Raw genomic sequence first — 243793 nt, forward strand, 5'->3', positions numbered from 1 at the left:
ATATTATCACATAATTAGACATGAGCCAATCTGTAAGTGAGTGAGTTTGGTTTTATAGTATTCCAGTTATGTCAAGACGTGTCAGCCTAATGTGGGAGTAAATCCCGAAGCAATGCAGATCTCACACTTTACCACTTTCATGAAACTCACGAGCACGGGTATGATGCTGATTAACCTGAAATAATAATCGGGGCGAACCTGGATTCGAACCCACAATCACAGGTTTCTGGCGTACAGCGAATTGCACTCTGTAAGAGCTATGGTAGACGTGCGTATATATGTTAAAGGGTATATACACCACCTAAAAAACAAGGGTATAGTACATGTACGTGAAAAATAAGTAAATACATATTACCTACATTGATGATACCTGCGTCTTTTGAAAGCAAAATTCAATTCTTTATTTCTGCACTTGAGGCCAGTGGCCCATTTGTAAGAATAAAATAATATGACAGCAAATAAAGATCACAGTGATCAGGTTGCTACATGTATAGGGTATTAATAATCCTCATGTACTGATTCCACCGAGGAAAGCACATTATTTACTCATATATCCTGCTCAGACATAACAAATAAAACTTATCTCACAATCAATATAAATCGCATTGGACACATAATTACTTTTAATTACGCCGGCATATCGTCCTTGTTCCACAGCTAACGTGGACATACCTGTTCAGAATTTTGTCAATTCGCAATGATATATTTGTTTGTATATACAACTTAAATTCGACCTTAAACTTAAATGCTGAGAATATATCATGCAGTGTGAGTACGGCTTGTTACATTTTTAGACTATTAATAATCCTTGCATATACTGATTGCTTTCACAGAGGAAAGCATGTTGTATTTATGATATATTTAGACAGGTGTTGTTGCCTCACATTTAGGTCTTTATGGACAAATAATTGGAACTTTTCAATAATTGACTTCTTTTGTGAAGGGATAAGGCAGAAAGAAACATTGTTCAATAAAGTTTAGAGGGAGATACTTTTCTCTAAGACTGTCATAAATTGGACAAATCATAACAAAATGAAACTCATCCTCTAGTAAAAGTAAATCACATAGGACACATAGTCGCTGACTTTTAATAACACCAGCATATCGTCCTTGTTCCACTGCTAACTTCGACGTACCTGGAATTTTGTCAATTGCCACGATATAAAGCAAATGAAGAATCTATATTATCATCCAAAACTGGCTCCCACAGGAGATATCGCTTGGATGAGATCAAGCGACATCTACACTGTAGATATCGCTGCAATGAAATTACATCACAATGCTTTGCAGACCATTGTGACGTCAATGGTTACCATGATGTCACAATCAAATGACATCACTAATGGCTCTGCTACTGAAGCTGTTAGGAGTACTTTTTACACTGAAGACACTGCTAATTACTGTCTACAAATTGAAAAAGTTGGAAGAATGATGTTGGATGATAAATAAAATCTCACCCTCGTGTCTTTTGATATCAAATATATCAACACTCGTTGATAAAAGTCGCAAAAATCCTCGACAAGCCTCGGAATTTTTCCACTTTTATCAACTCGTGTTGATATATTTGATATCAAAAGACACTTGGGTGAGATTCTCTATGTATACAACTCAGGTTCAAACTTAAATTTAAATGCCGAGTATAATCCTATCTACTACGAGATTATAGACTACTTAACCTCTTTTGAGTAACAGATCTCTAACTCTTTGTTTATAAACCCATCAGAAATATTTCAAAACTGCTCAATTCCTTGAAGATCTAAGCAAAACCAAAACCGAAACTAAACAGCACATTTTTGATAGATTTTGCCTATGTAGGACGATTAGCACAATCCAAGACTTATAAACCTCCGCTGACGTCATCCTATTGTTCTCGGGTTAAATCTCATAAACAGGGACGTTGTAATATCACTGGGATTTTATAGGATATTCAAGTCATATTTGCTACATAATGTGTTATAATATCCCAGGGATTTTATATAATGTCCTGGGTATTTTATTTATACAACTTCCGTTCAGATTGTAACATGTAATGTAAAATCAAATGACAAATGTTTTCTTTATATTCCCGAGGATTGAACTCGCAACCTTCACATCTGTAGCCCAGTGAGTGTACCACAAGACTACAGAACTGTTGTTAAGCCGCACTACTTTTTAGAATGTCCTTTTCAAGATCCGTACGCCAGCAACAGATATTTTACGCCCGTTTCCTAAGGTTCATGGAAAGTATCTTCGAAACATAAAAATGTTGATAAATGTTGTTTTAAGTTTCTTTTCTCGGTTTATAAGTGAGATAAAACACTTCCCCTCGGGTTGTTATGATATTTAAAACCCTTTCCCTCGGAAAATCCCTCGGGATGCGGGTTTCAAATATCATAACAACCCTCGGACGTGTTTTATCCTATACATGAAGCATTTCATGTGCCTCACGAGTATATCTATATTTATGGACATATGTATAATCCTAATCCAAAACTTAATGCACCTAAGTAAGAAATTGTAATATATAGAGTATTTTCCACAACAGTATCTTCCTTATGTTTAGAAAACATATATACGTATACAAGAAATATAATGTACCTTCTCTATGCACCCCTGCCTTTTGCAGCCCCATATGTATGAACTGCAGAGTAAAACTGGCATTAGTTCAGAATAAGTATCTTGAAAACATTGTATGGGAACTGGTCATAACAATATATTGTCCTTATCACTTCAAATAATCCTTCCTTGGCCTATATTACAACGTATCTACAACTTTGAGAAAGAAGATTTAACTGACTTGTGAGTACGATACCAAGATAGTTATATTGGTTAACAAGTTCTTAATTACAGTTAACATATGTCCACTTGTCTTAAAACAAAGCCTGAAACTCTGAATACATACTCTTACTACTCTTTCCAAATATTCCAACATTTTTAAGAAGATATAAAAGTTTGTTCCTGTCCAACATCAACAACATTACCATACAATTTACCCATTTTCTTGGATAATATTTTTGAATAGCTGCGTACAGTGTGAATAAATTATCAGTTGTTGCATACCCAGCCCTAAACCCGCCTAGGCTTCAGTGATCATCTTATTAACTTCGTGGTTCTCTTGGGTGGGTGTGTGTGTGTGTGTTGGTAAGCAATTTTAAACAATTGGAATCTGTACAGATTTCATTTTTCTTTACTTAGGAGCAAAATGTCTTCAAATGTACACAGCAGACGTAATTCCAAAATGGCATATCGCAAAGAAATGTATGGCCGAAGCATTAAAACTGTGTTATTTCTTAAATGTTTTTCTTCATTTATAAGCGACAGGGTCTCTGCACGCTTCAGTGTCTCAGTTTTTAAAAACCCTGTAAAATTGCAGTAAATCAGAAGTGCCTGACATATTTAAAAATATTGGTTCACGCAAAAATCAGATAATCCACTGCAAGTTAAGACTAAGATACAGTGATCTGAACGGTCACAAATTTGAAAACCAAAACCGAAACTAAACAACACATTTATGACAGATTTTGCCCATGTAGGACGATTAGCACAATCCAAGACTTATAAAAGATTTGTTAGCGATAATGCTGAATGTTCATGTGATTTTTTTATTATGATATTAGATCTGAAGCTATTATTATGTAAATGGATATGACCTTCGAGCCGTCCTGTTTGGTAACGTCAGCCTAGTCATATGTCTTTCAGTTTGTATTTCAATATAAAAACATTAAACCACTGCTCATGCCGAACACGTGGTTTACTAATAACAACAAAGAGATTATCATTTACACTTATAAGAGTGAGTGAATAGGGCTTTACGCCGCTTTTAGCAACATTCCAGCAATATCACGGCGGGGGCCTCCAGAAATGGGTACACTTATAAGAGTTCACAGACAAGGATTAATATGCTTTCCTTTGAGTGAACAGATTTCTGAAAAAAACACTGCTGCTCTCATGGTTGCTCAGTAGGTAGTCTACCAAGGACGGATATCCCAGGTCAAAAGAGTCTTCAAAGGAAAGGCAACTCTCAGTGAATGAGTAGTCAACCAGTGACTTGTTAAGGGGTTTGCACGAACGGGAACACATGGTATTTTTGATAGTATCTTTAGAACTAATCCTGAGGTAAACAGATAATGGAACTCGCAGATGGTTTGTGTTCAGAACAGAGCAGAACAGAACAGAACTTTATTACGCTCAGGCCGAGATCCTCGGCATATGAGGTACAAAATGACAGCAAAATACACATTATAATAGCGGATATGTGGTTAGCCGGAAGATTTTACATTTTGCATTACATATTTACAGAATTTACTAAGGTTTTTTAATACAGATATCTCTTAACAAGTGAAAAGTCTTTGAAAAATTTAATCACATTAGGTCTTTTAGAATATGTAGGTGGGATATACAAAATTCTTTCTTTAGTAAAATATGGACATTTAAAAATATAGTGAAATTCATCTCCAATATCATCAATAAAACACAGTTTACATTTTCTTTCACAAATAGGTATCCCATTCCATCTTCCTTTTTCAATTGGTAAGTGGTGGCATGAAGTACGAAATAAAAGTAGAGGGATAGCTTTATTTAGGGGTAGGGACGTCAGATAATTTTCTAATTCAAATTGTGGTTTCAAGAGAGAATAGACTACACCTTTTTTTTAATTTTCCACCTCAGAGCTCCAGGTTTGTTTAGCATGATCAGTTAAAATAGAGTGAGCTGTTGTTTCGAGCCAAGAAGATGAAACAGGAGACTGAGACAACCATACATAACTTAAACCAATATTGTTTAGAACATTTTGAATACATGAAATCCAGTCATAGTTGTAAACACCTGTATTATGGATGTTATATACAATGGACTAAATGATTGAAGATATTTTGCTGGATTTATCTGTAAGTAATTTCGACCAAAAGGTTAACATACGGGTTTTAACATCAACAGATAACGGAACTCTACCTAGCTCACCGTAAAGCATGCACAAAGGGGTACTCTTTTTAACAGGTAATAATTTTCTCATGAAACAAATATGTACATTTTCAATTTGTTTTAGATTAACAAAACCCCATAATTCACAACCATATAATAAGATTGGTTTTACCATTGTGTCAAAAAGATATAATTGGCATTGAATTGATAAATTAAGGTTTCGGCTTTTACGTAGTACGAAATACATGGATTTTGTAGCCTGTTGACAGATTAGCAATGGATGCTTTAAAAGAACACTTTTTATCAAATATAACACCAAGATATTTGTATTCAGTGACATATTCTAAAGGAACATTACCACCAAATATTAGAATTTTAGTTTTATCAATATTGATAGTTAATTTCCAAACTTTGCAATATGATTCAAAATGCTTGATAGCTTTTTGGAGATTCGTTTTTGAGGAAGCGAGAAGGACAGTGTCATCGTCATATAAAAGAGCAAACAATTTAATAGATAAATCTAGCATGGAATGTGTTATTTCTGAGTTAATTAATAGACCTGGACAGTCTTTGGACATTAAAAATGTTTCTAAGTCATTTAGAAACAAAGAAAATAGAACAGGTGATACGTTTTCTCCTTGTCTAACTCCTACAAGGTAGGATATACAGATGACACTGACCATGTCTGACACTGAGACAAGACAAGATTGGTGCCAGTCACGGAAAGCTCACCACCATGTTGTTACAGACAGTTCCGACACAATGGGGGATGATACAGTCTATCATTTATAATCGTACTGTAACTACCTGTCTTCAGACGATTATATGTAAATATTTAGTGGCATTACAAAAAGAAGTCACCGAGTCAACTGAAGTGTGTAGACATCGACAACGATGAAACGACGATAGGCAAGATAGCGGTTTTGAATAGACTAACAAGGCATAAATGGTGTCAGGATCAGTTTACTATAGAAGTTATGGAAATAATATCTAGAAACAAAACGTCCAAATGTCAACATGCACTTAAATCCATGCCATGCATTGTTTTACTGTAAAGAAAGAATGCTTCAATATATAGATCAGTATTCTGTTTCAGCGCCAAATTAATAACAATATACTTGTACATGTATAGGATTTATCTGTTTCATGACACGGGTACTTCTAATTTCTAAGAACTTGAACTTAATTATGCCATAAAGATATTTGTCATCGTTATAGGCACATACATACCTTGTTTATCTGATTAAAGTATTTTCTTTCTTACATATGATCAAGTTATATTTTTAATCTAACATTCGAATTGAAAGAGAAATACACATATATCTTGCAATACACGAATTTCTGTCCTTCGCCAGTTGTTTTGAAATGAAAATGCTCTTGGTTGATTTTACTTGTGCGTTCTACTGTAACAACATGGCTGGCTGGAAGAATAAACAAGACTTTAGTTTAAGGTTGTTTGTGTAAACAAAGGACTCAATGGGATCATATCAGAAACCTACTTATGTTTTGTGTTTTAGACACTTCAGTGATCTTGACTGATTGGATTTGTCTGATGATAATCGGGATTATTTGACAGATGGGTCTCTGTGTCTGACGATGTAACCCTTCCCTCCGTATTTAATCGGCCTCCCTCTGTATTTCGTTAGTTTACCTCAGGCTTTCAAATCGTCTACTATTACCAGAAAAGTATGGATTCCTCTGCTCTGAATGTCAGAAACAAACAGTTGGTGGATTACTCATTTACCGAGAGTTGTCTTTCCCTTGATGTTTCCTTCAATCAGAGCTATCTGCCTCTACTGGATTGTTCTAGAAGGGAGAAGGAAGAAACAGATTGTGTGGATTCTACATCAGTTCTACACAATCTACAGTCATATCTAACAGCAATGATGATGGAAACCCCCAGCATAGTAGATTGCAGTCCCATACGAAAAGACCAAATCAAGACAAGACTGATGCAGACACTTGAGTCGGAGAAGACGGAAGAGGAGAAACGGAAGGCCAGGACTATCATGTCCGTTCTCAAGAGAGGCAAAATGAACAGATCAGTTTTCAGACGATTTAGCCCTCGGCGAGTCACCCTCAAACGTGGAGCAACATTCCATCCTCTCAAACGCCAAGATGGAACACTCAAATGGATCAGACCTGCACACACAAGACATAATGCCACGTTAATGAGTGATTTGATGTGCTTCAAGCCCGTGTAGTAATCGCAGATAATTTATTTGCTGTGCTTCAAGCCCGTGGAGTAATCGCAGATAATTTCGAATGGTTGTGAAACATTGATTTCTTTGTTAGATGTTATGTTGAAAGTGCTACATTTACATGTTATTGTTGCCTGTATCAATAAATCGATAAAAAGAATGATATATGCATGATGAGTTTTTCTTCATGAAATATATACCATGTGACACAATCTATATGTCACATTTGACATTCACACCTTCACATCCAATGAGCTACAAAGCTAGTCCAGTTCTTTTCTTGTGATAATGTCCTATTTAGATCAGTATTGGAAGTGATTGCACTGAGCAATTAATATTGTAGTTAATATTGACAGTTTGACATAGACAAGTAGCAGTGTCCAAGCTTATGGAAAATCACCAAAATACACAAACACACACACACACAAGACGAAACGTTAGCCAGCACAATATTGTAGCAAGATGGTAAATGTAACCACAATGTGGTCTGTATACATGCATAACAACGTTGCATTTACACACTTTGACAAACAAAGCCCAATAGTATGTAATTTATTCGCCGTACACGTTTTTTTATAAACAGAATAACCCACAAGGCCCATGGATCCAATCCATTTTGTGTTTCTGACTGTGTGACGGTTTATGCATACACATCGTAGCAGAGTAAAGAACATTTACTATACATTCGAGGAACTGATACGCAATCAACCACAGCCATACTGTGTCTGTTCAAAACAAGAACTTTTCTGTCCAATTTACTATGTATATTATATCATCACTTTACTGGATGTGTACCAAATATACTGAACAACTGTGGTGTAACGTACATTTTCATAAAACAAAATACTACAAAACAATATGGCTTACAAATTAAAGAGACCGTTAAGCATACAGTCAAGCTCACTTCAAAAAGGAATTTAGTATGGCATTTTTAATATATTGTCAGGTTCTTATGGACAAAACCTAAACGATAGTAGTCTATCTTGAACATAGTTCAGAGGGAATAAGGCCATAAAGAGACTTTGATTCTTTTCTCACCCATTTCAGTATTTTCGATCTGTACATCTAACATTTATTCATTGTTCTTTCCTTCTCACATGTGAAAAATGCATCCATCAGAACTAACACGACTCGTAATGGCAAGGAGGTTTATTCAATAACAAATGGCATAGCACTCAGGAAAATGACATAACAATGGTGTGTTACAACTGACATTGACACCACAGGCAATCCCAACAAAATATATCATAACATCATGTCGAAAGACAGTTTTTGAGTGAGACAGCTTTGGAAAAAAGTACTGTGTTGTTCTTTGGCACACTGTTTAGGCTTTCTCGGCACTGAACAAGTGCGGGATCGGGATGTGCTCACACTCTTGATGGTTAGTCGACGTGGACTAAAACGCCTAAATATTTCTGTATCCATGTCCACTTTTCGTAACGACCTCCTGCATAACTGGACGCTTTTTCTCAGAAGGTTTGAAATATCTTTGTCATCCATTGTTCTTCTTTTGACTTTATGCATCTGGGGTATCTGTCTTCTCTTCGCTCCTTCAGGAATATCTATCATGCTGCTGTCATGGTCGCTCAGTGGGTAGTCTACCAAGGGCGGATATCCCAGGTCAAAAGAGTCTTCAAAGGAAAGGCAACTCTCAGTGAATGAGTAGTCAACCAGCGACTTGTTAAGGGGTTTGCAGGAAGGGGAAGTCATAGTATTTTTGATAGTATCTTTAGAACTAATCCTGAGGTAAACAGATAATGGAACACTGAGGAATATCCACTCGCAGATGGTTTATATTCAGATATACAGATGACACTGACCATGTCTGACACTGAGACAAGACAAGATTGGTGCCAATCACGGAAAGCTCACCACCATGTTGTTACAGACAGTTCCGACACAATGGGCGATGATACAGTCTATCATTTATAATCGTACTGTAACTACCTGTCTTCAGACGATTATATGTAAATATTTAGTGGCATAAAAAAAGAAGTCACCGAGTCAACTGAAGTGTGTAGACATCGACAACGATGAAACGACGATAGGCAAGATAGCGGTTTTGAATAGACTAACAAGGCATAAATGGTGTCAGGATCAGTTTACTATAGAAGTTATGGAAATAATATCTAGAAACAAAACGTCCAAATGTCAACATGCACTTAAATCCATGCCATGCATTGTTTTACTGTAAAGAAAGAATGCTTCAATATATAGATCAGTATTCTGTTTCAGCGCCAAATTAATAACAATATACTTGTACATGTATAGGATTTATCTGTTTAATGACACGGGTACTTCTAATTTCTAAGAACTTGAACTTAATTATGCCATAAAGATATTTGTCATCGTTATAGGCACATACATACCTTGTTTATCTGATTAAAGTATTTTCTTTCTTACATATGATCAAGTTATATTTTTAATCTAACATTCGAATTGAAAGAGAAATACACATATTTCTTGCAATACACGAATTTCTGTCCTTCGCCAGTTGTTTTGAAATGAAAATGCTCTTGATTGATTGTACTAGTGCGTCCTACTGTAACAACATGGCTGGCTGGAAGAGTAAACAAGACTTTAGTTTCAGGTTGTTTGTGTAAACAAAGGACTCAATGAGATCATATCAGAAACCTACTTATGTTTTGTGTTTTAGACACTTCAGTGATCTTGACTGATTGGATTTGTCTGATGATAATCGGGATTATTTGACAGATGGGTCTCTGTGTCTGACGATGTAACCCTTCCCTCCGTATTTAATCGGCCTCCCTCTGTATTTCGTTAGTTTACCTCAGGCTTTCAAATCGTCTACTATTACCAGAAAAGTATGGATTCCTCTGCTCTGAATGTCAGAAACAAACAGTTGGTGGATTACTCATTTACTGAGAGTTGTCTTTCCCTTGATGTTTCCTTCAATCAGAGCTATCTGCCTCTACTGGATTGTTCTAGAAGGGAGAAGGAAGAAACAGATTGTGTGGATTCTACATCAGTTCTACACAATCTACAGTCATATCTAACAGCAATGATGATGGAAACCCCCAGCATAGTAGATTGCAGTCCCATACGAAAAGACCAAATCAAGACAAGACTGATGCAGACACTTGAGTCGGAGAAGACGGAAGAGGAGAAACGGAAGGCCAGGACTATCATGTCCGTTCTCAAGAGAGGCAAAATGAACAGATCAGTTTTCAGACGATTTAGCCCTCGGCGAGTCACCCTCAAACGTGGAGCAACATTCCATCCTCTCAAACGCCAAGATGGAACACTCAAATGGATCAGACCTGCACACACAAGACATAATGCCACGTTAATGAGTGATTTGATGTGCTTCAAGCCCGTGTAGTAATCGCAGATAATTTATTTGCTGTGCTTCAAGCCCGTGGAGTAATCGCAGATAATTTCGAATGGTTGTGAAACATTGATTTCTTTGTTAGATGTTATGTTGAAAGTGCTACATTTACATGTTATTGTTGCCTGTATCAATAAATCGATAAAAAGAATGATATATGCATGATGAGTTTTTCTTCATGAAATATATACCATGTGACACAATCTATATGTCACATTTGACATTCACACCTTCACATCCAATGAGCTACAAAGCTAGTCCAGTTCTTTTCTTGTGATAATGTCCTATTTAGATCAGTATTGGAAGTGATTGCACTGAGCAATTAATATTGTAGTTAATATTGACAGTTTGACATAGACAAGTAGCAGTGTCCAAGCTTATGGAAAATCACCAAAATACACAAACACACACACACACAAGACGAAACGTTAGCCAGCACAATATTGTAGCAAGATGGTAAATGTAACCACAATGTGGTCTGTATACATGCATAACAACGTTGCATTTACACACTTTGACAAACAAAGCCCAATAGTATGTAATTTATTCGCCGTACACGTTTTTTTATAAACAGAATAACCCACAAGGCCCATGGATCCAATCCATTTTGTGTTTCTGACTGTGTGACGGTTTATGCATACACATCGTAGCAGAGTAAAGAACATTTACTATACATTCGAGGAACTGATACGCAATCAACCACAGCCATACTGTGTCTGTTCAAAACAAGAACTTTTCTGTCCAATTTACTATGTATATTATATCATCACTTTACTGGATGTGTACCAAATATACTGAACAACTGTGGTGTAACGTACATTTTCATAAAACAAAATACTACAAAACAATATGGCTTACAAATTAAAGAGACCGTTAAGCATACAGTCAAGCTCACTTCAAAAAGGAATTTAGTATGGCATTTTTAATATATTGTCAGGTTCTTATGGACAAAACCTAAACGATAGTAGTCTATCTTGAACATAGTTCAGAGGGAATAAGGCCATAAAGAGACTTTGATTCTTTTCTCACTCATTTCAGTATTTTCGATCTGTACATCTTCTAACATTTATTCATTGTTCTTTCCTTCTCACATGTGAAAAATGCATCCATCAGAACTAACACGACTCGTAATGGCAAGGAGGTTTATTCAATAACAAATGGCATAGCACTCAGGAAAATGACATAACAATGGTGTGTTACAACTGACATTGACACCACAGGCAATCCCAACAAAATATATCATAACATCATGTCGAAAGACAGTTTTCGAGTGAGACAGCTTTGGAAAAAAGTACTGTGTTGTTCTTTGGCACACTGTTTAGGCTTTCTCGGCACTGAACAAGTGCGGGATCGGGATGTGCTCACACTCTTGATGGTTAGTCGACGTGGACTAAAACGCCTAAATATTTCTGTATCCATGTCCACTTTTCGTAACGACCTCCTGCATAACTGGACGCTTTTTCTCAGAAGGTTTGAAATATCTTTGTCATCCATTGTTCTTCTTTTGACTTTATGCATCTGGGGTATCTGTCTTCTCTTCGCTCCTTCAGGAATATCTATCATGCTGCTGTCATGGTCGCTCAGTGGGTAGTCTACCAAGGGCGGATATCCCAGGTCAAAAGAGTCTTCAAAGGAAAGGCAACTCTCAGTGAATGAGTAGTCAACCAGCGACTTGTTAAGGGGTTTGCAGGAAGGGGAAGTCATAGTATTTTTGATAGTATCTTTAGAACTAATCCTGAGGTAAACAGATAATGGAACACTGAGGAATATCCACTCGCAGATGGTTTATATTCAGATATACAGATGACACTGACCATGTCTGACACTGAGACAAGACAAGATTGGTGCCAATCACGGAAAGCTCACCACCATGTTGTTACAGACAGTTCCGACACAATGGGCGATGATACAGTCTATCATTTATAATCGTACTGTAACTACCTGTCTTCAGACGATTATATGTAAATATTTAGTGGCATAAAAAAAGAAGTCACCGAGTCAACTGAAGTGTGTAGACATCGACAACGATGAAACGACGATAGGCAAGATAGCGGTTTTGAATAGACTAACAAGGCATAAATGGTGTCAGGATCAGTTTACTATAGAAGTTATGGAAATAATATCTAGAAACAAAACGTCCAAATGTCAACATGCACTTAAATCCATGCCATGCATTGTTTTACTGTAAAGAAAGAATGCTTCAATATATAGATCAGTATTCTGTTTCAGCGCCAAATTAATAACAATATACTTGTACATGTATAGGATTTATCTGTTTAATGACACGGGTACTTCTAATTTCTAAGAACTTGAACTTAATTATGCCATAAAGATATTTGTCATCGTTATAGGCACATACATACCTTGTTTATCTGATTAAAGTATTTTCTTTCTTACATATGATCAAGTTATATTTTTAATCTAACATTCGAATTGAAAGAGAAATACACATATTTCTTGCAATACACGAATTTCTGTCCTTCGCCAGTTGTTTTGAAATGAAAATGCTCTTGATTGATTGTACTAGTGCGTCCTACTGTAACAACATGGCTGGCTGGAAGAGTAAACAAGACTTTAGTTTCAGGTTGTTTGTGTAAACAAAGGACTCAATGAGATCATATCAGAAACCTACTTATGTTTTGTGTTTTAGACACTTCAGTGATCTTGACTGATTGGATTTGTCTGATGATAATCGGGATTATTTGACAGATGGGTCTCTGTGTCTGACGATGTAACCCTTCCCTCCGTATTTAATCGGCCTCCCTCTGTATTTCGTTAGTTTACCTCAGGCTTTCAAATCGTCTACTATTACCAGAAAAGTATGGATTCCTCTGCTCTGAATGTCAGAAACAAACAGTTGGTGGATTACTCATTTACTGAGAGTTGTCTTTCCCTTGATGTTTCCTTCAATCAGAGCTATCTGCCTCTACTGGATTGTTCTAGAAGGGAGAAGGAAGAAACAGATTGTGTGGATTCTACATCAGTTCTACACAATCTACAGTCATATCTAACAGCAATGATGATGGAAACCCCCAGCATAGTAGATTGCAGTCCCATACGAAAAGACCAAATCAAGACAAGACTGATGCAGACACTTGAGTCGGAGAAGACGGAAGAGGAGAAACGGAAGGCCAGGACTATCATGTCCGTTCTCAAGAGAGGCAAAATGAACACATCAGTTTTCAGACGATTTAGCCCTCGGCGAGTCACCCTCAAACGTGGAGCAACATTCCATCCTCTCAAACGCCAAGATGGAACACTCAAATGGATCAGACCTGCACACACAAGACATAATGCCACGTTAATGAGTGATTTGATGTGCTTCAAGCCCGTGTAGTAATCGCAGATAATTTATTTGCTGTGCTTCAAGCCCGTGGAGTAATCGCAGATAATTTCGAATGGTTGTGAAACATTGATTTCTTTGTTAGATGTTATGTTGAAAGTGCTACATTTACATGTTATTGTTGCCTGTATCAATAAATCGATAAAAAGAATGATATATGCATGATGAGTTTTTCTTCATGAAATATATACCATGTGACACAATCTATATGTCACATTTGACATTCACACCTTCACATCCAATGAGCTACAAAGCTAGTCCAGTTCTTTTCTTGTGATAATGTCCTATTTAGATCAGTATTGGAAGTGATTGCACTGAGCAATTAATATTGTAGTTAATATTGACAGTTTGACATAGACAAGTAGCAGTGTCCAAGCTTATGGAAAATCACCAAAATACACAAACACACACACACACAAGACGAAACGTTAGCCAGCACAATATTGTAGCAAGATGGTAAATGTAACCACAATGTGGTCTGTATACATGCATAACAACGTTGCATTTACACACTTTGACAAACAAAGCCCAATAGTATGTAATTTATTCGCCGTACACGTTTTTTTATAAACAGAATAACCCACAAGGCCCATGGATCCAATCCATTTTGTGTTTCTGACTGTGTGACGGTTTATGCATACACATCGTAGCAGAGTAAAGAACATTTACTATACATTCGAGGAACTGATACGCAATCAACCACAGCCATACTGTGTCTGTTCAAAACAAGAACTTTTCTGTCCAATTTACTATGTATATTATATCATCACTTTACTGGATGTGTACCAAATATACTGAACAACTGTGGTGTAACGTACATTTTCATAAAACAAAATACTACAAAACAATATGGCTTACAAATTAAAGAGACCGTTAAGCATACAGTCAAGCTCACTTCAAAAAGGAATTTAGTATGGCATTTTTAATATATTGTCAGGTTCTTATGGACAAAACCTAAACGATAGTAGTCTATCTTGAACATAGTTCAGAGGGAATAAGGCCATAAAGAGACTTTGATTCTTTTCTCACTCATTTCAGTATTTTCGATCTGTACATCTTCTAACATTTATTCATTGTTCTTTCCTTCTCACATGTGAAAAATGCATCCATCAGAACTAACACGACTCGTAATGGCAAGGAGGTTCATTCAATAACAAATGGCATAGCACTCAGGAAAATGACATAACAATGGTGTGTTACAACTGACATTGACACCACAGGCAATCCCAACAAAATATATCATAACATCATGTCGAAAGACAGTTTTTGAGTGAGACAGCTTTGGAAAAAAGTACTGTGTTGTTCTTTGGCACACTGTTTAGGCTTTCTCGGCACTGAACAAGTGCGGGATCGGGATGTGCTCACACTCTTGATGGTTAGTCGACGTGGACTAAAACGCCTAAATATTTCTGTATCCATGTCCACTTTTCGTAACGACCTCCTGCATAACTGGACGCTTTTTCTCAGAAGGTTTGAAATATCTTTGTCATCCATTGTTCTTCTTTTGACTTTATGCATCTGGGGTATCTGTCTTCTCTTCGCTCCTTCAGGAATATCTATCATGCTGCTGTCATGGTCGCTCAGTGGGTAGTCTACCAAAGGCGGATATCCCAGGTCAAAAGAGTCTTCAAAGGAAAGGCAACTCTCAGTGAATGAGTAGTCAACCAGCGACTTGTTAAGGGGTTTGCAGGAAGGGGAAGTCATAGTATTTTTGATAGTATCTTTAGAACTAATCCTGAGGTAAACAGATAATGGAACACTGAGGAATATCCACTCGCAGATGGTTTATATTCAGATATACAGATGACACTGACCATGTCTGACACTGAGACAAGACAAGATTGGTGCCAATCACGGAAAGCTCACCACCATGTTGTTACAGACAGTTCCGACACAATGGGCGATGATACAGTCTATCATTTATAATCGTACTGTAACTACCTGTCTTCAGACGATTATATGTAAATATTTAGTGGCATAAAAAAAGAAGTCACCGAGTCAACTGAAGTGTGTAGACATCGACAACGATGAAACGACGATAGGCAAGATAGCGGTTTTGAATAGACTAACAAGGCATAAATGGTGTCAGGATCAGTTTACTATAGAAGTTATGGAAATAATATCTAGAAACAAAACGTCCAAATGTCAACATGCACTTAAATCCATGCCATGCATTGTTTTACTGTAAAGAAAGAATGCTTCAATATATAGATCAGTATTCTGTTTCAGCGCCAAATTAATAACAATATACTTGTACATGTATAGGATTTATCTGTTTAATGACACGGGTACTTCTAATTTCTAAGAACTTGAACTTAATTATGCCATAAAGATATTTGTCATCGTTATAGGCACATACATACCTTGTTTATCTGATTAAAGTATTTTCTTTCTTACATATGATCAAGTTATATTTTTAATCTAACATTCGAATTGAAAGAGAAATACACATATTTCTTGCAATACACGAATTTCTGTCCTTCGCCAGTTGTTTTGAAATGAAAATGCTCTTGATTGATTGTACTAGTGCGTCCTACTGTAACAACATGGCTGGCTGGAAGAGTAAACAAGACTTTAGTTTCAGGTTGTTTGTGTAAACAAAGGACTCAATGAGATCATATCAGAAACCTACTTATGTTTTGTGTTTTAGACACTTCAGTGATCTTGACTGATTGGATTTGTCTGATGATAATCGGGATTATTTGACAGATGGGTCTCTGTGTCTGACGATGTAACCCTTCCCTCCGTATTTAATCGGCCTCCCTCTGTATTTCGTTAGTTTACCTCAGGCTTTCAAATCGTCTACTATTACCAGAGAAGTATGGATTCCTCTGCTCTGAATGTCAGAAACAAACAGTTGGTGGATTACTCATTTACTGAGAGTTGTCTTTCCCTTGATGTTTCCTTCAATCAGAGCTATCTGCCTCTACTGGATTGTTCTAGAAGGGAGAAGGAAGAAACAGATTGTGTGGATTCTACATCAGTTCTACACAATCTACAGTCATATCTAACAGCAATGATGATGGAAACCCCCAGCATAGTAGATTGCAGTCCCATACGAAAAGACCAAATCAAGACAAGACTGATGCAGACACTTGAGTCGGAGAAGACGGAAGAGGAGAAACGGAAGGCCAGGACTATCATGTCCGTTCTCAAGAGAGGCAAAATGAACAGATCAGTTTTCAGACGATTTAGCCCTCGGCGAGTCACCCTCAAACGTGGAGCAACATTCCATCCTCTCAAACGCCAAGATGGAACACTCAAATGGATCAGACCTGCACACACAAGACATAATGCCACGTTAATGAGTGATTTGATGTGCTTCAAGCCCGTGTAGTAATCGCAGATAATTTATTTGCTGTGCTTCAAGCCCGTGGAGTAATCGCAGATAATTTCGAATGGTTGTGAAACATTGATTTCTTTGTTAGATGTTATGTTGAAAGTGCTACATTTACATGTTATTGTTGCCTGTATCAATAAATCGATAAAAAGAATGATATATGCATGATGAGTTTTTCTTCATGAAATATATACCATGTGACACAATCTATATGTCACATTTGACATTCACACCTTCACATCCAATGAGCTACAAAGCTAGTCCAGTTCTTTTCTTGTGATAATGTCCTATTTAGATCAGTATTGGAAGTGATTGCACTGAGCAATTAATATTGTAGTTAATATTGACAGTTTGACATAGACAAGTAGCAGTGTCCAAGCTTATGGAAAATCACCAAAATACACAAACACACACACACACAAGACGAAACGTTAGCCAGCACAATATTGTAGCAAGATGGTAAATGTAACCACAATGTGGTCTGTATACATGCATAACAACGTTGCATTTACACACTTTGACAAACAAAGCCCAATAGTATGTAATTTATTCGCCGTACACGTTTTTTTATAAACAGAATAACCCACAAGGCCCATGGATCCAATCCATTTTGTGTTTCTGACTGTGTGACGGTTTATGCATACACATCGTAGCAGAGTAAAGAACATTTACTATACATTCGAGGAACTGATACGCAATCAACCACAGCCATACTGTGTCTGTTCAAAACAAGAACTTTTCTGTCCAATTTACTATGTATATTATATCATCACTTTACTGGATGTGTACCAAATATACTGAACAACTGTGGTGTAACGTACATTTTCATAAAACAAAATACTACAAAACAATATGGCTTACAAATTAAAGAGACCGTTAAGCATACAGTCAAGCTCACTTCAAAAAGGAATTTAGTATGGCATTTTTAATATATTGTCAGGTTCTTATGGACAAAACCTAAACGATAGTAGTCTATCTTGAACATAGTTCAGAGGGAATAAGGCCATAAAGAGACTTTGATTCTTTTCTCACTCATTTCAGTATTTTCGATCTGTACATCTTCTAACATTTATTCATTGTTCTTTCCTTCTCACATGTGAAAAATGCATCCATCAGAACTAACACGACTCGTAATGGCAAGGAGGTTTATTCAATAACAAATGGCATAGCACTCAGGAAAATGACATAACAATGGTGTGTTACAACTGACATTGACACCACAGGCAATCCCAACAAAATATATCATAACATCATGTCGAAAGACAGTTTTTGAGTGAGACAGCTTTGGAAAAAAGTACTGTGTTGTTCTTTGGCACACTGTTTAGGCTTTCTCGGCACTGAACAAGTGCGGGATCGGGATGTGCTCACACTCTTGATGGTTAGTCGACGTGGACTAAAACGCCTAAATATTTCTGTATCCATGTCCACTTTTCGTAACGACCTCCTGCATAACTGGACGCTTTTTCTCAGAAGGTTTGAAATATCTTTGTCATCCATTGTTCTTCTTTTGACTTTATGCATCTGGGGTATCTGTCTTCTCTTCGCTCCTTCAGGAATATCTATCATGCTGCTGTCATGGTCGCTCAGTGGGTAGTCTACCAAAGGCGGATATCCCAGGTCAAAAGAGTCTTCAAAGGAAAGGCAACTCTCAGTGAATGAGTAGTCAACCAGCGACTTGTTAAGGGGTTTGCAGGAAGGGGAAGTCATAGTATTTTTGATAGTATCTTTAGAACTAATCCTGAGGTAAACAGATAATGGAACACTGAGGAATATCCACTCGCAGATGGTTTATATTCAGATATACAGATGACACTGACCATGTCTGACACTGAGACAAGACAAGATTGGTGCCAATCACGGAAAGCTCACCACCATGTTGTTACAGACAGTTCCGACACAATGGGCGATGATACAGTCTATCATTTATAATCGTACTGTAACTACCTGTCTTCAGACGATTATATGTAAATATTTAGTGGCATAAAAAAAGAAGTCACCGAGTCAACTGAAGTGTGTAGACATCGACAACGATGAAACGACGATAGGCAAGATAGCGGTTTTGAATAGACTAACAAGGCATAAATGGTGTCAGGATCAGTTTACTATAGAAGTTATGGAAATAATATCTAGAAACAAAACGTCCAAATGTCAACATGCACTTAAATCCATGCCATGCATTGTTTTACTGTAAAGAAAGAATGCTTCAATATATAGATCAGTATTCTGTTTCAGCGCCAAATTAATAACAATATACTTGTACATGTATAGGATTTATCTGTTTAATGACACGGGTACTTCTAATTTCTAAGAACTTGAACTTAATTATGCCATAAAGATATTTGTCATCGTTATAGGCACATACATACCTTGTTTATCTGATTAAAGTATTTTCTTTCTTACATATGATCAAGTTATATTTTTAATCTAACATTCGAATTGAAAGAGAAATACACATATTTCTTGCAATACACGAATTTCTGTCCTTCGCCAGTTGTTTTGAAATGAAAATGCTCTTGATTGATTGTACTAGTGCGTCCTACTGTAACAACATGGCTGGCTGGAAGAGTAAACAAGACTTTAGTTTCAGGTTGTTTGTGTAAACAAAGGACTCAATGAGATCATATCAGAAACCTACTTATGTTTTGTGTTTTAGACACTTCAGTGATCTTGACTGATTGGATTTGTCTGATGATAATCGGGATTATTTGACAGATGGGTCTCTGTGTCTGACGATGTAACCCTTCCCTCCGTATTTAATCGGCCTCCCTCTGTATTTCGTTAGTTTACCTCAGGCTTTCAAATCGTCTACTATTACCAGAAAAGTATGGATTCCTCTGCTCTGAATGTCAGAAACAAACAGTTGGTGGATTACTCATTTACCGAGAGTTGTCTTTCCCTTGATGTTTCCTTCAATCAGAGCTATCTGCCTCTACTGGATTGTTCTAGAAGGGAGAAGGAAGAAACAGATTGTGTGGATTCTACATCAGTTCTACACAATCTACAGTCATATCTAACAGCAATGATGATGGAAACCCCCAGCATAGTAGATTGCAGTCCCATACGAAAAGACCAAATCAAGACAAGACTGATGCAGACACTTGAGTCGGAGAAGACGGAAGAGGAGAAACGGAAGGCCAGGACTATCATGTCCGTTCTCAAGAGAGGCAAAATGAACAGATCAGTTTTCAGACGATTTAGCCCTCGGCGAGTCACCCTCAAACGTGGAGCAACATTCCATCCTCTCAAACGCCAAGATGGAACACTCAAATGGATCAGACCTGCACACACAAGACATAATGCCACGTTAATGAGTGATTTGATGTGCTTCAAGCCCGTGTAGTAATCGCAGATAATTTATTTGCTGTGCTTCAAGCCCGTGGAGTAATCGCAGATAATTTCGAATGGTTGTGAAACATTGATTTCTTTGTTAGATGTTATGTTGAAAGTGCTACATTTACATGTTATTGTTGCCTGTATCAATAAATCGATAAAAAGAATGATATATGCATGATGAGTTTTTCTTCATGAAATATATACCATGTGACACAATCTATATGTCACATTTGACATTCACACCTTCACATCCAATGAGCTACAAAGCTAGTCCAGTTCTTTTCTTGTGATAATGTCCTATTTAGATCAGTATTGGAAGTGATTGCACTGAGCAATTACTATTGTAGTTAATATTGACAGTTTGACATAGACAAGTAGCAGTGTCCAAGCTTATGGAAAATCACCAAAATACACAAACACACACACACACAAGACGAAACGTTAGCCAGCACAATATTGTAGCAAGATGGTAAATGTAACCACAATGTGGTCTGTATACATGCATAACAACGTTGCATTTACACACTTTGACAAACAAAGCCCAATAGTATGTAATTTATTCGCCGTACACGTTTTTTTATAAACAGAATAACCCACAAGGCCCATGGATCCAATCCATTTTGTGTTTCTGACTGTGTGACGGTTTATGCATACACATCGTAGCAGAGTAAAGAACATTTACTATACATTCGAGGAACTGATACGCAATCAACCACAGCCATACTGTGTCTGTTCAAAACAAGAACTTTTCTGTCCAATTTACTATGTATATTATATCATCACTTTACTGGATGTGTACCAAATATACTGAACAACTGTGGTGTAACGTACATTTTCATAAAACAAAATACTACAAAACAATATGGCTTACAAATTAAAGAGACCGTTAAGCATACAGTCAAGCTCACTTCAAAAAGGAATTTAGTATGGCATTTTTAATATATTGTCAGGTTCTTATGGACAAAACCTAAACGATAGTAGTCTATCTTGAACATAGTTCAGAGGGAATAAGGCCATAAAGAGACTTTGATTCTTTTCTCACTCATTTCAGTATTTTCGATCTGTACATCTAACATTTATTCATTGTTCTTTCCTTCTCACATGTGAAAAATGCATCCATCAGAACTAACACGACTCGTAATGGCAAGGAGGTTTATTCAATAACAAATGGCATAGCACTCAGGAAAATGACATAACAATGGTGTGTTACAACTGACATTGACACCACAGGCAATCCCAACAAAATATATCATAACATCATGTCGAAAGACAGTTTTTGAGTGAGACAGCTTTGGAAAAAAGTACTGTGTTGTTCTTTGGCACACTGTTTAGGCTTTCTCGGCACTGAACAAGTGCGGGATCGGGATGTGCTCACACTCTTGATGGTTAGTCGACGTGGACTAAAACGCCTAAATATTTCTGTATCCATGTCCACTTTTCGTAACGACCTCCTGCATAACTGGACGCTTTTTCTCAGAAGGTTTGAAATATCTTTGTCATCCATTGTTCTTCTTTTGACTTTATGCATCTGGGGTATCTGTCTTCTCTTCGCTCCTTCAGGAATATCTATCATGCTGCTGTCATGGTCGCTCAGTGGGTAGTCTACCAAGGGCGGATATCCCAGGTCAAAAGAGTCTTCAAAGGAAAGGCAACTCTCAGTGAATGAGTAGTCAACCAGCGACTTGTTAAGGGGTTTGCAGGAAGGGGAAGTCATAGTATTTTTGATAGTATCTTTAGAACTAATCCTGAGGTAAACAGATAATGGAACACTGAGGAATATCCACTCGCAGATGGTTTATATTCAGATATACAGATGACACTGACCATGTCTGACACTGAGACAAGACAAGATTGGTGCCAATCACGGAAAGCTCACCACCATGTTGTTACAGACAGTTCCGACACAATGGGCGATGATACAGTCTATCATTTATAATCGTACTGTAACTACCTGTCTTCAGACGATTATATGTAAATATTTAGTGGCATAAAAAAAGAAGTCACCGAGTCAACTGAAGTGTGTAGACATCGACAACGATGAAACGACGATAGGCAAGATAGCGGTTTTGAATAGACTAACAAGGCATAAATGGTGTCAGGATCAGTTTACTATAGAAGTTATGGAAATAATATCTAGAAACAAAACGTCCAAATGTCAACATGCACTTAAATCCATGCCATGCATTGTTTTACTGTAAAGAAAGAATGCTTCAATATATAGATCAGTATTCTGTTTCAGCGCCAAATTAATAACAATATACTTGTACATGTATAGGATTTATCTGTTTAATGACACGGGTACTTCTAATTTCTAAGAACTTGAACTTAATTATGCCATAAAGATATTTGTCATCGTTATAGGCACATACATACCTTGTTTATCTGATTAAAGTATTTTCTTTCTTACATATGATCAAGTTATATTTTTAATCTAACATTCGAATTGAAAGAGAAATACACATATTTCTTGCAATACACGAATTTCTGTCCTTCGCCAGTTGTTTTGAAATGAAAATGCTCTTGATTGATTGTACTAGTGCGTCCTACTGTAACAACATGGCTGGCTGGAAGAGTAAACAAGACTTTAGTTTCAGGTTGTTTGTGTAAACAAAGGACTCAATGAGATCATATCAGAAACCTACTTATGTTTTGTGTTTTAGACACTTCAGTGATCTTGACTGATTGGATTTGTCTGATGATAATCGGGATTATTTGACAGATGGGTCTCTGTGTCTGACGATGTAACCCTTCCCTCCGTATTTAATCGGCCTCCCTCTGTATTTCGTTAGTTTACCTCAGGCTTTCAAATCGTCTACTATTACCAGAAAAGTATGGATTCCTCTGCTCTGAATGTCAGAAACAAACAGTTGGTGGATTACTCATTTACTGAGAGTTGTCTTTCCCTTGATGTTTCCTTCAATCAGAGCTATCTGCCTCTACTGGATTGTTCTAGAAGGGAGAAGGAAGAAACAGATTGTGTGGATTCTACATCAGTTCTACACAATCTACAGTCATATCTAACAGCAATGATGATGGAAACCCCCAGCATAGTAGATTGCAGTCCCATACGAAAAGACCAAATCAAGACAAGACTGATGCAGACACTTGAGTCGGAGAAGACGGAAGAGGAGAAACGGAAGGCCAGGACTATCATGTCCGTTCTCAAGAGAGGCAAAATGAACAGATCAGTTTTCAGACGATTTAGCCCTCGGCGAGTCACCCTCAAACGTGGAGCAACATTCCATCCTCTCAAACGCCAAGATGGAACACTCAAATGGATCAGACCTGCACACACAAGACATAATGCCACGTTAATGAGTGATTTGATGTGCTTCAAGCCCGTGTAGTAATCGCAGATAATTTATTTGCTGTGCTTCAAGCCCGTGGAGTAATCGCAGATAATTTCGAATGGTTGTGAAACATTGATTTCTTTGTTAGATGTTATGTTGAAAGTGCTACATTTACATGTTATTGTTGCCTGTATCAATAAATCGATAAAAAGAATGATATATGCATGATGAGTTTTTCTTCATGAAATATATACCATGTGACACAATCTATATGTCACATTTGACATTCACACCTTCACATCCAATGAGCTACAAAGCTAGTCCAGTTCTTTTCTTGTGATAATGTCCTATTTAGATCAGTATTGGAAGTGATTGCACTGAGCAATTAATATTGTAGTTAATATTGACAGTTTGACATAGACAAGTAGCAGTGTCCAAGCTTATGGAAAATCACCAAAATACACAAACACACACACACACAAGACGAAACGTTAGCCAGCACAATATTGTAGCAAGATGGTAAATGTAACCACAATGTGGTCTGTATACATGCATAACAACGTTGCATTTACACACTTTGACAAACAAAGCCCAATAGTATGTAATTTATTCGCCGTACACGTTTTTTTATAAACAGAATAACCCACAAGGCCCATGGATCCAATCCATTTTGTGTTTCTGACTGTGTGACGGTTTATGCATACACATCGTAGCAGAGTAAAGAACATTTACTATACATTCGAGGAACTGATACGCAATCAACCACAGCCATACTGTGTCTGTTCAAAACAAGAACTTTTCTGTCCAATTTACTATGTATATTATATCATCACTTTACTGGATGTGTACCAAATATACTGAACAACTGTGGTGTAACGTACATTTTCATAAAACAAAATACTACAAAACAATATGGCTTACAAATTAAAGAGACCGTTAAGCATACAGTCAAGCTCACTTCAAAAAGGAATTTAGTATGGCATTTTTAATATATTGTCAGGTTCTTATGGACAAAACCTAAACGATAGTAGTCTATCTTGAACATAGTTCAGAGGGAATAAGGCCATAAAGAGACTTTGATTCTTTTCTCACTCATTTCAGTATTTTCGATCTGTACATCTTCTAACATTTATTCATTGTTCTTTCCTTCTCACATGTGAAAAATGCATCCATCAGAACTAACACGACTCGTAATGGCAAGGAGGTTTATTCAATAACAAATGGCATAGCACTCAGGAAAATGACATAACAATGGTGTGTTACAACTGACATTGACACCACAGGCAATCCCAACAAAATATATCATAACATCATGTCGAAAGACAGTTTTCGAGTGAGACAGCTTTGGAAAAAAGTACTGTGTTGTTCTTTGGCACACTGTTTAGGCTTTCTCGGCACTGAACAAGTGCGGGATCGGGATGTGCTCACACTCTTGATGGTTAGTCGACGTGGACTAAAACGCCTAAATATTTCTGTATCCATGTCCACTTTTCGTAACGACCTCCTGCATAACTGGACGCTTTTTCTCAGAAGGTTTGAAATATCTTTGTCATCCATTGTTCTTCTTTTGACTTTATGCATCTGGGGTATCTGTCTTCTCTTCGCTCCTTCAGGAATATCTATCATGCTGCTGTCATGGTCGCTCAGTGGGTAGTCTACCAAAGGCGGATATCCCAGGTCAAAAGAGTCTTCAAAGGAAAGGCAACTCTCAGTGAATGAGTAGTCAACCAGCGACTTGTTAAGGGGTTTGCAGGAAGGGGAAGTCATAGTATTTTTGATAGTATCTTTAGAACTAATCCTGAGGTAAACAGATAATGGAACACTGAGGAATATCCACTCGCAGATGGTTTATATTCAGATATACAGATGACACTGACCATGTCTGACACTGAGACAAGACAAGATTGGTGCCAATCACGGAAAGCTCACCACCATGTTGTTACAGACAGTTCCGACACAATGGGCGATGATACAGTCTATCATTTATAATCGTACTGTAACTACCTGTCTTCAGACGATTATATGTAAATATTTAGTGGCATAAAAAAAGAAGTCACCGAGTCAACTGAAGTGTGTAGACATCGACAACGATGAAACGACGATAGGCAAGATAGCGGTTTTGAATAGACTAACAAGGCATAAATGGTGTCAGGATCAGTTTACTATAGAAGTTATGGAAATAATATCTAGAAACAAAACGTCCAAATGTCAACATGCACTTAAATCCATGCCATGCATTGTTTTACTGTAAAGAAAGAATGCTTCAATATATAGATCAGTATTCTGTTTCAGCGCCAAATTAATAACAATATACTTGTACATGTATAGGATTTATCTGTTTAATGACACGGGTACTTCTAATTTCTAAGAACTTGAACTTAATTATGCCATAAAGATATTTGTCATCGTTATAGGCACATACATACCTTGTTTATCTGATTAAAGTATTTTCTTTCTTACATATGATCAAGTTATATTTTTAATCTAACATTCGAATTGAAAGAGAAATACACATATTTCTTGCAATACACGAATTTCTGTCCTTCGCCAGTTGTTTTGAAATGAAAATGCTCTTGATTGATTGTACTAGTGCGTCCTACTGTAACAACATGGCTGGCTGGAAGAGTAAACAAGACTTTAGTTTCAGGTTGTTTGTGTAAACAAAGGACTCAATGAGATCATATCAGAAACCTACTTATGTTTTGTGTTTTAGACACTTCAGTGATCTTGACTGATTGGATTTGTCTGATGATAATCGGGATTATTTGACAGATGGGTCTCTGTGTCTGACGATGTAACCCTTCCCTCCGTATTTAATCGGCCTCCCTCTGTATTTCGTTAGTTTACCTCAGGCTTTCAAATCGTCTACTATTACCAGAGAAGTATGGATTCCTCTGCTCTGAATGTCAGAAACAAACAGTTGGTGGATTACTCATTTACTGAGAGTTGTCTTTCCCTTGATGTTTCCTTCAATCAGAGCTATCTGCCTCTACTGGATTGTTCTAGAAGGGAGAAGGAAGAAACAGATTGTGTGGATTCTACATCAGTTCTACACAATCTACAGTCATATCTAACAGCAATGATGATGGAAACCCCCAGCATAGTAGATTGCAGTCCCATACGAAAAGACCAAATCAAGACAAGACTGATGCAGACACTTGAGTCGGAGAAGACGGAAGAGGAGAAACGGAAGGCCAGGACTATCATGTCCGTTCTCAAGAGAGGCAAAATGAACAGATCAGTTTTCAGACGATTTAGCCCTCGGCGAGTCACCCTCAAACGTGGAGCAACATTCCATCCTCTCAAACGCCAAGATGGAACACTCAAATGGATCAGACCTGCACACACAAGACATAATGCCACGTTAATGAGTGATTTGATGTGCTTCAAGCCCGTGTAGTAATCGCAGATAATTTATTTGCTGTGCTTCAAGCCCGTGGAGTAATCGCAGATAATTTCGAATGGTTGTGAAACATTGATTTCTTTGTTAGATGTTATGTTGAAAGTGCTACATTTACATGTTATTGTTGCCTGTATCAATAAATCGATAAAAAGAATGATATATGCATGATGAGTTTTTCTTCATGAAATATATACCATGTGACACAATCTATATGTCACATTTGACATTCACACCTTCACATCCAATGAGCTACAAAGCTAGTCCAGTTCTTTTCTTGTGATAATGTCCTATTTAGATCAGTATTGGAAGTGATTGCACTGAGCAATTAATATTGTAGTTAATATTGACAGTTTGACATAGACAAGTAGCAGTGTCCAAGCTTATGGAAAATCACCAAAATACACAAACACACACACACACAAGACGAAACGTTAGCCAGCACAATATTGTAGCAAGATGGTAAATGTAACCACAATGTGGTCTGTATACATGCATAACAACGTTGCATTTACACACTTTGACAAACAAAGCCCAATAGTATGTAATTTATTCGCCGTACACGTTTTTTTATAAACAGAATAACCCACAAGGCCCATGGATCCAATCCATTTTGTGTTTCTGACTGTGTGACGGTTTATGCATACACATCGTAGCAGAGTAAAGAACATTTACTATACATTCGAGGAACTGATACGCAATCAACCACAGCCATACTGTGTCTGTTCAAAACAAGAACTTTTCTGTCCAATTTACTATGTATATTATATCATCACTTTACTGGATGTGTACCAAATATACTGAACAACTGTGGTGTAACGTACATTTTCATAAAACAAAATACTACAAAACAATATGGCTTACAAATTAAAGAGACCGTTAAGCATACAGTCAAGCTCACTTCAAAAAGGAATTTAGTATGGCATTTTTAATATATTGTCAGGTTCTTATGGACAAAACCTAAACGATAGTAGTCTATCTTGAACATAGTTCAGAGGGAATAAGGCCATAAAGAGACTTTGATTCTTTTCTCACTCATTTCAGTATTTTCGATCTGTACATCTTCTAACATTTATTCATTGTTCTTTCCTTCTCACATGTGAAAAATGCATCCATCAGAACTAACACGACTCGTAATGGCAAGGAGGTTTATTCAATAACAAATGGCATAGCACTCAGGAAAATGACATAACAATGGTGTGTTACAACTGACATTGACACCACAGGCAATCCCAACAAAATATATCATAACATCATGTCGAAAGACAGTTTTTGAGTGAGACAGCTTTGGAAAAAAGTACTGTGTTGTTCTTTGGCACACTGTTTAGGCGTTCTCGGCACTGAACAAGTGCGGGATCGGGATGTGCTCACACTCTTGATGGTTAGTCGACGTGGACTAAAACGCCTAAATATTTCTGTATCCATGTCCACTTTTCGTAACGACCTCCTGCATAACTGGACGCTTTTTCTCAGAAGGTTTGAAATATCTTTGTCATCCATTGTTCTTCTTTTGACTTTATGCATCTGGGGTATCTGTCTTCTCTTCGCTCCTTCAGGAATATCTATCATGCTGCTGTCATGGTCGCTCAGTGGGTAGTCTACCAAAGGCGGATATCCCAGGTCAAAAGAGTCTTCAAAGGAAAGGCAACTCTCAGTGAATGAGTAGTCAACCAGCGACTTGTTAAGGGGTTTGCAGGAAGGGGAAGTCATAGTATTTTTGATAGTATCTTTAGAACTAATCCTGAGGTAAACAGATAATGGAACACTGAGGAATATCCACTCGCAGATGGTTTATATTCAGATATACAGATGACACTGACCATGTCTGACACTGAGATAAGACAAGATTGGTGCCAATCACGGAAAGCTCACCACCATGTTGTTACAGACAGTTCCGACACAATGGGCGATGATACAGTCTATCATTTATAATCGTACTGTAACTACCTGTCTTCAGACGATTATATGTAAATATTTAGTGGCATAAAAAAAGAAGTCACCGAGTCAACTGAAGTGTGTAGACATCGACAACGATGAAACGACGATAGGCAAGATAGCGGTTTTGAATAGACTAACAAGGCATAAATGGTGTCAGGATCAGTTTACTATAGAAGTTATGGAAATAATATCTAGAAACAAAACGTCCAAATGTCAACATGCACTTAAATCCATGCCATGCATTGTTTTACTGTAAAGAAAGAATGCTTCAATATATAGATCAGTATTCTGTTTCAGCGCCAAATTAATAACAATATACTTGTACATGTATAGGATTTATCTGTTTAATGACACGGGTACTTCTAATTTCTAAGAACTTGAACTTAATTATGCCATAAAGATATTTGTCATCGTTATAGGCACATACATACCTTGTTTATCTGATTAAAGTATTTTCTTTCTTACATATGATCAAGTTATATTTTTAATCTAACATTCGAATTGAAAGAGAAATACACATATTTCTTGCAATACACGAATTTCTGTCCTTCGCCAGTTGTTTTGAAATGAAAATGCTCTTGATTGATTGTACTAGTGCGTCCTACTGTAACAACATGGCTGGCTGGAAGAGTAAACAAGACTTTAGTTTCAGGTTGTTTGTGTAAACAAAGGACTCAATGAGATCATATCAGAAACCTACTTATGTTTTGTGTTTTAGACACTTCAGTGATCTTGACTGATTGGATTTGTCTGATGATAATCGGGATTATTTGACAGATGGGTCTCTGTGTCTGACGATGTAACCCTTCCCTCCGTATTTAATCGGCCTCCCTCTGTATTTCGTTAGTTTACCTCAGGCTTTCAAATCGTCTACTATTACCAGAGAAGTATGGATTCCTCTGCTCTGAATGTCAGAAACAAACAGTTGGTGGATTACTCATTTACTGAGAGTTGTCTTTCCCTTGATGTTTCCTTCAATCAGAGCTATCTGCCTCTACTGGATTGTTCTAGAAGGGAGAAGGAAGAAACAGATTGTGTGGATTCTACATCAGTTCTACACAATCTACAGTCATATCTAACAGCAATGATGATGGAAACCCCCAGCATAGTAGATTGCAGTCCCATACGAAAAGACCAAATCAAGACAAGACTGATGCAGACACTTGAGTCGGAGAAGACGGAAGAGGAGAAACGGAAGGCCAGGACTATCATGTCCGTTCTCAAGAGAGGCAAAATGAACAGATCAGTTTTCAGACGATTTAGCCCTCGGCGAGTCACCCTCAAACGTGGAGCAACATTCCATCCTCTCAAACGCCAAGATGGAACACTCAAATGGATCAGACCTGCACACACAAGACATAATGCCACGTTAATGAGTGATTTGATGTGCTTCAAGCCCGTGTAGTAATCGCAGATAATTTATTTGCTGTGCTTCAAGCCCGTGGAGTAATCGCAGATAATTTCGAATGGTTGTGAAACATTGATTTCTTTGTTAGATGTTATGTTGAAAGTGCTACATTTACATGTTATTGTTGCCTGTATCAATAAATCGATAAAAAGAATGATATATGCATGATGAGTTTTTCTTCATGAAATATATACCATGTGACACAATCTATATGTCACATTTGACATTCACACCTTCACATCCAATGAGCTACAAAGCTAGTCCAGTTCTTTTCTTGTGATAATGTCCTATTTAGATCAGTATTGGAAGTGATTGCACTGAGCAATTAATATTGTAGTTAATATTGACAGTTTGACATAGACAAGTAGCAGTGTCCAAGCTTATGGAAAATCACCAAAATACACAAACACACACACACACAAGACGAAACGTTAGCCAGCACAATATTGTAGCAAGATGGTAAATGTAACCACAATGTGGTCTGTATACATGCATAACAACGTTGCATTTACACACTTTGACAAACAAAGCCCAATAGTATGTAATTTATTCGCCGTACACGTTTTTTTATAAACAGAATAACCCACAAGGCCCATGGATCCAATCCATTTTGTGTTTCTGACTGTGTGACGGTTTATGCATACACATCGTAGCAGAGTAAAGAACATTTACTATACATTCGAGGAACTGATACGCAATCAACCACAGCCATACTGTGTCTGTTCAAAACAAGAACTTTTCTGTCCAATTTACTATGTATATTATATCATCACTTTACTGGATGTGTACCAAATATACTGAACAACTGTGGTGTAACGTACATTTTCATAAAACAAAATACTACAAAACAATATGGCTTACAAATTAAAGAGACCGTTAAGCATACAGTCAAGCTCACTTCAAAAAGGAATTTAGTATGGCATTTTTAATATATTGTCAGGTTCTTATGGACAAAACCTAAACGATAGTAGTCTATCTTGAACATAGTTCAGAGGGAATAAGGCCATAAAGAGACTTTGATTCTTTTCTCACTCATTTCAGTATTTTCGATCTGTACATCTTCTAACATTTATTCATTGTTCTTTCCTTCTCACATGTGAAAAATGCATCCATCAGAACTAACACGACTCGTAATGGCAAGGAGGTTTATTCAATAACAAATGGCATAGCACTCAGGAAAATGACATAACAATGGTGTGTTACAACTGACATTGACACCACAGGCAATCCCAACAAAATATATCATAACATCATGTCGAAAGACAGTTTTTGAGTGAGACAGCTTTGGAAAAAAGTACTGTGTTGTTCTTTGGCACACTGTTTAGGCTTTCTCGGCACTGAACAAGTGCGGGATCGGGATGTGCTCACACTCTTGATGGTTAGTCGACGTGGACTAAAACGCCTAAATATTTCTGTATCCATGTCCACTTTTCGTAACGACCTCCTGCATAACTGGACGCTTTTTCTCAGAAGGTTTGAAATATCTTTGTCATCCATTGTTCTTCTTTTGACTTTATGCATCTGGGGTATCTGTCTTCTCTTCGCTCCTTCAGGAATATCTATCATGCTGCTGTCATGGTCGCTCAGTGGGTAGTCTACCAAAGGCGGATATCCCAGGTCAAAAGAGTCTTCAAAGGAAAGGCAAATCTCAGTGAATGAGTAGTCAACCAGCGACTTGTTAAGGGGTTTGCAGGAAGGGGAAGTCATAGTATTTTTGATAGTATCTTTAGAACTAATCCTGAGGTAAACAGATAATGGAACACTGAGGAATATCCACTCGCAGATGGTTTATATTCAGATATACAGATGACACTGACCATGTCTGACACTGAGACAAGACAAGATTGGTGCCAATCACGGAAAGCTCACCACCATGTTGTTACAGACAGTTCCGACACAATGGGCGATGATACAGTCTATCATTTATAATCGTACTGTAACTACCTGTCTTCAGACGATTATATGTAAATATTTAGTGGCATAAAAAAAGAAGTCACCGAGTCAACTGAAGTGTGTAGACATCGACAACGATGAAACGACGATAGGCAAGATAGCGGTTTTGAATAGACTAACAAGGCATAAATGGTGTCAGGATCAGTTTACTATAGAAGTTATGGAAATAATATCTAGAAACAAAACGTCCAAATGTCAACATGCACTTAAATCCATGCCATGCATTGTTTTACTGTAAAGAAAGAATGCTTCAATATATAGATCAGTATTCTGTTTCAGCGCCAAATTAATAACAATATACTTGTACATGTATAGGATTTATCTGTTTAATGACACGGGTACTTCTAATTTCTAAGAACTTGAACTTAATTATGCCATAAAGATATTTGTCATCGTTATAGGCACATACATACCTTGTTTATCTGATTAAAGTATTTTCTTTCTTACATATGATCAAGTTATATTTTTAATCTAACATTCGAATTGAAAGAGAAATACACATATTTCTTGCAATACACGAATTTCTGTCCTTCGCCAGTTGTTTTGAAATGAAAATGCTCTTGATTGATTGTACTAGTGCGTCCTACTGTAACAACATGGCTGGCTGGAAGAGTAAACAAGACTTTAGTTTCAGGTTGTTTGTGTAAACAAAGGACTCAATGAGATCATATCAGAAACCTACTTATGTTTTGTGTTTTAGACACTTCAGTGATCTTGACTGATTGGATTTGTCTGATGATAATCGGGATTATTTGACAGATGGGTCTCTGTGTCTGACGATGTAACCCTTCCCTCCGTATTTAATCGGCCTCCCTCTGTATTTCGTTAGTTTACCTCAGGCTTTCAAATCGTCTACTATTACCAGAAAAGTATGGATTCCTCTGCTCTGAATGTCAGAAACAAACAGTTGGTGGATTACTCATTTACTGAGAGTTGTCTTTCCCTTAATGTTTCCTTCAATCAGAGCTATCTGCCTCTACTGGATTGTTCTAGAAGGGAGAAGGAAGAAACAGATTGTGTGGATTCTACATCAGTTCTACACAATCTACAGTCATATCTAACAGCAATGATGATGGAAACCCCCAGCATAGTAGATTGCAGTCCCATACGAAAAGACCAAATCAAGACAAGACTGATGCAGACACTTGAGTCGGAGAAGACGGAAGAGGAGAAACGGAAGGCCAGGACTATCATGTCCGTTCTCAAGAGAGGCAAAATGAACAGATCAGTTTTCAGACGATTTAGCCCTCGGCGAGTCACCCTCAAACGTGGAGCAACATTCCATCCTCTCAAACGCCAAGATGGAACACTCAAATGGATCAGACCTGCACACACAAGACATAATGCCACGTTAATGAGTGATTTGATGTGCTTCAAGCCCGTGTAGTAATCGCAGATAATTTATTTGCTGTGCTTCAAGCCCGTGGAGTAATCGCAGATAATTTCGAATGGTTGTGAAACATTGATTTCTTTGTTAGATGTTATGTTGAAAGTGCTACATTTACATGTTATTGTTGCCTGTATCAATAAATCGATAAAAAGAATGATATATGCATGATGAGTTTTTCTTCATGAAATATATACCATGTGACACAATCTATATGTCACATTTGACATTCACACCTTCACATCCAATGAGCTACAAAGCTAGTCCAGTTCTTTTCTTGTGATAATGTCCTATTTAGATCAGTATTGGAAGTGATTGCACTGAGCAATTAATATTGTAGTTAATATTGACAGTTTGACATAGACAAGTAGCAGTGTCCAAGCTTATGGAAAATCACCAAAATACACAAACACACACACACACAAGACGAAACGTTAGCCAGCACAATATTGTAGCAAGATGGTAAATGTAACCACAATGTGGTCTGTATACATGCATAACAACGTTGCATTTACACACTTTGACAAACAAAGCCCAATAGTATGTAATTTATTCGCCGTACACGTTTTTTTATAAACAGAATAACCCACAAGGCCCATGGATCCAATCCATTTTGTGTTTCTGACTGTGTGACGGTTTATGCATACACATCGAAGCAGAGTAAAGAACATTTACTATACGTTCGAGGAACTGATACGCAATCAACCACAGCCATACTGTGTCTGTTCAAAACAAGAACTTTTCTGTCCAATTTACTATATATATTATATCATCACTTTACTGGATGTGTACCAAATATACTGAACAACTGTGGTGTAACGTACATTTTCATAAAACAAAATACTACAAAACAATATGGCTCACAAACTAAAGAGATCGTTAAGCATACAGTCAAGCTCACTTCAAAAGGGAATTTAGTATGGCATTTTTAATATATTGTCAGGTTCTTATGGACAAAACCTAAACGATAGTAGTCTATCTTGAACATAGTTCAGAGGGAATAAGGCCATAAAGAGACTTTGATTCTTTTCTCTCTCATTTCAGTATTTTCGATCTGTACATCTTCTAACATTTATTCATTGTTCTTTCCTTCTCACATGTGAAAAATGCATCCATCAGAACTAACACGACTCGTAATGGCAAGGAGGTTTATTCAATAACAAATGGCATAGCACTCAGGAAAATGACATAACAATGGTGTGTTACAACTGACATTGACACCACAGGCAATCCCAACAAAATATATCATAACATCATGTCGAAAGACAGTTTTTGAGTGAGACAGCTTTGGAAAAAAGTACTGTGTTGTTCTTTGGCACACTGTTTAGGCTTTCTCGGCACTGAACAAGTGCGGGATCGGGATGTGCTCACACTCTTGATGGTTAGTCGACGTGGACTAAAACGCCTAAATATTTCTGTATCCATGTCCACTTTTCGTAACGACCTCCTGCATAACTGGACGCTTTTTCTCAGAAGGTTTGAAATATCATCCATTGTTCTTCTTTTGACTTTATGCATCTGGGGTATCTGTCTTCTCTTCGCTCCTTCAGGAATATCTATCATGCTGCTGTCATGGTCGCTCAGTGGGTAGTCTACCAAAGGCGGATATCCCAGGTCAAAAGAGTCTTCAAAGGAAAGGCAACTCTCAGTGAATGAGTAGTCAACCAGCGACTTGTTAAGGGGTTTGCAGGAAGGGGAAGTCATAGTATTTTTGATAGTATCTTTAGAACTAATCCTGAGGTAAACAGATAATGGAACACTGAGGAATATCCACTCGCAGATGGTTTATATTCAGATATACAGATGACACTGACCATGTCTGACACTGAGACAAGACAAGATTGGTGCCAATCACGGAAAGCTCACCACCATGTTGTTACAGACAGTTCCGACACAATGGGCGATGATACAGTCTATCATTTATAATCGTACTGTAACTACCTGTCTTCAGACGATTATATGTAAATATTTAGTGGCATAAAAAAAGAAGTCACCGAGTCAACTGAAGTGTGTAGACATCGACAACGATGAAACGACGATAGGCAAGATAGCGGTTTTGAATAGACTAACAAGGCATAAATGGTGTCAGGATCAGTTTACTATAGAAGTTATGGAAATAATATCTAGAAACAAAACGTCCAAATGTCAACATGCACTTAAATCCATGCCATGCATTGTTTTACTGTAAAGAAAGAATGCTTCAATATATAGATCAGTATTCTGTTTCAGCGCCAAATTAATAACAATATACTTGTACATGTATAGGATTTATCTGTTTAATGACACGGGTACTTCTAATTTCTAAGAACTTGAACTTAATTATGCCATAAAGATATTTGTCATCGTTATAGGCACATACATACCTTGTTTATCTGATTAAAGTATTTTCTTTCTTACATATGATCAAGTTATATTTTTAATCTAACATTCGAATTGAAAGAGAAATACACATATTTCTTGCAATACACGAATTTCTGTCCTTCGCCAGTTGTTTTGAAATGAAAATGCTCTTGATTGATTGTACTAGTGCGTCCTACTGTAACAACATGGCTGGCTGGAAGAGTAAACAAGACTTTAGTTTCAGGTTGTTTGTGTAAACAAAGGACTCAATGAGATCATATCAGAAACCTACTTATGTTTTGTGTTTTAGACACTTCAGTGATCTTGACTGATTGGATTTGTCTGATGATAATCGGGATTATTTGACAGATGGGTCTCTGTGTCTGACGATGTAACCCTTCCCTCCGTATTTAATCGGCCTCCCTCTGTATTTCGTTAGTTTACCTCAGGCTTTCAAATCGTCTACTATTACCAGAAAAGTATGGATTCCTCTGCTCTGAATGTCAGAAACAAACAGTTGGTGGATTACTCATTTACTGAGAGTTGTCTTTCCCTTGATGTTTCCTTCAATCAGAGCTATCTGCCTCTACTGGATTGTTCTAGAAGGGAGAAGGAAGAAACAGATTGTGTGGATTCTACATCAGTTCTACACAATCTACAGTCATATCTAACAGCAATGATGATGGAAACCCCCAGCATAGTAGATTGCAGTCCCATACGAAAAGACCAAATCAAGACAAGACTGATGCAGACACTTGAGTCGGAGAAGACGGAAGAGGAGAAACGGAAGGCCAGGACTATCATGTCCGTTCTCAAGAGAGGCAAAATGAACAGATCAGTTTTCAGACGATTTAGCCCTCGGCGAGTCACCCTCAAACGTGGAGCAACATTCCATCCTCTCAAACGCCAAGATGGAACACTCAAATGGATCAGACCTGCACACACAAGACATAATGCCACGTTAATGAGTGATTTGATGTGCTTCAAGCCCGTGTAGTAATCGCAGATAATTTATTTGCTGTGCTTCAAGCCCGTGGAGTAATCGCAGATAATTTCGAATGGTTGTGAAACATTGATTTCTTTGTTAGATGTTATGTTGAAAGTGCTACATTTACATGTTATTGTTGCCTGTATCAATAAATCGATAAAAAGAATGATATATGCATGATGAGTTTTTCTTCATGAAATATATACCATGTGACACAATCTATATGTCACATTTGACATTCACACCTTCACATCCAATGAGCTACAAAGCTAGTCCAGTTCTTTTCTTGTGATAATGTCCTATTTAGATCAGTATTGGAAGTGATTGCACTGAGCAATTAATATTGTAGTTAATATTGACAGTTTGACATAGACAAGTAGCAGTGTCCAAGCTTATGGAAAATCACCAAAATACACAAACACACACACACACAAGACGAAACGTTAGCCAGCACAATATTGTAGCAAGATGGTAAATGTAACCACAATGTGGTCTGTATACATGCATAACAACGTTGCATTTACACACTTTGACAAACAAAGCCCAATAGTATGTAATTTATTCGCCGTACACGTTTTTTTATAAACAGAATAACCCACAAGGCCCATGGATCCAATCCATTTTGTGTTTCTGACTGTGTGACGGTTTATGCATACACATCGTAGCAGAGTAAAGAACATTTACTATACATTCGAGGAACTGATACGCAATCAACCACAGCCATACTGTGTCTGTTCAAAACAAGAACTTTTCTGTCCAATTTACTATGTATATTATATCATCACTTTACTGGATGTGTACCAAATATACTGAACAACTGTGGTGTAACGTACATTTTCATAAAACAAAATACTACAAAACAATATGGCTCACAAACTAAAGAGATCGTTAAGCATACAGTCAAGCTCACTTCAAAAGGGAATTTAGTATGGCATTTTTAATATATTGTCAGGTTCTTATGGACAAAACCTAAACGATAGTAGTCTATCTTGAACATAGTTCAGAGGGAATAAGGCCATAAAGAGACTTTGATTCTTTTCTCTCTCATTTCAGTATTTTCGATCTGTACATCTTCTAACTTTTATTCATTGTTCTTTCCTTCTCACATGTGAAAAATGCATCCATCAGAACTAACACGACTCGTAATGGCAAGGAGGTTTATTCAATAACAAATGGCATAGCACTCAGGAAAATGACATAACAATGGTGTGTTACAACTGACATTGACACCACAGGCAATCCCAACAAAATATATCATAACATCATGTCGAAAGACAGTTTTTGAGTGAGACAGCTTTGGAAAAAAGTACTGTGTTGTTCTTTGGCACACTGTTTAGGCTTTCTCGGCACTGAACAAGTGCGGGATCGGGATGTGCTCACACTCTTGATGGTTAGTCGACGTGGACTAAAACGCCTAAATATTTCTGTATCCATGTCCACTTTTCGTAACGACCTCCTGCATAACTGGACGCTTTTTCTCAGAAGGTTTGAAATATCTTTGTCATCCATTGTTCTTCTTTTGACTTTATGCATCTGGGGTATCTGTCTTCTCTTCGCTCCTTCAGGAATATCTATCATGCTGCTGTCATGGTCGCTCAGTGGGTAGTCTACCAAAGGCGGATATCCCAGGTCAAAAGAGTCTTCAAAGGAAAGGCAACTCTCAGTGAATGAGTAGTCAACCAGCGACTTGTTAAGGGGTTTGCAGGAAGGGGAAGTCATAGTATTTTTGATAGTATCTTTAGAACTAATCCTGAGGTAAACAGATAATGGAACACTGAGGAATATCCACTCGCAGATGGTTTATATTCAGATATACAGATGACACTGACCATGTCTGACACTGAGACAAGACAAGATTGGTGCCAATCACGGAAAGCTCACCACCATGTTGTTACAGACAGTTCCGACACAATGGGCGATGATACAGTCTATCATTTATAATCGTACTGTAACTACCTGTCTTCAGACGATTATATGTAAATATTTAGTGGCATAAAAAAAGAAGTCACCGAGTCAACTGAAGTGTGTAGACATCGACAACGATGAAACGACGATAGGCAAGATAGCGGTTTTGAATAGACTAACAAGGCATAAATGGTGTCAGGATCAGTTTACTATAGAAGTTATGGAAATAATATCTAGAAACAAAACGTCCAAATGTCAACATGCACTTAAATCCATGCCATGCATTGTTTTACTGTAAAGAAAGAATGCTTCAATATATAGATCAGTATTCTGTTTCAGCGCCAAATTAATAACAATATACTTGTACATGTATAGGATTTATCTGTTTAATGACACGGGTACTTCTAATTTCTAAGAACTTGAACTTAATTATGCCATAAAGATATTTGTCATCGTTATAGGCACATACATACCTTGTTTATCTGATTAAAGTATTTTCTTTCTTACATATGATCAAGTTATATTTTTAATCTAACATTCGAATTGAAAGAGAAATACACATATTTCTTGCAATACACGAATTTCTGTCCTTCGCCAGTTGTTTTGAAATGAAAATGCTCTTGATTGATTGTACTAGTGCGTCCTACTGTAACAACATGGCTGGCTGGAAGAGTAAACAAGACTTTAGTTTCAGGTTGTTTGTGTAAACAAAGGACTCAATGAGATCATATCAGAAACCTACTTATGTTTTGTGTTTTAGACACTTCAGTGATCTTGACTGATTGGATTTGTCTGATGATAATCGGGATTATTTGACAGATGGGTCTCTGTGTCTGACGATGTAACCCTTCCCTCCGTATTTAATCGGCCTCCCTCTGTATTTCGTTAGTTTACCTCAGGCTTTCAAATCGTCTACTATTACCAGAAAAGTATGGATTCCTCTGCTCTGAATGTCAGAAACAAACAGTTGGTGGATTACTCATTTACTGAGAGTTGTCTTTCCCTTGATGTTTCCTTCAATCAGAGCTATCTGCCTCTACTGGATTGTTCTAGAAGGGAGAAGGAAGAAACAGATTGTGTGGATTCTACATCAGTTCTACACAATCTACAGTCATATCTAACAGCAATGATGATGGAAACCCCCAGCATAGTAGATTGCAGTCCCATACGAAAAGACCAAATCAAGACAAGACTGATGCAGACACTTGAGTCGGAGAAGACGGAAGAGGAGAAACGGAAGGCCAGGACTATCATGTCCGTTCTCAAGAGAGGCAAAATGAACAGATCAGTTTTCAGACGATTTAGCCCTCGGCGAGTCACCCTCAAACGTGGAGCAACATTCCATCCTCTCAAACGCCAAGATGGAACACTCAAATGGATCAGACCTGCACACACAAGACATAATGCCACGTTAATGAGTGATTTGATGTGCTTCAAGCCCGTGTAGTAATCGCAGATAATTTATTTGCTGTGCTTCAAGCCCGTGGAGTAATCGCAGATAATTTCGAATGGTTGTGAAACATTGATTTCTTTGTTAGATGTTATGTTGAAAGTGCTACATTTACATGTTATTGTTGCCTGTATCAATAAATCGATAAAAAGAATGATATATGCATGATGAGTTTTTCTTCATGAAATATATACCATGTGACACAATCTATATGTCACATTTGACATTCACACCTTCACATCCAATGAGCTACAAAGCTAGTCCAGTTCTTTTCTTGTGATAATGTCCTATTTAGATCAGTATTGGAAGTGATTGCACTGAGCAATTAATATTGTAGTTAATATTGACAGTTTGACATAGACAAGTAGCAGTGTCCAAGCTTATGGAAAATCACCAAAATACACAAACACACACACACACAAGACGAAACGTTAGCCAGCACAATATTGTAGCAAGATGGTAAATGTAACCACAATGTGGTCTGTATACATGCATAACAACGTTGCATTTACACACTTTGACAAACAAAGCCCAATAGTATGTAATTTATTCGCCGTACACGTTTTTTTTATAAACAGAATAACCCACAAGGCCCATGGATCCAATCCATTTTGTGTTTCTGACTGTGTGACGGTTTATGCATACACATCGAAGCAGAGAAAAGAACATTTACTATACGTTCGAGGAACTGATACGCAATCAACCACAGCCATACTGTGTCTGTTCAAAACAAGAACTTTTCTGTCCAATTTACTATGTATATTATATCATCACTTTACTGGATGTGTACCAAATATACTGAACAACTGTGGTGTAACGTACATTTTCATAAAACAAAATACTACAAAACAATATGGCTCACAAACTAAAGAGATCGTTAAGCATACAGTCAAGCTCACTTCAAAAGGGAATTTAGTATGGCATTTTTAATATATTGTCAGGTTCTTATGGACAAAACCTAAACGATAGTAGTCTATCTTGAACATAGTTCAGAGGGAATAAGGCCATAAAGAGACTTTGATTCTTTTCTCTCTCATTTCAGTATTTTCGATCTGTACATCTTCTAACATTTATTCATTGTTCTTTCCTTCTCACATGTGAAAAATGCATCCATCAGAACTAACACGACTCGTAATGGCAAGGAGGTTTATTCAATAACAAATGGCATAGCACTCAGGAAAATGACATAACAATGGTGTGTTACAACTGACATTGACACCACAGGCAATCCCAACAAAATATATCATAACATCATGTCGAAAGACAGTTTTTGAGTGAGACAGCTTTGGAAAAAAGTACTGTGTTGTTCTTTGGCACACTGTTTAGGCTTTCTCGGCACTGAACAAGTGCGGGATCGGGATGTGCTCACACTCTTGATGGTTAGTCGACGTGGACTAAAACGCCTAAATATTTCTGTATCCATGTCCACTTTTCGTAACGACCTCCTGCATAACTGGACGCTTTTTCTCAGAAGGTTTGAAATATCTTTGTCATCCATTGTTCTTCTTTTGACTTTATGCATCTGGGGTATCTGTCTTCTCTTCGCTCCTTCAGGAATATCTATCATGCTGCTGTCATGGTCGCTCAGTGGGTAGTCTACCAAAGGCGGATATCCCAGGTCAAAAGAGTCTTCAAAGGAAAGGCAACTCTCAGTGAATGAGTAGTCAACCAGCGACTTGTTAAGGGGTTTGCAGGAAGGGGAAGTCATAGTATTTTTGATAGTATCTTTAGAACTAATCCTGAGGTAAACAGATAATGGAACACTGAGGAATATCCACTCGCAGATGGTTTATATTCAGATATACAGATGACACTGACCATGTCTGACACTGAGACAAGACAAGATTGGTGCCAATCACGGAAAGCTCACCACCATGTTGTTACAGACAGTTCCGACACAATGGGCGATGATACAGTCTATCATTTATAATCGTACTGTAACTACCTGTCTTCAGACGATTATATGTAAATATTTAGTGGCATAAAAAAAGAAGTCACCGAGTCAACTGAAGTGTGTAGACATCGACAACGATGAAACGACGATAGGCAAGATAGCGGTTTTGAATAGACTAACAAGGCATAAATGGTGTCAGGATCAGTTTACTATAGAAGTTATGGAAATAATATCTAGAAACAAAACGTCCAAATGTCAACATGCACTTAAATCCATGCCATGCATTGTTTTACTGTAAAGAAAGAATGCTTCAATATATAGATCAGTATTCTGTTTCAGCGCCAAATTAATAACAATATACTTGTACATGTATAGGATTTATCTGTTTAATGACACGGGTACTTCTAATTTCTAAGAACTTGAACTTAATTATGCCATAAAGATATTTGTCATCGTTATAGGCACATACATACCTTGTTTATCTGATTAAAGTATTTTCTTTCTTACATATGATCAAGTTATATTTTTAATCTAACATTCGAATTGAAAGAGAAATACACATATTTCTTGCAATACACGAATTTCTGTCCTTCGCCAGTTGTTTTGAAATGAAAATGCTCTTGATTGATTGTACTAGTGCGTCCTACTGTAACAACATGGCTGGCTGGAAGAGTAAACAAGACTTTAGTTTCAGGTTGTTTGTGTAAACAAAGGACTCAATGAGATCATATCAGAAACCTACTTATGTTTTGTGTTTTAGACACTTCAGTGATCTTGACTGATTGGATTTGTCTGATGATAATCGGGATTATTTGACAGATGGGTCTCTGTGTCTGACGATGTAACCCTTCCCTCCGTATTTAATCGGCCTCCCTCTGTATTTCGTTAGTTTACCTCAGGCTTTCAAATCGTCTACTATTACCAGAAAAGTATGGATTCCTCTGCTCTGAATGTCAGAAACAAACAGTTGGTGGATTACTCATTTACTGAGAGTTGTCTTTCCCGTGATGTTTCCTTCAATCAGAGCTATCTGCCTCTACTGGATTGTTCTAGAAGGGAGAAGGAAGAAACAGATTGTGTGGATTCTACATCAGTTCTACACAATCTACAGTCATATCTAACAGCAATGATGATGGAAACCCCCAGCATAGTAGATTGCAGTCCCATACGAAAAGACCAAATCAAGACAAGACTGATGCAGACACTTGAGTCGGAGAAGACGGAAGAGGAGAAACGGAAGGCCAGGACTATCATGTCCGTTCTCAAGAGAGGCAAAATGAACAGATCAGTTTTCAGACGATTTAGCCCTCGGCGAGTCACCCTCAAACGTGGAGCAACATTCCATCCTCTCAAACGCCAAGATGGAACACTCAAATGGATCAGACCTGCACACACAAGACATAATGCCACGTTAATGAGTGATTTGATGTGCTTCAAGCCCGTGTAGTAATCGCAGATAATTTATTTGCTGTGCTTCAAGCCCGTGGAGTAATCGCAGATAATTTCGAATGGTTGTGAAACATTGATTTCTTTGTTAGATGTTATGTTGAAAGTGCTACATTTACATGTTATTGTTGCCTGTATCAATAAATCGATAAAAAGAATGATATATGCATGATGAGTTTTTCTTCATGAAATATATACCATGTGACACAATCTATATGTCACATTTGACATTCACACCTTCACATCCAATGAGCTACAAAGCTAGTCCAGTTCTTTTCTTGTGATAATGTCCTATTTAGATCAGTATTGGAAGTGATTGCACTGAGCAATTAATATTGTAGTTAATATTGACAGTTTGACATAGACAAGTAGCAGTGTCCAAGCTTATGGAAAATCACCAAAATACACAAACACACACACACACAAGACGAAACGTTAGCCAGCACAATATTGTAGCAAGATGGTAAATGTAACCACAATGTGGTCTGTATACATGCATAACAACGTTGCATTTACACACTTTGACAAACAAAGCCCAATAGTATGTAATTTATTCGCCGTACACGTTTTTTTTATAAACAGAATAACCCACAAGGCCCATGGATCCAATCCATTTTGTGTTTCTGACTGTGTGACGGTTTATGCATACACATCGAAGCAGAGTAAAGAACATTTACTATACGTTCGAGGAACTGATACGCAATCAACCACAGCCATACTGTGTCTGTTCAAAACAAGAACTTTTCTGTCCAATTTACTATGTATATTATATCATCACTTTACTGGATGTGTACCAAATATACTGAACAACTGTGGTGTAACGTACATTTTCATAAAACAAAATACTACAAAACAATATGGCTCACAAACTAAAGAGATCGTTAAGCATACAGTCAAGCTCACTTCAAAAGGGAATTTAGTATGGCATTTTTAATATATTGTCAGGTTCTTATGGACAAAACCTAAACGATAGTAGTCTATCTTGAACATAGTTCAGAGGGAATAAGGCCATAAAGAGACTTTGATTCTTTTCTCTCTCATTTCAGTATTTTCGATCTGTACATCTTCTAACTTTTATTCATTGTTCTTTCCTTCTCACATGTGAAAAATGCATCCATCAGAACTAACACGACTCGTAATGGCAAGGAGGTTTATTCAATAACAAATGGCATAGCACTCAGGAAAATGACATAACAATGGTGTGTTACAACTGACATTGACACCACAGGCAATCCCAACAAAATATATCATAACATCATGTCGAAAGACAGTTTTTGAGTGAGACAGCTTTGGAAAAAAGTACTGTGTTGTTCTTTGGCACACTGTTTAGGCTTTCTCGGCACTGAACAAGTGCGGGATCGGGATGTGCTCACACTCTTGATGGTTAGTCGACGTGGACTAAAACGCCTAAATATTTCTGTATCCATGTCCACTTTTCGTAACGACCTCCTGCATAACTGGACGCTTTTTCTCAGAAGGTTTGAAATATCTTTGTCATCCATTGTTCTTCTTTTGACTTTATGCATCTGGGGTATCTGTCTTCTCTTCGCTCCTTCAGGAATATCTATCATGCTGCTGTCATGGTCGCTCAGTGGGTAGTCTACCAAGGGCGGATATCCCAGGTCAAAAGAGTCTTCAAAGGAAAGGCAACTCTCAGTGAATGAGTAGTCAACCAGCGACTTGTTAAGGGGTTTGCAGGAAGGGGAAGTCATAGTATTTTTGATAGTATCTTTAGAACTAATCCTGAGGTAAACAGATAATGGAACACTGAGGAATATCCACTCGCAGATGGTTTATATTCAGATATACAGATGACACTGACCATGTCTGACACTGAGACAAGACAAGATTGGTGCCAATCACGGAAAGCTCACCACCATGTTGTTACAGACAGTTCCGACACAATGGGCGATGATACAGTCTATCATTTATAATCGTACTGTAACTACCTGTCTTCAGACGATTATATGTAAATATTTAGTGGCATAAAAAAAGAAGTCACCGAGTCAACTGAAGTGTGTAGACATCGACAACGATGAAACGACGATAGGCAAGATAGCGGTTTTGAATAGACTAACAAGGCATAAATGGTGTCAGGATCAGTTTACTATAGAAGTTATGGAAATAATATCTAGAAACAAAACGTCCAAATGTCAACATGCACTTAAATCCATGCCATGCATTGTTTTACTGTAAAGAAAGAATGCTTCAATATATAGATCAGTATTCTGTTTCAGCGCCAAATTAATAACAATATACTTGTACATGTATAGGATTTATCTGTTTAATGACACGGGTACTTCTAATTTCTAAGAACTTGAACTTAATTATGCCATAAAGATATTTGTCATCGTTATAGGCACATACATACCTTGTTTATCTGATTAAAGTATTTTCTTTCTTACATATGATCAAGTTATATTTTTAATCTAACATTCGAATTGAAAGAGAAATACACATATTTCTTGCAATACACGAATTTCTGTCCTTCGCCAGTTGTTTTGAAATGAAAATGCTCTTGATTGATTGTACTAGTGCGTCCTACTGTAACAACATGGCTGGCTGGAAGAGTAAACAAGACTTTAGTTTCAGGTTGTTTGTGTAAACAAAGGACTCAATGAGATCATATCAGAAACCTACTTATGTTTTGTGTTTTAGACACTTCAGTGATCTTGACTGATTGGATTTGTCTGATGATAATCGGGATTATTTGACAGATGGGTCTCTGTGTCTGACGATGTAACCCTTCCCTCCGTATTTAATCGGCCTCCCTCTGTATTTCGTTAGTTTACCTCAGGCTTTCAAATCGTCTACTATTACCAGAAAAGTATGGATTCCTCTGCTCTGAATGTCAGAAACAAACAGTTGGTGGATTACTCATTTACTGAGAGTTGTCTTTCCCTTGATGTTTCCTTCAATCAGAGCTATCTGCCTCTACTGGATTGTTCTAGAAGGGAGAAGGAAGAAACAGATTGTGTGGATTCTACATCAGTTCTACACAATCTACAGTCATATCTAACAGCAATGATGATGGAAACCCCCAGCATAGTAGATTGCAGTCCCATACGAAAAGACCAAATCAAGACAAGACTGATGCAGACACTTGAGTCGGAGAAGACGGAAGAGGAGAAACGGAAGGCCAGGACTATCATGTCCGTTCTCAAGAGAGGCAAAATGAACAGATCAGTTTTCAGACGATTTAGCCCTCGGCGAGTCACCCTCAAACGTGGAGCAACATTCCATCCTCTCAAACGCCAAGATGGAACACTCAAATGGATCAGACCTGCACACACAAGACTTAGCCACGTTAATGAGTGATTTGATGTGCTTCAAGCCCGTGTAGTAATCGCAGATAATTTATTTGCTGTGCTTCAAGCCCGTGGAGTAATCGCAGATAATTTCGAATGGTTGTGAAACATTGATTTCTTTGTTAGATGTTATGTTGAAAGTGCTACATTTACATGTTATTGTTGCCTGTATCAATAAATCGATAAAAAGAATGATATATGCATGATGAGTTTTTCTTCATGAAATATATACCATGTGACACAATCTATATGTCACATTTGACATTCACACCTTCACATCCAATGAGCTACAAAGCTAGTCCAGTTCTTTTCTTGTGATAATGTCCTATTTAGATCAGTATTGGAAGTGATTGCACTGAGCAATTAATATTGTAGTTAATATTGACAGTTTGACATAGACAAGTAGCAGTGTCCAAGCTTATGGAAAATCACCAAAATACACAAACACACACACACACAAGACGAAACGTTGGCCAGCACAATATTGCAGCAAGATGGTAAATGTAACCACAATGTGGTCTGTATACATGCATAACAATGTTGCATTTACACACTTTGACAAACAAAGCCCAATAGTATGTAATTTATTCGCCGTACACGTTTTTTTATAAACAGAATAACCCACAAGGCCCATGGATCCAATCCATTTTGTGTTTCTGACTGTGTGACGGTTTATGCATACACATCGAAGCAGAGTAAAGAACATTTACTATACGTTCGAGGAACTGATACGCAATCAACCACAGCCATACTGTGTCTGTTCAAAACAAGAACTTTTCTGTCCAATTTACTATGTATATTATATCATCACTTTACTGGATGTGTACCAAATATACTGAACAACTGTGGTGTAACGTACATTTTCATAAAACAAAATACTACAAAACAATATGGCTCACAAATTAAAGAGACCGTTAAGCATACAGTCAAGCTCACTTCAAAAAGGAATTTAGTATGGCATTTTTAATATATTGTCAGGTTCTTATGGACAAAACCTAAACGATAGTAGTCTATCTTGAACATAGTTCAGAGGGAATAAGGCCATAAAGAGACTTTGATTCTTTTCTCAATCATTTCAGTATTTTCGATCTGTACATCTTCTAACATTTATTCATTGTTCTTTCCTTCTCACATGTGAAAAATGCATCCATCAGAACTAACACGACTCGTAATGGCAAGGAGGTTTATTCAATAACAAATGGCATAGCACTCAGGAAAATGACATAACAATGGTGTGTTACAACTGACATTGACACCACAGGCAATCCCAACAAAATATATCATAACATCATGTCGAAAGACAGTTTTTGAGTGAGACAGCTTTGGAAAAAAGTACTGTGTTGTTCTTTGGCACACTGTTTAGGCTTTCTCGGCACTGAACAAGTGCGGGATCGGGATGTGCTCACACTCTTGATGGTTAGTCGACGTGGACTAAAACGCCTAAATATTTCTGTATCCATGTCCACTTTTCGTAACGACCTCCTGCATAACTGGACGCTTTTTCTCAGAAGGTTTGAAATATCTTTGTCATCCATTGTTCTTCTTTTGACTTTATGCATCTGGGGTATCTGTCTTCTCTTCGCTCCTTCAGGAATATCTATCATGCTGCTGTCATGGTCGCTCAGTGGGTAGTCTACCAAGGGCGGATATCCCAGGTCAAAAGAGTCTTCAAAGGAAAGGCAACTCTCAGTGAATGAGTAGTCAACCAGCGACTTGTTAAGGGGTTTGCAGGAAGGGGAAGTCATAGTATTTTTGATAGTATCTTTAGAACTAATCCTGAGGTAAACAGATAATGGAACACTGAGGAATATCCACTCGCAGATGGTTTATATTCAGATATACAGATGACACTGACCATGTCTGACACTGAGACAAGACAAGATTGGTGCCAATCACGGAAAGCTCACCACCATGTTGTTACAGACAGTTCCGACACAATGGGCGATGATACAGTCTATCATTTATAATCGTACTGTAACTACCTGTCTTCAGACGATTATATGTAAATATTTAGTGGCATAAAAAAAGAAGTCACCGAGTCAACTGAAGTGTGTAGACATCGACAACGATGAAACGACGATAGGCAAGATAGCGGTTTTGAATAGACTAACAAGGCATAAATGGTGTCAGGATCAGTTTACTATAGAAGTTATGGAAATAATATCTAGAAACAAAACGTCCAAATGTCAACATGCACTTAAATCCATGCCATGCATTGTTTTACTGTAAAGAAAGAATGCTTCAATATATAGATCAGTATTCTGTTTCAGCGCTAAATTAATAACAATATACTTGTACATGTATAGGATTTATCTGTTTAATGACACGGGTACTTCTAATTTCTAAGAACTTGAACTTAATTATGCCATAAAGATATTTGTCATCGTTATAGGCACATACATACCTTGTTTATCTGATTAAAGTATTTTCTTTCTTACATATGATCAAGTTATATTTTTAATCTAACATTCGAATTGAAAGAGAAATACACATATTTCTTGCAATACACGAATTTCTGTCCTTCGCCAGTTGTTTTGAAATGAAAATGCTCTTGATTGATTGTACTAGTGCGTCCTACTGTAACAACATGGCTGGCTGGAAGAGTAAACAAGACTTTAGTTTCAGGTTGTTTGTGTAAACAAAGGACTCAATGAGATCATATCAGAAACCTACTTATGTTTTGTGTTTTAGACACTTCAGTGATCTTGACTGATTGGATTTGTCTGATGATAATCGGGATTATTTGACAGATGGGTCTCTGTGTCTGACGATGTAACCCTTCCCTCCGTATTTAATCGGCCTCCCTCTGTATTTCGTTAGTTTACCTCAGGCTTTCAAATCGTCTACTATTACCAGAAAAGTATGGATTCCTCTGCTCTGAATGTCAGAAACAAACAGTTGGTGGATTACTCATTTACTGAGAGTTGTCTTTCCCTTGATGTTTCCTTCAATCAGAGCTATCTGCCTCTACTGGATTGTTCTAGAAGGGAGAAGGAAGAAACAGATTGTGTGGATTCTACATCAGTTCTACACAATCTACAGTCATATCTAACAGCAATGATGATGGAAACCCCCAGCATAGTAGATTGCAGTCCCATACGAAAAGACCAAATCAAGACAAGACTGATGCAGACACTTGAGTCGGAGAAGACGGAAGAGGAGAAACGGAAGGCCAGGACTATCATGTCCGTTCTCAAGAGAGGCAAAATGAACAGATCAGTTTTCAGACGATTTAGCCCTCGGCGAGTCACCCTCAAACGTGGAGCAACATTCCATCCTCTCAAACGCCAAGATGGAACACTCAAATGGATCAGACCTGCACACACAAGACATAATGCCACGTTAATGAGTGATTTGATGTGCTTCAAGCCCGTGTAGTAATCGCAGATAATTTATTTGCTGTGCTTCAAGCCCGTGTAGTAATCGCAGATAATTTCGAATGGTTGTGAAACATTGATTTCTTTGTTAGATGTTATGTTGAAAGTGCTACATTTACATGTTATTGTTGCCTGTATCAATAAATCGATAAAAAGAATGATATATGCATGATGAGTTTTTCTTCATGAAATATATACCATGTGACACAATCTATATGTCACATTTGACATTCACACCTTCACATCCAATGAGCTACAAAGCTAGTCCAGTTCTTTTCTTGTGATAATGTCCTATTTAGATCAGTATTGGAAGTGATTGCACTGAGCAATTAATATTGTAGTTAATATTGACAGTTTGACATAGACAAGTAGCAGTGTCCAAGCTTATGGAAAATCACCAAAATACACAAACACACACACACACAAGACGAAACGTTAGCCAGCACAATATTGTAGCAAGATGGTAAATGTAACCACAATGTGGTCTGTATACATGCATAACAACGTTGCATTTACACACTTTGATAAACAAAGCCCAATAGTATGTAATTTATTCGCCGTACACGTTTTTTTATAAACAGAATAACCCACAAGGCCCATGGATCCAATCCATTTTGTGTTTCTGACTGTGTGACGGTTTATGCATACACATCGAAGCAGAGTAAAGAACATTTGCTATACGTTCGAGGAACTGATACGCAATCAACCACAGCCATACTGTGTCTGTTCAAAACAAGAACTTTCTGTCCAATTTACTATGTATATTATATTATCACTTTACTGGATGTGTACCAAATATACTGAACAACTGTAGTGTAACGTACATTTTCATAAAACAAAATACTACAAAACAATATGGCTCACAAATTAAAGAGACCGTTAAGCATACAGTCAAGCTCACTTCAAAAGGGAATTTAGTATGGCATTTTTAATATATTGTCAGGTTCTTATGGACAAAACCTAAACGATAGTAGTCTATCTTGAACATAGTTCAGAGGGAATAAGGCCATAAAGAGACTTTGATTCTTTTCTCAATCATTTCAGTATTTTCGATCTGTACATCTTCTAACATTTATTCATTGTTCTTTCCTTCTCACATGTGAAAAATGCATCCATCAGAACTAACACGACTCGTAATGGCAAGGAGGTTTATTCAATAACAAATGGCATAGCACTCAGGAAAATGACATAACAATGGTGTGTTACAACTGACATTGACACCACAGGCAATCCCAACAAAATATATCATAACATCATGTCGAAAGACAGTTTTTGAGTGAGACAGCTTTGGAAAAAAGTACTGTGTTGTTCTTTGGCACACTGTTTAGGCTTTCTCGGCACTGAACAAGTGCGGGATCGGGATGTGCTCACACTCTTGATGGTTAGTCGACGTGGACTAAAACGCCTAAATATTTCTGTATCCATGTCCACTTTTCGTAACGACCTCCTGCATAACTGGACGCTTTTTCTCAGAAGGTTTGAAATATCTTTGTCATCCATTGTTCTTCTTTTGACTTTATGCATCTGGGGTATCTGTCTTCTCTTCGCTCCTTCAGGAATATCTATCATGCTGCTGTCATGGTCGCTCAGTGGGTAGTCTACCAAGGGCGGATATCCCAGGTCAAAAGAGTCTTCAAAGGAAAGGCAACTCTCAGTGAATGAGTAGTCAACCAGCGACTTGTTAAGGGGTTTGCAGGAAGGGGAAGTCATAGTATTTTTGATAGTATCTTTAGAACTAATCCTGAGGTAAACAGATAATGGAACACTGAGGAATATCCACTCGCAGATGGTTTATATTCAGATATACAGATGACACTGACCATGTCTGACACTGAGACAAGACAAGATTGGTGCCAATCACGGAAAGCTCACCACCATGTTGTTACAGACAGTTCCGACACAATGGGCGATGATACAGTCTATCATTTATAATCGTACTGTAACTACCTGTCTTCAGACGATTATATGTAAATATTTAGTGGCATAAAAAAAGAAGTCACCGAGTCAACTGAAGTGTGTAGACATCGACAACGATGAAACGACGATAGGCAAGATAGCGGTTTTGAATAGACTAACAAGGCATAAATGGTGTCAGGATCAGTTTACTATAGAAGTTATGGAAATAATATCTAGAAACAAAACGTCCAAATGTCAACATGCACTTAAATCCATGCCATGCATTGTTTTACTGTAAAGAAAGAATGCTTCAATATATAGATCAGTATTCTGTTTCAGCGCTAAATTAATAACAATATACTTGTACATGTATAGGATTTATCTGTTTAATGACACGGGTACTTCTAATTTCTAAGAACTTGAACTTAATTATGCCATAAAGATATTTGTCATCGTTATAGGCACATACATACCTTGTTTATCTGATTAAAGTATTTTCTTTCTTACATATGATCAAGTTATATTTTTAATCTAACATTCGAATTGAAAGAGAAATACACATATTTCTTGCAATACACGAATTTCTGTCCTTCGCCAGTTGTTTTGAAATGAAAATGCTCTTGATTGATTGTACTAGTGCGTCCTACTGTAACAACATGGCTGGCTGGAAGAGTAAACAAGACTTTAGTTTCAGGTTGTTTGTGTAAACAAAGGACTCAATGAGATCATATCAGAAACCTACTTATGTTTTGTGTTTTAGACACTTCAGTGATCTTGACTGATTGGATTTGTCTGATGATAATCGGGATTATGTGACAGATGGGTCTCTGTGTCTGACGATGTAACCCTTCCCTCCGTATTTAATCGGCCTCCCTCTGTATTTCGTTAGTTTACCTCAGGCTTTCAAATCGTCTACTATTACCAGAAAAGTATGGATTCCTCTGCTCTGAATGTCAGAAACAAACAGTTGGTGGATTACTCATTTACTGAGAGTTGTCTTTCCCTTGATGTTTCCTTCAATCAGAGCTATCTGCCTCTACTGGATTGTTCTAGAAGGGAGAAGGAAGAAACAGATTGTGTGGATTCTACATCAGTTCTACACAATCTACAGTCATATCTAACAGCAATGATGATGGAAACCCCCAGCATAGTAGATTGCAGTCCCATACGAAAAGACCAAATCAAGACAAGACTGATGCAGACACTTGAGTCGGAGAAGACGGAAGAGGAGAAACGGAAGGCCAGGACTATCATGTCCGTTCTCAAGAGAGGCAAAATGAACAGATCAGTTTTCAGACGATTTAGCCCTCGGCGAGTCACCCTCAAACGTGGAGCAACATTCCATCCTCTCAAACGCCAAGATGGAACACTCAAATGGATCAGACCTGCACACACAAGACATAATGCCACGTTAATGAGTGATTTGATGTGCTTCAAGCCCGTGTAGTAATCGCAGATAATTTATTTGCTGTGCTTCAAGCCCGTGTAGTAATCGCAGATAATTTCGAATGGTTGTGAAACATTGATTTCTTTGTTAGATGTTATGTTGAAAGTGCTACATTTACATGTTATTGTTGCCTGTATCAATAAATCGATAAAAAGAATGATATATGCATGATGAGTTTTTCTTCATGAAATATATACCATGTGACACAATCTATATGTCACATTTGACATTCACACCTTCACATCCAATGAGCTACAAAGCTAGTCCAGTTCTTTTCTTGTGATAATGTCCTATTTAGATCAGTATTGGAAGTGATTGCACTGAGCAATTAATATTGTAGTTAATATTGACAGTTTGACATAGACAAGTAGCAGTGTCCAAGCTTATGGAAAATCACCAAAATACACAAACACACACACACACAAGACGAAACGTTAGCCAGCACAATATTGTAGCAAGATGGTAAATGTAACCACAATGTGGTCTGTATACATGCATAACAACGTTGCATTTACACACTTTGACAAACAAAGCCCAATAGTATGTAATTTATTCGCCGTACACGTTTTTTTATAAACAGAATAACCCACAAGGCCCATGGATCCAATCCATTTTGTGTTTCTGACTGTGTGACGGTTTATGCATACACATCGTAGCAGAGTAAAGAACATTTACTATACATTCGAGGAACTGATACGCAATCAACCACAGCCATACTGTGTCTGTTCAAAACAAGAACTTTTCTGTCCAATTTACTATGTATATTATATCATCACTTTACTGGATGTGTACCAAATATACTGAACAACTGTGGTGTAACGTACATTTTCATAAAACAAAATACTACAAAACAATATGGCTTACAAATTAAAGAGACCGTTAAGCATACAGTCAAGCTCACTTCAAAAAGGAATTTAGTATGGCATTTTTAATATATTGTCAGGTTCTTATGGACAAAACCTAAACGATAGTAGTCTATCTTGAACATAGTTCAGAGGGAATAAGGCCATAAAGAGACTTTGATTCTTTTCTCACTCATTTCAGTATTTTCGATCTGTACATCTTCTAACATTTATTCATTGTTCTTTCCTTCTCACATGTGAAAAATGCATCCATCAGAACTAACACGACTCGTAATGGCAAGGAGGTTTATTCAATAACAAATGGCATAGCACTCAGGAAAATGACATAACAATGGTGTGTTACAACTGACATTGACACCACAGGCAATCCCAACAAAATATATCATAACATCATGTCGAAAGACAGTTTTCGAGTGAGACAGCTTTGGAAAAAAGTACTGTGTTGTTCTTTGGCACACTGTTTAGGCTTTCTCGGCACTGAACAAGTGCGGGATCGGGATGTGCTCACACTCTTGATGGTTAGTCGACGTGGACTAAAACGCCTAAATATTTCTGTATCCATGTCCACTTTTCGTAACGACCTCCTGCATAACTGGACGCTTTTTCTCAGAAGGTTTGAAATATCTTTGTCATCCATTGTTCTTCTTTTGACTTTATGCATCTGGGGTATCTGTCTTCTCTTCGCTCCTTCAGGAATATCTATCATGCTGCTGTCATGGTCGCTCAGTGGGTAGTCTACCAAAGGCGGATATCCCAGGTCAAAAGAGTCTTCAAAGGAAAGGCAACTCTCAGTGAATGAGTAGTCAACCAGCGACTTGTTAAGGGGTTTGCAGGAAGGGGAAGTCATAGTATTTTTGATAGTATCTTTAGAACTAATCCTGAGGTAAACAGATAATGGAACACTGAGGAATATCCACTCGCAGATGGTTTATATTCAGATATACAGATGACACTGACCATGTCTGACACTGAGACAAGACAAGATTGGTGCCAATCACGGAAAGCTCACCACCATGTTGTTACAGACAGTTCCGACACAATGGGCGATGATACAGTCTATCATTTATAATCGTACTGTAACTACCTGTCTTCAGACGATTATATGTAAATATTTAGTGGCATAAAAAAAGAAGTCACCGAGTCAACTGAAGTGTGTAGACATCGACAACGATGAAACGACGATAGGCAAGATAGCGGTTTTGAATAGACTAACAAGGCATAAATGGTGTCAGGATCAGTTTACTATAGAAGTTATGGAAATAATATCTAGAAACAAAACGTCCAAATGTCAACATGCACTTAAATCCATGCCATGCATTGTTTTACTGTAAAGAAAGAATGCTTCAATATATAGATCAGTATTCTGTTTCAGCGCCAAATTAATAACAATATACTTGTACATGTATAGGATTTATCTGTTTAATGACACGGGTACTTCTAATTTCTAAGAACTTGAACTTAATTATGCCATAAAGATATTTGTCATCGTTATAGGCACATACATACCTTGTTTATCTGATTAAAGTATTTTCTTTCTTACATATGATCAAGTTATATTTTTAATCTAACATTCGAATTGAAAGAGAAATACACATATTTCTTGCAATACACGAATTTCTGTCCTTCGCCAGTTGTTTTGAAATGAAAATGCTCTTGATTGATTGTACTAGTGCGTCCTACTGTAACAACATGGCTGGCTGGAAGAGTAAACAAGACTTTAGTTTCAGGTTGTTTGTGTAAACAAAGGACTCAATGAGATCATATCAGAAACCTACTTATGTTTTGTGTTTTAGACACTTCAGTGATCTTGACTGATTGGATTTGTCTGATGATAATCGGGATTATGTGACAGATGGGTCTCTGTGTCTGACGATGTAACCCTTCCCTCCGTATTTAATCGGCCTCCCTCTGTATTTCGTTAGTTTACCTCAGGCTTTCAAATCGTCTACTATTACCAGAAAAGTATGGATTCCTCTGCTCTGAATGTCAGAAACAAACAGTTGGTGGATTACTCATTTACTGAGAGTTGTCTTTCCCTTGATGTTTCCTTCAATCAGAGCTATCTGCCTCTACTGGATTGTTCTAGAAGGGAGAAGGAAGAAACAGATTGTGTGGATTCTACATCAGTTCTACACAATCTACAGTCATATCTAACAGCAATGATGATGGAAACCCCCAGCATAGTAGATTGCAGTCCCATACGAAAAGACCAAATCAAGACAAGACTGATGCAGACACTTGAGTCGGAGAAGACGGAAGAGGAGAAACGGAAGGCCAGGACTATCATGTCCGTTCTCAAGAGAGGCAAAATGAACAGATCAGTTTTCAGACGATTTAGCCCTCGGCGAGTCACCCTCAAACGTGGAGCAACATTCCATCCTCTCAAACGCCAAGATGGAACACTCAAATGGATCAGACCTGCACACACAAGACATAATGCCACGTTAATGAGTGATTTGATGTGCTTCAAGCCCGTGTAGTAATCGCAGATAATTTATTTGCTGTGCTTCAAGCCCGTGTAGTAATCGCAGATAATTTCGAATGGTTGTGAAACATTGATTTCTTTGTTAGATGTTATGTTGAAAGTGCTACATTTACATGTTATTGTTGCCTGTATCAATAAATCGATAAAAAGAATGATATATGCATGATGAGTTTTTCTTCATGAAATATATACCATGTGACACAATCTATATGTCACATTTGACATTCACACCTTCACATCCAATGAGCTACAAAGCTAGTCCAGTTCTTTTCTTGTGATAATGTCCTATTTAGATCAGTATTGGAAGTGATTGCACTGAGCAATTAATATTGTAGTTAATATTGACAGTTTGACATAGACAAGTAGCAGTGTCCAAGCTTATGGAAAATCACCAAAATACACAAACACACACACACACAAGACGAAACGTTGGCCAGCACAATATTGCAGCAAGATGGTAAATGTAACCACAATGTGGTCTGTATACATGCATAACAATGTTGCATTTACACACTTTGACAAACAAAGCCCAATAGTATGTAATTTATTCGCCGTACACGTTTTTTTATAAACAGAATAACCCACAAGGCCCATGGATCCAATCCATTTTGTGTTTCTGACTGTGTGACGGTTTATGCATACACATCGAAGCAGAGTAAAGAACATTTACTATACGTTCGAGGAACTGATACGCAATCAACCACAGCCATACTGTGTCTGTTCAAAACAAGAACTTTTCTGTCCAATTTACTATGTATATTATATCATCACTTTACTGGATGTGTACCAAATATACTGAACAACTGTGGTGTAACGTACATTTTCATAAAACAAAATACTACAAAACAATATGGCTCACAAATTAAAGAGACCGTTAAGCATACAGTCAAGCTCACTTCAAAAAGGAATTTAGTATGGCATTTTTAATATATTGTCAGGTTCTTATGGACAAAACCTAAACGATAGTAGTCTATCTTGAACATAGTTCAGAGGGAATAAGGCCATAAAGAGACTTTGATTCTTTTCTCAATCATTTCAGTATTTTCGATCTGTACATCTTCTAACATTTATTCATTGTTCTTTCCTTCTCACATGTGAAAAATGCATCCATCAGAACTAACACGACTCGTAATGGCAAGGAGGTTTATTCAATAACAAATGGCATAGCACTCAGGAAAATGACATAACAATGGTGTGTTACAACTGACATTGACACCACAGGCAATCCCAACAAAATATATCATAACATCATGTCGAAAGACAGTTTTTGAGTGAGACAGCTTTGGAAAAAAGTACTGTGTTGTTCTTTGGCACACTGTTTAGGCTTTCTCGGCACTGAACAAGTGCGGGATCGGGATGTGCTCACACTCTTGATGGTTAGTCGACGTGGACTAAAACGCCTAAATATTTCTGTATCCATGTCCACTTTTCGTAACGACCTCCTGCATAACTGGACGCTTTTTCTCAGAAGGTTTGAAATATCTTTGTCATCCATTGTTCTTCTTTTGACTTTATGCATCTGGGGTATCTGTCTTCTCTTCGCTCCTTCAGGAATATCTATCATGCTGCTGTCATGGTCGCTCAGTGGGTAGTCTACCAAGGGCGGATATCCCAGGTCAAAAGAGTCTTCAAAGGAAAGGCAACTCTCAGTGAATGAGTAGTCAACCAGCGACTTGTTAAGGGGTTTGCAGGAAGGGGAAGTCATAGTATTTTTGATAGTATCTTTAGAACTAATCCTGAGGTAAACAGATAATGGAACACTGAGGAATATCCACTCGCAGATGGTTTATATTCAGATATACAGATGACACTGACCATGTCTGACACTGAGACAAGACAAGATTGGTGCCAATCACGGAAAGCTCACCACCATGTTGTTACAGACAGTTCCGACACAATGGGCGATGATACAGTCTATCATTTATAATCGTACTGTAACTACCTGTCTTCAGACGATTATATGTAAATATTTAGTGGCATAAAAAAAGAAGTCACCGAGTCAACTGAAGTGTGTAGACATCGACAACGATGAAACGACGATAGGCAAGATAGCGGTTTTGAATAGACTAACAAGGCATAAATGGTGTCAGGATCAGTTTACTATAGAAGTTATGGAAATAATATCTAGAAACAAAACGTCCAAATGTCAACATGCACTTAAATCCATGCCATGCATTGTTTTACTGTAAAGAAAGAATGCTTCAATATATAGATCAGTATTCTGTTTCAGCGCTAAATTAATAACAATATACTTGTACATGTATAGGATTTATCTGTTTAATGACACGGGTACTTCTAATTTCTAAGAACTTGAACTTAATTATGCCATAAAGATATTTGTCATCGTTATAGGCACATACATACCTTGTTTATCTGATTAAAGTATTTTCTTTCTTACATATGATCAAGTTATATTTTTAATCTAACATTCGAATTGAAAGAGAAATACACATATTTCTTGCAATACACGAATTTCTGTCCTTCGCCAGTTGTTTTGAAATGAAAATGCTCTTGATTGATTGTACTAGTGCGTCCTACTGTAACAACATGGCTGGCTGGAAGAGTAAACAAGACTTTAGTTTCAGGTTGTTTGTGTAAACAAAGGACTCAATGAGATCATATCAGAAACCTACTTATGTTTTGTGTTTTAGACACTTCAGTGATCTTGACTGATTGGATTTGTCTGATGATAATCGGGATTATTTGACAGATGGGTCTCTGTGTCTGACGATGTAACCCTTCCCTCCGTATTTAATCGGCCTCCCTCTGTATTTCGTTAGTTTACCTCAGGCTTTCAAATCGTCTACTATTACCAGAAAAGTATGGATTCCTCTGCTCTGAATGTCAGAAACAAACAGTTGGTGGATTACTCATTTACTGAGAGTTGTCTTTCCCTTGATGTTTCCTTCAATCAGAGCTATCTGCCTCTACTGGATTGTTCTAGAAGGGAGAAGGAAGAAACAGATTGTGTGGATTCTACATCAGTTCTACACAATCTACAGTCATATCTAACAGCAATGATGATGGAAACCCCCAGCATAGTAGATTGCAGTCCCATACGAAAAGACCAAATCAAGACAAGACTGATGCAGACACTTGAGTCGGAGAAGACGGAAGAGGAGAAACGGAAGGCCAGGACTATCATGTCCGTTCTCAAGAGAGGCAAAATGAACAGATCAGTTTTCAGACGATTTAGCCCTCGGCGAGTCACCCTCAAACGTGGAGCAACATTCCATCCTCTCAAACGCCAAGATGGAACACTCAAATGGATCAGACCTGCACACACAAGACATAATGCCACGTTAATGAGTGATTTGATGTGCTTCAAGCCCGTGTAGTAATCGCAGATAATTTATTTGCTGTGCTTCAAGCCCGTGTAGTAATCGCAGATAATTTCGAATGGTTGTGAAACATTGATTTCTTTGTTAGATGTTATGTTGAAAGTGCTACATTTACATGTTATTGTTGCCTGTATCAATAAATCGATAAAAAGAATGATATATGCATGATGAGTTTTTCTTCATGAAATATATACCATGTGACACAATCTATATGTCACATTTGACATTCACACCTTCACATCCAATGAGCTACAAAGCTAGTCCAGTTCTTTTCTTGTGATAATGTCCTATTTAGATCAGTATTGGAAGTGATTGCACTGAGCAATTAATATTGTAGTTAATATTGACAGTTTGACATAGACAAGTAGCAGTGTCCAAGCTTATGGAAAATCACCAAAATACACAAACACACACACACACAAGACGAAACGTTAGCCAGCACAATATTGTAGCAAGATGGTAAATGTAACCACAATGTGGTCTGTATACATGCATAACAACGTTGCATTTACACACTTTGATAAACAAAGCCCAATAGTATGTAATTTATTCGCCGTACACGTTTTTTTATAAACAGAATAACCCACAAGGCCCATGGATCCAATCCATTTTGTGTTTCTGACTGTGTGACGGTTTATGCATACACATCGAAGCAGAGTAAAGAACATTTGCTATACGTTCGAGGAACTGATACGCAATCAACCACAGCCATACTGTGTCTGTTCAAAACAAGAACTTTCTGTCCAATTTACTATGTATATTATATTATCACTTTACTGGATGTGTACCAAATATACTGAACAACTGTAGTGTAACGTACATTTTCATAAAACAAAATACTACAAAACAATATGGCTCACAAATTAAAGAGACCGTTAAGCATACAGTCAAGCTCACTTCAAAAAGGAATTTAGTATGGCATTTTTAATATATTGTCAGGTTCTTATGGACAAAACCTAAACGATAGTAGTCTATCTTGAACATAGTTCAGAGGGAATAAGGCCATAAAGAGACTTTGATTCTTTTCTCAATCATTTCAGTATTTTCGATCTGTACATCTTCTAACATTTATTCATTGTTCTTTCCTTCTCACATGTGAAAAATGCATCCATCAGAACTAACACGACTCGTAATGGCAAGGAGGTTTATTCAATAACAAATGGCATAGCACTCAGGAAAATGACATAACAATGGTGTGTTACAACTGACATTGACACCACAGGCAATCCCAACAAAATATATCATAACATCATGTCGAAAGACAGTTTTTGAGTGAGACAGCTTTGGAAAAAAGTACTGTGTTGTTCTTTGGCACACTGTTTAGGCTTTCTCGGCACTGAACAAGTGCGGGATCGGGATGTGCTCACACTCTTGATGGTTAGTCGACGTGGACTAAAACGCCTAAATATTTCTGTATCCATGTCCACTTTTCGTAACGACCTCCTGCATAACTGGACGCTTTTTCTCAGAAGGTTTGAAATATCTTTGTCATCCATTGTTCTTCTTTTGACTTTATGCATCTGGGGTATCTGTCTTCTCTTCGCTCCTTCAGGAATATCTATCATGCTGCTGTCATGGTCGCTCAGTGGGTAGTCTACCAAGGGCGGATATCCCAGGTCAAAAGAGTCTTCAAAGGAAAGGCAACTCTCAGTGAATGAGTAGTCAACCAGCGACTTGTTAAGGGGTTTGCAGGAAGGGGAAGTCATAGTATTTTTGATAGTATCTTTAGAACTAATCCTGAGGTAAACAGATAATGGAACACTGAGGAATATCCACTCGCAGATGGTTTATATTCAGATATACAGATGACACTGACCATGTCTGACACTGAGACAAGACAAGATTGGTGCCAATCACGGAAAGCTCACCACCATGTTGTTACAGACAGTTCCGACACAATGGGCGATGATACAGTCTATCATTTATAATCGTACTGTAACTACCTGTCTTCAGACGATTATATGTAAATATTTAGTGGCATAAAAAAAGAAGTCACCGAGTCAACTGAAGTGTGTAGACATCGACAACGATGAAACGACGATAGGCAAGATAGCGGTTTTGAATAGACTAACAAGGCATAAATGGTGTCAGGATCAGTTTACTATAGAAGTTATGGAAATAATATCTAGAAACAAAACGTCCAAATGTCAACATGCACTTAAATCCATGCCATGCATTGTTTTACTGTAAAGAAAGAATGCTTCAATATATAGATCAGTATTCTGTTTCAGCGCTAAATTAATAACAATATACTTGTACATGTATAGGATTTATCTGTTTAATGACACGGGTACTTCTAATTTCTAAGAACTTGAACTTAATTATGCCATAAAGATATTTGTCATCGTTATAGGCACATACATACCTTGTTTATCTGATTAAAGTATTTTCTTTCTTACATATGATCAAGTTATATTTTTAATCTAACATTCGAATTGAAAGAGAAATACACATATTTCTTGCAATACACGAATTTCTGTCCTTCGCCAGTTGTTTTGAAATGAAAATGCTCTTGATTGATTGTACTAGTGCGTCCTACTGTAACAACATGGCTGGCTGGAAGAGTAAACAAGACTTTAGTTTCAGGTTGTTTGTGTAAACAAAGGACTCAATGAGATCATATCAGAAACCTACTTATGTTTTGTGTTTTAGACACTTCAGTGATCTTGACTGATTGGATTTGTCTGATGATAATCGGGATTATGTGACAGATGGGTCTCTGTGTCTGACGATGTAACCCTTCCCTCCGTATTTAATCGGCCTCCCTCTGTATTTCGTTAGTTTACCTCAGGCTTTCAAATCGTCTACTATTACCAGAAAAGTATGGATTCCTCTGCTCTGAATGTCAGAAACAAACAGTTGGTGGATTACTCATTTACTGAGAGTTGTCTTTCCCTTGATGTTTCCTTCAATCAGAGCTATCTGCCTCTACTGGATTGTTCTAGAAGGGAGAAGGAAGAAACAGATTGTGTGGATTCTACATCAGTTCTACACAATCTACAGTCATATCTAACAGCAATGATGATGGAAACCCCCAGCATAGTAGATTGCAGTCCCATACGAAAAGACCAAATCAAGACAAGACTGATGCAGACACTTGAGTCGGAGAAGACGGAAGAGGAGAAACGGAAGGCCAGGACTATCATGTCCGTTCTCAAGAGAGGCAAAATGAACAGATCAGTTTTCAGACGATTTAGCCCTCGGCGAGTCACCCTCAAACGTGGAGCAACATTCCATCCTCTCAAACGCCAAGATGGAACACTCAAATGGATCAGACCTGCACACACAAGACATAATGCCACGTTAATGAGTGATTTGATGTGCTTCAAGCCCGTGTAGTAATCGCAGATAATTTATTTGCTGTGCTTCAAGCCCGTGTAGTAATCGCAGATAATTTCGAATGGTTGTGAAACATTGATTTCTTTGTTAGATGTTATGTTGAAAGTGCTACATTTACATGTTATTGTTGCCTGTATCAATAAATCGATAAAAAGAATGATATATGCATGATGAGTTTTTCTTCATGAAATATATACCATGTGACACAATCTATATGTCACATTTGACATTCACACCTTCACATCCAATGAGCTACAAAGCTAGTCCAGTTCTTTTCTTGTGATAATGTCCTATTTAGATCAGTATTGGAAGTGATTGCACTGAGCAATTAATATTGTAGTTAATATTGACAGTTTGACATAGACAAGTAGCAGTGTCCAAGCTTATGGAAAATCACCAAAATACACAAACACACACACACACAAGACGAAACGTTAGCCAGCACAATATTGTAGCAAGATGGTAAATGTAACCACAATGTGGTCTGTATACATGCATAACAACGTTGCATTTACACACTTTGACAAACAAAGCCCAATAGTATGTAATTTATTCGCCGTACACGTTTTTTTATAAACAGAATAACCCACAAGGCCCATGGATCCAATCCATTTTGTGTTTCTGACTGTGTGACGGTTTATGCATACACATCGTAGCAGAGTAAAGAACATTTACTATACATTCGAGGAACTGATACGCAATCAACCACAGCCATACTGTGTCTGTTCAAAACAAGAACTTTTCTGTCCAATTTACTATGTATATTATATCATCACTTTACTGGATGTGTACCAAATATACTGAACAACTGTGGTGTAACGTACATTTTCATAAAACAAAATACTACAAAACAATATGGCTTACAAATTAAAGAGACCGTTAAGCATACAGTCAAGCTCACTTCAAAAAGGAATTTAGTATGGCATTTTTAATATATTGTCAGGTTCTTATGGACAAAACCTAAACGATAGTAGTCTATCTTGAACATAGTTCAGAGGGAATAAGGCCATAAAGAGACTTTGATTCTTTTCTCACTCATTTCAGTATTTTCGATCTGTACATCTTCTAACATTTATTCATTGTTCTTTCCTTCTCACATGTGAAAAATGCATCCATCAGAACTAACACGACTCGTAATGGCAAGGAGGTTTATTCAATAACAAATGGCATAGCACTCAGGAAAATGACATAACAATGGTGTGTTACAACTGACATTGACACCACAGGCAATCCCAACAAAATATATCATAACATCATGTCGAAAGACAGTTTTCGAGTGAGACAGCTTTGGAAAAAAGTACTGTGTTGTTCTTTGGCACACTGTTTAGGCTTTCTCGGCACTGAACAAGTGCGGGATCGGGATGTGCTCACACTCTTGATGGTTAGTCGACGTGGACTAAAACGCCTAAATATTTCTGTATCCATGTCCACTTTTCGTAACGACCTCCTGCATAACTGGACGCTTTTTCTCAGAAGGTTTGAAATATCTTTGTCATCCATTGTTCTTCTTTTGACTTTATGCATCTGGGGTATCTGTCTTCTCTTCGCTCCTTCAGGAATATCTATCATGCTGCTGTCATGGTCGCTCAGTGGGTAGTCTACCAAAGGCGGATATCCCAGGTCAAAAGAGTCTTCAAAGGAAAGGCAACTCTCAGTGAATGAGTAGTCAACCAGCGACTTGTTAAGGGGTTTGCAGGAAGGGGAAGTCATAGTATTTTTGATAGTATCTTTAGAACTAATCCTGAGGTAAACAGATAATGGAACACTGAGGAATATCCACTCGCAGATGGTTTATATTCAGATATACAGATGACACTGACCATGTCTGACACTGAGACAAGACAAGATTGGTGCCAATCACGGAAAGCTCACCACCATGTTGTTACAGACAGTTCCGACACAATGGGCGATGATACAGTCTATCATTTATAATCGTACTGTAACTACCTGTCTTCAGACGATTATATGTAAATATTTAGTGGCATAAAAAAAGAAGTCACCGAGTCAACTGAAGTGTGTAGACATCGACAACGATGAAACGACGATAGGCAAGATAGCGGTTTTGAATAGACTAACAAGGCATAAATGGTGTCAGGATCAGTTTACTATAGAAGTTATGGAAATAATATCTAGAAACAAAACGTCCAAATGTCAACATGCACTTAAATCCATGCCATGCATTGTTTTACTGTAAAGAAAGAATGCTTCAATATATAGATCAGTATTCTGTTTCAGCGCCAAATTAATAACAATATACTTGTACATGTATAGGATTTATCTGTTTAATGACACGGGTACTTCTAATTTCTAAGAACTTGAACTTAATTATGCCATAAAGATATTTGTCATCGTTATAGGCACATACATACCTTGTTTATCTGATTAAAGTATTTTCTTTCTTACATATGATCAAGTTATATTTTTAATCTAACATTCGAATTGAAAGAGAAATACACATATTTCTTGCAATACACGAATTTCTGTCCTTCGCCAGTTGTTTTGAAATGAAAATGCTCTTGATTGATTGTACTAGTGCGTCCTACTGTAACAACATGGCTGGCTGGAAGAGTAAACAAGACTTTAGTTTCAGGTTGTTTGTGTAAACAAAGGACTCAATGAGATCATATCAGAAACCTACTTATGTTTTGTGTTTTAGACACTTCAGTGATCTTGACTGATTGGATTTGTCTGATGATAATCGGGATTATGTGACAGATGGGTCTCTGTGTCTGACGATGTAACCCTTCCCTCCGTATTTAATCGGCCTCCCTCTGTATTTCGTTAGTTTACCTCAGGCTTTCAAATCGTCTACTATTACCAGAAAAGTATGGATTCCTCTGCTCTGAATGTCAGAAACAAACAGTTGGTGGATTACTCATTTACTGAGAGTTGTCTTTCCCTTGATGTTTCCTTCAATCAGAGCTATCTGCCTCTACTGGATTGTTCTAGAAGGGAGAAGGAAGAAACAGATTGTGTGGATTCTACATCAGTTCTACACAATCTACAGTCATATCTAACAGCAATGATGATGGAAACCCCCAGCATAGTAGATTGCAGTCCCATACGAAAAGACCAAATCAAGACAAGACTGATGCAGACACTTGAGTCGGAGAAGACGGAAGAGGAGAAACGGAAGGCCAGGACTATCATGTCCGTTCTCAAGAGAGGCAAAATGAACAGATCAGTTTTCAGACGATTTAGCCCTCGGCGAGTCACCCTCAAACGTGGAGCAACATTCCATCCTCTCAAACGCCAAGATGGAACACTCAAATGGATCAGACCTGCACACACAAGACATAATGCCACGTTAATGAGTGATTTGATGTGCTTCAAGCCCGTGTAGTAATCGCAGATAATTTATTTGCTGTGCTTCAAGCCCGTGTAGTAATCGCAGATAATTTCGAATGGTTGTGAAACATTGATTTCTTTGTTAGATGTTATGTTGAAAGTGCTACATTTACATGTTATTGTTGCCTGTATCAATAAATCGATAAAAAGAATGATATATGCATGATGAGTTTTTCTTCATGAAATATATACCATGTGACACAATCTATATGTCACATTTGACATTCACACCTTCACATCCAATGAGCTACAAAGCTAGTCCAGTTCTTTTCTTGTGATAATGTCCTATTTAGATCAGTATTGGAAGTGATTGCACTGAGCAATTAATATTGTAGTTAATATTGACAGTTTGACATAGACAAGTAGCAGTGTCCAAGCTTATGGAAAATCACCAAAATACACAAACACACACACACACAAGACGAAACGTTAGCCAGCACAATATTGTAGCAAGATGGTAAATGTAACCACAATGTGGTCTGTATACATGCATAACAACGTTGCATTTACACACTTTGATAAACAAAGCCCAATAGTATGTAATTTATTCGCCGTACACGTTTTTTTATAAACAGAATAACCCACAAGGCCCATGGATCCAATCCATTTTGTGTTTCTGACTGTGTGACGGTTTATGCATACACATCGAAGCAGAGTAAAGAACATTTGCTATACGTTCGAGGAACTGATACGCAATCAACCACAGCCATACTGTGTCTGTTCAAAACAAGAACTTTCTGTCCAATTTACTATGTATATTATATTATCACTTTACTGGATGTGTACCAAATATACTGAACAACTGTAGTGTAACGTACATTTTCATAAAACAAAATACTACAAAACAATATGGCTCACAAACTAAAGAGATCGTTAAGCATACAGTCAAGCTCACTTCAAAAGGGAATTTAGTATGGCATTTTTAATATATTGTCAGGTTCTTATGGACAAAACCTAAACGATAGTAGTCTATCTTGAACATAGTTCAGAGGGAATAAGGCCATAAAGAGACTTTGATTCTTTTCTCTCTCATTTCAGTATTTTCGATCTGTACATCTTCTAACATTTATTCATTGTTCTTTCCTTCTCACATGTGAAAAATGCATCCATCAGAACTAACACGACTCGTAATGGCAAGGAGGTTTATTCAATAACAAATGGCATAGCACTCAGGAAAATGACATAACAATGGTGTGTTACAACTGACATTGACACCACAGGCAATCCCAACAAAATATATCATAACATCATGTCGAAAGACAGTTTTTGAGTGAGACAGCTTTGGAAAAAAGTACTGTGTTGTTCTTTGGCACACTGTTTAGGCTTTCTCGGCACTGAACAAGTGCGGGATCGGGATGTGCTCACACTCTTGATGGTTAGTCGACGTGGACTAAAACGCCTAAATATTTCTGTATCCATGTCCACTTTTCGTAACGACCTCCTGCATAACTGGACGCTTTTTCTCAGAAGGTTTGAAATATCTTTGTCATCCATTGTTCTTCTTTTGACTTTATGCATCTGGGGTATCTGTCTTCTCTTCGCTCCTTCAGGAATATCTATCATGCTGCTGTCATGGTCGCTCAGTGGGTAGTCTACCAAGGGCGGATATCCCAGGTCAAAAGAGTCTTCAAAGGAAAGGCAACTCTCAGTGAATGAGTAGTCAACCAGCGACTTGTTAAGGGGTTTGCAGGAAGGGGAAGTCATAGTATTTTTGATAGTATCTTTAGAACTAATCCTGAGGTAAACAGATAATGGAACACTGAGGAATATCCACTCGCAGATGGTTTATATTCAGATATACAGATGACACTGACCATGTCTGACACTGAGACAAGACAAGATTGGTGCCAATCACGGAAAGCTCCCCACCATGTTGTTACAGACAGTTCCGACACAATGGGCGATGATACAGTCTATCATTTATAATCGTACTGTAACTACCTGTCTTCAGACGATTATATGTAAATATTTAGTGGCATAAAAAAAGAAGTCACCGAGTCAACTGAAGTGTGTAGACATCGACAACGATGAAACGACGATAGGCAAGATAGCGGTTTTGAATAGACTAACAAGGCATAAATGGTGTCAGGATCAGTTTACTGTAGAAGTTATGGAAATAATATCTAGAAACAAAACGTCCAAATGTCAACATGCACTTAAATCCATGCCATGCATTGTTTTACTGTAAAGAAAGGATGCTTCAATATATAGATCAGTATTCTGTTTCAGCGCCAAATTAATAACAATATACTTGTACATGTATAGGATTTATCTGTTTAATGACACGGGTACTTCTAATTTCTAAGAACTTGAACTTAATTATGCCATAAAGATATTTGTCATCGTTATAGGCACATACATACCTTGTTTATCTGATTAAAGTATTTTCTTTCTTACATATGATCAAGTTATATTTTTAATCTAACATTCGAATTGAAAGAGAAATACACATATTTTTTGCAATACACGAATTTCTGTCCTTCGCCAGTTGTTTTGAAATGAAAATGCTCTTGATTGATTGTACTAGTGCGTCCTACTGTAACAACATGGCTGGCTGGAAGAGTAAACAAGACTTTAGTTTAAGGTTGTTTGTGTAAACAAAGGACTCAATGAGATCATATCAGAAACCTACTTATGTTTTGTGTTTTAGACACTTCAGTGATCTTGACTGATTGAATTTGTCTGATGATAATCGGGATTATTTGACAGATGGGTCTCTGTGTCTGACGATGTAACCCTTCCCTCCGTATTTAATCGGCCTCCCTCTGTATTTCGTTAGTTTACCTCAGGCTTTCAAATCGTCTACTATTACCAGAAAAGTATGGATTCCTCTGCTCTGAATGTCAGAAACAAACAGTTGGTGGATTACTCATTTACTGAGAGTTGTCTTTCCCTTAATGTTTCCTTCAATCAGAGCTATCTGCCTCTACTGGATTGTTCTAGAAGGGAGAAGGAAGAAACAGATTGTGTGGATTCTACATCAGTTCTACACAATCTACAGTCATATCTAACAGCAATGATGATGGAAACCCCCAGCATAGTAGATTGCAGTCCCATACGAAAAGACCAAATCAAGACAAGACTGATGCAGACACTTGAGTCGGAGAAGACGGAAGAGGAGAAACGGAAGGCCAGGACTATCATGTCCGTTCTCAAGAGAGGCAAAATGAACAGATCAGTTTTCAGACGATTTAGCCCTCGGCGAGTCACCCTCAAACGTGGAGCAACATTCCATCCTCTCAAACGCCAAGATGGAACACTCAAATGGATCAGACCTGCACACACAAGACATAATGCCACGTTAATGAGTGATTTGATGTGCTTCAAGCCCGTGTAGTAATCGCAGATAATTTATTTGCTGTGCTTCAAGCCCGTGGAGTAATCGCAGATAATTTCGAATGGTTGTGAAACATTGATTTCTTTGTTAGATGTTATGTTGAAAGTGCTACATTTACATGTTATTGTTGCCTGTATCAATAAATCGATAAAAAGAATGATATATGCATGATGAGTTTTTCTTCATGAAATATATACCATGTGACACAATCTATATGTCACATTTGACATTCACACCTTCACATCCAATGAGCTACAAATCTAGTCCAGTTCTTTTCTTGTGATAATGTCCTATTTAGATCAGTATTGGAAGTGATTGCACTGAGCAATTAATATTGTAGTTAATATTGACAGTTTGACATAGACAAGTAGCAGTGTCCAAGCTTATGGAAAATCACCAAAATACACAAACACACACACACACAAGACGAAACGTTAGCCAGCACAATATTGTAGCAAGATGGTAAATGTAACCACAATGTGGTCTGTATACATGCATAACAACGTTGCATTTACACACTTTGACAAACAAAGCCCAATAGTATGTAATTTATTCGCCGTACACGTTTTTTTATAAACAGAATAACCCACAAGGCCCATGGATCCAATCCATTTTGTGTTTCTGACTGTGTGACGGTTTATGCATACACATCGTAGCAGAGTAAAGAACATTTACTATACATACGAGGAACTGATACGCAATCAACCACAGCCATACTGTGTCTGTTCAAAACAAGAACTTTTCTGTCCAATTTACTATGTATATTATATCATCACTTTACTGGATGTGTACCAAATATACTGAACAACTGTAGTGTAACGTACATTTTCATAAAACAAAATACTACAAAACAATATGGCTCACAAACTAAAGAGATCGTTAAGCATACAGTCAAGCTCACTTCAAAAGGGAATTTAGTATGGCATTTTTAATATATTGTCAGGTTCTTATGGACAAAACCTAAACGATAGTAGTCTATCTTGAACATAGTTCAGAGGGAATAAGGCCATAAAGAGACTTTGATTCTTTTCTCTCTCATTTCAGTATTTTCGATCTGTACATCTTCTAACATTTATTCATTGTTCTTTCCTTCTCACATGTGAAAAATGCATCCATCAGAACTAACACGACTCGTAATGGCAAGGAGGTTTATTCAATAACAAATGGCATAGCACTCAGGAAAATGACATAACAATGGTGTGTTACAACTGACATTGACACCACAGGCAATCCCAACAAAATATATCATAACATCATGTCGAAAGACAGTTTTTGAGTGAGACAGCTTTGGAAAAAAGTACTGTGTTGTTCTTTGGCACACTGTTTAGGCTTTCTCGGCACTGAACAAGTGCGGGATCGGGATGTGCTCACACTCTTGATGGTTAGTCGACGTGGACTAAAACGCCTAAATATTTCTGTATCCATGTCCACTTTTCGTAACGACCTCCTGCATAACTGGACGCTTTTTCTCAGAAGGTTTGAAATATCTTTGTCATCCATTGTTCTTCTTTTGACTTTATGCATCTGGGGTATCTGTCTTCTCTTCGCTCCTTCAGGAATATCTATCATGCTGCTGTCATGGTCGCTCAGTGGGTAGTCTACCAAGGGCGGATATCCCAGGTCAAAAGAGTCTTCAAAGGAAAGGCAACTCTCAGTGAATGAGTAGTCAACCAGCGACTTGTTAAGGGGTTTGCAGGAAGGGGAAGTCATAGTATTTTTGATAGTATCTTTAGAACTAATCCTGAGGTAAACAGATAATGGAACACTGAGGAATATCCACTCGCAGATGGTTTATATTCAGATATACAGATGACACTGACCATGTCTGACACTGAGACAAGACAAGATTGGTGCCAATCACGGAAAGCTCACCACCATGTTGTTACAGACAGTTCCGACACAATGGGCGATGATACAGTCTATCATTTATAATCGTACTGTAACTACCTGTCTTCAGACGATTATATGTAAATATTTAGTGGCATAAAAAAAGAAGTCACCGAGTCAACTGAAGTGTGTAGACATCGACAACGATGAAACGACGATAGGCAAGATAGCGGTTTTGAATAGACTAACAAGGCATAAATGGTGTCAGGATCAGTTTACTGTAGAAGTTATGGAAATAATATCTAGAAACAAAACGTCCAAATGTCAACATGCACTTAAATCCATGCCATGCATTGTTTTACTGTAAAGAAAGGATGCTTCAATATATAGATCAGTATTCTGTTTCAGCGCCAAATTAATAACAATATACTTGTACATGTATAGGATTTATCTGTTTAATGACACGGGTACTTCTAATTTCTAAGAACTTGAACTTAATTATGCCATAAAGATATTTGTCATCGTTATAGGCACATACATACCTTGTTTATCTGATTAAAGTATTTTCTTTCTTACATATGATCAAGTTATATTTTTAATCTAACATTCGAATTGAAAGAGAAATACACATATTTCTTGCAATACACGAATTTCTGTCCTTCGCCAGTTGTTTTGAAATGAAAATGCTCTTGATTGATTGTACTAGTGCGTCCTACTGTAACAACATGGCTGGCTGGAAGAGTAAACAAGACTTTAGTTTAAGGTTGTTTGTGTAAACAAAGGACTCAATGAGATCATATCAGAAACCTACTTATGTTTTGTGTTTTAGACACTTCAGTGATCTTGACTGATTGGATTTGTCTGATGATAATCGGGATTATTTGACAGATGGGTCTCTGTGTCTGACGATGTAACCCTTCCCTCCGTATTTAATCGGCCTCCCTCTGTATTTCGTTAGTTTACCTCAGGCTTTCAAATCGTCTACTATTACCAGAAAAGTATGGATTCCTCTGCTCTGAATGTCAGAAACAAACAGTTGGTGGATTACTCATTTACTGAGAGTTGTCTTTCCCTTAATGTTTCCTTCAATCAGAGCTATCTGCCTCTACTGGATTGTTCTAGAAGGGAGAAGGAAGAAACAGATTGTGTGGATTCTACATCAGTTCTACACAATCTACAGTCATATCTAACAGCAATGATGATGGAAACCCCCAGCATAGTAGATTGCAGTCCCATACGAAAAGACCAAATCAAGACAAGACTGATGCAGACACTTGAGTCGGAGAAGACGGAAGAGGAGAGACGGAAGGCCAGGACTATCATGTCCGTTCTCAAGAGAGGCAAAATGAACAGATCAGTTTTCAGACGATTTAGCCCTCGGCGAGTCACCCTCAAACGTGGAGCAACATTCCATCCTCTCAAACGCCAAGATGGAACACTCAAATGGATCAGACCTGCACACACAAGACATAATGCCACGTTAATGAGTGATTTGATGTGCTTCAAGCCCGTGTAGTAATCGCAGATAATTTATTTGCTGTGCTTCAAGCCCGTGGAGTAATCGCAGATAATTTCGAATGGTTGTGAAACATTGATTTCTTTGTTAGATGTTATGTTGAAAGTGCTACATTTACATGTTATTGTTGCCTGTATCAATAAATCGATAAAAAGAATGATATATGCATGATGAGTTTTTCTTCATGAAATATATACCATGTGACACAATCTATATGTCACATTTGACATTCACACCTTCACATCCAATGAGCTACAAATCTAGTCCAGTTCTTTTCTTGTGATAATGTCCTATTTAGATCAGTATTGGAAGTGATTGCACTGAGCAATTAATATTGTAGTTAATATTGACAGTTTGACATAGACAAGTAGCAGTGTCCAAGCTTATGGAAAATCACCAAAATACACAAACACACACACACACAAGACGAAACGTTAGCCAGCACAATATTGTAGCAAGATGGTAAATGTAACCACAATGTGGTCTGTATACATGCATAACAACGTTGCATTTACACACTTTGACAAACAAAGCCCAATAGTATGTAATTTATTCGCCGTACACGTTTTTTTATAAACAGAATAACCCACAAGGCCCATGGATCCAATCCATTTTGTGTTTCTGACTGTGTGACGGTTTATGCATACACATCGTAGCAGAGTAAAGAACATTTACTATACATACGAGGAACTGATACGCAATCAACCACAGCCATACTGTGTCTGTTCAAAACAAGAACATTTCTGTCCAATTTACTATGTATATTATATCATCACTTTACTGGATGTGTACCAAATATACTGAACAAATGTGGTGTAACGTACATTTTCATAAAACAAAATACTACAAAACAATATGGCTCACAAACTAAAGAGATCGTTAAGCATACAGTCAAGCTCACTTCAAAAGGGAATTTAGTATGGCATTTTCAATATATTGTCAGGTTCTTATGGACAAAACCTAAACGATAGTAGTCTATCTTGAACATAGTTCAGAGGGAATAAGGCCATAAAGAGACTTTGATTCTTTTCTCTCTCATTTCAGTATTTTCGATCTGTACATCTTCTAACATTTATTCATTGTTCTTTCCTTCTCACATGTGAAAAATGCATCCATCAGAACTAACACGACTCGTAATGGCAAGGAGGTTTATTCAATAACAAATGGCATAGCACTCAGGAAAATGACATAACAATGGTGTGTTACAACTGACATTGACACCACAGGCAATCCCAACAAAATATATCATAACATCATGTCGAAAGACAGTTTTTGAGTGAGACAGCTTTGGAAAAAAGTACTGTGTTGTTCTTTGGCACACTGTTTAGGCTTTCTCGGCACTGAACAAGTGCGGGATCGGGATGTGCTCACACTCTTGATGGTTAGTCGACGTGGACTAAAACGCCTAAATATTTCTGTATCCATGTCCACTTTTCGTAACGACCTCCTGCATAACTGGACGCTTTTTCTCAGAAGGTTTGAAATATCTTTGTCATCCATTGTTCTTCTTTTGACTTTATGCATCTGGGGTATCTGTCTTCTCTTCGCTCCTTCAGGAATATCTATCATGCTGCTGTCATGGTCGCTCAGTGGGTAGTCTACCAAGGGCGGATATCCCAGGTCAAAAGAGTCTTCAAAGGAAAGGCAACTCTCAGTGAATGAGTAGTCAACCAGCGACTTGTTAAGGGGTTTGCAGGAAGGGGAAGTCATAGTATTTTTGATAGTATCTTTAGAACTAATCCTGAGGTAAACAGATAATGGAACACTGAGGAATATCCACTCGCAGATGGTTTATATTCAGATATACAGATGACACTGACCATGTCTGACACTGAGACAAGACAAGATTGGTGCCAATCACGGAAAGCTCCCCACCATGTTGTTACAGACAGTTCCGACACAATGGGCGATGATACAGTCTATCATTTATAATCGTACTGTAACTACCTGTCTTCAGACGATTATATGTAAATATTTAGTGGCATAAAAAAAGAAGTCACCGAGTCAACTGAAGTGTGTAGACATCGACAACGATGAAACGACGATAGGCAAGATAGCGGTTTTGAATAGACTAACAAGGCATAAATGGTGTCAGGATCAGTTTACTGTAGAAGTTATGGAAATAATATCTAGAAACAAAACGTCCAAATGTCAACATGCACTTAAATCCATGCCATGCATTGTTTTACTGTAAAGAAAGGATGCTTCAATATATAGATCAGTATTCTGTTTCAGCGCCAAATTAATAACAATATACTTGTACATGTATAGGATTTATCTGTTTAATGACACGGGTACTTCTAATTTCTAAGAACTTGAACTTAATTATGCCATAAAGATATTTGTCATCGTTATAGGCACATACATACCTTGTTTATCTGATTAAAGTATTTTCTTTCTTACATATGATCAAGTTATATTTTTAATCTAACATTCGAATTGAAAGAGAAATACACATATTTCTTGCAATACACGAATTTCTGTCCTTCGCCAGTTGTTTTGAAATGAAAATGCTCTTGATTGATTGTACTAGTGCGTCCTACTGTAACAACATGGCTGGCTGGAAGAGTAAACAAGACTTTAGTTTAAGGTTGTTTGTGTAAACAAAGGACTCAATGAGATCATATCAGAAACCTACTTATGTTTTGTGTTTTAGACACTTCAGTGATCTTGACTGATTGGATTTGTCTGATGATAATCGGGATTATTTGACAGATGGGTCTCTGTGTCTGACGATGTAACCCTTCCCTCCGTATTTAATCGGCCTCCCTCTGTATTTCGTTAGTTTACCTCAGGCTTTCAAATCGTCTACTATTACCAGAAAAGTATGGATTCCTCTGCTCTGAATGTCAGAAACAAACAGTTGGTGGATTACTCATTTACTGAGAGTTGTCTTTCCCTTAATGTTTCCTTCAATCAGAGCTATCTGCCTCTACTGGATTGTTCTAGAAGGGAGAAGGAAGAAACAGATTGTGTGGATTCTACATCAGTTCTACACAATCTACAGTCATATCTAACAGCAATGATGATGGAAACCCCCAGCATAGTAGATTGCAGTCCCATACGAAAAGACCAAATCAAGACAAGACTGATGCAGACACTTGAGTCGGAGAAGACGGAAGAGGAGAAACGGAAGGCCAGGACTATCATGTCCGTTCTCAAGAGAGGCAAAATGAACAGATCAGTTTTCAGACGATTTAGCCCTCGGCGAGTCACCCTCAAACGTGGAGCAACATTCCATCCTCTCAAACGCCAAGATGGAACACTCAAATGGATCAGACCTGCACACACAAGACATAATGCCACGTTAATGAGTGATTTGATGTGCTTCAAGCCCGTGTAGTAATCGCAGATAATTTATTTGCTGTGCTTCAAGCCCGTGGAGTAATCGCAGATAATTTCGAATGGTTGTGAAACATTGATTTCTTTGTTAGATGTTATGTTGAAAGTGCTACATTTACATGTTATTGTTGCCTGTATCAATAAATCGATAAAAAGAATGATATATGCATGATGAGTTTTTCTTCATGAAATATATACCATGTGACACAATCTATATGTCACATTTGACATTCACACCTTCACATCCAATGAGCTACAAATCTAGTCCAGTTCTTTTCTTGTGATAATGTCCTATTTAGATCAGTATTGGAAGTGATTGCACTGAGCAATTAATATTGTAGTTAATATTGACAGTTTGACATAGACAAGTAGCAGTGTCCAAGCTTATGGAAAATCACCAAAATACACAAACACACACACACACAAGACGAAACGTTAGCCAGCACAATATTGTAGCAAGATGGTAAATGTAACCACAATGTGGTCTGTATACATGCATAACAACGTTGCATTTACACACTTTGACAAACAAAGCCCAATAGAATGTAATTTATTCGCCGTACACGTTTTTTTATAAACAGAATAACCCACAAGGCCCATGGATCCAATCCATTTTGTGTTTCTGACTGTGTGACGGTTTATGCATACACATCGTAGCAGAGTAAAGAACATTTACTATACATACGAGGAACTGATACGCAATCAACCACAGCCATACTGTGTCTGTTCAAAACAAGAACTTTTCTGTCCAATTTACTATGTATATTATATCATCACTTTACTGGATGTGTACCAAATATACTGAACAAATGTGGTGTAACGTACATTTTCATAAAACAAAATACTACAAAACAATATGGCTCACAAACTAAAGAGATCGTTAAGCATACAGTCAAGCTCACTTCAAAAGGGAATTTAGTATGGCATTTTCAATATATTGTCAGGTTCTTATGGACAAAACCTAAACGATAGTAGTCTATCTTGAACATAGTTCAGAGGGAATAAGGCCATAAAGAGACTTTGATTCTTTTCTCTCTCATTTCAGTATTTTCGATCTGTACATCTTCTAACATTTATTCATTGTTCTTTCCTTCTCACATGTGAAAAATGCATCCATCAGAACTAACACGACTCGTAATGGCAAGGAGGTTTATTCAATAACAAATGGCATAGCACTCAGGAAAATGACATAACAATGGTGTGTTACAACTGACATTGACACCACAGGCAATCCCAACAAAATATATCATAACATCATGTCGAAAGACAGTTTTTGAGTGAGACAGCTTTGGAAAAAAGTACTGTGTTGTTCTTTGGCACACTGTTTAGGCTTTCTCGGCACTGAACAAGTGCGGGATCGGGATGTGCTCACACTCTTGATGGTTAGTCGACGTGGACTAAAACGCCTAAATATTTCTGTATCCATGTCCACTTTTCGTAACGACCTCCTGCATAACTGGACGCTTTTTCTCAGAAGGTTTGAAATATCTTTGTCATCCATTGTTCTTCTTTTGACTTTATGCATCTGGGGTATCTGTCTTCTCTTCGCTCCTTCAGGAATATCTATCATGCTGCTGTCATGGTCGCTCAGTGGGTAGTCTACCAAGGGCGGATATCCCAGGTCAAAAGAGTCTTCAAAGGAAAGGCAACTCTCAGTGAATGAGTAGTCAACCAGCGACTTGTTAAGGGGTTTGCAGGAAGGGGAAGTCATAGTATTTTTGATAGTATCTTTAGAACTAATCCTGAGGTAAACAGATAATGGAACACTGAGGAATATCCACTCGCAGATGGTTTATATTCAGATATACAGATGACACTGACCATGTCTGACACTGAGACAAGACAAGATTGGTGCCAATCACGGAAAGCTCCCCACCATGTTGTTACAGACAGTTCCGACACAATGGGCGATGATACAGTCTATCATTTATAATCGTACTGTAACTACCTGTCTTCAGACGATTATATGTAAATATTTAGTGGCATAAAAAAAGAAGTCACCGAGTCAACTGAAGTGTGTAGACATCGACAACGATGAAACGACGATAGGCAAGATAGCGGTTTTGAATAGACTAACAAGGCATAAATGGTGTCAGGATCAGTTTACTGTAGAAGTTATGGAAATAATATCTAGAAACAAAACGTCCAAATGTCAACATGCACTTAAATCCATGCCATGCATTGTTTTACTGTAAAGAAAGAATGCTTCAATATATAGATCAGTATTCTGTTTCAGCGCCAAATTAATAACAATATACTTGTACATGTATAGGATTTATCTGTTTAATGACACGGGTACTTCTAATTTCTAAGAACTTGAACTTAATTATGCCATAAAGATATTTGTCATCGTTATAGGCACATACATACCTTGTTTATCTGATTAAAGTATTTTCTTTCTTACATATGATCAAGTTATATTTTTAATCTAACATTCGAATTGAAAGAGAAATACACATATTTCTTGCAATACACGAATTTCTGTCCTTCGCCAGTTGTTTTGAAATGAAAATGCTCTTGATTGATTGTACTAGTGCGTCCTACTGTAACAACATGGCTGGCTGGAAGAGTAAACAAGACTTTAGTTTAAGGTTGTTTGTGTAAACAAAGGACTCAATGAGATCATATCAGAAACCTACTTATGTTTTGTGTTTTAGACACTTCAGTGATCTTGACTGATTGGATTTGTCTGATGATAATCGGGATTATTTGACAGATGGGTCTCTGTGTCTGACGATGTAACCCTTCCCTCCGTATTTAATCGGCCTCCCTCTGTATTTCGTTAGTTTACCTCAGGCTTTCAAATCGTCTACTATTACCAGAAAAGTATGGATTCCTCTGCTCTGAATGTCAGAAACAAACAGTTGGTGGATTACTCATTTACTGAGAGTTGTCTTTCCCTTAATGTTTCCTTCAATCAGAGCTATCTGCCTCTACTGGATTGTTCTAGAAGGGAGAAGGAAGAAACAGATTGTGTGGATTCTACATCAGTTCTACACAATCTACAGTCATATCTAACAGCAATGATGATGGAAACCCCCAGCATAGTAGATTGCAGTCCCATACGAAAAGACCAAATCAAGACAAGACTGATGCAGACACTTGAGTCGGAGAAGACGGAAGAGGAGAAACGGAAGGCCAGGACTATCATGTCCGTTCTCAAGAGAGGCAAAATGAACAGATCAGTTTTCAGACGATTTAGCCCTCGGCGAGTCACCCTCAAACGTGGAGCAACATTCCATCCTCTCAAACGCCAAGATGGAACACTCAAATGGATCAGACCTGCACACACAAGACATAATGCCACGTTAATGAGTGATTTGATGTGCTTCAAGCCCGTGTAGTAATCGCAGATAATTTATTTGCTGTGCTTCAAGCCCGTGGAGTAATCGCAGATAATTTCGAATGGTTGTGAAACATTGATTTCTTTGTTAGATGTTATGTTGAAAGTGCTACATTTACATGTTATTGTTGCCTGTATCAATAAATCGATAAAAAGAATGATATATGCATGATGAGTTTTTCTTCATGAAATATATACCATGTGACACAATCTATATGTCACATTTGACATTCACACCTTCACATCCAATGAGCTACAAATCTAGTCCAGTTCTTTTCTTGTGATAATGTCCTATTTAGATCAGTATTGGAAGTGATTGCACTGAGCAATTAATATTGTAGTTAATATTGACAGTTTGACATAGACAAGTAGCAGTGTCCAAGCTTATGGAAAATCACCAAAATACACAAACACACACACACACAAGACGAAACGTTAGCCAGCACAATATTGTAGCAAGATGGTAAATGTAACCACAATGTGGTCTGTATACATGCATAACAACGTTGCATTTACACACTTTGACAAACAAAGCCCAATAGAATGTAATTTATTCGCCGTACACGTTTTTTTATAAACAGAATAACCCACAAGGCCCATGGATCCAATCCATTTTGTGTTTCTGACTGTGTGACGGTTTATGCATACACATCGTAGCAGAGTAAAGAACATTTACTATACATACGAGGAACTGATACGCAATCAACCACAGCCATACTGTGTCTGTTCAAAACAAGAACTTTTCTGTCCAATTTACTATGTATATTATATCATCACTTTACTGGATGTGTACCAAATATACTGAACAAATGTGGTGTAACGTACATTTTCATAAAACAAAATACTACAAAACAATATGGCTCACAAACTAAAGAGATCGTTAAGCATACAGTCAAGCTCACTTCAAAAGGGAATTTAGTATGGCATTTTCAATATATTGTCAGGTTCTTATGGACAAAACCTAAACGATAGTAGTCTATCTTGAACATAGTTCAGAGGGAATAAGGCCATAAAGAGACTTTGATTCTTTTCTCTCTCATTTCAGTATTTTCGATCTGTACATCTTCTAACATTTATTCATTGTTCTTTCCTTCTCACATGTGAAAAATGCATCCATCAGAACTAACACGACTCGTAATGGCAAGGAGGTTTATTCAATAACAAATGGCATAGCACTCAGGAAAATGACATAACAATGGTGTGTTACAACTGACATTGACACCACAGGCAATCCCAACAAAATATATCATAACATCATGTCGAAAGACAGTTTTTGAGTGAGACAGCTTTGGAAAAAAGTACTGTGTTGTTCTTTGGCACACTGTTTAGGCTTTCTCGGCACTGAACAAGTGCGGGATCGGGATGTGCTCACACTCTTGATGGTTAGTCGACGTGGACTAAAACGCCTAAATATTTCTGTATCCATGTCCACTTTTCGTAACGACCTCCTGCATAACTGGACGCTTTTTCTCAGAAGGTTTGAAATATCTTTGTCATCCATTGTTCTTCTTTTGACTTTATGCATCTGGGGTATCTGTCTTCTCTTCGCTCCTTCAGGAATATCTATCATGCTGCTGTCATGGTCGCTCAGTGGGTAGTCTACCAAGGGCGGATATCCCAGGTCAAAAGAGTCTTCAAAGGAAAGGCAACTCTCAGTGAATGAGTAGTCAACCAGCGACTTGTTAAGGGGTTTGCAGGAAGGGGAAGTCATAGTATTTTTGATAGTATCTTTAGAACTAATCCTGAGGTAAACAGATAATGGAACACTGAGGAATATCCACTCGCAGATGGTTTATATTCAGATATACAGATGACACTGACCATGTCTGACACTGAGACAAGACAAGATTGGTGCCAATCACGGAAAGCTCCCCACCATGTTGTTACAGACAGTTCCGACACAATGGGCGATGATACAGTCTATCATTTATAATCGTACTGTAACTACCTGTCTTCAGACGATTATATGTAAATATTTAGTGGCATAAAAAAAGAAGTCACCGAGTCAACTGAAGTGTGTAGACATCGACAACGATGAAACGACGATAGGCAAGATAGCGGTTTTGAATAGACTAACAAGGCATAAATGGTGTCAGGATCAGTTTACTGTAGAAGTTATGGAAATAATATCTAGAAACAAAACGTCCAAATGTCAACATGCACTTAAATCCATGCCATGCATTGTTTTACTGTAAAGAAAGAATGCTTCAATATATAGATCAGTATTCTGTTTCAGCGCCAAATTAATAACAATATACTTGTACATGTATAGGATTTATCTGTTTAATGACACGGGTACTTCTAATTTCTAAGAACTTGAACTTAATTATGCCATAAAGATATTTGTCATCGTTATAGGCACATACATACCTTGTTTATCTGATTAAAGTATTTTCTTTCTTACATATGATCAAGTTATATTTTTAATCTAACATTCGAATTGAAAGAGAAATACACATATTTCTTGCAATACACGAATTTCTGTCCTTCGCCAGTTGTTTTGAAATGAAAATGCTCTTGATTGATTGTACTAGTGCGTCCTACTGTAACAACATGGCTGGCTGGAAGAGTAAACAAGACTTTAGTTTAAGGTTGTTTGTGTAAACAAAGGACTCAATGAGATCATATCAGAAACCTACTTATGTTTTGTGTTTTAGACACTTCAGTGATCTTGACTGATTGGATTTGTCTGATGATAATCGGGATTATTTGACAGATGGGTCTCTGTGTCTGACGATGTAACCCTTCCCTCCGTATTTAATCGGCCTCCCTCTGTATTTCGTTAGTTTACCTCAGGCTTTCAAATCGTCTACTATTACCAGAAAAGTATGGATTCCTCTGCTCTGAATGTCAGAAACAAACAGTTGGTGGATTACTCATTTACTGAGAGTTGTCTTTCCCTTAATGTTTCCTTCAATCAGAGCTATCTGCCTCTACTGGATTGTTCTAGAAGGGAGAAGGAAGAAACAGATTGTGTGGATTCTACATCAGTTCTACACAATCTACAGTCATATCTAACAGCAATGATGATGGAAACCCCCAGCATAGTAGATTGCAGTCCCATACGAAAAGACCAAATCAAGACAAGACTGATGCAGACACTTGAGTCGGAGAAGACGGAAGAGGAGAAACGGAAGGCCAGGACTATCATGTCCGTTCTCAAGAGAGGCAAAATGAACAGATCAGTTTTCAGACGATTTAGCCCTCGGCGAGTCACCCTCAAACGTGGAGCAACATTCCATCCTCTCAAACGCCAAGATGGAACACTCAAATGGATCAGACCTGCACACACAAGACATAATGCCACGTTAATGAGTGATTTGATGTGCTTCAAGCCCGTGTAGTAATCGCAGATAATTTATTTGCTGTGCTTCAAGCCCGTGGAGTAATCGCAGATAATTTCGAATGGTTGTGAAACATTGATTTCTTTGTTAGATGTTATGTTGAAAGTGCTACATTTACATGTTATTGTTGCCTGTATCAATAAATCGATAAAAAGAATGATATATGCATGATGAGTTTTTCTTCATGAAATATATACCATGTGACACAATCTATATGTCACATTTGACATTCACACCTTCACATCCAATGAGCTACAAATCTAGTCCAGTTCTTTTCTTGTGATAATGTCCTATTTAGATCAGTATTGGAAGTGATTGCACTGAGCAATTAATATTGTAGTTAATATTGACAGTTTGACATAGACAAGTAGCAGTGTCCAAGCTTATGGAAAATCACCAAAATACACAAACACACACACACACACACAAGACGAAACGTTAGCCAGCACAATATTGTAGCAAGATGGTAAATGTAACCACAATGTGGTCTGTATACATGCATAACAACGTTGCATTTACACACTTTGACAAACAAAGCCCAATAGTATGTAATTTATTCGCCGTACACGTTTTTTTATAAACAGAATAACCCACAAGGCCCATGGATCCAATCCATTTTGTGTTTCTGACTGTGTGACGGTTTATGCATACACATCGTAGCAGAGTAAAGAACATTTACTATACATACGAGGAACTGATACGCAATCAACCACAGCCATACTGTGTCTGTTCAAAACAAGAACTTTTCTGTCCAATTTACTATGTATATTATATCATCACTTTACTGGATGTGTACCAAATATACTGAACAAATGTGGTGTAACGTACATTTTCATAAAACAAAATACTACAAAACAATATGGCTCACAAACTAAAGAGATCGTTAAGCATACAGTCAAGCTCACTTCAAAAGGGAATTTAGTATGGCATTTTCAATATATTGTCAGGTTCTTATGGACAAAACCTAAACGATAGTAGTCTATCTTGAACATAGTTCAGAGGGAATAAGGCCATAAAGAGACTTTGATTCTTTTCTCTCTCATTTCAGTATTTTCGATCTGTACATCTTCTAACATTTATTCATTGTTCTTTCCTTCTCACATGTGAAAAATGCATCCATCAGAACTAACACGACTCGTAATGGCAAGGAGGTTTATTCAATAACAAATGGCATAGCACTCAGGAAAATGACATAACAATGGTGTGTTACAACTGACATTGACACCACAGGCAATCCCAACAAAATATATCATAACATCATGTCGAAAGACAGTTTTTGAGTGAGACAGCTTTGGAAAAAAGTACTGTGTTGTTCTTTGGCACACTGTTTAGGCTTTCTCGGCACTGAACAAGTGCGGGATCGGGATGTGCTCACACTCTTGATGGTTAGTCGACGTGGACTAAAACGCCTAAATATTTCTGTATCCATGTCCACTTTTCGTAACGACCTCCTGCATAACTGGACGCTTTTTCTCAGAAGGTTTGAAATATCTTTGTCATCCATTGTTCTTCTTTTGACTTTATGCATCTGGGGTATCTGTCTTCTCTTCGCTCCTTCAGGAATATCTATCATGCTGCTGTCATGGTCGCTCAGTGGGTAGTCTACCAAGGGCGGATATCCCAGGTCAAAAGAGTCTTCAAAGGAAAGGCAACTCTCAGTGAATGAGTAGTCAACCAGCGACTTGTTAAGGGGTTTGCAGGAAGGGGAAGTCATAGTATTTTTGATAGTATCTTTAGAACTAATCCTGAGGTAAACAGATAATGGAACACTGAGGAATATCCACTCGCAGATGGTTTATATTCAGATATACAGATGACACTGACCATGTCTGACACTGAGACAAGACAAGATTGGTGCCAATCACGGAAAGCTCACCACCATGTTGTTACAGACAGTTCCGACACAATGGGCGATGATACAGTCTATCATTTATAATCGTACTGTAACTACCTGTCTTCAGACGATTATATGTAAATATTTAGTGGCATAAAAAAAGAAGTCACCGAGTCAACTGAAGTGTGTAGACATCGACAACGATGAAACGACGATAGGCAAGATAGCGGTTTTGAATAGACTAACAAGGCATAAATGGTGTCAGGATCAGTTTACTGTAGAAGTTATGGAAATAATATCTAGAAACAAAACGTCCAAATGTCAACATGCACTTAAATCCATGCCATGCATTGTTTTACTGTAAAGAAAGAATGCTTCAATATATAGATCAGTATTCTGTTTCAGCGCCAAATTAATAACAATATACTTGTACATGTATAGGATTTATCTGTTTAATGACACGGGTACTTCTAATTTCTAAGAACTTGAACTTAATTATGCCATAAAGATATTTGTCATCGTTATAGGCACATACATACCTTGTTTATCTGATTAAAGTATTTTCTTTCTTACATATGATCAAGTTATATTTTTAATCTAACATTCGAATTGAAAGAGAAATACACATATTTCTTGCAATACACGAATTTCTGTCCTTCGCCAGTTGTTTTGAAATGAAAATGCTCTTGATTGATTGTACTAGTGCGTCCTACTGTAACAACATGGCTGGCTGGAAGAGTAAACAAGACTTTAGTTTAAGGTTGTTTGTGTAAACAAAGGACTCAATGAGATCATATCAGAAACCTACTTATGTTTTGTGTTTTAGACACTTCAGTGATCTTGACTGATTGGATTTGTCTGATGATAATCGGGATTATTTGACAGATGGGTCTCTGTGTCTGACGATGTAACCCTTCCCTCCGTATTTAATCGGCCTCCCTCTGTATTTCGTTAGTTTACCTCAGGCTTTCAAATCGTCTACTATTACCAGAAAAGTATGGATTCCTCTGCTCTGAATGTCAGAAACAAACAGTTGGTGGATTACTCATTTACTGAGAGTTGTCTTTCCCTTAATGTTTCCTTCAATCAGAGCTATCTGCCTCTACTGGATTGTTCTAGAAGGGAGAAGGAAGAAACAGATTGTGTGGATTCTACATCAGTTCTACACAATCTACAGTCATATCTAACAGCAATGATGATGGAAACCCCCAGCATAGTAGATTGCAGTCCCATACGAAAAGACCAAATCAAGACAAGACTGATGCAGACACTTGAGTCGGAGAAGACGGAAGAGGAGAAACGGAAGGCCAGGACTATCATGTCCGTTCTCAAGAGAGGCAAAATGAACAGATCAGTTTTCAGACGATTTAGCCCTCGGCGAGTCACCCTCAAACGTGGAGCAACATTCCATCCTCTCAAACGCCAAGATGGAACACTCAAATGGATCAGACCTGCACACACAAGACATAATGCCACGTTAATGAGTGATTTGATGTGCTTCAAGCCCGTGTAGTAATCGCAGATAATTTATTTGCTGTGCTTCAAGCCCGTGGAGTAATCGCAGATAATTTCGAATGGTTGTGAAACATTGATTTCTTTGTTAGATGTTATGTTGAAAGTGCTACATTTACATGTTATTGTTGCCTGTATCAATAAATCGATAAAAAGAATGATATATGCATGATGAGTTTTTCTTCATGAAATATATACCATGTGACACAATCTATATGTCACATTTGACATTCACACCTTCACATCCAATGAGCTACAAATCTAGTCCAGTTCTTTTCTTGTGATAATGTCCTATTTAGATCAGTATTGGAAGTGATTGCACTGAGCAATTAATATTGTAGTTAATATTGACAGTTTGACATAGACAAGTAGCAGTGTCCAAGCTTATGGAAAATCACCAAAATACACAAACACACACACACACAAGACGAAACGTTAGCCAGCACAATATTGTAGCAAGATGGTAAATGTAACCACAATGTGGTCTGTATACATGCATAACAACGTTGCATTTACACACTTTGACAAACAAAGCCCAATAGTATGTAATTTATTCGCCGTACACGTTTTTTTATAAACAGAATAACCCACAAGGCCCATGGATCCAATCCATTTTGTGTTTCTGACTGTGTGACGGTTTATGCATACACATCGTAGCAGAGTAAAGAACATTTACTATACATTCGAGGAACTGATACGCAATCAACCACAGCCATACTGTGTCTGTTCAAAACAAGAACTTTTCTGTCCAATTTACTATGTATATTATATCATCACTTTACTGGATGTGTACCAAATATACTGAACAAATGTGGTGTAACGTACATTTTCATAAAACAAAATACTACAAAACAATATGGCTCACAAATTAAAGAGACCGATAAGCATACAGTCAAGCTCACTTCAAAAAGGAATTTATTATGGCATTTTTAATATATTGTCAGGTTCTTATGGACAAAACCTAAACGATTGTAGTCTATCTTGAACATAGTTCAGAGGGAATAAGGCCATAAAGAGACTTTGATTCTTTTCTCTCTCATTTCATTATTTGCGATCTGTACATCTTCTAACATTTATTCATTGTTCTTTCCTTCTCACATGTGAAAAATGCATCCATCAGAACTAACACGACTCGTAATGGCAAGGATGTTTATTCAATAACAAATGGCATAGCACTCAGGAAAATGACATAACAATGGTGTGTTACAACTGACATTGACACCACAGGCAATCCCAACAAAATATATCATAACATCATGTCGAAAGACAGTTTTTGAGTGAGACAGCTTTGGAAAAAAGTACTGTGTTGTTCTTTGGCACACTGTTTAGGCTTTCTCGGCACTGAACAAGTGCGGGATCGGGATGTGCTCACACTCTTGATGGTTAGTCGACGTGGACTAAAACGCCTAAATATTTCTGTATCCATGTCCACTTTTCGTAACGACCTCCTGCATAACTGGACGCTTTTTCTCAGAAGGTTTGAAATATCTTTGTCATCCATTGTTCTTCTTTTGACTTTATGCATCTGGGGTATCTGTCTTCTCTTCGCTCCTTCAGGAATATCTATCATGCTGCTGTCATGGTCGCTCAGTGGGTAGTCTACCAAGGGCGGATATCCCAGGTCAAAAGAGTCTTCAAAGGAAAGGCAACTCTCAGTGAATGAGTAGTCAACCAGCGACTTGTTAAGGGGTTTGCAGGAAGGGGAAGTCATAGTATTTTTGATAGTATCTTTAGAACTAATCCTGAGGTAAACAGATAATGGAACACTGAGGAATATCCACTCGCAGATGGTTTATATTCAGATATACAGATGACACTGACCATGTCTGACACTGAGACAAGACAAGATTGGTGCCAATCACGGAAAGCTCACCTCCATGTTGTTACAGACAGTTCCGACACAATGGGCGATGATACAGTCTATCATTTATAATCGTACTGTAACTACCTGTCTTCAGACGATTATATGTAAATATTTAGTGGCATAAAAAAAAGAAGTCACCGAGTCAACTGAAGTGTGTAGACATCGACAACGATGAAACGACGATAGGCAAGATAGCGGTTTTGAATAGACTAACAAGGCATAAATGGTGTCAGGATCAGTTTACTATAGAAGTTATGGAAATAATATCTAGAAACAAAACGTCCAAATGTCAACATGCACTTAAATCCATGCCATGCATTGTTTTACTGTAAAGAAAGAATGCTTCAATATATAGATCAGTATTCTGTTTCAGCGCCAAATTAATAACAATATACTTGTACATGTATAGGATTTATCTGTTTAATGACGCGGGTACTTCTAATTTCTAAGAACTTGAACTTAATTATGCCATAAAGATATTTGTCATCGTTATAGGCACATACATACCTTGTTTATCTGATTAAAGTATTTTCTTTCTTACATATGATCAAGTTATATTTTTAATCTAACATTCGAATTGAAAGAGAAATACACATATTTCTTGCAATACACGAATTTCTGTCCTTCGCCAGTTGTTTTGAAATGAAAATGCTCTTGATTGATTGTACTAGTGCGTCCTACTGTAACAACATGGCTGGCTGGAAGAGTAAACAAGACTTTAGTTTAAGGTTGTTTGTGTAAACAAAGGACTCAATGAGATCATATCAGAAACCTACTTATGTTTTGTGTTTTAGACACTTCAGTGATCTTGACTGATTGGATTTGTCTGATGATAATCGGGATTATTTGACAGATGGGTCTCTGTGTCTGACGATGTAACCCTTCCCTCCGTATTTAATCGGCCTCCCTCTGTATTTCGTTAGTTTACCTCAGGCTTTCAAATCGTCTACTATTACCAGAAAAGTATGGATTCCTCTGCTCTGAATGTCAGAAACAAACAGTTGGTGGATTACTCATTTACTGAGAGTTGTCTTTCCCTTAATGTTTCCTTCAATCAGAGCTATCTGCCTCTACTGGATTGTTCTAGAAGGGAGAAGGAAGAAACAGATTGTGTGGATTCTACATCAGTTCTACACAATCTACAGTCATATCTAACAGCAATGATGATGGAAACCCCCAGCATAGTAGATTGCAGTCCCATACGAAAAGACCAAATCAAGACAAGACTGATGCAGACACTTGAGTCGGAGAAGACGGAAGAGGAGAAACGGAAGGCCAGGACTATCATGTCCGTTCTCAAGAGAGGCAAAATGAACAGATCAGTTTTCAGACGATTTAGCCCTCGGCGAGTCACCCTCAAACGTGGAGCAACATTCCATCCTCTCAAACGCCAAGATGGAACACTCAAATGGATCAGACCTGCACACACAAGACATAATGCCACGTTAATGAGTGATTTGATGTGCTTCAAGCCCGTGTAGTAATCGCAGATAATTTATTTGCTGTGCTTCAAGCCCGTGGAGTAATCGCAGATAATTTCGAATGGTTGTGAAACATTGATTTCTTTGTTAGATGTTATGTTGAAAGTGCTACATTTACATGTTATTGTTGCCTGTATCAATAAATCGATAAAAAGAATGATATATGCATGATGAGTTTTTCTTCATGAAATATATACCATGTGACACAATCTATATGTCACATTTGACATTCACACCTTCACATCCAATGAGCTACAAATCTAGTCCAGTTCTTTTCTTGTGATAATGTCCTATTTAGATCAGTATTGGAAGTGATTGCACTGAGCAATTAATATTGTAGTTAATATTGACAGTTTGACATAGACAAGTAGCAGTGTCCAAGCTTATGGAAAATCACCAAAATACACAAACACACACACACACAAGACGAAACGTTAGCCAGCACAATATTGTAGCAAGATGGTAAATGTAACCACAATGTGGTCTGTATACATGCATAACAACGTTGCATTTACACACTTTGACAAACAAAGCCCAATAGTATGTAATTTATTCGCCGTACACGTTTTTTTATAAACAGAATAACCCACAAGGCCCATGGATCCAATCCATTTTGTGTTTCTGACTGTGTGACGGTTTATGCATACACATCGAAGCAGAGTAAAGAACATTTACTATACGTTCGAGGAACTGATACGCAATCAACCACAGCCATACTGTGTCTGTTCAAAACAAGAACTTTCTGTCCAATTTACTATGTATATTATATTATCACTTTACTGGATGTGTACCAAATATACTGAACAACTGTAGTGTAACGTACATTTTCATAAAACAAAATACTACAAAACAATATGGCTCACAAACTAAAGAGATCGTTAAGCATACAGTCAAGCTCACTTCAAAAGGGAATTTAGTATGGCATTTTTAATATATTGTCAGGTTCTTATGGACAAAACTTAAACGATAGTAGTCTATCATGAACATAGTTCAGAGGGAATAAGGCCCAAACGAGACTGTGATTCTTTACTCTCTCATTTCAGTATTTTCGATCTGTACATCTTCTAACATTTATTCATTGTTCTTTCCTTCTCACATGTGAAAAATGCATCCATCAGAACTAACACGACTCGTAATGGCAAGGATGTTTATTCAATAACAAATGGCATAGCACTCAGGAAAATGACATAACAATGGTGTGTTACAACTGACATTGACACCACAGGCAATCCCAACAAAATATATCATAACATCATGTCGAAAGACAGTTTTTGAGTGAGACAGCTTTGGAAAAAAGTACTGTGTTGTTCTTTGGCACACTGTTTAGGCTTTCTCGGCACTGAACAAGTGCGGGATCGGGATGTGCTCACACTCTTGATGGTTAGTCGACGTGGACTAAAACGCCTAAATATTTCTGTATCCATGTCCACTTTTCGTAACGACCTCCTGCGTAACTGGACGCTTTTTCTCAGAAGGTTTGAAATATCTTTGTCATCCATTGTTCTTCTTTTGACTTTATGCATCTGGGGTATCTGTCTTCTCTTCGCTCCTTCAGGAATATCTATCATGCTGCTGTCATGGTCGCTCAGTGGGTAGTCTACCAAGGGCGGATATCCCAGGTCAAAAGAGTCTTCAAAGGAAAGGCAACTCTCAGTGAATGAGTAGTCAACCAGCGACTTGTTAAGGGGTTTGCAGGAAGGGGAAGTCATAGTATTTTTGATAGTATCTTTAGAACTAATCCTGAGGTAAACAGATAATGGAACACTGAGGAATATCCACTCGCAGATGGTTTATATTCAGATATACAGATGACACTGACCATGTCTGACACTGAGACAAGACAAGATTGGTGCCAATCACGGAAAGCTCACCTCCATGTTGTTACAGACAGTTCCGACACAATGGGCGATGATACAGTCTATCATTTATAATCGTACTGTAACTACCTGTCTTCAGACGATTATATGTAAATATTTAGTGGCATAAAAAAAGAAGTCACCGAGTCAACTGAAGTGTGTAGACATCGACAACGATGAAACGACGATAGGCAAGATAGCGGTTTTGAATAGACTAACAAGGCATAAATGGTGTCAGGATCAGTTTACTGTAGAAGTTATGGAAATAATATCTAGAAACCAAACGTCCAAATGTCAACATGCACTTAAATCCATGCCATGCATTGTTTTACTGTAAAGAAAGAATGCTTCAATATATAGATCAGTATTCTGTTTCAGCGCCAAATTAATAACAATATACTTGTACATGTATAGGATTTATCTGTTTAATGACACGGGTACTTCTAATTTCTAAGAACTTGAACTTAATTATGCCATATAGATATTTGTCATCGTTATAGGCACATACATACCTTGTTTATCTGATTAAAGTATTTTCTTTCTTACATATGATCAAGTTATATTTTTAATCTAACATTCGAATTGAAAGAGAAATACACATATTTTTTGCAATACACGAATTTCTGTCCTTCGCCAGTTGTTTTGAAATGAAAATGCTCTTGATTGATTGTACTAGTGCGTCCTACTGTAACAACATGGCTGGCTGGAAGAGTAAACAAGACTTTAGTTTAAGGTTGTTTGTGTAAACAAAGGACTCAATGAGATCATATCAGAAACCTACTTATGTTTTGTGTTTTAGACACTTCAGTGATCTTGACTGATTGGATTTGTCTGATGATAATCGGGATTATTTGACAGATGGGTCTCTGTGTCTGACGATGTAACCCTTCCCTCCGTATTTAATCGGCCTCCCTCTGTATTTCGTTAGTTTACCTCAGGCTTTCAAATCGTCTACTATTACCAGAAAAGTATGGATTCCTCTGCTCTGAATGTCAGAAACAAACAGTTGGTGGATTACTCATTTACTGAGAGTTGTCTTTCCCTTGATGTTTCCTTCAATCAGAGCTATCTGCCTCTACTGGATTGTTCTAGAAGGGAGAAGGAAGAAACAGATTGTGTGGATTCTACATCAGTTCTACACAATCTACAGTCATATCTAACAGCAATGATGATGGAAACCCCCAGCATAGTAGATTGCAGTCCCATACGAAAAGACCAAATCAAGACAAGACTGATGCAGACACTTGAGTCGGAGAAGACGGAAGAGGAGAAACGGAAGGCCAGGACTATCATGTCCGTTCTCAAGAGAGGCAAAATGAACAGATCAGTTTTCAGACGATTTAGCCCTCGGCGAGTCACCCTCAAACGTGGAGCAACATTCCATCCTCTCAAACGCCAAGATGGAACACTCAAATGGATCAGACCTGCACACACAAGACATAATGCCACGTTAATGAGTGATTTGATGTGCTTCAAGCCCGTGTAGTAATCGCAGATAATTTATTTGCTGTGCTTCTAGCCCGTGGAGTAATCGCAGATAATTTCGAATGGTTGTGAAACATTGATTTCTTTGTAAGATGTTATGTTGAAAGTGCTACATTTACATGTTATTGTTGCCTGTATCAATAAATCGATAAAAAGAATGATATATGCATGATGAGTTTTTCTTCATGAAATATATACCATGTGACACAATCTATATGTCACATTTGACATTCACACCTTCACATCCAATGAGCTACAAATCTAGTCCAGTTCTTTTCTTGTGATAATGTCCTATTTAGATCAGTATTGGAAGTGATTGCACTGAGCAATTAATATTGTAGTTAATATTGACAGTTTGACATAGACAAGTAGCAGTGTCCAAGCTTATGGAAAATCACCAAAATACACAAACACACACACACACAAGACGAAACGTTAGCCAGCACAATATTGTAGCAAGATGGTAAATGTAACCACAATGTGGTCTGTATACATGCATAACAACGTTGCATTTACACACTTTGACAAACAAAGCCCAATAGTATGTAATTTATTCGCCGTACACGTTTTTTTATAAACAGAATAACCCACAAGGCCCATGGATCCAATCCATTTTGTGTTTCTGACTGTGTGACGGTTTATGCATACACATCGAAGCAGAGTAAAGAACATTTACTATACGTTCGAGGAACTGATACGCAATCAACCACAGCCATACTGTGTCTGTTCAAAACAAGAACTTTCTGTCCAATTTACTATGTATATTATATTATCACTTTACTGGATGTGTACCAAATATACTGAACAAATGTAGTGTAACGTACATTTTCATAAAACAAAATACTACAAAACAATATGGCTCACAAACTAAAGAGATCGTTAAGCATACAGTCAAGCTCACTTCAAAAGGGAATTTAGTATGGCATTTTTAATATATTGTCAGGTTCTTATGGACAAAACCTAAACGATAGTAGTCTATCTTGAACATAGTTCAGAGGGAATAAGGCCCAAACGAGACTGTGATTCTTTACTCTCTCATTTCAGTATTTTCGATCTGTACATCTTCTAACATTTATTCATTGTTCTTTCCTTCTCACATGTGAAAAATGCATCCATCAGAACTAACACGACTCGTAATGGCAAGGAGGTTTATTCAATAACAAATGGCATAGCACTCAGGAAAATGACATAACAATGGTGTGTTACAACTGACATTGACACCACAGGCAATCCCAACAAAATATATCATAACATCATGTCGAAAGACAGTTTTTGAGTGAGACAGCTTTGGAAAAAAGTACTGTGTTGTTCTTTGGCACACTGTTTAGGCTTTCTCGGCACTGAACAAGTGCGGGATCGGGATGTGCTCACACTCTTGATGGTTAGTCGACGTGGACTAAAACGCCTAAATATTTCTGTATCCATGTCCACTTTTCGTAACGACCTCCTGCGTAACTGGACGCTTTTTCTCAGAAGGTTTGAAATATCTTTGTCATCCATTGTTCTTCTTTTGACTTTATGCATCTGGGGTATCTGTCTTCTCTTCGCTCCTTCAGGAATATCTATCATGCTGCTGTCATGGTCGCTCAGTGGGTAGTCTACCAAAGGCGGATATCCCAGGTCAAAAGAGTCTTCAAAGGAAAGGCAACTCTCAGTGAATGAGTAGTCAACCAGCGACTTGTTAAGGGGTTTGCAGGAAGGGGAAGTCATAGTATTTTTGATAGTATCTTTAGAACTAATCCTGAGGTAAACAGATAATGGAACACTGAGGAATATCCACTCGCAGATGGTTTATATTCAGATATACAGATGACACTGACCATGTCTGACACTGAGACAAGACAAGATTGGTGCCAATCACGGAAAGCTCACCACCATGTTGTTACAGACAGTTCCGACACAATGGGCGATGATACAGTCTATCATTTATAATCGTACTGTAACTACCTGTCTTCAGACGATTATATGTAAATATTTAGTGGCATAAAAAAAGAAGTCACCGAGTCAACTGAAGTGTGTAGACATCGACAACGATGAAACGACGATAGGCAAGATAGCGGTTTTGAATCGACTAACAAGGCATAAATGGTGTCAGGATCAGTTTACTGTAGAAGTTATGGAAATAATATCTAGAAACAAAACGTCCAAATGTCAACATGCACTTAAATCCATGCCATGCATTGTTTTACTGTAAAGAAAGAATGCTTCAATATATAGATCAGTATTCTGTTTCAGCGCCAAATTAATAACAATATACTTGTACATGTATAGGATTTATCTGTTTAATGACGCGGGTACTTCTAATTTCTAAGAACTTGAACTTAATTATGCCATATAGATATTTGTCATCGTTATAGGCACATACATACCTTGTTTATCTGATTAAAGTATTTTCTTTCTTACATATGATCAAGTTATATTTTTAATCTAACATTCGAATTGAAAGAGAAATACACATATTTTTTGCAATACACGAATTTCTGTCCTTCGCCAGTTGTTTTGAAATGAAAATGCTCTTGATTGATTGTACTTGTGCGTCCTACTGTAACAACATGGCTGGCTGGAAGAGTAAACAAGACTTTAGTTTAAGGTTGTTTGTGTAAACAAAGGACTCAATGAGATCATATCAGAAACCTACTTATGTTTTGTGTTTTAGACACTTCAGTGATCTTGACTGATTGGATTTGTCTGATGATAATCGGGATTATTTGACAGATGGGTCTCTGTGTCTGACGATGTAACCCTTCCCTCCGTATTTAATCGGCCTCCCTCTGTATTTCGTTAGTTTACCTCAGGCTTTCAAATCGTCTACTATTACCAGAAAAGTATGGATTCCTCTGCTCTGAATGTCAGAAACAAACAGTTGGTGGATTACTCATTTACTGAGAGTTGTCTTTCCCTTAATGTTTCCTTCAATCAGAGCTATCTGCCTCTACTGGATTGTTCTAGAAGGGAGAAGGAAGAAACAGATTGTGTGGATTCTACATCAGTTCTACACAATCTACAGTCATATCTAACAGCAATGATGATGGAAACCCCCAGCATAGTAGATTGCAGTCCCATACGAAAAGACCAAATCAAGACAAGACTGATGCAGACACTTGAGTCGGAGAAGACGGAAGAGGAGAAACGGAAGGCCAGGACTATCATGTCCGTTCTCAAGAGAGGCAAAATGAACAGATCAGTTTTCAGACGATTTAGCCCTCGGCGAGTCACCCTCAAACGTGGAGCAACATTCCATCCTCTCAAACGCCAAGATGGAACACTCAAATGGATCAGACCTGCACACACAAGACATAATGCCACGTTAATGAGTGATTTGATGTGCTTCAAGCCCGTGTAGTAATCGCAGATAATTTATTTGCTGTGCTTCAAGCCCGTGGAGTAATCGCAGATAATTTCGAATGGTTGTGAAACATTGATTTCTTTGTTAGATGTTATGTTGAAAGTGCTACATTTACATGTTATTGTTGCCTGTATCAATAAATCGATAAAAAGAATGATATATGCATGATGAGTTTTTCTTCATGAAATATATACCATGTGACACAATCTATATGTCACATTTGACATTCACACCTTCACATCCAATGAGCTACAAATCTAGTCCAGTTCTTTTCTTGTGATAATGTCCTATTTAGATCAGTATTGGAAGTGATTGCACTGAGCAATTAATATTGTAGTTAATATTGACAGTTTGACATAGACAAGTAGCAGTGTCCAAGCTTATGGAAAATCACCAAAATACACAAACACACACACACACAAGACGAAACGTTAGCCAGCACAATATTGTAGCAAGATGGTAAATGTAACCACAATGTGGTCTGTATACATGCATAACAACGTTGCATTTACACACTTTGACAAACAAAGCCCAATAGTATGTAATTTATTCGCCGTACACGTTTTTTTATAAACAGAATAACCCACAAGGCCCATGGATCCAATCCATTTTGTGTTTCTGACTGTGTGACGGTTTATGCATACACATCGAAGCAGAGTAAAGAACATTTACTATACGTTCGAGGAACTGATACGCAATCAACCACAGCCATACTGTGTCTGTTCAAAACAAGAACTTTCTGTCCAATTTACTATGTATATTATATTATCACTTTACTGGATGTGTACCAAATATACTGAACAACTGTAGTGTAACGTACATTTTCATAAAACAAAATACTACAAAACAATATGGCTCACAAACTAAAGAGATCGTTAAGCATACAGTCAAGCTCACTTCAAAAGGGAATTTAGTATGGCATTTTTAATATATTGTCAGGTTCTTATGGACAAAACTTAAACGATAGTAGTCTATCATGAACATAGTTCAGAGGGAATAAGGCCCAAACGAGACTGTGATTCTTTACTCTCTCATTTCAGTATTTTCGATCTGTACATCTTCTAACATTTATTCATTGTTCTTTCCTTCTCACATGTGAAAAATGCATCCATCAGAACTAACACGACTCGTAATGGCAAGGATGTTTATTCAATAACAAATGGCATAGCACTCAGGAAAATGACATAACAATGGTGTGTTACAACTGACATTGACACCACAGGCAATCCCAACAAAATATATCATAACATCATGTCGAAAGACAGTTTTTGAGTGAGACAGCTTTGGAAAAAAGTACTGTGTTGTTCTTTGGCACACTGTTTAGGCTTTCTCGGCACTGAACAAGTGCGGGATCGGGATGTGCTCACACTCTTGATGGTTAGTCGACGTGGACTAAAACGCCTAAATATTTCTGTATCCATGTCCACTTTTCGTAACGACCTCCTGCGTAACTGGACGCTTTTTCTCAGAAGGTTTGAAATATCTTTGTCATCCATTGTTCTTCTTTTGACTTTATGCATCTGGGGTATCTGTCTTCTCTTCGCTCCTTCAGGAATATCTATCATGCTGCTGTCATGGTCGCTCAGTGGGTAGTCTACCAAGGGCGGATATCCCAGGTCAAAAGAGTCTTCAAAGGAAAGGCAACTCTCAGTGAATGAGTAGTCAACCAGCGACTTGTTAAGGGGTTTGCAGGAAGGGGAAGTCATAGTATTTTTGATAGTATCTTTAGAACTAATCCTGAGGTAAACAGATAATGGAACACTGAGGAATATCCACTCGCAGATGGTTTATATTCAGATATACAGATGACACTGACCATGTCTGACACTGAGACAAGACAAGATTGGTGCCAATCACGGAAAGCTCACCACCATCTTGTTACAGACAGTTCCGACACAATGGGCGATGATACAGTCTATCATTTATAATCGTACTGTAACTACCTGTCTTCAGACGATTATATGTAAATATTTAGTGGCATAAAAAAAGAAGTCACCGAGTCAACTGAAGTGTGTAGACATCGACAACGATGAAACGACGATAGGCAAGATAGCGGTTTTGAATCGACTAACAAGGCATAAATGGTGTCAGGATCAGTTTACTGTAGAAGTTATGGAAATAATATCTAGAAACCAAACGTCCAAATGTCAACATGCACTTAAATCCATGCCATGCATTGTTTTACTGTAAAGAAAGAATGCTTCAATATATAGATCAGTATTCTGTTTCAGCGCCAAATTAATAACAATATACTTGTACATGTATAGGATTTATCTGTTTAATGACACGGGTACTTCTAATTTCTAAGAACTTGAACTTAATTATGCCATATAGATATTTGTCATCGTTATAGGCACATACATACCTTGTTTATCTGATTAAAGTATTTTCTTTCTTACATATGATCAAGTTATATTTTTAATCTAACATTCGAATTGAAAGAGAAATACACATATTTTTTGCAATACACGAATTTCTGTCCTTCGCCAGTTGTTTTGAAATGAAAATGCTCTTGATTGATTGTACTAGTGCGTCCTACTGTAACAACATGGCTGGCTGGAAGAGTAAACAAGACTTTAGTTTAAGGTTGTTTGTGTAAACAAAGGACTCAATGAGATCATATCAGAAACCTACTTATGTTTTGTGTTTTAGACACTTCAGTGATCTTGACTGATTGGATTTGTCTGATGATAATCGGGATTATTTGACAGATGGGTCTCTGTGTCTGACGATGTAACCCTTCCCTCCGTATTTAATCGGCCTCCCTCTGTATTTCGTTAGTTTACCTCAGGCTTTCAAATCGTCTACTATTACCAGAAAAGTATGGATTCCTCTGCTCTGAATGTCAGAAACAAACAGTTGGTGGATTACTCATTTACTGAGAGTTGTCTTTCCCTTGATGTTTCCTTCAATCAGAGCTATCTGCCTCTACTGGATTGTTCTAGAAGGGAGAAGGAAGAAACAGATTGTGTGGATTCTACATCAGTTCTACACAATCTACAGTCATATCTAACAGCAATGATGATGGAAACCCCCAGCATAGTAGATTGCAGTCCCATACGAAAAGACCAAATCAAGACAAGACTGATGCAGACACTTGAGTCGGAGAAGACGGAAGAGGAGAAACGGAAGGCCAGGACTATCATGTCCGTTCTCAAGAGAGGCAAAATGAACAGATCAGTTTTCAGACGATTTAGCCCTCGGCGAGTCACCCTCAAACGTGGAGCAACATTCCATCCTCTCAAACGCCAAGATGGAACACTCAAATGGATCAGACCTGCACACACAAGACATAATGCCACGTTAATGAGTGATTTGATGTGCTTCAAGCCCGTGTAGTAATCGCAGATAATTTATTTGCTGTGCTTCAAGCCCGTGGAGTAATCGCAGATAATTTCGAATGGTTGTGAAACATTGATTTCTTTGTAAGATGTTATGTTGAAAGTGCTACATTTACATGTTATTGTTGCCTGTATCAATAAATCGATAAAAAGAATGATATATGCATGATGAGTTTTTCTTCATGAAATATATACCATGTGACACAATCTATATGTCACATTTGACATTCACACCTTCACATCCAATGAGCTACAAATCTAGTCCAGTTCTTTTCTTGTGATAATGTCCTATTTAGATCAGTATTGGAAGTGATTGCACTGAGCAATTAATATTGTAGTTAATATTGACAGTTTGACATAGACAAGTAGCAGTGTCCAAGCTTATGGAAAATCACCAAAATACACAAACACACACACACACAAGACGAAACGTTAGCCAGCACAATATTGTAGCAAGATGGTAAATGTAACCACAATGTGGTCTGTATACATGCATAACAACGTTGCATTTACACACTTTGACAAACAAAGCCCAATAGTATGTAATTTATTCGCCGTACACGTTTTTTTATAAACAGAATAACCCACAAGGCCCATGGATCCAATCCATTTTGTGTTTCTGACTGTGTGACGGTTTATGCATACACATCGAAGCAGAGTAAAGAACATTTACTATACGTTCGAGGAACTGATACGCAATCAACCACAGCCATACTGTGTCTGTTCAAAACAAGAACTTTCTGTCCAATTTACTATGTATATTATATTATCACTTTACTGGATGTGTACCAAATATACTGAACAACTGTAGTGTAACGTACATTTTCATAAAACAAAATACTACAAAACAATATGGCTCACAAACTAAAGAGATCGTTAAGCATACAGTCAAGCTCACTTCAAAAGGGAATTTAGTATGGCATTTTTAATATATTGTCAGGTTCTTATGGACAAAACTTAAACGATAGTAGTCTATCATGAACATAGTTCAAAGGGAATAAGGCCCAAACGAGACTGTGATTCTTTACTCTCTCATTTCAGTATTTTCGATCTGTACATCTTCTAACATTTATTCATTGTTCTTTCCTTCTCACATGTGAAAAATGCATCCATCAGAACTAACACGACTCGTAATGGCAAGGAGGTTTATTCAATAACAAATGGCATAGCACTCAGGAAAATGACATAACAATGGTGTGTTACAACTGACATTGACACCACAGGCAATCCCAACAAAATATATCATAACATCATGTCGAAAGACAGTTTTTGAGTGAGACAGCTTTGGAAAAAAGTACTGTGTTGTTCTTTGGCACACTGTTTAGGCTTTCTCGGCACTGAACAAGTGCGGGATCGGGATGTGCTCACACTCTTGATGGTTAGTCGACGTGGACTAAAACGCCTAAATATTTCTGTATCCATGTCCACTTTTCGTAACGACCTCCTGCGTAACTGGACGCTTTTTCTCAGAAGGTTTGAAATATCTTTGTCATCCATTGTTCTTCTTTTGACTTTATGCATCTGGGGTATCTGTCTTCTCTTCGCTCCTTCAGGAATATCTATCATGCTGCTGTCATGGTCGCTCAGTGGGTAGTCTACCAAGGGCGGATATCCCAGGTCAAAAGAGTCTTCAAAGGAAAGGCAACTCTCAGTGAATGAGTAGTCAACCAGCGACTTGTTAAGGGGTTTGCAGGAAGGGGAAGTCATAGTATTTTTGATAGTATCTTTAGAACTAATCCTGAGGTAAACAGATAATGGAACACTGAGGAATATCCACTCGCAGATGGTTTATATTCAGATATACAGATGACACTGACCATGTCTGACACTGAGACAAGACAAGATTGGTGCCAATCACGGAAAGCTCACCACCATCTTGTTACAGACAGTTCCGACACAATGGGCGATGATACAGTCTATCATTTATAATCGTACTGTAACTACCTGTCTTCAGACGATTATATGTAAATATTTAGTGGCATAAAAAAAGAAGTCACCGAGTCAACTGAAGTGTGTAGACATCGACAACGATGAAACGACGATAGGCAAGATAGCGGTTTTGAATCGACTAACAAGGCATAAATGGTGTCAGGATCAGTTTACTGTAGAAGTTATGGAAATAATATCTAGAAACCAAACGTCCAAATGTCAACATGCACTTAAATCCATGCCATGCATTGTTTTACTGTAAAGAAAGAATGCTTCAATATATAGATCAGTATTCTGTTTCAGCGCCAAATTAATAACAATATACTTGTACATGTATAGGATTTATCTGTTTAATGACACGGGTACTTCTAATTTCTAAGAACTTGAACTTAATTATGCCATATAGATATTTGTCATCGTTATAGGCACATACATACCTTGTTTATCTGATTAAAGTATTTTCTTTCTTACATATGATCAAGTTATATTTTTAATCTAACATTCGAATTGAAAGAGAAATACACATATTTTTTGCAATACACGAATTTCTGTCCTTCGCCAGTTGTTTTGAAATGAAAATGCTCTTGATTGATTGTACTAGTGCGTCCTACTGTAACAACATGGCTGGCTGGAAGAGTAAACAAGACTTTAGTTTAAGGTTGTTTGTGTAAACAAAGGACTCAATGAGATCATATCAGAAACCTACTTATGTTTTGTGTTTTAGACACTTCAGTGATCTTGACTGATTGGATTTGTCTGATGATAATCGGGATTATTTGACAGATGGGTCTCTGTGTCTGACGATGTAACCCTTCCCTCCGTATTTAATCGGCCTCCCTCTGTATTTCGTTAGTTTACCTCAGGCTTTCAAATCGTCTACTATTACCAGAAAAGTATGGATTCCTCTGCTCTGAATGTCAGAAACAAACAGTTGGTGGATTACTCATTTACTGAGAGTTGTCTTTCCCTTGATGTTTCCTTCAATCAGAGCTATCTGCCTCTACTGGATTGTTCTAGAAGGGAGAAGGAAGAAACAGATTGTGTGGATTCTACATCAGTTCTACACAATCTACAGTCATATCTAACAGCAATGATGATGGAAACCCCCAGCATAGTAGATTGCAGTCCCATACGAAAAGACCAAATCAAGACAAGACTGATGCAGACACTTGAGTCGGAGAAGACGGAAGAGGAGAAACGGAAGGCCAGGACTATCATGTCCGTTCTCAAGAGAGGCAAAATGAACAGATCAGTTTTCAGACGATTTAGCCCTCGGCGAGTCACCCTCAAACGTGGAGCAACATTCCATCCTCTCAAACGCCAAGATGGAACACTCAAATGGATCAGACCTGCACACACAAGACATAATGCCACGTTAATGAGTGATTTGATGTGCTTCAAGCCCGTGTAGTAATCGCAGATAATTTATTTGCTGTGCTTCAAGCCCGTGGAGTAATCGCAGATAATTTCGAATGGTTGTGAAACATTGATTTCTTTGTAAGATGTTATGTTGAAAGTGCTACATTTACATGTTATTGTTGCCTGTATCAATAAATCGATAAAAAGAATGATATATGCATGATGAGTTTTTCTTCATGAAATATATACCATGTGACACAATCTATATGTCACATTTGACATTCACACCTTCACATCCAATGAGCTACAAATCTAGTCCAGTTCTTTTCTTGTGATAATGTCCTATTTAGATCAGTATTGGAAGTGATTGCACTGAGCAATTAATATTGTAGTTAATATTGACAGTTTGACATAGACAAGTAGCAGTGTCCAAGCTTATGGAAAATCACCAAAATACACAAACACACACACACACAAGACGAAACGTTAGCCAGCACAATATTGTAGCAAGATGGTAAATGTAACCACAATGTGGTCTGTATACATGCATAACAACGTTGCATTTACACACTTTGACAAACAAAGCCCAATAGTATGTAATTTATTCGCCGTACACGTTTTTTTATAAACAGAATAACCCACAAGGCCCATGGATCCAATCCATTTTGTGTTTCTGACTGTGTGACGGTTTATGCATACACATCGAAGCAGAGTAAAGAACATTTACTATACGTTCGAGGAACTGATACGCAATCAACCACAGCCATACTGTGTCTGTTCAAAACAAGAACTTTCTGTCCAATTTACTATGTATATTATATTATCACTTTACTGGATGTGTACCAAATATACTGAACACATGTAGTGTAACGTACATTTTCATAAAACAAAATACTACAAAACAATATGGCTCACAAACTAAAGAGATCGTTAAGCATACAGTCAAGCTCACTTCAAAAGGGAATTTAGTATGGCATTTTTAATATATTGTCAGGTTCTTATGGACAAAACCTAAACGATAGTAGTCTATCTTGAACATAGTTCAGAGGGAATAAGGCCCAAACGAGACTGTGATTCTTTACTCTCTCATTTCAGTATTTTCGATCTGTACATCTTCTAACATTTATTCATTGTTCTTTCCTTCTCACATGTGAAAAATGCATCCATCAGAACTAACACGACTCGTAATGGCAAGGAGGTTTATTCAATAACAAATGGCATAGCACTCAGGAAAATGACATAACAATGGTGTGTTACAACTGACATTGACACCACAGGCAATCCCAACAAAATATATCATAACATCATGTCGAAAGACAGTTTTTGAGTGAGACAGCTTTGGAAAAAAGTACTGTGTTGTTCTTTGGCACACTGTTTAGGCTTTCTCGGCACTGAACAAGTGCGGGATCGGGATGTGCTCACACTCTTGATGGTTAGTCGACGTGGACTAAAACGCCTAAATATTTCTGTATCCATGTCCACTTTTCGTAACGACCTCCTGCGTAACTGGACGCTTTTTCTCAGAAGGTTTGAAATATCTTTGTCATCCATTGTTCTTCTTTTGACTTTATGCATCTGGGGTATCTGTCTTCTCTTCGCTCCTTCAGGAATATCTATCATGCTGCTGTCATGGTCGCTCAGTGGGTAGTCTACCAAAGGCGGATATCCCAGGTCAAAAGAGTCTTCAAAGGAAAGGCAACTCTCAGTGAATGAGTAGTCAACCAGCGACTTGTTAAGGGGTTTGCAGGAAGGGGAAGTCATAGTATTTTTGATAGTATCTTTAGAACTAATCCTGAGGTAAACAGATAATGGAACACTGAGGAATATCCACTCGCAGATGGTTTATATTCAGATATACAGATGACACTGACCATGTCTGACACTGAGACAAGACAAGATTGGTGCCAATCACGGAAAGCTCACCACCATGTTGTTACAGACAGTTCCGACACAATGGGCGATGATACAGTCTATCATTTATAATCGTACTGTAACTACCTGTCTTCAGACGATTATATGTAAATATTTAGTGGCATAAAAAAAGAAGTCACCGAGTCAACTGAAGTGTGTAGACATCGACAACGATGAAACGACGATAGGCAAGATAGCGGTTTTGAATCGACTAACAAGGCATAAATGGTGTCAGGATCAGTTTACTGTAGAAGTTATGGAAATAATATCTAGAAACAAAACGTCCAAATGTCAACATGCACTTAAATCCATGCCATGCATTGTTTTACTGTAAAGAAAGAATGCTTCAATATATAGATCAGTATTCTGTTTCAGCGCCAAATTAATAACAATATACTTGTACATGTATAGGATTTATCTGTTTAATGACGCGGGTACTTCTAATTTCTAAGAACTTGAACTTAATTATGCCATATAGATATTTGTCATCGTTATAGGCACATACATACCTTGTTTATCTGATTAAAGTATTTTCTTTCTTACATATGATCAAGTTATATTTTTAATCTAACATTCGAATTGAAAGAGAAATACACATATTTTTTGCAATACACGAATTTCTGTCCTTCGCCAGTTGTTTTGAAATGAAAATGCTCTTGATTGATTGTACTTGTGCGTCCTACTGTAACAACATGGCTGGCTGGAAGAGTAAACAAGACTTTAGTTTAAGGTTGTTTGTGTAAACAAAGGACTCAATGAGATCATATCAGAAACCTACTTATGTTTTGTGTTTTAGACACTTCAGTGATCTTGACTGATTGGATTTGTCTGATGATAATCGGGATTATTTGACAGATGGGTCTCTGTGTCTGACGATGTAACCCTTCCCTCCGTATTTAATCGGCCTCCCTCTGTATTTCGTTAGTTTACCTCAGGCTTTCAAATCGTCTACTATTACCAGAAAAGTATGGATTCCTCTGCTCTGAATGTCAGAAACAAACAGTTGGTGGATTACTCATTTACTGAGAGTTGTCTTTCCCTTGATGTTTCCTTCAATCAGAGCTATCTGCCTCTACTGGATTGTTCTAGAAGGGAGAAGGAAGAAACAGATTGTGTGGATTCTACATCAGTTCTACACAATCTACAGTCATATCTAACAGCAATGATGATGGAAACCCCCAGCATAGTAGATTGCAGTCCCATACGAAAAGACCAAATCAAGACAAGACTGATGCAGACACTTGAGTCGGAGAAGACGGAAGAGGAGAAACGGAAGGCCAGGACTATCATGTCCGTTCTCAAGAGAGGCAAAATGAACAGATCAGTTTTCAGACGATTTAGCCCTCGGCGAGTCACCCTCAAACGTGGAGCAACATTCCATCCTCTCAAACGCCAAGATGGAACACTCAAATGGATCAGACCTGCACACACAAGACATAATGCCACGTTAATGAGTGATTTGATGTGCTTCAAGCCCGTGTAGTAATCGCAGATAATTTATTTGCTGTGCTTCAAGCCCGTGTAGTAATCGCAGATAATTTCGAATGGTTGTGAAACATTGATTTCTTTGTAAGATGTTATGTTGAAAGTGCTACATTTACATGTTATTGTTGCCTGTATCAATAAATCGATAAAAAGAATGATATATGCATGATGAGTTTTTCTTCATGAAATATATACCATGTGACACAATCTATATGTCACATTTGACATTCACACCTTCACATCCAATGAGCTACAAATCTAGTCCAGTTCTTTTCTTGTGATAATGTCCTATTTAGATCAGTATTGGAAGTGATTGCACTGAGCAATTAATATTGTAGTTAATATTGACAGTTTGACATAGACAAGTAGCAGTGTCCAAGCTTATGGAAAATCACCAAAATACACAAACACACACACACACAAGACGAAACGTTAGCCAGCACAATATTGTAGCAAGATGGTAAATGTAACCACAATGTGGTCTGTATACATGCATAACAACGTTGCATTTACACACTTTGACAAACAAAGCCCAATAGTATGTAATTTATTCGCCGTACACGTTTTTTTATAAACAGAATAACCCACAAGGCCCATGGATCCAATCCATTTTGTGTTTCTGACTGTGTGACGGTTTATGCATACACATCGAAGCAGAGTAAAGAACATTTACTATACGTTCGAGGAACTGATACGCAATCAACCACAGCCATACTGTGTCTGTTCAAAACAAGAACTTTCTGTCCAATTTACTATGTATATTATATTATCACTTTACTGGATGTGTACCAAATATACTGAACAAATGTAGTGTAACGTACATTTTCATAAAACAAAATACTACAAAACAATATGGCTCACAAACTAAAGAGATCGTTAAGCATACAGTCAAGCTCACTTCAAAAGGGAATTTAGTATGGCATTTTTAATATATTGTCAGGTTCTTATGGACAAAACCTAAACGATAGTAGTCTATCTTGAACATAGTTCAGAGGGAATAAGGCCCAAACGAGACTGTGATTCTTTACTCTCTCATTTCAGTATTTTCGATCTGTACATCTTCTAACATTTATTCATTGTTCTTTCCTTCTCACATGTGAAAAATGCATCCATCAGAACTAACACGACTCGTAATGGCAAGGAGGTTTATTCAATAACAAATGGCATAGCACTCAGGAAAATGACATAACAATGGTGTGTTACAACTGACATTGACACCACAGGCAATCCCAACAAAATATATCATAACATCATGTCGAAAGACAGTTTTTGAGTGAGACAGCTTTGGAAAAAAGTACTGTGTTGTTCTTTGGCACACTGTTTAGGCTTTCTCGGCACTGAACAAGTGCGGGATCGGGATGTGCTCACACTCTTGATGGTTAGTCGACGTGGACTAAAACGCCTAAATATTTCTGTATCCATGTCCACTTTTCGTAACGACCTCCTGCGTAACTGGACGCTTTTTCTCAGAAGGTTTGAAATATCTTTGTCATCCATTGTTCTTCTTTTGACTTTATGCATCTGGGGTATCTGTCTTCTCTTCGCTCCTTCAGGAATATCTATCATGCTGCTGTCATGGTCGCTCAGTGGGTAGTCTACCAAAGGCGGATATCCCAGGTCAAAAGAGTCTTCAAAGGAAAGGCAACTCTCAGTGAATGAGTAGTCAACCAGCGACTTGTTAAGGGGTTTGCAGGAAGGGGAAGTCATAGTATTTTTGATAGTATCTTTAGAACTAATCCTGAGGTAAACAGATAATGGAACACTGAGGAATATCCACTCGCAGATGGTTTATATTCAGATATACAGATGACACTGACCATGTCTGACACTGAGACAAGACAAGATTGGTGCCAATCACGGAAAGCTCACCACCATGTTGTTACAGACAGTTCCGACACAATGGGCGATGATACAGTCTATCATTTATAATCGTACTGTAACTACCTGTCTTCAGACGATTATATGTAAATATTTAGTGGCATAAAAAAAGAAGTCACCGAGTCAACTGAAGTGTGTAGACATCGACAACGATGAAACGACGATAGGCAAGATAGCGGTTTTGAATCGACTAACAAGGCATAAATGGTGTCAGGATCAGTTTACTGTAGAAGTTATGGAAATAATATCTAGAAACAAAACGTCCAAATGTCAACATGCACTTAAATCCATGCCATGCATTGTTTTACTGTAAAGAAAGAATGCTTCAATATATAGATCAGTATTCTGTTTCAGCGCCAAATTAATAACAATATACTTGTACATGTATAGGATTTATCTGTTTAATGACACGGGTACTTCTAATTTCTAAGAACTTGAACTTAATTATGCCATATAGATATTTGTCATCGTTATAGGCACATACATACCTTGTTTATCTGATTAAAGTATTTTCTTTCTTACATATGATCAAGTTATATTTTTAATCTAACATTCGAATTGAAAGAGAAATACACATATTTTTTGCAATACACGAATTTCTGTCCTTCGCCAGTTGTTTTGAAATGAAAATGCTCTTGATTGATTGTACTTGTGCGTCCTACTGTAACAACATGGCTGGCTGGAAGAGTAAACAAGACTTTAGTTTAAGGTTGTTTGTGTAAACAAAGGACTCAATGAGATCATATCAGAAACCTACTTATGTTTTGTGTTTTAGACACTTCAGTGATCTTGACTGATTGGATTTGTCTGATGATAATCGGGATTATTTGACAGATGGGTCTCTGTGTCTGACGATGTAACCCTTCCCTCCGTATTTAATCGGCCTCCCTCTGTATTTCGTTAGTTTACCTCAGGCTTTCAAATCGTCTACTATTACCAGAAAAGTATGGATTCCTCTGCTCTGAATGTCAGAAACAAACAGTTGGTGGATTACTCATTTACTGAGAGTTGTCTTTCCCTTGATGTTTCCTTCAATCAGAGCTATCTGCCTCTACTGGATTGTTCTAGAAGGGAGAAGGAAGAAACAGATTGTGTGGATTCTACATCAGTTCTACACAATCTACAGTCATATCTAACAGCAATGATGATGGAAACCCCCAGCATAGTAGATTGCAGTCCCATACGAAAAGACCAAATCAAGACAAGACTGATGCAGACACTTGAGTCGGAGAAGACGGAAGAGGAGAAACGGAAGGCCAGGACTATCATGTCCGTTCTCAAGAGAGGCAAAATGAACAGATCAGTTTTCAGACGATTTAGCCCTCGGCGAGTCACCCTCAAACGTGGAGCAACATTCCATCCTCTCAAACGCCAAGATGGAACACTCAAATGGATCAGACCTGCACACACAAGACATAATGCCACGTTAATGAGTGATTTGATGTGCTTCAAGCCCGTGTAGTAATCGCAGATAATTTATTTGCTGTGCTTCAAGCCCGTGGAGTAATCGCAGATAATTTCGAATGGTTGTGAAACATTGATTTCTTTGTAAGATGTTATGTTGAAAGTGCTACATTTACATGTTATTGTTGCCTGTATCAATAAATCGATAAAAAGAATGATATATGCATGATGAGTTTTTCTTCATGAAATATATACCATGTGACACAATCTATATGTCACATTTGACATTCACACCTTCACATCCAATGAGCTACAAATCTAGTCCAGTTCTTTTCTTGTGATAATGTCCTATTTAGATCAGTATTGGAAGTGATTGCACTGAGCAATTAATATTGTAGTTAATATTGACAGTTTGACATAGACAAGTAGCAGTGTCCAAGCTTATGGAAAATCACCAAAATACACAAACACACACACACACAAGACGAAACGTTAGCCAGCACAATATTGTAGCAAGATGGTAAATGTAACCACAATGTGGTCTGTATACATGCATAACAACGTTGCATTTACACACTTTGACAAACAAAGCCCAATAGTATGTAATTTATTCGCCGTACACGTTTTTTTATAAACAGAATAACCCACAAGGCCCATGGATCCAATCCATTTTGTGTTTCTGACTGTGTGACGGTTTATGCATACACATCGAAGCAGAGTAAAGAACATTTACTATACGTTCGAGGAACTGATACGCAATCAACCACAGCCATACTGTGTCTGTTCAAAACAAGAACTTTCTGTCCAATTTACTATGTATATTATATTATCACTTTACTGGATGTGTACCAAATATACTGAACAAATGTAGTGTAACGTACATTTTCATAAAACAAAATACTACAAAACAATATGGCTCACAAACTAAAGAGATCGTTAAGCATACAGTCAAGCTCACTTCAAAAGGGAATTTAGTATGGCATTTTTAATATATTGTCAGGTTCTTATGGACAAAACCTAAACGATAGTAGTCTATCTTGAACATAGTTCAGAGGGAATAAGGCCCAAACGAGACTGTGATTCTTTACTCTCTCATTTCAGTATTTTCGATCTGTACATCTTCTAACATTTATTCATTGTTCTTTCCTTCTCACATGTGAAAAATGCATCCATCAGAACTAACACGACTCGTAATGGCAAGGAGGTTTATTCAATAACAAATGGCATAGCACTCAGGAAAATGACATAACAATGGTGTGTTACAACTGACATTGACACCACAGGCAATCCCAACAAAATATATCATAACATCATGTCGAAAGACAGTTTTTGAGTGAGACAGCTTTGGAAAAAAGTACTGTGTTGTTCTTTGGCACACTGTTTAGGCTTTCTCGGCACTGAACAAGTGCGGGATCGGGATGTGCTCACACTCTTGATGGTTAGTCGACGTGGACTAAAACGCCTAAATATTTCTGTATCCATGTCCACTTTTCGTAACGACCTCCTGCGTAACTGGACGCTTTTTCTCAGAAGGTTTGAAATATCTTTGTCATCCATTGTTCTTCTTTTGACTTTATGCATCTGGGGTATCTGTCTTCTCTTCGCTCCTTCAGGAATATCTATCATGCTGCTGTCATGGTCGCTCAGTGGGTAGTCTACCAAGGGCGGATATCCCAGGTCAAAAGAGTCTTCAAAGGAAAGGCAACTCTCAGTGAATGAGTAGTCAACCAGCGACTTGTTAAGGGGTTTGCAGGAAGGGGAAGTCATAGTATTTTTGATAGTATCTTTAGAACTAATCCTGAGGTAAACAGATAATGGAACACTGAGGAATATCCACTCGCAGATGGTTTATATTCAGATATACAGATGACACTGACCATGTCTGACACTGAGACAAGACAAGATTGGTGCCAATCACGGAAAGCTCACCACCATGTTGTTACAGACAGTTCCGACACAATGGGCGATGATACAGTCTATCATTTATAATCGTACTGTAACTACCTGTCTTCAGACGATTATATGTAAATATTTAGTGGCATAAAAAAAGAAGTCACCGAGTCAACTGAAGTGTGTAGACATCGACAACGATGAAACGACGATAGGCAAGATAGCGGTTTTGAATCGACTAACAAGGCATAAATGGTGTCAGGATCAGTTTACTGTAGAAGTTATGGAAATAATATCTAGAAACAAAACGTCCAAATGTCAACATGCACTTAAATCCATGCCATGCATTGTTTTACTGTAAAGAAAGAATGCTTCAATATATAGATCAGTATTCTGTTTCAGCGCCAAATTAATAACAATATACTTGTACATGTATAGGATTTATCTGTTTAATGACGCGGGTACTTCTAATTTCTAAGAACTTGAACTTAATTATGCCATATAGATATTTGTCATCGTTATAGGCACATACATACCTTGTTTATCTGATTAAAGTATTTTCTTTCTTACATATGATCAAGTTATATTTTTAATCTAACATTCGAATTGAAAGAGAAATACACATATTTTTTGCAATACACGAATTTCTGTCCTTCGCCAGTTGTTTTGAAATGAAAATGCTCTTGATTGATTGTACTTGTGCGTCCTACTGTAACAACATGGCTGGCTGGAAGAGTAAACAAGACTTTAGTTTAAGGTTGTTTGTGTAAACAAAGGACTCAATGAGATCATATCAGAAACCTACTTATGTTTTGTGTTTTAGACACTTCAGTGATCTTGACTGATTGGATTTGTCTGATGATAATCGGGATTATTTGACAGATGGGTCTCTGTGTCTGACGATGTAACCCTTCCCTCCGTATTTAATCGGCCTCCCTCTGTATTTCGTTAGTTTACCTCAGGCTTTCAAATCGTCTACTATTACCAGAAAAGTATGGATTCCTCTGCTCTGAATGTCAGAAACAAACAGTTGGTAGATTACTCATTTACTGAGAGTTGTCTTTCCCTTGATGTTTCCTTCAATCAGAGCTATCTGCCTCTACTGGATTGTTCTAGAAGGGAGAAGGAAGAAACAGATTGTCTGGATTCTACATCAGTTCTACACAATCTACAGTCATATCTAACAGCAATGATGATGGAAACCCCCAGCATAGTAGATTGCAGTCCCATACGAAAAGACCAAATCAAGACAAGACTGATGCAGACACTTGAGTCGGAGAAGACGGAAGAGGAGAAACGGAAGGCCAGGACTATCATGTCCGTTCTCAAGAGAGGCAAAATGAACAGATCAGTTTTCAGACGATTTAGCCCTCGGCATGTCACCCTCAAACGTGGAGCAACATTCCATCCTCTCAAACGCCAAGATGGAACACTCAAATGGATCAGACCTGCACACACAAGACATAATGCCACGTTAATGAGTGATTTGCTGTGCTTCAAGCCCGTGGAGTAATCGCAGATAATTTCGAATGGTTGTGAAACATTGATTTCTTTGTTAGATGTTATGTTGAAAGTGCTACATTTACATGTTATTGTTGCCTGTATCAATAAATCGATAAAAAGAATGATATATGCATGATGAGTTTTTCTTCATGAAATATATACCATGTGACACAATCTATATGTCACATTTGACATTCACACCTTCACATCCAATGAGCTACAAATCTAGTCCAGTTCTTTTCTTGTGATAATGTCCTATTTAGATCAGTATTGGAAGTGATTGCACTGAGCAATTAATATTGTAGTTAATATTGACAGTTTGACATAGACAAGTAGCAGTGTCCAAGCTTATGGAAAATCACCAAAATACACAAACACACACACACACAAGACGAAACGTTAGCCAGCACAATATTGTAGCAAGATGGTAAATGTAACCACAATGTGGTCTGTATACATGCATAACAACGTTGCATTTACACACTTTGACAAACAAAGCCCAATAGTATGTAATTTATTCGCCGTACACGTTTTTTTATAAACAGAATAACCCACAAGGCCCATGGATCCAATCCATTTTGTGTTTCTGACTGTGTGACGGTTTATGCATACACATCGTAGCAGAGTAAAGAACATTTACTATACATTCGAGGAACTGATATGCAATCAACCACAGCCATACTGTGTCTGTTCAAAACAAGAACTTTTCTGTCCAATTTACTATGTATATTATATCATCACTTTACTGGATGTGTACCAAATATACTGAACAACTGTAGTGTAACGTACATTTTCATAAAACAAAATACTACAAAACAATATGGCTCACAAACTAAAGAGATCGTTAAGCATACAGTCAAGCTCACTTCAAAAAGGAATTTAGTATGGCATTTTTAATATATTGTCAGGTTCTTATGGACAAAACCTAAACGATAGTAGTCTATCTTGAACATAGTTCAGAGGGAATAAGGCCATAAAGAGACTTTGATTCTTTTCTCTCTCATTTCAGTATTTTCGATCTGTACATCTTCTAACATTTATTCATTGTTCTTTCCTTCTCACATGTGAAAAATGCATCCATCAGAACTAACACGACTCGTAATGGCAAGGAGGTTTATTCAATAACAAATGGCATAGCACTCAGGAAAATGACATAACAATGGTGTGTTACAACTGACATTGACACCACAGGCAATCCCAACAAAATATATCATAACATCATGTCGAAAGACAGTTTTTGAGTGAGACAGCTTTGGAAAAAAGTACTGTGTTGTTCTTTGGCACACTGTTTAGGCTTTCTCGGCACTGAACAAGTGCGGGATCGGGATGTGCTCACACTCTTGATGGTTAGTCGACGTGGACTAAAACGCCTAAATATTTCTGTATCCATGTCCACTTTTCGTAACGACCTCCTGCATAACTGGACGCTTTTTCTCAGAAGGTTTGAAATATCTTTGTCATCCATTGTTCTTCTTTTGACTTTATGCATCTGGGGTATCTGTCTTCTCTTCGCTCCTTCAGGAATATCTATCATGCTGCTGTCATGGTCGCTCAGTGGGTAGTCTACCAAGGGCGGATATCTCAGGTCAAAAGAGTCTTCAAAGGAAAGGCAACTCTCAGTGAATGAGTAGTCAACCAGCGACTTGTTAAGGGGTTTGCAGGAAGGGGAAGTCATAGTATTTTTGATAGTATCTTTAGAACTAATCCTGAGGTAAACAGATAATGGAACACTGAGGAATATCCACTCGCAGATGGTTTATATTCAGATATACAGATGACACTGACCATGTGTGACACTGAGACAAGACAAGATTGGTGCCAATCACGGAAAGCTCACCACCATGTTGTTACAGACAGGGGATGATACAGTCTATCATTTATAATCGTACTGTAACTACCTGTCTTCAGTCGATTATATGTAAATGTTTAGTGGCATAAAAAAAGAAGTCACCGAGTCAACTGAAGTTTGTAGACATCGACAACGATGAGTGAGTGAGTATGGTTTTACGCCGCTTTTAGCAATATTCCAGCAATATCACGGCGGGGGACACCAGAAATGGGCTTCACAAATTGTACCCATGTCGGGAATCGAACCCGGGTTTTCGGCGTGACGAGCGAACGCTTTACCCACTAGGCTACCCGACCGCCCCTCGACAACGATGAAGCGACGATAGGCAAGATAGCGGTTTTGAATCGACTAACAAGGCATAAATGGTGTCAGGATCAGTTTACTGTAGAAGTTATGGAAATAATATCTAGAAACAAAACGTCCAAATGTCAACATGCACTTAAATCCATGCCATGCATTGTTTTACTGTAAAGAAAGAATGCTTCAATATATAGATCAGTATTCTGTTTCAGCGCCAAATTAATAACAATATACTTGTACATGTATAGGATTTATCTGTTTAATGACACGGGTACTTCTAATTTCTAAGAACTTGAACTTAATCATGCCATATAGATATTTGTCATCGTTATAGGCACATACATACCTTGTTTATCTGATTAAAGTATTTTCTTTCTTACATATGATCAAGTTATATTTTTAATCTAACATTCGAATTGAAAGAGAAATACACATATATCTTGCGATACACGAATTTCTGTCCTTCGCCAGTTGTTTTGAAATGAAAATGCTCTTGATTGATTGTACTAGTGCGTCCTACTGTAACAACATGGCTGGCTGGAAGAGTAAACAAGACTTTAGTTTAAGGTTGTTTGTGTAAACAAAGGACTCAATGAGATCATATCAGAAACCTACTTATGTTTTGTGTTTTAGACACTTCAGTGATCTTGACTGATTGGATTTGTCTGATGATAATCGGGATTATTTGACAGATGGGTCTCTGTGTCTGACGATGTAACCCTTCCCTCCGTATTTAATCGGCCTCCCTCTGTATTTAGTTAGTTTACCTCAGGCTTTCAAATCGTCTACTATTACCAGAAAAGTATGGATTCCTCTGCTCTGAATGTCAGAAACAAACAGTTGGTGGATTACTCATTTACTGAGAGTTGTCTTTCCCTTGATGTTTCCTTCAATCAGAGCTATCTGCCTCTACTGGATTGTTCTAGAAGGGAGAAGGAAGAAACAGATTGTCTGGATTCTACATCAGTTCTACACAATCTACAGTCATATCTAACAGCAATGATGATGGAAACCCCCAGCATAGTAGATTGCAGTCCCATACGAAAAGACCAAATCAAGACAAGACTGATGCAGACACTTGAGTCGGAGAAGACGGAAGAGGAGAAACGGAAGGCCAGGACTATCATGTCCGTTCTCAAGAGAGGCAAAATGAACAGATCAGTTTTCAGACGATTTAGCCCTCGGCGAGTCACCCTCAAACGTGGAGCAACATTCCATCCTCTCAAACGCCAAGATGGAACACTCAAATGGATCAGACCTGCACACACAAGACATAATGCCACGTTAATGAGTGATTTGATGTGCTTCAAGCCCGTGTAGTAATCGCAGATAATTTATTTGCTGTGCTTCAAGCCCGTGTAGTAATCGCAGATAATTTCGAATGGTTGTGAAACATTGATTTCTTTGTTAGATGTTATGTTGAAAGTGCTACATTTACATGTTATTGTTGCCTGTATCAATAAATCGATAAAAAGAATGATATATGCATGATGAGTTTTTCTTCATGAAATATATACCATGTGACACAATCTATGTCACATTTGACATTCACACCTTCACATCCAATGAGCTACAAAGCTAGTCCAGTTCTTTTCTTGTGATAATGTCCTATTTAGATCAGTATTGGAAGTGATTGCACTGAGCAATTAATATTGTAGTTAATATTGACAGTTTGACATAGACAAGTAGCAGTGTCCAAGCTTATGGAAAATCACCAAAATACACAAACACACACACACACACAAGACGAAACGTTAGCCAGCACAATATTGTAGCAAGATGGTAAATATAACCACAATGTGGTCTGTATACATGCATAACAACGTTGCATTTACACACTTTGACAAACAAAGCCCAATAGTATGTAATTTATTCGCCGTATACACGTTTTTTATAAACAGAATAACCCACAAGGCCCATGGATCCAATCCATTTTGTGTTTCTGACTGTGTGACGGTTTATGCATACACATCGAAGCAGAGTAAAGAACATTTACTATACGTTCGAGGAACTGATACGCAATCAACCACAGCCATACTGTGTCTGTTCAAAACAAGAACTTTCTGTCCAATTTACTATGTATATTATATTATCACTTTACTGGATGTGTACCAAATATACTGAACAATTGTGGTGTAACGTACATTTTCATAAAACAAAATACTACAAAACAATATGGCTCACAAACTAAAGAGATCGTTAAGCATACAGTCAAGCTCACTTCAAAAGGGAATTTAGTATGGCATTTTTAATATATTGTCAGGTTCTTATGGACAAATCCTAAACGATAGTAGTCTATCTTGAACATAGTTCAGAGGGAATAAGGCCCAAACGAGACTGTGATTCTTTACTCTCTCATTTCAGTATTTTCGATCTGTACATCTTCTAACATTTATTCATTGTTCTTTCCTTCTCACATGTGAAAAATGCATCCATCAGAACTAACACGACTCGTAATGGCAAGGAGGTTTATTCAATAACAAACGGCATAGCACTCAGGAAAATGACATAACAATGGTGTGTTACAACTGACATTGACACCACAGGCAATCCCAACAAAATATATCATAACATCATGTCGAAAGACAGTTTTTGAGTGAGACAGCTTTGGAAAAAAGTACTGTGTTGTTCTTTGGCACACTGTTTAGGCTTTCTCGGCACTGAACAAGTGCGGGATCGGGATGTGCTCACACTCTTGATGGTTAGTCGACGTGGACTAAAACGCCTAAATATTTCTGTATCCATGTCCACTTTTCGTAACGACCTCCTGCATAACTGGACGCTTTTTCTCAGAAGGTTTGAAATATCTTTGTCATCCATTGTTCTTCTTTTGACTTTATGCATCTGGGGTATCTGTCTTCTCTTCGCTCCTTCAGGAATATCTATCATGCTGCTGTCATGGTCGCTCAGTGGGTAGTCTACCAAGGGCGGATATCTCAGGTCAAAAGAGTCTTCAAAGGAAAGGCAACTCTCAGTGAATGAGTAGTCAACCAGCGACTTGTTAAGGGGTTTGCAGGAAGGGGAAGTCATAGTATTTTTGATAGTATCTTTAGAACTAATCCTGAGGTAAACAGATAATGGAACACTGAGGAATATCCACTCGCAGATGGTTTATATTCAGATATACAGATGACACTGACCATGTGTGACACTGAGACAAGACAAGATTGGTGCCAATCACGGAAAGCTCACCACCATGTTGTTACAGACAGTTCCGACACAATGGGGGATGATACAGTCTTTCCTTTCTTCAGACGATTATATGTAAATATTTAGTAGCATGAAAAAAGAAGTCACCGAGTCAACTGAAGTGTGTAGACATCGACAACGATGAAACGACGATAGGCAAGATAGCGGTTTTGAATCGACTAACAAGGCATAAATGGTGTCAGGATCAGTTTACTGTAGATGTTATGGAAATAATATCTAGAAACAAAACGTCCAAATGTCAACATGCACTTAAATCCATGCCATGCATTGTTTTACTGTAAAGAAAGAATGCTTCAATATATAGATCAGTATTTTGTTTCAGCGCCAAATTAATAACAATATAATTGTACATGTATAGGATTTATCTGTTTAATGACACGGGTACTTTTAATTTCTAAGAACTTGAACTTAATTATACCATATAGATATTTGTCATCGTTATAGGCACATACATACCTTGTTTATCTGATTAAAGTATTTTCTTTCTTACATATGATCAAGTTATATTTTTAATCTAACATTCGAATTGAAAGAGAAATACACATATTTTTTGCAATACACGAATTTCTGTCCTTCGCCAGTTGTTTTGAAATGAAAATGCTCTTGATTGGTTTTACTTGTGCGTCCTACTGTAACAACATGGCTGGCTGGAAGAGTAAACAAGACTTCAGTTTAAGGTTGTTTGTGTAAACAAAGGACTCAATGAGATCATATCAGAAACCTACTTATGTTTTGTGTTTTAGACACTTCAGTGATCTTGGCTGATTAGATTTGTCTGATGATAATCGGGATTATTTGACAGATGGGTCTCTGTGTCTGACGATGTAACCCTTCCCGACGATTTGAAAGCCTGAGGTAAACTAACGAAATACAGAGGGAGGCCGATTAAATACGGAGGGAAGGGTTACATCGTCAGACACAGACACTTTTACCAGAAAAGTATGGATTCCTCTGCTCTGAATGTCAGAAACAAACAGTTGGTGGATTACTAATTTACCGAGAGCTGTCTTTCCCTTGATGTTTCCTTCAATCAGAGCTATCTGCCTCTACTGGATTGTTCTAGAAGGGAGAAGGAAGAAACAGATTGTCTGGATTCTACATCAGTTCTACACAATCTACAGTCATATCTAACAGCAATGATGATGGAGACCCCCAGTATAGTAGATTGCAGGCCCATACGAAAAGACCAAATCAAGACAAGACTGATGCAGACACTTGAGTCGGAGAAGACGGAAGAGGAGAAACGGAAGGCCAGGACTATCATGTCCGTTCTCAAGAGAGGCAAAATGAACAGATCAGTTTTCAGACGATTTAGCCCTCGGCGAGTCACCCTCAAACGTGGAGCAACATTCCATCCTCTCAAACGCCAAGATGGAACACTCAAATGGATCAGACCTGCACACACAAGACATAATGCCACGTTAATGAGTGATTTGATGTGCTTCAAGCCCGTGTAGTAATCGCAGATAATTTATTTGCTGTGCTTCAAGCCCGTGTAGTAATCGCAGATAATTTCGAATGGTTGTGAAACATTGATTTCTTTGTTAGATGTTATGTTGAAAGTGCTACATTTACATGTTATTGTTGCCTGTATCAATAAATCGATAAAAAGAATGATATATGCATGATGAGTTTTTCTTCATGAAATATATACCATGTGACACAATCTATATGTCACATTTGACATTCACACCTTCACATCCAATGAGCTACAAAGCTAGTCCAGTTCTTTGCTTGTGATAATGTCCTATTTAGATCAGTTTTGGAAGTGATTGCACTGAGGAATTAATGTTGTTGTTGATGTTGCCTAATAGTATGTAATTTATTTGACTCACACATTTTTATAAACAGAACAACAACACATGGCCCATGGATCCATTCCAAGGTGTGTTTCTGAGTGTGTGACGGTTTATGCATACACATCTTATCAGAGTAAAGAACATTTACTCCACATTCTCGCAACTGATATGCAATCAGCCTCAGCCCTAGTATGTCTGTTGAGAACCAGAACTTTTCTGTTCAATTTAGTATGTATGTTATATTCAAACTTTACTGGTTGTGTCCTAAATATAATGAACAACTGTGTTGTAAATCAAAAATTCATATCTTTAATTTCAACAAATAGTGTATCAAACTTAAATGCTTGTTTATTTTACGGAATATTACTTGAGTAATGACAAAAATGTTAAAGCGCACTTTTCAAGAAACTCATCTTGTTAGCAATAAACAGCATCATTGAAATTTGATTATGTGGTTACCATCCTGATAAGAATCGTCAGTCAGGTCACTGTATGTGTGTGATCGGCTATGTATAGCCAGTACAAACTGAATAAAAAACGTTGCAGATGTCGTATTTAAAACATTATTGACCAAAGTTAATTGCTAAAAAAAACCTGCTCGCTGTCATTTCAAACAAACAAGAACACTTGGAGCCAATTCTGAGATATACTGTATGTCAGATGGGCAGAGAAGAAACCACATGTCCATAGAACTACATAACATAACAAATACACAAAACAAATATGTTTGAAAACATTAAGAATTTTATTCCAGAGTAAGCAATAGTTGGGATTTAAATAATTTACTATGGTATACACAGGGCCAGGTTCTTTTGTGTCGTTAAAGGTGAAAATGTGAATCATGCAGTATATATATATACGGTTAAAATGCCTCTGCTCAGTCAAGTATTGAAGTCAACGTCTCCTTAACGAGACAGTGAAGCAATAAGAGTACATACCTAAAGTGAAGTTCTTGGCTCAATGAGTCCGTAAGTATGGTCTTACATCACTGTTAGTAATAATAGCTGGGGACATGTAGAAAGGGTGTCTCACACAGTACCCATGTCTGGAATCAAACATAGGTCTTCTGTGTGACAACCAAACTTGACTACCCCATCACCCCTCCTGGCTGAATGAAGTATATATAACATGTCATATGATCATGAGTTATGAGCAGCATTGCTTTATAAGAGTTGATAGATGTGGAACCTCTAGATCTAGATATCTTGTTTGTTGACATCATCAGAGTTAACCATTCCTGGACAAGTGAAACTTTGAAAGATACAGTTGATGATTGTCCCTTTTAGGCATTGTCCAGCACAAAGACATTCTGCCCAGGTTCCATTATATTTGACCAATACAAACAAAAAGACCAAAAGAATTTACAGCGAGGTTAATGATCAGATACAAAGTTCTATTTGCACCGTAGAGGAAATTAAAAATGTGTCTATCAGCCATAAATATATTGCACAAATACTTGAAAAAAGCCAAATAGTCTGAATTAATATATACTTGTGTGTGAAATACTACAAAATATTTTGATGAAGTTTATTTTACAAAAACAGTTTAATACTGAAATAAAGTCTCCAATACCATAAGTGACATTGATCATGTCATAACGTAGAATACAATATAAATGGATACATATCAAAAGAATGAGCAAATGAGCCAAGAAAGCAATTTGTGTGAAATAATCTCCCAACAGCATACCACTGCAATAGAATTTGGAAGGGAAAATACTTGAAATCATACTGATTGTTTTCAAACTAAAAAAAAATGTTTCACTTGTGGTTTAAGGTTTGAAGGCATCTTACACTTGGACATCCAGAAGACTTTGGCAAGCTAGCCATGTACTACTACTACTAAAACCTATACCATTCCCCCATACTATTTGAACCCTTTCCATCTTCTCACAACAGGGGCTTATTTTATGCCATCTTAACCATGCCCGATTCAAAAGTTTAATCCTATTTCTCTATCACAAGGTACTGATTTTTGCAACATCTTGTTTTGAAATCTGTTCACATAACACATCATTCAAAACATAAGTACTTCTTTTCTCAATACTTAATACATGTGGCAAAATTGTTCATAAGTCATTTTTATCTTTAAAAACGGCTTCCAGACATCTGAACTATCAAAATACACATGGGCACGTGGTGAAAGGACACAACAACATACCAGCCAACAAAATATTTACCACCAACTAAAAGCACAAAACAGCTTTACTATTTGATTCATTCCTGGCAGTGAATGTATAAAATAAACCAACTGGTATGACAAAATGAAAGTTCTAGTCAAGGCCAGACCAATTCAACATCATGGTTTACATATTTTCTTTATACATATTCCATGAGATTGATTAGATCTAAAGCTTAAACAAGCATGCAAACAAAACGATATTTATAAGAAATAAACCAATCATTTCTTTTACTTTTTCACAAATTGTGGCTACATTTTCTGAAATGCATAACACATAGAACTATTGAGGAACAAAATATGTTGCTGTTACCGTTAGTTTTAAGCAAAAAGATGTTGACATTTAAAATTATTTTATTGACACAAACATGAAATCATATCTATTTTTTATAAAAAGAAATTGAATAAGTTGTGTACAGAAAATCTGTCAGCATATCTAAGACACAGCAGAAAATGGCAATGTCTAAACAAATGATGGTAACTGACACTGGGTACCAGTAAGCAATTATTCTAAAACAAACAGGAAGCATCATGCAATATACATTTCAAATATACACCAACTTATCTTTAAATATGAAATGTACATAAACTGACACATACCAATGTACATGTATAAGAAAATACCTTTCAGATGTATATGGACTGTACAGATATATATATTGCTAAGTAGGTAAACTGAATAGTAGAAGCATATTGTTGCATGTTTCAGTATCTAAGGTTACCATTGCTTCCAGATTTGTGGTTACCATGGATACCCTTTCAATCTATTCGTTTAACAAAAGTATTTACATGCCATTAACAACATTTTTTTTTACAATTTTCACAACAAAGCACTTTGTCCGTACTAATAACAGTTAGTTTAAAGTCATTGATATATATATATATATATATATATATATATAGACAGACACACAAGCACATACAAACATAATGAAAATCATATTTGGATTGACCAAAACTCCGAAATTGTTTATTAGCTTCTTGTGGGTACCAAGTTTTATTTGTCATAATTTTGTATATTTGCAGTTTCTTAATATGGAAATAATAAAAAAAGAATGTTCTTATAGTTTCAACATACCTTTTTCATGTACCCAGGGGTTATGTAAAAAGAAATTCAATTTTTTTAAAGGTATTAAGTATGTCACAGCACTCTGTTGGGCGAGGTGAGGTGAAATGAGGTTTAACGTCGCATTCAAGGTTATTGCACTTATACAGCGACAAGCATGCAGGTGTGTGTGGCTGATTGTACTAGTCTGAACTTATGCCAGATTTTTAGTGCCAGCCCACTGAGATACCATCCCACAATGTAACATGGAACTCCCACTTAGACACATTATACTGACTCCAAGCCTCACTCCATTGGGCAGAAAACAGTGTTTCTAATATCATACTACACATATTGTCATTTTGAGCAAGGAATGTGGAAAAAGAGGAGGTGGGTAAATCAAATCCTTCATCCCATGTTACTGAATGCAGCTCTAACAGATGGTCATTTGTTCTTTATGACTTTGTAGATTTATCAGTCATGGTGTACTAAAAATGATTACTCTCCTATACATCTTCTATCTTAAACTCTCATCTTACACAAAAGTTGAATTTGATCATGAAAATCCCATGAACACCAAATTTTGTTTTTGTTTTTTCATGTCCATCCCCAAAATGTATGTACTTAGTGACACTTACGTAAATGACCAGTCCCTTATTAGAATTCCATATATTCTTCATGAAATAACAGAAATACACACAAATAAAGCATAACATGGGAATATATATAAAAACAGATCACAGTAAGACAAAAAAATTGAAATCATTCTCCAACTTGGAAAGTATCATTGATCCAACATTGGACCAAACTTCTTAATGCTGAAAGAATACGAAGAAGGCAAACTTCAAAACGACCCATCAGAGCCAAAATCAGCTTGTCTGAAGTAGCTGATGAAAGCAACATTAACTCACTTTCAGTCCAATAACAGGAAACCTAAGAAATATCCACTATTTCAATAAAAAAAAGTAAAATACATTCTGTGGTTATAAGCAATTCCTTTCATAAAACATGTTGCCTGTTGGAAGCATTTTGTTTATGTGAAGCAAATAAAAGCTTGCTACCAGTTACACCATGAATGATAAATATATGACATAAATGGTGTTTTACAGACACCATACATTTGTTGCAACACTAAACAGACTCTAAATACTGGAGATGTTGAATTACTTTGTCACCACTAACCATAAATAAATGCTATCATAAACTATCAAAAAACGCTTAATATTATTCGTGATGTTTAAAGCAGAAATATTTTCAGTCCATGTTTGCAAATAAAACAATCATATCAAATGTTGATCTTTGCACATGACAGCCTGCATCTCAACCTACATAACCATGCCATCAGATATCACACTGAATAGTTGACACAATACATTAGCACTTGCAGCTGGACAAGGTTGTAGCCAGGTGATGAACTCAGCAATCTGCTGTACATGTAAACCTGTTCATCATTGGGCTAGCCATGGCCTCAGAGAAACAAACTCAACACAAAAATGCCTTGCTCATGTTGGCCAGTGCTTGTTGTCCCTGGCTGCAGTACAGACATCAGTTTCACAATGTAATGTCTGAGAGCAACACTTGGTCCAGAAGCTGTATACAAAGCATCATTTTCTTTTAATCCATAAACACGGTTGATCCATGAGTTCCCAAACGTTCAATATCTCCTTAAACTGTAGTTTTATCATCTTCAGATTGGCTTTGGAACATCTGTCTTTGTTTTAACCAATCACCTCCCATTGGATGATGCTCATGTCACGACCTCCGGTTGAGATGAGCCGAGAGTCGTCGAACAGGAAGCCGACATCAGTCACATGACTGCTGTGCCCCTTATAGACATGGCTGCTGGACTGTGAACAGAGACAGGAGAAGTGAGATATAGTTTGAACATTCAAAACGTTTTATGGTAGACATGTGGAGGACATTTCCAAATTTGACGCATTAGTGACAAAAATGATGTCCAATGCAATTCCCTATTTTGACTTGTACCATATGTTCCCATGTTTTTTCAGGTGAACAACTGACTTGCCTTTGCATGTGTTTGGGAAGGGTGCTACCAGTGGGACAGGATACACTCACCTTTTCGCGAAACATCTGGTATCATCACTATTTGATAGTGATTCATAAACACATGCTCATGATATAGTCGGAATCGTACAATCCACTCTGCTTTATGCAGAGATTTCTATTGGATATGGAAAGGGTTTTGTCACTTTATTCATTGAATACTGAAGTTAATTCAAAGGAATGACAATGATGTCTGACACTATGTCTGAAACAGTTCCTTGGACAGGACAGTACAGCATGTTGGGTGCAGTAAAACGTTTGTCCTGGTTGACTGATATTCCCCATGAGCAGTCAAAGACTGTTTGTTTAGATGACAATGTTTCTATTGAGTATTTTCGCGTTATTCATTGACTGTTCTGAGTGAGACGGTCATTTCTTCATGCACTTTTCAAACTCAGCGCTTACGGTGACCACACACTCCAACACATTCTGATGTCCATTTATCAGACACGGAGCATTAGGGGCAATATTCTACCCCTGGATCACTGTTACCTACAGTACTGCCTAGTTCATTCCCGATTCCCCATGTGTGATGTTTGACTCAACCTGTGTGTAATCAATGAGCACAATGTGTTTCTATAAATGTATAAAACTGCTAAGTGTGTTTGTTGAACTGTTTGGAAACTGAAATTGCTATTATTTGTCAATTTCTTATCATGTTGGTTTCGGTAATTTCAATCATCAAAATTCATAATGCAGCTTACCTTCGGCTGACAAGATGGATACTTGAACAGATTGACCTTCCCAAAGTCATCCCCTGTGGCTGCAAGATGCTGTTTGTGGGAGCGAGTGCAGTTGTTGATGTCTGTGCCGTCAGCGCCATCAGGCCAAATTCCTGCAGATAGGAACAATGTTTTGTCAGAGTTTGGTGGTGACTTTTTATAAATGTCGCCAATGGTTGTCAAACATGATGGTTACATATCTGTGTATCCAGAGCAGACTTCATAAATGGTCCTACTTTGTACTCATCATGCACAATTGCCCACAATATTAACTCTTTTTTCTATGCGATTCCTGCTTACACTTTTCAAAAAGGGCAAATTATGAAAAAATAATTTTTCTTCTTTCCATTATATTAATAAAGAGTTCTTCAAAAATAATTTTAGAAAAAAGAGCGGAAGACAAACACATATTTTATTGCAAATGTAGGGAACGTGTATGCCCTGGTGATGTGCTACAGTCCGGATCACAAAATACACAGGGTATATAAATGGTATCGTCCCATCAGTCATACAGGCCATTTGTCATACAGCTTATAATAACATAGGATATGCATGACTAATCCCCTGCCTTCTACCTATCAATATGGACTGTTCCACACAGATCATTAACTGTGTTTATGTTTAGGTTTGAATTATAGGGAACACCAGGATTATAATTATGAATGATCTTGTGCTTATTCATTTGCAGATTGTAAGAAAACAAATTGTAAAGCAGAAAAGTAATTAATAAATTAGTATGGTTTATTCAACATAATATTATAAATATGAACCAAGTTTAACAAGAATTAATAACATAATTCAACATTCAAAGCATCATAATGGCGGATAATGGCTATCCAAGCTTCAATAGGTGACATGCAGCATCAAGGAACTCGATTGGACTTTTCCTCCTTTTCACAACAACTCACCCTTTATGAATTTAACATTGTTGTTGTAACAAAGACCTTAACTCAGAGCGTTGGGTCATACCATTACAGCTTAAGGTGTGTGCTCTAATTACCCCCCTACTCAACTGTATGACGATTGGCAATAACAAGGTGTATGACAAATGGCCTGTCTGACTGATGGGAGGGAACCATATAAATTAGCTACAGACAGTAATATACAGTAAGCTTCCAGCCAAAATAATCTCCAAATTGTACACACGCCAAAGCTACTTGTTTTCTTATGTTTCACATTTTTGACACTTTTTTTGTATGGATGTATTTTGTCATATTCTGTATTTCTAAACTTAATTACTGCTCTGTATGGCTGATCATGCCTCACAGGCCTACAGGCTGAATGTTGGGTTTTATTGAGTTTTAATTGTGTAATTATGTAATACAACAGGTATATTGTGACATGATACGAAAATATATTTCTTTTTCTTCTCCCTTACCTGCAACACTGAAGCCGAGTGTGCAGTCCTGGGTTGCCCACTGAGTGTCTCGCACTGAGGCCGGTGTGGTCAACTGCTTACAGGAACTCACTGTCCCTGTAGAACACAAAACACTTGTTACCCATCAATACAACATGGCATCGACACACAGATTTTCAACTAGCCAAAGAAAAATAGGACTCATCCCTGTACTTTTAGAGAGCCATGCATCTCTACATTTAGTCTACATGATATTGATAATAGAAATATCATCATGAACATTATGTTGATTGAACATGTTATTCAAGGATTATTTTTTAGTTTTTGTGCATTTAACAAAGGGTGATAGTCACAAATTCTACAAATGTGTGTTGTCTCATGGATGTTTTTTGTTGCAACTGATAAAATATACTGTGTCAAATATAACTCATCAAAAACATGTTGAGGAGTATTTTGGATGAAAATAACATAAAAGACTTCTTTTATTTCATCTTTCTGTCATCTTTGACTTCATTAAAATGAAGGGTCTAGTTTTAGTTTCTTTTATCTCAGACCCAACAATTTGAGAAAACAATTTGTAAATAAACCAATAAAATGAAAAGGCAAGGCTTTAGTCAGTGTATAAATCCTACTCACAGTATAAGACTTCATAATCCCCTGAGTTGCTGACTAGATACTGGCTGTCTTCTGACCAATCCACGTGAGTTATGAAGCTGGAGTGGCCCTGTAACATAGAACTGAGTGAGTGAGGGAATGAGGTTCTCACAGAATGATCAAGCATCATCCAGTCTGGAATTTAGAGCGGGATGGCTTTTATGCTGTTATTCAAATCCAGCCGTATCCCATTGGCAACACCAATGATGAGCTTCACACATTGTATCCTTGTGGGGAATTGAACTGGGCCTCTTAGGCATGACATGCTAAATCTGTAACCACAAAGCTACACCGTCATTCCCATCTGACAATGACTGTATAGACTGATGACTGACTAATGACTGATCTCGACCCCATCTGTGAACGACTGTATAGACTGATGACTGACCAATGACTGATCTCCACCCCATCTGTGAATGACTGTATAGACTGATGACTGACCAATGACTGATCTCGACCTTATCTGACAATGACAATATAGACTGATGACTAATGACTGATCTCGACCCCATCTGACAATGACAATATAGGCTGATGACTGATTAATGACTGATCTCGACCCCCATCTGTGAACGACTGTATAGAATGATGACTAATGACTGATCTCAACCCCATCTGTGAACGACTGTATAGACTGATGACTAATGACTGATCTCGACCCAATCTGACAATGACAATATAGACTGATGACTGACTAATGACTGATCTCAACCCCATCTGTGAACGACTGTATAGAATGATGACTAATGACTGATCTCGACCCCATCTGACAATGACAATATAGACTGATGACTGTATAGACTGATGACTGACTAATGACTGATCTCGACCCAATCTGTGAACGACTGTATAGAATGATGACTAATGACTGATCTCAACCCCATCTGACAATGACAATATAGACTGATGACTGTATAGACTGATGACTAATGACTGATCTCGACCCCATCTGTGAACGACTGTATAGAATGATGACTAATGACTGATCTCGACCCCATCTATGAACGACTGTATAGAATGATGACTAATGACTGATCTCAACCCCATCTGTGAACGACTGTATAGAATGATGACTAATGACTGATCTCGACCCCATCTGACAATGACAATATAGACTGATGACTGACTAATGACTGATCTCAACCCCTCTGTGAACGACTGTATAGAATGATGACTAAAGACTGATCTCGACCCCATCTGACAATGACAATATAGACTGATGACTGTATAGACTGATGACTGACTAATGACTGATCTCGAACCCCATCTGTGAATGACTGTATAGAATGATGACTAATGACTGATCTCAACCCCATCTGTGAACGACTGTATAGAATGATGACTAATGACTGATCTCAACCTCATCTGACAATGACAATATAGACTGATGACTGTATAGACTGATGACTAATGACTGATCTCGACCCCATCTGTGAACGACTGTATAGAATGATGACTAATGACTGATCTCGACCCCATCTATGAACGACTGTATAGAATGATGACTAATGACTGATCTCAACCCCATCTGTGAACGACTGTATAGAATGATGACTAATGACTGATCTCGACCCCATCTGACAATGACAATATAGACTGATGACTGACTAATGACTGATCTCAACCCCTCTGTGAACGACTGTATAGAATGATGACTAAAGACTGATCTCGACCCCATCTGACAATGACAATATAGACTGATGACTGTATAGACTGATGACTGACTAATGACTGATCTCGAACCCCATCTGTGAATGACTGTATAGAATGATGACTAATGACTGATCTCAACCCCATCTGTGAACGACTGTATAGAATGATGACTAATGACTGATCTCAACCTCATCTGACAATGACAATATAGACTGATGACTGTATAGACTGATGACTGACTAATGACTGATCTCAACCCAATCTGTGAACGACTGTATAGAATGATGACTAATGACTGATCTCAACCCCATCTGACAATGACAATATAGACTGATGACTGTATAGACTGATGACTGACTAATGACAGATCTCCACCCAATCCGTGAATGACTGTACAGAGAAACAATGACTGTGTCTCATCTCAACCTACAGATGTTTTGACACATGGTTTTCATCCAAATACCAACGGTATCCATAAAATGCAGTGACCTTCTGATCCACATGCCACAAAGTGCATAATGACATAACCAACATGTATATAATTAACAAACCCAAAACACACCTACACATCAAAATGTCTATCTTATCACCAAATATAAAGAAACACAAACTAAGACAGATTCTAATCATAGATAAGGCATGAATATCTGACATGGCGTTCTTGGCCTGAATTTAATGAAGTCACCTTTTCTGACCAGCCTAGGTCACACGCACACATGCACCCACACCAATACCCACACACACACACATCCACACACGACACCCTGGAAGTAGATTCAGTAGCAACTTACCGAGCACCTCCCCACTTTTGAGTATTTCCTTCCTCCATCGCTGACCTGGTACACGTAGATGTAGTTGTCTCGGGACCCAATGGCGATGTAGCTGCCATCTGCAAGTTGTCACAGTCAGTGAGTGAGTGAGTGACATGTCAACTGTAATATCTGAACCACAACCTCAGTACTCTTGATGGTACAGTTCCCAGTGAAATTTTCCTTATTAACACATTGTGGATTAACAAATCTCTGGTTTAATGAATCATGGTTACTTAAAGAAAACTTACAGGAAACGTACAGAAGCAACTACCCTACTATTCAGTATGTGGCGTTTCTGGACTAAAAAGGTTCACTGATTATCACATCAACGTGAACCAAGGCCTAGAAAAAAGAAGTCGCTGAAGGCCAATATCAGGGACAATTACATAATAAAGCAACCATGTAGTCATTCAAACATTAAAATACTGTTTTATAAAACATTTGATCACACCACTGGAGACTGGGGCCTTTCCCTCCACAGAATATCAATGAAACAAGATGTTATAGCATAAATTTGTTCATGTTCACAAGGGGGCATTAAGTTATGAGAGAATGGGTCAATAGAATGATGCAGGTTGACAAAATATGAACACTGAACTTTCAACTTGAGGCTTACTTAAAAGGAACTTGTTCATAGATCACGAAAAGGTAGTGATTTGCTTTGTGTGAGATGGGCTTTGTTACTGCCCTCAACAGTGTTACATATCGCAGTTATATCCGAATCGAATGTGAAATAAGTCATAGACATTTGGACTTTAGTGTGACACACGTACAGAGCCCTTTTTCACACAGTGATTATAGCACTATGGCTACAGTGATGCTCATTGTTTAACATATACTGATGATAGTTCTAACGCTATGAATGCTTTGGGAAACAGGTATTGTGCTGACAAAGGATCATTGAGGTGAAATTATTATTTGAACCCTAAACATAGCATGTCGGATGCAACTCTGTACAGCAATTTTAGCATTTGGAGAAGAAGACTCCTGCCCACACTTGCACAACCAACTGACCAGGTGAGTACTTGATCGTCTCAATCTGCTCACTGCCGTCACTGTGGACGCTAACCATCTCCCGTGTCGCGAGGTCGACGATGAGCCACCTGGCGGCATGGGTGCCTATGGCTGCCACACTCCCATTGGGATGGAAGCTGCAGCTGTGAGCGGGGTCCTGAAACAAGATGGGGAGCATGAGTAAGATAGTGAGGTGGCTTTGTGTTTGTGACTACCATAATCCCAGAGGTAGATGTTCTTGTCATCTCCTTGCACCAGATGACGGAGTGTGACTTACTGTGATCTCCTTGCACCAGATGACGGAGTATGACTTACTGTGATCTCCTTGCACCAAATGACAGAGTGTGACTTACCGTGATCTCCTTGCACCAGATGACGGAGTGTGACTTACTGTGATCTCCTTGCACCAGATGACGGAGTGTGACTTACTGTGATCTCCTTGCACCAGATGACGGAGTGTGACTTACCGTGATCTCCTTGCACCAGATGACAGAGTGTGACATGCTGTCCCACAGGTAGATGTGCTTGTCAGAGCCACAGGTGAGGAACTGGTGTTGGGTGGGGTGAGTAGCGAGTCCCCACAGCTCATCCATATGGCCCTGCAGATGACAGCATATCAGGGGTAACTTCAAACATTATCTCTAACATCACTTCAAACATCATCTCTAACATCATCTCTAACATCATCTCTAACATCATCTCTAGCATCACCTCTAACATCATCTCTAACATCATCTCTAACATCACTTCAAACATCATCTCTAGCATCATCTCTAGCATCACCTCTAGCATCACCTCTAACATCATCTCTAACATCATCTCTAGCATCACCTCTAACATCATCTCTAACATCATCTCTAACATCATCTCTAGCATCACCTCTAACATCATCTCTAACATCATCTCCAACATCACCTCTAACATCATCTCTAACATCATCTCTAGCATCACCTCTAACATCATCTCTAACATCATCTCTAGCATCACCTCTAACATCATCTCTAACATCATCTCTAACATCATCTCTAACATCACCTCTAACATCATCTCAAACATCATCTCTAGCAACACTTCCAACATCATCTCAATCATCATCTCTAACATCATCTCAAACATCATCTCAAACATCATCTCTAACATCACCTCTAACATCACCTCAAACATCATCTCTAACATCATCTCTAACATCACCTCAAACATCATCTCAAACATCATCTCTAACATCATCTCTAACATCATCTCTAACATCATCTCTAGCAACACTTCCAACATCACCTTAAACATCATCTCTAACATCACCTCAAACATCATCTCAAACATCATCTCAAACATCATCTCTAGCAACACTTCCAACATCATCTCAAACATCATCTCTAACATCACCTCAAACATCATCTCAAACATCATCTCTAGCATCACCTCTAACATCACCTCTAGCATCATCTCTAACATCACCTCTAACATCATCTCAAACATCATCTCTAGCATCACCTCAAACATCATCTCAAACATCATCTCAAACATCATCTCTAACATCATCTCTAGCAACACTTCCAACATCATCTCAAACATCATCTCAAACATCATCTCAAACATCACCTCAAACATCATCTCTAGCATCATCTCTAACATCACCTCAAACATCATCTCTAACATCACTTCGAACATCATCTCTAACATCATCTCAAACATCATCTCAAACATCATCTCAAACATCATCTCAAACATCATCTCTAACGTCACCTCAAACGTCACCTCAAACATCATCTCTAACATCACATTAAACATCATCTCAAACACTCAAACATTATCTCAATAGTATATTTTACACCACCTTAAAGCATCATCTCATACATGCTCTCAAATATCACCTCAAATACCATCTCAAACACTACCTCGAGCATGGTTTCAAAACACCTCAAACATCTCTAAAACCACCATCAAACATCAACTCAAATGCCATCTCTTACATCTTAAACACCAGCTCTACACATTCACTAACACCATCTCTAACATATTAAACACCATCATTAACACCCTCTCTGATGCCATCTCCAACATCACATATACACCTACATCATCTCCACTATGACAAACAGACTGCATGATATACAGGTGCTCTACAAAGGGAGGCTACTCTGCTCCTCACCTGTACAATGGGGTTCAGCTTGAGGTCAAGGGTGCCCTGCAGCACGGAGTTGCGTGTGGTGCCCACAAGGATCAAGTTCCCCTTTCCCTGGCCTAGAGTCCTCACTGGCCCAAACACTTCTGGGATCTGAGAGAAGACATTTATCAGCATATTCATAGTCAACCCAAACACTATCTTGTCACAAACACAACCAAATACAGTTTGATGCTTTATATAACTCCCCTAAAGCATCCTAAAAAATCAGTTTTTTGGAACCAAGAATTTGCTATTTACCTTCATGTGTTACCTATACTCCAGCTTATATTTGAAGATGTCTTAGCCAATATTTTGCTTTGATATATCATTATATCTGCAGATGACTGTTGTAACTTTGATTTCTCTGTATATATGTTTTTTATGACAACAGTCAGCAAGAGTCCAGCTATATGATGCAAATCTTTCATTAATGAACCAGATAAACCAGTGACTGATATTATAAGCAATGTCCCATTAGGGTACGTGGATATGCAAACAAACAAATCAATCCATTAAGTCGCCTCTTATGACTTTGTTGTTGGTAACTTTGAAAAAAATCAAATCATAACCAGTCATAAAATAGAAATCCCTGGAATACACAGTTTATATTTCAATGTTTCTGATTCTTGTTACACAAACAACATTACTAAGATGTCATTTCAGACTGTTTGATGATACAACAGGGGTGATCTAACCTCTGTCTCTAGACCTGTCTTCTTGTAAGCACTGTCCCACTGTATGACCTTCCTATCCTTGCCACCTCCAGACAGAATGGACCCGTCCTTCATGACACACACTGAGAATACTCCTCCATCGTGAGCCCCAGTGACAGCCTGACTGATCCGGTTGCTTCCTGAAAAAGCAGTAATACCTGGTTTAGGATTTCTACGGAACAGTGTTTTAAAAATGGTATAATACAAACTGCATGGTCCTCAGAATATAAGACTTTTCAATAACATCTGCAGGAAAATGGACACTATTTCAATTTTGAGGGGAATACCTGAACACCAAACCATTTTCTGTTTAACCTTCTGTTGACAAAGAAGATTCATCTTGTAGATTTATTACTAAATTTTATGGAATTAACAAAACCATAGACAAACCTTTGCCCCAAATGAAGATATTGCCATTTGAGTCTCCTGAGATCACGTCCCCATTATCAGCAAAGGCCAGGCACAACACATACTTCGGCTTATCATGTTTCTGTGAAGAGAAAGCGTAATGTTTATTATAGGGCTGGGACAAGTCCAAATGTACTACCCGGGTACCCACACCCCTATTACCCCACCCTACCGGGTACCCGCTGTTGGTGTCAAGAGATAGGTACAAAATGTCCGATTAGGAATAGTTTGACAGTAGCCCTGGCAGAATGTATTTAGATACACGTATAAAATGATGGGGTCATGCATAAAATGAAGTTGACTGAAGTTTTAGTGAATTTTTGTCATGGAACAATATATCACATGACTAACCATGGGTCCAGGTAGTCCTGTGGGTACCCAGGTCCTACTCAGTACTACCTGAGTACCCGAGTTACCCATCCCAGCCCTAGTTTATTACAAACATTAGAATGTCTAATCTAGAAACTGTCTTGAAAATAACGTTTTAAATGTCAACACTACAGAGAAACTTCATTGTAGTCATTTAACATTGTTCAGATGACATAATGTAATCAGTAAGTCTCATCTTGGACAATGGAGGGTGTCGTATCACCTATTTCTCAGCAATGAAGCACCGTGCAAATATCGGAACGTTATTACACATGATCATTCTAAGCTTATGGGTAATACATGAAGTAAACCTACAGAAAACATCAGCACGGGAAAATATTCTGCCCGGCACTGTGTAATACTAATACATACATCAAAGATTCCCTGTTTCTTGGCTAGAGATCCACCCTCCACAGTCCAGAAGGTGATCTGACTCTTGCCACAAGACACGATGCTGTTCTTCTCCTGCGGGTGGTACTCCACTGCCAGGACGGGTTCTGTGGAACTCTGCAACATCAGCATCATGATTTCTGATTGGTCAAATCTTGTGAATGTAGCAGTGCAAAGTTCACAAGTGTGGTCATTCTGCCCAAGAATCTCCGCATGGATCTAATATTGAGCAGGTGAGGTGAGGTGAAATTGGGTTTAACGTCGCGTCCAAGATTATTGCACTTATATAGCGACATGCATGCACGTGTGTGTGTGGCTGCTTGTACTAGTCCGGACTGATGCCGAATTATAGTGCTAGCTCACTGAGATACCATGCTGCAGTTTAACATGAATACCCCACTCAGACACAGTATACTGACTCCGAGCGGACCAGTCCTTGTTTTATCCCCTTAATGCTGAGCGCCAGACAGGGTAACAACAAGTACCATCTTTTAATGTCTTTTGGTATGACGCGGTCAGGGATCGAACCCCGGACCTTCCGCTCTACCACTAGACCACGGAGGCGGTCCTAATATTGAGCAACTTTTACAACAACATAGCTACACAATGTAACTACTGACCTTTGTTTCTGTGATCTTGTGAGGTTTGTCTCGACTGAGATCCCACACCGATATCACATGCTCATTTGCATCATCCACTGCCACCAGGTGGAGCCCTCCATCCTAAAACAAGAAGTTATCTCTCTTAGCTCTCTTTGCATGTCATCACTTCAACAAAAACATATTTTATATTTTAAATTCTTATCCTGGGATACCTTGATAACAATATTTCAAGTACACTGTTTGATTCCTTTGTTGTTAAAAATAATTTATTGTAAATTTATTGTTAAGGTATTATCACACTAACTTGTTCAGGTGAGGTTTTACTTCATTACTTTCTATACTATTTGTTTACATGTGCACAGCCCACTTACAAAAAATACATATACTCACCGCCAAAAGAAACACGACCCATACAAACACATAGAGAAGTATGTATGTTAAGAAGAGATGTTTCCAATGTGTGCCACTTAATGACAAAACAAACAGTCAGTCAAGTGTTACAACAGAGTGTCTATTCTTATTAGGTTATGCATGACATGATTTCCAAACTTTACACGCTGATCCTGCCCAAGACAAATGGTGCATCTCGAGTCATGATGCGTTCATGAGAGTCAGTTTACACAATATTCCGGTATGTTCATTTGTGCATCGAACCAATCTAATATCTCTTGAATATGAGTAATCATTCACATATTAACCAACATCTATGATATTCACGTTTCTTTTGTCGGTGACTATATATGCAAGACACATTTCTTTAAACATCACTATCAAAATAGATACATAATATCAATGCATATTCAATTTTATTTTATTTTTGTTGTTGACACAAACCAATATGTGAATACTGTGCAAGGAGTTTGTTTTTTATATAGCCATGTCTTAAGTGAGTGAGGGAGTAGGCTGTTATGCAGCTTATCAATATTCCAGTAAAACCAAGGTGGGGACGCCAAGACTTCACACATTCTACCCAGGTGTGGTACTGAACCAAGGTCCTTGTTATAACAAATGACTACAACAACTGCCACAGCTGCCAACCCCAAAAATGTTCCAGGGTGATACGTTTTTCACTTAAGCCAGGGTCCAGTGAATTTATCCACTTTGACCATTCTTGTAGAGCCATCTCGTACCATATTAATTTTCTTGTAATGATGTTCTTAATAAATGCATGAGATTTCCTGTAGTGATTTTTATATCGTGAGAGCGGGATTGTGAGAGTCTCTCACCAAACGCACGAGAGTTGAAACGAGTGCACTACCCTGCTGTTCTTTGTCCTAAAGTGATATATCGAATACTAAACGAGCTCCCGTGTAATACCAATTTTATGAAACGAGTGAATAGTTGTGGTATCTGATGAGCAAAAACCTTATGGAACGGGGCCTTGCACCTCAAGGTTTACAATCACGTCACAATACCCGATGACGTAATTTAGGAATTTTGTTGCAAGATCCATCGGCGAAACAATGCCATGTGACGTCAGCCTAGCAACAAGGTTGCTGGGGTCATAGAGTGTGCATAAGCTCCTCTCAGTGATCTATCTTCTTCACACGCAATGTAGTGAATAAGCCAAGGGATGTTGAGAGCTTTCAATATTTGCTTGTGAAACTTGTTCCGAGAGTACATAAGCACACATTCTACCATGAATTTGGAATTTACTCGATTCTGATTGGTCAATCAGAGGCTAATAAATCACAGTGCGCGTTCGGTTCCAAATTCAATTTAGCGCGGTGAAATCTACAGGTAACCTAGCTCTACATTGAAAACACAGTATGTTTATCTCCTAATTTTGGTATTACACAATGTGCAATACAGCTGAATGTTTATTAAACGGGTGATCTCTTCATGGGCAAGTAATAAGATATTATAGTTACCAGCTTGGAGAAGGAGACACAGCACACAGCCCTGTCGAAGTCTCCGAGTCCGATCACGTTCAGCGTGTTGAGGCTCACAGAGTCCCAGATACGAACGTGTGGCTGAAAGGAATCAAACTGTTCATATTATCTGTTTACAAAATATACACATGAAATCAAACACTTAACACTTTGGACAAATACTTCTGCTAAGAAATAAAAGAGTAGATGCTTTTATGCAACATATCACAGCTGCAAGTACCTATTTGAAGACTGGAATCGGTATATTTGGAATTTACTTCATGCATGATCATCATTGTCAAACTACCAATTGCTGAAAACCATAACATCTTGGGTCAACTGCGCAGAATATCATGTAGGTGAAATGTCAATAACTCTAATTTGTACAACATACTAACATCCAACAGTTTATTAATTTGAATAAATATGAAAAGGGAGAACAGAATTGCATGAAACGGAAGATAATAAGAAAATAATAACAGTTCTAAAATTCATGTTGTCCTATTTTTCTGAATGACATCAACACCAGTATTCAAAGACATTTTTAACTTTCAATTAATACACCATCACTGACTGAATGATTTCAAAGCTTATTACTTTGTTTACAGGTCAACTGATCCCAAATGTTGCACAAATCATCTCAGTTTGTGGAATAATATACATCTTAAGAGCAAACTTATTTTCTTCGTACTAAGTTCACTAGCAAAGCAGAGCAAAAACATTTCTCAAACAGATTAATATTAACAGTCTTAATAATTACAACTCTTGAATGTAGTGTTGCCAACTTTTTCTACTTCACCCTATCACCTGAAGAGATCACTTAAAAATTTTTATTTTCATTATTAGTTCAAGCACTGATACTATGGATTTGAAAAAAAAAATATCTGAACACCAAGAAATAAAAAACATGTTTTCTGACTTTGAGAAAAAGCATGAAATATTGAATCCGTCACTGGCGATTCATGGATTCAAGAATATCACTTTAAATTGTGTCAAAAGAAATATTATCAAAAGAGTTGTGAATCACACTTTGTCAGCACAGAATCATTCACAACAGTAAAGTTAAGATACACAAAATATTATCTGTGTCAACATCTGAATGTAATTTGAAACATTTACTAAAGAGTTACCTTCGGGGAAAACTAGCTGACATTCCATGCCTGCCATAATATATGCATGTTTATAATGAGGAAATACACATGTTGACCCAAGGCCTCATGGCCTACTACTACATTATGACAAGTAGCATGAAAATACATTAAACACTTCAGTAAGTCAGGGCTCATCAAGATTTGATGGTTTTCATTTGAATATTTTGTTTAGAAAAGAAAGATAAACACATGTCACATATTTAATAAAAATAAAATTGTGGACCGGTAAAGGAAGGTATGAAAAAGTCAATCGAAAATGATGATTGTAGAATTCAGAATGTTATTTAAAACATGCCTGTCAATCGTAAGTTTATATTTTTTAAATTCCCATTTTCCTTAAAAGAGCTCTTCAAAACTTAGCGAAAACAAATATAGTAGAAAAAAAAGGTTTGAAATGAAAATCCTGATAAAAGTTCGCTATTAGAACTTATTTAATCAAGCTTAGATATGTTCAAGAAAGGCCTATGTGTAAAAGAAGCAGTACATGTGGCCCAACTTGTAATTAAAAAGACTGTAAAAACTATCAAAACAGCCAAATATCAAATTTATTTTTAGATACTCTATCAAAAAGAAGACTATACTAATAACTGGTCTTACAGACATGAAACAGAAAACAATTTGCAAAAATATTGTGAAAATATGAAACTATATAAGGTTTAGAAATAGGTCATGCACTTATATAGTGGAACGTGTTATGTGAAAGATACTTAGACATGTACAATACAGCGACAAATATACACACTACACAATATTGACTGCACATCCATCCACGTGTCACATTTAACTATTGCTGGTGAAACACACACATCAAAGTGAACATTCTACACCATGCAGTTTACATAGAAACATACTGAGTGAGTGAGTGAGTCTCAGCACAATGATGCAATGGGTACACATACTACCATAACACACACTGTCAGTTTCAGCACACTATTGCAAATTAATACCACACACTGAGTGGACATGCCTACCTCTGTCCACTTCGTCACAGTCAGGCTGAGATAATGAGTGCAATGACCTGAGTTCATACACTCTAAACTAGCAGGTCAGGTCAGCAGCCATTTTGTATAGTACGCACTTAAAACTGTTGCCATCAAAGTCTGTGGGAAAACGTAATTCCACAGAATTGCACCCTTCTTGTTCTGGATTGGTTATTAATGGCAAGTGTGTGTGTGAGTTTGGTTTTACGCCGCTTTTAGCAATAATCCAGCAATATCACGGCGGGGGACACCAGAAATGGGCTTCACACATTGTACCCATGTCGGGAATCGAACCCGGGTCTTCGGCGTGACGAGCGAACGCTTTAACCACTAGGCTACCCGACCGCCCCTAAAGGGCAAGTGACACCATACAGCTAACAGCTTAAATGTCCTGGACAAGAAGAAGCGACACAAAACTAACTTCACTGCGAGAACAACTGACCAAAATGCCATCTTTACCCAAGGTGTCTCCTCTCTTGGAAAAAATTTTGTTTTTGGAAAGTAACCCACCTCCATTTTGGCACATCCACTTTCATAAAATCAACTAAGGGTTTCAAATCAATGTTCATTTCTGTGCTTTTGACAAAAATATATAAACAAACAATAATTTGTAGCCAAAGCATAAAATATTTTAACAAACTAGCCTGCCACCATATATTTAACTCTTGACACCAGCTTAGAGGTCTGGATAACAGGATTAAATGATGAGTTAGTCAGCCATTACATAAACAGTCTGCAAGCAAGAAATGTCATCAAGAACTAGTCTTACCTTTCCGTAAAAAATATAATAAACTACGAGTTTAATAAAGGTTTCATTAAGAATTTGGGTAAAATGTTAAGCTTAATATGACACTTGAGACTGACTATATGTAGGAATGAATCAGTCTTTATATTGTTTTCCTTTTCAAATGTGAACAGATATTAGATTATTTTTCTTTCATCAGTTACTAAATGTCCGGATCAAAATGTTGTTTTTTAAATTACCGTATATCAAAAGTATATTCCTTGCTCCCAGTATGCTCAATGCTACACAAATGTTAGAAAGCTGTAATATGATTGGCTATAATACCGTCAGTCCAAGGTCACGCACTTACCCATTTCTCGTCATTATCTGTCACTTCAGAGGTACTATTTCTTTTTTTCTGAACATGCATAAATCATAAAAAAGCTTACAACAGTGCTAATGAAAGAGACAGAACAAGAAGGCAAGTCAGTAATAAACAAACCATGAGGACGTGCAGAGAGAATGATGTGTTAGGACTCAGACATGACAACATTTCCTTCAACTTGCCAAGTTGGTGAACACATATAAATACTCTGCATCAATCCAATCTTCAAGTATCCTTCTTTAAAAAGCAGCAATGATGAGAAAGGTGGGCCTGACACTGCTTTCAACAGTATTCCAGTCATCAAACTAATATCAGCTTACTGTGGGAGTAAACTTGCACAAGCCACAACATTGATGTTTGTTTGTTGTTTAATGCCGCACTCAGCAATATTCCAGCTATATGACACTAGCCTGTAAACAATCAAGTCTGGACTAGACAGATCAATGATTGATATCATGATCAACAATCCACGCCATCAGAGTACAATCACGCCATCAACAAACTCCTAACCACCCAATCAGTTTTGTCACTCTGGATGACAAGCAAAGGTTGCAGGGGACCTATTCTGACCCAGAATCCCCAATGGATGACAAGTCCTACACTTGAAAATGTCAGGGAAGATTTTAAAAGGATCACAAATGAAAAAGCACCTAATAACAGTCTCATAACAGCTAAAAAACTTTTTTTTATATAATGCATAATTGTCCCTGCAGCTGTTGCAGCTGTTTAGAAAATGTCAAGCTTGGCAGGTTGAAGGAAAATATCGGCCACCAAATCTGTCATTCCTACATAGATACAGGATAAAATGTATCTGTTGCTTAATGTATTGACGATCATAGTTTGATCAGCTTTAAAAAGGATGGTAATCTTGATGTTGACTGCAACACTGAACTCTTGATTATTAGAGAATGACAAATTTGGTACACGGCGACACCAATACAAATGACTTAGTTTCACATTCAAACTTATAAAGGCAGTGATACCATTCCATAAAATCTGTTCTGAAATCCCATCAAGATTTGTTGAAAGAAAAGACAAGTCATACTCAGTAAGTTCAAGCTTAAGAATTCATGAGTTCAACCACATCACAACAAATTCCTATATATTCAGTTTCTCAAATTGAGAGTCAGCACATGGTCACTGTATATATTCTAATATGAATACATGTATCCAGTTTCCATGACCATAATAACCAATTTGGGTGTTTATTACACGCAGGCAACACACATAATGTGATAGAAATAATGCATATTTATATAATCATACACTGATATCAAGGCCTCAGGAACATGAATGTTCTTTCTCAGTTAACGAGATCACAGCTGCTGTTTGGATGGCTAATGGTTTCCCAATAATGAGAAATAACAAAATAGACATTTTGATGTCATGAACGTGCAATATTTAAAAAAATTGAATTGTACTGGTCTAAAACTTTACAGAAATTGCCAAATCATAATTATTGTTCAAAAGAAGATAAACATTCTGTAACCACGTTTTAGAGACATCAGAGTGGCAACATTTCTGCTTCATCAGCCTCGTGCTTGCAAAGGAGATGTCAAAGATATAAATGTAAAGGACAAACTGCCATGACAGAACCTGACATGAACCAATAGTTTAGGTAAACTAAATATATTTCCCAATGTATATACAAGAAGACAAAAATTATTGGTGCCGTGGGTGGAAACCAGTTATACTGTTACCATGGTTACAAAAGCTTACTGAGATGCCAATCTTCAGCCCCATCAAGCATATTATGAGCCAATGAGATTAGTGTGGGGAGGTTCAACAACAACATGGTAATGGCTTCCACCAACAAACACAACAATAGTTGATTAGCTGGATGATAATGATAATAATTAATATAAATATTCATGACACTGTAGTTACTCTTAATACGAACAAGAAAATGAAAAGTGGGTTCTGTATCTTACAAATATCGTCTTTTTTCTGAGGCTATTATAGTTATGCCAACAAATGACACATAATCATATCTCTTAACATCATGACTTATAATTCATTTTAACTAAATCAATTTAATATAATTTTGATATGATAATTTTTGTATATTGGGTTCATATTTCTGGAGTATGTACAGTTATAATAAGAGAATCAGTGTTCAAAACTAAAGGGGTGTCCTTGGCATCTTAGGTATTTGAACCCTGGGGCTCCCTGATTCCTCATATTAGAACATTTGGGTTATGCCAAGGCGCCTTGAGTTTCATGCTTAATTTTGAACACTGGGGACTGGATAGATAGAGGTAGTACATGCATCCAGTTCGGGCCCTGCCTCTAGGGGCATGGTCAGTTGGTCACACTTACTTTTCCTTCTTTCTTGTCATGGCCGGCAACTTGACCAGTCGCGATACGGATCTTGTCAGGGTGAACAGCGATACTGGAAGGACAGTGAGTGAGTGAGTGAGTAAGTAAGAGAGAGACAGTGGACAAACAAGCACTACATTAAATGAATACTATTCTATCCACTAGGACTCGAGTGAGTGAGTGAGTGAGTGAGTGAGTGAGTGAGTGAGTGAGTGAGTGAGTGTGTATTCCGGATATATTCCATTGGCCTGAAAATACTCTGGACCATATAAACCAGTGACTGAAAGCATGAGCCTTCATTCAAACTATTCAGGCATGATAACATTAAGTCACAAGGTCAGATATCCCCTTCAATTTTAGTGAACTCTTGCAACAAGTATATATTACTCGGACCTGTTCTTCCACAGAATACAAACAGGGAACACTGGGACAAAGACTGAATAGTGAATATAAGGCAGGCTAGACAGTCATAGTCTGTTTCATGGAAGTAAACCTTTCCCGTCTTGCATGGGAGTTTGCATGGCCAATAAAAACAGCAAATTCAAACTAGTAATTTTAACAATTTAAGTTTTTGAAACACTACACTGATACCACAAAACGCAAAATGTGATATCCAAAATATCTTTTCTTCAGATATATGGACTAATAACACAAATATAATAAACGCCAAGCATTCACTTAGAGCATCATATTTGAATAAATTAAGAATGTTGCAATATGTTTATTCAGAATTATCAATGATTCACTTAAACGCTGATATATGAGTAGCCTCCCCTTCTCACCACTTGACATCATCGCTGTGTCCGAGGTAGTGGCGTTGCATATTTTCTTCCACATTGTAGAGAACCACAACTGCTGCGATGAAGTAGACAAGTTCCCCTGTCGGCAGGTTGTACAAGTTGGAACGACAATCTCGCCCTCGATAACCATAGCTAGTTCAGTTAAGAAATACAGTATTCCTTGAACAGAAAAATTACTGTGGATTTTCATTACCACTACAATGTGTGTGAGTGAGTGAGTGAGTGAGTGAGTGAGTGAGTGAGTGAATGTTGTGTGCAGTGCAGTCAGCAATATTACAGCAGCATGAAATAACTCATGTCCCTATGCTTGAGCTATGATCCCAAACATCAGGGTTTGGAGACACACAATCCGACAGGTGAAACATTGTAACCACTGAATTGCCATTATGACAAGATTCAAGAGCTGAGTACCTACTGGGACAATGGTTTGTTTGTTGTTTAGCGCTGCACTCAGTAATATTCCAGCTATATGACGGCGGTCAGTAAAAAATCGAGTCTGGACCAGACAATCTAGTGATTAATATCATCAACATGCATCAACCAAGTCAGCGAGACTGACCACCCGATCCCAATAGTCGCCTCTTACACTGGGACACTGAGTATGACACGTAATGGTTTCATCAGACCTATTGCATCAAAAACTCAAAACAGTGATCACATCTTCTGACACATAATGGGTTCATCGGACCTATCGAGACCTTGAATCCAATCAGTGATCACAGAGTATGACACATCATGGTTTCATCAGACCTATTGTGACCTTGAATCCAATCAGTGATCACAGAGTAGGACAAGCAATTTGTTCATTCGACTTATTCTGCCCCAGAATCTCATTAGGAATGAATCAGACCCAAATCTGCTCCAGAAGTCAAAGGGTGTCAGACATCAGCCATTCAAGAGAAGGATACACCCATTCCACCTGCAGCGTTTCTGATGGAGCTTCCCCTATCTTGGACAGATTGTAGTCAGTAAGAGCAGAGGGAGCGTACAGCGTGATTGGCCGCCCACGGATGTAGATCTTTAAGTATCCCTCCTCTGGAACACACAAGGGAGATAACCAAGTCATCAAGCAGTCATATCAAAGCTTACTGACCTCCTAGAATTCTTATCATACCAAGGCTAAAACATTTATCACACACATTATATGATATATATTACATGCATGATATTGTTAACTATGCACAGGACCAAAGCATTTCTCTGAAAACACACTGAACAAAATTAATCCATTTTTGCCTCAAAAATAATACATCAAGCAAAATAACATTAAGTGTAAACATATAGCGAGAATAGCTGCAAAGCATCCACTTCAATAGGACACAGTATGAATTTGACATAACATTTGATTTTTTTTAACACTGTATGTATGTATACTTGTATGTGGTAAATTGCTAACTACCATTGAGTGTACATGCATTTAGATAATAACAACATAGCCGACATTACATTTTACACTGGTAACATTCTAATAGAATTTGGGCAACGAAAATGATGTTCATAAGAATATGTCCAGTTCCTTTATGTGCTTTGGAATTAGGAATAAAACCTTAAACAACTGTAACCACTCACAAATCTCATTCACATAAGCATGCATTTAATTAAGGGTTGATTGAGTGCAGCATTCAGCAGTCCCAACTGATGTTACCAACTGTGTCAGTATTTCACAGCAACTCTGTTATCCTTCTCACATCTTAACCTGCTTAAGTTCTTTAGTTCTCATTAAAATCTTCTCATTAAAATCTCCTCATTCCTCCTTTGCATGAGTGAGTGAGTTTGGAGTTATGCCACTTTAGCGCCTTCACAGCCACACTATGGCAGAAGGTGAAAACCAGTGCACCCTTGAAGGGAATCAAACCCAGCACTTTGGTGTGACAAGCAAAGACACAACCCACTGAGCCAACCAACCACATGTTTCATCTAATATTCCTTTAATATCACTGAATTCAGTTGTACCACTAAGAGAAATGGACTTAAATATTAGAATATCTTAACTGGTGTATTTGCTACTTCAGAGCGTCATGTATTCAACAGTATTCAAAAGCATTATGAGTTGATTATTTTCAGAAAGAAAGTTTTCTCTACTTAAATCAGGAAATCTAAACATAAGTTTTCATTGTACTATCGCGGATGTCACCCTTAACTGCCATTGATATTACTAAAGAACAAGTATGAATCAGTTTGCTATCAAGTTTTTCAGATTTATACTAAAGCACCCCAGATGAATCAAGTGTATTCAATACCAATCCTTAGTGCAACCAAAAGTCATTCAAACTCACCATTATGTTACCATGGTAACAAGAATTAATTTTCATTTTTATAACAATTCAAGCAGCAAATGAAGAAGTTCTATAAAGACGAAATTCCATTCAAAATCTTCTAATCCAAACCATCTTAAGCATCACACTTGTTTCCCTCATGCTGGAGTTGTATTTCAACCTCCCTCAACAGAACCTGTTATCGCTAGAGGTTTCTTGTGTTACAGAAGAGGAAAGAACAGTCCAACCAAACAAACACACATAATTACGCAAAAGAAGGTTATTCTAGCAGTCTGGGTAGGAAGACACTTACCAAATGCTAGCAATTGCAAAAAGAAAACAATGTAACTAAAACATATAGATGACAAAAACAATGAACACAATCCAGGATACCCTTTCATGGCAAGATATACTGAAAACATAACTCATGGTGTGAATTAGTGCAAAAACGTTTCTTCTCAGAGTGCATATTCCTCAGTGTAATATAGCACATTGGGCCCTGTTCCACAGTGATATTGGCACTACACTTGTCGTAACTCACATAGTCTTAACATCGACTTACCATAGTTCTAATGCTTAACTTAACGTGTAAGAGGGTTCCATTCCACACAGCAATCTTAGAACTATGACTACACTACTTCCCATTCTTTCACATGGTTATACTGACGTACGATAACTGTATCCCTAACTAAACATGTCGTAGCACTAACATAACTTTGAGGGATGGGTGCCGGGTGACGTTGGACAAAGCTATCTTAGCACTGAGGTGATAGTCACTTAACTCCCATACCTCAACAAAGACTTACGACAGTCGTAGCACTAACATAACTTTGTGGGATTGGTCCCGGGTGCCGTTGTACAAAGCTATCTTAGCGCTGAGGTGATAGTCATTTAACTCCCATACCTCAACAAAGACTTACGACAGTCGTAGCACTAACATAACTTTGTGGGATGGGTCCCGGGTGCCGTTGTACAAAGCTATCTTAGCGCTAAGGTGATAGTCACTTAACTCCCATACCTCAAAAAGACTTACCACAGGCGTAGCACTAACATAACTTTGAGGGATTGGTCCCGGGTGCCGTTGTACAAAGCTATCTTAGCGCTAAGGTGATAGTCACTTAACTCCCATACCTCAAAAAGACTTACCACAGGCGTAGCACTAACATAACTTTGAGGGATGGGTCCCGGGTGCCGTTGTACAAAGCAATCTTAGCGCTAAGGTGATTAAATCCCATACCTCAACAAAGACTTACGACAGTCATAGCGCTAAGGTTGTTTTGTATAACGACAACCTGGGCCCTGATCTTTCATCAAAGGCCTAATGAGACACTTATAAGAACATTCTACTAACACAGTCACTACTTACAGTGTCATCAAGGGTGTAATTCCACAAAGCAATCTAACTGCTACGACTGTCACAAGGTCAAGCCCTAACCTAAACTTATGGAAGTCTGAGATCCCCCTGTGGACTGGCCATTGACCAGTAAACAAATGCCATCATGCACCCTATAATATTTAATATATTGGGGAATTATCACTTGAACAAAATTGGACCCTGAGCCAGAATGGCAAAATTACCATATTACATGACTGTCACATATTATGAATGTTCACATGAACCTTTTCACAAATCAGACCTGAACTGGAAAGTATTCTTCAGTATTTAGACAAGGATCAGATCTCTCATTTTATCACCAAGGTAATGGGGGAACTAAAGATGTTGATAACAGTATGATAGCTTTCATCTCTCCTGCATTAATCACTCACCTTCCTATAAGACTGAGTCAGTCATGACCAGTCATCCAAATCAAAGCTTGCATGCAGTGTCCACTAAGTTATACATCTTGTTGGCCCATGAAAGGGACAACACCATAAACAAATCTAGGCCACACCACCCGCTAATTTACATATGTAGTACACATTTAGATAGCCCAAAGATTTGTATATGTAGATTGCACCTTGACAGCATGGCCCACTGATTTGCATGTGCAAATTATATCTAGAAAGCAAAGCCCTGATTTGCAGGTGCAGATTACATGTAGCCACCACAGCCTTCAAATTTGCATGTTTTTCATATAAAGACTAACCCCTCACTTCCATGAAAAACACCAGTTTGTTCACAAATCTGAGGGTGTCACTAGTCTGTCTCTCCACCCACCCCACCCCCCAAAAAATATGATTATTCAAAAATCATTCTGATGATATGTGAGGAATATTTTGGACCTTTTTAGACACAATCTAGGTAAACACAGCCAGAACCTATTACTGTTTCAACAGCTGAGAGAAACTTTTACATAAAGGGGAACAACTCTTGTGTGGTCTTGTACTGAACAACCACCAAAATCAATATGCATCCTTGGACAAATTGATTTGGTACACATATACACAGATAACAACGACATAAAACATCAACAGGTGTGACAGTCTACCACAAGTCTGAAGATAAAGTAACACTGTGTAACATGCCTCCACATATATCACACGTATATCACATACACATATATCATTCATATATGTATATATCACACACACAGCCTGAGCCCAAAACACACCAGCCATATTATTCAGCATTGTTTACATTAGATATTACTCTTAATGGCCTACCTTAGGAATACAGTACCACAAGCATTTCAAACATGTCTAATACCCTATGATGTAAAATGTAATATCTTATTGATAGATACACCGGGGTCCGCCCAGGAAAAACTGCTCCTTGTCTTCATGACATGTGACCTACGGGAGAGATCATCCTCACTAGATGATGTGGTACTATATTCTAAAGCTGCTCCCTCCCATGAAATGGGCTGTTATTAGGATTTAGATATATCTTAGGTCTCAAATCTGGGGAAGGCTGTCTAATTTAAGGCAGGAGAGTACAATCCCACTGTCATAAGACAACATTCTCTAAGTTTTGTCACATACACAGAGTGTCATTCCAACAATAATATTATTTTCATTCATTTTTCTTTCTTACTCTGCTACCCCTTTGTCAAGCCTCACTATCCTTGTACAAATAACTGACATCTTTATAAAATTCAACTCCTTCATCAGGGTTCTTCATGAGAGGGTTCCTGCATATTTGACCTGACTTTCCAAAGATAGAAACTAACATTTTCAGTCCACTAGTCCTAATAATAACATATAGCAAAACCTTTAACAATTTCTACTAGTCTTTAGGATACCTTAACTATTGGGCAGTTTTGCCTTGACTACAGGACTAGTATTTATTCAATATTTTCATTGTAACATTTTTCAGTCAACGGAATGGTCATGTGATGATTTTTTTCCCAATATCTGGTAAGCTAAATGTTAAACGCATGCATTCAAATATTCATTCATTCAACTCATGCATGACCATCTCAAATGTGCTCATGACTCTAAAGAACTATTAAGTGAGTCATGATGACTGTTTCAAAGGCTAGGTGAAATACTGCTTCATTATTCATTACGTTTGTGGACGTTCAATAGAAAGATCTACCATATGAAATATGCCACAGATCTGGGACCCCAACAGGGACATGGGTAGACCATGCATCGAAGTCTTACAAGTGTTTACTTCTTATTACAGCCCTTCCCAATATTCCCTAACTCAGGCCATTTGTTAAAGGCGCAGACTGAATCCACTCAGATATTTCAAGCAATGGATGCAAGACATGAATCCATGAGCCGGTGTTTGCATGCATACACAAATGTGCTTATTCTTAGTTCATAATTTCAAAAGAAACTTATCTACTTTTGCATTTAGCTTAAATACATTAAAAACACCTATTTTCAAAACATACAGACTATGCAAAAACATCATATCTCAAACAGGAATGTCTAGTTGTCATTTGAAAGTTAACATTCTGAAAACAGTTCACATATTTGTCTTGCAAACCATGACTTTTGTGTATGTAAACATATAAAACAGAGTACAATAATACAGTAAAAAACAATAGTTTGAAAATGTGACAGAAAAACTGTTTAACTGGTGATGTTATAACAAATAACCACTTATATAATTTAACCAAAAGATAAGACATAAACCCTTACCTGTATTCCAAACGGGCTCCCGAGAACTGAAAAATTAAAAATAAAATTATGCAAAAATACCATTGTAGACTTTCATAAGTTCCTAATAACATGAATATGTACAAAAATTATCATGTGATCGATTCTCGTAAATGCCAACGATATGATATCACTAATAGCTTCACTGACATTTCAGATGAATATTAACGATCATGACTTTACCACAGTAGCATTAATGTCATAGTGTGCACTTTACAAAGGATTAGGTGCTGATAAAGTTAGAACACAAGGCATTTATGAAATACAGAACAAGAACACATTGACAATGGAGATGGTGTTTGTGGTCTTCTCTCAGACAATGCTCGACAGAAAAATAAAGACACAAGAGTGAGTGAGTGAGTGAGTATGGTTTTACGCCGCTTTTAGCAATATTCCAGCAATATCACAGCGGGGGACACCAGAAATGGGCTTCACACATTGTACCCATGTCGGGAATCGAACCCGGGTCTTCGGCGTGACGAGCTAACGCTTTAACCACTAGGCTACCCGACCGCCCCAAAGACACAAGAAAAAGATGGATCTTCCTATCTAGCAGATTTGTGTATGAGTGTAAGCTAATGTTATGTTTATTGTCCTTGTTAGTGCACAGCAAACAAGGAAGGTACAAACATTAGCAGAGCAATACTAACATTGTTATTGTGATTATTTCAACAAAAATAGAATGAAATCAATCTAGAAACAAAATGCAGAATAATGTTGTAAAATATCAAGAGGTTTTCATAATCTGTACCAGGATTAGGAGAAAATGGTTGATAGGGGCTCAATGCAGCTGTTGAAAGTGTTCCAGTCGTATCACAGTAGTAAGGTTTCGGAAAGTGTCAATTTAGGTCATGTGTAATACCCCATTGGTGAAGTAACCAAAGATGCCTCAATATTGTCATTATTAAACCTGTGTTCGCATCAAAATCCAAACTCAAGAATGTAGGCTAAGAGGGGTGTTTCGGTGTGCGAATGAGTAGAGTTTTACACTTTTTTAGCTATATCACAACAGTATTAAGAAAAGGGCCACCAAGAATGTATGCCACATTGTACTCATGTGGAGAATCAAACCCAGGTCTTCAGCATGGCAAGTACATGGGCCAGCTAACCAACCCAGTTATGGATTGAAATAGTCAAGGGAGGTAACCACACCAAGATTAGTTCCATGGTGTTTTTTAGAAATAGGCTTTGATTAACCCTCTTCAGTGAAATACTGTTCCATTCTTTTAATTTTCCAATTAATGGAGCATTATAACTAATGCATTAAACTGTAATAGTTCCAGACCCAGCTAGAAACCGTGCTACACATTAGATGGAATGCTTGGTGTCTAGACTAACTGCTGCCAGGATATAGGCAAGGTACATTGTGTAAGTGTTACACCAATTGATTAATATTCATGCTTTGTCAACACATGTTGCTAGTTTGTCATTGAAATCTGTTCCAAGATTTACATTGGATGATAAATTTTCATAACCAATTACGTACCATTTTTCTCTTAACCCAGTGATCAACATGAAATTGTAAACAACTACTGTAGATGCTTGTTACACAATAATGAATTCATGTTCAATTAATATAAGTCTACAAAATATAATGACATAAAATAAAAGATAAAAATAAGCAAACAATTTAACGATATATATATGCAGTGGAAAAATCGTAACATAATTGTGCTTTTTGTGTGCGTATGGATAGAGGATCTGAATGGATGTGAGCGAAGGCATGCTGAAATGCTCATGCTTGAACAAATGTTGATGTAAACAAACGTTGATCTGGCTATAACCACATTATAACCATTTAGCTGTAATTTGTAAATGTTGGATGAATAGTTCAAATAGAGATCTGATACATGTATTTAAATCAAATATTTTAGTTACCAGTACCAATAGATGTGAACTGTTCAAAATGATCGGTCCACAAATCCCAATAAAACAAAAGATCATGAACTGGATGTAGTTTTTGTTCAAGGGAATGAAAACTAGAATGTTGAGTTTTCATTGACCATAAATTTACTATTGGTTAAAGCGAAACTCATTTGTCAACAGAACATATAAATGGCATGCGTATGTTTCAGGACGTAATGATGTAAAATCCAAAACTTAATTTGGATTTAATATGTGTGTACACATGCAGAACAGAAAACGAGATGTGTTTGTGTGTCTAAAAACATGATAACCTACAAGAACAAAAATAAAAATCATCTTGTCCTCTGCACCGAACATAAAAGTATGTGAAAGGAAAGAACCAACACTGTAAGAACCAACTGATTAACCTGAAAATATAAATCTTGCAGACTCCATCCCTACTAAAGACAGTCCTTGAAGAGACTACAGCAGTCCGCCCCTGAGAAGATCCAACTATACCCTGGGATGTAATCACCCAAGTAGAATGTATCATCAAAATATTTGATGTGAGAGAAGCAAAGTAGCTTAATGACACAGGGAAGGATATGGTGCTGTTTTAATCTCTCATATTTTGTAAGCTGAGTAGGAACAATATGTTTCTTAACCATGTCTACATGTAGAATTCTTCGATTAAATATTTCAGTTAAAACCAATAACATAATAACAAAAAGTGCTAAAATTCATAATTAAAAAAGTTTATGTTAGTAACGCAAGAGATGGAATTATTTCCAGTCACAACACACAAATTAATATGGAAAATCTGAGAAAAATCATCCTTTTTTTCTGTAAAATGGTTTTGTGACTAGCACTGTGTTTTCATAATGCTTCAGTATAGTGAAAAAAACAAAGACAATGACAGATACTTTATTTTCCATTACAATGATGCTTTCTGAAGAAGTTGTTTGCATGACAAAGATATAAGTTTTCTGAGTTAGATCTTTAAATTCATGTATATACCACTTAACGTTTGAAAGATGTCCCTATCATTTTATCATCCAATGTTATTATCCTTATCAAAAATTGAGTGGTAAATTCAAAAACATAAGTTCATCAAAAGAATCATGTTTCAGAATTCATCAATACACAAGGTCCTCATTTCTTTTAAAAAAAAAAGAAGGTTTTCATAAATGCAATAAGACCTTCCAAAAACACTTTTTTAGCGTTATCTTCATATAAAAAGTGTCAAATTTGATTATGTTAATTTTGATATATTTACTTATGAGTGACATAAAACAATTAATTTTTCTTGTCAGCACCATCACGATCCTTCCCTGTGTTGAAGAAGCAGAGAGCCAGTAGCCGCAGTGAAAGGCGTTAGTGAATATATCTAGCTTTAATCTACATGCTTTTACCCCTTCATCACCGGGCGCGGATTCAGATTACTGTGGGAAATGCTACGTCTATAAAAGAAACAGGAGCATTTTTAAACCTTAGCTCATTTATTGCAACTATTTTCACCAAAATGTCTCATTTGTGAACAATTCAGACTCTCTGATCACCATCTGCATGTCGGGATTCGAACCCGGATCTTCGGCGTGATGAGCAAGCGCTTTAACCACTAGGCTACAGACCGCCCCCTGAGTTACTTAAAGAGAAGTAGGATTACCCCATGATATTCCCCAAACTGCTGAAATAAACTGCTGTTTCTTTGCAAGTCACATAAAAATTCCAAAACATTTAAGGCCAAATCAGGATATGTCAGAATATTCTTTTCTGCCTATAAGGATAACTCTGTTCTGGACTGTTATATCATATATCATATATCCAACTTCCCAGTAGCCAAACCACTTAGAATTTATTTCACTTCTTCACAGATGAGACATTATGATATGATATAGGGCACCGGCACCGCCATTGGCTGCAGGAAGCGCACAGCTGCACAGTGTTGCACATGGTTAGTTACATTGCCTGTATGGGAATAAAACACATAACATCAACAATAATCAACAATATCCTTTCCCAGTCACCGTGACAACAACAAGGGGTGAGGTGGTACAACATTAGTCACGTAGTGTCTGTGTTGGGATAAACTGAATGATCAGATAGTACAACATTGGTATACATGTTGAATATACTGAGTGGTGAGTATATATATATATGTTGAATGATGGGATGGTAAAACATTAGTATAATTGTTGAATGATGAGATGGTAAAACATTGGTACAAATGTTGAATGACAATGAAGACATCACTGTGATATATTTTATGTTATTGTTTTGTTTGTTGTTGTTTAATTCCACACTCACATCATCCAGCTATACGATGGCAGTAAATAATCAAAACTTTAGAGGTATTTGCAGGAATGACCATCACATCAATAATTCAGAGTATTTAACACAGAAAGAAAATTTTTGTAAACATGAACCGTTGAGGTTCCTCAATATTTAAACATTTTGTCATTGCGTTTCCTCAGTAACAGGAAACTGAAATCTAAGCCATATGCAAGGAGTGTGACATATCCCACACAAAGGTTTTTTCAAAATATTTGTTAAGCATCTTTCATGACAACTAAAGTTAGAATAATGATGACATGACATGACACGACACTAATCATTGAAAGAGAGTTAGCTCACAAATAAACAGCATTTCAAAATTCATTTACGATGCATTCTGAATAATCAGATTCACTATTATTCTTAACTTCACAATTTACACTTGAGGACTTTCATTCAGGAAACACACTAAATATTAAGACAATGGTTATTTGTTACTAATTATCTAAAATTTTATATGCAAAAATTTGCTTCAATATTCTATCATTACTGCATGAGAGCTCCTGCACTCCATGCAGCATTGTTTACAACTTGACCCATGGAACTATTAGTCATATTAGCTGTATGATATATGCAATAGCTATGACTCGATACATAATATACCAGAATGATTAGTTTACAGAAGCATGCCAGCATTCAGCATTATATGGAGAAGTGCATGCTAAGTCACACATGCACATCAGTATGAGCTGTGATCCTCTTCAATACTACCTCTTGCTGCTTGACATTATCCCGAATAACTTTGACAACTTTTTTTTTAAACTTCAGAAACTTTGGCAGCCTGCCTTCCACTTCCCTATGCAACTGCTTGCTGTGAACTGAACTGAGGCTGGGCAGGCCTGGGTATTTAAAGCACACTCTCCAGGGTCAAGGTCAATTGAGCTGTCACATGACTTGTTTTCAGTGATGAAGAGCAGGCAGGAGTTTCATTATAAGGCTTATCAAATAGGATACAGATTAAAATGGAAAATATGTTGATTTTTTTATTTTTCTTAATTTTTTTAATTGTCTTTGTCTGTAAGGGTTTTGTGTTATCAAAAAAGATTTATTTCTATTGTTTTGAGTAGATTTATGTTATATTGAAGTACTCAGTTAGATATTATGGGGCTCAGCTGTTACTCAGCCATGTGTAAAACTCTCCAGGAATGTCCAAGTATTTCTCACCATAACCACATCTCTTTATCAGAACTGTCCACGTCATTTCAAAATGGTAACAGTATCAAAAAAGTCACATTTGAATTATTTTATGATAATATTTACATTTGAAAAGTTAAACAAAATTAGTTATTCTTGAAAAGAAAAAAATATATTTTGCAATATCCACTCTTTATCATACAATTCTGACTTATCAATTAATCAATTTATTTCAGTACTTTTAGGACTCAGGCCTTTGTGTACAAACATTATGGTCCTGGCAGAATTGCATTTAACCATTCATTTCTTTCCACATGTGCATAGTACAAATATTTTGTAATGATGTTAGAGTTTGGCGATGACATCAAAATTCCTAACGTTATGGATGTTAGGAGGAAGATAAAACTGTGTCTGTCTTACTGTATCTACGCTGGACACACATAAAGAAAATGGAATTCATTTTCAAAGCAGTTTAAGCTACAAAGTTTACATTTTCTAGGTATATTGAAGTGACGCCCACGCTCAACTTCCAGGTCATGACAAATAAAAGTAAACGAGAAAGAGCAATTTTATATTTCCTTTGGGTAATGAGGTTCAAATAGTTGTCACAATTTATAGAAACTTTAAATGTTGCATAATTAGACATTTTTTAACTTGCAAGTAGATCATTGTGCCAAATTTGTTCGAAATTGTCCTTAAAACATTGATGAAACATATTGAGAAATATCTTTTTGTTACCATATATCTCCAAATCCTAACCTACTGACTTATCAATTGATCATAATAATTCATTTGCAGGCACAAAATTGCAATACATGTATTGCAATAATTCTTATTTTTAAATGCTACACAATGCAAAAAATCTGATGAATAAGCACTAAACGATAATTCTGTTTTTATTGAATTTCTCACTACTCTGGAATTACACCATTGTCACAACTGAATATACAAGTATGAAATGGACAAATATGTGCATCTATTTCTGATGGGAATCCATATCAATTATCTTCGACATCACTGAAATATCACTCATCGCCCAGCTGAGTATTTAGCTAATGGTCTCTAATGAGAGACTACCAAGTGGGTTTTTTCCTGCCATAAATGATTAGCAACAGCCATTTGTAATAAGAATGGTATACATGCTCTGTCATCGCATATATTACCAACATACATGTAGCATTAGCCGCCAACGAGGAAGGAGTGAGTGAGTTTGGTCTTATGCTGCTTTTAGCAATATTCCAGCAATATCGTGGCAGGGAACACCTGAAATAGGCTTCACACATATTGCCCATGTGGGGAATCGAACTCGGGTGATCAGCATGAAATGTGAACGCTTTAACCACTAGGCTACCCGACCACCCCAACCAGCGAGGAACACAGATGGAACAGCAAAGTTGGAGAATCAAATAAATATGTACATATTTTAAACAGAAATAGCCACACAAATTACAAACAATACACAAATGCCAATAATTGGCATCACAATGATTACAACCCACCACATTTTCAATTGAACCAAACACAGAAAATCACACAGACACAGACTTGATTTTCTCCATTGAAAATGTGGTGGGTCTTAATCATCCGGATGAAAACTGGTGATTAAGTCTTGCCTGTAATTTGTATTTAATGTGTATACATATTCCAAAGTTTAGGTTGCTCTCTGCTGGTTCTTATGTATAATTCTCATCCTTATCTTTAATTGTCATCCTTATGTATAATTGTCATCCTTACGTATAATTGTCATCCTAAAAAATAATTGTCATTCCAATGTATTCCCATCCTTATGTAGAATTCTCATCCTTATGTAGAATTTTCATTTCAATGTACATGTATTGTCATACTTTTGCAAAATTCTCATCCCAATGTATTCCCATCTTTATGTAGAATATAATTCTAATGTATTGTCATCCTTGTGTATAAATCTCATCCTTATGTAGAATTTCATTGCAACGTATCGTCATCTTTATGTATAAACCTCATCCTTATGTAGAATTTCATTGCAATGTATTGTCATCCTTATGTATAAATCTCATCCTTATGTAGAATTTCATTGCAATGTATTGTCATCCTTATGTATAAATCTCATCCTTATGTAGAATTTTATTCCAATGTATTGTCAACCTTATGTATAAATCTCATCCTTATGTAGAATTTTATTGCAAAGTATTGTCATCCTTATGTATAAATCTCATCCTTATGTAGAATTTTATTCCAATGTATTGTCATCCTTATGTATATATCTCATCTTTATGTAGAATTTTATTGCAATGTATTGTCATCCTTGTGTATAAATCTCATCCTTCTGTAGAATTTCATTGCAATGTATTGTCATCCTTATGTATAAATCTCATCCTTATGTAGAATTTTAGTCCAATGTATTGTCATCCTTATGCATAACTTTCATCCTTATATAGAATTTTATTCCAATGTATTGTCATCTTTATGTATAAATCTCATCCTTATGTAGAATTTAATTCCAATTTATTGTCATCCTTATGTAGAATTTTATTCCAATGTATTGTCATCTTTATGTATAAATCTTATCCTTATGTAGAATTTCATTGCAATGTATTGTCATCCTTATGTAGAAATTCTCATCTTTATGTAGAATTGTGATTCCAATGAATTACTGTCATCCACTTTTACAATTCTCATTCCGAAGTACAGTTCTCATACTTATAATTCTTGTTTTATCAATAACTATCATTCTAAATTATATTCTCATCCTAATCAATTTCACATTCCAATGCATAACTCTCATTTTAATGAGTATTTCTCATTCCAATGTATGTAAGGCATAATTCTCATTCTGATGTAACACTTAAAATACATTTGCACATGGCATCATGTTCAATTTCCTAAGTCAAAAAGACAAAAAACAAACTAACTTAACATTTTATCAAGCATCAAATCCTATATTAAAGTTTATGATATAATCACAGATCAAATGGCTTTATTTACTGAAATAGAAACTGATGCGGTTTCAGTAAATACATATCCACAACTCGGAATACACGAGACATAGACAGATCTACTGCACAACATAATATAAGTTTCTGGCACAACTCCATTGACCCTCGCATAAACATGGAGTCTAATTCATGTTTTTCATATTATGTTCATGGCAAAAGGTAATCAAATATTTATCCGATTATAATTATTGTTTCCTGGTTGCCTGTCATGTTTTGCAGGACTTCAGAGGCCTTGATATCAATGTCAAACACAGTGAGAATTAATTGATCTTTTCTGTATGTATTATGTTGCTAGTGTTATTCTTGTTGTAGAACATATCATATTGGTAGTAAACGTTTCAAGTATTGACACATGTTTGTATCAGATCATGGTTCATGAACTAATGTATCACACTGCCAAAACACAAAATGACTTTAAATTGAAAAGCACAGTAGGTTTATCTCCTAAATAAAGTCATGAGTGAGTGAGGGAGTATGGTTTTATGTTGCTATTATTTATATTGAAATTTTCCAGTAATATTACCATGGGGGAAATCCGAAGAAGGGTTTCAAAGTTTGTATCCTTTGGATCACATGAGCTAAAATTAATTGTCACCATAATTCTTAGTGTTGAAATAACAGTATAGACATGCATTAACAGCATAAGTCAAATATTTCATCATGAAATCAGTGTTAACCATCTCCTGCATGCAGTGTGATTGTGTTTGTGACGCCATTACTGTAGCTGTTGTACCATCTCATCCTCCACAACACCACATTCAAAATGTGCTCAGTTAGCATTTGGTGCATACATTTTATATCCCATATCGAATATGGTGATTTATCATCAACGCGATTTTTCTATGTTAGCATTACATAACATGTCAATGAATGATGGTTGGTTGGTTTGTTGTTTAACGCCGCACTCAGCAATATTCCAGGTATATGAAGGCGGTCTATAAATAATCAAGTCTGGACCTGACAATCCAGTGATTGATATCATGAGCATAGATCCATGCAATTTGGATACGATGACATGCATCAACCAAAGACGTATATAGAATATACGTCCGTGCATCAACCAAGTCAGCGAGCCTGGCCGCCTGGCCACCGGATCCCGTTAGTCGCCTTTCACGGCACGGATGGGTTGCTGAAGACCTATTCTATCTTCACAGGCAGTTAATGAATGAGGTTTCTGGGACAGAACATGCCTCAGTGGCTCATACTTCTTATAATAATATGGTTCTGGTGGTCATGATGTATGACCTGGCTAAATGTGTGTTCATCAATGGATTGTTTCTCATGCCATAGACCACTATTTTGCTAACTAAAGTTTTGTTAACAGGCAATGACTGTCATTAAGTGTTCCATCACTACAGGTATTGGACTGTAGCCTTCAGGAACTGACAGGAAAAGCAGTGGTTGAGACACAACCGAGTAGGATACAGGTATGATACGGGTATGAGTGAGTGAGTGAGTTGGGTTTAACGTCGCTTTTAACATTATTCCAGTTATGTCACGGCGTGTCAGCTACATGTGGGAGGAAAGCCCGAAGTGATGCAGGTCTAAGATGTTTACCATTTCAGTGAAACCCACGAGCACGGGTATGGTGCTGACAAACCTAGAAACATAATTGAGGCAAACCCAGGTTTCTGGCGTGCCCAAGGGACGCAACTCTGTACAGCGAATCGCGGCACCTTAGACGACTGGGCCACCCGTGCCCCCGATACGGGTATGATACGGGTATGATACAGGTATGATACAGGTATGATACAGGTATGATATGGGTATGATAAAGGTATGATAAAGGTATGATATGAGTATGAAAAGGTATGATACAGGTATGGTACAGGTATGATATGGGTATGATACAGGTATGATACGGGTATGATACAGGTATGATATGATATGATACAGGTATGATAAGGGTATGATATGGGTATGATAACACATAATCAGCCAGGTCAAAAGTGTAATTTCAAGGAATGTCTGTTATAACTTTTCTGTTAAAATGATCAACAACTTTAGGATTCAGAGTATTTTGAGAGAACATGATCAAGTATATTAAAGACAATGATTGCTTTTACAAATTTGACAACACAGAACGCTGACGAAGCACATTTTGTAACATTGCACCCAGACCATGGTGCCTATCCATGGACGACATCTGAACAGTGCTTATAACAGGTGAGGCAGGATGGCAGCAAATCATAACAGCTCAAAATACCACAACCAATATTCAGCTTTTGACAGTAAAAGTGGGCATGTTTCATTAAAATATCTATGATTACCAATTCTTGCTATCCTGACCTTTTTTCACATCATTTTCAGTCGATTTGATTAAAAAAATAGGGACTATTGTTAGCTATTTTATTTCACAAAAGTCTATACATCATCCCATGACTCACATTTCAGACCAGTCACAGACCTGACTTTGTAAAGCAATATCACAATGTAGACATTTATTGAAACGAAAATACTTCAAGTCCCAAGTACAGTAACATTCTATAGAAAGGATATGATCTAATTACAATCTCAACTATTTCCTAAACCACGCTGGATTTTATATCATTTAAATGAATAATGATTTGAAAATAGTCTGAGAAGTTATGAGATGCCCCCCACATTCCTATGTAAGCATGTAGGTGCAACAAGCATGTACCTGTCACCATTTGCTTGAAGCTGCCTCCTGTAATCAAAGTGTGCATTATGAGGCAAAGTCAAAAACACAGAGAGTGACATTGAACAGATTATACAGAGTGCAAAGCAGCAATCAGGGTCAACTGAATCTTGTTACTGTTGTCTGTCACTGGCGACATTGCTGTCACCCGTAACTGATGACAACATTGTTGTCACCCGTAACTGATGACAACATTGCTGTCACCCGTAACTGATGACAACATTGCTGTCACCCGTAACTGATGACAACATTGCTGTCACCCGTAACTGATGACAACATTGCTGTCACCCGTAACTGATGACAACATTGCTGTTACCCAGGACAGATGACAAAACTGCTGTCATCTATAACTGATAACAACATTGCTGTCATGCATAACCAATGACAATGTCGCTGTTCTCTGTTAGATATGACAACACTGCTGTTATCCGTTAATGGCTACAATATTGCTGCAATTTGTTACAACATAGCTTTCATTGGAGTAACAACAGATTTAAAGGTCTAAAGGCTTCCAGAATTATTAAAATGATGTGTGTATGTAATCACTTGGTACATCCATATTTGCTTGGAAATTGAAATGAAATGAGATCAATTTACATGATCACATCAACATACACACATGAATTTGGAAATGTTTGTAATATTCTGATTTAGTTAGTTTTCTTTAAGATTTGCAAAGATTACTTCAAAATATTAGGAAACCTCGGTCTCTTTAACATGAGAAAAGTCAGACCATCACATATACAATGATGCAGTAGAACAAGTAGCATGCTTTCAAAAGCCTACAACATTTATCAATATGCCATCAGGGTAAATAGAACTGTAAGACTTCATTAAGGCCACAATAAATCAATTATTAGATTTTCATAAAAAAATAATTAAATATGAGGCAGGTGTCATTTTATTTGTTTGTCTTACTTTTTTAACAAACTCTTTAAGGCATCTGTGGACATTAACTGTTGATGGGTGTGATTCATGTGAAGCGTGAATGTTAAGGTTGGATGATCAAGGTAGGAAAGAAGGGGAACACAATAATTTTCTAGGAGGAGCCCATGCAAGTCTATAATGTTTGGCAAGTCTAGAATACCGCAGTATCTGAACATGAAGAAAGTCTCTGGGCTCCTTTTGATTATTTTTTATAACTATAATTCAACAACTGTTTTTTTCTGTAAAATATGTTCATTTCTGAGACTAGATGTAAGTCTAAAGAAAATAGAAAACTGTTCAAATGACAGAGAGAAAAGTCTTAAATCTGGCAACTTTGGTGTACTGTATTCATTCCAATAAACACAATCAATAAAAAGATAAATGAAATGCTTATAAGGATACCAATTTTTGTTTAATGCCGCACACAGCAATATTCCAGCTATATGAATGCAGTCTGTAAATAATGGAGTCTGGACCAGACAATCCAGTGATTGACATCATGAGCATCGATCCACGCAATTGGGATATGATGACATGCATCAACCAAGTCAGCGAGTCTGATAGTCACCTTTAACGGCAAGAATGGGGTGCTGAAGAACTATTCTACCCGGGATCTTCACGGGTCTGTAAGAACCTGGGCACAATGAAATATGGTTTGATAGTAAGGGAGGTGGGGACTAAAACCTAATAATTCATTTATTACGGCCTAGTGCAGAAACACAAAGGAGAATAATTCAAAAGACTTCAACGCCAGTGCAACATCTACAACAAGAGGTAATTGAGTTGTTCTTGGCAGTTATTCCATCAAAATCACTGCAAAGAACATCAAGATGGTCCGGATGTTTGACCCAGGCTGACTATGGGTAGAGTAAACACATGTACCAGTCGACTTTACTTGTTCCCTTGCATAACATTGAGAGACATCAGAGAAACGACTTACTTGTTTGGAGTTATTTGTGAATTGGAAAGATCTGCTGAGTTTGACAAAGAGGACCATTTCTTGAGAGGGGTTGAGTTCCTGGATGAGTGGTAGGATCGTGATTGTGGTGGGGTTGTACTTCGATGTGAGATGAGGTTCACATTCTCCAGGGGATTCAGGTGACTCTTCCTCTCATGTGATGCAGATTTCCGAGGTGATCTGAATGTTGGCTTTGACGGTAGAATGTGGTTTGGGGGAGCTGAAATGAACAGGTGAGCAAGAGTTATCTCCCTTTGACTAGTTTGCTGTATTTTATGGCCCAGTGTTTTTAGTCTTCACTGCAAGAATTAGATGTTAGGAGTTGTCTCCCTTTGATCTAAATACACCTTAAAGATAATTTAGGCCAGACTGACTTTAGCATGGGTACTTCTAAAGAGACAACTTCATCAATCTACCAGACTAGAACTTATTAAGTCTGCAGATAACTTTGACAAAGCATCTTGAGATAGACGAGTTCATCAACTTGTGTGACTCCAACGAGGACTTATGAACACAAAGGGACTAATAAACACACAGGTAACTTCATTGCTGAATTGATCAACTTACCTGACTCCAACTGAGTGATTCTACGTATGACATCAGCGAGGGCACTCTTGAGACAGACGATCTCATCTCCCTGTTGCGTGACCTTCTTCTCCAGGTAGGCCACTCGGTCAACCAGGTCCTCCTGCTCCTGACTGAGAAGACCATCTGAAACACCAAGCCAAGGTTACCAAGGTTACCAAGTTTCTAAACCATCAGTGGATGAATGGACGTTATTAACGCTGAAGTCAGCAATGTACTTGATACTTCATGGCAGCCTATATATAGACCAGGTATACCAGTGACTGAAACCATGACAAACGATCAACGCCATGATGGCATAATGTCACACAATCTAAATGAAAGAGCCTGACTCTGATCCTCAATTCAGTCAACTCCTACGACTAGCATACCTATGAAGATCCGGGGTAGAATAGGTCTTCAGCAACCAATGCTTGAGTAAAAGGCGACTAAGCTTGTCGTAATAGGTGACTATGGGATCGGTTGGTCAGACTCACTGATTTGGTTGATGCATGTTATTGTATCCCAATTGCGTGGTTCGATGCTCATGATGTCAATCACTAGATTGTCTGGTCCAGACTCGATTATTTACAGAATGCTGTCACATAGCTGGAATATTGCTCAGTGCGACATTAAACAAAAAACAAATATACAAAATGTTAAATCCTCCCTGCTGACCAATCAGTCAGGCTGTTGTAGGAAGGTACTCAAACCTCCTTTGAGTGTTTTTGTATTTCATTTTTCAACTGCTTCAAATTTAAGTGAAATGCAAATATAACTGCTTCAAAATAAATTCATATAATTTGGAATAACTGTGCTTAATAACATCATGGCAGTCCACTGGCACACAGTCAGCTAAGTAGCAGAGCTTGACCTTCAGGTCTCCATATAAGCTGTCTCTTGTGACAAGAATGAGAAAACGAGGACCCAAAGTTCCAATATGACAAGGGTCGTATCTTTTTGGTGCACTTGCATACACAAAAAATGTCCTTCCCGCCATCTGAATATCAAATTGCACACCCCAAACAAACCATCATTTGACAACAGACTCACAGTGTGTTTACAGAAAGACCATGCTGCAATGTCTGCTGCCCACTTTAGTATAGGCCTAGATGCTGCAATCAGTGCAATGTGTGAAACAGGGATATTGTCTGTACATAATAATGGTACCCGGTAATCATTAATTATTCTACTGTTGTGCATCACAGCACATAAATTAACAAAGAACATTGTAGTTTTTTGAATGACTCGAATCAAATTTGCTTGGACTGTCTATTTCGTCAAGCGTAATCCACCTTTAATACAACGTAAACACATTTAGCGTAAAAATGCTTAGTTGAATATATCCTGGCTGAACAATCAGTCTGTTGTTGGAGGGTATATAAACCTTCTTTTTGTAAGTATTTTCTTCTTCAAACAGCACCAAATGCCCATAATGTAAATGTATCGTGTACAAGAAAACAATCTCATACTTGCCGATACTCAGATTCGTAAGAATATATCTGCATAATTGGTCTTAGATCAATACCCACATGCTGATACCTGTGTTGTTCTACAAAATGGCAGCCTCATAACTGCACACTATCGTGTCATGTATTATCTGCGGGACGTTTTTTTTTGCTTCAATGACATCAATAACTGGTAACATTGACGGTATGCATCACTGCTTGTTGTATTAACAGCTGTCATTACTCAGCTTGGCAAACATCAGGGGGCCTGGGAACACCCTTTGTAAAATTACAAATACAATATGTTTTTCCAGTGAACATTGCGATATGTTGCTGTACACCGGGACAGTATTGTAATTGTACTGGAGCCATGATGACAGGCCCTTGAAAGGAACGAAAGTCTACTTCTAGTAAATCCCATATCTCTCTGTGACTAAACCCCATATCTCTCAGTGACTAAACCCGATATCTCACAGTGACTAAACCCCATATCTCTCAGTGTGTAAACCCCATATCTCTCAGTGACTAAACCCTATATCTCTCAGTGTGTAAACCCCATATCTCTCAGGGACTAAACCCTATATCTCTCAGTGTGTAAACCCCATATCTCTCAGGGACTAAACCCCATATCTCTCAGTGACTAAACCCTATCTCTCAGTGTGTGTAAACCCCATATCGCTCAGTGTGTAAACCCAATATCTCTCAGTGTAAACCCCATGTCTCTCAGTATATAAACCCCATTTCTCTCAGTGACTAAACCCCATATTTCTTAGAGTGTGAACCCCATATCTCTCAGTATGTAAACACAATATCTCTCAGTGAGTAAACACAATATCTCCCTGTGTAAACAATATCTCTCAATTAGTAAACCCCATATCTCCCTGCAAGTAACAGTATTTCTCAAGATTGGACAAGTGACATGTATAAACACATATACCTACCTGTAATATCATCCAAGCTGTTCCCAAAACACTCATCCATTTTATTCCTTAAAACCTTACACCAGGTATGTCAGCATAAGTTACGACATTACAGAATGTTCCTCACATGACAAACCAATCAGTGTGAAATAACAAATGTAACACACAATGTAAATGTAACCACACGCTCGCTTTTTTCAACGCATTTCACTATCATTCTGACCTCCCTGATATACAAATGCACCTGTATGAATGAAGCGTTATAGAAGCTTTTAGTCAGCATAGAATGAACAACCAATGAGTCATGTCACAACCACCCGACTTTGTCTTGTTTGTGGGAAAATTGAACCTGAATGTTTGAATGAGTGGGTCCACACAATGAAAGGACAGGAAGAGCTGATCGGCGTGCCACTGAAAGGTGCTCTGTGTTCAGTGTGTGACTGGTTAGCAGACCGGTAGATACAGATATTGATCTCCTTCAAAGGTATATCAAAAAGCTGGCTTATTATGTGTTCATAACATGCTCCACCTCTAAGTGTAAGTGTTAAGTGGGGGAAGTGCTGCTGATAATATCAGTTGTGATTCATTCTACTGTAAAACATTATATTTCATATTCCAGAATGAAATGGAAAATGTAGTCTGTCATACAGACCATGAAACCAATATATTCAATACAGCCCATGCAAGTCTATAATGTTTGGCAAGTCTAGAATACTGCAGTATCTGAACATGAAGAAAGTCTCTGGGCTCCTTTTGATTATTTTTTATAACTATAATTCAACAACTGTTTTTTTCTGTAAAATATGTTCATTTCTGAGACTAGATGTAAGTCTAAAGAAAATAGAAAACTGTTCAAATGACAGAGAGAAAAGTCTTAAATCTGGCAACTTGGTGTACTGTATTCATTCCAATAAACATACTCTCTGAAAGATAAATGAAATGCTTATAAGGATACCAATGTTAACAGTCACAAACTGTTCTGTTCTCGTGTGCTATTGTAGTTACCCCTAGGAAAGATTTAATGCTTTTTGAGATCACTGCACATGTGCAGTTCAGCGTGTCTTCATACCATTTCAAGCATAACCTTTTTGCTAATAGGTTACTACCTGTGTGCCATTGCACAAAGTGATCTTAGCGCTACGGTGATTGTAACTCCCATACCTTAACATAGACTTATGACAGTCATACCTAATTGGAAAAATGCATCTAACCAATGGTTACAAGGTTTAATTTCTTGCAAAATAGAACTCTTAATAAATATATGTAATATATAAGTTTAATGTTGTTTTATGGAATATATATTTATATCTGTGTGAGTGTGTGTGTGTGTGTGTGTGTGTGTGTGTGTGTGTGTGTGTGTGTGTGTGTGTGTGTGTGTGTGTATAACTTCAATGTTGTTTCTTGCAAAATATAACACTTAATGGATAACTTGTTACCTCTGTGTCAGAATGATGAGATCTGATTGGTTCACGTGATCTTGATAAAATACTGTGTAACCTGCCTTGGAGGGGAATAAATCTCCTATTCCCCGTCGCAAGCGGCTTGTGGTATAACACGTGACGTGGGATGCATAAAACCCCATGTACCCCTCGTGATCCTGCTACAACCTGTAAACACTATAATGCAGCATTATTTCTGTGGTTGCTCAACTATAATATGAGTGAATGTCTTTTATGGCTGGTTAATTAAAAGCATGAGCAATTATCCACTCTACTGATGTACAAGGGTAAACACTCTGACCACCGACTGAACCACTGATCTCCCTATACTTAATGCTTTACATAGACATATCACTGTACAAAATACTATCTTGCAACTACTGGAAAGTCCATTCTTTAATACAGTCTTACGACGGTCACCTAAAAATCAAAGTTATACAACTGTAATAAATCCTACGCTTTAACACTGACTTAGCAACTTATATCCCAGAATTGCTTTGACGAAAAGGGCGTTGTTTCCAAACTCTCTTACAAGAAAGTGATTTACAAACCTGGCTTTGCCAGAGAAGGCTGTGACTTTGACAGTATCAGCATGCTACTGTAATACTTAGGCATCGTCAGCGAAACTCCACGATATTCCTAACAAATATGAACTATGTATCTTTCCAATGCTTCATCTGAGGTGTCCCGATCTGTTCAACACGTCTTGTCACAGCCTCAGAAGGATGCTGTCCAGGAGGTGACCAATGACAACATCTGCTGCTCTGTCATTCAATAATCGCATCATAAAACTGGTTTATCGACATGGCCATAAAAGTCACATCTCTTTCAGAAGATGATCTAGGAAACAATCGAAAGGTCTTACTGTATATCAATACATGAATATATCGTCGTCTGAACCTTTTGCCTTCTGCTTCTATCAGTTAAAACCTGATGTACACTTTCAATTGATTTGAAGTAACTGCCAATAACTTTGCACGAACTTCGAAGTTTCCAAGACACAAAATAGACTGGTCTTGCTTGACAATGGTATGAGGATCTATACCGAAACATCGTCTTTACAGTAATAAAAGAAGTTGTTATCCATAAATTGTGTCTACTTTGTCATCCGTCAACTTATAAGTAGTGCCTATCAAACAATTTTCCAAGACACTTTGTACCCTATGACCTAAAAAGAAATATTCCCAAACACCTAGTTACAAATAAGAGAAAAGTGATCAATAAAAGTTGGAAGATCAGATTTGTGTTTGTTCTTGCTTATGTTATGTTTCATTTAAAGTATGTTCAATTGTACATAAAGTAAACCTGCCTTCATTTCCGATGCACACCACTCAGCTTGAAATCTGTTAAGTGCTGGACACATTTGCCTACCCCTACAGTGATATCTAATGCTGCAATCAACTGCCTGGTTCCTGGCAGTATTTGCACTGTGGCACCTTTAAGATGTGTATACAGCACTGTTTATTTGGTGATTCTATTCTTAGCAGATAGCCCACTTGGGACTGCTCTTCTGCATAAATACCCACTATTACATCCTATAATTACTCTTGGTGAGGTCATTATGTGAAAACAAGGGTCCTTGTTTTTGCATTATGACCTCATCAAAAGTAATAAATTATTCTGACATAGCACATTTCATTCATAAAGCGCTTACTTTCACAATTTCTTTCCCTGCTATCAAACATAACAGATCTTTAGAAATCTTGGTGAACCATATATTGCCAATCGCCGACAAAGTCAATATTGATCATGTGACAGGTCAATAGTGATCATGTGACAAGTATTCCAGATTACGTGATTTAACGAAACATTACCGGGTCAGTATTCTAATGTTAGGTCAGCATTGAAATTTATTGTCTTATACCATGATATGGATTATGAAATTCAAAGTTCTTTAATAGAGGAATATCAAGGGCTAATACATGCTATGTAAGGAAACGCATTCCCATATGACCAGAACATTGGTATCTGATCTTCAGCACATAGAACAGCAATGGTCCAGAATACGTTAGGCAGCACACAAATCATGCTGACAATATACTGTAGGATTGACCCTAAGTAAAACGATCACATGCTGTATAGACTTATTATTGTAAAGCTCAAGGGGTGGGCTTTATATATATAGTAATACCATGATCAGCCTACTTTACACCATCTGGTTTATGATCGAGTTTGTACATACAGAAGTGAACCAATAAATAATCTTTCATGGCTGCGATTGGCCGACAGATTAGAAAGAAATGCGAGACATTCAGTCGGCTCTTCCTGCCTAATCCATTGTAAAAAGGCCATCAGATTAATGATGGTTGTTGGTCTGATCATTTTGTGCAACTTGGTCGATATATGCAGAGGGTATAATTTTGCATACTATTAGCATAGTACAGTGTCTGTCTGGATCTATGTCGTGTATGTAACAGTCAATCTGTCAAATTAGTCATTCGATCTTGTCATGTGGTAAAATGACTGACCCCTTGTCATGAGGTGACATGACTGACCCCTTGTCATGTGGTGACATGACTGGCCCCTTGTCATGTGGTGTAATGACTGACCCCTTGTCATGTGGTAAAATGACTGACCCCTTGTCATGTGGTGACATGACTGACCCCTTGTCATGTGGTGTAATGACTGACCCTTTGTCATGTGGTGTAATGACTGACCCCTTGTCATGTGGTGTAATGACTGACCCCTTGTCATGTGGTGTAATGACTGACCCCTTGTCATGTGGTAAAATGACTGACCCCTTGTCATGTGGTGACATGACTGACCCCTTGTCATGTGGTGTAATGACTGACCCCTTGTCATGTGGTGTAATGACTGACCCCTTGTCATGTGGTAAAATGACCGACCCCTTGTCATGTGGTGACATGACTGACCCCTTGTCATGTGGTGTAATGACTGACCCCTTGTCATGTGGTGTAATGACTGACCCCTTGTCATGTGGTGACATGACTGACCCCTTGTCATGTGGTGACATGACTGACCCCTTGTCATGTGGTGACATGACTGACCCCTTGTCATGTGGTGTAATAACTGGCCCCTTGTTATGTGGTAAAATGACTGACCCCTTGTCATGTGGTGTAATGACTAGCCCCTTGTCATGTGATGTAATGACTGATCCCTTGTTATGTGGTAAAATGACTGACCCCTTGTCATGTGGTGTAATAACTGGCCCCTTGTCATGTGGTAAAATGACTGACCCCTTGTCATGTGGTGTAATGACTGGCCCCTTGTCATGTGATGTAATTCCTGATCCCTTGTCATGTGATGTAATGACTGATCCCTTGTTATGTGGTAAAATGACTGACCCCTTGTCATGTGGTGTAATGACTGGCCCCTTGTCATGTGATGTAATTTCTGATCCCTTGTCATGTGATGTAATGACTGACCCCTCATCATTTGGTAAAATGATTGACCCCTCGTCATGTGGTAAAATGACTGACCCCTTGTCATGTGGTAAAATGACCGACCCTTTGTCATGTGGTAAAATGACCGACCCCTTGTCATGTGGTAAAATGACTGACCCCTTGTCATGTGGTGTAATGACTGACCCCTCGTCATGTGGTGTAATGACTGATCCCTTGTCATGTGGTAAAATGACGATGAAACAGGTTGTAGATGGTTACCACCTTGGTAAAACCCATAACATTATAAACTGGGCAAATTTGGGTTTCAAATAACCATTCAAGGATCCTGGTACAACTAAGGGATCTAACTCTGCACAGCGTATTGCTTTACCTTACATCACTGGGAGACCCAGACTTGTAGAAACATTCAAGTTTGTCAGTACTGAGTTTCTCTAGACGTCTTGTTACTGAAAGACCGCCTGTTGCATTGCCAGGCTCTGTGTGCTTCCACAGGAGTGGGGTCAGACAACTCCAATCAATATAGGGCACCATACACCTGCTGTAAATCATGGGCCAGCAGTGCGCACAATTTACATACATTGTGCTGCATTACTCAGACAGGTGAATATAGAAGCAGGGACAGAGAAGTAGGCTGAATGCATGTCATTACAGTCAGATCCTGTTGAAACAATCATCCATTTCTCACAAAATGGTCATGAATTTCTAGACAACAGAAACAAGACTATTACTCCAAATGAAATTACTGTCATCAGCCTTTGTTTTGTTGTCAGTTCATGAAAGGTTTCTCACAAAGTATCTTACATTATGGATGAGATTATAATTGCCATGATTACTGACTTTACAAAACTCACTCACTCACTCACTCACTCACTCACTCACTCACTCACTCACTTTATTGGCTTATAATCAGAACAAGTCATAGTTCATTAGGCCTGCACATCAATTACTAAAATAAGCTGTTTGAAGAACCATGTTCTTATCAAGATTACTGACTGACGCCACGTTGATAGGTCAACTGGTACTTGACCATGCTGGTTCTGGTTCACTGAGATGACTGTCTAAAATAAGATGGACCCATATTCTCTGCAATTAACTTTCCATTTCAAGATGTTCAGATCTAGAAATTTAATAAAGCCATTGGACTTATTCAAATTTTCACTCCTACCCATAATCCTATCTAAATTTGGGTTTCAAGATTAGCACAGTCTAGATTAACACAAGTAAGATGAATGGAGACAATGTTTACAAGACAATAGCAGTTAGACAAGGTTTTGTCAGCATACATCATCATTGATCAGAATCATGTATCCCAAGAAAAGCATTTAGTTTCCATCAAATTTTATTCAAATCATTGTTGTGTTTCACCAGGACCAATCAAACTACTGGTCATCTGCCTCAGTAGTCTCAAGAGGTGTACAGGTACATATCAGGGGTAGGTGTAGGAGTTCAGTTCAAATATGGGAGCAGAGAGCTCCTTTACGTTTCACTCTGTTATAAGTGTTTACCCGGTACCTTCGGGGAGTATGTCATCTGAAGGCATCAAGACAGATTGTTAAAAGCGGTGTAAAACCATACTCACTCACTCATGAGTGAGTGAATGCTTGAATGATGATAAACATGATAAAACGCCAGTCAGAAATATTTCAGCCATATCATTTCAATCTATACATAGTCTGGGCAAGCCAAACAAGTGGTTGATAAAATGAACAACAAGAGAGGCTGTCGGGTTACCAGCTGCTGTCGGCGCATACATCAGCCATTTACTCTTTGTAGCCATAATGTTTTAGCCAGTTCTTAGAACAAGCATGGGGTTCTGGGGTCCTATTCTGACCCGGAATCATCACACTGTCGAAGAATAAATAAATGTAATCACCTATTGTTCCCACCTGAGGATTTGAATCCAGATCTCTGAACTGACAAGCCAATGCTTTAATCACTAGGCCACCTTACAACTTCTGCAATGGAGGGATTTTGGTTTTAGGCCGCTTAACAATATTCAAGTGGGACCCCATTAATTAGTTTCACAAACAGTGAACCCAGGTCTTCAGCATGACAAGCAAATGCTTTACGTTCTAGGTTACCCCGCCGCCCCTTGGTCCTGTGAGACTATCTTACATCCTGAGTATTACTCCAGTTTAGATGTTCAAATATTGTTGCACATGATGGTACAGTTGTAGTTCTTATCGCCCTTAGTTAAAAAGATTCATCAGGAATGAGAGTGAGTGCAAATGTTTAAATCCATCAATATTCCAGCCTTTAAATAACCCGGCCTGGCCAACCAGTAACTGAAAGCATGAACAACAAACCACGCGATCAGGGCACGATGACCCACCATCAGCCAAATCAAAGAGCCTCACAACCAATCTATTTGTGACAAGCATAGGTTTCACAAGCACAGGTTCAGGGACCATTTCTACTCTGGAATTCCAACAGGGTTCATTAGCAACGTAGACAAAAATATCACAATACATAACTACAGTAGCCTCATTCAGACAATCATTTGACAGTGTCTTTTACAATGCCATGATTAAATCATTACCATGTATATTAGAATCAGTTATTGATGACTCCCAAGCCCATTTCCAACAGCTGCTCGGAACACGTAACAAGAGCAGACGTCAATTTACACATGGATAAAGGTATGTTGTACTGACTACTAAATCACACCTACAAGTCAGTAATGTAGTTTTGATGTGCGTTCACCATCTTGACAATGTGGGGAACAGTTTCTGAGAGTGCAGGCGATGTAGAGGGTTTGCCAACATAAAGGCAGGTTATTCTGGGATGAAAACATTCATGGAGAAAGAGTAGCAGTAACGTAAAGACTGGACTGGTAATTCTGACTGATATATTCATAGTTTCAGAAACCAATGTGTTCTGATAGTCAAATAGCCATACAGGCCTCCATTTAAAGTATGTATCAACATCTAGGTTTATGTGTGGATTTCTGTCCATGAATATTATATTTCCCTGAAGGGTCTCTTTAGAATTCCTTAACAGTTCTGTGCTTCCTGAATATTGGGATAAGTATCTAAAGATGGTGAAGCAATGCGACATTACAAAATCACAAGCAGAGTACTCATGCACACACACATGCATGCACACACGCATGCATGCATGCACACACATTTATTATTTCTTGTTTTAATAATAACCTTGACCATAAAATTTCAAAACATATAATATAGTATGTTTAAACACATCAAGGGGCTTATTTCTAATTATTACTTTAACACTTTTTCACCAAAAACTATATTTTAACGTTCATTTCATTTAATTTCTAATTATGCCTGGCAACGTACCAATCATGAAATTTGCTGTATGCATCTTGGGATATTGAATACTTATAAAACCAGATAATTAGTCTGGCCAAATCTTCATTCATAAATTTTCAACTTAGACAGAAGTGTTTCATAAGATTTAATATTCTCTTCCATCTAACTGTTCACACCTATGCTTGCTGGCATGTTACAACATGATCACAATTGGCCCATGCACAGTGTTCTGGATAAAAGCCACAGACAGAAAATCAGTATCGGTTGTTGATACATTGCCAGCTATTATGTAAGAAAAGAGTAATTTAACCCTTCTGAACTGCCCACTCGGTGGCTCGATCCCCCTTATATAACTCATTTCCACACCTGTACTACATATAATCTATAAAGTTGTGAGGAGAATACTACAGGTGTTTACAGAGTTGCATGCACAGCAAAAATAAACAATTCATGGAAATTGTTCCGTATTATTATTCCTGAAACAATGTTTACCTTTCTTGTCCAATTGTGCTGACTGTCTATATGGTGCTAATATCTCCTCCACATCCGCACTAGAACTCTGTTTCGACATCTTCCTCTGAACGATCACCAAACAATGTTGTTGGCTGACCAAAGGCTACTGTAAACCCTTCTCAAGAATTAGGTCCACACTAACCTTGGACGACCATTAGCATCGATCCGCAAACCAAAATCCGTAAGGCTTAACTCCTTAGCATACAATTATAGCCCAGTCGTCACTAACAGTCACAACTGCAAACAGATCCTTACACTGTTCCCAGGAAATCCTGTATCAAGAATGATAAAACCACACAATCAGCAGTCCAGTCAATCCGTAGACTTAATGCATCATTGGTCACATCTACTGTCAGAACAGTTTTTTCACAGTTTACAGTTGAAGATATCCACTCGGCCAGAAATAATTACTTGGTATTTTTGACAGCCTTCATATGCCTTAGATTGAGAACTCAAGAAGTGCTGAGTTGAACAATGGCTGCTACCCTTTGGGAACAAGTCTGAACAATCGTAATGAATGAGATCAGGATTGCTATACCCTTGTGCGTTGTTGACCAGTATTATTCGTCTTTCATGCTCACAGCCCGACAAATCAGGTATGACGCTGTTCCCTAGATCAAATTCCTGTATCGTATAATTTCGGGACAGATTAGAACCTGGATAGTTCGTAAACATATAAAGGGGTAAGATATATGAGATATCACGCATGTCGTGTTGAGGACATACATGTAGTGACACTCGTTGTTGACAGAGAGAAGTATTTTATCGGTAATAAGTCATTATGATTTATATCACCCGGCCTGGAACACTGACAGAAGAAACACACTTTTACACCTATCAATGATTGATGATATACTTTACAAGGAATCTACAGCAGTTTAATGGTTAAAGTATTCAGTCATAATCCACATATCACCTACTCCTTGACTCATCAATCAGCTGATAACATTGTCTCATGAAACATTAACCATCTTAACTTAGTAAATTAATTAATGGTCAAGTCACTTTTCTTAAACGCATGCTTATAATGCTTGAAATTGAACTGCCGTTGGCAGTGATTTCTTAGCATTGTTAAAAGTGTTTTGTTGCTTTATCATGCATGTTTATTTACACCAAACTGGATAAATCACCAAGTTACCATAGTAACACAGAAGCAAAAAGTCACTAAACTGTCATATTTATATTTTGCCTGAAACCACTCCCATCATGATACAAGTTTGCCAAAGAGGAGATTAATAACATCCAAATTGCTTTGTGCTAGCTGCACTCTACCTGTCCATGTCACTGATAAGAAGAAATTCGTCTGTAGTACTACTCAACATATCAGGAACATGATAAATGATCTCCATCCTCATCAAATGCACATTTACAGCCACTAGAACAACAAGCAGCAAATCAACGATAACAAGCCAGAATGGAAGATTACTTGCTTGTATTTAGGACTGAGGTTACCATGGATACAGGATATTATAATAATAGTTCAAGTTCAAAGAATCACATTGTCACATTTACATTTCATTTTTGTAATAATTTGGAATCAATTACTGTAAATATATATTAAAAAGGCAAAGGCATAAATTCTGTAAAACTGATGAATACATTTCATCTTGATGGAAAACACAACAAAACAAATTTTAAGAAAACTACATGTTTGTATATAATACCGATACTTATCTTCAAAATTGTTGTATACCCAGGAAATCACACTTTCTACTCATAATCAGTTCCATGAACCTGTTTTCCATTAAGAGGCGAGATACATTTCCTCCAATACCAAATAATCTAGATCTGATGTTCCAGTTTACTCATTTACACTTCCTCCTGTTGACATACAAACCACCACACAGGATATCCATCCTTACAGCTGAAACACACAACAAGCCATGTACGACAGGAGCGGTCTATACAATGCTAACAGGGAGATGCTCCACACGAACCCGACGCCACTCAAGCAAGAAACGCAACAGAGAACAGACCTGCAGCAAAGGAGATGCTCATTTGTATCAACTGTCTTCATCGGTGTGTGATAAGTGATCACAACTATGAAAAAACTCTATACAGTGCAACCAACTCACCGTGGTATAAAAATCTGGCTAAGTATAACCTGGAACCATCTGGGCAATTCATTAATTACCGTATTCAACAACCATAGGGCCTTTATTCTACAATATATATCTCCCCTTCTGTATACTATACCACAGGGGCAGTGGGGTAGCTTAGTGGTTAAAACATTCACTTGTCTCGCCAAAGGCCCAGGTGCAATCTACCATATGGGTACAATGTATAAACAAAAGCACCCAAACAGTACTATTCCATGGTCGTTTGTTTGTTTGTTGTTTAACAGCGCACTCGGCAATATTCCAGCTATATGATGGCAGTCTGTGAATAATTGAGTCTGGACCAGACAATCCAGTGATTGACATCATGAGCATTGATCTATACAATTGGTATATGATGACATGCATCACCCAAGTCAACAAGCCTGACCTCCTCATCCAGGTTAGTTGCCTTAGAAGACAAGCTGAAGACCTATTCTACCCCAGATCTTTACAGGGTGGTACTAGTACATACAGTATTTCCTTTAGTCAGAGCCAGACTCAAAAAGGTAGACTACACTTAGTTTCTGAAAATATATACTTTTGACAGAAACAAGCAACTACATTCAAACTGAAAAGATCCTTATTGTGAACCTGTGGAACATCTAGACTTACTTCATTTAGGGCCAGGGCGGTCGGATAGCCTAGTGGTTCGCTCGTCACGCCGAAGACCCGGGGTCAATTCCCGACATGGGTACAATGTGTGAAGCCCATTTCTGGTGTCCCCTGCCGCAATATTGCTGGAATATTGCTAAAAGCGGCGTAAAACCATACTCACTCACTCATTTAGGGCCACAGGATTACAGGAAGTGCTGGGCAGAAGGGAAAATAAAATGGTTCAAGGACTGTTAGACAGATTAATGATTTCTCCCCATTACATTTGAATACAGTTAAGTTTACCAACCTAAGCCCTCCCTTCTCCTTACTTCCAGTATGTCTGTGGGTGGGCCTCTCAGAAAAGCCAACCTCCATAGTGCCAGGTCTAGTAGTAAACTGTAGGTTATTACGGCCAGCGCCCTGTTCCAATAGTGACTCCAATACTTTTATATACACTTACAATAGTCTTACTGCTACTGGGGGGCACGGGTGGCCCAGTTGTCTAAGGCGCCGCGATTCGCTGTGCAGAGTTGCGTCCCTTGGGCACGCCAGAAACCTATGATTGTGGGTTCGAATCCCGGTTCGCTCTGATTATGTTTCTAGGTTTGTCAGCACCATACCCGTGCTCGTGGGTTTCACTGAAGTGATAAACGTCTGAGACCTGCATCACTTGGGGCTTTCCTCCCACATTAAGCTGACACGCCGTGATATAACTGGAATACTGTTAAAAGTGGTGTTAAACCCAACTCACTCATTCACTTACCGCTACTGGGTAATTAACATAATTAACGACGATGAATGGTGTCCTCTGCTGTTTCACAAAACAACCATAATTTCCTGACTGTTTCAACTCCTATACTTTAACATAGTCTGCAACACCGTTACTATCGTTTTGTGAAATGGGCACCTGGGCTCTTAGCAGAGGAACTACGGAACATGGAATATGGTAAATGTGAGGTACAGTTCAACCTACTGCATGCGCGTGAAGTTATCAGTGGAGAGAGTGCAGCTGCTTCTGCAGGTATGTGAACTATGTCATTACAGGGGCATCATCAGATTCTCTGCATACCTTTGCCCTCCACCATTTACATCACAATGTTTAATCCATCACGAACACAATGCAAATTTAACCTACACGTGAATCAGGTTACAAATTAATGCATTTTCTTTTTGCTGATGTGGCATAATCAATGCAACATAATGAATATATTAATAAATCTTTAACACAGCAGTAAATCTGGGTACACCAACACAATGTGTGTGTACCAGGTGTAGAAACAGGAGCACATAATCTCCCGTCATAAATGTGGGTACGCCCAAAGCCGAAGTCGAAGACATATTTAACAACTCTTGGGGTCATCCAATAGTGAAGAAGGTTTTCTGACCCACCTCATCTGGGTTCAAATCCCACAAAAGTACAACACAGTAAACTATGGTTATAACAAACTAAGGTGGCCCACAAATTTTAGTTCATTATAGCTGTAGTTCATCATAAGCATATATATACAACATCTATACAGACCGGGACCTAAAATTAAGTTCGTAATATTCGTCAGTTTGTTATAAGCGTGTTCATTATAAACTTATTTTACTGTATGTTAATGAGAGGAGAGGTTCTATGACATGGCTGTACACAAGTCAGGTAAACCAGTGGTCGATGATGTGAGCACCACACAGCACTGTGGGTGGGTATCACATGATCAGCCAGGTCTATTAATCAGCACTGCCTATGGCTCCATTGTCTGTTATTTAATGCTACAGTCATCAGTATTCCAGGTATATGGGTCAACCTTGTCAGTTATCGAGTCTGGACCAGGTAAACCAGTGATTGATATAATGAGCAACGTACTATGAGCATGGCATCAGTGTATGATGACACTGTCACACACAGTCAAGGGAAAGAGAGACTGCATCGCCTGTAGCATGTTAGAAGTAATCATACTCTTTTATCAAGACCAACATCTAGTTTCTGAAATGAAAATATATTACAGAAAAATCAGTTGTTACATTATCTTAATAAAATATAGAAGGAGGCTCTCTTCTAAACTGCAGCAATCTAGACTTGCCAACATTTATAGACTTGCATGGGTTATATTGGATATATTTTGTTTCATGGTCTGTATAACAGATTATCCTTTTACTGTCACCAGTCAAAACAGAAAGGGAGTTAATTGCTTTCACAAACTACACTCATCTGTCCATTTATTGTACTCGTCGGAGCTTTACAGATGATCATCAGAGCTACAGAAAAGCTGCGTATTTGCGTAAAATACTCCCCAAAAATATTCAAAACCCAATTACTTTCAATTATCTTGCCTACAAAAACAAATGAAAAACTCCAATGTATAGAAGAGCACGCGTAAATACCCAATGAAGCTTTTGTATCATGCGTACAACGGAGCAAATTTCCGAAACACAATTATCATGATTATGAGCTAATTTACTTTCTGAGTCAAGCCTATATATTTAGAACAGATATATACATCCAAAACATTATTTTATTTTGTTTTAAATCTTAAAATGTTCACTAATTTGGGGAAAAACCCAATAGAGTGATAAATGGATGAGTGAAATAATATTGGTTACCCAATGAAAAATGTTATAACCCAATTAAAATAAAAACCCTAGAGTAAAAACTCAATTGCTCAAAAAGTTATCTGGAGCTCTGGATCATCCTTGTTGCTTCTTACGACAATCATGAAGTAATGGATCACTTGGTTGCTGTGAAATCACAACATGAGTTCTCATTACAACAGATATGGTATGGCTATCAGGTGACTGTCGGACATCTTATCTGAACACGAACAGTGACAGTTGTAGATGCTGTAGATGTTGACACCTTCATGACAGCCGATGACAGCTCATCCACATGATGACATATTCATCACAGTAGAAAGAGGTATCTATTGATCAGTAGAATAGTAAATGAGTGAGTGAGTGAGTGAGTGAGTGGGTGGGTGGGTGGGTGAGTGGGTGGGTGGGTGAGCGAATGAACATAACATCTTCATGATAAAGTACATACAATTTGTTTCGCTACCTCTTAAATTAATTGTAATATATTTAAAAATCCAAAAATAATATCCCAATATTCATAATATTTACAATCAAAATATACATATATGTCTTTTTAGGTACTTTATTTCCCAATATTCACTCAAGTCTGCCTTCAATTTCTTCACAGTTCTCCATAAGTATAAGCAGTTGCATACAAACCGTATCTGGACTGTTGATTGTCAAATTGACATTACCCAGAGTTCACTGGGGCCGATCAAATCAGGTGATCGTCATCAAATACTGAAATGTTAGCTCATCAAATATCTCACAAAGAAATCTGTCTCATGATAAAGTGTCTGTTTAATCCAGATGTACACAACCTGCAAATTACATTCAGATGTTCAATTGGAAGTAAATCAGGTTATTTGTATCATGTAAAATTACATTGAAGAGAGGCCCCTGAGGATTCTGCTATTCAATACATATTCTTCCTTCCTAACACAAAAAAGATTTTTTGTATCATTTTGCTTCCAAGACAACATTTTTTAAAATATGATATTCAAATATCATAGCGTAGTCATGTAAAATAAATATTTTTGTTTGTTTATTTAGTGCATTTTACATGTGTTTTAGGAATAATATAATTGTGAAAATGTCATACTTATTCATATGGACCCTCCAAATTGTGCAAATATATTCTACCAAGATCACAGTCCAATGATAGAATGTGTCAACAAAAAGTCAGCAACTGAGTGACCCTTACTGGTGAAAGGCAAACAAACATAATGCTGTGTAAATAACAGTCATATTAACTGAGGTAGTGTGAGGCTAGGTTAGGGCACCCTGGTGTCAAAAGCCAGGATTGGCTGAATGTACAGCTGGTATGAGTGTAGGAGCCTATTGTGAGTGTGAGCTGACTTTGGCTTGTTTGAGATGAGCAATCAAGGCCCATAACTCCTGCCTACAAGCAGGCTCTCCACGGCAGTGAAGTTGGTAGTGGCTCACTTATGCCCAACCACCTTGGCTCCATTCCCCCATGTTCCCCATACAGGTCAAATTGTCAAGCTCACTTTTGGGGTCCCCCTCTAACTTTAATATTTTTTAGGTGAGGTGAAATGGGGTTTGACGTCGCGTCCAAGATTATTGCACTTATATAGTGACGCGCATGCACGTGTGTGTGTGTGTGTGTGGCTGCTTGTATTTGTCTGGACTGATGCTGATTTATAGTGCTAGCTCACTGAGATACTCTGCCGCAGTTTAACATCAATACCCCACTCAGACATAGTTTACTGACACCAAGCCGACCAGTCCTTGTTTTAGCCCCTTAATGCCGAGCACCAGGCAGGGTAACAACAAGTACCATCTTTTAACGTCTTTTGGTATGACACTCACTCACAATGTGCTATGGTTGAGCCTAGCCGATAGTGTATTCCCTCAGCACACTCACTCACTAGTGGATAGTGAGTTCAGTAACTCACCTACTCACTCACCCGCAGACTCAACCACCCGCCTACTCGACCGCAGACTCAACCTCCCGCAGACCCACAGACTCAACCACCCACCTACTCACCCGCAGACTCAACCTCCCGCAGACTCATAGACTCAACCACCCACCTACTCACCCGCAGACTCAACCATCCGCAGTCTCACAGACTCAACCACCCACCTACTCACTCACAGACTCAACCATCCGCAGACCCACAGACTCAACCACCCACCTACTCACTCACAGACTCAACCATCCGCAGACCCACAGACTCAACCACCCACCTACTCACTCACAGACTCAACCACCCGCAGACTCACAGACTCAACCACCCACCCACCCACCCACCCGCTCACTCACTCACTCACTCACTCACTCACTCACTCACTCACTCATCCACCCACCCACTCACAATGGTCCAAGTTGACATGGTCTTATTAATTAAATAGTATCACGTTGAACTGGGGTTAAACCTAATTCACTCACATAGTTTAGGGACATAAATGAATTGACAGACACAGTGATGGTTTCCTAACTGGCAGATGGATCTGTTGAGATGCATAGCGTAACATTGTTCTGTAGCATAGCTCAACAGGCTTTATCTTTCACAGGAACACAGTGTCACCGTATCAGCTGTCACCACTCACAACATGCACAAATAAAAATACACACTTTCAAATTGTCACACATTAATTTCACAACTTTTTCCCTCACAATAAGTTTATAGAAAGCCGTTCCACTATGACCAATCACCAACCAAACTATTTACTATGATAATGTGCTCCACATTTGAATAGCCGTCAGTGATTATGTCATGCAGTATTTGACTTAACGATTATAGCAGGCTGAAGTTTCACATGTCATGGTGCCCTGACAATATAACTTGTATACATGACTCAACATTTTCCAAAGGATGCAGGTATTGATTATGGATTAATGCAGTTTTCAGCAACAAATTATATTTCACAATACATGTACCACATAGGAAACCCCAAGAACAAGGTTCACACACTGTACTTTTATACATATTGGGGGAATAAAACCCTTTACTGTGGCAGCAATTGTCATACCACTCATCTACCCAACCTCAGTGTTCGAAACTAACACAAGTCCACAAATCTTCAGGAAAGACTGTGTCATTTCTTTTGGATTACCACTTTACCATTAGGTAGAAGGCAACGTTGCAGCAGATCACTGGACTCATGAAAAGGGAGAACATTCTAATCCTGAATTACCTCCCCTTTAGCTTTGAAAGAAACCCTGTTGAGTTATTGTCTTCAAGCACAACATGGCCTTGCCATGTTCCCCACAACCTGTAAGTTTAGAGTCAATGTAGCTACATCTGAAGTGTGGCTGGTATCACAATACTACAACAATGCATGTCCCCGCCCCCAGGGCTGTCCCCCTATCCCCAGAGCACAACCACATGAACAGAGTGTGCTATACAATGCATGACAGCTGTTTCACACCTTTAGAACATATGTGATGAATACAGCTAAATGGTCCTGTGGTGGAAAACTGCAAAGTCCAGGTTTCCATATCACAATGAAAGTAGACTTACACTGACGACCTGGGCCTCAGTTTCTCACAAAGAAATCTTAATGCCACCAACATCTTATTTTAACATAGACTAAGTGCTAAGATTGCTTTGTGAAACGTGCCAATGGTGTTTGTTGGCCATGTGTCATATTTCTGTATACAGTAATAGCTGGATGCAAGGATGAATTTCATCTGAACATAAATTTAAGGGAACAAATTCCAAATATTGTGTCACATGGTGTTAGAAATTGTTGTTTATGATATACACAAGCAGCTGTCATCTAAAATATTTGTGCATGTAATATTGTTGTTGGGATTTATTTGGTATGAAAACATATAATATAAATCACTAGATTCAATATTTCTATTTTTAAGTCGAGGACTGGCATTTAGAAGTGATACACATAAGAGAGGATTTATAGATGTCAACTTCTATGTTATGAGGAACATGTTTAGGAGTATATTCCTACTTCTTCATCAGGCGCATGAAGGAGTAAGCTTATATTCTGAAATATTTCGTTCCTCATAATAAAGAAGTTGACATCCATTAATATTCTCTCTATTTCCATTTTTGTTGAGAACAACCCATTTTAAAGAATTGATGATGATTTTTTTAAGTATAATAGTTTAGGGAAAAATGATTTTAGCATTTAGTTCTTGCTAAGATTTACTTTTATTGATGTTTCAGTGTTTGTGTGATCAAAGCTGGAACCTGATACATACTTTATGTTGACATCTGTTTGCAGTCACTGCTGTGTGGAGTTATCTCCCTTTTGTTGTCCCACCAAGCACTTTGGTATAGATATTTATACATTACCCCATTCTCAAGAAATTGATTCTTGGCCATAATTGAAGTCAGGTGGTAGCCTGTTTTCCTGTTACTGAACCTATATCCTTTTATCAGGTGCAACATTTTGTACAGAACATGATGATGAGTGCTGCTGTAAGTCTGCACGTTCAGAACATTACAATATATCTTTATGAATTCACTGTTGATAGTTATACATTTATCGGAGCAATGATAAATTATTAATGTTAATCTTACAGTCGTATCATGACCGGATGCCTCACTAAAAGCGTTAGCATCTTTTTGTCACAACGGCACTCAGGCACTCAGACTACAAGACATAAACTTGACATGAACGCCAGACAGAAGAAACAGACGCTGCCTCTGTTGATGCGTTGTCACAGGATGCCTGAAGGGTTAACTATGGAAACAAGCGTGAATCTGTGCTTGTTACATATTTTGCCTTCAAAGTTCATTAGCATGTTTATTCAATATCCTGAAGATTATACATTAGCTAGCTGGTTACATGACTCAAATTTTGAGGCCAAATAGATCCAGATTTGTTCTGAAATTATAAAGTAAACTTCCGTTTAATGTAATTTATCTTCCCATATGCATTCAAACATGCTAGATAAACATCTCACAAGACAACCTCTCGTCTGTTTAAAGATTCACCCAATAATCGCGACAGTTCCACTTGTTCAAAATTTGAACTAGACAGTGCACATTTTTCGACCACATGTAAAGTGAAATGTAAATTTGCATCTCCAATCCCATGTTAAGTAGCTGAACGCCAAGAACAATAGGCATCTGTTACTGGCACAAAGTTACAAGGAAGACAACAACCTCTTGAAGGATTTGCTCCGATCTAAAAGTAAACATGGAATATTTCTCGTCTCCTCGATGTAAACATTTTGTGTGTCTATTTACCTTGATGTCAACATGGATGACAAGCTAGAGTTAACATGGCTGCATGTTGGTCAAGCTGACATGAGTAAAAGCTTAACATGCTTCTATCTCTTAGGATGAATAACTGGCTTTAAATAACGGTGCAGAATAAACGTCGTAAAATCATGGGATGGTATCAACATTTGATATCACAGGGCAGTATAAACATCTTTGTATCACAGGGCGGTTCTTAACATCACAGGGCGGTATAAAGTCTTTATATCACAGGCAATATAAACATTTCCATATCACAAGGCAGCTCTCTATATCACACGTTGGTATAACTGTCTTTATATTGGTATAACTGTTTTTATGAAGACATTGTCATTTGTTCAAGGGGAAAACTAAATAGTTTGAATGAAGTTTATTAAAAATTCCTACAGTGGTGATGTATTTGGCAATACTTTCTGCAAATTCTGTAACTCATTAGCTATAAAACACTGTTCTCTCCAGCTTTTGAATTTAGTGAGAAGAAGAAGAAGAAGAATATCCTTTACTTTAATGCAGACACAGGCTCCAGTCATTCGTGCTTCAGCACTGCAGGGTATAAATAGACATTGTTGAAAAGTCAAACCTCATTCACAAGAATAACAGACATAAGAATTCTATTATGTTGTGAAATCTGCATTAGAATAGAATGACACATGAATACAATCTTCAAGATATACATACTAGTAGAAATCTTGGTCAGCGCAAGGGAATAATTTGGTGAAAACACCTGTTCTCTCAGTCAATGTCAGTAGTTGGTTAAAACCTATTTCTTAATGAAAACTGTCACTTGTGTCGGCAGATAAGTATCACATCTATATATAGAAACTACACATATTGGGCATGGCCCGGTAACCATGGCAACTGCCAGTTGTAAAAAAAAGTACTATTGACAAATGTTTTACTTCCACATCATCAATCTGGGTAGAAGATTGATATCTTCAAGATTGAGAGGAGTCTTGTTATTCTAGGGCCTTGGTTTCTAGGCTGTTGGTCTCAATCAAAATCATCTCAACACACAGGTTTCCATGGAATGTCCAGCCATATTTATGGTTATTTGCTTCTAAAATTCGGGCAGTGGGGTAGCTTAGTGGTAAAAGTGTTCACTCATCACGCAGAAGAGCCAAGTTCAATCCCCAACATGTGTACAATGTGTGAAGCCCATTTCTGGGTTCCCCTGCCATGACATATTGTTTGAATATTCCCAAAAGTGTTGTTAAAACACTCACTCACTGGTAAATTGTGTTCCATGCTTGTCACAAATATTTTAGCTAAAACAAAGCAGTTTGTAAATAATCACATTTGGGCCACCCAAACCAGTGGTTGATAGCACAAGCAACAACCCACATGATCCGGTTTTGCTGACAGCCAGGTCCAACTCTAAATCTACCCACAGCTCTTCCGACTATGTTTCGTTTGTTGTTTAACTCCGCACTCAGCAATATTCCAGCTATATGACGGCGGTCTGTAAATAATCAAGTCTGGACCATACAATCCAGTGATTGACATCATGTGCATCGATCCACGCGATAAGGATACAATGCCATGCATCAACCAAGTCAGCGAGCCTGACCACCCGATCCCGTTAGTCACCTCTTACGACAAGCATAGCTGCCTTCCTACTATGTCCCTACTGGAGTAACAAAGATTTAACAATACCGTACTACACATCTTTAATAATCTACATAATGGTTACTTCTTTATCAGCATGAGCTGTGCATCATTGCATCATTCACTTCAAATTAGGATATAAACATTATGCATTTTCAGATTTGTGATGAGTATTTGATTCCCTCAAATTTCATTTTTGATTCCATCCAGGGCCCTCTTCCACAAAGAGATCTTAACATAAACCATAACTCTCATACTCTAACATAGGCTTAAGATAATCATAGCGCTAAGATCACTTTGTGCAACTAGACCCAGATTGGCATCATTTCATAGACATTATCTTATTCGACTGATCGTCATCAAGAATGTATGTAACCATGCACCCATTCATGAAAAGTAACCCTATTTCAACAAATACCCTCGAGACAGACCAAAGTGAAACATACTGATCCTCCTGAACAAGTGGCAGGCTACTACAAGTCATTGAACATGTGATGGACGTGGCTCTTGTGACTGGAGATTTGACAGAAGGAAGCTGTGTACACCAACAGGTGTTCCTGTGTACCCATGGTTACTCCCATCATCACTTCAGGCTAACATTTACCATCTACCATTGCTGTGACCTACATTATAACCCCTTTCAAAGAGTCAGACAAAAAACAAATTGACAGACAGATATTTTGCTAGTACATGTAATTACAGGTAACTGAATTTACCTGTTCAGGTATCAACTGCTGCATGTGTTTTATCCCCATTAATTTTTTAATAAATATTCAACCCTGAAGGTTCTTTAACACAGATGTTAAATGGAGTCGGCATTGGGAGTTCCAGCAAGCTGGTTTAAGGTCATTCCAGCACAGCCCTGGTTGTCTGTGTGGGAATCAGGGGTACTTTCAGGTCATTCCAGCACAGCCCTGGTTGTCTGTGTGGGAATCAGGGGTAGACACCATTGGCTATATCCAACTAGTCTAGTTGATATAGTGGTTATGCAGGGATGAGAATGGATATTTTCTTTTGTCAGCTGAAACTTCTTTGCAATGGAGCATGGTCTGTAATTTGAGGGTGTTTAGGGAGATTTTAACAAATTTGTGGTCACTAAAATTCGTGCAAATTCGTGGATCCGTTGAAGATTCTTATCCCTGTTTATGTACATGTATGTAAAATAACTGGATCTGGGGATAAATCAACTAGTCCGTAAAGATTGTTACAAGTCTCAGACTAACGGACAAGTTGCTGTGTCTATAATTCCTGTAAATCGAAAGAGTTCATGACTACCCTAATTAGTAAGAGATTTGACACCTATTACAGACTATCTTAGGACAATGCCAATTCATTCTGCTTTTTTTAAATCTTTTTAAACTAACATTGTATGTGCCATGAGTATAATGCCCCTTTTAATGTCTTAAGCAATAGTATTTTAACTTACGAACCAAGAAGTTTTCAATTTGGAACATTAGGATTATGACGAGAATCCCATGGCTTGCGAAAGATAAGTGTGACATATTTTATTTTACATTAACTACACTGTATGATGTCCATGCCATACTACAGACATTTCTAAGTTGTCTAGCTCAGATAATACATATCTGCTCAGCTGGACAACCCAACATCCATAGGATAATGATAATCACAGTCAGCAATATGATACCCCATGAAATCAAACCCTGCAATAAGCATAAACATAAGTGATAGATTCTTACCTAATCCATCATGATCATCATAATGTCTTCGAGGGATACGGGATATGGACATCGTTCAAGTTGGGTAATATCCAATCAAAATTAACAGATTTTAAATCAAAAGCAACATGTCACCCTAAACTCCCCACACTGCTTGCTACTTATTGTATCAGTGTACAAACATGTATAAAGATCAGTGTACACTCCCTACTGTGTCCGCTACCAATTGTACGAGTGCACAGATACAGACAAGTAAGGTACTTGAGTTCACACACGGGCACAGGTTATCTCCAAATGGAGAGCCTTGTAATCTTATCTGAACAATGTCAGTTATTGCTTGGGTTACAAGAGCTTACCTATCAACTGACAATTTGAGATGTTATGTCCGCAACTTGATATTCATACATCACAAAATGTCAGTTTGTTATAAAGTGCAGGTTTCAAGGCTGAAACTTTTTATTAATTATTTATAAGGTCAGATAAAAAAAATTATTTCTAAATCCACCAAGTCAATCAGGGGGCAAAAAAATCAGAAATTTTGTCAGTGTTGATTTAAATCAACAAAAATACAATCAAAATCCAGATCATAACATGTGAAAGTTTCAGGCAGAAAGGATGTTGTTTTTTAAAAGTCCAATTGTTCCAAATTTAAGGTAAACTCAATTGAAATAATGATATTTTTACATTGTAAGTGATATTTTAACAACTTGCTAAATGTAATAAATATCGTTTGATACTTATTATTACATTTATGCTAATTAAAACAGTCAAATATACTCTAAGTTTATCACATTCCCCCAGGAATATTGACAGTGAGTGAGTGAGTATGGTTTTACGCCGCTTTTAGCAATATTCCAGCAATATCACGGCGGGGGACACCAGAAATGGGATTCACACATTGTACCCATGTCGGGAATCGAACCCGGGTCTTCGGGGTGACGAGCGAACGCTTTAACCACTAGGCTATCCGACCGCCCCTGGAATATTGACAGAGTAACGAAGGTACACAGAGAAGGTAAGATTCAACAGCAAATACTGAAACTGTCTTTTCAATGCCTCCTCCGGGTATATATAGGACAACCACTATAATATTTACAAGATAGCACAACAAATATATTTCACTGTAGACCACCATTCAATTTCATATTAGTGTGTGACAAATGTTTCCTAAGTGCTTTAAACATATCATTGTTGTAGCTATGCAATAGAGCCCCTGAAACATTGATATTTGCCAATGTCAAGGTCGATCAGTGTCTGATTGATTTGTGTGTTCCTGAAACGTGCATTATAAAGGAGCAACTGTCCGTCAAAGCCAAATACTTATTGATTAATTACCGTACATAGCACTGCATTATGCAAAATATGTTACAGCTGGTATTAATAGAGGAATATCAATGTATGTCAACTATTATACTACACTTAAGTCTAAAACTATCCTAACTTCAGCTACAAAATTTTATATTTGGTATATGCATTAAATTCTTAACAGTCATATTCAATAATGCTTACATCTCAACTACAGCTGTAGCAATATATTAACATGCGAGCTGGTACTTTACTATAGTCAAGTCTAATACTGGCTACATTCCAACACATACCCAGTACTTTTACGAAATTCAAGTCTAATACTGGCTACATTCAAATAGCAACTGTAGCAATACTTCTACATTCCAACACATACTTTTACAAAGATCAAGTTTAAAACTGGCTACATTCCAACAGCAACTGTAGCGATACTTCTACATTCAAACAAATACCCAGTACTTTTACGAAATTCAAGTCTAATACTGGCTACATTCAAATAGCAACTGTAGCGATACTTCTACATTCCAACACATACTTTTACGAAATTCAAGTTTAAAACTGGCTACATTCCAATAGCAACTGTAGCGATACTTCTACATTCCAACACATTCTTTTACTAAATTCAAGTCTAATACTGGCTACATTCAAATAGCAACTGTAGCGATACTTCTACATTCCAACACATACTTTTACGAAATTCAAGTTTAAAACTGGCTACATTCCAATAGCAACTGTAGCGATACTTCTACATTCCAACACATACTTTTACTAAATTCAAGTCTAATACTGGCTACATTCCAATAGCAACTGTAGCGATACTTCTACATTCCAACACATACTTTTACGAAATTCAAGTTTAAAACTGGCTACATTCCAATAGCAACTGTAGCGATACTTCTACATTCCAACACAAAATTTTACTAAATTCAAGTCTAATACTGGCTACATTCCAATAGCAACCGTAGCGATACTTCTACATTCCAACACATACTTTTACTAAATTCAAGTCTAAAACTGGGTACACTACCTGTAGCGATACCTCAATATTCCAACATATTTAATCTAAGATGAGAAATATAATGCCATAAAGTCTTAATAAAATGTCTTCTAGTAGTTCTACAGTGTTCTGCTGATCATGACAATGTTGATGTATTTGTGGCTTCAATCTCAGACATATATTCCTTGAATTATAACCTCTGCATCAAGTTACTTACATTAAACTATAATATACACAGACTATCAGCTTCAAGTTCATACAGCAATGCCTTCACATGTGTGACATATATGTCTTAACTACCAGATAGCTGATAGCATAAACAGCTTGCTCCAATACTGTATCAAACATTTTCATCAAAGTGTATTACACATTAAAACCATGGGAAGTAATCCATGCCCTGATGTATGAGGTACGCCTGTGTCGTGTGTTACTTAGCTTCTAGCAATTTTACACCCAGATAATCGAGGCGGATGAGATTTAGGATGGGTTTTACACATGTGAGCTCTTGACCCTTGCTATCATCAAACCTAACTCACTGCTCAGATATACACACAACATTTGTCAAAGGTGGTAAACCTCATGAAAATGAGTGTCATATTTTATAGAGGACTTTAATTGCAATGTAACGATAGAACATGTAGAAGGGACAGTTATCTAATGAACCAGGTTGGGACAACCTAACTGTCTGGTCAACACTGCATGTTTGATCAGGTCGACCTGATGATGTGACGATAAGAGACCGCATCGTTGACATTGCTACTGTTGTTGTGATTATCATTACCATCACTGTCATGGTCATCCTCAACATTGTTATCATCATCATCATCATCATCATCATCATCATCATCATCATCATCAATATGCAATTATCGCTTTGTCGCTGTTTACAGAAAACACATGTCTCTTTAACAATAATATAATGTAACAAAAAATTAATAATTTGATACACTGTTTCAAAAATCTAAGAGGCCTAATGCATTCAGGATTCACAGGACACAAAATATACCTTGGATATTATAACCCTATATTCTCAAATGGTGACTAACGTCTGTAATCACATGTCCAACACTGACATACAAACATGCTACAAACGTCTCCCAACATCACAAATCATACTAATGGTAGTAAAATCGTATGCATGGGTGACTTTAAAATTACTCCGACTGGTTCACCTGACACAAGATCAAAGGGCCCCTTGTTCCCTGCAGGTAACATGACACATACCCACTGAAACATACCCTCGTTACTGAGAAGCAGACCCCTTCACAGGTGGGACAAATTGCTCCCATTTCCCCCTCATTGTCTTCTACATCCCTAAAGGCTCCAAACATCTTGTCATTATTTTCTCACTAGTGCTCGCAGCTTCAGTGAGCCAATGATCCCAAACCAAAAATAATCCACTTTTTTTTAATCTTTTACAACATTCCAACATGGTTTTTGTCTCTATCTGAGTAATACCTTAAGGGAAACTGAAAGATTTTCACACATTAAACTAATCCCTCGTCAAGGGTCATGTACGGATCAAGAAACTTCCCTTGTTGTCTTGACATTTTTCAACCTGTATTTCAAAGCAAATGTTATCACAGATATACAATTACCTTGGAAAAGGTGTGCATTACATAATAAAAATTAATGTGACTTTAAATTGAATGTAAATGTTTTCATATGCAAATGAAATAGGTTTAAATTAGAATGTAAACATTTTGATTATCCAAAAGACACCAACCCAAACCTGTAAACATAAACCTACGCTTGGTTATTTTACCATAACATTAAATAACTAAAAGAAATGACCAAAATGTGGGTCAAATATAAAGGTTTATGGAAAGGTTTAACCAACTGTGTAGATTCTTTTGCTGGGTTTTTCAGCTGGTAAAAGGGGAGGATTATATAACCAAATATGGTAAGTCTGGCTCTCAGGTGTGAACCAGGGAACTTGGCACAACAAACTAAAACTTCTAGTAGCAGTACATCTGTTGAAGGTGGGTCAAGGATCCATTTTCCTCAAATTGTTATACACCACGCTATAGATGGTAATCCAGAGTGAGTGAGTGAGTGAGTGAGTATGGTTTTACACCGTTTTTAGCAATATTCCAGCAATATCACGGCGGGACACCAGAAATGGGCTTCACACATTGTACCCATGCTGGGAATCAAACCCGGGTCTTCGGTGTGACGAGCGAACGCTTTAACAAGTAGGCTACCCGACCGCCCCAGTAATCCAGAGGTACTGAGAATGACTATGAATGTATTTGCCACAAATTGTTATACACCATGCTACAGATGGTGTTCAAGAGGTACTGACAATGTCTATGAATGTATTTGCTACAAATTGTTATACACCCAGCTACAGTTGGTGTTCCAGAGGTACTGACAATGTCTATGAATGTATTTGCTACTAATTGTTATACACCCAGCTACAGTTGGTGTTCCAGAGGTACTGACAATGTCTATGAATGTATTTGCTACTAATTGTTATACACCCAGCTACAGTTGGTGTTCCAGAGGTACTGACAATGTCTTTGAATGTATTTGCTACAATTTGTTATACACCATGCTACAGATGGTGTTCAAGAGGTACTGACAATGTCTATGGATGTATTTGCTACAAATTGTTATACACCATGCTACAGTTGGTGTTCCAGAGGTACTGACAATGTCTGTGGATGTATTTGCTACAAATTGTTATACACCCAGCTACAGATGGTGTTCCAGAGGTACTGACAATGACTATGAATGTATTTGCTACAAATTGTTATACACCCAGGTACAGTTGGTGTTCCAGAGGTACTGACAATGTCTGTGGATGTATTTGCTACAAATTGTTATACACCCAGCTACAGATGGTGTTCCAGAGGTACTGAGAATGTCTTTGAATGCATTTGCTACAAATTGTTATACACCCAGCTACAGATGGTGTTCCAGAGGTACTGACAATGTCTATGAATGTATTTGCTACAAATTGTTATTCACCATGCTATTGATGGTGTTTAACGGGTTCTCAGAATGTCTACGCATAAGGTGACACATTTCTTAGCATCAGCTGACCTGTTTAACATGTTTAACTGCACTAGTCTATCCCAACATAATGATAGCCCCAACAAGTGCATTAAACCATTTATCCAAACACACCCCAAAATAACTATTGTCATATTAAATACTGACAGTGTATTTATCCTGCATCTATGCAAACTATTCCACCCATGCTATCAACATGATTCAATGGTTATGATCCAATACATTTCACATTCATACCATCAATTCAAATTTAATCATGCAGCTATTTTTAGTAACAACAATTTATGTCCCGATTACTCATTTTTGCAAATATTCTGTCAAAAATCAAGACAGAATGTCCCATAAAATCTTCCCTTTGAATATCAATGAGATCAACATTTCTTATGTGTTCGTTGAGACTGAAAGTGTGTTCTCTGCAGCTGAATGAACATACTATAGTGTGGAGTGACAGCTGTCAAAAACACGCTGACATATTCTGGATATTGGTGTACATGTATTTACTGTTCTGCATCTAGTTAGTGGAGAACCACTGCAAGAACAGTACAAAACACTTAGTGAGGGGTTTCCTGGCTCACGACAGCCATGTTAATACAAAAGAATAAACATAACTAGTGAGAGAGATTTATAATACAAATAGCACCAAGAATTGGTTCCTCATGAAAACAACTTTTCATTGCAGTACATACAATGCATAGCTTTAAAAATCTTGAAAGTTGTAAATTTATTTTCATCTACCGATATTTCAAGAAAATCCTGTGTAACATGTTTTCAAGTTAATGAAACATGTCAACAACTATTTGAACTATTTCTTGTTTCAATACAATTTTATATTTAAAACAGGCATAAATTCACAGTACACTTCCATCAACAAAGCAGTATATGCCATAAATTTCTCACTAAATGCCCACACCTGTTTCTAAATTGTGTCGACAACAATAACAGTTGTTAGCAACTTAAGCATAAAACCTCACATATTCCACAATATGATTACAGCACCAGTAAGATAAGGTAATGAAGATATCAGTGATATATACATTATATACATGCCTGCAGACTTTTTGTCTTGTTCAATCACAGGTGGAAGGTCAGGATAGTCCAAACGATCTCTGCTCATGGTACGGTTCACCAATTTTTTGAATAACGACATTTTCTCCTCTGGTGTATGTACTGATGAAGCACTGACAGGTGTTAATTACAACAATACAAACAATCCAACTATAGCCTTGTCAAACCTGAACACATTCCACTCTCAACATAATCATCGTCTTAGCATAATAACATATAGTCCTCCTGTTGCCTGTTTATGAATGCTGCTGTAAGTGCAGGTGCAACTGTTGTATTTGAAATATCAATACTTACCTAGTACATGGTCCATACTGGCTGTATCACTACTAAAACCATTAAATCGCTCTCCGGATGGTGACAGCGACTCGGCTTCGAGTTCCACCACCGGCAGCATGGGTGTATGTACCTCAGTTCAACATGCACTTCCTCCCAAACAGGATCAATAATCACAGATGTGGCGGGCAAATCATCACACAGACCTCAATCAATACAACCTCTCTCTCTCTCCATTCAACTGTGGTAAGCTGAGTCAAGGGGAGACAACTCTTACCCAGCCCCAGGCAGTTGATGGGATCGTTGGTGTGGAGTTCCCTCATTATAACATGTATCCAATGGGAAAAGATTTTGGCTTGTTGCTTTCAGCAACAGAGTTGTATTTGAGTGTCAATTTGTATTTGTCCCTTGTATTTTCATGGAATGTTGCTTAAGGATGGGCTTCTCAGATACTGTTCTCTATTTCGGACACTGTGACTAGCATCCCCTTCTCTACAACTGTCTTCTAAAATCTGTTTTATAATTGTTGATTAAAATCATTTTGATAATATCAAAACCTGTTTGCTTACATTAAAAAAAATGAATATAATAATAAAAACCGTTTCGCTTTTGCACTCGTGCATTTACATATCCCAAACCCATAACAATAATCATTTTCAGAATACATAATCAAATGTGCTTTAGGCCAAATTTAATGTTCTTGATATTCAAATGTCCTTGACATTGATATGACAGGTGACTGATGATGATGATTGATGAGACATTATGATGTAATACTGTACATCTGGTATATTGCATGGGAATCAGCAACACGTGTGGTTGCATATGAACTGCATAAATCCTGACATTTGCAAATAAGTTCATCTCATTTATTCGGACATTAAAAAGTCTGATGTCTTGCAGTACGCTTGTTTACATGATATATACTTATATATAAACTTATATACGGTATACATTTTCTATCAAAAGATGTTTTACTTGGTGTTAGCGGTCTTATTTGTGTAGAAACAAACCTCTATAAACAGAAATACAGTCTAGATTCAAATATAGCTTCACATGAATTTAATATTTTCCAAATAAGTAGGATACCTGACAGACTGGCAAACTATCATAACACATTGCAACCTATGATGAACAGCTCAACGATCACCACCTGTTAATCTGACAAGGGCTAATTGCATACTTTATGAACAAAAAATGTTTTAAAAAACACTACCAATCTATGTAGACACTGATATGATACATATCTACTAAATGGACTCATTGAAAACAATAAAAAATTTAACATCCTCTATATATAGATGTTTTTTTCACAATTAAGCTCAAGGATGTGAATATCTTAAATCTCATAGACATCCAGAAGTTACAACAAACCATTAAGACTCATACCTCCCTATCAAGCCTATGTCATATTGAAATATGCCCTGCAGCCCACTGAGGTCCTTATAACGAGACAGGGTCTGAACACAGCATCATGCTTCATAATGTCACAGCCTCGATCCCCATGATTTCAAATTGTATTGACCTTAAGCAGGAAATGGTCCTGTTCAAGAAACCTATTGAAAACCAAACAATTGAACTGCCCCTCTTTGAATATTTATTTGTGTTCGATGTCCACATGCTTCAAGTCGGAGTTCTTAAGTGCCTTCAGTGTTCGTGACTTTTACAATGATTTGATAGCAATCATGAAGTGCTATTCAAGGTAGGTGTGTGTCTCTATTTTGTGACTGTGGTTAAGGTAGTTGATGATGCAAATGTTGCAACATAAAATGAGGGTGTTTGCTTCAGCATGATGTAAACACAAATTAACTGATAAAAAAAGAAGGTCAATATTTTCCTGTTTGATGTTGTGGAATTGTCAGGTTGTCTTGTTTGCTGGGTGGTTGTTGTGCGTGATATTTGATGTTTGACTGTTCTCTTTTTCTTTACTCTTTATTATTCTTTCTTTTAAAAAATCCCCCAATCACAACAAACCACTGTATCGAAAAGATTAGTATTAAAGTGCAAAATCTGAATGCAATAAAATTTCACATTACTTTCGGACTTGTCCAGATTTACTTCTAGCGACCTTCTCCCAGAGTATGATTTTCTACAGAATATCTACATGAACAGTTGTACAGACAACATAATGTTGATGAGAACCAGCTACTTCTGCAAATTTAGCATCCTTAGGGGTAGGGGAGGGCATTGAACTTTTTCTATGGATAATTCCCCTTCAAATGACATACATATAAGAAGAGTCATCCATTCTTAAAACTCATAAACCCAACCTCGACCAACTATTAAATTCCTGGCCTTTGGGATTTGTTGAATAAAATTATCTGTTAATAAAATTGGATAAAAAAAACTCAGGTTTTATCCCCAAAGCAGAATTGATCATTTTTCAGGAATATTATAGGTAGAAAAAAGAAATGATATGTTTTGAAACATTAATAGGAAAAATAGTCTGACCACGTAGTGTGCTTTCCCTTAATGAGAAATTTCCAATGACTCAGGCTTCCAAACAACGCGAATTACAGAGTTAATGGTGGTAACCTCACGTCCTAAAGGCGTCATATTTCTAACTGGACTTAATGGATATGAATACTACACAGGTGTGACCTTAAGTTATCAACAGGTACGATGAAGGTGATGACAACATAACATCAGTGCAAGTTCTGTGATTGTTTTAATTTTCAACAAATAATAATGCTATAACCACCTCATTCTCTGAAATTAACACATTTTACACAAAAGAAACAGTTGTTAATTATAGTTACAGAATATAATATAAAGGAGCCCAGAGACTTTCTTCCTGATACTGCAGTAATCTAGACTTGCCAAACATTATAGACTTGCATGGGCTGTATTGGATATATTTGTTTCAGGGTCTGTATGACAGACTAACTCTCCTACAAGGGAGATAATTATGTTTTCTCGGACTCATTGATTGGTACAGACATACCTGTGACCAAAGTTCCCCCCCCTTAATCCATTCTACCACCAGTTCGTTCACAATTTCAAGATTACCATCAGTTTCAAACAACCGGCGAGAGGTGACGTATACAACAGCTGTTGATGTGATAAATCTCATGGGGCATAAAGATGTCACTTACGATTGTTCTCAATTTGTATTCATACTTGATTCCGATTGGTCCATCAGAGGTATCAAATAACAATAACATACCTCTCATTCAAAATGTTCAAGCTTTGCAAGAGGAAATATATATAAGAAAGTACTTCAATGTTAGTTGGTCTAAAATGCTAAAATAAGAATATGTAAGTAATAGAATCAAGAAAAAAGTGTACAAAATTATTCCCAGGCATCAAGAAAGATTGAAATTTGGTGCTCTTTCGTCATGGAAAGTAATACACAAAAAAAACATGATTGCAATAGTGAAAATGAAGAACGTAATGATAGCACTTTTGAAGTAAACCCTACATGGGACGCATCATTTCTGAAGGGGCATTGTGTAACATTCTGCTTACAAGTTACTGTGCTATACATTCTAAATACTTCTCATTCATGTGATTAACATTTCAAATCCACAGTAACAAAGTTGGTTCTATTCCCAGTTTGCCTTCAACATGTTGAAAGAACATTGTCCCAACATGTAAAAGCTAACGCTGATCCAAGAAGCCCTATGCGCGCTGATCAATGGCGACGATAAACACACCAGCAGTAGGATTAACTAAGTTTTCCCAGGATGCAAACAAACAAACATGCTCTTCTCCCAACTACATAGATCACTGTCTTGCATCCAGCGGGTCACACTAACATCACACTCTGCATCCGTACATGACACGCTCATCAAAACATTATTCCGTGGTTGCCTCGCATCAGTTCAGCTTAACTTCATACTTTTCATTAGGTCATTAAAAACATATTTTTTACTCATTACTTTTGAATTAAAAAAGGGTCGATGCCTGGCACTGATGATTACATCCATTTAGGGGAAACAAAAGCACTCCTGAAAAAACATTAATGATTTTTTTCATCAAATATCAGAAGTCCAAAGCTTAGAGGATTTGGTAATTCCAACACATAGATTCACAATTGTAGACACAGGGTTCACTATGCTACTAAAAAAAGGTTAAGCACCAGCAAATTCTTTCATATCACTATAGTTAATATGTCATGCCAGGACAGATTAACTATAGCAACATAAACATGATAAAAGAACCAGGTGGTCCTCAACGTTTTTTGAGTAATATGTATGTTAATAATCAATCGTTACCATGGTTACAAGACTTTCCTACCTTTAATCACTGTTGTAATATCTAATGCTTCTTGATCATTATTATTAAAGTCACCCCAGAGGAATTCCACATTATTTTTCTTCTTTTCTTTACATAATAAGGCTAGACTTTTCATTTTTGATCTTTGTAAAAAGTAAATATAAAGAACATGCTGTTTGATAGAAAGTACATGTTTGTTTCTAACACTAGTTAGATTAAAACAACTTGAATTCATTGTGCGCTTCATCGGCAGATGAGTTGGGAGTGTGGCTGGGGCCTATACAAAAGCCAATGCAGCCACCTCCGTGGTCTAGTGGCTAGAGCACCTGCTCAGAGAGAGAAAGGTCTATGGTTTGATCCCATGCTGCATCATACCCAAAGATGTTAAAAGATGCTAGTTTCTGTTACCTAGCACTCAGATTTAAGAGAATATAACAAGCACCAGTTGACCAGTTGACTTCGGAGTCAGTATACTGTGAGTGAGTGAGTGAGTGAGTGAGTGAGTGAGTGAGTGAGGTTTTATACGCTCTTAGCAATATTCCAGCAATATCAAGGCGGGGGACACCAGAAATGGGCTTCACACATTGTACCCATGTCGGGAATCAAACCGGGGTCTTCGGCGTGACAAGCAAACACTTTAACCACTAGGCTACCCGACCGCCCCCCAGTTTACTGTGTCCAAGTGGGGTCTGGACTAGTACAAGCAGACACACACACAAACACATGCATATACATGGACATCACTATATAATCTGGAACATGACGTTAAACCCATTTCACCTCACCTCAAACCAGTGCAGGTCCTCAACAACCTACTGAGGCAGATGACAGAGCCCACAGAACAGCTGATCATTGCTTAATACGTTCATCTGTCTGTATTGGAACATTTAGCTTTTTCCAAGGCTGGCATTTATAAAACTAAAATGATGTCATATTTCCAAATGAAAGCTAGATGTACATTTTAGTGTGTTAGAGGCACTTTCAAACTAATCTGCAAGTTTACTCCAGACGTATATCATGCTTATCATGCTTACAGGGAAATGAATCACTATCAGTAGTTTTCTTTGAGTGAGTGGGTGAGTTGGGTTTAACACCGCTTTTAACAGAATTACAGTTATATCAGGGCGTGTCAGTTTAATGTGGGAGGAAAGCCCGAAGTGATGCAGGTCTCAGACGTTTACCACTTTCGGTGAAACGAACTAGCATGGGTATGGTGCTGACAAACCTAGAAACATAATCGGGGTGAATAGGGATTTGAACCCACAATCATAGGTTTCTGGCGCGTCCAAAGGGACGCAACTCTGCACAGCGAATCGCGGCGCCTTAGACGACTGGGCCACCCATGCCTCTCATTAACCATGTCAACAGCATACTAAACACATTTAGGTTTACTTTTCCAAAAAGCTTAAGGACCACCCGATTCTTTCATATTACTATAGTAATATGTTAAAATTGGGGGGGGGGGGGAGGGTAGCCCAGTGTTTAAAGTGTTGGCACATCACGCCGAAGACCGGGGTTCAATTCCCCACATTTCCCGCCGTGATATTGCTGGAATATTGCTAAAACCATACTCACTCACTTACTCACGGTCAGAATTGGACGGTCCTTAACTTTTTGTGAGTAGTATAGATAAAACGTTCTTCTTTATAATAATTACTATATAACAGTGTCCAGATTGACAACACTGATGAGGTCATGAAATATGTCAAAATGCAGTGAGTATTTTGTAACGTTGATACTGACATTCATTTTTGCTGTGAGGAAATTGTGACCTTTTGTTTAATGGGAAATAATTTAGTGTAGTTTGAGATACAATATTGTATACTTGGCAATTTGTCTCTTTGTCTAGGATTGTCAGCGATATAACATTAGAAGGCTCCCATTAAACAACGGTTCAAGATGTGCAGTGACCATAGAAACAAGCCCACGAAGCAACCTTTAAAGCTTGTTAGGTGCACAAACAGAACACACATTCACTCGAACGTAAGCACTGATGCACAAGTATCTACTAGAATGTAGGGCTGGGACGGGTAACTCGGGTAACGGGGTCGGGTGGGTACTGAGTCAATCTCATTAAAATCAGATCTTAGTTCTAGCTATCGCTAAACAAAGATCTGAGGACATCCCATTACGGGTCACGTCAGAACCACCTTTCATCTGACCAATCAAAGCGTTGCTTACCAGATCATGAAAGTGACAGTTGGAATGTGTTTTCTAATCATGCAAACTCGAAAACGTTAACACAGTGTATTCCGAACGACAGTTACAGCCCGTAAGACTGATTTCTGTCAAAATTATCGTCTATCTTTCGCTTCCGTTGGATAAACATTAGAACGGAGGAGGCGTTGCACAGTTAGTGGGAAGCACTGCCATACAATCTCAACCATATATTAGACATTCCAGAATGTTCGTGTGTTCAGTTTTCAAACTTTTAATCGAGAACTGTGTCAACATATTTTTCAAGCGTGGTCTGAAATGGAAGTCACCAGGTTGAAACGAGTGCCATAAAGCTCGAGAACGCTGCTTTCTAATTGGCTGATGTCGACTTCTTGTTAGTCATTTCAGTGGTCAGTCAAAGTTTGTGAAAGGTCATTCTAACGTGACCCGTAATGGGATGTCCTCAGATCTTTGTTTAGCGGCAGCTAAAACTTAATTCTGATTTTAATGAGATTGGTACTGAGTAGGACCTGGGTACCCACAGGACTACCCGGACCTGTGGTTCGTCATGTGATATATTGTTTAATGACAAAAATCATCATCATCACTCTATGGTTATACTACAAGTCACTAATGTTTGCTTTTCTATCAGACTATACACCATTCGTTCTGACTTTTCACATGGTTAAATAAAGATATAACTTAAGTCAACTTCAGTGTATGCATGACCAGATTGTTTAATACATGTATCTAAATATGTTTTGCCCGGGTAGTACATTTGGACTCGTCCCAGCCCTACTAGAATGTATTATGATACTTATCATACAAATCCTAATCTTGTGAACTAAAGGCCAAGATTTCAATTATTGTAGGTATCATCCATGCATATCATATTACAGTCACATGACTTTACAACCACTTTCAACTGGGTGTTGTCAAAATACTGATTATTGTAGTCTCAGCATTCCCATCTACCAGTAATCACCAGTTTTTTACAGGTAAAATTAGTCTTGGACTGGTAATTCATGTGACTGCCAGTCCCTGTGGACCGGTAAAGTACCTCATAAAACGCTGTTGTTGAACAAAACATCAGCGATATTCATATAAGTATATTTTGTGAACGAAGTCAGCTTGTCTGTTACCATCAAGATTTCCCCCTTTCTATTTTTAATGCAAGGAAATAACATTTTGCTTTGCTTCGAGATTAAATATATATTTGTAGTGACTTAGTCCGAAATAGAAAAGAAAAGAAGAGAAAATTGTGACTGAACTTTGTGTGAATGATGTGTAGACCTAACTAAGTTACTTCAGAGATGACATCATTGCATTGAACATGATGTTGAAAGAATTAAAACCAGGTTATTTTCATATGATTTTTTGTTTGTTGAAACATGGTTCTGACAAAAATTAGGGGGGATTGGTAATTTTTATAGTTGCCAGACCATTAGGATGGCAGTTTCAAAAGCCAACAGGAACACTGTTTCTGACTGTACACTGGTGTAACATACATAAATATTTCAGCGACAGCCCTAAACATCACTGCAACGGAAGTACAATGGTATCTAAATTGTGATGTGCCAAAAATAAGCATATACATGTGCAATTGTGCATAATGCCATGCAACACTGACAAATATTCAGTTATAATATTTTCTAAAATATCTTACAATCAGCAGTATGACATCAATGTGTTTAAACAAATAGAATCTTCAAAATATAATCAATCTTGCACTGCCAAAATATCAACCATAAAATCTACTGTTAGTTGTACACAACATTAGTTCCTCATATTTGGCAACCATTGTTTACTGTGCTCCTTCACACTGCTTGAAACATGTCACAAATATAATCTTTCCTATAATCATTACTTTCAACCCTAACTGATTCATATTCAGAGAATATTGTTCACAGTGCATACCAAATCTCACATTCCAAGTACCTGAATACTGACATATATTGATTGCATATTATACACTGAATGTCAAAGCTTCCAAGTTCCTTATTTCATTTGAGTTATATCTAAACTGGGATATCGACTATATGTAGATACGGCCTTCATTACTCTGCCGTGGCAACGTAAGGCAACTCAGGAACAGATAGGCAGAGCCAACGTGAGTGAGTGAGTTGGGTTTAACGCCGCTTTTAACAGTATTACAGTTATATCACAGCGTGTCAGCTCAATGTGGGAGGAAAGCCCGAAGTGATGAAGGTCTCAGACGTTTACCACTTCGGTGAAACCCACGAGCACTGGTATGGTGCTGACAAACCTAGAAACATAATCGGGGTGAACCGGGATTCGAACCCACAATCATAGGTTTCTGGCTCGCCCAGGGGACACAACTCTGCACAGCAAATCGCGGCGCCTTAGCCGACTGGGCCACCCACCTCCGGCAGAGCCAACGAAAGATTTGACAAGAATCTGCCACCATACTTAATTAATGTGATGTAATTAAAACTACCAGGAAATACACTGTGTTAGCTTTGCTGTTGTAAATAATAACATGGATTTTCTGGATGAATTTGTATAGGTGTGTGCATCTACTAAATAATGACAGCGTGTGTGCTAATTAGGTATTGGAGGTTTAAATTGTATCATAATATTTTATGATGCACAAAGCTGTATTGTGATATATATCATGATAAATCGTGAAATTCTGTTTTGTATTCAGAAGCAATTTGGAACACCTGTGTTTGAACTGATTAAAAATTATATTATGATACATGTCATAGAAAGAGTGAACCTCAAGTCACTGATATACTGGTAATATCACGCATCCTTAGTGCCTCAGATGTAACATTATTTCAGGCCATAAAAAGAATCTTTCCAAAAATAGTGCCAAGGCACCATTCCTAACCAGGTTCTCTCAAAGTGAGCTGAATGTGTTTTTTAATTCAGACTTTGTAATGTGGTCTGTTCAACTTAAGAAGACTGTATGGTCTTAATGTAATAATATTTTATTGTTATAATAACAAACATTCAGGAAATAACCCCATGTTCTTCCATAATCACCAAAGCTAAGTGCAGATGGTTGTGTCGAAAATAATCTTGAAAGCATTACCTCTGCACGAGCTTCATCACTTAATCATGTTAATTTTGAAAAAGATTAATTCTTTATCTAAACGCTACATAGCCTACCAAAAAATCATTTCTCTCATCTGTCTTGTTTTTGAGAAGACAGCTTCCCGAGGCAAGGGAGTTAGCTGACTGTAAAAGTCCAGTTTCAACCCTTGCTGAACTAGGCTGGAATTTCTGGGCTCGATCGTAGCGCCACCAATGGCTAATACGAGTTATGTCCCTTCTATGTCCCTCCTATTGACCAATCAGATTCCACCCCACATATCACTTGCATTTGCTTGAAACAAAATGGCGGGGGCCAGTAAAGACAATCTGATTGATACTCAAAATCGTTTTTGCATTATAAAGGGTCTTATTTCTCAAAGTACATCCAATCATGTGAGCACCTTGATTAAAAACATGAAAAGATTTGGAAATATCTGTTGACGCTGAGTTGGAGGTACACATGCTTTGTAAATTCTGCAATCGACCGAAATCTGCACAGCAGTTTACAAACTGGATGTCGATTTCATTACGCGATTTTGATTGGACTATGCATAGACTCGTTAGTCCAGCCAAAATAAAACTCCATTCCTGCAGCCTAGTTCGGCAAGGGTGGAAACTGGACTTTTACAGTCAGTTAACTCCCTTGCCTTGGGAAGATGATGAGAAGATGATACATATTTTCATAATTAATATTTTGTTCACTGTAACAAAAACAGGCAACATTGGCTAAATTTGTCAAATCCATATCACATTATGATCCTACATATCTTTGAAATGTTTCAGCTTGCTTGGCCTGATGGTTTCTTAAACATTTTCAAAGTTTGATATTTTTACCAAAATAAAACAAAAGAAGCAAATCTGTATCCCATATGGTTGTTGCTTATGATATAAATGTTTCAGATTCCTAGATCTTGTCATGTCTAACAAGACAATTCTTCAAGATCTTTCAAGCTCCTCCCTACAGACGATCGGGAACTGGGTTCGATCGTGCGATGGTCAGACAGATGATAGACAATGTGACGGGGATAATGGCATAAGCACACAAGGAGGTTTGGTCCTGGTAACCAAAACTGTGAGTGTGAAGGTGAAATATCTCTAGTTTAAGAATATACAAAAAACACACACATGACAACACATGCAAATCTAACCTTGCACCATTAAATATTGGTGTACTTCACTGGGGATCTGTCACCTGTTTGTTACCTCCAAAAATAATAATCTTAACCCTATTGATAAGTCTTGGTTTTGTAGATGAACATATTTAAACTTATTTATCTCTCTTTAGTCTCGGAAATATAACACTCCATTTTTATGTGTGCTGGTCAAGTTAAACAATTTCTTCCAAGATTAAACAGTTGCCAGAGGCAAATACGTTTACCAGACGTGATCATCAGGTGGCAGGGCTATGTGTGCTTACAGAAATTCCAATCCCCAACTATTTTCTCCTGACAATGACCTGTCAGCTAACTGTTCTGGTCTTGCCACAGTGTTTGTCTTGAAGACTCATCAAATGGATTGGTGTGTGAAACTACAGATATTTCCGCCAGTTTTTGAAATATGACTGAGAAGGACACCACATGTTTGACACTGTCAAGTCTGAGACACTGTCAAGTCTGAGACACTGTGTCTTTCCTAAAGGAATCTCCACTGTAACTGGTTAAGTAATGTTTATTAATATTATGATTTTATATGTGGGAAACTTTAAGCCTCAACATAGGAGAATTCAGCACTACATGGATGTGTTTAGTGTACTGCTCAGTGGCTTGAGTCAGTTACCTCCCTTGCCTCTGGAAGCTGCATGTTGATTATAACAGAACATCATATTATTTATTTCTCAAACTAATCTGGGCCTCAGGCAAATATTTATCGCCAGTTTGCTATCATAAGTAGAGAAACTAAGATGTGAAAACAAAATTCAAATCAACATGATCAACACATTCCCCAATAAAAGTAGTCTGTGGATTCAACTACACCTACTGTATCTGCAATCATCAGTTTGTCACATTAGCCACTAGTCTGAAGCCCAAGTCATGTAAAATTTCATTATAAATGTATTCAAAATGATGCAGAGAGCCTGGTCTAGTAGACTCAAACAAGTTTGGCACAAACTGAATAATTGCAATATATTTCTCATTAGGAATCTGGTAGACTCATGTAGTAAAGATCATACCCTTACTAGTGGTAGTGGGACGATGCACTGATGCATCGGTGGATAGCGAGTTTTTACTTCACAATTCAGTATTGATCACAATCGCATATTATGTAAACAGTACCGGTTCTTTAATAAATGTTACACCAAATACTTATTACTAGTGAAAATGAGAAGTGAAAACGTAAATATTTTCATCCATTGCGCCATACATGACACTGACAGCTGTAAATCGTTAGTGGGCCAGGTATTTAATCATCCTGCCTATGAAAAACTTGGTTTACAGATAAGAGTAAAATGCAAGTATCGTGATACATATCAGATCATGAGCAAGGTATCGTGATACGTATCAGATCTTACTGTTGGTGTATCGTCCCAGCCCTAATTACTAGCAAGGTATTACCTACAATACAGGGGTAGAAACTAACATTTTTAGTCCACTAGTCCTTATAATGATAACATATAGCAAAACCCTTAAAAATGGCAAATGTCGACTTGTCCTTAGGATACCTTAACTATTGGGCAGTTTGGCAAGGACTACAGGACTAGTGCCAATTTCTAACGCTGCCATACTAGATATTCTGGGTGCTGAATCAGGAGTTCAATTGAAGATGTTTACAACTCAGTAACATCAGTTTTGTTTAACACATTTTCAATTTCTGTGACTTGTTTGATGAGCAAATGTGTGACAAATATTTTCTCTGGCGATTACAACAAGCTTGTTTAGGACTGACTCCATTCCAGTAAATATTCAAAACATCTTGAGCATTTGTGAAAAATGGAGAAAGGTTTGTCAGTCTAGACTCACAATCACTGAGCATGCCCAGAACATAATTTCAATTTGTGACTTAAAATCTGTCCATGATCATGATGCTGACCTCAACAACAGTGCCAAATAATTAAAATAAATTAGACAAGTGAAATTATTATTAAAACTGCAGACCATTCTCACAGTTTTCACTCAGTGCTTATAATGTTTTCACAACATTGAAAACTAAACAAAGAACTATACAACACGGCCATGCTGGAATGATTTTATTAACATAATCACACATAATTCCACAAGCAAAGCTAAAAAAACAAAATTCTCACAACATCAAGTTAGTAGATAGGAAGTGAAATATGCAGGTGTTGTGAATTTACAGTACATAGTTCATGCACATGCAAATTATAAACAGGATGCACAAAAACACATGCAGAGAACATGCAAATATAATTATAGACCTGTTAGTGTTAGTGGTCATAAGGCAAACAGAGTTACTCCCCTTTGATTGTGTGCGTGTTCACTTTCTAGTGAGAAGATGTGGGACCAATGGGGTTTATCATTTATAAAAAAGCTGAACTGGGCAATACATTTACATACGAGGGGAGTTGAACCCAGGTTTACTTGTAGGCGATGGTAATAGGAAGAGGTACCAACCGAGCTACCTGAGATCTCCATTTACTGAACACAAGCCACACACACATCACAATGCTAAACATATGACATTGACATCATGGATATCTTCAGCAGTGTTAAAAATACAGCATGAAAGGCATTGTAATGCTATAGGAGCAAAAGAGCAAGTGAGTGAATATGGTTTTACACCACTTTTAGCAATATTCCAGCAATATCATGGCAGGGGACACCAGAAATGGGAATCGAACCCGGGTCTGCGGCGTGACGACCGAATGCTTTAACCACTAGACTACCTGACCGCCCCTTAATTAAGAGTAGTTGGGTTTAATAAAACAGCATTCAAGTTGTATCACGTGTCACCTTGATGTGGGAAGAAAGCCCAAAGTGATGCAGAGGTCTCTGATGTTTACAACTTTAGTGAAACCCACAAGCACTGGTATGGTTCTGACAAACCTTGAAACATAATCTTGGCAAACTTCGATTCAAACCCACGATAATAGGTTTCTGGCATACCCAAAGGGATGCATCTTTGCACAGCAAATTGCAGCACCTTAGACTACTGGGCCACCCATGCCCCCCTTAATTTAGAACACTGTTCCGTATATCAATACTAGTTGATACAAAAATGCTTCCAATTATTTCTTGTGAACTCAAATCTTATGATTTGGTTTAAATATAAACCTTCACTCTATTAATATATAAATGAAAAAGCTAATTATATACTTATAAAAATATTTGTTTCCCCCCAACATTCCCAAACAACACAGGAAGACTACTCTAAATTTCAATAAAATTCTTTTGTTTGTGCCTAAATGACAACAGACGAATGTTGAAATAGACAACACTGTGGCAAGGCTAGTTAATAAACATATGGGCCCATCAATTGCTGTCAGACAGTATCCTTATGAAACATGCAGCAATTTTTTATCATTTATGACCACTGATATTATTCCACTGCAAAGGGCAATTGTTTATTGTACCATGTCTGTCTCAAAGAAACAAACAGAAGTCCACATACAAATCTTGACAGTTCCCTATTATCATGATCATGTTAGTGTCTGATACAAATTACAAAATGAAACAATAATTGTTGTTGTTGGTTGACAATATTTTCCATGCTTACATCATGTACATTCTTCCCTCGTTTAATTATTAAATAGATCTACTTGTCAATTTTAGTTTTAATTCCTATATCAATCATGTATATCAATCTGTAAACTTGTCTTATCATATATAAGATAGGATCTATTTAGAAATAATTGGCAAATGAGGATGACGAGTGAGTTAATTGGGATTAATGTCTTTTTGGAAATATTTCTGCTATGGCACTTGACAGCAAGCCAACATGGTGAATCTAACCACATCAAGGATAAGAATAAGGGTGCATGAGCCGAGAGTCGCGACACGAAGTCCCTTAAGTCAAGACATAACTCTAAGGGTGCATCAAACCCCAGCAGATTCTGGCATGGTTAATATGGATAATGAAATCATCCATCTGTGGTAATATAATGTCGGTAATATAAAATCATCTAGGTCTAGGCCTATACTGCCATGAGCATGTTCATGATAACATATTTCCTCATATTCATATTGATATGTATGTTATCATTCTTCAAATAAGATGTCCTGCAATATTTCACAATGTTACAGTGGTTAAATGGTTAATGTATGTTGATACAACTGCAAGTGTTAATAAGATGTCCTGCAGTATTTCACAATGTTACAGTGGTTAAATGGTTAATGTATGTTGATACAACTGCAAGTGTTAACGTCACAGTGACACTGCATCGTAGTGATGCAATATAATAATCAATGATTGGCTCTTCAGAGGTAATCGGCAAAACATGGTAGATGTTAATGTGAGAAGGATATATCTGGGTTATGCTTAAATAATACAGGTATTTTTACAATGTACGTGAAATTAGCATACATGTGCAGACACAATGGTTACAGTCATATATGTACCGTCTAAGACAAAGATTGATTATTGTGACACTGGCAGCTCTTTGAAATATGCAACCAGTTGTCCTGGAAAGGATGAAATCGGCATGCATGTATCAATCATTTTTTTGTCCATGTTTGCAAAACAAGCTAGGCAGGCGATGATTACATACCAACACCGTTAGAGTGAAAGGAAATTGATGTTGTTGAAGATTCATCCATCGCGAAGTCGTAGAAGACTGAATGTTATTGTGTATTACGTCAATGAAAGCGTGGCTTGTCAATTTCCAGGTACTTCCGGTACTTCCTGGTATTACGGACTGAAAAATATGTGCATAAAGAATCTAAATTTGTGTCAAATATTTGTTTATTCATATTTCTTGGGCCCATTAATTTAACAGGAACGGAATGCAGGCATTCATACATTTTATAATCTTTTGACCTAATTAAACAGGTGCGTGCCTGCGATATGACGTCATGAAAGAATGCACGCGCGAACTTTTAATCTCTTTGGTGCTACGTGGGTTGAGAAATATGTGAAATCATGTCGCTTTATTGATTTCACAGGCTTCATACAGGTATGCTTATATATGAAATATATAACGTGCATCAGTTTGGTGTAATGAAATAACATACATGCATAAAACGTAAGCAAACGAACTGACTTTGATACCTTATTTGTTGACCTTTGGGAACTTGAAACATGCAACTTTATGCAACAAGCAATGTGGCCTATTTGATCAAAGTAGTATCTCATTAATCATGTTAATAGATGAGAAGTTTGTACAGATCACAAGTGTATCGTGTTTCTCTTGGGGTTGGGGTGGTGAACACTGCATACTAGCCTACTTTGTTATCAAATAATATTAGGTCCTATTAGGGCTGGGACGGGTTACTCAGGTACCCGGGTACTGAGTAGGACCCGGGTACCCACAGGACTACCCGGACCTGTGGTTAGTCACGTACTATATTGTTTAATGACAAAAAATATCAAGAACTCTATGGTTACACTACAAGTCACTAATGTTCGCATTTCCTTCTGACTATGCACCAATTTCTTCTGATTTTTCATATGGTTGAATAAAGATATAACTTAATTCGGCTTCAGTGTATGAATGACCAGATTGTTTAATACATGTATCTTAATACGTTTTGCCATGGCTATGCTAAAAATGTTCCCAATCGGACATGTTGAGACCTCTCCTGAGACCAACAGCGGGTACCCGGGTAGGGTCGGGTAATAGGGGGGTGGGTACCCAGGTAGTAAATTTGGACTCGTCCCAGCCCTAGGTCCTATACATGTAATACTAAATAGTGACTGTAGCTTAATGGGAATGAATGCTGTATTGTGTCTCATCGACTAAAACGTGTGGGAGGGGTGTTGGATGAAAGGACAGTGATTCCTGTTGTTTGTGTTTGAAGTTAAGAATGAAACTCAAGGGGTCCTTGTTTAGCAACAAAACAAATTCTCTGAGTCCTGTGATTGGATCTAACCACAGACCTGATTCGGCCTAGTTGGACACCTTGCCCATGTGATGGAAGAGGTTAAACCTGTCAGCCAGGATTTCAGCTGTTGCATGTCTCCATGCTCTGGTACACTTGCAATAACCAGGATACTTAACATTCAATATTTGGGTCCACACATGACAAATAACACTTTTCTTCTCACAAATATATCCCCAGAGCAAGACAAATATAATTATGTTAGAGCTGTTTGTATTTCAGATATGGATGAAAGGTTCATTTATATCCCCCCACAAAGTCCCACACCTTCCTCTCCTGACGATATTGATGAGGAACAATGTTTGTTTGATGACCTGCCCTTCCCAGCATATGGGAAGGAGGAGGAAGTTGAAGACACAGCCTCACAGATTGATGCAGCCACACAAGCTTCTATCAGCCACTGGCCTCCAGATATTAAGTCTGAGAAAACAGTAGCATCAGAGGTTATTGTAGATAAAGTATATTTCAACTCGGGAGAGAAGAAGGTATATATAAAAAAATCACTCTGTGATTGGTACCATTTGTATCATTCTCCTCCTGCAAATATTTATCTAGGATATCATACTAAGTACCAATGGCAGTCAAAAAGGAACAAATTGTAATAATATTCCTAACTGGCATTTATGAACTTGTTATATTCTTTATTTAAGATGTATTTTAACTTTAAAGCTTCTTCGTCTTCATAGGTCCTGTTATCAGTGAGCTACAAGACACAGAGACCAAGCCATTATATTTGTGATCACAACCACATTAATAGGCACACCCTTTGTCGTTGTCATTTTTTGCAATCAATAATCTGTGTCCCCTGGAACTCTGAAGCATTAATCTTCGATATGTACCATCTTGACATACTCACTGACTAAATTAGTTATTATTGAAACTGCACTAATCAGTGCATATTGCATTGTTTGTTTTTGCTAAAAGGTATCATGGCCGTCAACCAGAGAGTTTTACTACTTTTTGCCCCAAAATACTGATGAGGCATCTCCATGTAGCAGACGCAGAACAAACTCGTCTAAAAAGAACAGAACTCCTCGTACTGCTCTCAAAATGATGGAGAGACACAGAGAAAATGAAAGGTATGCAAATGCTGCTGGAATGTGATGTAAATTCTTTCATTAAGTGTTACATATATTTACTTATGACATGCTGTTAATCACATATTGAATAATTTGGAAATATATGATGGCATACTTTTAGATATATAAAATAATACTATCATTCCCTGAGCAGGGGATTTATAAAAGTGTTAGAAATTAACATGAAAACTTCATTATCAAATTGATGCTATCTTAAACTACCTAATGAAACTATCTCCATACTGATTAATACCGTGACACATTCACTGCCACAGCTTTCTTTGAAGTTAAATTTGTGTTACAAAATGCAAAAAAAAATGCCAATCAAATGATGCCTTTGTGAGAGAAACTATGTTCTGAAGCAAAAGTACTGAATTTGTCAAGGTTATTAATCAAAATAGCATGGAGACAACAGTCATACACTGGTTCATGTGGAGCACAGAGCATTCATAGACTCATTGTTATCTTCATTGTTATACATGAATAATGGTTCTATTGTCATAGAGTATCAGTCCTAAATGACAGAAAACAAGCTCTTCCTTCTTGCACACAGATACACTTGGAATGTACTAACTTGCTTAATAGTATAGGTAGGCTTCAATTATTTTATAGACCTCTTATTAAGTTTTGCTGTATTTGGATAATGTGTTCCCAAAACAGTGAGTTCTGAAAAAATGATAATGGTCAGCACCTTAAATTATGGTAGGTCATGTAATTGAAACCACATATCTTTTTATTAGGCCTCAACAATGCTGTTGACTTTATGCATTATGTAAAATGCTTCAGGACTCGGCATCATAACTTGAATGACAGTCTGAGTGAAATCTGCAAAGATGTTCCTGGATCCTCACAGGATGGGAGGGAAACAAAGGTGATCAGTCATTCTGCATGCCACGACATATGTAAATTGTTTGATAGGCATTACTTAGAAGTTGACGGATGACAAGATAGATGTAGTGTATTGGCCTAAGTATTTCTTCAGTAACTAGTACGTAATGATAACAAGATGCCTTTTTGGTTAATGCCTGTTTACTTGGGAACCCACGATGACAATGACAAGCAGATGTCGCCAGTGATGTCACTTCGACATGTGATGTCACATCCGAATTGTCAGTGCGCGAAGGTGCACATGCACCATGTAAACAACACAACACTACACTCCTCCCTGTTTAGAATATACAACACAACCTCGAACAAGTTTAAGCTACACTAGGAGGAGGAAATGCGAAAAAGTCAAAATGCGAGAATGCAAAAAAGTCACAATGCGGGAAAGTCACAAATCAAGTCTTTTAGGAGGTAGGCGAAGTCATTGTGAACGTCGCATCATCATGGATGGCGCTGGTGTGGTGTTGGGGAAAGACATCTCACTTGATGGTGCATTGTCGTTTGGAGTCATTGTTGTCTCAGTGGTGGATGGCGGTGTTGCAGGCTGCTGAGGCATGGTCTGTGATGTCTCAGGAAAAGTAGACTTTGTAGTCTGCAAAGTTGTTGGTAACAGCATTTCTCTTCTGTGAAGGATGTCTGCACTACCTGAATCATTGTTAGGAGCCACAATAATGTGATCAATATGCACATGACTGGGGTGATTGTCAATGTCAACAATGTAAGCAAGGGGACTTGTTTGGACCTCTAAATCTTCTGACGGCTACTCTTTGTCCAGGTTCAAACTGTCTCAAGGTAGGGTTTCCACCATCATGTGTTATCTTCTGGCCTATTTGTTTCTTTGTAACATGTTGTCTTAGATTTGGCTGAAGCAAGTCAAGTCTTGTTCTGATTTTTTCTCTTCATTAGCAGTTCTGTCGGAGTTCTTCCAGTGACTGTGTGAGGAGTAGTTCTGTACACAATCAACATATTTGCTAACTGTCTCTGGGGATCAGATTCTTCTGAAGTTTTGAGGTGCATCTTCAATACCTGAACAAATCTCTCCGCTGCACCCTTGGTTGCAGGGTGATACGGAGCACCGCGCAGGTGATTAATTCCATTCATCTTCATAAAAGTGGTGAATTCTTCTGAGGTGAATTGTGGGCCATTGTCAGATACTAACTGTTCTGGTGTGCCATGTGTAGCAAAGATATGTCGCAGAGTTTCAACTGTCTTGCTTGTGGTTGTTGAATTCATCAGGTACACTTCTGGCCATTTGGAATAGGCATCGATTAGAATGAAGTAATTTCGTCCTTTGTATTCGGCAAAATCATTGTGAACTCTTTCCCAGGGTTGTGATGGCAATGGCCATTCATGCAGTGGTGCGGGATTTGGTCATGTTTCTCACAGATGTACAAATTTCACAGGATTTAACAGCCTTCTCGATGTCTGAATCAAGTGACGGCCACCAAACATAACTTCTTGATACTCCTTTCATCCTGACAATGCCAATGTGTTGGAATGAAGTTCTTTGAGTACTCTCAGCTGAAGTGAGGATGGTATGATCACGCGGAGTCCCCATAGTACAACACCTTGTTCTATTGACAGTTCATTTCTTCTTGCAAAGAATGGCAGTAGGTCTGGATTGGTCACACTTGCAGGCCATCCCTCCAGTGTGAAAGCATAGACTCGCGATAGAGTTCGGTCCTTTCTGGTTGCGCTTTCAATGATTTTGGCTGTGACTGGTAGGGTATCAAGGTGGGAAAAGTTGAATACAACGTCTTCTTCATCTTGAATGTTTTCTTCTTGTAGTGGTAATCGAGAAAGCATATCCGCATTGAAATGTTGATCAGTGGTTCTTAATTCAATGTTGTATTGGTAAGCTGCTAGGATTAATGCCCATCTCTGCATACGAGCTGCTGCCATAGTTGGTACACCTTTCTTGGGTCCCAGAATTGAGAGAAGAGGCTTGTGATCTGTCCCTAAGGTAAATGAGTGGCCATAGAGACATTCGTGGAATTTCTTCACTCCATATATCAGGGAAAGTGCTTCCTTCTCAATCTGGGCATAATTTCTTTCGCTGTTTGACAGTGTTCTTGATGCAAATGCAAGTGGTTGTTCAGTTCCATCGTCCATAATGTGTGAGATAACTGCACCTAGTCCATAATTGGATGCATCGCATGCCAACTTGATTTTCTTCTTTGGGTCATGATGTGTCAACACTTCGGCTGAAGACAAGGCTTGTTTTGCTCGGTTAAAAGCTTTCTGACATTGTGGTGTCCAGATCCACTCAGTGTTTTCCTTTAGCAGATTGTTGAGTGTATAAATCATCGTCGATAGGTTGGAGATAAAATGTTCATAGTATTGCAGCATTCCGAGGAACGATCTGAGCTGGGTTCTGTTTGTTGGTTCTGGAGCTCGGGTTATAGCTTCAACCTTCTCTTGAACTGTATGAAATCCATTTCGATCGATCACATGACCCAAATACTCAATTTTGGGTTGTGCAAACTGGCATTTTCTTTTGCAAACCCTAATTCCAAAGTGTTCTAATCTCTCAAGGACTTGGTCAAGAAGTTGAACATGTTCTGTTGTCTTCCCTCCTACTTCTATGTCATCTTGAAAGGAGACAGTTCTAGGTATACCTTGCAGGATCTGTTCCATGATTTGTTGAAATATTGCTTGACAACTAGCGATGCCAAAGGGCAGTCGATTGTAACAGTAAAGTCCTTTGTGGGTGTTGATTACAAGCAACTTCTTGGTTACTTCACTTACCAGGACTTGGTGATACGCTTTTGTCAGATCAATTTTCGAGAAGATTTCACTGCCTGCTAGAGTTGCAAACAAATCCGCCGCTTTTGGGAGGGGGTACTTTTCCACTTCAACCCACTGGTTTAAGGTAACTTTATAGTCCCCACAGATTCTCACATCGTTTGATTTCTTAGGAACGACAACAATGGGTGTTGCCCAATCACTTGAGTTGACTTTTAAAATCACTCAATCTTTCTCCAACCTGTCTAGTTCTTTCTCCACTTTCTCTCTCAGGGCATATGGCACTTGTCTTGCTTTCATGAATATTGGCCTGGCATTGGGTTTCACTGTGATTTTAGCTTCCTTTCCTTTCACTGTTCCTAATCCATCAGCAAAAATGCTTGCATGGTTCTTTAACACTGTTGCAACGGTTCAAACTGTCTCAGGGTAGGGTTTCCACCATCATGTGTTATCTTCTGGCCTATTTGTTTCTTTGTAACATGTTGTCTTAGATTTGGCTGGAGCAAGTCAAGTCCTCAGTTCACAAGGTACCACACTTCCGAGAATCCATTCTGTCCGATAACTTGGTTTCTGTAAAATCTATGTCCCGCGTTATTCCACATATTCGTCCAAGAACATTTCCTTGTGACTGTCTTATTCTTCAAAGTTTTTATCTCGTCGCTTGTTTTCTGAATGTCCCGCGTTATTCCACTTATTCGTCCAAGAACATTTTCTTGTGACTGTATTATTCTTCAAAGTTTTTATCTCGTCACTTGTTTTCTGAATGTCCCGCGTTATTCCACTTATTCGTCCAAAAACATTTTCTTGTGACTGTATTATTCTTCAAAGTTTTTATCTCGTCGCTTGTTTTCTGAATGTCCCGCGTTATTCCACTTATTCGTCCAAGAACATTTTCTTGTGACTGTATTATTCTTCAAAGTTTTTATCTCATCGCCAGATTGTAGTGTATTGGCCTAAGTATTTCTTCAGTAACTAGTACATAATGATAACGAGATGCCTTTTTTGTTAATGCCTGTTTACTTCAGAAACCACGATGACAATGACAAGCAGACGTCGCCAGTGACGTCACTTCGATATGTGATGTCACATCCGAATTGTCAGTGCGCGAATGTGCACGTGCACCATGTGAACAACACAACACTACAATAGACACAATTTTATGGATAACAACTTCTTTAATGCTGTGAAAAGTGACGTTTCGGTATAGATCCTTATACCGTTGTCAAGCAAGACTGAATAGTACAGAATATATATAGTAGGTGGAGGATTAACAATAGAGGATTAACAGTAACAACAATTGCATACATGAGTGGGATAACATTGGTAGGTGTTGACAACAAAGGGATGATGCTGTCACAACAAGATGGACAGAGAACACATAGGGACATCAAGCCAATAAACAAGATAAGTGATTATTGTTTGATGAGTTCATAGTAGGCGGATGGGATGAAATAGCCTTGTTCTCTGTTGGTTGATGGCTTGTGGCAGCGATTGTGGACTGCTTCTGTTAGTTTCCTTTAAGTGAAATCGTGGAGGTTGTTGGCAAGGATTTGGACGTTGTCCCAGTTGATGATGTGATTGGGACAGTTGCTGATATGGTCCAAGATGGCTGATTTGCGGTCGGATGTAATGGTGGAGGTTTTATGCTCTTTCATTCTGGTGTTGATTGGGCAGGATGTTTCACCTACGTAAGATTGTCGACAGTTGCAGTCAATTTTGTAAACTACACCTTTAGGCTCTTGGGGTTTGGTTGTGTTCCTGCCGGATCTTGTCACTACATATGTACTCATAACAATGTGGGATCTGGGGTAAACTTGGCGACTAAATGGATTGGGACGTTAAGCAGGGTGACTGTTGACTGCGTGTCATCATACTCTGATGGTGTGGGATGTTAGCATTTACTGAAAATATCAATCGCTGGTTTGTCTAGTGGTCCTGATTTGATTATTTACAGCTGGGGTGTATTGCTGGTTGGGGTGTTGAAATACAAACCAAAAAGCAGAAAATGTGAAGATGTAAAGTGATTAATATGTTAATTGCTGTATATGTATTAAAAAAAAAAAATATGTTTACAATTTCTAAAGGAAGTGGTTTGTGGCATTATGACAATAATTAAATCATTGTTATTATCATGTGACCAATAATAGTCACACTGTGTATCTTTGCCTGAAATAAATCACATCACAATAACAATATAATTAATGTGTATTTCTTTTGAAAACATTTTTGATGAACTTCTCTTTCACAGTGTTTTATTACAGTAAAACACATTAATTCATATTTGATCATTGTGGTTTTGTTTACCTGTTATCATAAGTTTACGTCACATTTAGATTCATAAGTGAAATGAAACTTGCGCCATTTATCCCAGTATTACTAAGCTATTGACTAATAACAATGATAAAGTTAACTGAACGTTCATAATAGTGCTTTCTAAATCATCATGGATAATTGTGAATTATTCAGAATACAAGCTTTTCTTTTGATACAGGTGGTGATGATGCAGAGAATTATCAGCTATGTGGCCTACCTGGAGAACACCATTGTCAAACTATGTTCCGAACTGGGTGTCCCCTACTCAAATTCAATGACATCATTAACGTTACAACTTCGCACTGAAATGGGTCAGTCAATATATTACTTGAAATACTGACAAGCTATAACAACCATGATTTTTCCATCCTCCATGTCTCCAACAGCAGATAATTTGAGAACCTGAGAAGTTCAGGAATGGATCCAGGGAGAGCCCTGGAGATGTAGAGGTTGTAGAGAAGTTCCCACTACTTCATGATTATTGTACTTAGAGCCAACAAAAGTGGGTGATTTGGCTCTGTGACTTGGCTGTCATTTTACCCCATTGACGGTGGATTTGCAGGCTGCCGTGATATAGCTGGAATACATCTTCCTGAGGCAAGGGAGTTAACTGTCTATTAAAGTCCAGCTTCCACACTTGCTGGGCTGGAATTTCCAGGCTCAATCATAGCGCCACCAGTGGCTATTACAAGTTATGTCCCTCATTCGTCCCTCCTATTGACCAATCACATTCCATCCCTCATATCACTTGCATTTGCTTCAAATAAAATGGCAGCATCCAGTCAAGATGATCTGATCGATAATCAAGATCTTTATTTTAATAAAACGGGTCTTACCCCGCAAAGTGCATCAAATCACTTGAGCACTTTGACAAAAAACATGAAAAGATTTGGAAAATATCTGTCAACGCCAAGTTGACAGTACACATGCTTTGCAAATCCAGTAGTCGACCGTAATCTGCACGTTGGAATCGGATGTCTAGTTCGTTACACGATTTTGATTGGACTATGCATAGACTCATTAGTCCAGCCAAACTGCAACTCTGAAATACCAGCCTAGTTTTGCAAAGGTGGAAACTGGACTTTTATAGTCAGTTAACGCCTTTGCCTTGGGAACATGGCTGGAATATTGTTGAATTCAGGGTATAACGATAAGCAAGTGTGTGTCATAACCGATTTCAAAAGTTGAAGTAGATTTAGAATTTTCACGAAGTCACGAAGTGAACAGTAACACCTGAGATGTCGCCATGTTTTGGTGGAGTGAGCATCCCCCGACACACACCCTTTGGATCCGCCAGTGGTCTAGATATTGTATGATTAATTTTTTTTCAGATGACATTGATTCTAAGGGAATGTGATATTGTTGACCCTCTTAAAATACTTGTCTGTTTTGTTGTCACTAAGAAACAATCAGAAATAACAAACTTTAGAAAGTTACATGGTGAGCTGATACTGAAAATGTTGAAAAAGATTTTATTGAATTGGTTTAGTGATACTTTGGTGAACATTTTCTATTCTCTTTTCTATCGAAGGTGGCTGGCATGTTCCCGAGTATTGAACTACAAATGTTTTGAACTGATTTTCGTGATTCACTTGAGTTTGTTTTATCCAGGTTTTACTGTAGGTCACCAAAGTAGAAAAGTTGTAAAACAGGATTTTTGCTAAGGTATTTTAAACATCAGTTAATGGGGTGTTTTCACAAGTGACATTACCCGTGAAGATCCAGGGTAGAATAGGTCTTCAGCTACCCATGCTTGCCCTAAAAGGTGACTTTGCTTGTTGTAAGAGGCTACTAACGGGATCGGGTGGTCAGGCTCACTGACTTGATTGATGCATGTCATCGATCCCAATTGCATGGATCAATGCACATGATATTAATCACTTGATTGTCTGGTCCAGACTCAATTATTTACAGACCGCAGTCATATAGCTGGAATATTCCTGAGTGCGGCTTTAAACAACAAACCAACCAACCAATCACAAGTGACATACTGCAGTGTCTTTACCCCACAAATGGACTGTAGATTGTTTATTAAAGGTTGTATTATTGGTCTCAATATGATCATTCAGTTGTATGTAGTTGTATGATCATTAATCGTTTCAGAAAACAGATCTGTTTACACTGACAAAGGAAACAAAAGTAGGAATGAAAGAGACTACATGGTATGTTTTTCTTGAATTGCAATATAAGGTCTAATGATGTCCTGAAACATTGAGGTAACAAAATAATTTGCAGTCTGTGACGTTTGCCACTGGTCTAAAGCCTAAGTCTAATAAAATTCTGTTCAGTCTTGTAAGCTCATATGATAACACTAAACTTTACTGAAGATGATGCCAAAAGCCATGTTTTTGGTGGTAGAATAAAAAAGTTTTTGTCACAGAGTAAATTTGTGTTTTAGTACAATCTGTGCCCAAACCTTTTTCAATCCACGCGCCTGAACTTTGCTCTTAGCATCATTTTCACTCGATTTTACTGTAAACATGTAGCATTTATTATCTGATTTTTCTAAACCAGACAGAATGTTACTAAACTCAGTCCTCGGAGTTTTGGTTGAAGTTGCAGACTGAATGTATCATGAAAGGACATACGGTACTTAAAATCCATTTTCTCAATATGAGGAAAAGTGATGTAAAAATTGTTGAGCATTTGGTTCTTCAAGAGCCCAAATAATTTTACAAAATATTTTAACATTTTTGCACTCCCAGTAATCTTTTTATTATGACCTGTTACTGTTGTTTCATATCTATCTCTCTGTATCATATTTTGATTTGTCAATAGAAAAAGACACCCCTGAATGACAAGCGCAGTTTGAGTCGGCGGTTGAAGCTGTCGTCTCCTACAGTAGACTCCACCAGCGACCACCAAGTGCCACAACACGTTCCCAGGGCAACAGAGAGCAAAGACTGCTCCCAGGATTCCACAGTGCCAACCTCCTCCTTTCTGCCTTTCTTCAATGACAATGCCGTCGCACCCTGGTTTGTCAACACGGAGCAGGAGGAGGAAGTTGTCAACTCATGTGAGGACTGTAATATCTCACTCAAATACAGTTTATGCTGGATGTGACGTCAGATGAAGCAAAGTATTCGATACAACCAAAACAATATTTATCCTTGAGAAGTGGTTTAAAGTGTATTACGTATAGAATTTGGGACGTAATTAACATAGTCATTGGGCAGCTTTATTATTAATGCTGACTCAAATCCTGGCTCCTGTGTGGAATAAAAAAAAATATAATGTCAAGACAGCTCAAATAAAATTGCAGGTGAAAGCATTAACTAAACGTTTCATCCATAACCAATCTGATAAAATAAGATCTTTAACACAGATATGAACCCTCTCTGCGTCCATAGAAGGTCGCATAGAACTTTCTCATCAGACAAACAGTCTAGGTTTTTAAATTCTCTGTATGAGTGAAGCATCCAGAGCAGCATATCTGATTTCTGTATCTCCGAAATCAATATAATCAAAGGGATCTGAATGCAAAAATATACAGCTGTGGTATTATATTGTTGTGGATATTTTATATATCATGTCTCTGACCACCAAAGCATCTACATCCAAAAGGATATACTGTTGTGTTCGGCGGCGGCTTTCTTTTGCTGACAGCGACTTTTCCGAATAAGGCCAAAAAGAAAAAAGAGATGTAGCTGACATGTGATTTGTTCGAGAATCCATGTATCCTTCATTTTGAATATGTGCTGAAAACTTGCTTAGGATTCACGTGATCTAATATAGAGGGTTTGTCAGATCTTCACATTGAGAGGATCCTATCATAGTAAAAGATCTGATTTCAATGAGACAAGATTTATCCAAAACAATTGTGTTTATTGTTAACTTGATCCAGAAATGTTTCATTTGATTTAATACATATAGCATGTTCTGAGAAATGAACTACATTCTGTAAAAGTTTTTGGTAAAAAAAAATGTTCTGTTTTTAACTCTTACAAATTTGTTTTTAGGTGAATATGACCCCTTCTTCAGTCAAGAAGTTGAAGCAAATGATTGTCTGAGGTTTTCTTCATCTTTGATGGTAAGGCATAGTTTGTATTTTTTCTGAGATTTGTGTGACCTGTACATCCTGCTTAGGTATGATACAAATTAGGGAAAAGAGATACATATACTACTTCCACTAAAAATTAGTGAGCGATTTAGTATTGTTTTACACCACTTAAGCAATATTCCAGCAATATCAAGCCGGGGGACACCAGAAATGTGCTTCACACATTGTACCCATGTGGGGAATCGAACCCGGGTTTTTCGACGTAATAAGAGAACACTTTAACCACTAGGCTATCCCGCTGCCCCCACTAAAAATTAGAATGGATATGCCACATTAGATATACATAATGATACATAATTAAGGATGCTGCAGTGACCATGAAGAAACATTGTCTTCACATATATATTTATAGATAAAGATAGATATACTCTTCAAAAAACAACAATGCAATATTGATATTTTGAGTCATTTAAAGCAAAATTAGTGGACCAAGAGGTGCAAAATGAAGAGGTTTAATGTGTTATAGTGTAGGTGACAAATTTCCTGGATCAAAATGATCACAACAAGGACATGAAAACCATTAGTCGGGAAACACGTACAATTCAGAAAAACGCACCCAGTGCATTAACAAAAGGGCCATGGAGCTGCACACACTCCACACTATGAATGGTATTAAAGTGCAGGGTTTTTGATTGCCTGGCATCTGCGTCACTCGAACAGTGACAGTTCAACATGCCAAGATTGCAGGCAGGGGAATCCCGATCAGCTGTACCAGGGTTTCCAATGTAGCGCCCAGCACCATCACAAGGCTATGGGATCGGTTTCAACAGCATGGGTTAAGGTCGGGACGACCAAGAGTAACCACACCCGCCCAAGATCGCTACATACGACTGAGCCACCTACGTTTAAGAGCAGCAGATCTTAGAGCAAGACATCCTGTTCGACTCATCATATTGAGTCAACAACATCATCAACAAAATCTGCATTGGTGTCGACAACAAAGGGTATAGCCTCAACTGTGATGGAGAGATGTCTTGTTCAGTGACGAATCAAGATTTCTCCTCCGTCGAGGGGATGGAAGAGCACGGGTCAACAGACATCTGGGAGAACGTTATGCTGGAAAGTGCGCACTGGAAGTGGACAGGTTTGATTGGGGTAGCATTATGATGTGGGCGGCTATCTCTCATGGCAGGACAGGTTTGGTCCCTATCCAGGGCAATCTTACTGCTCAACAATACATCAACGAAATTTTCCTATCGCACATCCTCCCCTGGCCCTCCAGATCCCGGGATTTGAACGCGATAGAGCACCTGTGGGATGAATTGGATAGACGGCTACGCCGACATCAACCACAACCCCAGAAGCTGCAGCAGTTGGCTTTTGCGTTGAAGGGCGAGTCACAGTGAACTACCATTACCCAGGATGTAATTCGCATACTCGTCTCTTCCATTGGCAGGAGATGTCAGGTCGCTACCGATTCCAACTGGGGACATAAGCGTTATTGATGGTAGCTGACCTTCACCTTTGACTTTTCCTATGTACCGATAACTGATATGACTACAATCACCAGGTGTTCTCTCCACAACATTTGGCTCAATACCTTGTATAGTTCCTTGTATAAATGTATTTTCCTACCTCACACAAATCTAGCTTAGCGTTTCTTTTCTTTTTTTGAAGAGTATAGATAGAGTTTGAGTTAATGCGGTGGCAAGCACTCGCTCACTCACTCACTCACTCGCTCAATTGATTCTCCTGAAACTGTTACAGGAGCCGAGGTCGCCCCAGCTACCTGCACGCTACTTAAGCCACGTTGTCCCGACCTCCTTGAGTCTCCTGTCCAGCCCTGACCACAGGGAAGGCAACAAGGAGAACACAACAACCTTCAACCTCGGGGGCAACATCATGGCAAGTATATACGTGTGACAGGACCCCATGCTCACAGCAGGAGCTGGCAAAATGTGGGACACTATGTTAACCTGGTTAATTGTGTGTCATTGTATGGGTCACTACTCAGGCTGTCCGCTACGAGTTCTAGATTTGAATTTTCATATAGATTCTTGTTATAGAATTAGAATATTGCCTACTGTGACATAAACAGCTTTCACTCATTCAGCTTTCATAAGACAATATAATCAATGTTCATGAATCTTCTTCCCACGAAAGCAAATACTAGTACACTGGCAAAACCACCAATGTCAGAACATTTTAGTTTTCTTTTGACGCAAAAAGAGTGATATTTATAAATAATTTACCAATGGGAAGCATAAATATAGGCCCAGATCAGTTAAACAGGTAGAGTATTCTTTTTCTCAATTCAACTAAATTCATTTTTCTGCATCATTATCAGCATGTGTAATTTACCTGTTTAAATTTTGCTTTGAAAGTAATCGTCTTATTTTCAAGAATATTGGCCAAGTTGATTGGTGCAGAAGTGAGCGAGACACAAGCTTCGACCCTGACCTGCCACATTCTCAAGCTGTCTCCCCTGACAACGTTTTGCAGACCATCCAGATCCCCTCCTCCTCCTCGGCCTTCCTCTCTCCCCAGCAGTCTTCTCTTGCCTCCAAGTTGGACCCACTCACTCCAGGCAGTAGGAAGAACAAACGGAAGCAGTATACACCCAAACGATCTCCATTTAATAACTTAAATATTAACTCAGCTGATACAGGGAATCAGCATTATTTTGATGTTGAGGATGATGAACGTTTTCAAATGGAGCCTATTAATTGTGAAGTGGATGCTATTGGAAATGGTACGATGATTTTCATTTACCATAGGCCATAATCATAATGTATGCTTTAGTTATTATTGATGGATCATATCTGTATATAAAAACACTTGTTTTGTCAATGTTGATTAAGAATTACATGTGATCATACAAATGTAGAAAATATTTTGAGTTGATAATTTCTAAAAAAAATTGCATATACTTATTGGAGCAGGGCACTGACATTGACCTTTCACTACAGAGGACCCTGAAGACGTTTCCCTCCAGAGTCTCGGCCTGACTCGCAGCCAGAAGTCCCAGATTGCCCAGCTTCAGTCTCAGAGATACAGGCCTGCCTCGTCAACCTCATCAGAGGGGTAGGTAGACTGTGTTCAAAATGTCAGAATGTTGGGCCCCTTACAGCACTATTTGTGCTGTATCGATGACTGTCTCATGTTTTCACTTGGATGGTCAACCACCGTGTCCTGACTGACTGTCATCATTGTTTCCTGGTATGATTACTTCCTGATGATGGACCATCATTGATTCGTCTGGTGCAAGATATATTTACAGACAGCCTAGATCTAGCTGTTATATTATGACTACAGCATACATTAATCTGAGCAAGCAGTATTGTAATGTGTAATTAGCTTGTCCACTGAAGCCACTTAGGAGGATGGGGGCAGTGTTCTAAGCAGGGGTCCGGAAAATTTAAAATCCCAATCGGACATTTGCATTTAGGCCACGCCCCCTTCAAATAGCGTATTTTAGTACAACTTTTCACACACATTACAAGTTTACGTATTCATAATATGATGAATTATGAATTGTTTCAATTTAAATTTTTAATTCACAGGACAATTAATAACAAATAATATCATTTTAGATTTACATGGAAAACATACGTTTGTTTCTGTTATAATAACGATCTGTTAACGTAGTGAACGGTCTAATTAATATTCATGAGTTATATTCATGAGTCTGCTCAAGTGTACGCGTTGTAACATTTGGATCGAGACTATTATCCCATATTTGGTTATCACGTGACCTCACGGGAAAAGTTTTTTTTAAACTAAAGATTTTTTTAAAAACAAGACAGATAATTTAATCACAAATACTAAAATATCGTTGATAGCAATAGTTATTTGAATACTTTTTTCATCTATACTTAATTATTGACCATAAAAAAATTGGATATCGATCGTCCGAGAAAGCAAAATGGCGGTCAATCAAGATTCAATATACGACTAGCTACTGAAAAACAATAAAATCTGCAAATCCTCATTGTATGTCAACCAAGTGAAAGTCGTTAGCCATGACTTACAAAATGATCGTCCAGACTTTGAGGGTTTGGCAGATCCGCTCGACTGATCTGCATCGGTCGACTGGCTGTCGTCACGCTTTCGCTTCTTGTCTGAGGTTACGTATTGTAGCATTGTGAGGATAATGAGGTACATCGATGATGCAAGGTATTAATGTACAGTTGTAAACACCTTTCACTCAAATTAACAAGATGTTCTCAGTAATTAATCCTCGATTAATCAGTGTCAACTCAGTTTATTGCCTATTACAGTGATTGATTGATTGGACTATCGTGTAGGTACGATGTATTTACAGCAATCAAAACAAACAAAGCTTGTCAGTGTAGTTAATCTTCATTGTGTTGCAACTGCAGACAGAAACTGCTCAGTCCTAACTGTTGATCATGTCCGGTCAAAATTTAAGAATGTCCGGACAATACTTTTTAAAATGTCCGGTAAGCAATATTTTAAAACGGACATTTGAGATTCCCAATCGGACATGTCCGGCGCATATGACGGTTTCCGGACCCCTGGTTCTAAGATTCCTGAACCCGCTGCATCCCTCAGCTGCCAAGGTCTGCTGGTTGTGGGTTCGAGTCCCCGACATTTTTGTTGTCCCCCGCTGTGATATTGCTGGAATATTGCTAAAAGCGGCGTAAAACCATGCTCGCTCGCTCACTCACGAACGAACGAATTCACGAACGAATTTACAAACTCACGAACGAACGACCCAGATGTACAGTTGATATGCTCCTAATCCAAGGTCTGTCAGCACCATACCCCCTACTGGAGTCTTTTGGGGCTTTCGTCCCACATTGACCTGACACATTATGATATAACATCAGTGGTTTAAAAAACCTTTCATGTTAAGTTTCATAACCAGTACAGGTTAATGTTGAAGTGTTTGCTTTTATCTTGTTGATGGAGTGATGTTATTTCATCTTTACTCCCTTTGCACCCAATAGAATAGAGCATGCTTGAAAAGGTACCTTTTTCTGTGGCTGTTTATGTTTCATCTAAAATGTTTTCTTCTGCAGATCAAGGGATGTGACAAAGTCGGGTAAAACTGATCTGCGGAAAACTTCCTGGATGAATGGATTCATGATGTTCAGCAGATTGAACAGAAGAACATTCATTAAGTATGAAAACCATATTTCGGCCACATATGAAGGTTGAAAAAGCTTGAAAATAAGATATATTTAATATAATTGTATAATGAGAATGTTTTCAGATGCTGTACAATTTGATACCTTACCTGAAATGGCCAATTTTGAGAAGCTCTTAATGTTTCATTTATGATATATTTTCAAGCACAAAAAAACAATTATCAATTATGTTAACATTTGATATAGTTATATAGTAGATATTATCTGTAACAAAGTTCTGTATATCTTGACCATTACTTGAGGCTTGAAAACATGTATTTTTAATTTCCTTTAAGAAGGCATTAAATGTAATACCGGGTAACCTAATTTCATCTCATATGTTAGTTGTAAAGAAATCAGTATTTAAAAAAATAGGGTTTTAATTTTGTTTTTGTGACTTTTGCTTGTCAGAGTTCTCTGTGTTGTGGAATGTTTGTGATTGAACTGGTTTCATGTACAGTGCCAACCCTGGAGTTCACACATCCAACATCAGCAAGATAATGGGGCATGCTTGGAGGACCATGGCCCCCGAAGAACAGGCTCCATACAGGTAAGATAATCTCCTACACCACTGATTCCACTGAAACCTTGGATATCAAAGACGTGCATACATACAGGTAAGATAATCTCCTACACCACTGATTCCTTTGAAACCTTGGATATCAAAGACGTGCATACATAACTGTGTAATCATTACTAGCGTTTAGTCTAATATTTTGGTATGAGACATTTGGCACCAGAATTTGGTTCTTTCATCATGTTTTTAAAAGGGAAAAAGGTGCTTTCACCTGAACAATTATTTGAATGAGAGTAAGCTCATTAGTAAAATACAACTACCTCAGCTCATTTTTTATTAGTTGTTTATGTTTGTTTGTTAAATGCCTCACTCAGCAGTACCCCAGCTACATGACCAAGGTCGGTGAATATTCAAGCCTGGAACTTAAAAATCAGCATTTTACATCATGAGCATCAATCTATGCAATTGGGATATAATAACATGCATCAACCAAGTCAGGGAGCCTGACCACCTGATTCTGTTACTCGCCACTTATGACAAGCATGGGTTGCTGAAGACCAATTGTAACCAAGATCTTCACAGTGGAGTTGTTTATGTAATATAACTAGATATGTTTAGAAAACAAACAGTCTAATAGACTGAAGCAGCCATGGCTAAGTCAGCTGCATTTTAGGAGATCCTACAGTGATAGAAATTAACCTGAAATGTTTACCAGCAACTCTAGTGATAACATATAAGGGCATTGGGGTCACACTGGGACAACCTGAAAATCTACTATCGTTTGCATACTTTTAACATTAGATGAACAGACTCAGGCAAGCAGGTTTGTGCCTCATTCTATCACTGTCCGAAATACTACATGTAGCTCCTGAATATTCCTGATAAAACATTGTTGATGTTGACTGGTAGCCAGTGTTTATTGTGATACTGTTTCAGGGAAAAGGCTAGACTGTGTGCCAAGGAGCTGCAGAAACAGCAGATGCTGCCAGCTGACTTCACCACACCTGCCAACTTCACTGCCACGCCCACCAACTTCACCCCCACCGAGACCATCTCAAGCACGCAGGACAAGTGTGGCTTCTTCAACTCGGACAATTCCTCTGGGTCCTATGTCTCTCTGCATTTGGACGATTCCTAGATCATAGTGGAAAAGTGTCATTCTGGAACTTTAAAACAGAGGACAATTGTAAAAAAAAACCAATGTTATCTTCTAGTAACAAAAATGTGATGAACATGGAACAGTGAGACAAGATATGAGTGAAATGTGATTTCAATGAACATTTTTATGCTGGATGAGGGTGGATTTCCCCAGTTCCTGACATTCATAACAAAACAACATTCCAACAACTTCTGACCATAAAATCAGCATTTTAAAAATTACACTTTTAATTCTTAGGTCCACAATGTATGTTGACATTTATCTGCATGACCTTCAGTTAACGCCAAGCTGCATCATGACATATTTGCCTTGACACAAGATAAAATTAGTATGACTGGAAAATGTATCATGTAATATTACAATATTAATCAAGATATCATTTTCAGGATGAATACAAGTGTGTCAAAGTTGTGCAAATATCTTTCCTTAATAGTTTAAAACTTTCCCTGTTTATGTGTACTTAAATGATATGATCGTCATGTATTTGTTCACATGATACATGCTCAGTAAACAGCATTCCATTTCAGTTTAAATGAACAAAAATACATGTATACATACATACACATGTGTGCGAGCGCACACGCACACGCACACGCACACACACACACACACACACACACCAAAAAGATCCGTCAGTTCGTTATAAGCGTGTCTGTTATAAACGTAGTTTACTGTAATATCATAAGATCAGTCGTCTTAGTTTCATTATGTTGTGTACACACCCAGTATTTAATTTATTTGTATTTTCTCTGTATTCATGTGTTTAAATCCCATTAGTTTCATACAATAATGTACATCAGTAGGTTATGTACGCCGGGATATAACTGGAATACTGTTAAAAACGGCGTTAAACCCAACTCACTCACTCACCAGTAGGTTATGTATGCAGTTCATACTCAACAGATTAACATATAGTTGCATTTGGTACAATATGATTGTTACAAGCCAATTTATACATAATACCTCATAAAGATGATACAAGTACAGATATGTTTAATTGTCAATTATTAAAATTGTTATGTGTAGTAGTAAGTCAGTTATCATCTTCTAACTAATCATGCCAATGTACTGTGAAGTCTGTGAGGCAATTTGTCAATGTTTATACGTTATATGGTTTTGACTCCTAATATACTATCAAATGAATATTTGTCACAATATCTGTGAACAAAATGATTACTCACTCAATTGAATTGAAAAATATATGCATTGATATGCATCCATGATTTTTAGCAATAAACAATTATGAAGTTTTATCATAGCTCAATGAAATATAAGGTATAATACACTGTACTGTTTCTGCACATTCTATGTTGGATCCATCTTCAAGGGAGTTAACTGACTGTAAAAGTCCAGTTTCCACCCTTGCCGAACTTGGCTGGAAAAATGGAGTTTTATTTTGGCTGGACTAAGGAAACCATGCTTAGTCCAATCAAATCACGTAACAAAATCTACATCCAGTTCGTAAACTGACGTGAGGATTTTGGTCCATTGCAGTATTTGCAAAGCATGTGTACCGACAACTTAGTGTCAACAGATAGTTTCCAAATCTTTTCATGTTCTTAATGATGGTGCTCACATGATTTGATGCACTTCTCGAAGTAAGACCCTTTTTTTTTTACAATATAGATCTTGATTATCGATCAGATCGTCTTGATTGGCGCCATTTTAATTTCAAGCAAATGCAAGTGATGTGAGAGGTGGAATCTGATTGGTCAATAGGAGGGAGATAGAAGGGACATAACTTGTAATAGCCACTGGTGGTGCTACGATCAAGCCCAGAATTTCCAGCCCTGTTCGGCAAGGGTTAAAACTGGAGTTTTACAGTCAGTTAACTCCATTGCCTCGGGAAGATGTACTGAGAGAACATGACTATCACAAAGTCATTCTTAAAAATAACTTATTGCACAGTCCCATATCATCTTATTGGGAAAATATTATTCTGACACACTCATTGTCTATTTGTTCATTTTATCACAATTAAATATATAAGTCACAAAATTTAATAGGCAAGTAGTTGGTTCTTAAGGTGTTAACATCGTCCAAGGGAAGATGTTGAAAATTCTCAAATAGATATTTGCTATTTCATCAAGAGAAAAATTGGTATTCATTTCATGTTTCAATTATTTTATATATTTGTACATGTTATTTTTAGTATCAACCCCTCTCATTAGCAAAAATACTATCAAACAGAAATCATTATTTAAAAAAGAACAATTCAGACTTCTGTTTTCAATCATGTGTCGAGTTTAGAACTGGGGAAAACTTTTTCAATCATAACTCTTCACTTTGAACAAACATCCAACAGACTTGTTTACCATCACATTGCTGTGCAATACTGACATTGCTTGAAGACGTTTTGATGATAATTATTTCAGGTCATCAAATGACTTGCATTTTTATTAAGTCTTTGAAAGACATTTAGAAGGGATACACATTAGGAAGAGAATTCGTGGATGTCAACTTCTTTATTATGAGGAACACAGCGTTTCGGAGTAAGCATATACTCCGAAACATTGTTTTCCTCATAATAAAGAAGTTGACATCCATAAATTCTCTTCCTTATGCATTTATATTCATAAGTTTATACTATACTAGAAAAAGAAAATCAATGGAGACTATGAGCCTTTTATGAAGCAAGATTTTCACCTCGTATTGTGGCATTATTTCAGTGGATCTTGCAACTTTATCTACTTGTCCGAAATCTAGTCTAAATTAGGCAACTTCCATGTTTTAACACAAGCCTATAATAGTCAGAGTCGTAGCACTAAGATCACTTAGTGGACCAAGGTCCCTTGAAAGCTAGTACATCTGTGTGTTAACACAGAAGTATGCCAAAGAATGACAAAGAGTGATATTTTCATAAGTGAGCAACACCCCTCCTCTTGTAAAGTGGAAAATGTAAAATGACATCAATCCATCACAGATATTAATTAATCCAAGGATAAGTTGTGTCAAGTGATTCTTCATGGTTTAACCATACAATATACACAAGAATAATATAAAATCAGTGGTTCTCAAAAGTATCATGTACTTTAAACTTTTTTATTTCAAAACTTTAAAACATGTGTTTTGACTTATATTAATGTTCCAGTTACCCATCTTGGAAGAAATTTGCCAACCAACTGCTATGAAAAAACATCATTTCTTTACTACTTTGAAGTATATACCTGTTATACAGCTATTTAGCATATATTCTCTTTTCTTTTAAATTACAAATTGTACACTTAACTGTGTGTGATCTTTTTATTTGCTCTCAAGTAGACTTAATGCTTGAACTTTATGGACTCTCATTATGTTGTGAACTGAACTGAGCTAATATCAGTTCATTAATGCTTGTTAACCTACTTTCACCAATGTATAGTTTATTTAATTGTTGTTTTGCAGTATTTTCCAGTTTGTCATCTGTTGCAAATCTGTGGTAATAAATCTTTATTTACAGATGAAGTTTGTTTGTTGTTTAAACCCACATTCAGCGATATTACTGCTGTATGTTGGCAGCATGTAAATAATCAAGTCTTGACCAGACAATGCAGTGATAGTGTGAACAACGATCCACATCGTCGGGTACGAGGACATGCTATCAACCAAGTCGCCATGGCTGACCACACGGTCGCCTCTTATATAGTTCTAACCCAGAACCCCACAAGTACAGATGACATAGTTCAGTGTTTAAGTTTAGTAGAAGACAACACTGAATCAAACCATTGATATCCTTGTCATGTAGCTGGGATGGTTAGCCTTGAATACCACAAGTCACTGTGCAGAGCAGTATCTGTATCAATTGACAAATAAGAGGAGCTATAAAGGGCATCCCTGTGGTCCAAGGTACAAATTTTCCTGACTTTGTATCCAAGATTCACCATGATTGCTTGTGAATTTTTCCAAAGTTGTAAACCTTTACTGACTGTTAACTTTCCACCCACATTAAGCTGACACGCCCCGATAGAACTAAAAAAAAAGCCAACTCACTCACACCTAAGATACAATGGGAACTTTTCAAATGACTGTTGGACATTGAAATTGGAAGCTATGCTTGTATAAAAAGCAGAATTAAATCGGTATCAAAGCCACCATAGCACTGCAATATCTCCCATACTCCCACATCTATGACAACTGTTGCCCATGCCAACATAGGTGAAGGGGCACAGGTGCTTAATGTGTGACTTGTAGGTTCACAAGAGAATTTCTGTGCTAGGGTAGTGAAAGTGATGGAGACTGACGTCACTTCTGAACAAGCAGCTGTGGTGAATTGGTCCAGGGCATACATATAATATACTACTCCAAGTTTGCTAAGGTTCACTTCATTAAAAGTTAATGTGTCAAATTGTGTGCATCTGTTGAAATAGCCAAAGACTATTTGCTTGAAGACTTGTTGAATGAACAAAAGTCTGTTGTCATGTGAAATACAATGCCAACAAACAACCACTTATCAGTCAGATCGCCGTCAAAATGAGAATATCTGACCTAAACTAAAAAAATCACAAAAACAAATTCATTGTCACAAACGTATCTGTTGTCTGATACTCCCAATAAGTGATTGTACCACTCTTCAGTAAGAGTATTGCCGAGTTCCAGTAGAATTGCCGGAAGGCCAGGCAGTCATGAGAGGGCGATCTGCAGCTTGTTCCAGAGCTCATTCTACATGTGTTTGATTGGGTTGAGGTCTGATGTCCGAGCTGGGTACTCGTTGCAGACAATGGTCTTCTGCTCTAAGCAGGCATCAACGACCCTGGAACGATGAGGTCGTGGGTTATCGTCCATGAAATCCGGTCCTATTGCACCAGCATACTGTCTCACGTACATCTGTCATCCTACCCGCTGTAGGACACGGAGATCGTTTCTTCCAGCTCAACTGATCCTACCCCAAATCATGATTGATCCCCCTCCATATTGGTCAGAATCCTGAAAGCCCAGTCCTGGTCTGTCCGATTGACGTGATCTTCAGCCCAATCCAAAAGCGCCTGCCTGTGATGTGGAGTCTGGAGGACCGGAGACCATCCTCGCGGAGATGATTACGCACTGTTTGAGTAGAAACGTTAACGCCACTGTCATTCCGCAAGTCATTTCTGAGTTTGGTGGCAGTCATGAAGTGATGACGCATTGCTTGCAAGCAGGAGAAACCTGTCTTCCTTCTTTGTGGTGGAGCGATGCATGTTGCTCGGTAGCTGATCCAAACGTCTGGTATCAATTCCATGCCCTGCTGATCACTTTGGGTGACACCAAAGACGTTTGCAAGGTGACGTTGTGTAGACCCACTTTCAAGCATGCCTTTGATGCTGAGGGGTCATAAGTGCATTCAGTTGTTGCAATCCTCAGTAGCAACTGTTGTGCTCTCTGATAATGATGTGCTGTCACGAAACACCCAAACACAGGTTTTCAAGCATCTCATGTACATCGCACCCGTGACTACATGCCTCTGTCCGTTTATCCTTTGGGTGTTGCCCAATTATTGTGTACCGGGATATTTTAATCTTTGTTTGTTGGAATTTATTTTATATCATCAAAACCTAGCAAACTTTGAGTAGTATATATTGGAGATATGACACACTGAATAATGGTGGATGATTTTACATGCATTACAGAAAATGTGGCTATCCAATGATTCCTTTTATTTCACATGTTTGAAATATTTACAATCAAATAAGAAGCATTCATTATAAACAACCATAGTTAATAAAGCCTTGTTCACACCTTACGTGTGGTGATAACACATACTATGATCCAAGCTCTTGGACATCTTAATCAAGCAGTAACGTTCATGCCTTTTCCTTTGTCTCCTTGGCCTATCATTGTGGACAATTCTTACAGTCTCTTCTTCAACAAGAAGAAACACTGGTTGTTCATGCATCTAGCGCCATATTTGTTTTGATATCTTACTCTTTATTGGAGGGAGAACTACTTTTGAACCTCTGAATCCGTCTTTCCTCTCAGCTTCTGGACAGGACTCTAACCAGTCATGCCCACATCCGGCAACTACCGGAAGTGTGCCAGTTGCACGCTTCTTAACCTTTCTGCAGACGTTAGGTTTCCTTGTCAGTTCCAAAGAAGGGGCTGTGGTGGATACTTTCACCCTGTTCAAGGTGGGTGCATTCCTCTCCTTCTTGATCTCTTTACTAAGGCTGACTGAAGCAGAGAGCACACTCATTCTAAAGACAGCCCTCTCTTTACGAAGAAGTGTCTGAAGTTCCTTGAGCTCTTCCTCTTTCTTCTTCTGGAGCTCCTTCATAGTTTGTTTCTGTTCTTCCCATTTTTTCGCAAGACGATGACGACACTCGCTCAGATATCGTCTGCTGTTCCCGTCTTCCTGTTCCCTGGAAAGAGGGTGGCAATTTCGAACAGATGGAAGATGGCGGCTACTGTCATCCTCTCCAGGCTGTCCCATCTGTTCCTTAGGCTTCCGTTTTCTCTTTGGTTCATGAGGGTCGGCCATTTCCATGTTCCGCCTGGTTCTACACCGTTGACGATCGTCTGGTGGCAGTCTCCCCAACAATCTATATGGAAACAACATAAATATACAAATATGGGGGCTATGCTCTATGGCAAGGGGCCCATTACCATGATAGTCCAGATCTAGACATTAGTTAGTTTATGCAGTAAACTACGGTTATAACGAACTCAAAGGGACTACTAATTTTAGTTCGTTATAATCGTAGTTCGTTATAAGCATATATACAGCATAACTACAGCATATAGTCGGGACTAAAAAGTTAGTTCGTTATATCCGTTAGTTCGTTATAAGCGTGTTCGTTATAACCGTAGTTTACTGTATTGTTAATAGCGCCACGGCTCTACATTAGGTGTTATCAGTGGGGGTAATTATTAACTGACAGATATGGATTTAGATTTTATACTTTTATAATAGGGCTTAGCAGACAAACATAAATGTTTGTTAAGGTCTTGATTCAAACATGCTAAAACTGCCAATTGACCCGAAAATATTCGTAATATGTACTGAAACATGTACGCTTCGGTGGCATGATTGAAAAAGGGTTTATTCTTGGTTGTTGAATTATAACTAAAGAAGATTATACTGAACATACCTGTCCTGAATGTTACTCATGTCAGAATTGAATTCCTCGTACTGACCTGTGGAAATGAAGGACTTTGCAAACAAAACTCACGCATACACAGGACAACTGATACTAAAAGACTCATTGAGTGAAGTGAATGTGGTTTTAGCAGGCATCCATCAATATACTAGTATATTATATCGGTATACTGCGTATACATCACGTGAAAACATGTCCTAACACGTCACTCACGATACGGCTGAAATATTGCCGATATGACGTTAAATTATAACTCACTCACTCAGAATACCTCATCCATTCAAACATAAACATACTACATTATAACTAGCGCGGTCAAGAGACATTTATTATATTTACGACTTATCAATATAATTTGCTTTAAAAGATGTGTGGGTACAACTATCATAAGTTATGATCAAGCACAGTTAATGAATGATTTCATGTCAAGGCCGTATATTTTTTCAGTTTGTTTGAGAGGCCGATCGACAAAAGAAAACTGAAATTAGAATAAAGTGACTTTTGACAAAACATTGTTGTTACAATTTGGTGATGTAAAAAAATATACGCGATTTTATCACCGCTGTTCCTAAGAAATGGTGAATAATACGTACACAATCAATTAAATAAGGATTGTAGTCAGATGTTGTTGTCATGTTCTTATTAAAATATGGTACGTACATGGTGTCTGACGTGTATGACGTGGGCCTCGTTGGAATGTCGGACCTGGTCTAACCTCCAGATTCGGGTGAATAGATTTGCGACTCTTCTGTAACCTCCGAGACATGGTAGAGCTGTACGAAAATAATCACTCTTCGTTTAAACTATAAATGATCTCAAGAAAACAACTTCTTTTTATTTATTATTTTTGAAAAAAAGAGTCTTTGTGTAGGCAAAGTTAATGTTTTATCATAATTTTGACCGAAAGTGTATCTCCTTAAAGTAATAAAAGGGATAAAGGGTCGATACATACCTTTAGAAAGAAGTATTCTACCAAATAAACAAATCGCGGAAGACGATTCAGCAATAAACAGCTGTACACATCAAAGCCACACGATGGACTGAATAACTACGGCCAGTCGTCATATGTTTCTGTGACGTCATAATTCTGTTCTTTAACATGACGTCATGCTATTGTTTCTGTTGGTTTCAGTGTGAGGAAACCGTGTTTTCAGTGACGTTTTTGGTGTCTTTTCAAAGATCAAAATGTATTTCGAATTTTGAATTTTGTGAATATAGTTCATGTATATACCGCTATGATATAGCAAGGTGTTCGTAAACTATTTCGTTTCTAAGTTGAAAATACTAAATAAACACGAACAAAGAACATTTTCCATAACCATCAGAAAACTCTTAAGACCATTGTACGATTCCGACTAAATTTATATCGTTATCATGTGTTCATGAATCACTGTCAAATAGCTCGCTCCACCGGTGGCACCTTCACAAACACATGCAAAGGCAAGTCAATTGGTCACCTGAAAAACAACAATATAATTATGGCACAAGTCGAAATTGCGAATCGCCTCGGACATAATTTCTTTTTTCACTGATGTGTCAGATTTGGAATTGTCCTCCACATGTCTACCATAATACGTTTTGAAAGAATTACTGAGGCCAATAATGCTGTATTTGTGTAACCCTGATCAAACAACTCTTGAGCACGAGTCATGTGACGCTCTCCGAAATCTTCGGGGAAAAAGCATGGGTTCACGAATCAATACAATTTCGGGACTGTAGAATATTTCGATTGGATTACTTATTTGGCATTGTTAATTTATTAACAATCCGGGCGAAATGGAAGACTGTGACTATCTGATATATTATCATCGAGCCATGCATTGGTACGTGCGTGCCGTTTTAAAGGATATCCGCCCATCAGTTTGCCGTTTGGAAAGAATATGTGTGCATGATTCTAGCATTCGTGTGGAGTTTAATGTTTACTATTGATATTGCTCGAACTTTGACGGTGGTATCAGTGACCTCAATACCACTAGACCAACTCTTTTCTGTTATAAAAATATAAATCAAATCGAAGTTCCACAAATTCTCAACAGTGAGTGAGTCAAAATATAACGTCGCATCAGCGTTACTTCAGCCACAGAGCGACGAGAACAAGTATTAATAGGTAGTAGCATGTCATACAAATAAATCAAAGTTCTATTTAAAAGTAAAATTGTCAAACATATTTTAGCATAAAAATACTAACATTTACCACGGGCTATAAGCCACCAGCAACCAAGGCTATAGGTCTCCTCACCGGGGATCATAGAAGTCTTGAAGTCTTGACTTATATTTCGTGGTATCATTTTAGATCAGAGACCATTTACCGATATGGCTCTAGACAGACTACCTTGAGTCAACATAGCTTTTGAAACAGTTGAACGGGTGGAGGCCGATGACTGACATATTGATATATCGGTATTTGGTCTCTGCAGTCTCTATTATATGGTCTCTGGTCTCTGTTACTAAACTAATTCGGTCAAAACACCATTGTGGTCATGGAATAAGTAAGGGAGGCAACTGCTGCAGCGGCTGATAGCATTTTGAAGGAATCGGCGGGAGAGTTGGGTGTGTCAGAAGACATCTGACATGTCAATGCGTGTGCCTCGAAGTCAAAGACTGAGGCATTAATGTCCCCTGGGGTGTAAACTGTTTCAGGTAAGTTTTGTCGATAGTCTGTCCGCAGATGTTTTTACTTAAGATGTAATTTGTAGGTTCCATGTTTGCAATCGATTTTACATCATTCATCGGCCTTCACCTGTTCAACTGTTTCAAAAGATATATGTTGACTCAAGGTAGGCTAGCTAGAGCCACGATCCATGTCTACAACGTAGATGAATAAAACAATATTACAACAATAATGTACGGCTTCCCAAATTTCATGTCAAGCTAATGAATAAACTAAAAAAAATTATTGAAAAATATTTGATCAGATGTTCGAAATGGAGCACTGGAACCAAAAGTCAGTAACATTCTAGGTCTACACGTAGATCGTTCGAACTCCTATAGATAGGCATATGTCAGCGATTCTGAGTTTTCTTGCAAAACTTGCAAATGACTGATTTCTGACTTTGAAATTAAAAACAAAGTAATAAAATGTAAATGAATGAAATTGGAGTCCCCAAACCTGTCACCCAAAATATGGCTTTCCAGTAAGTTGTAACCCAATCTACCCATAATTTTAATGAATTGCAACCAGAAATTGTTATCACTTCTTGCAAGTGCTTGATGAAACCTAATCTTATTTCATTTCAGATACCTGCAGGAAAATGTCGACCTCAGGAACAGACACAAATATTTTTGTAGAATGTGCTAGCAGCAGTACAGATGAATCAAGAACACATCCTGAGAAACATTCCAGTGTCTCAGGTCCCAAGATCTGTGATAGAAGTCAGTCTTGGAATGCTCTTGACCTGAACAACAACACTGATGACAATGATGGTGATGATGAGGACGATGATACAGAACAGGAAAGGACCTCTCCCTCACCATGTTCATTTATGCAAGCATTTGTTGGACACAGATCTGAGTATGACAGACAATATTTTGAGGAGTCATCATATGATGAGGAAACAACTGCTGACTTTGAAGATTCTTCATCGGATTTGGATGTATCACTGTACCATACAGATTACTCAGCAGATGACCCAGATAACTGGAGTGACTCATTTGATGAGGAAGACGTAGAAAAACGCAAAGGATCTAATTATGTATGGTCGGAGTCTGAGGATGAATACAGTGAGGACCACCTGACTGGCTCGAGTTCTGATCTGGATAACTGTCTGCTTGTTAGCAATGATGGTCACTGGGATGATGAGGACCAACTGTATGATTCATCTGATGGGTCCCCTTTATCTGATGTGAGCTATCACTCAGACTGTGGCTTAGAGTTCAATAGAACAAATGCTGACTTTAGAGTTGATATACATGATGCAGATAAAATTGATACAGTTGATACTGAAAAGTGTTTGATACCCATGACCAAACCATACCCTCCCAATGCTACAGCTCAGCCTGGTGCCTCTGGAAATATACAGTCTGCTGTGAAAAAGAACAAACACATTAGCGACCGATCATGGAATATTCTGGATAGACTGATAGTTGCACGAGATGGTGCTGGTATACTGAGATGGTTTGAGTTAAGGGAAGTGTCACAAAGGATGAAGGAGAGGGCTTATCCTATCCTGCCAGTGAATCGTGCTGCTGTGATTGGTAGTGTGGTCATATTTGACTTTCTGATTGGGGAAGGGTTTGTCATTGACAAGAAATATAACACAGTCCATGAGTGTGGTCTACGAGGGCAGTTCAACTTTTTAAATCACATGAGCAAAATTGGGATTGATATCAATCAAAGTAACAAGAAGGGATCTACTACGCTTCATGAGGTAGCCAGACAGTCCAATGGTCGTGCAGATATGCTGAAATTCCTAATTTCCAGAGGTGCGAATGTGAATCAGAAGGACCTCATCGGTCGCAGTGCACTGTACATGGCAGTCAAACATGGTTCGTCTATGAATGTTCTCACGCTTCTGGAGGCAGGAGCTGTCTTGAATCGCTCCTTCAGATATGAGAATGCTAACTATGTGTCTGATATCAAGTCAACTCTTGGAATGGCTATTTGCCGCAGCTTGAAGATGACGGTTTTGATTTACACAGCAAAGATTATGGCTGGTGACTACAAGCACTGCAAGGAATTGGTTACAGCCGTGAAGGGTAACAGTGTCAACATTGTCCGATTCCTGCTGAGGAAGAATGCTCAATGCTGCTCCAAACAGCGAAAGTCACTTCTTAGATATGCAGCCAAGAACCACAACAGGTCTGTGCGAGCATCTATGGTGGACCTCTTGTTCAGAGCTGGCTACAATGTCAACAGTGAAGAAAAGTGCATCAGGGCTCACGCCTTCCACGGAAAAGATGGAAAGGCTTTGAAGAAAAAGCTGCCCTTGTACACTTCACAAACAAGGACACTACAGGACCTATCTTGCTTCAAGATCAGACAGATCCTTGGAGCATCAATGCCAGCTACAGTTCACAAACTACCTCTGCCAGAATGTCTGAAGAGTGTTTTACAGCTGAAGCATTTGTGAATAAATCTTGGAATCCAATGGTCAAGAAATCTAAAATCTGCAGTCTTAGTTCGAATGAAATGATACAAGACATGTACTTCAAAGATGAAAGTTGATTGAATCATACACACAAGACTTTTGCTCAAGTTATGATTAATATTCTACATTATCTTAGTTATATTATAGTTGTTAATGTTATCACTTTGTTGGCAGTTATTAATGCCAGAATTTAAGAACCATTTGCAAATTACTATTCAACCCTGACTAGATTTACTCTGACTGAACTAACCTTTAAATTTTATTGTCACCATTCCATTGTGTGATGTTTTGTGCGTTTGCTCCAGAGTGATTAGATAGAGATAGACAAGCGGGACAAGCAAATGATAAACCCTGACTATTCATGACATATCCCCATTTCTCATTGCCTACTACAGTTAGATGGTAATCATGGCATGTTTTCCAAAATTACCAAATGACACAAAAGATGACATGCCACATGAAGGGTTACTCGCATATCATTTTATAATATCAAATTGTCACCCGAGTTTGTTCCAGAGGTCTGAATCTGGCTGCCATATTGAAAAAGAGAAAGAAATTTGTGACCATTAGTGAGTCATAAATGTTCAAAATGAAATTATATTTGGTATTTGTTTAGTGGTAAGATTCAACATATGTGTTCCATTTCTTTGCCAAATGTGGTCCTTGGTTTGACTCTGCTCTTATATTCTCTCAAAATGCATACCATATTCGACGTAATAAGCGCCCAGGGTGCTCTCAAAATTAGAA

At 37.8% G+C, this 243793-nt stretch overlaps 4 protein-coding genes across 17 annotated transcripts; 2 read left to right on the forward strand and 2 right to left on the reverse strand.

Annotated features, from left to right (window-relative positions):
• Positions 1–121939: 121939 nt before the first annotated feature.
• On the reverse strand, positions 121940–211859 carry LOC124146687 (echinoderm microtubule-associated protein-like 2). Of its 14 annotated transcripts, XM_046517105.2 has the most exons (24): positions 178087–178182; positions 176229–176521; positions 165293–165436; positions 164708–164945; positions 162823–162849; positions 155151–155198; positions 151876–151901; positions 146497–146623; positions 145571–145720; positions 144789–144861; positions 142455–142502; positions 139230–139331; positions 137377–137478; positions 136739–136873; positions 135980–136079; positions 135572–135729; positions 134862–134987; positions 133180–133311; positions 132713–132869; positions 131678–131775; positions 129216–129303; positions 128601–128696; positions 127205–127335; positions 121940–126283 (listed from the first exon to the last, which is right to left on the reverse strand). In XM_046517105.2, the coding sequence occupies exons 2-24, from the start codon at positions 176305–176307 to the stop codon at positions 126155–126157; spliced, it is 2514 nt and encodes an 837-aa protein (XP_046373061.2). In that variant the 5' UTR covers positions 176308–176521; positions 178087–178182; the 3' UTR covers positions 121940–126154. The 14 variants fall into 14 exon arrangements, with proteins under 14 accessions (XP_046373061.2, XP_046373067.2, XP_046373060.2 ...); XM_046517111.2 differs by lacking the exons at positions 176229–176521; positions 178087–178182 and adding an exon at positions 211730–211859; XM_046517104.2 differs by lacking the exons at positions 176229–176521; positions 178087–178182 and adding an exon at positions 196654–196866.
• Positions 211860–212020: 161 nt separating this feature from the next.
• Positions 212021–232568, forward strand: LOC124146686. The gene is made up of 14 exons (XM_046517103.2): positions 212021–212134; positions 213282–213544; positions 213984–214138; positions 214925–215009; positions 220260–220392; positions 222185–222243; positions 222860–223097; positions 224041–224111; positions 225849–225986; positions 226485–226833; positions 227051–227165; positions 229127–229228; positions 229695–229784; positions 230688–232568. The coding sequence occupies exons 2-14, from the start codon at positions 213284–213286 to the stop codon at positions 230887–230889; spliced, it is 1998 nt and encodes a 665-aa protein (XP_046373059.2). The 5' UTR covers positions 212021–212134; positions 213282–213283; the 3' UTR covers positions 230890–232568.
• Positions 232569–236513: 3945 nt separating this feature from the next.
• Positions 236514–239541, reverse strand: LOC124146604. Its single transcript, XM_046516962.2, has 4 exons — positions 238912–239541; positions 238620–238732; positions 237951–237996; positions 236514–237401 (listed from the first exon to the last, which is right to left on the reverse strand). Exons 2-4 carry the CDS (start codon positions 238723–238725, stop codon positions 236759–236761), a joined length of 795 nt encoding a protein of 264 aa, XP_046372918.2. The 5' UTR covers positions 238726–238732; positions 238912–239541; the 3' UTR covers positions 236514–236758.
• A 943-nt stretch (positions 239542–240484) lies between these two features.
• On the forward strand, positions 240485–243476 carry LOC124146685. The gene is made up of 2 exons (XM_046517102.2): positions 240485–240599; positions 241197–243476. The coding sequence occupies exon 2, from the start codon at positions 241211–241213 to the stop codon at positions 243026–243028; it is 1818 nt and encodes a 605-aa protein (XP_046373058.2). The 5' UTR covers positions 240485–240599; positions 241197–241210; the 3' UTR covers positions 243029–243476.
• The last annotated feature ends 317 nt before the right edge of the window (positions 243477–243793 follow it).

This window comes from Haliotis rufescens, unplaced genomic scaffold, assembly GCF_023055435.1.
Source record: "Haliotis rufescens isolate VD_foot unplaced genomic scaffold, xgHalRufe1.0.p SCAF_3, whole genome shotgun sequence".
NCBI classification, from domain to species: Eukaryota; Metazoa; Mollusca; class Gastropoda; order Lepetellida; family Haliotidae; genus Haliotis; species Haliotis rufescens.

What these genes read in the sequence shown, in the direction of transcription:
- LOC124146685 (XM_046517102.2), top strand. Translation starts at nt 241,211, where the DNA reads ATGTCGACCTCAGGAACAGACACAAATATTTTTGTAGAATGTGCTAGC.
- LOC124146687 (XM_046517104.2), bottom strand. Translation starts at nt 196,753, where the DNA reads ATGCTGCCGGTGGTGGAACTCGAAGCCGAGTCGCTGTCACCATCCGGA. An exon ending in ACAAGATCACAGAAACAAAG is followed by an intron (nt 136,874 to 137,376) that starts GTCAGTAGTTAC and finishes CTGATGTTGCAG; the next exon opens with AGTTCCACAGAACCCGTCCT. An exon ending in CAAAAGTGGGGAGGTGCTCG is followed by an intron (nt 129,304 to 131,677) that starts GTAAGTTGCTAC and finishes TCTATGTTACAG; the next exon opens with GGCCACTCCAGCTTCATAAC.
- LOC124146604 (XM_046516962.2), bottom strand. Translation starts at nt 238,725, where the DNA reads ATGTCTCGGAGGTTACAGAAGAGTCGCAAATCTATTCACCCGAATCTG. An exon ending in TCATACACGTCAGACACCAT is followed by an intron (nt 237,997 to 238,619) that starts GTACGTACCATA and finishes TCATTTCCACAG; the next exon opens with GTCAGTACGAGGAATTCAAT. An exon ending in ATGAGTAACATTCAGGACAG is followed by an intron (nt 237,402 to 237,950) that starts GTATGTTCAGTA and finishes GTTTCCATATAG; the next exon opens with ATTGTTGGGGAGACTGCCAC.
- LOC124146686 (XM_046517103.2), top strand. Translation starts at nt 213,284, where the DNA reads ATGGATGAAAGGTTCATTTATATCCCCCCACAAAGTCCCACACCTTCC. An exon ending in ACCTCGGGGGCAACATCATG is followed by an intron (nt 225,987 to 226,484) that starts GCAAGTATATAC and finishes CTTATTTTCAAG; the next exon opens with AATATTGGCCAAGTTGATTG. An exon ending in AACAGAAGAACATTCATTAA is followed by an intron (nt 229,229 to 229,694) that starts GTATGAAAACCA and finishes TTTCATGTACAG; the next exon opens with TGCCAACCCTGGAGTTCACA.